Source organism: Echiichthys vipera (assembly GCF_963691815.1).
Source record: "Echiichthys vipera genome assembly, chromosome: 21".
Taxonomy (NCBI): Eukaryota; Metazoa; Chordata; class Actinopteri; order Perciformes; family Trachinidae; genus Echiichthys; species Echiichthys vipera.
In genome coordinates, this window is record NC_139846.1 from 7,964,842 (window position 1) to 8,253,199 (window position 288,358).

Sequence of the window (288,358 nt, forward strand, 5' to 3'; positions counted from 1 at the left end):
TCCTGTGCGCAGAAAGAGACATGACAAAATGTCCCCCCTGCTGCTGCCTTTATTATCATTCTTTTATTATTTACAGACCTGCTACCTGCTATGGACGGGGACGCCAAAACCATGACCTTCCTGCAGGAAGTTGTGGATATTTTACTGGCCTACATCGTGGAGTCTTTCGACCGGGAAACGAAAGTTATTGATTTCCATTATCCAAACGAGCTGCTTCAGATGAACAACTGGGAGCTGCAGGGCGAGCCGGCCAGCCTGGATGATATCTTGATCAGCTGCCGCGCTACTCTCAAATACGCCATCAAAACAGGTCAGGCCCGGGTCTCAATGTCGGGTTCATGCTTCCATAAATAGCCTGCTTTATTTCTGACTTTTCAAGTAATATAAAAGAGTTTGAGTTCGGCACGTTAGGATGCAGTCCTGCGCTTTGCAGCCGCATCATTTACATATGTGCAGGCCTGGAGTCTGGCCTGCTGCTTGTCTTTGTGAAATATGTCTCAATCTATAAAAACATTTATTATCTGAAATAGCAGACAACATTTAAAGATAATAAGAACCATAAATAAGCCCTAAATTATAACGGAACAATGAGATGCACAACGTGATCAAATCTTCCAGAAAATCATTTTAAGTCGTGTAATCAAATAAAACAAAGAACAGAAATAAAGCTGTTAAAAAACATGTTTTAAAAAAAATAAATGATCAACCTGGAAGTCGTCCTCCTCCTCCTCCTCCTCCTCCTCCTCCTGCAGCCACCAGACCGATAAATGCAGTGACGCAGTAAATCTGGATCCCACTGTAGGAGATAATAGGCTAATAACCAGGCATCATGGGCCAAGTCCATTATTCTCTCCTCACTGACACACGAACACAGAAAATGTTGAGCACAGATTTCATCCCCCAAAAACAAACACACACATGTATTTTTACCCATTTATTGGAAACACTTTACCTTTACCTCATCTTAACAGATATAAGGATAGTTAAATGTTTTTTATAACAGTATTTATGAACAATTATAACTTCTCCTATAAAGACACATTATACACATATGATTCATTATCTTTCTGCACTTATTGGTGCACACATGAGGAGACTTAAAACTGTTTATTATAGTAAATGTTTGTATACTGAGTTTAAATGTTAAATTGGACGTGATAAATTGTATGTTTCTAATATAAAATAAGGGAAATATCGAGACTAACTTAGATATTAATCATGAATCAGACATTTACAACATCTTGTTTATGATTTTTGTATTTTATGTTTGTGTTTACGCATTTGAAATCTCTGTGTATGTGGAAACGTGTGTGTTTATACCCTCTAAATTCCTACATTACCCATGCAACACCAGGTGCTTCCATTCATTCTCAGGATGACACAGAACACTGCAGCTGCATCTCTAACCTGCAATTAAAGTGTCGAGAAGATGACAGCTTCTGTGGCTTTTTTTTCTTGCACAAACTCAGCACAATCACACATAAAAAGCATATTTCAATTTTTCCTGACACCAGATAAAAATGTTCAAATTGTAGCCATCTCACACCCTCCCTTTCTCTCGTCTTCCCTTCAGCACACCCCAGGTACTTCAATCAGCTCTCCACAGGCTTAGACATGGTCGGGCTGGCAGCTGACTGGCTAACATCCACTGCCAACACCAATATGTAAGTATGTGGCCCCCGTGCTTCATCACGATTTAAAACGCTGATAATGATAATGACAATGAATTCCATTTCCGGTCCATTCGTATGCCGTCTGCACGGGCTGATAGCAGCTTCTTTTTTTCACTCAATCATTGCAAATGAAAAGGGTGAAATGAAAGGCAGACCTCCCTCCTCACTCCCCCGCTGCACCCCTCCCACCCTCCCACCCTCTGCCTTTTATCCCTCCCCCTCCCCTCCAATCTCCATGGGGATTCAAAGGGGGAGAAAATTAGCCCTGAAATTAAATTCAGACTAATCTGAAGCTAATTTTAGGCGTGTGTTTTCGGGGGGGGATAAACTCTACAATAGGCGGCCTTGGCAACTGTGAGGCGCTGCGGAATAAGCCCGCTGTTGACACGGGGGATTTAAAAATGACTGCAGCTAAAACACCATTTATTAGTAGAAAAATATATCAGTAGGCACACAGTGGAAATGTACTTTTTAGTGCAGCAGGGATCATGAAAATGGGAGACTTTTGAGAGCATGTGTAGGTCTGACATGTGGCCTGCGATGTGGTGCTGATTGTTCAAAAGCATCAGTTAAAATCTGAAGGTGAAGCCTGTAAAATCAACAATAATTCTAAATGTTTGGTACATAAAGTTTTCTTTAACCTTCAAGAATTGAAAGGATTTTTTGTCTTTTTCAACTCTTAACATGTCCAGAAACACACAAACTGCAGAGGGGGGAAACATGTATGGCTATTTTTGGGGGATGAGTCATGGCACATTTTGTGTAACCAGCAGCATGTGATGTCCCCTTGTGTAACGCAGGTTCACCTATGAGGTGGCTCCGGTCTTTGTGCTGCTGGAATACGTCACTCTGAAGAAGATGAGGGAAATCATTGGCTGGCAGGATGGGCGAGGAGATGGCATTTTCTCTCCTGGTATGTATCCCACCACCCCCTCGGTTTCACTGAAAATGGAACCGCCTGTGTGTGTGTGTGTGTGTGTGTGTGTGTGTGTGTGTGTGTGTGTGTGTGTGTGTGTGTGTGTGTGTGTGTGTGTGTGTGTGTGTGTGTGTGTGTGTGTGCGCGTGCGCTGCAATGTGTCAATTTGCATTTTGATGATATAAATGGAACTCGTTTCAAAGCCAATTAGCATAAAATAATGTTTCCAACTCAAGCCCCCACCTCATCACCCTCCCGTCTTTAATTTTTCACGTGCATTTCTGTGTGACGCGTGATGAGGAGCAATCACTGGAGAATTTGATGACAGAGACGTGTGATTGGCTCCCACATTTTTGGACACTTTGATGCTGTGACGTCCCCTCGATGCTGTAAATAAACCATTTTTGTTCTTGCTGTCGTTTGATTATTTCAAACGTGCGCAGACATTTTTTAAACTGGGCATCATCCCCATGAGAGTATGCCTGTTAAGGATGTGACACTGACTGGCTGTAAATCACTGAGCCCCTGTCCGTCCTCTAGGTGGTGCTATTTCTAACATGTACGCCATGCTGCTGGCTCGCTTCAAGATGTTCCCTGAAGTGAAGGAGAAAGGAATGTCATCCGTTCCCAGACTGGTGGCCTTCACATCAGAACATGTAGGCATTTATGTTTTTGATTCATTCATCAATATACCGATCAGTATTTTCTGAAATGAAAAATCAAATGTCTTTCCGCTTTGGTGCAAGAATAACTTCAAATAGTTTGGCACACAAGCAGTGTTTTTAAGGTGTGTCAGACGCAGGAGGACACAAGGTTATCGGTGTGGCCTTCACTTTATGTGGCGCCTCCTTCAAGGACATTTGAAGGAGGCGCACAAGAAGTTGAACGAAAACATCGTCAAATAAATAACACACAAACCTTTCAACGTCGAAGCAGTTCGCCACATTTTATTATTGATTTCCTCCCCTTCCTGTAACCTGGTGTGCAGATAGTTAAACATATTTGTTCTCTTTCAGAGCCATTTTTCAATCAAAAAAGGTGCGGCTGCCCTCGGCATTGGGACAGAGAGTGTGATCTGCATCAAAGTAGATCAAAGGTAAAGGGGACTTCTTATTTCAGCAGTGCAACTTTTACTTGCATTTCCATTTTCTGCTACTTTACACTTTTCCACTACAACAATCTAGAGGGGAATGTTTTACTAAAGACACTCGATGAGCTTCTAAAATATTAAAGCTCAAACTAAGGCTTTCCAAACTTTTGGGCTTGTGACCCCTGATGAAAAAAGAGTGTCTTGTTGGGTTCTTTGTCAACTTTCAGCCGTCTTTCTTCTCAGTTGGTTTAATTGTAAAGGTCCCATATTGTATAAAGTAAGATCTCCATGTCTTTTTGTGGGTTATAAATACTGTTAAAGTATCAAAATACTAAATCCACAGAGAAATGCACACTATTCAGAAACTGTAACTTTAAATGAGCCGTCAGGACTTCTGTACAGTTGTGATGTCACAACTCTACTATGTAGAGGTAGAAAGTGCAGCTACAGTGATGTTGCAGTCATTCCCCAGCTGCAATGACGGTGCAGAGACAATGAGAATGCAGATAAGGAAGACTCTGAAAAGCTGACCAATCAGAGCAGACTGGGCTTTTTCAGGAGGGGGTCTTAAAGAGACAGGCGCTAAAACAGAGTGTTTCAGACAGAGGGTCAATACTGGTAATTCAGACAGAACATTACAGTTAACAGTTTGTTTCCCAAAAATAATTTGTAAAGGAGAACTTATTTTCCTTCCTTTGTATGGGCCCTGGCCTCTAGCTACTGGACCAAACTACCTACAGTAATTATATATACCGCAGTTCAAACTAGCTCCACCTTGAGCAGATACAGCTGTAAAATCCTTCTAACACCTTGAACTACATTTTCCTGATAAGACTTTAGTCTGACTTTTACTTGCAATGGAGTATTTTTCAATTGTTGTATGAATATGTCACATAAGTAAATGATCTGAATGCTTCTTCCACCTCTGATGAAGTCACACATTCAAAAGCTTGTTTTTCCTTCTGCAGTGGTAAAATGATCCCAGCCGACCTTGAGAGGAGAATACTGGAGGCGAAGCAGAAGGTGCCGCGATACACATTAATATGGCAGCTATAAATTCTGCAGATATTGCTTCACACATGCCTCATTTTCTGATAGTCAGTCAACTGAAACCGCAGTGTTGATGAAAACACATTGTCGTCGTTGCTGCTTTTATTCACAGTGTCTTTTTCTCTGTGCCTTTGCAGGGTTTCGTTCCTTTCTTTGTGAGCGCGACTGCCGGAACAACAGTGTACGGAGCCTTCGACCCCCTCATCGCCATTTCTGACATCTGCAAAAAGTACAACGTCTGGATGCACGTGGACGTGAGTAAAAGAAATCCACTTTTTCTACGGAACCTGCATAAACGTCTCCCGTTGCCTTGTTAAAAGTCTCAAACGTCCACGATGCACAGTATGTCTCCACAGTAGGGATTTTACCGAGCTCACCAGTGAGTTTGACAAATCTATTATGTCTGTCTCGCCTCTAACTGCTCGCGGTTGACCCAGATAGAAGCCGGCCATATCCTATCTAACACTGGGGATTAGAAAAACTGGAACAGAGGCTGTAAATCATCTCCTCCCCTGACTTTGCCATCATGGGCCCTCTCACTGAAGGAACTCTATCTATTAATGAAGGTGATTTAGTCCTGACAGGGGGACACCTCTATTAAGAGACATAAATGGCCGTATCTATCATTCCTCAACTGGCTGAGATGGAAAAGAAAAACACACACACATCCTGCTTTGTGGTGTTGTTGCGCCTGCTGCTTTTGTCAGGGTATTTTGTAGTCGCAGCTCCTTGTGAAATGTGTGTTTGACGGTTTTCTTAGTTAAAAGCAAATGAGTGACATCAAGAGACACTTGCAAAAACATCCACACAAGCCTCTGACATTTAGCCCTTTTTGAAAGCTGACAACGGTTTTACAATGTGTTCGAGTAAAGAATTAGACTATCATGCAGGGAGGGATAATTATTCTCATTATCCTGCCAATTATTTCTCAAATTATTGTTTGGAATATAGAGTGTCAGGAAATAGTGACAAACGTTGCTGCGAGCTAATCAGCTGAAGGAGGGACCTTTGGGGCATTGAGATCATCAGATATAATGTTTGCAAGTTGAGAGAAAGTTTCATTGCAGGTTCATGGCGGTATTTTTGGATTATAAATTGGCTGAGGTGCTTTATAAATTATGGGAAAGTATCAAATTTCTCAGAATTCTCAATCCACAGAGAAATGCGCAGGTCGTATTCAGAAACTGTACCTTTAAACGAGCAGTCAGGACTTGAGTCCAGAGTGTCCCTTTAATAAAAGCTTGACCTTGAGGTTGTATGTACAGTGTCACATGTATGATGATCATGTGTCTGTGTTGTCAGGGTGCGTGGGGAGGAAGTCTCCTCATGTCCCGCAGACACAGGTGGAAGCTGGACGGAGTTGAGAGGCAAGTTAACTGTTTTGTTTTTGTTTTTCTTGGGGGGGGGGGGGGGTGAACAGAAGCTACAGAGTATTTGAAGTGACGATGTGCAATGGTGGTTTCTGTTAACTGCAGGGCCAATTCAGTAACATGGAACCCACACAAGATGATGTCCGTCCCCCTGCAGTGTTCGGCCCTGCTGGTCAGAGAGGAGGTGAGCCTCATCGTCACTTACGTACACGTGAATATCGGTTTAGTTTGTTTTTTCTTGTTGTAATCCTGGGAGCAATTTCACAGGGTCTGATGCAGAACTGCAACCAGATGCACGCCTGCTACCTGTTCCAGCAGGACAAACAGTACGACCTCTCCTACGACACTGGGGACAAAGCGCTGCAGTGCGGACGCCACGTGGACATCTTCAAGCTGTGGCTCATGTGGAGAGCAAAGGTAACAGGGACACCTGCTCTCTGGCTCCTATTTTACTGATTTTGTGGACATCCATAATGTTGTACTCCATAAAAATTGAGATACATGCATTCTAGTGGCCTTTTTGGCAGTCAGATTTAAATGCAGACGAGCCTCCATCTTGTCACGTTCACGGTCACTATGTGTGTTATTTTTTATTCATTGCTCTTTTGTAAACTTTATTGACACACATTCACCTCTCTACCTTCAGTCCGTCCGTCCCTAGTGTACCCCTCTTAAATACACACACACACACACACACACACACATGTTCCTATTACACTTCTGCCCTCACTACAAGCCTGACTCAAGTTGGAAGGTCCTGATTACAAGTGAATGCAGCAAAAGTGTCACTAACATAGCGGCTTATTTACATCTAGCCTGGGAATGTTGCCACAGACACCGATATTATAACACTCGGCAAAAAGGCAACAAGGTCTTTCATTAGTGGGTCATGTGATCAATCACCATTGTTTTAACTCACGTTTTGATAGACAGGAACTTAAAAGACAATTAAATAGATGAAAATCTTACGGAATACGACTTTAAGTTATGCTTTGGGTCAGTGTGCGATGTCTCTACATAAATATTAACTGATTAATATTTTTTTTCATAAACATAAACAATTTAAACCAGACTTTTTTCAGCAGTTCAAAGGAACAAACATGGAAAACTGGATATAATTTAGTAGTAGTGTAAAAGTTCAACAAAGGTGTATAATCTTTTTCACAATAAAATGTCTTTAAAAAATGACAAGACCTGTCTTATATATTTAGTTGAGCTGTGTTCTCACATTATCCCAAATGTTTCCAACAACATCTGGAAAACTCCCATGATCTCATGCTCCTTCACGACGTCACCAAACTTTGCCTTTTGCTTTTGTTTTGACTGACAAACCCCTGGCACCAGTAAATGCGAATGCAAAGATTTACCTTTCATTTTCATTGGAGTCAAGCCCTTATTTTGTCTTCTATTCAAGTCCTGGATATTTAAGCTCTAACAGATGTTCTTAAACGTCTTTAGATTTAGCTTTTTTCCTTATTTTTCTAACATTATATATGTTTTGCAGATGTATAAGTGTCTCCTTGTTTGCACAGTCGCCCGAATAACTTCAGTTTTACAATAATCACGTAATATTCATGAGCCTAAATAATCTTTTCTTTGACAGGGCACCATCGGGTTTGAGGCTCAGATTGACAAGTGTTTGGAGCTTTCCGAGTACCTCTACAACAAGATCAAAGACAGAGAAGGATACGAGATGGTCTTTGATGGGAAAGTATGTCACGCATTTAACTTTTCACTCTCCGCAACGATTATTCACCTGCACAATCAGAGAAAAGTAGCCAAATTAGTCCATGTTTGCTTCAGCACCATTACGGGTGACTTGATTGACACGCAGCATGCTCCTGCTTTGTGTTGGATGAATGCTATTTTTACCTCCAGCCGACAGTATAATGTGCTGCTATTATGTTTAGTGAATAGCACAACGGCCTGTAATTGCTCATATGCATATGAATAGCACGACATCTGAAATATCCTTCACGACAGACCAAACATATGCGTGTGGTTATTAGGCTAAAAAAACTCTTATATAAAAGGAGTGCTTGGACAACCGGAGTCATTTATAGTAAAAGCTCTTTAATGTTTCAAGGCTTATTGTTTTCCTGCTGAGCCACAAAAGGCTAAGAGCATTGTAACCCAGAGGGAGGTGGGAGGAAGCCAAGTCCTCTGGGCATCGACCCAGGTGTTAACTAGTCTGTAACTCCCATTGAGCCGTTACATCAATCTATTGAATATACTACAGCCGAACCAGGCCGGCCAGTATAAATGAGGCTGCTGTGCATGGCTACTCAGCTCTTGGTAATGACTGCTGCAGGCCGGCGGGCTGGCGGCTCCAGCAGGGCTTCAGATGCCAAAAAATAAAGCTGTGTGTGTTTGAGGACTTTCAAACATATAGAGGGTATCTGAAGAGGAGGCAGCTACCTGTCTGATGCTGGGAACACCTAATGAATTTCCTCTTTAAACTGTGGAGAGACACTTTCAGACACACTCTACTCCGGCTCGGAGAAATGGACAAGCTACAGTTACTTTCAGCACTTCTTTTGTGTGTCTGTAGGATTTCAGGACAGGATGTGTGTGTGTGTGTGTGCGCGCTACATATCTATATGTCTATATTTGCAGGTGCAGTTTGTGTATAATAATACGTGTTTTCTCAGTGCGGTTTGATGCAATCTGATACAGTTCTCAACATTTTGTCTTCCATAAAATAAGCAAATCCTATAAAAGTGGCACTGCTGCTTACGAGAGATATATTTCATAGAAGACCAGGGAATCATACGTTTTTTGGTTACTTTACATTGGAGAAGGGAATAAGATGGAAGACAAACGTCTAATTTCAGAATTCCTTGACATTGTGTTTATTACGCTGTGCAAAATTAGCCGCAAAGAGGTTAGCCGCAAAGCTTCATTTAACCGATTTTCGACCGGCTCATGGTGCATTTTGACCAGACCACGGGTCTGCGTATTGATGTAGGTGCATCTTTAACATTAAAACCAGTTTCCAATTCGTATTATTGAATCTTTACACTGGGGACCTCAAGTAATTTCTAACAATTGTGGTCGTCTGTGATCTGATGATTCAAAAGAATCACATCATCATGAAACAATGAATGTGTGTAATACCGAACCACTCCTCAGCCCTAAGTGTTCATGTTTCGCCTCATCTCTTGTCGACTCTTTTGTTCCCACAGCCTCAGCACACCAACGTCTGCTTCTGGTACCTCCCTCCCGGGATCCGCTACATGGAGGACAAAGAGGAGAGAAAGAAACACTTGCACAAGGTGGGTGAGCAGAGATAAGAAGCCTGACTGCTATATCTACCAAAAACACATTTCACTGCACCTTTTCTTTGCTCTACAGGCCTGTCATTCCAATCCAGCGTGACCATCTCATGTCCTCCTCATTAGAGACAACATAAGCACTTATACCTAAAAAAGTTCTTTGCCATGCCCATGAGATACACTTAGTAAATGTAACAGTCTCACTGATGGAGGAAGGGTAACACGGGCCCGTCTTGGAGTGAGTGAGGTTATTCGGTTAGCCAGAGCGGTGGCCATTTGGCTTCTCCCACAGAAGCAGAGGCCTATTAATTGACAATTAGGACACGCAGACGGTGTACGTGCCATCCATACAAAGAGCTCTCTGCTTCCACCGTAAATCGTTTGTCAAATGGAGAGATTTCCTTTCGCTTTTTTCCAAAGTTTGATTGAAAGAAAGAAAAAACCCTGCCGTGGATACGCCTCACAGAAACCAAGTGTTTGGACAGCTCGCTCTTTTCCACAGACTCTGTTACTTAAGATTGAGGGGTGATGTAATGTTGTGGAAAACGGTTCAATCTTGAAGGAGATTTCCTCAATTTCTACTAATGACTCCTCCTAAAGGATAACTGGAACGTTGTCAAAAGACAGAAGTCTGCAGCTGCTGATTATTTTACAGAAAGGGGACACCTGCAAGAGATTTAGAAAGAAGGAATGACTTGATTGTGTGAGAGAACTACAACACTGCAGCCTTTAAATACTGTAAGAAGAAGTCAAAATCATCTGATCCACCTTATTTTGCTGAAGATCCAAGGAAGTCGAGTGTGATCTCTTGAGATCTACAAGACGTTTTGAAGTGTCTCATTAGGGCGCTTCATCCTAACACTTCAAAGTGATGCCTGTGGGTTTTGTTTCGATGACAAAAACGTTAATGTTAGCTAGGATAATGCTACACTAACAAATGCAGGGTGGCCGGTGGCACGGTGGTTAGAGCAGTCGCCCCATGTAAGGAGGCTGAAGGTTCAACTCCGACCTGCGGGCCTTTGCTGCATGTCTCCCCCTCTCTCTCGCCTCATTTCATGTCTGTCCTAGGCTTGAAAAACTGCCAAAAAAATAATCTTTAAAAAAAAAAGAGCTAACAAACGCGTACTGTATGCTCCCACAACAGGAGTGACAGTGACGACACAGACGCTTTTTCAAGTCGCAAGTTCAGATGTTTCTAACTAGACCCCTCGAGCGACAGCACAAAAAAGGGACTCCTTATTCCAAACTTGTTCCTTATAGGGAACAATTGAAAAAAAATGTTTTTACGCTTGTGTTTTTTACCTTAGCTGAAAAAGAGTTGATGCACTCAATGTATTTGAATATGTATATATATATATATATATATATATATATATATATATATATATTTATATATATATATATATATAAATATATATATATATATATATATATATATATATATATATATATATATATATATATTTAAATAAGCTCGGAAAGTTTGAAAAAACAACTTTAAATGCTTCAAGAGTGCTTGAATTCGACTTCACAAGCACAAGTTTCTAAGCATTTGAAGTTCTCAAACTCTCTCACCACTTGTTTTGCACTGAAAAACTTGACCCTACAAGCTCATTTCATCAGAGATCTAAATTGTTGTTTGCTTGCTATGCAGCCGACAGACACAATCACCTACTCAAATGATCCAAAATAATGGGCTGACGACATTTTCTGGAGTTTATACGGTGTGATTTCTCTCCTCTGTATTCACCGTATCTCTCAGGTGGCTCCAGTGATAAAGGCCAGGATGATGGAGTACGGGACAACCATGGTCAGCTACCAACCACAAGGAGACAAGGTCAACTTTTTCCGTATGGTGATCTCAAATCCCGCCGCGACCTTCGAGGACATCGACTTTCTTATCGAGGAGATTGAGCGACTCGGCCAGGATCTATAAGACTCATCTCACCGAACCCTCCTGTACTTTTCCCCCCTTGACGGATGAATTGTTTGTCGTGAATGTACTGGTAAACTTTTTCTTTTTCTCTCTCTCTCTTTCCTCCAAAGTCGCATATTTAAAAGTATATTTGAGAAAAAAAGATCTACAGATGTATCCATATATTATATATTGTAGCTTTGCCGTGGACTAACTTGGTCCAAAGCTATGTAAAAGTGCTTCTGTCTGCCTTTTCCTGATAGTGTAGTCGATCCCAGAGTAGTGTAAGTGACGTAACTTTATATGTACTCTTTTGTGATATGAAACGCTTGTGCAATAGGTCGATGAGGAAGAGTTTTTTCTTTTGGAATCATTTCTCATTTGCAGAGTATGTTGTCAAGTGCCAAACGTGGTTGTGTTCTACTGTAACTTTACATTTTAAACTTCTGGTTTGAAACAAAAAAGCACTTCACCTTACCTCAGCTTAATCAACTGCCTTTACATCCGCACATACTTCATGGAGCAGTGATTTTGGACAATATCCTCGTGGCTGCTGATGTTTGGCAGCACCAGTCACGTGTTGAATAAGTTTCCCAACCAGAACAGGCCGTCATAGGCATTTAGAAATATGTTCAAAAGAAGGCAATTTCCAATCAAAATGACACAACAGCCATCAATTCAAAGCATTCATGAAGGCGTGTTTGGTTTGAAGCTTATAATACACTTTCTACTCTTCGTACACACACTTCTTTCTTGTGTATTTAAGGTGGTAAGAAGGCTTGTTAATCTCATTTTTGTTTGTTTGTCAACCGCTAAGTGCACATATCAAAATGGGTACTGTTTCCAACCCGGCTGTATATTTAGCTGTGAGTGTGCTTCACATGTTGCACTGATGAGCTAGAACAAGAATGGTCATGAAAGCATTTCAGAGGTTACGTAAAGTTACAATCCTTAAGGACACTGCCAAGGGGCCACTAAAGCGCTGCATGTCTACTGGTCTCAGTAACTTGATTAATTGCAAATTTCTCCAGTTGCAAATCTTGTGGCCAAGACTTTTATTATTTTAATTTATGTTGTGCTCACAGGATGCATATTCTGCGTACGCCGCAGCAGGAAATTTTCCCATGGGTCAATAAACTCCGGTGACACCCATTTCACCGCGAAGGCACCATGGCTGTCCATGTTAACCATAGACTGTATATGATTAGAATGTTAACCAGTTTGGGCTTGGTCAGACCGTGAAGTAGCACAGTTTCTGGTCTACTTTGGCGCAAGTAAAGTTGTCAAGAAAACTGAAAAAAAAATCTGAATTTGCACTTTTGCCTTTTTCGCTTTGACACCAAATCCTTCACCATCTTCCTGTCAGTCCCGTCACGTGTCCACGTGAGCAGATACTTTCACGTGGACACACAAAAATGAACTGAATGTGTGGGGAAAAAGCCGGCTAAATATATTCCTAATAAAGTATTTCATTATATTGACACCAGCTAACACAAATGAGATAAATTGCAGCAAAGTACCAGTTGCACTGGTTGCACGGAGATAACGGGGTGCATATGGATTGCCGTAGAAGGGAAGCTTTTTGGGCCAGTTTAATCTCATGACCTGCAGTACCGACTGTGGTCACTACTCCCACATCCCCTTACAGGTCATCTTTGCTCCTGTCGGCTTTGTAACGCACTTCCTGTTATCACAATGATATTTTAAGGATTCTAACTTTAAAGAACCTCTCATCTTACATCCATAACCAGACTTTTTCAGTGGTGTTTTTGGATGAGCACTTAAAAGAAAGATCGAGGATCTTAACAAAAACTGGGAACGGGGGCAATAATGATGTTTTGTCTGATTATAGGAGCTTCACCAGACTTGCGGCTCCCTGACATTCACTTGCACTAAATCATAAAGGGGGAGGACGAGCATCCCTTAGCATTGCAACTGAGATTTCTTCTTTGTTCATTCACAAGCAATATTCGAGTATGGGTCCAAATAATATCAGAAGAAACGATGAATTCAAGTGTACAATAGTTAAGGATAATCAAGTTTGTTGGTAGTTGGCACAAATGAAGAAACATGCTCCCTGTAGGCAGGTTAGATGATGGATCATGAGCCCTGATTTCAACAAGCAGAGGTTCTGTAGCATTTTCATCAGAACAAGTTAGAAAAGCACAATTTGCTCCACACGGTCGCCCAGTGTACAATCACTTTTGATCATAGACTGTAAATAGTATTTCAAGATGTCCTAAATACATATCTTTATGTATACATAAGTGTATATAAGACGTATAACCAGAGACTATTTGTGAGGTAAAGTTATTCATATTTTCTCTATCGCCAATATAGATTACCTGTATTTTCATCCTGTTTGTCCAAAAAGGCTTTTTCTCCGTGTGTATGTCCGATACTTGACTTGGTTTGTGACTCTTTTAGCTATTTCAAAGAAAACGTGTTTCAGGGACTGGCTTTAAAGAAAGTGACAGATTTCACCTCGAAATACTTGAGTGAGTCTCGCTAAGAGGCTCTGGTGTTTGGGTTTTACATGAATATGCAAAGCCCTTTTGACTCTGAAGCTCCGTGTTTTTTGTGCACAAGTGAATACTTGACGGTATGTGCCAATGTGTACCTTAGTGTGTTTGTAACTGTGTTGCCTTAGTATAAATTTGCCAGTATTGTCTAGTTTTTCCTCCAAAGGGGGAGGTTGTGCACTTTAGAGTAATACACATGACCTAATTAACGTGCAATGTCCAATGGTTGTTTAATAAGTTGATGTTTAAAAAAATGACTCAGAGATGTAACTTAAGCTCTTCGGTCTGAATGTGACATGAATCAAGGGTCTGTTGGAAATTAAAGCATTTTAATATTTTGCAGTTTGTAGATAAAAGTTCTAAATCCCAACAAAGATTAGCGTTGAGTTTAACATCCTTTCATTTTCAAATGTATTAATCCTAATAATGGTCCTAGATGGAACTGGCGTACACACTGTGACACAGACAACATCGGATTTATTATAGCGACAAATGAAACTCAATGTACGGAAGCCCTCAGAGGAAAATAAGATTTTTTTTTTTTATCCGGTGATACATTTTCTGATCTAAATCATTTTCACTCCTGTGTTTATGACTAGAGGACAGGTCAACAAAAACTTTTGGCCAGGATGATTTTAAAATGTATTTTTCCTTCTTTATAATTAGCTATGAGTCTGCGCGCTCAGAATTTTTTTTAAGATTCGTTTTTTAGAGCTTTTTATTTTTTACGTGTTGTCACTATAACAACAAACTACAATCACCATTTTATTTTGCACTTATATGATCACGACAAACAGTTCAATAACCGTTCGGCTCTCATTCTATTACTATGGGTGCCCTCTTGTGGTCGAAATGAATATTACAATTCTTAAATAATAATCACAGGAGAGAAAACTATATAGATCACACGTAGAAAATTGAATTAAATTAAAATCCCCACTTGCCTTTCAGGGCTTCCGTACACTGTGTTGTTCTTGGAAAGTCCGACATTCTCTTCTCTTGCTGCTGCTGCTGCTGCTTCCTTTGCACGTGCATGCGATGCCTTGCCTATCCAGCTTGTTTGATATCTCCTATATATCTATTTCTATATATCTATATATACATATATACAGTATGTGTAGCTCCTGTAATTAGCTTAAATGTCTGATGTATAGCTTTAGCCTGTAGATTAGTGCACTGTCGCTCTAGCCTTTACATGTGATTCTCTGTGTCTTGGGCTTCCTGTAAAAGTCTCTCCGTGCCGCAAGCATGCTAACCTCGCCTATAGCCTTGTATTCCTCGCCACGCTTGATCTGAATATCTCTATCCTCTGTCTTTCTTCTCTTCTGCTTGAAGACTGTCGCAGCTCAGAACGTAGTGTATTATATCTATATATGTAGTCCCTTCAGCATGTCTCTCTGAAAGCTTTTCTCTGCTCTGCACCTGTACAACCTCTTTCTCTCTTTCTCTTCCGCTTCGCCCTCTGGTAGCAGTGTATCCTCGCGCTTTTCCTCTTTACCTCTTTCTCGGCTGCCCCGCTGTCGTCGTGTTTGCGTGAAACGGTGTGTGGACTAGTGTCACAGTGCCATAAAGTCATTGTTTTTGTTTTGAATTTTGTTTCGCCATGGGCCCTTGACTCTATGAGATGTATGAGAAACAGAATCAATAGGATTAAGGCTTGATTGTCCAAAAACTTGTCCAATGCAAGTGTTGTTAGCCTTTAACACAGAAGTTTAGAAAAATATACCCTGATTTCTCACTTACGGGAGGTATTGTTTATTTATGAGAATAATTAAAATCCCTGGTACTCAGAGTGCAGTTCACTATCACTAAATATAGTACGATTTTGAATCATATATTCTGCAAAACTTCTGTGCTAGCTTCTCTCAAACATTCATTTGTACTGAACTATATGTTACTATTGGGAAAATAGAAATAAATATTGTCAAAACAAAGATTATTGGAATGTTCTTCCTGCTTCTTTTCGTCTTTCTCTTTTTCTTTTTTGTGACATTTCCAAAGTTGACTTTGTTGTGCTTTACAAGTGTGGGCTGAAAGCACAGTATTACATGAACAGAAGAGTTTCATTTGTTACATAAACTGGTATGAAAGTACTTGAACGGCAAAGTGGAACGTGAAAAGTGGCTCTTTAACAGCACAGCAAGGTAAGGATGTATCAGCAGATCAAGTACAGCATCGGTCATGTTTATGTCATCTCTTTCTGTCCTCTTAAGTTATAAATGGATGCCAGTCACACAGCAGCGCAGAGAATGTTTGGAATGATTGATAGGCTTCAACTGCAACAATTATTACCCTTTCGTGTCAATAGATTCATTTTTTAGTGTCAGAAATGTTGAAACATTTGGATCAGTGTTTCCCAAAGACCAAGATGACGTCCTAAAATGTCTTGTTTTATCTAATATTCACATTTAAGAAGCTGCAACCAGAGAATTTTGACTTTTTTTTTTCTTTAAAAAAATTACTCCAACGATTAATCGATTATAAAAACTTGTTGGAGATTAATTTAATTGTTGACAACAAATTGATTAATGTTTGCAGTCCTACTTGATAGCAGGAGTTCCCAACACTTGTTATGTGACCAAAGCTAAAGCTGTCATCTTGCTATAAAAAACCTTGAAAAAAATATTGTGCTGCAGTTTTATTTCTTCTGCTTCCCTTGTTTACCCCTCAGATTTATTATGCAACCCCATGGAGGGACCCAACCCCAATGTTTGGAACCACATCTTTAGGTTATGTCCAAGTCAGCCAAACTTTCTTCCAAGTTGTTGTCAGGTACAATTTTCAATAATTCCAACATGAAAAAAGCAAAGGTTAGAGGAACATCTGCACTCAAAAAAATGCACTTTTATAATGCAATAAACTTTCATAACTAGTATCTTAATGAAAAAAGCATGCACAGGTTTATTTATACTGGGGTGAAATACAGGGGAAATAGCAACGTGCTTCACTATTATAACATTATGTTGTTGTACCGTACTATATAGTATGTATAAATCTGCTGATGGTCTTTTGTTATATGTAAATTCTAGCCTCCGTTCCTTTTCAAGAAAATGATCTGTGACCTTGTCGTACCAACTAGGCGTCTTTTCCAGGGACTTGACCAGTGTCCTCTCAATGGCAGCAGAGCTACGCTGCTTAAACGGCCTTTGCCCAGCTGGAGCTGCTGCGCCAGGCTACTGTGAAGTGTGACCGCCTGTGAGTGTGAGTGTGAGTGACGGGGTAGAAGCTCCGCAGCTGCCGCTGCTCGTTGGGGAATTTCATTCTTCCCAACATTGTTTATTTCACTTTCTTTTCTTTTCCTATGTTTCTGTTGTACTGCTGCAACAACAACAACAACAATACACGGTGGCCCTTAGAGTCAAAACACATCAACATTTTAGAAAAAAAATATAATAATTCAGAAAACAAAACAACAAATAGGAAAAAAAAAAACATTTCAGAAAACAAAACAAAAATTCCGAAAACAAATTTAAAAAAAAAGCCCTGATATATCATTGTGTTTTTTGAAATGTTGTGTTTTGACCCTAAGGGAGCACCATATCATAGCATTCAATATAATGGTGCATACACATGCATAGAGAGAGTAACACAGTTGATGTAAATAAAACTAAACATGCATGAGAAAATAGAACTTATAACGCATCCAATATGCCATAAACCAAGTCTACAAAACATAAAAAATAGACCTAATGATGTAACAGTAAAACAGTCTGATGCTTCTTGTAAATAATGAGTTATTTCAGTGAGTATCATCACTGGTAGGTTACTAATGTCTCTCTAGATGGCACTGCTGCCCCATAATTTAGTCCTGATGGAGCCACAGAGTCGACTTGTACTTTGCCTTAAAAATAGTCATGTTCTGCAAATGTGGATTTGGCAAATAAAAAATGATTTACATTCTTGTCTCATTGAGCTGTTATTTTTTACACTTCCCTCTCAATCACTTCTGATTACAACATCAGTTTATGCCAAAACAAAAGACGAAAAGACATCCTGAAGTATGTGAAAGGTTCCCAGATGGTTTGCCTCTTCCACACACACACACACACACACACACACACACACACACACACACACACACACACACACACACACACACACACACACACACACACACACACACACACAGTAGATAAAGAGGGAAGTATCTCCTGGGAATAATAATCGCCATCTCTCTGACAAAGACTCGCCCCACAACCAGACAGGGAATCACCCTATTTGTTTATATGAGTGACATAAAAGCCTTTGTAAGAAAGTTTTAAACGAAACATCTGGGCTACTCTGAATGAATACGTGACATTACAAATATGAGCTGTAATCACTCAGTTTCCACACAGAAGAAGAGGAATCATAGTTCCATGCAGTCACTGATCAATCTCCAACACCTTGATGATGCTTCAGACTTTAATATTGTATCACTGTCATTATTTCTGCATGTAATGTGGTTGACAACCGTACCCACTGTTTTTCCTGTAGAGCTATAACTGTTGATAGTTTGGCTTCTGTTGTACAATGTGTTACAAGTGTTGGCATATATTTTATTTATATGTATTTCCTTCAATAAACAAGTCCTCTTTTGTCTTCTTAGCAGCAAAAAAAGGTGCAATGCGTCATAGTTCCTTCCAAATCTGTGCTCAAAGGCTCTAGATGCTGCCAAGTGTCCCTGACCAAGCCTCCGTCTGTGTTAGGAGATTAGGTTAGGAGTGAGAATGTGTTGTCAATAGTCATAGACTCCAGTTTTAGCCATGCCTTAGTTTTTGTTGAACTGAACATGAATTGGTAGAGCCGATTGAGACGATTGACAGAGACGGAGACGATTGAATGAGCTTTATCAATAGTTTATCACTACCATAGATATGAGGCTACCATACCTCCTAGTTGCCTTAGTAGACCATTATCTATTGTAATCGTAAGCTGGCTCATCCATCAGCGTCGCTCTCAGCTGCTTGACCATGGTGCTGTAAGATGACGTTTTAAAAGACCAAAAATCCCCTTCAAGAAGGATGCACGGGAGTTTGCATCCCATGTGAAACCAAAAGTCAGCGGCTTTTACGTTTTCTTTCTAACACAACGTTCTGTAGTAGTTTAACCAAGACCACAATCTTTTCTTCAACATAATGAGGTAGTTTTGTTGCCCAAACCTAACCAAGTAATGTTTGTTTTGTTTGAATTCACAGCGGACTCCCAGACTGTTAAAACGTGACGTTACCGTATGAATATAACAACGTTCTGAGCTTCCTGGTAGGTGTAGCAGCCACCTTCTAACCCATAACAATGAAGCTGATGACCACTGATGACGGCCATTTAATGGATGATAATGTCCTGAGGGGGTGATCTTTTTAATCTAAGTCCAACTGATCAAAACAAAGATAAATGGCAATTATCTTGAATAAGGTAGCTACACGCTAAAGGCTTCTCTCTTTTTCATTGGCACACAGATGAATGGACTACGACTCAGACTTAAGCACACACGCACACATGAAGTCAGCTATCCTCGTTTACAGCCCCCCCTCGTTTACTCTTCTGGCTGCAGAGCCACACAGACACTAAATGACTCGCAGCTCATCCTCCATTAACTGTCATCAAGGAATTACCTGCATACTCTTTGACATCACATTTTGGATTCTGCATGCTGTCACAGGACCAAATTAATTTCAGTCAGCCTTGGCGCGCCGCCTCTGTTATCTTCCACAGAGCGTAAACATCTTCATCACTGCCTTTACAGATTTAAAAAATGAACCCAAGGAATTATAAGAATAATGACCAAATGAGCAGATCTGACATCTTCCCTCCAAGCTTCCTTCCTCTCAGTGATCAGGGGTGTTCCCCTGTGAGCAGTTTATCACCGGCGTCACCTGGCTCATCTGCTCAGTGTTTGCAGCTGACCATGTGGAGCACATCACAGGCCTTGTAAAGCCCCGTCGCTCTAATCCTACATGTGATTACACACAGAGAGGAGTAGAGCAGCTCTATCCAAACACACGGTTTGCAGATAGCGGAAGTGTAGCAAACATGTCGTAAAGTTTAAGTCGAAGAAGTTACTCTTTTTCTCAAACTTTGCAGTGATTTACGAGCTCACCGACAGATGGTAAAGTCAGGGTGGCTGGCTACAGAGAGGCTCACCAAAGCATTTTGACAGAAAGGCCAAAAGGATTCTCATGCTTCTACAAATGACTTAAGTCTTTCCTGAAAACAGAGCGTGTATGCGTGTGTGGGGCGGCTAAACCAAGCCAGATGTGGGTGCCTGTTGGAATCGGTGGCGTCCACCTCACAGTCTCCTGAGCCGTACGTTAAAGTGAACTCTGCCTCTGCCCTAATGTCAGCCCAGAAGCTGGTAGGTCATCCGTTAGTGTTTGGTTTCACTCTGACACACTGCTCGGCTAACACATGAAAGCCTGCTCAATTTAGGGGAGAGGCCACATGCTTGGTTGACAGCCGAAGAGGTTGCAAAGAAACATTTATGCTCCCTCCACACTTTGTGTTATTTATCAGCTGCCCAGGCAGTTGTTTGCTTCTTAACCTGGATTTGTTGGTGTGGAGGTCAGAAGACGTCTTGGGGCATCTAAGTTTCCGTGTGTTAACAGCACAACATTTTGTTTTGAATTTTACTGTTTTGATTCACTCTCACCGCTCTCATAGCATTGTTTCCAGATGTAGAAATCCGATGTTTTTAGTGAAAAAGCTCAACCCACTGTAAGCTCCCTGTCCAGCTCAAACCAGCAGACAAATAACGTTAGCAGCTAGCCTTTGAAAATATTGGAGCATTTAGCTACTTATCGTAAGAGCCGGGTATTTTCTCCAGAAGTGTGAGGCCGCACAGTGAAGACAAGAGTTATGTTTGATGTGGATGTGCAACTCTTCGCCATCAACTTTATAAAGGGATAGTAAGTTAGCGTTGTGTTTTACAGCTTGTTGCACTGCAGTAACAAACAGAGTATGTATGCGTGTGAGGGGCGGCTAAACCAGGCCAGATGTTGCAGTCTGCACTTAACATTGTACAGTGCTCAGATGTGGGAAAATGGCAAAATCGCTAAAAGTCTAATGAGGCAAGACTCACCAGTCAGACCATCAGACACGTTTTAAACAAACTTCCAAGTTATATAAACTTATTTAAAAGACAGTGATGATAACAGGCAAAGTTTCTACCCAGCATGTCTGTTCTTGATGCACACAGTTTTCACGCACAATGTGGCATAGTCGTCGACATCTCAGGTGCACTCACTTGTGCTTTTTGCAACCCTATGGTCGTACATGTACCGTATATTGAGATGAGATGATTCTGCAAAATCATTGATTACCATCATTATTACATTCATAGACTGTAATAAAACTGGTAATAAAACAAGTTTCCAGCTCTGAAAAGTGAAGCCAATGTGGAAGTGCCGTAAACCTCTTTTCTCTCTAATGTCCAGCAGGGGGCGACTCCACTGGTTGCAAAAAGAAGTAAGATTGTATAGAAGTCAATGAGAAAATGATCCTACTTCTAACTTGATTTATTACCTCAGTAAACATTTTTCCAATGGGTGTACGGTCTCAATTTCTATTCTCAAGTCTTCATTTTGTAATAAAACTACCAAAAAAAATACAAAATGTGTAATACATTGGAATTGTCTGGCACATATTCACAAACTTTCAGTTTTTGCAATTTATTCTATAATAAGACGTTTTTTTTTTCACCTGCAAAACCCCAGAATCAATGCATCTGCCACAATAATTTGAATGTTGGACTATTACACTGTTGCTGACAACTCCTTAACTTAAGCCAAAGATACGCTGTTGGCCTCTTCGTTAGTCAAAGTCAGTCGTACTCATTAGCTTCTATAACCTCGCTGTGCACCCTGCATGCTACCTAAGCATACACTATGTTTTGTTGCAAACACTGCGCACACACACACACACACACACACACACACGGCTCAATGTATTGTGGTATCTGCAGAGTCATTTGTATGGATGCATTCAGTGAGATAGTTAATCTGTAAGCGCCTGCCTGGAGAAAGCAATTAACCTCGCGGACCACCGGGGACTTGATATGAGTGAGAGAGCATCTCAGCGCCATTTAAATATACACCAGAGGGACTCACTCGCTCTCATTCAGCCAGCCTATTATTCATCATCAGCACTTTAAATGGCCTCTTCATGAACACAGCGAGACAGCAGGCCTCGCTTTCTCTTGCATATACATGTACATACACACACACACACACACACACACACACAGGTATTTATTTACACACCCAGATTGACTGATCCCCATGGCTCTGGAGTTTCGGATTGCCCTTGACGCAGAAATGATTAAGGTCAACTAAAAAACAAGAAAATTAAATGCTGCATTCCTGGTGATCAGGGAATTTAGCAGACACTGGAGGGAACTATGCAGAGTCCCTGCCAAGTCTGGAAAATAGAGATACAGTATGTCCAGCATGATTATGTACAATGCCAGGAAAGGTTTCAGCTTTCCAGAATAGCAAGCATTTCTTACGCTGTATTATGAAAGCAACTGTTTTCTTTACAGAGTATTTATAGATTTCTTTCCCTGTTTGACAATGTTAAAAACCCAGGAATCTAAAGAGCTTGGTGGTCACTTTTTTGTGTGTTTGTCAGACTGAGAAACTCTTTTCACCGGCTGTTGTCTGAAAAATCTGAATCCCACTTTTGTGCTCGGCCCATTCCCTCATGCATCAGTAACCTCTCTAATGAGGAGAGAAACACCGGCACAGATGGACAAAAGGAGGGGAGGAGATAGCGACAGATGAGCGGATGCGCAAGAACGGGAGGATGATGGAGAACAACCAGATACAGCAGCTAGCGTGGTTAAAAATGTGGTTCTCATCTCAAATTCTGAGAACATCATCATTTCCTCTGACTCTGGGAAGTTTATCAAACTAAATGTCAGTGCAATACTGCATCCATTTATCTGGACTTGATACATATTTTCTCTGCTTTCTGCACTTTCTGCATCCTCTGTGTCATCCACATGATCAATACTTTCCTGAACAACCAGTTGCATCCAACCTGATCCGTGTTATCTGACCCCTGGTGGATCATCTGTGCACTGTAGGCAGCAGAGGTCTTTTGGAGTATTAGATCCAAAATGGCCGCCCTCATTCACAGATCTGCAGACAGAAATCTTTGCTAATTTTGAAGAAGTTATGGTAAGAATAACATTTATTAATCTTACTAATATTTCAACTTATAACTACTTCATATTTTGTATCTTGTTTGTGTTTGTTTAAGTTTACTTTTGTTCATTTTTTAATCCATGTTTTTTGGCTGTTTGTTTCTTTCGGTGTGTGTAGCCTACAGTGAGAGCGACAAAAAGCCAATGCCAAATTCCCTGTATGTGTTCACACTTACTTGGCAGTTAAAGCTGATTCTGATTGTTTGATAGTAAAGTCATGTTTAAAATGCATCAAATGTGATACTGCCAGTATTTAAGGTAATTTGCCTGTAAATCCCCCAATCATTATTTTATAGGCATATTTTCTGTCCAATCTAATTACTATTATTATTATTATTATTATTATTATTACTATTATTATTATTATTATTATTATTATTATTATTATTATTATTATTTATATTATAATTATTTATACTATAATTATTTAATTATTTATTCATTTTTATTTTTTATGTTTTATTTTTTATTTTATTTTTTTGCATTTTGTCAAAAGGTCTGTAAATACTCTATTTAAAAAAAATTTAAAATATATTTTCTGTCTATTATTTAATGGTTCAGGCTTTACTGGTACCATTTCATGGATTGCCAAGAGATTTTGTACAGATATTCCCGGTTCCCTGAGGATGTATCACAATTTCTCTGATAATTCTTGACTTTTCCTTTAGCGCCACCATGAGGCTGACATCTGTGGTGTGTATTTATTCGCCGTATTCTTAATATCTTTTATAACCCCCTGGGATTTATGGTTTCGATTAAGACCAGAGTGGTGTTGTAATGTGTGCTCATGTACATTAGAGTATATTGTTCTTCATTTTAACATTTATTTTTTTAAGGAATACCGTTCCAAGTATTCTCTTTCTTCACATTTCAAATCCTCTTATTGATTTAATTTCCGTATTTACATTATTTAATATGATTCATTCTCATAGAACCCAACAAGCCAGATAAAACATCAACAACGTCATTAACACACTTTCTTCGCACACCATAAATCCACTGCTCAGAGCCATTGTAACACTGCGGAGGACTGCAGCATCAGACCTGACTACATGGTCTAAACATTTCCCTGCAGACACAAGGCCTTGGCTTTTTACAGTAACATCCGCTTCTGATTAAAGCAAGCCCGTCTCCAGCTTTGTCCTTTTAAAGTCAACATTGGGGCAGACTGGGGCTGGGTTTGGGTTTAGAGAGTGTTTCAACTCGACCACGGATCACTGATGCGTCTATTAACACGGCACTATGTTGCATTTCTTCAGCTCACAGGAACAAATGATTCACATTCAGACAAGTCCAATACTTTCTATAACAGAGTAATATCAGACGTATTGCATTGTTTAGTTGTGGAAACAGTTTGGGCTCAACTGAGGTTTGTGTTGTGTTATGTTTAAGTAACTTCCTTGCATGCCTTTGACTGTTTGAGTGAACTCCAAACACCAAACCCTCAGAAAGCAAATAAACTCACAACAGCTGCACTGCGGTGATGAATGATGTCTCTCGGTTTCGCCGCAGTTTGCACTGACATGCAAGTCTACGGCCCATCGAACTGCACGGCACCTTGTGTGTGTTTTTTACATCACACCATTCATAAACTGAATCATTCAGTTGATTAGATTATTTTGACAGAGGCGTCCAATCTGTGCCAAACTTATTAACTAATTGGTTTTGTGTGTGTGTATGAAAGATGATTGTGGAATAAATATGCACCTCATTTAAAGCTGTGATTAATATTCAGCTCATTGTTTAGATTGTCTGGCTTCCCTAGTTTGGTTCAGTCTCATAGCTTCATTTTCGGCTGCAGCAGACGGCTGTTTTCACCTCTAAAGCTCTAAAAACACACTGAACACTACCTGCTCAGCAGACAGACACAGTTACAGCTGGTTAACACGGTGGAGCATTTAGCAGTTCAACATCCACATATTTTCATCAGGAGATGGAGGAGACCAAAAACAGAGCTAAAAGGATATTGGGCTTAAATTCAACAAGTGGCCAGAAACACGACACCAAATGATTGATCATGTTCCTCCGTGAGTGTTCTGGGTGTGTAAATATGTAAGACTTCTTCTTCTAACAAGTTCATTCTATAAACTTAACATGTGATAATATATCACTGTGGTGTGTTCACAACTTGTTTCCACCGCCCCCATGTGAATAAAAAGACGGTTATTGTAGGTTTAATGTTTAAATGAACTGCTTTGGTTTTTCATTAAAATAATGAATGACATTAATTGTTTTTCCTTCTGGCCAATAGGGGGAAGCAGCAACCCCCACAAAGACCTCAAAAACACACCTCATGAGGTTAATGTAGCAATAAATTGCCTATAAACATCCAGCAGGCACGCAGTAACATTAGCATTAATGTGTAGTCAATAGATTGGTGCTTGTTCTGTCTTATTGTCCTTTATTAGAAATGTAGGTGCAGCAGCAACCTGACCTGCGGAAAAAGGCTCCTGCAAAACAGATCAAATCAGGTAGACTCTTTTATTTCTTAAGCCACTAACCTGCGTAACATGCCGCTCAATCAACAAGTCTCTAAGCTGATCTTGTGCATTGTTATGTAAAATTTGATTTCTCTGTTATGGATGGACTGTTTTTATTTGACTTCATTGTTTCTACTCCATCTCAGTGGGATTGAATGTGTTTTATTAAGATGACGTTGTTGTCTTATTGTGTATGCTAGTGTATTGTTTTTACTGTGGACTTTATGGCGTGTGGAGCACTGGACCAAACACATTAAAGTGGATCCAAATCTGCACTTTTTGATGTTGTTTGGACAAATTTATGGCTTAAGCTGAGATACTTTGTTGTTGATGATGTTGTTGTTGATGATGATGTGGAGTGTGACACGCAAGTTTATTAATGTCTGCAGATTCCCTGTAGAAGATGTCTTCTTGCTCTTGTTTGGCATGTTGCTCAGGCATATTGCAAGTAGTTTCTACTTCTGTTGATAGTGATTTATGTATGCTTCTAGGTCTGCCAGCTCTTTAAGCACAAACCATGTGTGCTGTCAATGGACTGAGGATTGGGTAGCTACCGAACTGATGGCTGTTACAAAAAAGCGTGTAAAAGGTAGTTAAAAAATAGCTCAAAAGTATCTCAATTTTGTCTTTCAGTGCCACCATGATGGATCCCGCTTCAGGTCTCACAGCATCAGTCACAGAGACGTGTTTCTTTCTACTTAATGAATGTAAGTCCATACTCTCCTTTCTGATTTGGTCTCCATCCATTCAAGGAGAAAATGACTGGTTCAGGAGAATTTTGTTTTTTGTTTTTACTGGAAACAACAATGGCCCATTGTATGTTAAAAAAAATGACTGAGGCAAAGGAAAAGGGTGATATTTTTTAGATTAAAGTCGCAAATTTATGAGAAAAACAAAGAGAGTACAACCAATAGGCAAGTGTTTGTGGTGTGATCTTTGCTGAAGCTCTGGGGATGAAAAATGAAGCCAACGTGGAAACAACAAAAACTGCAGTACCAGGGCGGCCGGTGGCACGGTGGTACGAGCTTTTGCCCCATGTAAAGAGGCTGACGGTCCTCGAGGCAGCGGCCGTTGGTTTGATTAAGACCTGTGGCCCTTTGCTGCATGCCCCCCCCCCCTCTCTCTCACCCCATTTCCTGTCCGTCCTATCTAATAAAGGCTTGTAAAACTGCCAAAAAAACTGCAGTTCCTCAAATGTCCACTTGAGGCTGGCTACAAAGGTGAGTAGCTCCTCATAGACCTTCATGTAAAAATGCTCAACTTTGCTGCAGAAATAAACATGTTTACAGGCTAGTAAAAAAGGTTTTGGTCTCAAGCTAATTTCTTCAATCATGACAACTGTAGGAGGTGTCAATTTTTTTTATATAACTCATCTGTTAAAATCATATTAAGGCTTAAAGTGAAGCATAATTAAGGGCGTGCTGCTTTAAGTGACAGGTGAGCGCCGTCACAGGAGGCTGTAGGCTTCAGTCAGGCTGCCTCAGCTCCATCCATGCTCCACCTCCTGCCCATTTTTGGATTAGCCGGGAGTAAGGCAAGCACTGCCAAAAATGGCAACAACCAGAGAAAGTTTTGTGTTGTAAATTTACCACTTTAAACGCAGAGAATATCTGTATACATTTATTACTTTAATCTTGGAAATTCTGAGTGTTTTCTTGTGGTATTTCCCCCAGCTCCGTAATTTATTTTATTTTTACTTACAATGGCTCTAATTTGCCATCATAGGAAACATCTGCGTGAAATGGGTTTGTTTAGACATCCAAAACACAACTTAAAGGCCAACTGAAGGTTAAGAGGCTAATAAAAAAGAAGTGGCGTAGAGCTGAGGGGAACCACAGACTTTATGACACGACGAGTGAACCCTTTCACATTACATGTAGTAATTTGATCCATTGTTAATATAGAGAATATTGAGAGAATATAGAGGCACTTTTACAGTTTTCAATGCACACACTCCTCTGCTCAGCTTTGTGCTATTTCCTGCTGTTTCTGTGTCCTCATTTCTCTCTCTGATGTCTCTGAAAGTCTTCAAGTGCTATGGTTCTCATTTGATCTACAGCATCAGACATCTGGAGCACTGCTCCACTGAAACACCTGTTTTCAATTCAGGCAACCGACAGAAACATTTGATTGTTTCTCGCAACCAGACTCTCTCTCTCTCTCTCTCTCTCTCTCTCTCTCTCTCTCTCTCTCTCTCTCTCTCTCTCTCTCTCTCTCTCTCTCTCTCTCTCTCTCTCTCTCTCCCTCTCATTGACTCACAGGCTATTTGTTATGTTTAAGCTAAAGAGCAGCTCTCCTATAGGTAATAGATGGAAAAATAATATGAACTTGATTAACACCAATTGAGAGGAAAATCCAGTGTATGATTTTCCAGGTATTATGTCGGTATTTTGGCACCTATAGCTGTTGAATGAGATTTGTTTTTAAATAGGTTCAGTATGTCTGAGATTAAATGGAATGAGTAACGTCTGAAGTTTAAACTTTTACCCTTTAACTTCATGGAACATAATAGAAGCCAACTATAAAACAAAAGGTAAGATATTGGAATTAAGACCACATCAGATGATGTGACTGGACAGGAATGCTTTACATGAAGCTGAATTAAACATAATCATGCAACTGTGCAATATTTTTCACTTCGGCTTTGTTGTGGATTAAAAAAAGATGGAGTCTAATTTATTTCCTGGCAAAATATATGTACATTTTATTTGGTGTTGAACAAGTATGCATGCATTGACATGTGCAGGGAACCTATCCACAGAATGAAGATTAAAAAAAATCACTAAACATACTGCAATAAAGTGAGAATATAGCTGAAGAATTTCAGTGCTGGCTTCGCTGCCAACTCCCTGAAACACTTAATTATGCCTAATTGTTTAGAGGACAGAACGCACACAGAGGCAATTAGGAAGGATATGCATGGGCAACTCTTCACAGGGAAACAGCATTTAGGCAAAAGAATAACAAAGTATGATGTTTGCACATTCCATAATACTATGTTAAACTATACGTGTGCAAATAAACATAATGGAGGCTATCACTGCATGTATTTGAACACTGCCTACTCAGTGCTTTACCATAAACATGACATTTTTTTCTCATGTCTGACAAATATATGCATTCTAAAGTGTAAATACAGAAGTCCTGTTTTATAAAAGGCAAATAAATATCATCAAATACCAACTCCTGCTGACTCCTACTCCTTTGAAGCATTGAAAGGATGGTTTGACATTTTGGAAATGTATGTATGTGTTCAGTTTATGGAGTAAGACTAAATGACAGGATGATACCACTCTGATATCCGTATGGGCAATAAGAAGCTAGCAACAGCAGCCGGTTAGCTTAGCTTAGGACAAAGAGTTGAAACAGAGAGAAACTGTTAGCCAGGCACAATACCAACCAGCATTTCTTTTTTTAAACAAAAATCGGTGTACTTTCCTAAAAACAACTTGCCGCGCTAGCTGTTTCCACTTATTTTCAAGCTAAGCTAAGCAGTTGCTGGCTTTTGCTTCACATTAGCTGTAGAGATAAAAGTTGTAGCCTTGATCTTCTCATTTAAATCTCCTCCAAAAAGCATATAAGTATTGCCCAAAACGCAAAACTACTGTATTAAATGTCTAATAATATAATACAGAAACGTTTGTTACACAGTACGCAAGTTATTATGTGCAGGAATAGAAGGATATACATATTAAAGGACTCATACAAAAGTAGGCATGCCAATGTGTGTGTAAATACATACGTACAAACATACATATATAAGCACCACTGCACATGTATGTACACACACTCATACATACTGCAAACACGCACACACACACACACACACACACACACACACACACACACACACACGTCCCACGAAGAATTGGTCACAGCTCAACCAGCCGAAGTACTTCAAGCAAAAGCAGTACTTATGTTAGACAAAAGAGATTTCACAATAAAAGTCTAAACAGGCGATGAAACATACATACATACATACATACATTTATAACAATTATAAGACAAAAGTACCAGTAACCCCCCCCCCCCCCCCCCCCCCCCTCAATTTGGTAAAATGTTGAATCTGCTCTGCAATTCAATAATGTGCAAAACTGTCTATATTTTTTTTTTCTTCCACAAACTGTATAAATGACAAAGGCTTTATCCCTTCTCGGATCACACTGCAACCCAGAGGATTGAAATGTTTGTGCCTCCCTCGTGTGTTATCTGGTTCACTCGTCCACGGATGCAGTCCAGAGTAACGTACACCGCTGTGCCGTTCTGGACCGGAAATGAGGCTCTCAGCCCGATACTGGCCCACTGGCTCCCTTCAGGCATATATCCAGACACCTGCTGAGCCACAGGACCCGCCTGCCCGCCCTGACCCCCCACCCGCTGCAGAGTGAGTTTTACAATATTGCAGGAGTGTATGAGCTTCAGGTTGAGTGCTATGTTCGCCGTCCCTTTCTCATGGAATATAAAGTTCTTCCGGCTGTTTGGCTCACCTGAGCGGGCCAAATGAACCTGCGGTGTGTCCGTGCTGATCTGCTGGAATGACAGCGGCTTATTCCTGACTGCTCCAGAGGGCAGACCAGTCCTGGACACAGTAGCAGTCAGAGCTGAGGACACTGCTGAGGGAATCCAGATAAGGCTCATTATACTGATCCCGGTGTTGTCCCCAAAGTAGCGGATGTTGCACTGGGACGGAGTTGTGATCTCAAAGCTGAGTGTGTCACTGCTAGCTACGCTCACAGCACCAGAGAGTGTGATGGAGGTATCCCTGTAGTTGACGCCCGTCTTGAACGCTTGCATCACCTCCTGGCCAGTCCCGTTGCGGTTAGTGTACGCAATCAGGGAGAAGCCCTCTCGAATGCAGGTGTGGCCCATGGAGTAAAGCGCCTGTTGGAGGATGAACTTTACAACGCCGCTTTCTGTAAAGCGCACACCGCGGTTGTCGTGGGTAAGGATGATCATATACGGGTCGGACACAGAAGTGATGCGGAAAGTTGGGCGTAAGCTGGTCTGGTAGTGCGTCAACAGGGACATCTGAGCCGTCATAGCTACGGCACCGGTGTCATGCGACAACCAGAGCAGGCTGAAAGACGGAGTGGTGATATCGTAGACGTGGAGATCCTTGCTCTGGTTGCAGTGTTGGTTCGGGCTCTTCAGCAACAGAGTTAAGGTGTGGTTAGGCTCCACCTCGACTCCACTGCTGATGCTGACGCCCTGGAAGTACTTCCCATCCGGCTGTTCTATGCGAACACCACTGAGGTCCCGACCCTCCTCCTCATGGCTCCCATTGAGCTTCATTCCCACTTGAAGGAAGTTCCTGCAGCTGTGCTTTATCGCAAAGTTATGATCCAACCACACCAGGCCGTGCTGCAGGAACCTCACCTGCCCCGCGTCGTTGGACAACAGATCGATTTTTTCTTTGCCTCGGATGTTAAGTTGAAGCCCGGGGAAGATGTGGGCACCAGCGGTCCGGGCAGGGGGAACTGCCACATTGGCTACCCAAGACTGGGAGAGTCTGCTCTCTGTAGGCTGGCCGCAGACAGAGTCGCTGATGGGTGTGCAGCGAGCAGAAACAGGCTCTCCATCACAGTCAGAACAGGCCTGGCACTCCTGCAGCTCCTGGTTGTAGAAGTAGTCGTGTCCACACAGGCCCATCACTGCTTCTCTCTCAGAAACTCCCAGACACCTGAACCCCCCTGGAAAAAAGATTATAGAGAAAACCAAGGAATGACAAGATGGAAAAATACTGCCTTCAATTAGCGGATGAATTGCTTTAATTATCCTTAAAAAATGAAGCAATGTGTTGAACCCACCTGGAGTATTAAGGCACTTCACTCGCTCTCCACAAATGTTTGGTACTTCAAGACATTCATCTCTGTCCTGCAATCCATACAAATTATAGTTATGAATACATTTTGATTGGTAATAATAGGTTGTACAGAAACTGCAAATAGTTAGTTTTATTCTGCTGTTGTTATGTTCGGGCAAAGGCTTTAAATTATCTGCCAGATACTGACTGATCATCTGAAACCCATTCACAATTGTGTGTGCAGTGGGTTGGTTTTTACACATCACAGATAACACCGATATACAGTAGTACAGATATCAGTCTCACCATCACAAAACCAGACAGCAGTGTGTTTTACATAAAGCTACAACGGTGTGAACATATCAGTATTTTAAAGGAAAATACCTGGCACATCCTGTCTGCAGTAGGAGAACACTGTGAGATCAGAAAGAAGCCCGGTGGACACATGGTGCACTTCCCACACTGAGGTGGGTCCCTCTGAAAGTCACAGAACTCCTCCGGCCCACAGGGTGAAGGACATCCCAGCAGAGGTTGAGGAAGATGAGCCTCCCCGACGACATCCATCACCTTTGCGTCCATGTCCATTTTGTGCACGGCGTAGGACTTCTGCAAGTGGCTGCGGGCCTGGCTCTGCAGACCCGCCAGGTGGCTCTCGAAGTAGCTCTGCAGCTCACCCTGCAGGCCCTGGAAGGAAACCTGTTTGACAGTGTCCGAGAGGAGGCCGTATTGGGATTTCACCACATCCATCTGTTCGTACATGCGCCTCTGCTGGTCCAGGATCTCCCTCTGCTGGGAAAGTAGCGCCTCCTGTTGGTCGGCGAGCTTCTGCTGCAGGTCACGGATGACCATCTGCTGGGCTCGTAGGGCCTCCACCAGCTTCTCCTGCCCCTTCGCCAGCTGCAGGTGCAAGATGAGGGCATCTTCTGAGGGAACTTCATTCTCCCCTGTGGGGGAAAATAATGCAGAATGAAAGAAGGGATCAGACAAGTTCTTATAGCTAAACACTGCAATGGAGGAAGTGATTAAATATGATTAAGACTGATTCACAAGCAAGATTTCTGCAAATAATGGTGAAACAAAGTGTGAACACCCAGTGACCCCTGTTTATATTGGCCTAGCTGGCAAGTACAATGAAAGCTTCCAGCATGGACCGACATCAAAGCACTCCACATTTTCTGGACAACTGACTCAGAGACATTTTTACAGTTCAGTTGCTCTGCAGATATAATTTTGGGCTGAAGGTCAACCAAATGGTGGGAAAAGGGAGTTAAAGTAAATAAAGAGGAATACACACGTGGTTAAATTAAACAGCATAATGTTTCCAGTGTAACTTCTTTTGAACATTGCCACAGATGTCTCGCACACTTGTGCAAACGGAGATTCAATCAGCCTTTAGCCGTCTAAACACAACAGTCACATTTTCAGATGACAATGGTGATGACGGTGATGATGATAGCAGACCTGGCTTGATGTCACATGTGAGCTGGACACCCAGAGGCGCGCCGCCAAGTTCCGACGATGGATATCCAAGCTCCGGAAAATCTCCCAGAAACTGTGCTGCTCTGTCGGACAGATGCACAGGAGGAGGGAGCTGGCTGGCGCTCTCCTCTGAACTGCATCCCTCTCCCACACATGACTTTGCTCGAGCTTTTGGCCGTATCCTCGGCGGCAGTCTGCACTCGATCCCTCTGCAGTCTCGGGTGTCGTTAGTGGGCTGAAATTGTTTCACAAGAGCGGCGCAGTCCGCATCGGTGCATCCTGCGGGTAAAACTTCAGGCGCTCTTGAGCGCGTGCCGCTGTCCCCGTGCCGCCCGCGAAGTGGCTGAACAGCTTCGGATGCTGCTCTTGGAGAGCCCGGGTACGCATAGTGTTGACTGGCAACTATCTGCGCCGCTCTCCCCTGCGCTGTCGGGTTAAACTGACGCGGCTGTCTGGAGGATCTGCTCCCCGGGCAGTGCGCTCCGGTGCACGGTCTTGGATCGCCGGTTTCCGCGCCGTAGCAGTGCGTCCCCCGGCATATCTCTGCCACAGCTTGCAGTGACACCCAAGACAGCACCAGCACTGGTGTTACTAAAACCATTTTTTTTCTTGCGTCAGCTAAATCCCTGTCCCTGCAAAAGAAGAAAAATGCGAGTCAAGCATCTGTTTCTCTGATAATTGATATGGGACAATCTCCAAAACTGTTCTGGTTCAACAAAACAAACGTCTCAAAGTCCATCACTGGTGGTCTCTCTGTCACAGCAAACGTTATTACACTTGACACTCTTGGTCTGGACATTACCTTCAGCTCCAGGTTTTGGTGAGACTGGCTTTCCCCGACTGTCAGTACGGACTAAAAACATCAGACACACGCATCACCACTGGCTCTCTCCATGCCTGACCCACTCTGAGGGCTTCTGCGCTACAATGTCAGTATATGGCATTCCTTAGACTTAATTAGCATCAGGTTTCCCCGGCCACAAATTAACCCTTCACCTCCCCTGTTCTCCAGGCAGGAATCCCCCCATTGAGGAGAAGAAGAAGGCCGAATAAAATGATTTCTAAATAGAAATATTGTCTCCTAACAAAGGGAGATTTTGTCTATGCATTGCCAAAACTTTGTTCTCCAGTCCTGTCACTTTTCATTTGGCTCACTGTTGACTTCCCTGTGGTCTTATGATCGTCCAAGCTGCAGAAAGTGGCAGTGTTTTGTTTTTTTGTTCAGCACATCCTGAATGTTGAGACAGCTGCTTGTCCTTCAGGTTCCACTGGCCTTTTCAACACCGAGCGCCCCTCTTTTATAGATGGAGCCAACAGAGGTCAAACTTTTTTTGTTGCAGAGGACCTATGGCAGAAGTCAGGAATGTGAAAGCCACAGCTGGTTTGCGGACCCTCTCATTTCAGTGCTTCAGCACAACCACATGTCCAGCGGATAGGTTATCTGAGGCTGATGTGTGGTGGGATGTTTGTAGTTGTCTGATGTAATTTTCTGTTTGATCATTTCAAGGGCAGTCCATTTCTGCCAAGAAAAGAAAACAATGAACAATTAAACATTATGACAATAAAAGTCAAATGTTTGACTAATCTCATTAAAATCTCTTAATTTATAATTCTGACTTAGCATCTCATGATTTAACTTTTTCAGCTTCACACTTGTATTCAAGGTTTTTACTAGAACATGTTCACATGCTTTATTGTTCAAAAACCACATTATTTGTCTCATACTGTCTGTCTGAATAAACCTGTATTCACCCTCTGCCTGAAAGGCTCCGTTTTAGCGCCTGTCTCTTTAAGACCCCCTCCTGAAAAAGCCCATTCTGCTCTGATTGGTCACTGTTTCTGGGTCTTCCACATCTGCACTCAGTGTTTCTCTGCACCATCATTGCAGCCGGGGAATGACACAGCGCTGTAGCAGCACTTTCTACTTTAATATAGTAAAGTTGTGACATCAGAACTTTACAGAAATCCTGACGACTCGTTTAAAAAGACACAGTTTCAGAATGTGGGCTGTGTGCAGATCTCTGTGGATTGAGCGTTTTGATACTTTCACATTATTTATAACACACCTCAACCTGCTTTATTATCAAAAAAACATGGAAATCTCACATTTTACAACATAGTGCCTTCTTTTATTACATATATGTTGACTTATTATCTCAAAATTCTGACTCACTCTCACATAATTGTGTTTAATCTCTCCATTATTATCATAATTTTGACTTAATATCTTGTAATTTTGACTATTTCTCTCATAATAATGTGTGAATGTGCTTTCTCAAAGTTTCGACTCATTGTTTACTTAATGTCTCATTATATCATCTCATAATGTTCACCTACTATCTAATTGATTGTTGTCTCCTAATATTGACTTATTTTCTCAAAACTTATTTTGCTTACTTACTCTTGCATACTTTTGACTTGTTATCTCATCATTAGTATCTCTTCATGGGCACTTAATACCAGATATTTGTCACTCATCTAATAATTTAGCCTTAGTTTTTCACAATTTTGGACTATTATATATTATATTTCATAATATTCGTATTAATAATAATTATATATTCTGTCATAATGTGGACTAAATATTTTTTAATTTTTACTTATTATCTCATACTGTTGATTTTCTTATTCATCAGTTTGAGTTGCCGTTAGTATTTTTTGTTGTTGTCAGCAATGGGCCTCCATACCAGGGCAAGTTTGACTCGTGCTGGTAAAACAAACCTTACTCTTCTTCTTTGTCGGAGATTAGTTTTCTTTTGTAACGCAAATTAATCCAGCCAAGCAGAGCAGGAGGAGCTGATTAGAAACTTAAATGAGTTGCCTACCTTCAAAAAGATGCCGCTAACAGTGGGTCATTTTCCTGGCCTAACCATGCAGAGTTGATCAGCGCTCCACACAGAAAATAAGAAATGCATATTGGTAGCATGACCTGCTCTCCACCACCCGCTGAGCTGGAATGTATAGTACAGAGGAGTACAAACAGAGGGCACTACAACACTCCCAGTGCATCACCGTTCACATCATCATTGTGACACTCTGACCGCTGCAGTGCTATATTTGACAAATGCTTTATCGTTTTAAAAGGTACCCACTGTTTTTTTCATTATCACCCCATTTTCTTTTAGTGGACAAAAGCCCAAGAAAGTTTTTTAGAGGTGGTGTTGGAGCACTCTACTTTAATATGATGAAGACTAATGGCTAAAAAGTATGCCCTCTCTTACACCTCACACCGAAACATCTGGGCTTCTGCAAAGACTCAAATAAATCGGGCTTTATTTTGGAACCTGTAAAGGCTCAAATTGGAGCTGCTACTCAGACTCTGTTTGTAATATACCTACAAAAAGTAATTTGTGCGTAATCAATGTATTAATAACTGTAGAAATGACGTCCGGAGCACAGAAGGATATCAGGTGACGTAGTATAAAAGCGCCCAAATCTACGTTGGGAAGCACGTGAGGTTGGTGTATGGGTCCCCAAAAACCTAATCCTCTGTACTAATGTTGTGTTGCCTAAACTTAACAGTCACTTACCTACCCATCGCGTTTCAGAGCATTCAATAGAACATCATATTTCATAAGTTATACGATATGCATTGTTCTACTTTACTTGAAATACACAAAATTTGTACTAAAAATAACAGCTTCTTGACTGTGATGCATGAGCTGCAGCATACATGTGCAAAAATACATTATCAGTATCCCCTCTGTTGGACCACCCTCAGTGACTGAGGAGTGACTGCAAAATCCACAAAAATCACTCCTCTCTTTATTGCCGAACTCCCAAAACGCTTAATCAGTGTATCTGCTTGAGAAATGTTCTCCAAGGCACCGGCGTGCTCGTGTTTGGGGGATGCTTGGAGCTAATGGGAGGTTGCCTATGGTGTCCATCTGTTTGTCAACCCCTGAGAGAGGAGAGAGGAAATGAGGGTGGTTGGGACACATGCCTATACGCCGAGTGTTTGTTTAATACATCACGAGCCATGAAAGGCTCTTGGACACATCCAAGGTTATTTGGTTTCCCCCCGCGGTGCTCAGCTTCACTGCATGATGACAGGATTTTGCCACGGTGGTCCGCGCTTCCCACTGGAGCTGAGGCTCGTCTGGGAGAGAAATCGGACATAGAAGGGCTAATAATAGCAAAATAATGCAAATGGAAAACAGATTAAGGAGTTCGCATCATTATTATTTACTTTCTTATTTATTTATTATTTTGACCTGTTCCAAATGTGTTGACAGACACTTCTGTAAACAGAGGAGAGACCGTTAAAAGATGTGAAATCTTGTTTTCTTGGCCTCCCAGGTTGACTCAAGGAGAAATGCAAATAAATAGAGCTATCTGTGTCTGCCTGGTCAGATAAGAGCCAGAGGCTATTCATAGCTTGACAGCTTGGCTCTCCTTGGTTCCCCCCCTGAAGATAACTGACCTTGTTGCACCACACCAGTGTCTTAAGATATTCCTTCCTGATTTTAAGCCAAGAAAAAAAACTCTTGAGCGCATGTGAAAGCAACTTCTGTGTGCCTACTGGCCTCACACCCAATGACTTTTCAAGGGGTTGATGTCAGAATAAAATCATGAGAGTTTCGCTGCTGTGATCTCAATCATTTGGCGTAATGTCTTCATGAAACTCAGTGCAAGCTGTTCTTTTTTTTCTCTTCTTGACTGTCCAATAAATCCAACATTTAATATTATCATTAGTTTTTAGTCTTGGCTCATGCAAGTGAAGTACAATGACTCCAGGAAGAAACAAGCAAACAGAGTAAACAATAATATGGAGAAGACTCTGGCTCAAGAACATGATTAATCTTGGTTCTCCTGACCTGAGGAAAAGGAGGAGAAACTGGAAAAGCTGGTTTCATTCAACCAGCACTTATTTCAGAGGGAAATATTCATTTTTGAAACTCTCATTCCTATGGTCTTCTACCAGCTGACCAACGGAGGCTATAGCAGCTATAGTTGAGGTTGCAAAACTCAAAACGCAGTTTGTACACAAATACAGTTTATCTTCATGGATGTGTTGATGCCAAATTGACAATTAATATTTCATGCTTAGGAAATAATAGTGAATGGTGGTTAGCACTGTTGCCAGGTTCGAATCCGGGCTGAGGCTCTTGCAAACAACATGCAAACAAATGAAACATATATGACACTGCTAACATGGTGATGTTCAGCAGGTATAATGTGTATCATGTTCAGCAGCTTAGTTAAGCATGTTAGCATGAAATCATTTTCTAATTAGCACTAAACACAATTTACAGGAGTTTGCATGTTCTCCCTGTGTCTGCGTGGGTTTTCTCCAGGTTCTCCGATTTCCTCCCACAGTCCAAAGACATGCATGTGTTAATTAGTGACTCTAAATCACCCGTAGGTGTGAATGGTTGTCTGTCTCTGTTTGTCTCTATGTGCCCTGTGATAGACTGGCGTCCTGTCCAGGGTGTACCCCGCCTCACGCCTGATGTCAGCTGGGATCGGCTCCAGCCCACTGTGACCCCGATAGGGACAAGATGATGAAGATGGATGGAATCTAGTGGCAGTCTTGCAAATAGTGACCCGTCCCTGCCAAATCTTCAAGTCTGTGACTAAAAAACTATAAACTTTTAAAGCCTTGACACACCAGCTCGACAGTCGGCTGTCAGTCAGTCAGTCATTCTGTTTCTAGTTTTCACAGTGTTTCTGCACCGTTGCTATGGAGAGTTATTTCCTCTCACAGAACATACATGCAAGCCGATGGCTGTAGTCTCTGTGGTGTGTTCATGTGCAGAATTTTGGGAGAAACACAACAGTCGGCCTTTATCAGTTCTTTGAATTTGTGTTGGTGTGTCTGGGCCCTTAGATGTGAGAGTGTGTCTTTCTTCCTTCAAAAGTCTTTTCAAACTTGTCTGGTAGGCATAAGGCGCCTTGAAGAGGTTCGTTTAACTTAATTTAAAAGTTGTACAGCAACTGATTCTTAATGTACGGATCTGTCTAAAAGGCGACAGTGTATTTTTCAGAGGAATTTAGATGACTGGAGCTCAGCTGGAGTCTGGTGTTCACCGCTGTGTCGTGCCACATTACCACTCCTGTCTAAAGACCTGCTGTAAATCAGTTTCAGTGAGGTGAATTATTAACCACGACATTCCTCGTGCTGAATCAGCCGTTCTCTCGATCCCGCCGAGACCTCGCTCTCATTTTTCCTTTCCAAATACTCCATCGACTCAAGTGCTTGTCAATCAGCAGCACGATTGGAAGTCACGGCGAACTTGACTGCATTTTTGTCCTGCTGTGTTTGAAAGAGTTGCAGCAGATAAGGAGGACGGCCCCGGCGCTGCCCTGACAAGACTGTTGTGAAAGTGTTGAGCTTTACAGAAGGAATGCAGTGACAGGTCCAGACCTGAACTTCCGCATTAAGCAGGAAGAGCTCAAACAGTCAAGAGAGCCAGATGCAATCCACATCAACACACACATCTGCCTGTATACGAGTGTTTTCTGGTGTTGAGCTCTATTGCAGAATAATAATTTGAAGTGGAACTGAAGTCCATGAGGCTGTTATCTTGAAACTCACCGGTGAAAACAAGGATTAAAACACTCAAAAAGGTGAGTTTCATCTCCGCTAGGTTTGATGTCGGGTTAACGGTGAACACCCATGGCTTCTTTCCTCTACATGACTTTGACTTTGACTTTTCTCTATATGATTCCTTGCTGTTTTTAGTTATCAATCCAGATAATGTTCATAATACAGAGTGGAAATCACAGACATCCTGACACATTTTGTGATTTAAAGCTTCCTACTTGTTACCAGCTTGTTTAAAAAGCTGCCAAATTATGCTGTAACAGTACAAAAACGCTACAATTGTCACTCAACATGTTTTTGTACTCAAGAGATAAGATTTAATTAGGTTGCTGTACAGTGATAAAGCATTCATTAGGCTATTCTAACATAATGAAAAAGGGTGTTGTGCTCTTGCCTTTCCAACTGGGTGGACCCGGTTCTAATTTCAGACGGCTGTATGACTCAATAACCACATGAAACCGATAGGGTTGGCCTCTTATGTTAAAGCTAATGTCACTGATGATAGGAACATTTTGTACATTTGGCTCCTTGAGATGAGATTTAATCACAGAAAATGGACTGAATTACTTATAAAATGTGTGTCGCAGCAAGAGTTTATTTGGAAGGCTGAGGTAAAAACCTTTTAGCTGACAGACGTTGACTGCTGTCAAGAGCCAGAAAACGCTGCACTATGTGTTTAGACAGACTGTCCAGTGACTCGTGCATGAGAGGATCTGATGTACAGAAAAGAGTTGAAGGGTTTTATAAATACAACTGGAGGGGCAATTATTGCCCATGTTTGATTTCTACAGAACCACAAGCTTCCTGCAGAAAACTGTAGTGCTGCTCCACTACATTTCAAACACAAATCCTCTCTTTTTTACAATTATTTTTTAGCTTAAGCTACTTTACAAACCCTAAACAATTAAAATAGTGAGTACCTACTTTTGCTTTAAGTACCTTTTTCTTATTACATTCTTTTATTTAAGTAACATTTTTAATGCACTGTTGTACAGTATTTTATAGACTTATAACAGTATTTTCACTGTGACGGATTAGTACTTTGACTGCCTTCAGTTCTTGGTTCTGCTGCCGACCCCCTAATTTGCCTCCTGTACAGTAGAGCGCGTCCACTTCTGTAAACATATCTGCCTATAAGACCCAAGTGAAGACATCTGAGCCGAGTAAGAGAGGGAGTTCCTGCACATTATGGTAAACATGCTGCGCCTCGATACGGCCACTTAAGTGTTGTTGTCTGGGTTTCATTTTAGGAAACTTGAGTAACGTGTGTGTGTGTGTGTGTGTGTGTGTGTGTGTGTGTGTGTGTGTGTGTGCGTGTGCGTGTGCGTGTGCGTGTGCGTGTGCGTGTGCGTGTGCGTGTGCGTGTGCGCGTGTGCGTGTGCGTGTGCGTGTGCGTGTGTGTGGACACATGGAAAAGGTTGAAACATATTTGAGATTATTTAGAAATGAATGCTATATGTTTCTGTGTCTTTTTATTTCTTTGGTTAGCAGAAGTAGAGTGGTGTGTTTTCGTATTGTATTGTGCGGGTTTGATAGGGCGCCAGATTTTCAAACGCTGACAGATCACATATTTGTAAGAGTGGTTTCTGTAAAGAAAAGAAAAAAATGGTGCAAAGAAACAGCGACATACTTTCATGATTGCATTCCTTCATGCTGCATTGTCCAAAGTAATGTGGATATGAAAGGTCACAACTTTGTTTTACAGTAAATGCAGTTTTTGGACGGGGAAATGAAATTATCCCATTCTTCTCTCCATCTCAGTTTGCAGAGGAGGGGGTCCGCACTTGTCATCAGTTTGTTCGATTGTAATGGAAAACTCACTTCAGAGCACTTTGCGCATCAGTAATGCTTCTTTCAAACAGCGTTGGTCACGTCACTTTCTCTTCCAACTGTGAAGCAACGTTGTCCAATATGGCTGATAACATTTTTTTGCATGATTTCACAACAGATCCATGTCATCTCTGATATCTTCAGACAGTTTTTTTTCATTCATGGTCGATTTCTTTTTAAATGAATGACTGGACATGTTAGGAAATAAGCTTATTCACTTCCCTGCTGAGGGTTTGATGAGAAAATTGATACCACTCTCAAGTCTGTACACAACACGAAGCTGGAGCCAGGAGACAGTTAGCTTATCCAGTTGAACTCGGAAACCGTAATTTCCGAGTTTGCCAGACAGAGATCTGCTCCCAGTATCAACAGCAGTTAAAACTGTAGGAAAACACCGTTGATTCTTACTTCTGTCTTATTTGTGTCTCATGAAATCAGGCGTACACACAGTACTGTCCATTTTCTGTCTGTGGCCGCGTTGCTACGCTGTTTGTACGTGCAAAATATCGCTTAATTCAAATAGCAAGTGGAATTGCTAATAATGGCTTATCTTGCTAAAAGTAAAACTTCCCCATTAAATACAATGGGTTTTTTTTTCTACTTGTAACTAGCACAGTTCTGACCTCTGGAAATAGGCGGAAGAATCTAGCATGGCTGTCAAAAGAGTTTTTAAAAAGCAATCTACCAAACCCTCTAAAGCTCATTAATTAAAATGAACAATTATATCTTGTTTTCTTAATTCATAGGCAGATTTTATATTTAGACAGAGTCAGGCTGCTCCTCCTCTATTTTCAGTCTTTATGCTAAGCTAAGCTAATCTACTCACCTGCTGGCTCTAGCTTCTGCAGACAGCAGAATAATAGTTTTAATAATATTCTCAAATAAAAGAATACGCTTATTTCTTAACATTTTAAACCATTCTTTTCAATTTACAATCTCAAATATCTCTGTTTTATTCTCTCGGGCGGCACCTATGGTGGGGGTCATCCCCGGGTCCTATGTTCCCCGGGTCCCATGTACCCCTTTCCCCAAAAAGGGTCCTATGTTTCCCGGTCACGTAGACCTCTGCCTTCGCTGATTTAATTGAGCATTATCTTAGGATCAGGGTTAGGGGGTAGTGTTAGGGTCTAGATAGGCGTATTTGCTGGGGAATTTGGTACTGATTGTGGGAAAAAATAACAGACCGGGGAACATAGGACCCTTTCTGTGAAAAGCAGGGAAAATATTGGACCCTTTTTTAAGAAAACTTTTCCCTGGTCACATACAAAGCGGGAACATAGGACCCGGGGTACATAGGTACGCTCCCCCTATAGTGATGAACTGTAATTGAAGTTGTGATTGGATGTAAATGCCTGTAAATGCAAAGGCTTTCTTCAATGGCATAGGCTCAAACATCACTGTGTAACCTCATTCGGCAACAGATAGTGACTTAACAGACATTTATTTAAATGAAAATCTTCTATTACTTAAAGTAAAACAAATAGCCTCTACTGGTAATCTAATATGATGGTTATGACAACATTTTCTGTGGTTTTCCTCTGTGTTTGTGTTTTGCAATATCATACCTACAGATGAAAAAAATGCTTTCTTAGGTCTAATTTTACAATCATGCATTAATATGCGGAAGAAGTGATTATAAAGTTCACAAGCAGGCTGCTGTTTGCTGTCAAGGTCTGACCAATGCTGCACTCACCCTCTCTGACTCCTCTATGAGAGTTGGGAGCGCTCCATTTAATGCATTTGGCATCTAAAAGCAGCTACCGGGAAGTGACCTGAGTGACTCTAATATTTTCCTTGTGTGACTTTGAGTGTCATCATACATAACATCATAGAGTGGGATCTTGTATTGTGTACTGTATGGCGGTTGTCATAACGCTAAATAAAATTTGACACGCCAGAAAGAAGAGGCAGATAAAAATAATTATGGTTTACAAAATATTTATTTCTATCAGGTTTTTTCTCATTTTTGAGATTGCAGTTGCTTAGCATCATGTTTTGTTTATCCTGTATGCTGCTTTATGCAGAATATTACGCGCAAAGATCCATGCAAATTATGTTTTCGTGCCATTGAAATGTGACATCATGGGAATAAAGGAAACAGTAGTGTTAAGGTCGCAGGTAGCTGCTCTTGTCACCATCTCCTACATGATTTCAACATTGCAAGTGACAGGAAGTTCACCGTTTACCACTTCCCCCCTAAAGGGGCAAACCATTCTCGTAAAGGGGTGGAGGAGTGGGCCCACATGCTGCAACAGTGAGAAGGGCCCACACATTATACTGTTATACTACTGTCACATGTAAATTATTGCCTGGCACACAAAAGAAAGCTTAGTCATTATGGAAAATACTTTTTTTATCTGCAGTATAATCTGCCCAAACTCATTTATGGAGCCAGACAATACAGTTTTCATAAGCTTCAAACCGTTCATCATGCACACGCCATGTGTTAAATGTTGGAACGGTATTGATCCATTTCACATTCAAATGAGAAACATCGTCTCACAGCGCTGTATGAACTCTTGCCTGGAACAAAATCAATCACTCTTGTCTCCTCTGCAGTGTGACTGAGGGTTTGCCCACGAGTGTCTCACTTTGCTTTTGATTAAATCTCTGCAAACGTTTTCATTCTTATTTTTTCTCGTTGGCTCTCAAAGTTGACTAAACTGTGATGAGTGAAAGCAGCCAGTTACACTTTGTTAAATATCATATTATTTTCATATGTAATGGACCATAACAGCAGAAAAAAAGGAGATATAGTTATGCAAACATTGCTCTGAGTGAAAGAAAATCTCACTGTTGAGTTAAACCAATGAGATTAATGAGTCGTGGCTTCTTCTTTTTTTTTAGGTTAGTGGCTAACAGGACACAAACAAAGAGGCCACTATGAGGTCTGTTTGAGATGTGCTGAAGTCACAGCTCAAGTATTACTTTCATTACTATAACCACGCTAAACTTAACCCTGGCTACTTCTAATATAAACCAAAACAAAACTTCAAATACAAGCGTCTCACGTCTTAGAGCTAAACCATAATCACATATAATCATTCCACAACTCAACCTCAGAGTTTAGCAGATTTAATTTAGTGCTACAAAATTAGCATAGCTGCACTAACATAGGTAAAAACAGAGCTACGCTCATAGCTAAACTGCTCCTATGTAATCACTTCTAATGTCTTTGTTTTATTCAGATTTTGTCTTGAACTTTGCACAAAATACAACGACAGAAACTAGGTTTGCCTTTGCCGCTATCCTTTTTTGCCTCATCCTGCTTAAATTGTTTGAAATATTGATAGTTTTAACAAAGTAAGATGACACACCTGCAGGTTAAATCAATCTGGTTTGTTTTCCCTCTTGGTGCGATCTGTTTGGGAGGGCGTTAACACAGTGATGGCGCTCTGGTGCAGACAAAAACAACCGAACACAGATAATTTCTGGAGCAGTTCTTTTGTGGTCGAACAGGGCATGACTCCAACTAACAGGTGTACTCAAATCTGAGCTCAATGGCTCAATAGCACTAAAGACCTTCTTTAAACCGGCCCCAGGTGTGCTTTGCATTCTGGGAAACTGCTGAGCACCAATAATAGTAAAGAAATATGCACTAGTCCAGAACACAGGAGCTTGCTGTATTTACTTTCTTGCTGACCATAAGCGGGCTGAAGGTTCTCACGTAGTTTCCTAGTAGATGCAAAGAAACGGAACCGGAGGGAAAGTACTCCAAGTTTATGAACTCACCAACTGATTCAGATTCATGCTAACATGCTCACAATAACGATGCTAACATGCTGATGTTAAGCAGGTAGTGTTTACCTTAGTTTAGCATGCTTACATTAGGTAATAAGCACAAAAAGTACAGCTGATAATGATAAGGTCGGTGCCTCTAGAAGACGTCAGGAAGTAGAGCGGCTGTCCAATAATCAGAAGGTTTGATCCCCAGCTCCTCTGAGAGAGTGTCAAAGTCCCCTGTGCTCCTGATGAGCAGTCAACTTGTAGCCTTGCAGCCTCTACCATCAATGTTTGGTTCACTCATAACAGCGCTATGTAAATGCATTACAGTCGATTAGGATGCATAATGTGGAAACCGTGAATATCTGTACAAAAGTGAATGCGGATTCCATCCAGTAGATGTTGCACTGCAAAAGAAACCTTTGAGTTCATGGAGGCACAAGAGGAAAAATTGAACACCAAAGTGTGGTTTCAACTGTTTAAAAGAGAAATCTAATTTCCTATCCATGATTGCTTTAGCGTGCTGCCATGACCAAAAAAGGAGGCCAGTGAACCTCATTAACAGACAACCAAAGGCAGAAAATGGCTGTTTAATGTTCACCGGGCTGGTTCAGCAGTTACAGCAGTGAGGGGCGGCAGTATCTCAGTCCATAGGAGACTCGGCCGGTTCAAGTCCCTGTGTGGACCATGAATGGAGCATGGACTGGTGGCTGGAAAGGTGCCAGTTCATCTCCTGGGCACTGCAGAGGTGCTGTTGAGCAAGTCGCCGAACCCCCAACTGCTCGGGCGCTGAACCATTGGCAGCCCCCTTGCTCTGACATCTCTCCTTAATTGCATGTATATAGGTCCTGTTTGTGCATGTGTGTGTATTTCGGGTCTCTGTGTGTGTAACCTGTATAATAATAATAACAGAGTGAAATTGAATTTCCCCTTGCAGGATTAATAAAGGATTTCTTCTTCTTCAGTAATACTCTGTGCTGAAACGTCCCTAAGCAGTAAAACTGCACCCTCACAGGATCAGGGCCATCAACATGCATGGGAGCTGTGCAGCAACAAATATACAGCACATTACATTTGTGGAATGAGCGAAGTTAAAACCCCCTCAAAGCACCACCGTGAGCTGAATGAACTCCCACTGACACCTTCCCACTACTGTTCATGTTCCACTGTAAGAAAACAGGGACTCTGTTTTGACTGCACATTCTCGCTCATCATAACATTTGCTCTGAGAAAAAGGGGATTCAAATAATACATATGTCACAGACGGCGTGCTGAACATAATTACTGATGGAAATCTCACATGAATCTTCAGAAGTCCTTCCAACGGCTATTTTTGGACTTTAGACTGAGAATATGAACTATGTCTGAGTTAAAGTATATATATCTGAAGCAGCAGTCAAGTGTATATGAATCTTCAGACTTGGACAGCATTTTTTTAGCTAAGCACAGGATGCACTGTTGATAGTTTCTGATTCTTTACGAGTATTCATATTTTAGTTCTTTAGCATAGGAGGAGACTTTTGCGGATTTTCGGGTTCATACTCCACAAGAACATTGCTCTAGCACAGGGGTAGGCAATTCTGGTCCTGGAGAGCCACTGTCCTGCATGTTTTAGGTTTCTCTGTGCTCCAACACAGCTGATTCTAATGATTTGCTCATTATCAAGCAGCTGATGCTTGTCACAGTTTGATTATTGTTAGACTCAGGTGTGTTAGAGCAGGGAGAAACCTCAAACATGCAGGACAGTGGCCCTCCAGGACCGGAATTACCCACCCTGCTCTAGGAGAACATCAAAGTTCTAGTTGACATGTTTTAATGTTCAAAACACATTATTCTATATTCTATATTTCTCATACTGTCTGTCTGAGTATATCTATATTCACCTTCTGTCTGAAACGCTCCGTTTTAGCGCCTGTCTCTTTAAGCCCCCCTTCCTGAAAAAGCCCAGTCTGCTCTGATTGGTCACTGTTTCTGGATCTTCTTGTATCTGTGCTATCTTCGTCTCTGCACCATCACTGCAGCCAAGGGACGACTGTAACGGCACTGTATAAGCACTTTCTATCTTTTTATAGTAAAGTTGTGACATCACAACCTTACAGAAGTCCTGACGGCTCATTTAAAGTCACAGAATCTGAGGCCATGGCTCTTAGCAGGAAACCGGTGGATTGCTTACTCCAGGTAGGGAATGAGTCCTTACCCCAAGTGAAGGAGTTCAAGTACCTCGGGATCACGTTCACGAGTGAGGGGACGATGGAGCGTGAGTTTGGCCGGAGAATCGGAGCAGCGGGGGCGGTGTTGCAGTCGCTCTACCGCACCGTTGTGACGAAAAGAGAGCTGAGCCGGAAGGCAAAGCTCTCGATCTACCGGTCAATCTTCGTTCCTACCCTCACCTATGGTCATGAAAGTTGGGTCATGACCGAAAGAACGAGGTCGCGAGTACAAGCGGCCGAAATGGGTTTTCTCAGGAGGGTGGCTGGAGTCTCCCTTAGAGATAGGGTGAGAAGTTCAGCCATCCGTGAGGGTTTCCTTAGCGTTGAAAGGAGCCAGTTGAGGTGGTTCGGGCATCTAGTAAGGATGCCCCCTGGGCGCCTCCCTAGGGAGGTGTTTCAGGCACGTCCAGCTGGGAGGAGGCCTCGGGGAAGACCCAGGACCAGGTGGAGAGATTATATCTCCACACTAGCCTGGGAACGCCTCGGGATCCCCCAGTTAGAGCTGGTTAATGTGGCCCGGGAAAGGGAAGTTTGGGGTCCCCTGCTAAAGCTGCTGCCCCCACGACCCGACCCCGGATAAGCGGATGAAGATGAGATGAGATGAGATGAGTTTCTGAATACAGACTGTGTGCGTTTCGTGGGTTTTGATTCTTTTGACAGTATTTAATTAGCACCTTTACCTGCTTTATAATAAAAAAGACATGGAAATTTACTTTTTACAATATGGGGCCATATGCATTGCAATCATGTCATGTGACTGCATGATTTCCTCACATAGCGCTCTTTAATGACAGCACATCACTGATTGCAGTGGTGAGATGGTGGACTCATGGCTTAAAATAAAGTAGGACTTTGATAAAAAAAGTACACCTTATTCCTAAATCTGACTTAAAATACAACAATGAAATAGTACAGCACTCCCCAGTGCAACAAGACACAACACGTTTAGGTGAAAAATGAATGCCTGGAAGTTATGCATAAATACTTTTCTTCCTTCTGTCCTGGTTGGAGATGTTTTGCAAGATAGCACGGCCTCAGGGCACTTATTACAGCGGTGCACATTTCAAAGTAAAGTAGCAGTACCGCGTCTCACCACTGGCTGTGTAATATGCATGTGTATTTAACAGGATTTACCTCTTCATTCCACACATGCCTTCACTGGTATTCACCATGACGATCGCATCAAATCAATGGAAAGTCTTCAGTGGGAACATTGATACGTTGACAGTCAGTATTTGGTCTCATGGTAAAATAGTTTACAGTCTCATCTTTGACTATTTCTTTTGTGTTTGTCACTTCAAACAGATGGATGACATTGACGCCATGTTCAGTGAGATGCTGGGGGAGATGGACCTCCTCACTCAGGTGAGCTAACCATGACGGTTGTCATGACAACTGAGGTCGTACAGTTTGATTCTAGCACTTCCCTTAACTACCGAGGGCTTTTGCTTCTATTTATTTCTCTATTATCAATTTTAATATTGTTATTATTGCTTCTTCTTATTAAGTTGTGTTATGTATATCCATAAGATTGGATTTTATCTGTTTGTTTGTTTTTACTTGCAAATGAACTCTTCATTACATGAATAAAAGCAGACAAAAGCCAACAAAAACAATAACAACAAAACTGAAGAAAAATAGAAAAAAGAAATGACAATGTTAAAAAAGAAGTTAATAAAAAAATAAAATATAATAAAAAATTAATAAATAAAAATGAGTAAAGAATATAATGAAATAAGAGTGGATGGAATCATAATAGAGTTGTTTATGGAACAGCATTGACTTTTTGGTTTCACTTTGATTCATAAGCCTAATAAATTATTTGCAATAACCATTTTTATTTGTCTATAAGTCATTTAAATATTATTATAAATATCCAATTGGAAAAAATTACAGCAAAGCACCATAGGAACCTTTTTTGCTGTCCCAGTAAAGTGCATCAGAGCCTTTGTTTTTGCAATTAATTATAGATTTTTAATTCAAGCTCTTATACACACCTTTAATGCAACAACTACTGAAAACAACACATTTTCTCCAGACTGCCCATATGGTTGAATCCCTCACCTTAAACCTTAAATAGACTTTTCTCCTTCAGAGACAGACGACAGACTTACTAAAACCTACCATCGATCACCGAGACACTCTAGACTGGCAAGCACAACAGACACAGCGGGGGGAAACACTCTTTGTGGTCAACTAACAACCATAAATTACACTCTCTTCTGGAGGGGAGGTCAAATGGCATGAGCCAAGCTAAGAGATTACACATTTTTTCTCTTAGTGAAAAACCCTGCTGATAACTTTGATGTTGTTTTCCAACCCGCCAGTCCTCTGAAATCACTTCCATTTTGCCAGGGGGATTTAATAAAACACATAGAAGCCCTGTTAGGTGTGATACCCAAAAACAGATGTAACGTTACACGTGTAAATATTATATATTATTACATAAAGTTTGGGGACAGTCTATGTTTCAGAATGTGTTGTGGATTAACTCACTGAGCCTCCGGGGGTCTTGTGGCAGTACAGATATTATATCCATGCTCTTGTATATAAACACTGCCTTGTTCATTCTTCCCTGCAGAGTCTCGGACAGGAAACAGTACCGCCTGCGTCTCCCCCCAGCCCCAACAAGGAAGTCAACTTATCTTACGGCTTCACGGACCTGAATGGTGACTTAACATTGTGTCTGTCCTGTGTGTGGAAATACAACAAAAAGCAGGGGTGTTGAGCTGTTCTACGATGACTTAGCCCACTACACCATTACAGTTGTGCAACCTGCAGAATGCATGTTTCACCAGTTATCTAGAAAATTATCAGATTACAAGTAGTGACGTAAAAGGTCGACAAACAGCATATCAGGCGACTGTTCAAGAGGTGGTTGCAGATGAAGATTAAGCTCATTGTGTGTGCCTGTTACTCAGTGTTTGCTCAAAACAACATGTTACTGTTAAAGTAAGGTTGCAGAATCTGTTGTCATAAGTCCACTTAAAGTCTATCCGTACCTGTTCTTTCTCCTGTATGTCATTAAGTACTTCAGTCAAATCCATGTTGCCAACTCTTTTCCAATGAAAGTAGCCACACAAAAGTTGCTAAAAGTCACTTGATGACTCGTTTGCATATTGGTGACGTCATCATGCAGCTTAGCGATGTCACAGACCATGGGTTAGAAGCAAGACGGCACAAGGTAGATGCTAGTTAATACCCGCTAGCATCACTGCTACCACTGCTATCAACAGCTTTAGCATACAGTTAGTGTAGCGACACTTTTTACCGTGAGAAAATGCCTGTACATATAATATAAACTTTAAACTGTACAATCGAACATGTTCCTGCAGGAATGGGATCCTAAACTACAACAACAGATGTAAAGGCAGTGTTTACATTTTACATACACTATTTTACATCTAGCTAGCTATACGCTAACGTCAGGTAAAGATGCAACTTGGTTGCCGATGTTGTTAATTTCTCCCCATTTTTGGATCACATTCCTGCTGGAATATGCTCAGTTTTTTTAGTTTTTGTTTTAGAAGACACAAAGTACAGGGTTATGGCTAGATAGGAACCGTCTTGTGTAAAGCTCTTGGGAAGCAAGGTGCGTTAAGTAGATGTCTAAAGGGGAGCGTATCTATGTTCCCTGGGTCCTATGTTCCCCGCTTTGTATGTGACCAGGGAAAAAAGGACCCTTTTTTAAGAAAAAAGTCAGATGTTCCCGCTTTTCCCAAAAAAGGTCCTATGTTCCCCGCTTTGTATATGACTGGGGAACATAGGACTCTTTCTTTCTGAACTTCGGACCGAAAAGGGTCCAATGTTCCCGCTTGTCACAGGAAGGGTCCTATGTCTGTTATTTTTTCCACAACAGGTGCTGAATTTCTGGCAAATAGGCTTATGTAGACCCTAACACTACCCCCTAACCCTGACCCTAACCGTAACAAAGCGCTAAATTAAATCAGCAGGGGCATAGGCTTACGGGAAAATCGACAAACGCATCTCGAGCCCTTCCGAGCTGAATTGCAAATATTGTCCTCATGGTGGCACTAGGCAGTAGAATTCATTTTTCGTGGGACCATGAATGTCTGTACAAAATGTAATGACAATCTATTCAATATTGAGATATTTCAGTCAAGACTATTGCGACTATTGCAACCTTTATAAAGGAAGTTGTAAATAATGGCTCAATGGTGGTTCATTCAGCATATATTCTGCCCGCTCCACAGCACCACCAGTCTTTATTCCTCAGGGAAAACAAGGGAAGATGAATGAGGAATCATAAGCCTTCATTTTATTTATCTTATTTGTAAGGGGCCATGTACAATCAATGTTACCATTTGGGCTTTGTGACAGACCATTTAGTTAGTTACCATAACACAAAAAGAGGACCTTGTAAAAACTGAAATTTCTTAATGTTTAGTGAAACCGGTCATTTCCAAAAAGGAACTAAGGCATCTCTTACATGACAGGGATTAAATAAAAACAAAAAACTTTTTGGCTGGTGGTCAAATATTGACAGTAAACACCTCAGGTCATAAACTAATAACTGGCACTTGTCTCTAATGGACCTGATCAGTTCTTAACTAATAAAATGATTATCTCCTAACTCTAGAGTCCCTCAATGAACTGGAAGACAATGATTTGGATGCTCTCATGGCTGATTTGATGGCTGATCTCAATGCGACGGAAGAGAAACTTGCAGCGCAGATAGAGGGTCTGAAAACGCCATCGCCCACCCCGCCAGACCTGCAACCACCACTGCCTGAAGGTGTGAGCACCCGCCCCACCTCCTCCCTTGTTTCCCCAACATCACCAGCAAGCACCACCAGCAGCAATGTTAGCACCCCGGCCTCCTCCACCGCCTCCCCTTTGCCAGCTCCGCCTCCTCAGGCTTCAAAGCCGACAAAGGTGAGTCAGACAGAGAGCACAGTTTGTAAGATGAGAGTTGCGTCTCTGCAATTACCTTTTAACCTCTCTACTACTGGGAACTGGGCCAACATTTAAGATGTGAGGGTTTTAATAAAGGCTTGTCAGAGTAGTAGAGAGTATGGTTGGTACAGTTTCAGAGATGGAGAGTGGTGAAGAAGTGAAAATGTTTTTGCATTGTTCGGCTCTGAAAATGCAACATGCAAGAGCAGACACATGAAGCAGAAAGAAGCAATAATGTCATAATCTCTGTTTTATTGGTGGCCTGTCTTGGTTTACCAGAAGAAATCGCTTCCTGATCCGTGCGTGACAAGACGGTATTACAACAAAAACATCACCAGTTCCCAGCATATACATTTCTAGTGATTTCTCTTTTGTCTTTGTGGAACTGGGATGAGTGGTATTGCTCTTATAACAGTCGGACGGTGAGATCATGGTGTAGTTGTTCCTGGACGGAGGCATCTGTTACAGTTACACAGACTCATGAGGCGAAACAGCCGAAAGTCTGTCTGGAACAGATCAAACACATGCAGCCATGAGGCAGGAAAGAGTAACAGGATCAATACCAAAGGGTGGAGAAGGGAGGTAAGCTGTGGCAGTGGTGGTGGGGGGGCGAAGCCAGACGGGAGCTTATTGCTTTAGCAGGGCTTGTTACCTCATCCTTCTGAGGTAAAAACACCAGCTGTGCTGAGGCAGAGAATGCGTCATTGTTAGGTAGAGGTATACAAGTTCAATAAAACTGCACTGCAGGCAGGATTCTTATAAGCCAAATTAAACGGTATCCTTTCCCTGCTAATTGAGATTTAGTAGATTACATCTTTAATGTCCCAAATGCAACATTGAAGTGAAGTTCCTCCACAGAAAAGAACTTTCCACAGTTTCATCTTTAACTCTTGTTTACCTTTAGCACTCTTTTAAGCAATTGCTCAACATTTTTGGAAATATCCATATTCGATTTTCTTGTGGAGGATTAAATGAGAGTTTTAATACCTCTCTCATGCATACTGTATATGGTAAATCTGAAGCAACAGCCAAGGGGAGTCTGAATCTGACCCGGGTGTTATTTGTCTGAACCCGGCCTGAGATTTGTCCCATCAGGCTCAGGTCCACACTCTAACAGCCAGCAGCTGATTAGCTTAGCTTAGCTCAGCATAAAGACTGGAAAGGGGGGGAAAGACTTACCTGGCTCTGTCCAAAGGTAACAAAATCCGTCTACCAGCAACTTTGACTCACTAATAGGTGCTGGTAGGCAGATATTGTTACCTTTGGATGGAGCCAGGCCAGCAGTTTTTTTCCCTGTTAAGACTTTATGCTAAGTTACGCTAACCGGCTGCTGGCTGTAGCATCATATTTATTGTACATACATGACAATCTTCTCATCGAGTTCTAAGAAATACACAAATAGGCATATTTTCCCCAAATCTTTCCAAAACTATTCCCTGAATGTATTACACGTTTGTGCTCTGTGCAGGTTGCTGACATCAAAAATGCATCCTTGGTGCTTTTCAAGGTATAATAGTGTAGCTATGGTAGTGGTATAATGAACATAATTTCTGCACTGTATAATATCATTGTTTGTCCTTTTCAGGAGGAGATTGAGGCGCAGATGAAAGCAGACAAAATCAAGCTCGCTCTTGAGAAGCTCAAGGAAGCTAAAGTGAAAAAGGTAAGATGAGAAAGCGCTGAAGTGTGCTCATCTGATCTTACATGCGCTGGCGACAGCAAACTTTAGAGACATTGGCCCTCATTTATCAAACGAACGAACGGCAGAAAAACGTGCGTACGACCATTTCCAGGCAAACTTCGGCATTTATCAATTTGGACATGAGCGGGAGCTACGATCAAATCTCACGCCTGGTCTGAGATCGTGTACGCACATTTGAGCCTGTGTATTTGCGGTGCAGCACAGCAACAAACCTCAGCTGTCATTAAGCATAAGCAGTCACATATTAAGAACAGACAAAAACGGATTCTTAAAACGAATAAAAAAAAATTAAATTGTGGTTGGAGCAATTGATTGTACTCGTGTGCATCTGAAGGCACCATCAATGAATGATTACACATTCATCAATCGCAAAAACTACCACTCGATAAATGTACAGGTGATTTGTGATGCCAAGCTATCGCTTTTTAACGTGGTGGCCAGGTGGCCAGGGGGACACACACGATTCTTTTATATTTCAAAACAGCTCGGCTCCAGCCCCCCGCGACCCCAAAAGGGACAAGTGGTTGGAGATGAATGAATGAAAAGGAAAGCGCACTGCAGAGACCCAACAATTCCCCCGTAGAGTACGGTGGCAACGAAAACCTTCCCTTTAACAGGCAGGATCGTCAGACAGACCCAGCTCTCTGGAGGACGGACATCTGTCTGCACCGGTTGGGGAGAAAGAAAAGGAGAGAGAAAGAGAGAAAAGACACACAGATGGAAAGGGAGAGACAGACAGACACACTTCCAGAAATGCAAGCAAGCAAAGCCTAACAGTAACTATAATAATATCTATAGTAATGTGACTAAGACAGTTAATACAACAGACTAGTAGAAACAAGCACAGCTAAGGTGATAGAATATGACAATGATAATAATTATGGTGGCAAACATGATCAATGATGAGTAGTGGCAATAGCAGCTACGATACAGCGAGACTTACCACTGGTGGTGTTTTTATGGCTACAAATTTTATAGTTTTTTCTTCTAGGTGACAAAGGTTATCCTCTAACCGAATACCTAATAACCCTGCTGGCAAACCCCGCTACAGAGCAGGAGCGCAGGTCCAACAGTGGGCACAAATGCGTTATTCTTTTCCATACAGTGTTTTTATGGGCCCCTTTTTTTCCACTCTTAAGACTGCCAAAAAGCATATCTTTATTTGGCTCGGATGTCAGGATGCCGATCTGTGTGTCAGAAAAGTTTCTTTTATAACCAGCGTTCCTTCTCCCCATGTTTGACCTCAGTGGGCGAGGCCTCCGAACCAGGAATATTTAAGGGCGTAACATGTTAATGACGATCGAATTCAGCCGCCGCATTTATCAAGGCCCGCTCATTCGTACGCTGAGATTGGTCAGATACGAATGTTTCATAAGTCACATGTGGGTCCTTTCCTACGATCAATTCTGCGCTCAGATCTGCGCCCGTTTTCACGCAAGATTGTTAAATGAGGGCCACTGTGAATCACAGCTACATGGACGTCATTGTAAAAGGCACAATGATCAGGATCTTTTGTTTCCTTGGGAAGAGCCATCAATCACATTTATGCACAACTACTTTCATCCAGCCAGCGTCCTGCAGGACAGCTTCCCCTCTTTGGCTGATATGTGGACGCTTTCTCATCTTCAAAGCAGTCAACAAAAGAACAGACATGTGGCCTTGCATGCAAAGCTGCACATCAGGATGTGCACAAAACTAAAGTAGTCTCATGCCAATTGCATGCCATAGTTTTATTGTATCATAGGTGATGTGACTGATGATGTGACTGCCAAGTTTGGATGAGAAGTCTCATAATTGACATGGATGTGGCTGCATTAATGACCTGTTTCTCTGTTAAGATAATTATTACTTCTAAGAAAAATCTAAAGGGAACTAGGAAAAAAAACAGCTCTTCCAAATTGCCATCTGTGTGTGTGTGTGTGTGTGTGTGTGTGTGTGTGTGTGTGTGTGTGTGTGTGTGTGTGTGTGTGTGTGTGTGTGTGTGTGTGTGTGTGTGTGTGTGTGTGTGTGTGTGTGTGTGTGTGTGTGTGTGTGGATGCTGAGGAAACCCAGACCACTGGCTGCTTTCACAGGAACATCTGTCCCGGGGTTGTTAGACGCAGAAGAGCAAGGTGCAGCCTCAGTGGTTTCAGCACAACCGTCTGTGGGCCGAAAGCCTCGAGTTTCAGATAAACCCACAGCTTTCGACACGGATCACGTATTTTGAACATACCTGCCTCGCATGCGGAAGTAGGGTCAGAGGGAAAGTAATTTTATATCCAGTGACATTTCATTCAACCGCATGCCAAACCTAAATTGTTTTCAGGAGGAAGGTCAAGACCGAGGTACGAGATCAAACACTCTTGCGATAACATCTCTGAAACTCACATTTTTTATGACACAAGGCGAGCGACTGGCTAACCTTAGTTCTGTGGAACTCCTCAGCTCCCCAAAGCTGGATTTGTTTCAGATGAGAGGGAATGTGAACCCATATGAGTCTGTGAAGATCGCTCTGATCCGCTCCAGAGCAAAACTAAGCTCGGCCAACTTGGAGAAAGGTAGAGGGAGGGGGGGCAGACGTGCTGATGCTCCGACTCTTCTACCAAAACTAACATTAGTAAACAGAAACAATAATTTACTGCAGACAGCCTCTAATTAAACTAGATAATAATTAAGCTGCATGTGGTTCAAGACTTGATTTCATGTCACACTTTAGAGACACCTGCTGCTGTCCGCAACATGTTTTGACTTCAATGTGTCATGCAGATGACACAGAAAAACCTCCCATTAGAACCAAAAAAACTTTTGGGTTACACTTATTAACTTTCTTGCAGAGAGTTAGGCTACATCCACAAAATGTTTTCATTTTAAAACAAAAATATCTCCGTCCTCACAAACCCTTTAGCTCAGTTTGTGAACTAATATCGCCGTCGTAAACACAGTGTAAGGCTGATAACGGCACTGGATGTGGGAATCGTTGCTTGAATTGTACCCTCCTCTTGTGCATGTAGGCAGTAGTAGGATTATAAAATGCAGAAAAAAGCTGCTAGCATCACCAAAAAAGTCAGACGGAGCTGTAATTGGTTATCCATGTTCAATGAATCACCGGTAGTCAAGAGCGTGACGAATCAGGGAAGGGCATTTCGGGACAGATGAGACCCAATCAGGAAGCGAACGTGGGTGTGTGCGTCATCACTTTTAAAAGGTCTCTGTTTCCACCGGTCCAGACTACAATGTTGATGAGTTTTCAAACTAAAAATGGGGTCAGCAGAGTTTTCAAATGTCTCTGTTTTAGGGGTTCTAAAATGCAAAATGTAGCAAAAGTGATGCGTTTTAAATTGAAAATGTATTATGTCCATTGAATATGAAGCTTCAGCCAGAAATCAGCTGGATTTTATATTTATAAAACTATCCTCGAGCCCAGAAAAACAATTGCAAACCTGTGAAGTCATCCAAATGTAAAGACAATGAGCGGATTGGGCGGGGCCTTCGGGAGATCCGGTTCTTATTATACATCCATGGTGGAGCACACATAGAGGCTGGATTATTCAGCTGGTATATTTATTTGTACGTTACATAACACAGAAAAAAAACAGTTCAGGCTGGTTTTGGTAAGGCTGTGAAAAAAGACTATATCCATAAATAGATCCGTAAGTCAATGAAAGATAAGTTAGTCGAGGTCTATGGGTATTGGGCAGCTATAGCAGCAAGTTTCCAGCAGCTGTGCACATGAACTGAACCAACTGCAACCATGATCTCTGCTCTGAAGGAGCGTCTACACCTTTTTAACAGACAAAAGTTAATTCATAATCAGCTAAGACAATAAAAGATCGATTCTATGTAAAACAACAAAAACTATTTCCAATCATTGCTTTCCTGGGTTTCATGGTTTGGAAGTCTGTCTGTCAAGAACAGGAACTTACTTAATTCGGTGGTGAAATGGTCCAGTAAGCTCGTAGGAGAATCTCAGCGTAACCTAGCCTCGCTGTACACCAGACAGACAACAACTCTATTTTAAATGACCAACAATTTTCAGCTTCTCCCTTCTGGAAAAGGGTTTTTAGTTCCAAAGTCTAAGACCAAGCGTTTTAAAAACAGCTTTTTTCCAGCCGCAATCATGCTTATGAACAAGCTGTAGAAACTGGTAAATGTGCACACAATGAAACTGGAGCATTTATTATTGTATGTATTATTTAATAATTTGGTGATTTTAAGATCATTTTATCTGTATTTTTTACTATATCTTAACTCTGCTGGTCAGTTTTAAGCGTCCTAATTGGGATTAGAACTGGAGAACTTGAATTGTAACTGTCCCATTTGTGTTTGTGTGTATGTGTTGTCTGACACTTTTAAACTGCACAACAAGCATACCTACGGGTACAAATGGATTAGTGAACCTGAACCTTACATACAAAAACTACTGTAGTACTGTTTCCTTAAACAATAAACCCCCTCTGTTCTGCTCACAATGGTACAGTCCTGGTAGACTCCCCTCTACTCTTAAGCCTATTGGAAGCTCTCACTTCCTCTTTGGCAGTTTGGATCATGGCCAACAGGTCACATGGATGCAACAAACACTTGGTTGATTGAAGTAGTGCATAACCAATATATGCTTTCAAATGGACAATATCAATACATTCATTTAGTTCTTTTGTTAACAGTGTGGATGATGGCAGTTAGCATGCTATACCCATATGATGCTAGAATAATAAAGGCACCCATTTTCTTTGACAGTTGGTGGTGAAGGTGCTGATGAACGACGGCAGCGCCAAGACTCTGATGGTGGACGAGAGGCAGAGTGTCAGAGAAGTCCTGGACAACCTGTTTGAGAAAACTCACTGTGACTGCAACGTGGACTGGAGTCTGCGCGAGACCAACCCAGAGCTGCAAATTGGTGATTTACTGCAATATAGCATCCAATATACTGAAACATGTGGTTGCTATGTCAGATAACACATACACACACAGCTTCATACTGCAGTTTATCACCAACATTCAACATCAACACATGTGGAGAGACGTGGTTTTCACTGGGCAGGAAAGGGATTGTTTGATAAATAAGTAAAGCTGTGAGACAAATTATAGGGTGAAATATCTAATATTTGCCTGTGAGATAGAGTAGAAGTATAAAGCCACATTTAACGAAAATACTTGAGTAAAGTACCTGTACATAAGTAGAGTAACTGAATAAATGTACTTAGTGACATTCTAACACTGAACAGTACAAATATGAACTGAATAACAATTTGAAACTAATGCTCAAGAAAAACTGAAATTTGAAAAGATAAAAACAATAGAAAATGATATTGTATATATATATATATATATATATATATATATATATATATACTGTATATAGGAGGGAAACAGCGAATACTTGCATGTCTTGTAACGCCAAAGTAGTACACAAGGACTGAGGTTGTGGTTAAATACGGGGTTTTATTTTTACCAACCAACCCGTGAGCACTAAAGTAAATCAAGAGCAAATAAATAACATAAAAATGCAGTTTATAAAATACATTTGTGTACGTCTTTCCAGGAACCCAACAGGTGGCACATTACACTACAACACAAAATACACACATCTCATACAGCCCGCAGCTTCAAATTTAACTTGTACAATCACAAAACTTCACTTAGCATGCACATTTTCCACATACACACCCAGCATGTAACAATGCAACACAATAAATAAATAATATATACATACCCCGTCCACTGCCTACTACTTAAGTGGGTTCATTTCTTGTTGGTCATCTGCTTCTTTCTTTATGAGCTTGTTTGCTTGACATTCCTTCAATTTCGCAGCTTTGCAAGGTGTGCCGATAATTGTGATATATATGTGATGTACGGGAAATCAGATCGATAATTAGTTCCACCTTATTAAAACCAAAAAGGTGATGTAGTGAATTTGATTAAGTGCTGATGTGGGGCAGTTAAATGTCTCAACAAGAATAACATAAGGAGGCTAAAAACCAAAAGCATGAGGCAAGATACATTAGTAAAATAATGTTAAAATCATCACAAAAAACTGCACTTAGGCAGAGAACTGTCGCTGATTTATGACTTTTTCTTTTTTTGGTAGACCAGAAAGGAAAGCTCTGAAAAAGTCTAACCTGCTGCTGGATATAAAAGAGTGCATTATTAGTCTCTCTGTTGCTCAGAGAGAGATGATCTCACTTTAGTTGTCATTTAAGTTTTGAAGTCAAAGATGAATCTGAGGTTTCTTGCCTGTTTGTTTGGGTTGTTTCTGTAAGCCGCAGTATATTTCTGTTTGATCCTGGTTGAGCTATTTAAAGGATTCTGTGACATCAAGGCGCTAATATCAAAAAAAAAAAAAAAAAAGCATCAATCAGCCTTGTGTTATGGGAAGACACTGCCACATAAAGCTGTGTGTCATCAGCATAGATACAGATTTGGAAGTATTGTAACACGGGGGGACTAATGGGAAATTAAGCCTGCATACTTACTGAGGAAGGTTTATGACCAAAGATCAATCCCCATTGATTTGAATGTGTTGTTACAAGTTGATATACTGTAGCACCGTGACGGGTTTAAAATGTGGTGTTTTATGAGAGATTTGCTGTTTTTAACACCTTGTGACAGGTTTAAGTGTTTTCAGAGGGAAAGTAAGGCGCACATTTCCAGCAGCATTTTGTAATAAATCAAAAGAACCGAGTTGTTAGAAAAAGCAACCCCCAAACTTTTATTAACAATAAATGTGAAACGAAAAAAGGTGACTTCTATTAATTCATTGCAGTCGTTGCAGCAAATAAACCACCATAACCAGAAAAACACAGCAGTGTTAATATAGACTTTAACAAGACAAGCCTTCAGTGTGTTTTTATATGAATGATCAACACACGCACAAACACACACGCAGAACCACAAACACACACACACACACACACACACTCACTCAGACAAAATGCGCAGGGAGGGATATTTCATTCAGGTCCAGATGATGAAGTGTATTTTTATTGGCACGACGGATACTTCAGTGAGCTCACAATGAAACATTGATCTTACTCCTATCCATCTCTCTTGTCCTCCTCTCTTTCCTACGCTCTCTTTCTCTACATACACACACGCGCACACACACACACACACACAGTGTAGACAGGTGGGTTTAATTTGCTCTATCGGACACCGTCAGTCATCCTCTCTGTCATACGGAAATAGAAGCCTTATGATCTCAGTCCTCCATCTGAGCCGTCTGTGCTATATTTGCTCTAGCTGCTGCAGCTCGCCTCCATCAGATTCTCGGGCCGCTCATTACCATCTGTTTTCTAACATCTTATTCAGATTGTCACAGAGATCATTTCCTATTTTCTTAAGAACCAATCTTATATAGCGCCATTATAAGCCGTCCTGAAACTGATTTAACGAGATACTGGTGGTTATGACATTAACCCCTGCCAGCAATGGATTGTAAGTCAATATTATTTTGCTTGAAAATTACATTCATGTAATTTTATATACTGCTTGTTATGCTGTGAAAGACTAAATTAAAGGATAAGCCTGGATTTATTGCTCCATATTTTCAACAAATTCCTTTGGAAGTCCATTTTGAACTTGACTTCCTTGACTTCCTGTCCCTGTCTGCACCTCTCAGCCCCCAAGCTCCATTTATCCAACTGCAGACGTAGGACTTTAGTATGAATTAATCACATAGTTTTAATCAAAAAAGAAAATTAAAGCTGCAGTTAGTAGCTTTTATAAAAAATATTTCACATTTTCTGAAACTGTCACTATATCATGAGAGTTAAGTATATGAAGACTGTGGAAAAATCCTGTTGCTCTGCCTCCTCCTAGTGCTCCTAATGCCATCTGCAAGATTCCACCGTGCCTGCAGGAAACAACCAATCAGAGCTGAGGAGTCTCTGACCCATTGTCACTGACAATTTTTTATAGCACAATTCAACAACAGCAATTCAAAGTGCTTCACACAAAACATTATAAGCATTGGAAAGAAACACATCCAATTACATTGAAATCACATATAAAATGAAATTCAGATGAAACAATTAAAAGATCAGAAAACATCAGAAAAGGAATTTCCAGTTGTCAGTTAAGGTAATAGAAGTTATTCCATTGTTTTTAAGTAAATATGTACGCTGCATTTGAATATTTAAGCTGATCCATGTTCTGTATCTAACCACTCTAGTTTTGGATGGCTGATGCATCAGTTACTTTCATGAATATACTTTCTTTATTCCCACCCGTGCAGTAAACACAGACATAAAAAGTATTTCCCCCGCACGTTCAAACATCTATGCCAACACTCTGGAGACAGTTTACTCTTTCACACTGAGTCTACAGTACGTTATTATTCAAACCAGAATATTAAACGCTCTTTAATCGCACATAGTATACTCCGTGTCCCCTCTGTTTCAGCTTTGCGCCTTAAAAAAATAAATCCTTTGCCATATGTACAGTAGTTCACTCTGTCACGGAATCTGTAAATCAGCTGAGCTCAGTTCAAAGTCAGTTCCACAGCTGTACTATTGTCTCTTTCAAATGGGATGAATTAAGGAAGGGCTCAATAAAATACAAGCCTCCCCATTTTGCTGGAAGGACTTTAAATGGCACTAAACCTCGAAAACACATTAAGGGCACTTTCCTCTCCTCTTCCACCTCCTCCTTTCTGCCCACCCACACACTCAGTGCCATAGATCTCCAGAGTGCACCGGGCATTTGACTGTTGTGCAGCCACGGCCCCCAATTACAGGTTAGCAGTCGAGGCAGAGGTAAACATTAAATAAATTGCTGCCAGGGTTTCAGTCTACAGTTTGACTCTTACAATCATTAAATGGATGGTGTGCCTTTGCTGCTAGACTGAGTTATTTGGAGTAGAAATCCCTTTGAACTGCATTAACCACATTGTGCGTTTCAGTAGTGTGTGCATGGTGAGCACATGGGTGAATCTAACAGAGGGTTTGTTTGAAGATGGTGTTGCTGTTGAGCGCTGTGGGAGTTTATTGGGCATGGCCTGCCGCGGCTTTTGGATTGGTAAAGATTAAAGGTCGGCAATTATGTTTAGTTGTAAGAACATAACGCACCCTGGGGGGGTTACAGGCATTTAAAAATGCACTCCGTTTTGATGGTCAAACTGTCACGCTGTCGTTAGTCAGAGATGGCGCAAGACCCTGCACACACACACACACACACACACACACATGCTCATGAATCAAATGACCTAAACATGAGACGTTTTTCATGCTTTAAATAAACGTGTGTCCCATAGCTAATTTAAACATGTTGCCCAAAGGGAAACATACATTTCCTCATTTGTTGTCTGCTGGCAGCATCATCTTTTTGTAAAAAAGCAGCATGTAAAATATCCAGAAAGTAAACGAGAGAGTTCCTCTTCTAAGGTTAAATCTACAGCACTGACTTTACTTGTTAAGGTTAATATTGAAGGTATGTGGTGTTTAAGAGTCCTGTGTGATACTGACACACACCCACACACACACACACACACACACACACACACACACACACACACACACACACACACACACACACACACACACACACACACACACACACACACACACACACACACAACACACACACACACACACACACACACACACACACACACACACACACGCACACTGAATGCAACTTGTCCATGTCCACGTGTACCTTCATTCCAATGTAAAAATACTTATGTATAATTTATATAATTTACAGAAAAATAAAGAAAAAAGCCAAAAATAAACACTTTTCTCTTTAACAAAAATATCCAAATTTGGCAACAGTATATCAAAAATGTATTGCAAGAGAAAGTAATATGGTAAATGTCCATATCAATAGTTTGACTTACCCCTTAAGTCAAACTATTACTTAAAAACCATTCTGAGCAACGCTACAACTCCAAAAAGATAAATGTTTCCTGTGACTATAATCAAATAAAATGATGCACATAATGGCTTTAAGGAGGTCATCTGAATACTTATTTTTTTTCCTTTTTGACAGAACGGACATTTGAAGACCACGAGAACCTGGTGGAGCCTCTCTTAGCGTGGATGAGGGACAGCGAGAACAAAGTCCTCTTTCAGGAGCGGGGGGAAAAATATGAGGTTTTCAAAAACCCACAGGTTGGTCCCCATTCACTGTGTGCACGTTCATACACCTCTCCACACATATACCGAGTGATGAGAGGTGATGTGATATTTCAGAAGTCCTACACTGGCTCGTCCACTCTTCTTGGCCCTGGTTTGTGAAAATCTATCTCATTGTTTCAGCTCAACGCCATCTGGCTATTTTCACCGCCGAATCGTCTGAATTATGAGATGTCTTTCCTCCGCGAAGGACGGCCTCTTACATTTATGCCCTCGCTGTAATATATCAAACAAAACAGCTTCAGGCAAAAGAGAGAGAGAGAGAGATCTTGGCATGTTTGTTGATATAAAGGGACCCTTTATAATCTCAGTATTTAATGGATTCGGTCTGTTGGCAGAGACAATAGTCGGGGTGGAAAACTGGTGAGATATTCTCATTTTTAAACTACTCCATCATGTCTTCCACATCCCCCAACAACAAGCCAACCTGTTTTATACAGCACGTCCCTATCAACATAAATACAGCCTCAACTTTTGACAAGAGCTACCAAAATAGAATTCCCCTTTAGGCTTTCTCTCGCCACAATAAAAGCACCAGCTCAGAGTCTGTGACACTTTTCTTTCTGCTCAGGTTGCTGATGTTTTGTCCTAATACTCGATACTTGTGTAAACTTGACTTCATTTTTCTAGGAAAAAGTGAGATTTCATAAAAGTTAAGGATGTAGTGTTTTATCCTTGTTCAGACAGAGATTGCATTCGGATTAGGTTTGCAAAGGGACGGAAAATGTCCAGTAAATTAACAGAAACTTTCTTTTTAAGGGAATTAACTGGAAACATCTTGTTTTGTCATAGGCAGACATCCATGCAAAATAATACAATTAAAAAACATTTCAACAGATGTATTTGTAAATAGAACTGTATCAAGTTTTAACTATTTTATTGAACAATCAATTATTTCATTGAACAACAAAAACATAAATGTTGAGTAAAATATTACTCATCCCCATGTGCATGTGATGGAATAAAATAAGATATTCTCAAGTGTATTTGCATGAAATCTGGTTGTTTTAGTCAAGATTATGCAAACAAATCCCTGTTAAGGGCCAATCTTCATATTCCAGGTTTATTCCCATTTATTCCCATGAATTCCTGTTAATTCCCATGGAAAGTTTCCAACTGCAACTCTAATTTGGATCAAACCAATTTACAGGGATCTGGATAATCATCTTTATTTGAGGAAACAGACATTTGATAAGACTACAGGTGCTTTGGGACAATTTAACCCTGATTTAGTCCTCCTGACATTGGAGGAGAAACCTGCTCCAGGACCTTGATCGGTACCGATGTTCCAGATTATCTGGTCATGTGAGCGGGTTACAGATCCAATCTTAAACCTCCTGAATTGTTTGCAGCCTCACTGGGTCGGCCCGATAATTTCAAACATGTTATTGTCTGTATTGTTGTCGTGTTATTTAAGTTTGGACCGAAGTGGTGGACTGAACATTAATTGGTAACAATAACACTCAGTTACAGTAAATATTGTTTTATTTCTGCAGAACTTTTATCTATGGAAGAAGGATAAGAAAGCTCTCAAAGACATAAAAGACAAAGACAAGGAGATTTTAATACAGGTAAATGAACCCACACACAGAAACCCGTGAGTGAAATAGTTCCTTTAAAGTGGCCGTTGTCCCAGCGGGAGCTTCTCGCCGTGACCCCCTTTCATCCTCTCTTCACCTCTGCAGGAGAACTTCTGTGGGACTTCCATCATCGTGCCTGATCTCGAGGGGGTGATGCACCTCAAAGAAGACGGCAAGAAGTCCTGGAAACCGCGGCTCTTCCAGCTGAGGGCCTCGGGAATTTATTACGTGCCCAAAGGGAAGACCAAGGTTAGGGGGTCAGAAGGGGACCAGACTATAAACGCACATCCAGCAGCTAATACTCTAATCCAGGACACATTTGTCTGGGCTCTAGCAAGTAGTGAAAGATGAAAGCCCAGTGGATACAGAGAGGTTTTTTTGCAATACCAACTGGAAATACAAGAAATATAAAGTTCATTTTTTAAATGTATCACTGGGATGACATAGTTGTTTCATGCATCACATGGATACCAGCAATATATTTATATTGACTTATATACTCTTTCTTTCTTTTTCAGTCGTCCCGTGATCTCGTCTGCTTTGTCCAGTTTGACAACGTTAACGTCTACTACAGCAAAGACTATAAGGTCAAATACAAAGCCCCAACTGACTTCTGCTTTCTTCTGAAGGTAGGTTAACGTCACATTTGTTGTTTTCATCAACCATTAAGCCTCACACACCCTTTCACTGTGGAATTAATGAACAGAGAAGTTGCAACTTCCCCCAACCGAAGAAAACATTTACAGTAAAGACTCTTGAGTGCCTTTTTTAGTGTTTCTCTTTCACTAGTAGATGTTAAGAGACATTTATCACACCGTTTACTGCACGGTGCGAGAGATATCAACGCAGAATTGATCACTGCATGGTGCTTTCTGAGTATATGGTCAGCCACACAGCTGCTGGCTTTACTGGAATTGCAATAAATAGTTTAATTTGAAGAAGTGAAAGGAGACAGTTTATCCAATTTAGCCGAAAGTGAACAAGGTGATTTTTTAGCAGTTCCTAGTATTTCTCTAAAATGTTATGCCTGTAAAAGCAGCATGCAACGAATGAAAAGAGCACTTTAAAATGTAGAATATTAACAGTTATGGCAGCTTGTGTATAAGAGCAAGAAATGCTGACTGGCATGTCAAAAGCGAGATTTAGAGGAGTTAGTGGTGAGTCTTAAAGGGATGTGAAAGTCCACTTTCTTTCTTTTTTTTGCCCCTGTCTTCTCTGGGAAAATACTAAATTCAGCAGATACCGTTGGGCTAGTTGTTGAGGATCAAAGAAGAAAAAAAAAAGCTTAGAGGCAAATAAACTGAATCTACCACCAGTGAAAGACAAGCGACCTCCAGGTTTGAGCCAAAGACGCTGCTGGACACGGGCAAAGGAAAACGACCTGTCAGAGTAGACTTTTTGGAAGCTTTCACAGGCTTGTTGTTGTTCAGAAATCCCACAATAATACTTGATAAAAGCGGCCTAGTTGTGAAAGATGGTGCTGATACGATAATTACCGAGGCTGTTTTCAGCTGCCACGGTGTTCACTCAGGGTGTGTTTTGACAGATTGGTAGGGTGGTGTTTACGGGCTGCCAAAAAAACTGCTGCAATTCAAGGACGACAGCGAAACAGTTTAGCTTCATCATTTAGCTGCTTTATATTCAGAGGAGCTGCCGGAGGTGATCGGTTATACCATCCCCGTTATGTAGAACTGAGTCAACTTCCTCTTCAGGGGAAAACCGTCTGGGACTAATGTTAGACCCATACAGTCTGCACTGTAAAGCACATATCTGGTACATTTACAGGCATAAACCCAACAATTAAGACTATTTGATTGAGCATCAAACATCTCTCATTTCCGTACATTAAACTGGATACAGGATGTACACGGTGGCATACACATTTGCCTTTTTTGCTTTCTAATTTGTGTGTTCATGTTCAGAAATGCTGACTGGGCTATTTCGAACAACAGGAATAGAAAATGTAGAGTCAGTTTAACTAGTGTTGCCCGTTCAGACTCGCTCTAGACTCACTCTGCCCCCTTGTGGAGGGGGAACTCCTCTGATTTGACACTGCACTCGTGAGAGACAGTTGTGTAAAATGCCTCAGTTGAGTCACTGGTTGAGGCTGAAGACCACACGTTTGGAAATGAATGCAAAATCTGGAAATGTGAAGTTAGAAAGAAGCGAACTAACCAGACCTCTGTATCCCGCTCCTCATCTCTGCTTGAGGCTCGTGACTAAAGTGAGTAACGCTGCTACTAGCATAACACACCTGGATCTCTGAGTGAACCAGCAGTTGAGTTGCATTGTGGGTAATATAGGCCCCAGGGTACTTGGTATGAAAAGATGATACTTCTGGTTCCACTGCGACATGTCTTTCAGTGAATACACTACTGAAATACAGTTGTGCAGCAAGAAAGATGTTAGAAGATGCAACTTGCTGATTATTTTCTTTTGTCGATTAATCAGTCTCATTTTTTTTTTTCAATTAATCAATTAGTAGTTGGGTCTTTAATATGTCAGAAAATGGTGAAACATATCAGGTTTTTCCAAATCCCAAGATGACGTCCTCAAATGTCTTCCTTTGTCCACAACTCACAAATAATTCTTTAAAAAAAATGCTAAAACCTTATTAATCAATTCTTGAAATATTACAACTAATTGGTTCATCTTTGCAGCTCTAGTGTGTGTGGTCTTCAATTACCCCCCCCCCCCAAAAAAAAACCTCTTATTGAACATTTAATATGAAATTTACTGTAGTGTTATATAAGTGTTATCTGTTAAACTACCCTCAAAGTTTTTATGATTAAAGTTCTCTGAAAAGTGAGAGTAATAATCCAAACTAAAACCACACTTCCTTATCTCCTTCCAGTCTGTATGGTATGTTCTAAATCAACTGCAGTTCAGATGAGGTGAATATTCGATCTAATAAAACACGTTAAAGGTGATTGGACTTGTCTCTACAGCACCCTCAGATCCAAAAAGAGTCGCAGTACATCAAGTACCTCTGCTGCGATGACGCTTGGAGCATGAACCTTTGGGTAACTGGAATACGGATTGCTAAGGTAAACTGAACCACCTCTGCATTTAATAAAAACATATTTGACATGTGACTAGTACTTATGATCTGTGGTGTGTTCCTCTCACTCCCAGTACGGCGCGTTGCTGTATGAAAACTTTAAAACAGCTGAAAAGAAAGCAGCTGTCAGCGCGACGTGGACGAACCGCAGCACTCCAGTGAGCTCCAATCCATCGACGCCCTCACCCACCATCAAAGGTAGCACGACACACACGCTGCCCTTCATGTAAAACAACCCAGATGTAGTGATATTAGGACAAACCACATGCCTGTACTGTATGTTCACTGGTGTTTCTCCTTATCTGCCAGCCAAATCACCAAGCCAGGCCAATGGTCACGCTCCCAAGCCCGAACCAGGACCTGTTTCTAAGGTACAAACCTCTTCATTAGTGCTGAAATACTCTTTTTATTATCAAGTCATCCTTTGATCATTATTGTTTAGTCCATACAATGTTACGAGAGAGTGAAAATGCCCACCTCAGATATCAGGCAGGATTCAAATACGTTAAATTTGCAATGATAAAACACTAAGAACAGCAACAAATGGGATAACACTTTATTTTAAGGCTCCACTATTTATTGTAAATTGGTAGAAATATGGAGAAATAAAGAGTACACTTCATCAATTTTCGTTTGTTTCACTCTTATTACAAACAGACCTGAAATACTCACATGCTCACACAGGACCTAAAGACATTGTGAGGAGATGTGGGAGCTACTTAACTATTTTAAATAACTTTTTATGACATAAATCACTATACTAAGACTTTATATGACATTGTTTGTGACTATAACAATGCTTTTTTAGGATTTTTTTTTCAATTTCTATGCTATACAATGGCTTTTTTTTTAATGTTTGGCTTCTTTTTAGGTGCCTTCTTCTATGAGTTTTCCTTACTCTTTTCAACAAATTATGCCATAACTGCTTTAGACAGTCTATCCTGTGACTTTTTTCAACATATTATGTTTGAAAGAAATCAGTACAATATGACTTTTTTCCATTTTTCTCAACATACTATACTATGACTTTTTCAACATGGTATACTATGAATCTTTTTAGAATACAAAAGAATAAAAAACAAACCAAAGTGATAACCTGAATCTGTTTTTTATTATCAAATCATAATGTTCCATTCTGTCTTCTCAGGACTTTGGAAATGTCCCACCTCCACCTCCACCCCCACCATTGGCTGATATGCTTCCCCCACCACCTCCAGACCCAGTTATGCCTCCTCCACCCCCTCCTTTGGCTGCCAAGCGTTCCCCAAAACCTGCCACCCCCCAGCGACAACTGCCAACCAACTTCCCTCCTCCTCCACCTGCTATGGACAACCGCCTTCCTCCACCCCCGCCCAATGATAATGCTTCAGAGGACCCACCAGACTTCCTTCCGCCCCCTCCTCCGGGTGCTGGATTTGGTTCAGTGCTACCTCCTCCTCCGCCATTGAACTCCCTACCACCGCCGCCACCGCCAGTGAGTTTCAAGGGTGTGGACCAGTCTCTGCCTCCTCCACCACCAGATCCAGGGTTTTTACCTCCGCCTCCACCTCAGCCAATGTTCACAGGGGCGGGTGCACCCCCTCCGCCACCTCCTCCACCACCTGCTGCTGCACCGAGAGCAGCAGTGCGGCCTCCTGGCTCAGTGAAAAAGAGACCTCCAGCTCCGCCAAAGAGGACTACGCCATCATTGCCGGGGGGAGGGGGTGGAGACTTCATGTCGGAACTGATGCTCGCCATGAACAAGAAGCGTGGTGATCATTAGCCAAATGAGACATTTGTGTAGTAAAAAAATAGCAAAACTGCTACTCTTTACATCCACAACAATACTGAACATCTCCAAAATGAAGCAAGTGGAGATCAGTACAGACTTTATCTCTTCCAGAAAACAGATGACTATCCAGCCATTCTTTTTCTAAACAGCTTATCCAAGACATAATATTGCATTAATTATGTGAGAGGGGGAATATTCTTACGACACAGTTTAAAGATAATGTCATACAAAGACCCGTTTTGTACAGTGTTTGAAAACCTGCTAAGAGAAAACGTGGTGCATTATCTGTTGTAACAAACATGAGGTGTAAGTAAACTGTTTTGTATCACATAAATATAATGCTGTCTTCATACTTAAAAAATACATTTTCATAGAATTGTATATATCATGTTTGCATGGAGGGCTGTAAATACTTGAAATACTTTCACATATACAGAATACCTTAATAGTTTCAAATGACTAATAAACCCTGGTATGAAAATGCAACAATTTCTTATTGGATGGAATTACTGGATGATCTTTTTGTCATTAAATACAACCTGCTGAAATCGGAAATGTAAAAAGCACTCACATTCCATTCTGTAGCCCTGGTATGTAGCGATGTGAACCTAGATCCTTCAAAAACGCAACAGGACAGACGCTACTAAAACCTGTTTTATTATTGCACAATTTAAATAGACAAAATCACAAAAGTAAAAAGTGCAGGGAGAGGCAGAATTTTGACGGCTTGACAGCTGAATATTTCCAATCAGTTCTTTTTTTTGGTCACTGTATCCACATATGTAATCTTGAAAGGAACATTAAACAGCCATGACCTTGGCATCTTGGCAATCTTTTCCACCTGCATGAGGATTTCATCCAATATATATTTTAAAAAATCCAGGTATGTTGTAATTCTTCGTGGCATTTCTGCTCTGTCCAAGAATCTCTCAAGAGGAACAGCTGACCTTCAACCTCTCCGCCCACAGGGGAGGTATTGCTGCATAGCCCGCCTCCTCTGCAGTCTCTTGTGTAACAAAGGGACGGGACAGTATATGGTGCAGCAGCTCCACCTCGTGGGGGAAATGAAGAAGGAACCAGGTTAAAAATCAATCAACAACTTGTTACCAAGAAGTAATGGAACATTTTGGATTTTAAAATTTAATTATTTAATAGAGTGTATGAGTGGAAGTTAAATTGAATAGATTTTAAGTTCATTTCCATACATCTTAGGACCTCTAGACTAATGACTTTTTGGTATAGTATGTCAAAAAAGTGGAAAAAAGTCATAGTACAATATGTCAAAAAAACAAATAGTAAATTATCCCGGAAGTCAACGTATAGTATGTTGAAAAAAGTTTTTTTTCAAGTCATAGTTGGAAAAAAAGTCAGTGTCATCAACCCGTACTCAGATGGAAATTTGCCTGCATGGTTAAATCTGGCACATTTGTGACTTTGCTGCTATTGTTAATGTGCGTTGTCCCTTTTAAATAAAGAAATCTAAAAACTAAAATAGTACAGTATAGTAAAAGTGAAAATATAATATGTCCAAAATATGCTCAAATCAGTCATAGGATAGCCTGGCAAAAGCAGTCACGGCGTAATTTGTTGAAAAAAAAGTCAGGAAAAGTCACAGAAATTGACGTCCAAAAGTAAGCCACAAATAAAAAAGTCATAGTATGTAGAAAAAAGTCTAAATAAATCAAAATATGTGTCTGAAAAAAGCTTAAATCAGTCATAGGACAGCCTGTCTAAAACAGTCATAGAATAGTTGGTTGAAAAAGGCCTTCATTGTTCCTAAATCGATTCATCAAGTTGTAATACTTTTTAAGAAACGTGTAATATCAGTTAAAATCACATACACACCTCAGAAAAATCATTTTTCTCAGCTTTACTTATTGCAGACTGTGCCATCCAGTTCCTCAGCACATATCTAGGATTTACATCTGGAAGAGATTTTTCAGACAAAATAGTTCCTGCTAAAAACATCATCACAAGAAGTGAATGATTTCTTACTTGCTGTTTTGAAGCACAAGGCCATGACTCAATATGACATTTCAAATTATTCCATGTTCAAATCAGAACTTATATGTAGATTTAGTGGCTTACTTTTCATCCTGTGTTGACGGCCCAGATCACTATCATTTTGTTGTCTGAACAGGGGAAACAAACAATTACATCCACTTTGATATAATACACAAAATAACAACAAACTAATGTAGTGAAACCCAAACAGAAATAAGAGTATACCAAGTGTTTTCATGCAAACATGGAATGACCTTTGGAATAGTTCAGAGAAACTTGGGTTACCAAAACAACTTGAGCAACTAAAGCAAATTACTGTTCATATTTTTTCTCACCTGCTGAGCCGGAGCAGGTACATGCTGAGCCAATCAGAGAAGAGCTTGTGGGACGACAAGTCTTCGAGAGCCCACATCTAATGCAAAAAGACAAAAACAATGCCTTGAAATCTAAATTAAACTTCGGAATTGACACATGGTTCGGTTTACAGTAGCAGCTCTTTGCATGTGGCTCACCTGCATACTAATAACAATAATGTCAGTCATACACATGCATCTTTTATCATATTTATCACAATTTATTCATCCTATATGACTACAATGATGAGTTCTTGGTATGGATACTAAAGATTTCACCACAGAATCTACAAACAGGAATATACCCTCACCGGCCACTTTATTAGGTACACCTGTCCAACTGCTCATTAACGCAAATTTCTAATCAGTCAATCACATGGCAGTGACTCAATGCATTTAGGCATGTAGACGTGGTGAAGACGATGTGCTGCAGTTCAAACCGAGCATCAGAACGGGGAAGAAAGGTGATTGAAGTGACTTTGAACGTGGGATGGTTGTTGGTGTCAGACGGGCTGATCTGAGTATTTCACAAACTGCTGATCTACTGGGATTTTCACCCACAACCATCTCTAAGTTTTACAGAGAATGGTCCCAAAAAGAGAAAAGATCCAGTGAGCGGCAGTTCTGTGGGTGCAAATGCCTCGTTTTAGCCAGAGGTCAGAGGAGAATGGCCAGACTGGTTGGAGCTGATAGAAAGGCAACAGTAACTCAAATATCCACTGGTTACAACAGAGGAATGCAGGAGAGCATCTGTGAACGCACAACACCACCTACTTTCTACAGAGAGGGAACAGCAGCAGAACACCACACTGACACTTTATTAAGCACCAGGTGCACCTAATAAAGTGGCCAGTGAGTGCAACTTTACCAGTGTGAAGTTCCCGTTGTGAAGCTGCTGTGCTGAAACTTCACTGAGCTGCCTGAAGGTCATAGTGAAGTCCGACTCTGTGTTCTCCATTATCTAGAATGGGAGTACAACAAATACAGTTTGTACACAGCCAGAGAGATTACATTTCACAGGCTGAGGTGAATCATGTCAATGACTTGCCTTAAGCAGGAAGGCAATTAGGTAGCCATCTTCCTCCTCTTCACCAAGAAGCCCCAGTTTAGCTTTAAAAAGGTGATGAAACCTGAAATAAATAAATGAATAAGTATAGAAAACCATGTATTATTACTCTGGATGGATAAACTGTAGCATGAAGGGCAACATAAAGAATCTTACATGTAGCTCACCTCATCTGGAAAATGTCAGCATATCCCTTTAAAATGATTTTAGCCCTGAAAAACAACATGAAGACAAAAATATTAAGTCTAAGGAAATCTAAAATATAGAGCAGAAAGAGAACAACATGATGTATGTGTACATTACGGTCTCACTGTTCTGTATTTACCACTGGCTAATCGAGTTCTCTGTTCAAAGTTAGTCATGTGTAAAGGGAAGTAGAATTGATCGGTGACTGCTGTTGCACTTTGTATTGGTGAAAAGCAAGTCAATATACAGTAAGTCACATTATTTAAAGTACCCATAATATAAACAGTTATCACGCAAGTTGTTCTTACTCATGGTTCTGCTTTTTAGACAAAACAGGAGTGAGAGCCATCAAGAGCTTCTCAAGGTTGAACAGTCCAATGTTGGCCTGAGCTCCTATGCTGTACCTGCCCTCATCATCAGATGTGTTGGGGACAAAATCTGCAACATTAAAAGCTTTGTTTGATATTGGAAGAACAGGACATGTTGCTTCAATAAAACACAGACATGCATCTTTGTACACACTGGGGTTATAAGACTCCATGAAGCCAAAGGGTCCATAGTCGATGGTGATAGACAGGAGGCTGAAGTTGTCCGTGTTGCACACACCTGTTGTGATAACACACAATAAATATCAGCAGATGTTGACAGAAGTTGTGTGAGAAAATGTGCAGCCAGGAGAGGTTCTCACCGTGTGCAAACCCAACAGACATCCACTGGGCAATCAGATGTGCTGTTTCATTTACAACTGTGGAATAAAACACCTGAGGAAATGTAAAGAAAACAAAATACAAAGCATGAAAGGAGGAATTTCTTCAAAGAAACAAACGGCTAAATAAAAAGCATGCAGACACACCGTAACCAAAGCGGAATGTTTGTGAGCGGTAAAAAAAGACGCTTTACTGTTGACGTATGACATCATCATCATCATCATCATCATCATCATCATCATCATCATCATCCTCCTACTTCAGATTACGGTTGTTTTATTTTAAAGTAAGATCAAGTAAAACCTTGTTTTCAGTGATAATAATTACTTACCAAATATTTATCTGGGTCATCGGAATTGATTGAAGAAAAATGTTCATCAATCACGAAGTTCAACAGCTTTCTAAAATCAACAGAACAATATGAAAGCTGCAGTAATCCCCTGCACACGCAGTAGGAGGCCATGGAATGAGAAGAAAGCCTGAAAAACCTAATGAGCGGACTCACCTCAGGAGATCTATCTCTCCACTTTGAGACAAAATTTCTACAGATCCAATACGAAACCATGACTTGGCTAACCGGAGAACAACAGCCCCTGTAAAAGAACAACATCAAAGTCCTCTACTAAAACATGTAATGTGATGAAACATTACATGTAACTGATAATGAAAGTTTGAAGTAGATTAACATGAATACCTACCTCTTTCTATCTTCACATTGCCATTGTAGAATTGATCCCTCATCACCGGCTCGTCACTTATGATTAGACTAAAAGCAAACATCTGATCAATAACTTGACCAATCAACAGTAACAGTAAATAATCCACTAAAGGTATACATGTTAATACAGACACTGGGGCTACAGGGTACTTCTACATGCCATTGGAAGTAGCAATTTCAAATTCTGGATTATCTGAGGTCTGGTAAACATTTTTATTAGATGTTGTTTTTATTGAATGCTGGAACCTGCATGGCCTGGCTAACAGTAATATAGCACAGATATTATGGATATATATTATATATAAAACTGCACCAATTCTAAATCAATAAAAAAAACAACATCTGCAGCTATACTACGCAGGGGTTACCTAAAAAAATGATAGACTAATAGAAAAGTAATTCCTCTCAATCATCACTTATGATCCACTGACCCTTGCACTTATGACCCTGCCTGGATTTTCTCTTTTTTTTCCTATTTTGCTGTGTGCGGGATGTTTGTGGGGGCCAGCCAAGAGCCTTTGGGCCCCATGTGGGTGTGGAACCCCCAGGCAATAATAGCAGTCAGGAGGAGCAGCCTGTTTTTGCTCCCAAGCGCTGCTATGTCACGCCCATCGCCGTCTGATACTGACACACAAGGCAAGGCACGTTTAAGCGTCTGTGTGATACTGGTTGGCAACTATAATGTGGGCTGAATGAAAAAGTGTGAGGTTCGGGTTCTGTGACGCACATATGCTGTGCATTGTGGCAAAAAAATAAAGAAAAATCTAGTACTGTGCATACTGGGCTCCGGTTAGGACAATTTACCGTCACATTTTATTTTAACATCATTTAACGAAGTGCAACCATAAAACCAGTTAACATTATATAGCTGCACAACATTTCTGTGTCTGTTTTATAATATTAACAGAGGTTTTATAATATTACTAGCCTAGAAATAAGGGCAGTGAGGGAACGTAGGGCGTCATGACTTTCCAGTAATTTGCTTTGTGAGCCAGAAAGTCACCCGTAACATTACCCGTTAACATGACTAACTCCTGTCCAAAGGTTATTCCACAGCTAATTACCGCCACCTACTGACATAACAAGGGTGTAGCATGACTTTTGCCCACTAAAATCATATTTTTATCTACACTGATCCCATACATGGCCTCTCCAATTGACAGAAATTTGGCATAGTGACTAAGAACTTTAATTCCTGAGAATCCAATATGAATCCAACACACAATATTAAGGCCTAGTAAAAACAAACAGATCATTTGATACGTGAAGCCTGTTTATTGCCTTCATCCATCAGTTGTTCCTCTCACCTGGCAGCCCTGCTTGTTGGAACACCCAGGAAATGCATGGCTTCACTGCACAGGAACTCCCTTACAGAGGAACGGATCACAGCTCTGCCATCTCCCGACCTGAATTAAAATTTCCAAATCCATGTTTTCAGATTAAAGATAGTTGCCTCTTGCTGCCACTTGGTATCAAAAACGTGCAAAAGCTAAACACGGAAAAGTTGGAGGAAAAGGAAGAAAAACAACTAAAAACACAGACCTTGAATAAGGTGTCTTTCCAGAGCCTTTAAGCTGCAGTTCCCATACTTCTCCTTTCCTGTGGGACATTTTAGGAGGAATATAAGTTAAAGCTTTAACTGGCGATGCACCTTGAATATACATTACTTTGAATACGTGAGGAGCCTAATTAACACATATTCTCACCTGTTGGTGTACTGACCTAGGGAATGTGCTCGACCATCGCCCAGCTGACCTGCCCAGTAGCCAAACTGATGAAGAAAGAGGTATTCATCAGTACATTTGAATGTCATCAACTTTGATCACATCTAGACTCAGATGTACACTACACGGTTATTATCATCTTGAAGGAAATGTACACAGACTTGGCTAATATACTTGTGGCTTAATTTAGACCTCAGTGGATGACTTATAGGTTGAGGTTATACTGTGCAGTTTCATGCAAAAAACAAAACCATGCGTCTAAAAGAGCCCGTATAAGAATACAGGTATTTGTAGGTACAAGATATCACGTGACTCAGCTCAGCTCATGTGGAATAATAAAATAACTAAAAATAAATAAATAAATAAAAAACTGCATACACCTGTTTTATCACAAATAAAGTATCTTATACCTTGATTTAATTTAAAAAAATATATGTTTTTGAAATTGGATATGCTGCTAATTAAGTTAGTAGTTTATGTACAATAATAAATCATTACCTGATGTCCTCCATATCTGTGAGCAAGTGGCTCTGATCCTAATGGCAGTCTGCCCCCGCTGGCATAATGCACAAAATCATCTGAGCGGGTTACAGCCACATCCAAGTCTAAAACGCCCTCGATGACGTCCTGTTGAGACAAATTCAGACATAGATTAATTCTTTACATTTCCTGTAAAGACTCTGTGGCGCTCCTGATTACATTGCACCTTACCTCACCTTCGAAGCTGCTGCAAGTCTCAGCGGGCCTTTCAGTGGGGTTGGAATGGATTTGGAGAATATGCAGTTCTTTACAGGGCGAGCAAAGTTACCATTGACCTCATCGACTGGGAATGTCTCTGCAGAGAGGATAGAAAGGATTGTATTGCACAATTATTACCGTGAAGTTTTTTTCAACTGACTCGAAATAAAACACACAAATCACTTTTTTTTTTCTACCTATTAGCTTCTTGCAGGACACTTTGAACTGCTCCAGGTCCTGTATAAGGTTTGAAACACTCATGTTCCACCTGGGTTTGACAGTGTATGAGTGCACCTGGCTGTCTGATGCCTTGTTGTCAGGACTATCATCATGGCAGTCCCAGTCACTACTTTGGCAGAACTCCAGAACATGTACAGATGTGAGACTAGAGGCTGCTACCAGAGCAAAGACTAACACTTTGCAGGGGCTCCACATGTCCACAACACAGTAACTGCCTTAAATGGACTTGACTGCAAAAATACTCTTCAAAATACTATTTTTACTTTAACGAAACAATATCAGCTAAATGCACACAAACCATCAGGAGTACACATATTATTTGGGTAGTTAATGTATACAAATGAATCATATTTTATACTTTGATCATATTGCTGCAAAGGAACAAGTAACTGAAGCTGTCAACTAAATGCAGTAAGTGGAGTTAAGAGTGCAGAATTTCACTCTGGAGTAGTACAAGTGTCAGGAGGTATTAACTAGTAATACTCACGCAAAATACAAGCACCTCAAATTGTACTTTATCACGCACTGAGCTGCTCTCCACCACTAACAAACAGCCACCTTTAATTAGTTAGCAGCTAGGCTAGGTAGCTTCTATGAAAACACCCTAAATTAAAGTAATAACTAAAGAACAATGACTAAAACTAAACCTGTAAATTGGATTTTAACAGCAGTGTGTAAATACTAAAATAGGTTTTAATTTGGCGTCGCATTCCAGATGAACAGGTTATGCTAATATAGTGTTTTGTAAACACAAACAATGTTGGCTACAGCTAGCAAACGTTTGCTATTAGCAACCCAGCTACCGTCGGTCAACGTTAGCCACGTTACTCGGCCGTTTCCCCGGAGACCAGTTTGAACCTAAGACAACCGTAGTCTACCTCTACCGCTGCATTTATGATACAATAACATTTATAAAGGAGCTCCTTATGTGTCTCAACCACTATGGTCTCAGCTTCAACTCTCGCTTTCTTTTCTTTTTTTCTTCACAACTTTATTTGCAAATTCTCCCAAACATCATGTGACACGACACAAACTGTTGGAGAACATTTCGGCATCACACTTTTTTATATAAACAAGCTATAATCACACTCAATAAAATAAATAAAATTATGTATGAACCTTTTTAAAATATGTAAACATAAACATTCTAAATGTGTCCTAGTTTATTTCCTGTTGCAGTGTACGTGAATGACATCAGTTGACAGGAAGTTAACAATGACCAAGGGCTGTTGGTTGCCTAGCAATGGAATTCCGTTTAAAAGGTAAATATATAAAGCAGTAATTTTTCCTTACAATGAACATTACAGTCTTACATTATAATGACATGACATACGTACATTTAAGAAGAAAGAGTACTTAAATACACTCTTTTAAAAAAGGAAGTAAAAACATAAAAACAAAAGCATTTAATTGAAAGCTCGATTATATAAATACATATCCTTGTTCCTTGTATCATTAATACTTTGGATTAAGTCTTGAAGGGACTGTCTTTCCTCTCCTTTTTTTAAATTCTTTAATTTAATCGTGCTTTCACCTTACAATAATGTCCACACAAAAAACACAATTACAGAAAAAGACAAGAAAGCTCGTATGTGCAGCGACGTCATCACCAACCGTACTCATTCACCAACATCCGCTTCCGGTGTGATATATAACCTGTCCCGGCGCTGCTGTGCTCCGGGAACATGGCGTGCTCGCTGTGGAGGCAGTGCCGGAGGTGGAGTGCAAACTGCACGAGCACGAGTTTATTTGAAACATTGTGGCACATTAACGGCAGGTCTGTGACGGTCTCCACGTCCTCTCTGGGGCGGTCTCCATGGAGCTCCGGGCCGGGGGACAGGGTGAGTTTTCCGGCTTGTTTGGTAGAACACACCGGGGAAGGGAGTGCTGTCAAACCCCAGGAAGGTCACCGCAGGGCTGTCAGCCAGCACCGCTGAATGGTCATTTTCAGCTCAGGGGGTCTATTACTTTACTGTTTGGGACTTTTCCTGGCAACCTTGACTATCATTAATATTTAACTTATCTTTATTAGCATATTTCACACTTGAATGTTGACCGTTTGCAAGGACTGATGGCTTGTCCACAACTTATCAGCGCATACAACGTTAAAAGGTCAAGACCTGCTCCAGACATTATTTAGCAATTACCTAAAGCTCTGCCCTTTGGTCGGCTAGCTGTCCACAATGTTTTATCAAGATCCCCTTGATTTCGGTTTTTATTTTATTTTTTGGCACCTAATTCATTCATTAATCAATCAATGACTCACTGTGCTCCTCCAGTTTTTTGCAGTATTTGTTTATTTGTAGTCATTGTTGTCTAGCAGTTCTGTGTATGTTGACCTATCTTTGTTCAGCATGGTGTCCTTGTTTTTTTAGCTGTTTGTCTGTTTCTATCTTTGATGATCTCCTTAGAAAGAGTTGAAACAACGAACCTTTCCCTCAACACCCTCAAATAACTTCAAGCAGAAATCTGAACCACAATCTCAGATTTTATTTTGTATTATTCGTCATGTTGCATGGTTCTTTCTGTGAATTATATTTACTAACATATGCTGCCTTCTTAAAGCTGCCAGGAATGACATTCTTGGAGAGAAATCCTGACTCTGACTTGGCCTAAAAGTATTATTTAATATACGAAATCTTGACTCCTTGGGTATCATGTCCTTGTTGTTCGTGCAGGGGCAGCCGTCCGCTCTACCAACACAGACCAAACCCAGAACGTTAAACTTTACAAGGTGAGTTGTTTTTAACCAAAGGCTTTGCTCTGTAACAAAACTATTGAATGTATTTGTGCACAGTGTTCCAGACGGACAGCAATTCTGATTAAACATTAATCAATATAGTATTTACATAATCACATGAAATTGGTTGCAGCAAGAGTAGTGTTGCCCTTGTAAGAGCTGTTGGGGATCTAAACAAATGACACTTATCCAAACCAAGGATCTGGGGTGTCATAGCCTGCATGCATATTGTAAATAAACAGTATGTTGTACCAAAGCGATCAAGCTATAGGCCAGTTTTTTTTATAAAATATTCCACCTATCAATTAGTTTCCTGTATTTCCACATGTGTTTCTGTATTTGACAGCTACTGTTTGTTGTTGTTGTTGTTGTCCTCTGCAGACACAAGTCACGGTTCCTGAATCCTACGCTACAGTCTTGTTGCTGCAGGAGTGCACACAGCGACGCGAAGCCGAAGGACCCCTTCACGTTAGCCCAGAAAGATTTAACAAATTTATATGATGACATCAGAAAGGTACAGAGTGTGAGTGTGTGTGGGTGTGTGTTACAAAACGTGACTTTGCAGCTAAAGCTCCATGAATTTGTATAACTCTGCCTCACAGGAAATGTTCGTATCCAAAAAAGAGCTGAAGTCTCTATGTGACTACTACTTTGATGGCCAGGGCAAAGCCATCCGACCACTGATAGTAGTCCTGATGGCCCGGGCGCTCAACATCCACAGCAACAGAACCGGGTACCAAAACAAAATGTTATGTTTTTACCATAGCCTCACCCTGTTTAAATAATTGCCTAAACTAAGTTTTTCAGGAAACACAAAAAACTTCACCAAAAGCGAAGCACACTTGACATAGGCCATTATCTTAAAGGGGTAAAATCACATGATCTGATCAACTGAGGATGTAGGCGATTTTACCATAGGTGGCAGGCGTCATGAGATGATTTAGGCAAAAAAACCTATTTGGACAAAAAAATGACTTAGGTGATTATTTAACAGTGTGACGATAGATTGTCCATTATATAAAATGGACATGGCATCTTGGCTCCGCCTCATCTCCTCTCACCAAAAAAGGGCATTGATGTTTTAACCATTTACTGCTACTGCTGATCTAAAGTGACCTATGATACAGTTGCACCGCACCCTGTGATAACGCCTTAATTATTATCATCCAGGGTTTTATTCCATCTCACTTCCTGCAACCCGTTGTGTGTCGTCTTTGTCCTCTGTAGAGATTTGATCCCGGGGCAGAGGAACATAGCTATGATCACAGAAATGATCCACACTGCCAGCCTGGTGCACGACGACGTTATAGACGGATCAGATAAACGGCGGGGAAAGAGAACCATCAATGAAGTGTGGGGGGAAAAAAAGGTAAGAAAACTGTCCTTTTCTCCTCACTTCATATTTTCTACTACTACTTTGTCATTCGTTTTGTCTTTTTGTTTGTTTTTTCAGATGTGCATAACATGAGTTCTCTCTCTTCCAGGCCATCTTAGCGGGAGATTTCATCCTCTCGGCTGCTTCCCTGGCAATCGCTCGTATCGGTAACATCACAGTGGTGAAAGTGTTCTCCCAGGTGATCGAGGACCTGGTGCGAGGTAAATTGTTCATGCCATTTTGCCATGTCAGTGAGTAAGTCTTTCTTAAAATTGTAGCTAAAGCTGTACTACGCCACTTTGAAGCACATTGGAAGCTGTAACTTAACCATTAAAGGGAGGAAGAGTATCGGCACCTGTTGACGAGGCCACACAGCAAAAACATTTCAGCCACTCAAAAACTGTTTGTGTACACTATATTTAGAATATTTTCACAGCTTTAACTCGCCGTCAGACAGCACTGTTAAAGTTCACGTGGAGGGAACTGAAGCAGTTATCTAAGCTTTCTTCAAAGCCACCAGGCCGTTAGTTAGTTTTTAAGTTAGAGCAGGCGGAGGCAGTTTATTTTTGCCGTTGTTGGACAAAAAAAAAAAAATCCATAATAATCTGTGATGATATTGTAAATAAAATGTTCAGAGACAAAAATTTGACTTTTGCACCTCCTCATTTGGGTGGTGGTTAGCACTGTCGCCTCACAGCAAGAGGGTTGCTGGTTTGAATCCGGGCTGGGGCTCTTCTGTGTGGAGTTTGCATGTTTTCTCCGTGTCTGCGTGGGTTTTCTCCGGGTTCTTCCTCCCACAGTCCAAAGCCATGCATGTGTTAGGTTCAGTGATGACTCTAAATTGCCCGTAGGGACAAGCAGTTGAAGATGGATAGACCTCGTCATTGGCTCTGTTTTCTGGCGTTAGAAAATCTAGCCGCAGGGCTCACTGCAGCTTTAACCCTTTTAAAACACCAAAGTCGCACAATAACACAAACAAACCTACCTCTCACAGATGGAGGCAGCGGTAGACCAGAAACTCCTGTGATCTGTGAAGTAAAATGACTGTTTTTGTCAATGAAGTCTGGCAGCTGTGAAGATAGCATAGAACGGCTTCAGTTCCCCATCAGAAAGCAGTGAAAATATTCTAAATATAGTGTACACTTAAACTGAATCAACTAAATTGATTTTCCTATTTTTTTAAAGTGGCTAAAATACATTAAGCTACTGCCCCCGTGCACAGCAGTGTAGTGTTTATGTTCCGTGCCTGTCCTCCTGTGTGCGTGCCGACTGCATCTACTATACGCTGACTATGGAAAAGTTTGTCCATACAACCTTCAAAAAAATCAAAATCCAAACTCTCTGTTTAACAAACTCCCTAAATAAATGTCTGTGCTTTCAGGTGAATTCATGCAGCTGGGCTCCAAAGAGAACGAGAATGAGAGATTCAAACACTACCTCGAGAAAACCTTCAAGAAGACCGCTAGTCTTATTGCAAACAGTTGTAAAGCAGTATGTACCTTCTGCTCCCACACGAATACAGTATCAGAGTTGGTGTTAAAACTTAATGTTTGTTTGTTGACCTGTACCTTCTTTTTCATTTAAGGTATCTGTTCTGGTAAATTCGGATCCTGAAGTTCATGAAATAGCCTACCAGTATGGGAAGAATGTTGGCATTGCATTTCAGGTCATTTCTATAGTTTCTGCTTTTTGTTTTAATTCTGACCAGATAAAGCATGTAAGCTCTCTATAGTTTCACCTATACAACCTGAAGAACATAACCGCAGGAACATTTTATTTGTATAGCACAATTCAACAACAAGGTAATTCAAAGTGCTTCACATAAAACATTAAAAGCATTGGGAGAAATAACACATAAATAACTTTAATTTTAAAACCTATAAAAGATTTAAAACGCATAGGTCATTTAAACCTATAGCAGATTTATAATGCCGTCTGAAGTTCATAAATAATGGTTCTATGGGTTCCTTTTTTTCTGTCTGGTAGCTGGTGGATGATGTTTTGGATTTCACATCAGGAGCCAATCACTTGGGGAAACCCTCGGCTGCAGATCTCAAACTCGGTTTGGCCACTGGACCGGTCCTGTTTGCTTGTCAACAGGTGAGATCAACATCTGCATTTAAGTTGGTCATAGAAACCGTACATCTGGATCGTATTGCTAGAACACACGCTGTCTACTGTCAGTCTGAACCTTTACTTTCTGTCTTCAGTTTCCTGAGCTCCACACAATGATCATGAGACGTTTTAGCTCTAAAGGAGACGTAGATCGAGCCTGGCAGTACGTCTTTCAGGTATGACCAACAATTCACTGTCAATCAGATTAAAATGTGCAGGTTAAATCCATTAAATGTAAGGCCTGGACAGGTCTTTAAGTTGTGGTCTGTAAGAGTTCCATCTAGTTAATTGTCTAAGTAACTACTGTATCTATCAAAGAGCGAGTTAAAACAATGGCAGATCATATGACTGACTAATGAAAGCACTCATCTACCTGTATACACACACTTTTTTTTTGGCAGTTTTTCAAGCCTTCATTACATAGGACGGACAGGAAATGGGGTGAGAGAGGGGGGGGGGGGGGACATGCAGCAAAGGGCAGCAGGTCAGAGTCAAACCCGCGGCTGCTGCCTCAAGGACCATCAGCCTCTTTACATGGGGCAATTGCTCTAACCACTGTTCCACCGGTCCCCCCGATAGCACTTGTATTTGCTGCTTTGATTGGAGTATCTGTGGCGAGTTTCCCATGCTAAAATCAAATGTGGCACACTGTTAGTGATGCTTTTTGCAATGTTCCCCTTCTCTCTCTCGGACGTCCTATCAGTGTGGAGCAAAACCGTACATCATCTGGACCCAAACATCACAGCCAGCTTGAGTAGTGACAGAGTTAACGTAACATCAAGCAACCAAATTTACATGCACTTTCACTTATTTTTTTTTATCACCACTAGATGAGGATGATTGCTCCAATAAGGCAACCAAAGGGATGTGTTCAACTGTGAAAGAAGGGCCTTTCCAGTGACATAAATGTTTAGCCGATGAAATCAACTTGACAATTTCTTCTTCTTCTTGTGTTTCAGAGCGATGGTGTGCAACAGACCAAATACCTGGCCAAGCGCTATGTTCAGGAGGCCATCAGGCAGATCAGCATGCTGCGGCCGTCGGCAGAGAGAGACGCGCTCATCAGGCTCACTGAGATGGTGCTTACCAGAGACAAGTGATCCTCCACTGCTGGGCTTCACTTCAGGCAGCTACCTGTGGAAATGCAACTCGTCCTGCTCTCCAGGCTCAGACAAACACAATGAGAGTTTGGTTTCGGACAGACCCCTGGTGCTGGTTTTACTGCCAACTCTTAATGATAACGACAGCAGGCAGATTTGTCAGAACACTTAAATTCCAGTCAAGTGATGATAACGGTGCGAAGGGGCCTATAACATATTTAACTTCACTTGGTTTTTACTGCAAATGCTTTGACTCACATTTCCTGAATGGTATCAACAGTTTGGAGGTGGGGAAATTATAAACTTTAAGAAGCAGTGTGTAGGATTTAGGGGGACGTATTGGGAGACATGGAATATTCATAACTTTATTGGCGTATAATCACCTGAAGCTTAAGCATGCACTGAAATTATCTAGATATTACCCAGAGGAGCAGATATCCAAATCATTCAGACATCTGCCAGCTCCCTAGTTTAGAGCAAAATCTGTGTAATCTCTCTGAGAATTCACAGCGAGTGAGTGGGCGAGTTGATGACGGATTAATCATGTAGCTAGCGGTCTTAGTAAACAAACGACTGAGGGTGAAGACGAAGGGTCAATCATACAAAGACGGCAAAGAAAATGTCACCAAATCATCAGACAAATTCAAGGAACCGCAAGAGATCGGTCATTTATGACCAAATTATGAACGGGCTACGTCATAACGGTGCAATCCGCCTCTTTGCGCTCTGCCGGGGAGCCCCCCGTCTCCCAGATCAGGGGAGAAAGGATTTCCAGCGAGAACGCATCTTGCACTGACAATCTCCTGTTGTGCGCTACGTGTGAGAAAGGGAAACTCCTGACATTGTCCGGCGTTCGTGTGAGAAAACGGCTTAAGAATTGTTTGTTGTCTTAGAATGAGCTCTTTATCTTCTTTGGAAGCAGAGTCTGTCATGTTTCCACAGTAGCCCAGAACGGATAAACCAAACACGGGCTCTAGACAGGGCTATTTGTGTTTTGACGTTATCTGGAGGCCACCGTAGGTTCTCCCACACGCTTGGAAAGGAAGGGGTGAGCAGAGGGTTATTCAGTTGGACGCAATCTGCAACCTCACCACTAGATGCCACTAAATCCTACACACTGGACAAAACTGCAATTCAACTCTTCTTCTTCATTCAGTACTGTAATGGGCAACATCCTCCCGTGCTCGACCCTAGCTGACCTTGACTGTTACACGCTAGCGTCGAGCTGCGGTGGCATGAATGCAAAAAAAGTAATTCCAAAGTGAAACAATGTCATTGGTGTTTGTTTGGATCTGTTACTGTTTTTCGAGATCCGTCCACACCTCAGAGGCCAAACAGTCAAATGTCTTTTTGACTTGTGAAATGTTATAAGGTTACTTATTTAATGCAAAGTGCCCTGTAACAACTAAGCCCTTAACATCTTCAATGACTGTGCTCAATAAAACTACAGTTATGCTTTTTTTATTTAGAGCAAAGCCTCGCTCCTTTTTGATTCCCTTCAAAGTGACCACACCTGTATGTTGTACATAGAATTGTTTATTATAAAAGACTGTACATTCATTTTTCAATCAACATATTATATGTACAAATGAAGGGCAGACAGAGATTTCAATATTTCTACCCAAGAAATTGAGCTGGAAATTTCTAAAGCAAACGGGCAAAATACCAAGGCGAAAGCTGCGATATCCTGAAATGGTTTAAAAAATGAGTAATTATGTTGTGTTAGATGGTTCGTTCAAGGGCCAAAAGTAAATATACAATGTTACCAGGATGATTCCTAGACCTGAGTGACGGCTGATATTGATTGGCTGATTTGACTCGGGGTTAAAATATGTACACCTGTGCAGCCCAGAGGATTTCATGTTCAGAGCGCTCAACATGGTCCTTGAACGCAGAGCTTTGTGAAGGCTGAGGAGGTATTAGAGTTGTTTATTGGTCCATGTTCCATCTGAATTGTCACATGGCAGTGTCAGGCACGACAATTCCAACCTAATTAGCACTGCACACTATCCGCTGTCTTACCAGAGGCATAGTCCCATTATTGCCAGTTACCAAATGGATCCTACAGATTTGATGTGGATTAGTTAATAACAGTGATGTGACATCTTAAAATGCTTAATAAACTAAAAATTTGGGGGGTTTTCTTTCGCTTCAAAGGAATCCAAATGCATGAAAAAGTAAAACTCCATTTCATTTTCATGATTTTAAAAAGGGAAACTAGGTCTGTTATTGTGTCTGACTTCAAATCTCGCTCAAGGAAAAGTCTCGTTCCGAAGTCCTGAGGTGACACCGATGGAAACGTGAGTGAGAGTTGGGGAGAGGAGTGTCAGGAAGAGTTTGATGTGTTTGAGTTCACCTTGTTACTTTACATGATTTTCTATTTAATTTGACATGGCTGAATATTTAGCTGGGATGTGTTCAGCCCCAACAAAACGTAGCAGAAGATTTATTTTAAACGAACGCGGTGGTGCATTCAGGGTTCCTACGCCTCTTTCCAATCCAAATTCAAGCACTTTTCAAGCATTTCAAGGTGCATTTTCAAGCGTTTCCATCACCAAAAAACATTTGTATACTAATCCGATTACGGCACTTCATCACATGAAATTATAGCCAAGACCATGTTGTGTCAACATTCTACAGAACGTGGGCAACCTGAAGGAATACCAGGATTCATGTTTGTAAGCAGACTTGACATTTTACATAACCTACATTTCAAGCACTTTCAAATGCTCCATTTCAAACCTTGAAAACATCACATTCAAGTTCAAGTGTTTTCAAGGATTTCTAGCATCTGTAGGAACCCTTCGCATTTTTTTTTTCCACAAAAAAACCTACCTGAAAGCCCGTTACACACCGTTTAGAGGAAACAACGTTCAATCCCGAAACTAGCTGAAAGGTGCAAACTGTTTTTCTGATTGAGCATACTCGATTTTGAGATTTTAGGTGTCCTGGAGACTTGGTTAGACACAATAACAAACAGACTGGGTGAAGCAAAAGGTAAAGAAGAATGTTGTACTTCTTTATAGGGTCTTTTCCATTATGCCGTCAGACACATTTAATCATCTGTCCTTTTCATTGACGGCGCACAATTGCCCCAAAGGAGCGCATTGTAGCTTGTTTTGCGGCTGTCTGCTGCAGCTCTCTCGCTCAATACTGGACTTAAAAATTGTTCCCATTAGCCGCTTAGGCAAAAAACATGAGAAAATAGGGTCCACGATGAAAGTTCGAATTGGCATTTAGAGGGTGAGACCACGGGAAAGCCTCAAACTTACTTCAGCCTTAAAAAAAAGTTCAGTAATTTCAACAGTGTAATCAAAATTTCAAAAAGGTGAATACATTTACAACATAATGGAAGCATAAACTTAAGATTACATTATATCTCTTATTAAAATTTTGCATGCTTTTAACGCTGATGTTCAGGAGTAATTGTTCTGTCTTTGAAATACCATACATAGTAATAATTAAATTTGTAACTGACTGACAGGCCATCTTACTTTTACTGAATGATCCTGCTGGAGGAGGGCGCCACTTGTGATACCTGTCATATAATCCACATTCACTGAATTCACATTACAGAAACCCAAAGTGGCTGCAGCTCACATTATATACAACGGGCAGTACAAACACTTCAACTGAAGGTGTTTACATGACGTTAATATTTGCGTTGTTCCTAACACTCTTGTTCACAAAGGATAATCGGTTCTAGTCCAGGTAAGATGATGTCGTACATCCTTCAGCTGCGTCACCATCGTATTTTGAGTTCAACTGCCGTGAGCTCATGCAGTCCAACTCTTTAGAAACTTTTTTTCTTTTTACATATTCCATAAATGTCCCCCACCCGCCCATATAACACCAAAATAAACTAAATAGATATTACTTTTCATTTTATTTGCAATCAGTAAGGGAAAGAACATTCTGTCATATCAAAAAGGGGGATCATACAGTTATGTCTATGCGTCTCAGGAGTCAAAGATTTTGCGGCGGTCAGTCTCTCAGTGGATTATGATATGACTGAATAAATAGACTTTACTGTTACTGCGAGGGCCCTTCAGTCGGCGTAGTGCATGATGGACTCCACGTAGTTGCCCGGGAACAGTCCGGTGACGCCGTTGGAGACGCCCTCGAACCAACCGTCGTCGTTCTTCTTGATGACGTAAATGATCGCCCCCTCCATGAAGCTTAACTCGTCGTCTTTATCCCTGCTGTAGTCGTAGATGGCCACCACTGTGAACAGGAAAGGAGGTGTAAACTGCTGATTTTAAAAGGTGCTATACAAATAAAGTTATTATTATTATTATTATGTTTAGATTAGCATCCAATGTAAGACTTTATCAAAAAAACTGTTGCTGCAAACCTTTCTCGACGTAGGTCTTGGGTGCCCACTGTGGGTCTCCATCAGCGTACGGGTCGCTGTACTGCACGACGGCAGCGTCCTCCTCCTCGTAATCAACCGGAGGAGGCGGAGGAGGTGGAGGAGAGTCGTCGAACATGGGCAGGTCGTCTGGAGGCGGAGGGGGAGGTGGAGTAGGAGTATCTGCAACTGTTGAGCAGACACAGAAAGTGAGATTTCTTATTTTTTCCCATGTTGGATTCAAAAAGGTCAACATGATGCCGGAGAGGGCGGCGGCTGAATCATGCAGAATTAGTGATGAATAGAGTGTGTATGCAAGACATTTGAATATTACATTCATCAAGCAGGCTGCATCACTGTTAGGACTTTGCATGGATCACTTAATAGGAGTGTGTGCTGTATGTTTGGGGATTTTGATAGCGGGTTATATGAGGTCCTTATCCATAGGCAGTGTATTACCTACAGCCATGGTGGCCAGCAGGCTTCCAGATTGGAGAAGCAGACAGGAAGCTAAGTTAGTACTGCTGTGGATGAAGGCAGCAGCTAAAAAAGATGTCAGTGGTGGAAACTAAAGATATTATATCGCTTACTTCAAAGCCACCAGACTCCTCCTTTGTGTTATTGTGTGACACAATAAACAAACTAACCAATTGAGGCAGCAATAGAGCAGCAACTCCCGTGTTCTGTTTAGTAAAATGACTGTTTTTGTAAAAGGAGTCTGGTGGCTTCGAAGAGAGCCGAACAGCTTCGGTTACCCCTCTGAAAGAGAAAGATATATATTTTAAATATAGTTTTACACTTAAACAGATACTGTTTTTTTTATGTGGGCCTTTTGTTATTGGTTAGCTTCTGTCTGTCTCTCAGAACTGCAGGCGTGCCAACCGCCATCTACTGTGCACTGACTACGGATAAGTGCCTCATACGACCCCACAAAAATCGCAATTGTGTAGGATTTATGAACACTTGCATGATCTGATGATTATTACATGCTGTCATGCTACTTAGTAGGTTAGAGGTTTGTGTGAAGGCATCTACACTGGGAACAAAAAGCTAAAAAAAGGCATGTTTTTAATGAACGTTTTATCTAACACTTTAATTGCCAAGTGTTATTTATTAGGAGATATCCACCACAGAAATATAAAGTTACTTTCTGAAATAAAACACTAATATTTGACTGTATTGCAGGTTTTGGTCCAGCAAGGGGCAGCATAGAGTCCCATCTTCCCCAGCTCGGTTTTCCAGAGACCTTAAGGAACGACCCCCCCCCCCCCCCAAACATTATCATTCACCTCAGCTCAACCCTGCAGTGCTACATTCAGCACATGAATAGAGCTTCAGTCTGTGATTAAATCTCCTGCATGATACTGAATCACTAAAAACTGTAGGTGGCGGCATGTTAAAAAAAACAAAAAACTTCAACTGCCATTAGTTGCTACTAATAGTAACAATGTGGTTTAATGGCTGAAAAATAAATCTGTCAACTACTAAAAAAGTTACATTAACATGACGGGACTCTAATGAGATACATTTTTCATTGCTGCAAAAAGACGGTTTTAATTGTTCTCAAAGGACAGACAGTGGTGGGGGAGGATGAACAAGCACAATGCATGCTGGGGGTTCTGGAAATGGGAGTAGTTGGCACAGATAAAAGGAGGAAAGTACGTCTGTAGCCTCTTCACTTACTGCTCTCCTGCATCCTGGCCACAAAGCCAGTCAGAGGTATCTGTGGAGTCAGCTGGGGCATTGGGGGAGGAGGAGGAGCGATAGACACTAAAAGCCAGCAGAGAAGAGACAGAAAGGCAGAGAGAGGGAGCAACAGAGAAATCGCCCATCAGTCACCAAGGATGTACAGAAGACAGTTAAGAGTGCACACCAAATCCCAAGCAAACAACACCGACACAGACCGAAGACAAACGAACTGCAGGAATGGTGAGCTTGTACGTGTCAAACACAACAGGACAGAGAGATGTGCAACAGAGACAGCGTTGAAGTGCTCAGTCAAATTAATTAACCTGTTGGAAACATTTTAAGGTGACCAATTATTGAAAGGATAGTCAACAGATTCATTAATTCAACCGTCTTTAGCTGCAGCGTCTCCACAGATCAAAGTTCTGTGACATCTGTGAGAGTGATGAGATTTCAACGTGGTATCTGGGGATCACTGAGGCCAGAGGATAAACGGCGGATTAGGTTTGATTTCTGTCAATCAGACAGCTCCCTCTCATGGCTCTGAAAGAGCAGTGAGGGCTGCTGACGACCAGGGGGAGGAGCTGTTTGCACCTCAACCCAAATCCCAGGCAAGCCTGCTGAGAGCCCTTCAGAACTCAGAACATTGAATTCTAACTTCACTTTTTTCCCAACCAAGTTAGTGAACTGATCAACATTGGGATAACAAATTAGACCCAGTGCTTCTGTGAATGATCGTCTTATGGAGATGAGACACTAGAAACCTGTTTACACCTGGCACAAAAAGAAAGCACATTAATGCCAGGTGTAAATGCAGGCAGAGCACATTGTGACCGGAGCCACATCTGGATTTGGTCTGGCTCGCATTGGGATCTGATCTGAGCCAGGTGTGAAGGTTATCCATACAGTGTGACCACATTCTTAGGAAGAAAAGAAAATCGAAAGTTCACCTAACACAGAGTAGTCAAATCACAGACAGATTCAGGCATAATCACATAACAGCTGTAAATGCAAAGGCCGCTGTATCAGAAGCCATAATCCAGACAATGGTTCCAGTTAGTGATCACATGTGATCACCATTCCAGGCGTAAATGGGGACTAGATTTTAGACATTAGCTAGTTAAGTTTGAAATGAATCCACATAATGAAAAGAGAAATACATTAACAAGTTAACTTCTGACTTTTGCATGAAGCTAAAAACTGTGTTTGTATTTGAAGCCGTCTACATACTTAAATCGATTAATTTTGCAGTATGCTAGACTGGGCAAGGCCGGTTTTTGGAAAGCATAAGTAAACATGTTGTTGTGACCGTTCCAGTGCTTTGCATTGTGGGACACGGTAGGCGAAGTAGACTGGTCCAACCATGGATGTAGAAAGGAAATTGGATAAAGTGCCTGGAGTCAAAAAAGTTCAACTGCTGTTTAAAAATATCCGGATGATCAGCACTGCTTCCACGCTGTGAAGCTCACAGAGCAGGTGCACGAGAGACGCCCACCGCCTCTGCTAACTTGGATGGGGATTGACCCATTTAATGGTCGACTCTTCTAGACTTTCCAAATGAAATCGGACTGAATGGATCAAATTGATATTAACATGAGTCATTCAATTTGGGTGTGACACTCACAAAAAATGAATTCACTGATTTACAGACGCCTCTTTCACCATGTAAGTCAATGGGGAAAAGTATTTTTTAGGCCTGAAGGTGTCACGTGAAGGAGCTGGTAGCTGTAATTCCACTATGAAAATTAGCCCAGCACTTCACAGGGGCCTGGGTCTGATGCAGACTTTCATTTTCTTTTATGATATCCAGGTATTTTTTTGCATACTGCCGATTTTGCTTTTGTTTGAATATTACATGCTACATTTTGGGCAAGTCAGTACGTACTGCTGGTATAGTACCCAGTTTCAAATACAGCCTGTTAGCAGAAGACAATTGCCTCCTTAGATTCTGCTGCAAAATCCAAGTCCAAATACTGAGGACATCCCACAGTTAGACAAAAAGCCTTCACCTGCACTCAGACTTTGGGTCAGGTCAATAATTCTGTCAAGAATGCAGTCGTGACCTTCAGACATCAGTGACTCACTTGAAAATATGAAATATTGGTCTGTGGCAACAAAAGGTTAGCTTGCTTTAGTTTGTGTCTGTGCATGGTTTGGAAAAAAATGTGACATTTTGTGCTTAAGTGACAGTTGAGGATCTATAAAGGGGGCTGGGACTGGAGACAGAAGGGCCTTACTTGAGTTCTGGCCATAGCCAGGAGTGCCTCCATTAATATGAGGCTGCTGTTGTTGCTGCTGCTGCTGTTGTTGTTGTTGTTGTTGTTGTTGATGTTGCTGTTGCTGTTGCTGCTGCTGTAGCTGTTGCTGCTGTAGTTGCTGCTGCTGCTGCAAGGAGAACTGGGAAGTGACCGACGGCGCCCGGCGGTAGGTGCCCGTGGCCGAAACCATAGAGATAGAGGAGTTGGAGGGGTTGTGCCGCGAAATCTGCCGCGAGATGGTTCCAAACTGGGACATTGGAGCAGGGCCAAGACCAGGCCCAGGGGCCACCACTAGAAACACCCAAAAGGGAAGAGAGGAGAGATGGGAAGACCAAAGAGGGAAGGGGGTTAGACAGAGGAGACAGAAAGAGGAAGGGGGGGGGGGGGGGAGCACCCGCAAAATGAATCATCAAGATTGTAAAAGATAATGCAAGCTTTTAAATACTGATTAGAGTCCCACACCTGATGAAAAGACAATCAATAACCAATTTAAAGAAGCAGAAGAGCTAGGGAAACAAAACACAGATTGTACATGGATAATAAAGTTGCACAGAGATATTTCATGGGGGTCAAATTAAACACAGTCCCAAGAGGTCATCCGAAGAAATCCTGCACCTTCTTTGTAATGTAGAGAGGGAAAAGATTCATTGAGCAGAGAGAAAGAGAGCAGCAACAGAACTTCGTGGTAATATGAATATGAGTTATCGCAAAGAGGGTGAGAGTTCATGATTGAGTGCATGTGTGTCTAAGAATAACCAACAGCAACAGCATAGAGACAACAACATTACATAGGCTTAAATATTTGAAGATTATCGATGCAGCATGTTAATATGTGTGAGAAAACAGGATTGGAGCGGGAGAGAGGGAGAGTATTTCCTGTTCACATTTCTAGATAAGACTCCGTCTCTCAGGAGGGGCCCTGCTCTCAGATTAGGGATGGGTGGAACCAGAGGAAGTACAAGGTTCAGAGGAACACAGGGGCAAACAAACTTCTCCATATTTCCACCGGCAGAAGTAATTACAGCTGAAAGAGTGCATTGATGTTCTGAGGATTGAAATGTGTGCGTTTCTAGTGATCATCGTGCACAAGATTGGTGCAGTCAATCAGACATAAACAGCCATTGTACAAACATACACACATGGTGGATGCAGCTCTGCAGCGCTCCGACAGTAAATCAAAACCAGGATCTTTCAGTGATTCAGAGTCAATACCCCACCCATGTAAATTAAAGCTTCATCAGGCAATATTGAAAGCCTGCAGAGCTGAATAGCTTGGAACTTCATTACCCAGAAATCATATTATGTAGCATCAATTGAGCATCCGGCTGTCGCAGAATTGAGTGCTTGCCGTCTGTTTAGTATTTGTATCTATTACTTCTTAAGTTCTTAGTAACTACTAGCTAATTTCAATGTAGTTGTTTACTAAATAAGGTTGCACCATTAAAAATCTTAGCTAGTAAAGAAACTAAGAAACACATGAATCACTAAAATGGTTGTTCTCTCACAGCCTCAGTTTTGCCTGATAAAGCTTTAATTACTTTAATCACATTTATGGTAAAAAAAGAAAAAAGAAGAAAAAAACATGTGCAAAAGAAGTCTCAAAGTCCTCAAGGTAAGGATTTGTGTATGGAAACACTGCTAATATTCTGCCTCAGCTTGGAGGGCTTAAAGTTAAAGTCCCACTCCGGACACGTTATTAAGTATTTAAAGGCTACTCTGCTATGATTAATATTTTTTAAACGTGGCTTTCCCACACGAAAAGTAAACAAACAAAAAAAGAAAATCACTGGAAGCCCATCTAATCTCTTTCTCTGATCCCTCATCGTGAAATTCTGCATCTGGCCTCGCCATGCCCAATGCTGCTCGTGCTAGGTTTAGACACTTCATTCTAGCTTCTACCTGAGGTTGATGAGCAGATCCGAGGTGAAAGAGTGGGGTGCAATCCACCCATCAGGACGGTTAAACACATCGGGGAGAATCAGCCATGGGTTGACATGTTTGAGCCGGCTTCAGACAGGAAGCGGTGGAGATGGAGCCCATGGAGCTAACATTAGCCAACTGAAACTAAGTCACATCAGTCACACCCAGACTCAGATGAGGAGCCTGTTGTCACTAAAATGGTCGACTAGCAGATGCATCAGAATGGGGAGTGTGGTTAGCATCTATTAGTAGTTTCTGTTGTTTGTTAGCTCGTTAGTCTGTAACTGTCAGTGGCTGACAGCTGTGATGGCAGTGGGTTTTCTCCCCGTACTGACAGTCCGCTCTGAGCTGGAGGCTTCAGGTTTCTTTGCCGGTGTTGTGTCCAAGTTGTTGCCCCTTCGAAGAGGGTTTCACATATTAGATAGTGATTGGTTTATGGATTAGTGACGTACAAACTAAAGCTGCCCGGGATATGTTTGAATTTCAAATCTGTGCTGAGAAATCTCCTCCCTCAGGAAAGGGATGTGAAAACACCTCTAGTAATAACAAAATTTGCACAGACAAAAGTCACTGTAGTCAATGTCAGACATTTTAGACTTGAGAGGGACTTTCATTCTTGAATTCAGGTTTTAAAAGTCATCATTTACTGCGTCAATGTGGTTGGCCTTTCTAGATAGACAGCAGCTTGAGGTAAAATGTAAATTGACAATTACAGAGATCCTGCAAGCAGTTATTAATGTTTGCCAGACCTTAGGTGATATGAGACTTCTTTATTAGCCAATTATATTTGATCAGTGAAGGATAAGGAAGCACCACCACCAAAGATTGAGAAAAATGTTCCTGAACTGGAGAGAAAATAAAAAAGCCAGACACTCTCACAGAGTATGTCTGTTGTGTCTCTTTAAAAAAAGCACATATACAGTCTGTTCACACTGCACCAAGAGGATCAGCACGGACTGTAAGCTTTCAGCAGTCCTGTTTATTGAATGGAAAGGCCACCGGCTGTCAAGAGCCATCAGATGAGAATGTTTTTTCGCCTAATTAGCAACAGTTCTGCCTAGAAAGTGGCAATTATGGGAAGAAATTCAGGATACTAAGACCTTTTGCATTTTACAAGGACTACTTTCAAATTAAAGCATATTCCTAAACTTGACCATATTATGCTTAAAATGAAGATTTTACGAAACTGTCTTTGTTCAAACCATGTCCAAAGCTTTAAATTCAAATAAAAATGAAGATCTCAAATTGAGTTTGGAGAACAGCTTGAAGCATTTTTACATTTTTAAGTCTGTTTTCATTCAGACCAATTGTTTTGCACAATACGCAGCCCTGGTATGACGACATGATTGCACAGAAATAATGAGAACCTCTTGCTTGCAGTGTGTACAAACAGTCAGACCCAGTCAACACCCTTATTTGTGCATCTCCACCAGAAGAAGATCCCAGTAGAGATGCCGATTATCCGTCCGGACAGCAGTGGCGACAGGAGCAGCCTCAGAGGTCGAGGATTCTCACCTATAGGTGGTGGTGGTGGTGGTGGTGGCGGTGCTGCTGGGGGGCAGGGCCCGGCCATAGGAGGAGGTGGAGGAGGGGGGGGTGGAGGGGCTCCCGGAGGAGCCCACATGGGCGGGACTGAAAGGAGTGTTTACATTAGTAACCATTTAAGGCAGAGGCAGAAGCTGCACCTCTACGCTGTTGCATAACATCACGTCAGGGGCACCTCGACTTTGTCAGGGCGCCGCACACACTTGGACACACTTCTTTGTGGTATGAATTGAGTGTTTCCATGGCGACCAGCTTGCAGGGAGAGCCGTGGTTAGTCCTGTGCTGCTGGCCTGATCCTGGCGCTGAGGTGCACAAGCTGCTTCAGAAACCTACAATATTTCTTGTTCAGCTCAGATCTTCTGAAAAAGTTGAACACAGTAAGGCGTGTGTCTGGTGTAACGCAGTACTATGTGCAGCTTGTGCGTGGTGAGGCAGCAGGCCCAAAGCAGCGTGGCCTATTTACACAGCCGGATAGAGAATCAGCTGTGCTTAGAACACAATGGGTCTGCATAATCCCTGTCTGGTAAACATTGGCTCTGTGTAGCGTAGTCTCACTACACATTACATACGCACCGTGTCAAGAAACGCCTATTATTCATGTATGTCATGTTTTAAAAAAAAGGGCACATATTTTGAACTAATACCTTAAAATAGGGTATTTTATGAAAATAGACACAGATGTGCACTGTTGACTTGAATGCATGTAGTAGCATGTCGTGTTATGTCGCAGTTACTGTCTACTCTTTAACGTAAGCACGGAAAGTAATCTCTCTCACAGGTATGCACGTTGTGCAAACATTACAGCCTGACAATGTTTAAAGAGTGTTATCTCATTTCACACAGGTCAAACACACAAGAATGTCAAATGCAAAAACTAAATTAATAGCAGATATTTGTTATTCTTTTATACTCTATAGTGTTCTTTCATTAAAAATAAAAATAATTAAACTAAAAAATCACATGTATTCATCCATTTAGTCTATTTATTTATCATTTTCATTATTATTTATTTTGCTACTTCATTTGATATACAGTTTTTTATAATTTTATTATGTATTTATACTTTTAAATTTTAATTGTGGCAGTTACATTAGCAATACTAATAATGTACTTGTTTCTTCTTTTTTTCTCTTTATTCAGAAGAAACTACTGTAAGGGATAATAATTCAACAATAAAGAGTATTTAAAAGTGTATTTTAACCAGTGTTTGGAGCAGAGTGGTTAGCAGCACTGTGAGGCGGGGTGGGGCAGAGTTTATTGGAGGCTTTTATAAATGCCTGAAGCTAGTTGAGAACATCCCTGCCCTCATTAAATACCAGTTAGGAGACTGGCAGACTGGCCTGTGGGAACTGTCACAGCATGATGTGCAGCCTTCATAGCTCACCTGGTCCAGAGTTGGGGATGGAGGGTGTAGGCACGGCGATGGGAATGCCAATACCGCTGCTGCCGCTGTTCTCCCTGCTGCTACTACCCCCGCTGCTTCCACTGAGGGAGGAGAGAGACAGAAGAGAAAGAGGACATTGTTTTATTCAGGCTGCAAAGCAGGTAAAACTGCAGGCACACAGACTCTTCTTTAGAATGGTCAGACTGTAATGGACAGACTTCATATTGGCGTCTTCTTTTCTCATACTGATTGTTTCTGTCTGACTGAGCTGCAGAGTGACACACCCAGGTGAGCGAGACATGAGTCACTCTGTTGAGGACGTCTGCTCACAATCAAACTAACACAGTTAAATTGAATACAATTACGTTTTTTTTCCCACTGAAAAATATCTTTCTTCAGATCCCCTGATTGGCCCAAAAGTAATTATCAAATGCACTGTTGTTAGGAAAACAAGGACAAATACATTCTTTTTAGAGTACATTACATGTTTTAGTGGGGAAACATTTACATTATCAGCTTACTGACAGATCCTTCTTGCTCTGGAAAGGACTCCATTCAATGTCCGTTACATTAAAAATATATTATTTTTTTAGCTTTTACCCCACTAAATTTCAAATAAAACAAGCACTTAAAATACAGGCAACTTCTAAGGCAACATGTGAACTAAAAACAAACTAGATACTGTATAGGGAGGTATAGGCTCCTATATTTTGTCCGCAAGGACCAGTTCGGAATCAATTCCGAGTCAAGTCATTTAAGATGCAGTTGAACAGCGATGGTTGTCATGGTAATATATTTAGAAAATACGAGTAGTTATCTCCAGGTTTCCCGAAAACAATCCACAGTCTCAGCGGCTCAACATGCACCGAGAGAAAGGTTCCTCTTCTCACAGTGGAACTCAAAACAACAAATGCAGCTGGAGTTTACAAATTATAGTAGTGTACAGTAGTGTTCGGAATTTTTCCATCAACTGTGGATTTAAACTAAGAATAAGTTAAGTGCTCATATTAGAATGAAGATGAATCTCCAGCTGAATTTAAAACACTTTGTTGTGCATGATATGAGCCCTTGCCAAACAATCTGTTCAAATGCTGAATGGACAGAGCAATAAAAACACAATAACAGCTGTAGGAAAACAGTGTTCATACGATAACAGATGGACTTTTGTGAAATCCACTAATTTAGCACTTGCAGCCACAGATGCAGCTAATAAAGCCAGTCAGAATGATCAGTGCTGATGCAATGCAATTAGTCAGTAATAACAACATGTTTGCATTTGTAATGATCTTTCATAGGTATTTAAATGTATCCCTTGTGATTAAATGTACTGTAAATGTTAACTGTTTCAACATGTGATATCTTACATTTCACATGTAACATTCCTGTAAAAAAAAAAAAATGTTCCCACAATAAACAGGTTACAAATGTGACATGTGCATTTTTCATAATAGTTCTGATGGTTAATTTATCAGTGAAATCATTTATCCAACAAAAAACTTTTTTGCTGAGTTTCTTAGTTTCATATTATTGATAACTGAATATCTATCACTCTTGGGCTATAGCTTCCTTTAGAACAAAATAGATTAAATGAAAAAATATAGATGGATTGATAGCAAAGAAAATAATTATTAGTTAAAACCATAATCAATATCATAATATGAGAGATTTAGTTATGATATTTCTTTCTGATATATAAATGTTTTCTGCATAACAGTTGAGTGACAATGTTTTAACAGCTCTAGTTAAGTGGCATAACAATCAAATAAATAATTAAACATGGCCATCATATGCACAAAAGTAACAACTGCTTTGTAAAAAAAAAAAACCTGACCGGCCCTCACCCCTGAGGATATCGGACATGTGAACGTAGGATGTATGTCAGCTCTGCAGCGGCCTGTATAAGCGCTGCTTCACCCTGTGTTTGACCCCAGAGCTCTTAGATCAATGCCCTTGCTGAATAAATCCTCTCTCTCTTCCTCCCTCTCCCTCCCTCCCTCCCTCTCTTTCTCTCTCAGGCTGGCCTTGATCCTCATTTCTGCTCCGCCTCTCCCATTCCTACCTCTTTCATCTCTGCTTTTCAGCTTCTCTACCTTTCTCCTTCCACGCCTTTGACCTTTTCCTCTCATCGCCTGTAAAGTGATTCCCCCGTACCCCCTCAACGCTGTCATCTCTGATTCCTTCTGTCCCTCTGAACCCGCTCTCACCTCACCTCCCCCCACATCTCTTTATCCTCCTTCTCCCAGCATCCCCCCGCTCCGATCCATGTCAGTCGAGCCCCGGGGCTCCTCAAGCACAAACAGCAGGGATAACCCCTCTGAAGGATGTTGGTGGCTTTGGGGATAAAGGCTAAACAATATTTTGACATCCAATCTTTGAAGTGAACGCCAAACGTCGTACTTCACTCCCCCATCTTGCGTGTTATGGATTCATCCACCCTAATCCCTCTATAACTTAGCCGTTTCTTGCTAACCCATTTATGTCTTCCCTGGCTTTTCACCTTCGTCTTCGTTTCAAAGCGTTCAGTGCGAAACAAAAAGCACTCGGCTCCGTCTCTCCACCTTCCTGGCTCATTCAGCCTCCACTCAACACAGTGAGCTGTTTATAAATCAACCGTCTGTAACACATAGCAAAGCCTTTAAAAAAAAATGTTCCAGCTCACTTGCTCACAGCTGACAAAAGTCCCCGGAGCCAACAAAGAGAAAGACACTGTTCTCCGTGTAAGGAACAAAAAGTAAAAACATTATGTGAAAAGCAGCTTAGGCACTGTGGCGTGGTACATAACTTGACATAGGCGGAGAAAAAATAGACTTTGTAGGAGCCCAGAGCATAATCGAAGACGAAACAGATTGAAAGCTCTTTGCTTACAAAGACTGGACGTTGTTAGTGAGGCTTTAAATAACCTGAAGCACATAAAGAGCAGAAGATTAACATGAGGTTTGGCTGTAATCTGTCATGATAATCTCATATATCCGATAAGTAATTTAGCCTTGAAAGAAAATCAACTTTAAAGTAGTTACGCCCGGATAAAACAGACATTTCTCCCAGAAATCAATTCTTCTTGGTCAATATAAATCAGTTTCAAGGGGTGGCACTAGTGTTGCCTATTTGGGTTATCGTTATCGGCCGATATGCAAGTTCAGGTACCAGAATATCGGGAAGGAAAATTGGGGATGTTGTAGGCCATGATAAGGGCCTTCGGCACTTGGTTATAGGCCTGTCACGATAATTACGATCAGGAGAAGATTAACTTTGTTCGAGACACAACACAGTGAAGCTAACTTACGTCTGCAAACGACCTAGCAAACACATTTTCGCAACAGTAAATATTGCCGTTAGCTGCATGAATATCTAATGTTAGCAAAGTAAAATATAAATACATTATGCAAATATAACCATCCGCACGGCGTTCACTACACTTCCAAACGAGGCCACGCCCACTTAGGAGACAGGAAGTTTATACCATTTCATACAAATGAAAAAAAAACTTGAATAAGTGGTATTACATTGTCTTAAAATGACAATAATAGATTATCTAAATTATTTCTTGGACAGACGGAACAAGCTGGAACAAGAAAAAGTAGGAAAGACAAGCTGAATACTGAGACATGACAAGAAGATGAAGTTCAACTGGATATCTACTTTACATTATTAATAATTTATTGCATTTTGACGTGTGATTCCCCCACAGAGACATGCACCATCTTAAATGCATTGTGTTTAGTTTGGATAATTGAAGCAGGAATCCTGGGAATTGGACTGCACGTTTTCCTTAAACCAACTACACCTGCATGTGTCAGTGAGTTCTTTCCCACAGAAAGATCACAGCAGCAGGAACATGCAGATATTGAATTTAGGCCTCAGCTGAGGTTGGCAGAGACTGATGAGCTGAATAAGCAAAGCCGACTTCGAGCCTGTGAAATCAAATAATGATGCCACAGCAATATTAGCTGCAGCAGGCGCGGCATCACATCGTTTGTTAAAAGGGACATCAGGGCGTCTTTAACCACAGATGAGTAACAGCGACGCTGCTTTAAGCATCTGAAGCCACTTATTACAACAAGTCCTGGAGTTTGGTTTTTAATTGTAAAGTAAAGAAAAAACTTCTGCACGAATGAGGAGGAAAGAGAAGTTGGAACTCGGGCATGGAGAATAAAATAGTTGTGTAATATTTATGAGCATCACAGTCAGCATAACAGGCTTTTTAGCTAATGAGGAGACTTCATCAAATTTGAGTAACGAGTGAGTGAAGGCCTCTCCCCCTGCTTTCTGTGCGTGGAGACTTCCGGGTAACATTCCTTTGGAGCCGTGTTCATGTTTTCTGTGCTGCAGTTGACTTTAAACAGCACTTTAAATATCAGAGGCTTTTACACATATTAATATCAAAGTGATTCAGGCAACAGTAAGAAACCTCTTGTCAGACAAATGCTGGATTTAGTGGAGCAGAGTGGCTCCAAACAGCTGCGCTAAAGTGAAGAGATTAGAACTTTACGACATGGTGGGGACCAGTGGCTTTTGGAGAGATGCTTCCCTCACATTACTGAAACACTGAGGACACAGGTACTGTAGTGCTCACTTTAGAGGTGTAGCTGGATCACTTATTCCACTCATACCTATCCAAACATAGGGAGAGAAGTATAAAGTACTTGTCTTGCTCGCTGAGAAAAGTTAATTCATATTTCATCTTTTATCCATAAAGTTTGGTGAGTAAGTTTGGATCTCTTTATCACATCAGCAGGGGCAACAATGCCATCATCCTAACATATTAGACGAGCAGCCTCTGCTGAAAGTTTGAAGAAACAGCCTAAAACCTATATTCTTTTTAATATTGCTTTTAAATTATTTAAATTTTGAATATCATTGTGGTTATTATATATTGGTCAAACTTGTTTAATGGCTTTTTTTGTGTCTCACAATTGCTCATTTTGTCTCTTTTTAGGGATTTACTATTATATTTTTTGTCGCCGTTTGTGTTTTTTTTTTAAATACCTGTGTTATGGTTTTTATTATTTATTTATTTTTTGTAAAGCAAGTTCCGCTGCATGTCATGTTATCAAAGGTGCTATATCAATTTAAGTGTGTCGTTGTTAATACTGACTCCAGATTATGTCACATCATCAGTTGATGCAACTTTACTTCAAGTTTCTCACACATTAATTTATGATCACGAGTCGTAGAGCTGCACTGGTTTGTGAGACACACTGTTTATCTACCTGTGTGTGCGCTGCCTCTGGTTGAGCGACGCCGTGCGTCCGGGGCTGTGCTGCTGGCCATGCTGATTGCCTAGTCGGGCGGGGCTGGTCATGTAGTCGTTGGGCACCGTGGGCGGCTTCACCGGCTCCAGGGTCTTGTAGGATGTGTTGCGTCTGCAGCGGGTGAAGATGGAAAAGGAAAATAAATAATAAATCAAGGAGAGGAATGGCAATAATTCAGATCCTACTATCAAAACTGTGAGGCTGCGTTCACTCAGGCGTTGTAAATCCTATCAGTTTACCCAGCTGGGTGGTTGTGCGCTACAGGCTGGACGTGAGTGCATCACAGTTTACCCTTGGAATTAATATCTGATTGGTGCCGCCGGCTGCTGCATCAGACAACGACGGGGTTCATGGGGTGTGAGGCCTGTCTTTACACTAACAGATAAAAGTTCACAGACTTTTCTTTTGCCTGGATCCCTTTACTCTGGCTTCACTCACATCAGTTTTTTGTCATTTCAAATGTGTGTTTATGAGCCAAAACCACAAAGCCAACACGACCACACTTGAGTGAAATAATAATGTCCCGGGGCGTCCTGTTAGCTCAGTGGTTTTGTGTTTGTTCACCGTGTTATTTCATGTTACTCTTCAAACATTTACACATTACAAAAATGCCAAAAAATTATGAAGAAAAAAAATGTAAATGTGACATGTACTTTTAACTGCATGTTCTTGTATCGCCCCCACAAGAGCTCTTTTTTTTCTTTTTCAGTCAATGTCTGATAATTAGAGGATTAGTGTTCCTTTCATGGCAAGTGAAATGGAAATCTTTACCCGATCGTGCCGCGCCCTGACATCGGAGGGCTCGGTGGCTTTTGCGTGGGCGGATTGGTCCTCGATAGTGTTCCCCCTCTGATTGACTGATTGTTTCCATGTTGCTGTGGTTAGAAGGAAAAAAACAAACTTATTTAACAAATTACCTCAGCCAATTGTGTGGCAAAAATCTAATGTTATAGGCTGCCCAGATGAACACTCTTCGACAACATAGATGTATATTTCAGTTTCAATAATATTTGAATAGTTAAGCTCCATTGCAGGTTACAAACCTCTGGGTTGTTCAAACAAGGCTTCTTGCAAAACAAGATTTAGCAACATCTGTATTTACGGCAAATTCCATAACTGCTCAGTAATACAGATGTAATGCCTTATCTGGGGAGCCTATAAGGAGTTAAAAGAAACTAGAGAACATTGAAGGACAACTACACAACATGTAAAGTAAATGACAACATACACAGTTGGTAAATTGACAAGGAGGGTGTTACAGAGCATCAGATTGTGTTCTAGGCTAAAAGGACTACAGTACTAGTCTGTTAATGGGAATAACATGGGGAAATTACAATAATAATTACATGTACAAAGGGGTCTGCTGTGAAAGGGAGTTGGACGAATCTATCAATAACACATTATAGTAGAAGGGGTCATGTGACAAAAGCGGACTTACCTTGGCTTTTAGCCACTTATGGAAGCGAAGGAAAACAGGAGAGAGAGAGAGACAGAAAGAGGGAATGTCAAAACGGCCGTGTCTACACAGATCAGCAGAAGTCAAAGTATAAGCGAGCAGGAAAAATGATTCCTCGTTGTATTTACACTGAGTAAACATTTAGCAGGTCAGCGGTTACAAGTCATACTAGCAGAGGAAAACATTGTGGCTCCTGACTGTTGCTCCTTTGACTCAGTGCCACACCCAGTGCCACAGTCCGATTGGGAGGGAATCACAGGGATCTGGTGGCAGAGCTGCAGAGTGCTGCAGGGAGGACGTGTTTTTGGAGGTCATCTGGGGATGTTAGCATCGCCCTGGTTGATTTTGATTTTTGGATTATTGCGGAAAAAAGCTCTGAGGCAAATAAAAGTTTATGATACTTAAGATGTTTTATTCAGGAAGATAATCTTCACCTATGAAAAGCACTTTTATGATTTTAGAAGGGGAAATGCAATCAGCAGAAGTAAAAAAAAACAATAGGCTTTAAACAAACTACACCAAGGACGTATGCTGTTTGTTGTGATGAGTTTAATGTCCCTGACAACCTCTGTAGTCTCATTTCACCATTTGTTAGCAACACGTAAAAGCTTCAGAATCCACAGGTGAGGGATTTGTCGTCAAACAAAACATGAAAATCACTAAAGCTTGTGTTTACCATAGATCACATATGAGGCATATAACCAAAAACCAATTAAAAAACAAAAAAACTTTGCACAAAAATGCTAACTTATTTCTAGGTTTTAGGACTCATTCCTGCAGGACTTTATTGTGCACAAGTGGAAAATGTTTGATCTCAACGGGGCGTCTGAGATTGAAGAATGTATTTGTTCATTTGATACATTTTTATTGTTCATATCCAGGTTTGGACTCAAAATTCTGATTTTCACATCACTGGAAAGCGATAAAAAAAAACAACCTTTGTAGTTGTGTGGGCTGATGTCAAAGAGACTTTAGAGCCAACACAGCAGTGGGGTTGACAACTGCAGAGTCAAGTGGCTCATCTATAATGCAGCTTCCCCAGTGGCCTTTGCAGAAAGCACTGTAGCATCACAGGATCCCGAGCAAAAGAGAGTACGAAACTCAAAAGTTAATTCACGCCATAGGTCAGCATGAATTGATCCCTGTGCCTCTTTAAAACACAGAAAACACTGCCAGGTCAAGCTGTGAATGGTACATTTCACATTCAAATTTCACTCTCCCTGGGTTATCAGAGCTAGACGAGATTCAATTTACAATGTAGGTCATGCCAGAAATGCAAAGCCTTACTACTTCTACTGCCTTTCCTTATATTTCCTACCTAAGGCTGTTTCTCTGTCTTGCTGCACAAACCAGACTGTCAGCTTGGAAATGCTTCAGTTACACCCAAGTCAAATTATGGGTCAGACAGGTTCAGATTAAGGTCATTATCAAGTCCAAAAAGACTTAGCAGCATGTCGAGCTGGGCTGAAAATCTGGAGCAGTCTGTCAGAGCTGGGTGAGTCCAACACACTGCTTCAAGGACACAAACAAGGATACGGCTCCAAAAATATAGTACAATGAAAAACACGTCATTGCGAACTGTTCTTACTGGTGTGACATATCACAGTGGCTTAAGTCTAATTGTGTTCAAAAGTATTTCACACAAAGAAACTGGTTCATTAAATAGCTACTAGACTTACAATTATAAACCTTCTCCTGGAATCAAACCCTGTTCTTGATACTATTTATAGTCATTAAATGCATTTACATTATGAAGTTAGCACTATATATGAATTTCTTTTATTATTAGTCGACAACACATTGCCTGCAGATGCATGAGGCATTCACAGCAAATGATGAATGTGTGTATTTGAACATAATTGCTTTTCCTTTTTACACCACAGCGGTCTTAAGTTACTGCTGATCAATCTCCCCATTTCCTGCTGCTTCACATTCAAAGCAAACATCAGACGGCTTTTGTTGTCATGCAGTCACAGAAAACATAATGCATGTGTCATCGCAGTTCAAATAAGACAACAGTCAGTTTGGGCGTTTTTCAACAGCGGATTAGTTGTAAATATGGATGGAAGTCGTGGAACAAGATGGATGCACCACAGCGGGCTGTTAGAGCTGCAGGCAACAGGCTGCACACCTCCAACTCTTCAGAAAGGTCACTGACTCCTGCCAACTATGCTGGAAGTACATTTTCAAGCGCTGTACTTTAGTGCAAGTTTGAGGCACTTGTACTTTACTAGAGCACTTCCATTTTTTGCTGCTTTCTACTTCTACTCCAATGCATTTATTCAATAACTTACTTTGCAGATTCAGATTAATACTACAAAATATAATCAACAAATAATGATGCTGTATCATTAATAGTACTTTTCAGTGAGCATTATAATCCAATAAAATATTTACATAATTCTGAAATGGGCTATTCTGCATAATGAGGACTTTTACTTTTGGTGCTTTAGGTATATTTAATGCTTATAATTCTTAAGTAAAATCTTGGATGTACCACTTTTACTTGTACCTTCTGTTCTGTATTTTGCTAGCTGAGTACTTATTTCGCCACTGCCCGTTACAGTGCTATCTGCTGTTATTTATAAAGAATTACTGCTACTACTAATCTGATCGTGGTTTCGATTATTTATTTTTTTTGGGTGGGGGGTTTGGGTCAAAACAACCTGATTTTGTTTTGCTGCACTGTGAACAGATACACGAGTTGCTCTTCTGCTTTATTTTTGAGTTCAAAGAGTGTTTTCAGTTACCACCCAAGTATCGCAAAATTGACCTGGACTGAAATATTAAGGATTATAATTTAAGGGGATGGTGGCTTGCTGACCTGACAGAGCACAAAACATTTTACATACTTGGTTTAAGTCAGAAAAATATAAAAATTCCCAAACTATACCTTTAACATAATCTTATTAAGTCATAACTGACAACACAAAATATCAAAAAGGGATTCAATCTAGCTTCAAAACACCTGACATCATCCCCGCTGACTAGATTAAAACATCAGCTGACTGGAGGAATAAATCTCATCTCATCGTTTGTATTAAAGCAATAAAGCATCACGTCAGTGTGAGGACGCCGCCTGGAGATGCAGGAACGTCCTGATCTGTCAGCTGTGAGATAAGATTCCACTTAATATGATATGATGTTCAGAGATGAATCAGATTATCTGTACGGAGATGATCTTTTCCCCCAATTTCTCTTTGTTTCTGTTGCACTCCTTTGAATCTGAGAATAGCTTCTATTCAATAATGTATGTGAGCTCTATGATGTCTCTTCTCTGCATTACAGCTCACGCTTCGCTGTTTAACTGTACAAACACCGCGTGAGGCCGTAAAACCAATTCAACATTTAGGCCAGTGTAAACACTCAGGAACATGTAGTGTGTTCCAGTTAACTGGAGGCCATAGACATGACTTAAAACCCATTAAAGTATTGATTCTGGTCACTAAGTAAACCATAGATATTCTATACAAGCCGGGAACTTGACTGCAGCCATCACAGGATGCTATATGAATTAATATAGAGTATCGATGTTGAATATTGATTGGTGATTCGGTCTGTCATGCATAGATGAAAAGAAGGTGAGTGATTTAGGACAGCTGCAGAGGCGTGCGTGTGTGCGTGCGTGCTCATCACTTTCACTAACTAAACGCAGCATTCATGAAGACATTGAAAAAGGAGAAAATCCCCTGAGATTAGGCAGAGACTGAGTAATATGTAATGTTCCTAAAATAGATGCATCGAACACTCACAAAAGCAGCCGTGAAGCACGATGGTTTCGGTAATTTGACACCACTGTGCAATGACGTAGTGCTACCCTAATTTTGAGTAACTCTTCTATTTAATCTAACACAGCGGATTCCGAACTGTGGGGGGTTAACACAGACGTCACTGTGAAGCTGCTTGCTTTTTTGCTCTGTGATGATATAAAATGTGTTCATAGTTTTTAAAGGTTTTAATAATCTGCTTATTTTAAGGTTTATACTCGTATTTTGGGTTTCTACTAGAAACATGCTGTACTGTAATAAAAAACATTATTTTTTTGAACAGTAACACATGTTAACATGTTCAATTGTGCATTTCTCTGTGGATTGAGCCTCTAGATACTTTCCCAGTATTTATACCTCACCTACATCACCTCGGAATCTCACTTTTTTACAATGTGGGACAATTAAAAGTATGAACATGATTCAGACATATTTTGATTCTTGAACTTGAAAACAGCAGTTGACAAAACAATCTGAACTCAGAGTCAAATTAGTAGCTTTTCTGGAGCTTTCCACCATAAAACAGTAGTAAGCATCTGCTGATGGAGATCATGAGAAAAAGCTAAATGGAATGAGAGATTAGATTAGGCTAAAGTCTAGTTCGTTTGACCAGTGTGAGTACAACTTTACCACGCCCAGGCACGGCACGCTTGTCGGCCGCGGCCCGGTTGAAAAAGGTGGGCTTTTTTTAGAGCAGGGTTGCACGTGTATGAGCGTTTGCATTGGTGGCAGTCCTGAGACTATTTATATGCGTATGTTCCCCGTGACGGGCATTTGAACAGATGCCGCCAAACGGTGATTTGTTGCAGAGGTGGAGTGTTTACTGATGAAATGTTCAAAAACCGTCTGATAAAACTAAATCTCCCAGGGGTGATGACGTATAAGCAAGGGGCATTCGAGCCGCTCACATTGATCTGGGCCGCGGCTCAAATGCCTCTTGCTATACATCATCACCCCTCGGAGATTTAGTTTTATCAGACTGTTTTTGAACGTTTCATCTGACCAAATCTGCAGTGAACACTCCACCTCTGCATCAAACCACCGAGGGAAGAAGGACTATCACCCTTAAGCACGGGGCACGGTACGAATGGACAGTGTGAGTGCACCCTTAGTATACAGACATCAGTTTTTCCCATCTAACTCTTGGAGAGAGAGTGGATTAGCAAGTCTCCAAGTATGTTGAACTCTTGCTTTAATTAGAAACAGTTTGTGTATGTAATAAAGCAACATCTTAATACACTTTAAGGACAAAATGTTCATAAAAATTGCTGAAAACCTCATCCCTGTTGTGAAACACTACCAAATAAAATCTTTCACTCAACACTTACCTATCATACCACTCCACCATGACAAAAGGGTGCTACGTAATTCACTACACAGTAAATTGAGAGTGACACAACAGCTTTTATCCTGCCTTATCAATGCCTGTAATGCTACGGGACAGTAGTGGTGGGCCTCTAATCCAATCTGTCTGAAAGCTGCAATTGATTGGCTGATTGATGGACTAGAGGGAGCTAAAGGGAAAGGGGGTGAGATCGCAAAAATGCCTCCGGCCATCAGGAAATCACGTAATTATCGCCACTGTCAGGCCAACCTAGTGACCCCTAAAGTGAGTCCTAATGGCAGAGAGGCCCATCAGAGTTTATCACATCAAAAAATCAGCTTCTCTCTTGCCTTTCAGATTGTATGGAGGCAAAAACAAACTACAAATCTAATAACATTCAATCCTTCGCAAAGCTTTACAGACACTGGGGATTACGAGGGCGATCCGCGGCCTAAGTGCCTTTAAAAACGTCTCACAAATATGACCTCCACTCGCCATTTTCACAACACTAAGAATAGAGCTGTTTTCTGAAAGCTATATGATGTAATCACTTTTTTAGTTCATCTACAATCCCCACCCCCTCTCCACAACTCTTTCCCACCAACCCACACTGAAACATATTCCTGTAGGGTCAAAAGGGGTGCTTTCTGAAGATGAAAGAGAAAACACAAGAGTGTGAGCCAGAAAACGAGTCGAAGTGGGAGAGAAAGAGAGAAAAGAGAGGGAGGGAGATAGGAATATACCTCTGGCAAGAAAGAGATGAGGGGGAAGGGAAGAAAATTAGATGTAGTGGAGGAACAGAAGCAAAGGAACTAACGGAGTGTAGAGATGTTTTTTATTTATCAGGGAGCAGATATAAAAAGGAGCTCACCTTAACGCCATGGCCGACGTCATCCAGTACAGTGTAGTCAACGGGCTTCCTGATGTACCTCACAGGCCGCTCCATATTAGCCGGCGCTATAATCTTATGGGTCCTTGACGTGTTCTTGTTGGTGGTCAGGATCCCGATCTCCCGCCTGGCCACCTTCTCTTTATGGATGTCCACCGTCTGTAAGTGACACAGCGAGGACAGAAGAGATTAGATTGATGCCACAGTGGAAACACAGAGACGTAGACGGCACAACATGGCCCTCTGGGATTCAAATTAACCCGTCATACTGCAGCTTATGAAGGTTTAATTAAATCTTGGAGGCTGTGCGTTTCATCGCTGGAGGTCGTAATCTTTTTACGACAGCCAGCGCACACTGATAAAATCGATTGTGGTAGAGACGAAGGCCTGCACACAATAATGACTGAAGCATGTGCATGTGAACATTTCTGACTTTAAGAATAAATCGATGAGAGATGATGAGTTGACTGACCCCTGAATCGAGAGTGCAATGATGAATTCATTAGGCAAATTATTACGGTCAAAATATACACCAAAAAAAAAGACAGTGATATGACAAAATGTGATGAAATGTGTCTGAAGTGATGCAATTAAAAGAACGCCGCATTCAGTAAGTCTGTTGTGTATTTAACTCAAACCCTCACAGATTTCTATTATAGGAAAAAACGTCTTTCATCTTCCTTTTTGCAAAATGCTTGGGCCAAATGGTGATGCATTATTTATGCTCCTCGAGACCAAGATTGTTTTCCTACTGAATTGTACCAGTGTTCCATTAATTTGCCACTTCCCTTTACAAAGCTAATTACTTTAAAGATGCATAAGGAAACCTTGCACACGGCTGGCTTTGAGTGACAACCTTGTGCAAGTTTGCAGCCAGGGTTTGATCACAAAGAACGTTGTATAATGGCTTGAATGAGGCAGAAAAACTTCTCAATCTAGATTCCTAAAGCACTACTGTGTCACCGTATTTTTTTGTTGAATTTTTTTTTAATTTAATTTCATTTGGTCAAATTATCCTGATGAGTGAGTTCCACAAAATATGAGCATTTACTCCATTTGTGAGTCTAACAGTGGTATTGATATTCAGGAGTTCCAAAACTATGATAATAAAATGTAACAAACAAAGAATCTTGATGCAGATCCCTCTCTCTGAACAAGAGTTGGTTTTGTGTTAGAAAGTGTTCCCTCGTGTTGACCGACTCTGCGTCGTGACCCAGGTCGAGGTCACTAAATATCGGGTAATTGGTACGCATTGCTTCTGGCTTGTGACCCAGGTCGTATCTGAATTGTCATGACCCAAGTCCGACCCTGGTCATTGGTGTGCAAAAGTTTCTGTTAATTTACTTTACACCAATACCAATAAACAGTTATCAGTCCAGCTCAAGAGTCAACTATTTTTTTCATTATGGATTAATCTGATGATTGTTTTCTACATTCATTATTAAACCGATAAAATTCCAGAAATGATTGTAAATTCCCATCACAGTTTCACCGATTCAAAGGGGATGTCTTCTATTCTGTTTTGTCAGACCATCAATTCCAGACTCTGAGATATTCAAGTCACACTCAAAACTAGAGAAAAACACAAAATCCTCCCATTTGAGAAGTTGAGGGTGTTTCACATTCGCTTGATAAACGATCAATTGAATTGCCAACTATTCCGATAGTCGGCTGCCATCAAGAAGGCATATCGACTATGGCATTCAAAAACCACCGTCCAATCTCATACAGATTTAAATACCACCACACACCAATGCATTTCCATTCCCTGCTCTGCTGCCACACTCCCACCGAGCTGAGAGAGGAGCAGCTGCCCTTCCTCTGAGAGATGAAAGGCTGCAATGTCTGCTGAGGGCACACCAGTAAAACGATGGTCTCTCACGGGGTGGAGGGGGAGAGTCGGCGACCAGCGGCAACAGAGGATTCCTTTCATACCACAGGGATCTGGAGCTGGACTGAGCTCTGTCTCTGTTCCACTGTATGGCGGACTTAGCCTTCAAGTATCACTCATCCCAGAGTTGAGTGACTCAACAACACTGGTGGACTTATGTGTAGTTCAACACAGTTGCAGTCATCTCTGGACAATATCAAGTCGAATTTTAAACCTGACAGATGACAAGTTCTCATGCAAAAAGATGCAAAGCAGATTGTTACCTCTTACAGGACAAACAAGGATATAAGAAAGTGGATAGTTCAAAAACGACAGAAAAAAAGGAATCAATATTTCAGAACAGGTAAAGTTGCTCATACATAATTGCTCCCACAGAGACTTCCCATACAAAAGGGAAACATCTGTTCTTGTTTCAATGGCCTGTTGTGCCTGTTCGAATTAAGAGGGATGACAGAAAGTGGACTACAGTCATCTTTTTTAACCCGAGCTGGGCTGCCAGACCGTGAAAGGCGCTTAATATAAATAAGGAACTAGTGACAAAGTCTCCCTGATGAATATTCCACCTGGAACTCCACCGCGACCTGATCTGAGCAAATAATTTGACTCCACTGCTCAAAGACAATGCCCAAATTTCAACCTGTCATAAATCATGATTGTCTGAAAAAAGCTGGGCCAAAACCTAATCAGTCTTTTTGGCCTCCATTTGCAGGAGAGTGATGAGTTACAGTGATTGGCTATGATGGACCCTGGCTATGATGGACCCAGACAGAAGGAGGAGTAAATTAGGAGTTTTAGGGAATAGCTTAATCATTCTAGTCTGGTTTTTTAATCTAAAAAACTAAGCTTTAACCTCATTTCACCTCACTGTCACCCCAAAATAAAGAAAACCTGTTGATATCTTTTATAACATTAAATCTTAAAGTAGTTCTGCAACTAATGATTATTTCATTATCAATTTATCTTTTGATTATTTTTCTTAATTGATCGTTTACTTGTTTGGTCTATAAAATGTCCAAAAATTGTGAAAAATGTCATTCAGCGTTTGCCAAAGCCTAAAATGACTCAAAGGTCTTGTTTTGTCCACAACTCAAATATATTTAGTTTACTGTCACAGAGGAGGAAAGAAACCAGAAAATATTCACATTTAAGAAGAAAAAAAAAATTACTCAAAGAGTTTCATCGATTATCAAAATAATTGCCGATAAGTTTAACGGTTAATCGACTAATCGTTGCAGCTCTATTTAAAAGTATGTGGTAGGTTTCTCCTTCCAACCGGAAATGTGGCCTTTTCTTTTGGGCATGCATCTCTACTGCAGCTTTGCAAACTGTTGGCTAGTTGGTTTGTGTAAAACAGCCATAGCGACGCACAGAGATGGCCATAAGCAGCAGTTTAAACCCCCACTTAAGACGAATATTCTGAATGCTATATAAATGTCTAAAGCATGCTTCTATAACCTGGATAATACCGGCATATCCCACATGCATTAAAAGGAAAATGCTATATTGGGGAAAAGGCCTTACTTTGAAGGTCCAAAGGGAATATGCTGATTACATGATCTGTATCAGAGTACTCATATTTGTAATAATAGTGGAATATCAGTGTGCATGTAAATGTAGTCATTGTTAAGGTAATATGGGGGCAAAGCAGTTTTCAGCCAAACTGAACAAGAGGAAGTTCCACTAAAAAAAAAACCACACTGACAGAAACTCATCCTAAACAAGACAACTGTTGAAATATTGTATCTAAATTGGGAAAGCATCTGGTCTTGGCTGAGCACAATCCCCTTATCAGAGAGCAACGCGTGGACAAACATCATCGCAGCTGGCAAAGAGGGGAAGTGAGAAGGCGACGTGGTGTGAGTTAATCTCCTTCCTGTATGCAGATAAATAGCCCTGCTGTAACAGTACGGGCCGATGTTACAAGTGCTCTCAGAAGGGTGTTTTCGAAACTGCAGCTGAGCTGGTTGCACCCTGTCGAGAGCGCTTTGCTAATCCACTGACTGGTGCCCAAAGAACGTTAAATGCATCTGATAAAAAGTAGAAAAGTGCATTCTGGCTTTTGACTGACGCAGTGGGGCGCTCCGACAGCTGCTTAATATTCACTTTCCCCTCGACTGCTCCCTCTGACTTTTAAACTGGTACTAAAGGTGTTTACTTCATCCCTGTGGTCTATCTGTTTGGTGGAAAAAGACTGAGCTCAAATGCATTGTTGCCTAACTGAAAGGTGGATGATTCACATGTTTTCAACCACTGTCACCCACATGTGTGAGGCCTGTGGGTGTTTTCTTTTCCAAGAACGCTGAGAGGTTTTGGCCGTGGAGTTTAGCTTCTCCATCAGCTACTTTAGGATTGAAAGGGCCTCCTTTTCTTGCTGCTTTCTCATGCTTTTCGTTTTCTTTTTACTCATCCTCAACTATTCCTTCCACCCACTCAGGGCCAAGGGAAGGGAAACTGGGATTGGCCCCCAGAGAAGAGTCATCCACCTATAGGACTAGTGTGAGGATCTAGGTCATACATTGGAAGCGCTGCCAACACCATCATCGTCATCCACACATTCTAGCCAGACAGAAAAACTAAATCCACTCAAGATCACGTTGGACTGAAAGATTTCTTCCAATTTCGGGTTACAAGTGAGTCAGCGGAGAGGTTGCCAAGATGAGCTGATGGTTCCTGTTGTGTTGTTGGTAGCAACAAGTGCCTAAATACTTTTTTTCATACTTTTAAATTTATTTCTTTTTTTCATCTAGATTGTTGCTATTTTGGTCACAGCTGAACTTGTAGAAGTGCGCAGCTCCAAAACGGGACACATGGGTCAGCTATTGTAAATGTTTTACACTTCCAACACCCAGGAGTTTTTCTATATGACGTGACATTGTGGCACTCAAAAAATACTTTACTAACCTCTGTAGTCTAGGATCGCTTTTTGGATACTAAACAGATGATGGCAACAGATCCAGAGTTGTTAAACACAGCCAATTCTTCTTCTTAACATCCCAAATTCATGACTTAGGTTGTTTTTGTTTGCCTTTAGTGAAAAGTTGTCCATCTTGTCTGAGTCTAAGAAGCATTTCAGTAATGGTTATCTAGGGCCAGACTGAATAAAAGACTGTGGAAAAGGGAACTTTAGGATTCATTCATTGCACAGTTTTACACCGAGGCGACCAACTATCCCGTTAATTATGACGCTTTAGCAAGCAATGTTTGTGTAACTGTACTTGTTTTTCATATGGGGACATTGACAAGGATGTCCTTAGGGGTGCACAATAGACCGACTCACTGTGATGTCACACTAACACGGACAATCACTTCTGGGAAGAAATCTGGCAGCGGATTTACACTGTGGAGATGTGTGAAATCCGCAAACTTGATTTTTTTCTTCGTTCATTTTCAGCCACAACTATAACATTTATAGGTATATAGATATAACACAGTGGTCCGACCTTTCTGCTGTGCTTATTTTATGTACGGTGTTCTTTGATAAATCAAATCTGGTGAGCGACATCTCCCCACTGGTTGGACTAACTGCTAGTTATGGTCGGAGTAATTAACCAAAGGGTAAATTAGGTTGCTGTTATTAATGAGATATAAAAGCAACATGCATTTTAAATAAAAGTGATGAGCGTATATCCATTTGTTGCTTACGGGACACAAGGGTTTTCTATATTAAAGTAATGAGTTAACATTGTCATAGGATGTAAAAAAGACTTAACTTTCAACTTGTCAGGTATTATATTTGCTGGGTTAGCAGAATATGTTATGTACTTAAGTTGTTTTCGAGAAAATCTACTAAATATTCATATTGAAAGTGTGGTACAAATTATTTTTACCATTTATAGTTGATTTCAATCAAATTGCTAACCACTACTTTGATGTTCTGTTTCTCTGGGTGTGGTTCTAAGCTTTAGTAGTTTAGTAAAAGATAAGTAAAAAAGCAAGACATCTATTATCTAAAAGGAACAAATGTTGCGTACTATCTGTAAGTGTGTGGTATTCTAAAAACACGTGCACTGGGTGTGTCCTGAACAATGACTCTTGTATCCATTGTGTACTGGTCTCTGTGAATTTGTTATGTCTTGTGTTTGACTGAAAGTTGAGGTAATAATTAGGTGTAATGGAGATAAGAGTGGTGACGATTTCTTTTCATTGACACCATTTGACCCTGCCTCTCTCCCTCAGACTGATCAACACTGCTCAGACTTGGGGGAGAGTTGTTTTTTTTTTTTAAAAAAACAGGTCACACACTGACAGAATGCATCCACAGGAGAATAAATGTCTCACACAGCCAATCAAAACAGCAGGAATTTGAAAGACTTACGCAAACGTTACTTGACAACCTCCCTCCAGACAAACACACATCCTTTTGAAGAGTGACGCAAGAGGAGACTAGAAAGGAAAAAAGGTGTGTAGACTTTGATATGGAATTGAGACAGCAGGTTTCACTTCAACACATGATGAAAAAAAGAAAAAAAACAGCACTTTTCAGCACTTTGGCAGACCGGCCGCGGGATGATATCCTCAATTAAACGGCAGCTATGCACAAAGGCACGGACAAACAAAAAGGCTGCACAGGGTGTACTGTAAGCGTAGTAGAGAGCTTACACACAACATGGGGTCAAAGCCTGCTACTAGACAAACACACCCTACATACCAATGTGTCTGTGTGGCTATGGCCAGAGCAGACAAATGTGCCAATGGTTAATGTGAAAGTCTGACTGCAGAAGATTAAAACAAATGTTTCTGCAGCGAGGCATCTTCTTCCTGCTCCTCTGAGACACACAACACTGAAAAGTACTCAGTTCCCATGGTGCGCTGTCCAAGAACATTAGGACTATTTTGACTGGCGTGTAATATCATAAACCAGAACTGCGCATCATTACTGAATAAGACATGCCACGAGGTCTTATTAAGGGCCATTCCTGGCTGAGTGCTATAAACAGCTTGTCTTTACTGCAGTCCAGGAATTGGAACTGCTTGTTCTCTGTGGGATTAAGAGGAGATAATAACTATGAAGCGCACGTCTGTAAAAAACATTTGAACCCCAGTTTCGGGCGTCCTGTGCGAGAGGATTTATCTCAACGGTCTTAGCTGCTAACAGGTGAAGACAGCCTGATGAGGACATGACATGTCTCCTCATCTAAGGGTTATTTTTCCAGGAAAAAAGGGATGACTCTCACTCGTTAAAGCCCCGCTTTGCACCAGCACAATTACCCACGTTCACCCGAGAGCAGATTTGAACAATTTGTGATGCTCGGTGTGTGCTGCAGTTATTTTAGTGCTGCATGTGCTGAAGTGGGCTTTTTCTGCTGCACCCACTTTCTCTCAACCTGCCTGCTCGGCTTCTACTACAGTTATATCCTAAGTTTCCCGAAATAACTTCCTCAGAGAAGGGTCCTGAACAGGTTGCTTTTGTGGAATCTGGAAACAGGCACAGCTAGGAAATGTGATCATTAAGCTGCAACATTAAGATATCTTGTGGTTTTGTTGCATCAGTGTGTACTGAGATAAGGGATGCTACGGTGAGGAAAGTTAATAAACGTGCGACAACTCTGGTGTTATTGATTACACCAGACATTTTACAAGAAAAGATTTTCGGCGATGATGCTCAGTATCTGCAGAGTTGCACTTTCTTTGATCTATGCTGCGGAGCCTGGCACCTTCAAAGTTTACAGATTGCCTCATTAACATTATCATAGTATCCTTATTAGCCCTGGGTTTAAATACAAAATATTGCCAATATAAGTAATGTAATAGGTGTATGCCTGACGCGACATGGCAAGCCTAACTTAAGACTACTGTTGGTGGAGTGGGCATTTTTTCCTCCGGTTGCATTGGAGTTAAGACTGTATGACTGTTGAATCAAAGAAAAAAGATGTCCAAAACATGTCTGTCAGACTTCATTCAGTATTTTATGCTCAAATGATTGTACAGATGACTTAGTTTGGACAACATCAATGAGGCACATAAACCCCTGTAAAACAGCGAAACTGTGAAAACATCCTGTATTTCATACAAGTCAGAAGACATATTCTAGTTCAATCATTGCCTTGAAAAGTGTTTTGTCTTCTCCTTTGTTGTCAACCATCTCATGACCATTCACATTGTAGAGCTCAACCTCCAGAAACCACTGCTCTGAGGCACCTTTTCCTAGATTGGAAATGGTAAACTTCCGTTCACATGCCTGCTTTTTGAGGCGTTTTCCTCTCTTCTTCTCTTCGCTTCTCACAATGTTCGGCTTCATCTGTAGGAGCAGTGCAATCCAACACTCCCGACACTGCACTGGCCCAAAATGTCCACTTAGAAAAGCGAATGCCTCTTTGTCTGTTCTGTTTCTCAGCGTGATTACAGCCAGCACATCTGAAGCCCGTCATCCATGGAGTCAGACAGTTGTCCAAAGGCCCTTCGGCGGGGCTGTTTCTCTTAGCATTTAGTGCAACACAGAGCATGACAGAGCTTCCATCCGCGTTCGGAGCCAAAATGGGAGGTCAAACACCCTGTGGGGAGTTCTGAGTTTGGCAGCTTGTTGTTAAACATCCCTCACAAATCGGATTCCTCTGGTAACAACCCATATGTTGTATGATTGGAGCCAGAAAAACGGGGGTTGTGTGAGGATTTTAAGTGTAAAACCTTGGAGGGATTGTCTCTCCCAGCAGAGGAAAAAAAGCCCCTCTATTAAAAAGAGTCAAGACAGCATGCCAAGGTCGACACTTTGTTTGCAAACACAGCACATATGGAAACACCTCGGTTGACTTTTGCCAATCTAATTTTTGGGCTGCGGCCAAACAGCATTCTGACAAAGCCCTGAAGTTTACATACAAGCTGAGAGGGAGTCTACAAAATGCTCGGACTTGCAGCCAGACAACACTAGAGATAAACACCAAAAACTGAACCTCAGCTGCAGATGGTGTCTTCTGTAAGGGGACCCGAGTAGTTCCTAATCAGCTTTGTTTACATGGAGCCGTCAAATAATTGCCTACGGTATCCTTACACAGGGAGGAACTGCAGAGGTGTAATGATTAGATGTGATTGCAGCGGGTTGTTAAGTGATAAAGAATGTGCTGGTTAATGATGGTGCTCTGCAGCGGGGAAGGGGAAGAGGGCGGTGAAGGAAGAGCAGGAGAGGAACTAACCACGGAGCAGAGGAGCTAATGAGTCACTAAACAACATCAGTCACCGGTCATTTCACATTTAACCTCTATTCCTGCAGGGCGGAGTCATGCTGAGGACCATCCTGCATGTGCTGCCACACTCCATATACAGGGTGTTACAAATTATTGTCAGAGGAAATATCACGGTTTTTACGGTTATTAAATCAGTGGATTTATTGTTTCGACACTATGGATGGAAGAAGAGACACAATCATTCTTTTGGTTTTGCACATAAAACATGTCCTCTTACTTACAGAGAGTTCAGCCCGTCCTCATAGAACTGAAGTTACGTCCAGGTAACTACTACATATCCTGCAAGATTCATACCGTAAACAGAACACGTTGTGAACTCCTCCAGCCCACTTTGAACTGTTTTGGTCCAACAAAGTAAGGTTACATCAGTTTTTTTTCACCTTGACTTGATCATAAAAGGAGCGCATAATTATCTTAAAGATGTTGGAGCCTTTTCAGTCACTCCTATATGCCACGCTTTGCAAACTGGATATCCATCTTCTACTCCCTGCATATTTTGTAGACATCTCAAATGTATTAACGCTGTCGATTTAAGGTTCTTTTTTTCTACAGCTGTTCTTCTAAACGCTCAGGTGAGTGGCCCCTCACACTGCCCTCTGGTACAGTGAGGTATGTAGCTTAATCATTTTGTACTCATGTTTTACTCAGCTCTATGTAGTTTTTACCTATTGGAGGGCCACATAGCCACATGCAGAGGGGGGAAAAACTAGACTAGGTGCGTAAAACTAGAGCAGAGCAGTGCGGGCAGGTGGCCGTTGCTGTCATGGGTCATCTCTACAACAGTGCTTAAGGACAATAGTCCTGATTTGAGTAGATGAGGAATCAGACAGAGATCAACTTACAAATAATTTTAATAAGTAAATTAAATTATTTCTTCTTTACTGGTCGCGGATTCTCAAATGTAAACATTGGTGTTTTTTTCGCCTGAAGTTTGGACTGATGGTTGAATGGATTCTGGGAAATTGAGGCAGTTTCTAGTGAAAAAATATATAAATAAAGTGTGACACTCTCTGACTCCAAACTTTCCAATATCAGCTACGCACGCACACACGCATGCACACGCACATAGACACACACAGACAGACAGAGAAAAGAGGAAAAAGGTATGGAGACAAAGTAGAAAAATAAATATCCAAACTCTGCATGAAACTCTGCATTTCATAGCCAGGCAAGTGGGAGAGACCACCAGGACAGACAGGAGAGAGACCAAAATACACAGGCAAGCAGTGGGAGAAGCAGGAAACACAAGCACACACTCACACGGAGACCTATAAGGCTTCATTTCCTGTTTGGATGAGTGCCATTCTTCCTCGACGGGAGGTCAAAAAGCCACCACTGCAGCACACAGACGCAACCCTAATTCCCTGTGTGAGTGCTGTGCCATGATGAGAACACACACATGCACTCACACACACACAAAAGTGTAACAGTATGCAACCGCACATCCGAGGAATGAAGACTGTAATGAAGAACAACCCAAACTATATACTGTACATGCGTTCCTCGCTGAGAGCATAAATACAAACGCGGGCTGACTCATGTGATCAGATAAGAATATTGTGTAACTGAATTAACAGCATCTCAGTGAAACACACAGCTGTGGGAACAAACTGGGAGTGTACTGTTAGATGTGTCAGCTGCTTTCTGCAACCAGCCCTGTTGTCGTCATTGTTGCTGCTTCATCACTGTGGTCACTGGGTTCAATCAGCACATTGGCCAGCCCCAGATGTAAGTGCAGGACTTTTCACATCATTATAGCACACACAACACACAGCTGTACGGCCAAACTATCACATCCATAAAGACATCAAGTTGTTTTATCACCACACTGCTCTATAGATAAGCACACTCAGATCTGCACTTGATTAATTAACTCTGAGTAGTTTGATTTACAACTGATCGTACATTTAGCCATCATTTTATTCTTATTCAGTTTCATTTCCATCTCTAACATACTCAAACAAAAAGCACTGTTGCATATAATTGCACCGATGATAGCAATAATTTCCTTTTTATTTACTCATGTTCGGACAATATGTGATTTTTAATGCACGGATTTTAATCGGTGCCTTATTTCACATTGAAAAACAGCAACTTTATGCACCAATTACAATTTTTTTTAAAGACTTTTTGCGGTCCTACAATAAAAATAAAACAAAAGAGTTTAAGGAATAATTTTTTTGCACTTCTATAGTATTTCACTGATGCTCTACTGCCTCACTTCACACGTTTTCCTAAGACTGACTGAGTATTTTCTCTCTGACTAACATGCACAATGAGACAGAAACATGTGCCATTTGTTCTTGCTAATAATGCTGCAAAGAACAATTTAAAACAATGAACTAAGAACGGAGCGGATTTTCTAAGAAGGCTCAAATCAAAATAGGTTTGACCGCATGCATAAAAAAACATCACAAAAGGTGTTGGTGTGAATGCATCTCTGCCTATTTTAAGGTCGCACATTTCGCTCTCAATACATCAGAAATTATTTAAGATTTGTTCTGTGTTCGTATCTCAAGAAGACATGCATGCACTAAGGATTTAACTGTATGCCAGGGCACGAACTGTTGCCGTTGGAGCTAAAAATGCTACTTTTATTTGTTAGTTGCAACCCTACTTTTTTTTAATTTCAGGTTTGGTGAAAATATTTTTCTAAAATAAAAATGAACTAAAAATATTTGCTAAAAACAGTGACCCCTGTATAGTGTATCACGCTGAACTGTGAGCTGAATGTAGTGCATGCACAATGCTATTTGTTTCTGTGGTTGTACATAATCCTCTCCCAGTTATTCTGAACTGAAGCATGAGAGTTTCTCCAAATAAAGTTGCTTTTATTCCATTGTTATATCTTCACACTGACACTCCCTTGACGAAGAATCTGCCACAGGCTCCGAAACTAAGACTCTCTCAGATGAACGACAGAGGGTCTACTCACATGACAATTTCAGATTTCAAATGCAGCTCACATTCATCTGTATGCCTCAGAGTTCGGTTTTATAAAGCTACATTTATGTGGTGCAGATCAGATTTGAAGAAGAAGCTACTCTATTAAACTTCAGATGTGTGTCTGGGGGGGAACATCATAATCAGGATTTGCAGCTTGCACATAGGCTGGGTGCCCCAGCACTCACTATTCTCCCTCTCTTTCCTTTTTCTATTTGGGTATCACAGAGAGTTTCTCAATGTGAGGCATTTTCTTCTGCCGGGACAGACAAAGCGCTCCCTGTTCGCAGCCTCTCAGCAGCCACTTCACACGCAGCACAAGGTGGAAGCCCCGCAAGCTACTCTACTATTTTCCCATCAGCCCTTCCGTCTCAATACTGTAGAGACTTGTGAATGGCAACGGCAACAGGGGAGGTGATGCACAAACAAATACCTGTCAACACACGCAGATTCAGAGTACGTCCACGTGATTGAAAAACAACCTTTTTTTTTTCTCTGTTCAAATGGCCTCAACTCAAGAAATATCTGCTTCCACACGAAACTAGTGAAACCGACTCAAAACACTGTAGTACACATGCCAGGCCTGGATGTGGCGCTGTAACTGCCACAGAAATACACCAACTACAGAGAAGAAGAGACGGGGAGAGCTGTGGAGAATACAAACAACAGAAAGACTTCCCAAAGTTTCCTCACTGAGCGGAGGCTGCTGCTGTGAGCCCCTTCCCCGTCACAAAGCACTCACAGGCGGGCACTTTCTCACTAGATTTAGAGACTGTTCAGACATTCTTAGCAACTTATTTATAAAAAACTACTAGCGATCAATTTAGCATCTTATTCAGAGCCTCAGGAAGAAGGGAGAAATCTGTGGTCGGTCTAATTCATTCCCATGCACTTGGATCAGAGAACAGTTCAGTAAACAGTCTATGGGTCCGTCTCTCTCCTCTCACGCAGCAGCACTGTTGTTGTTATGTGACGCCTTGGGGGTTTGAGGCCGAGGTGGGAAGATGACGGCATCGTTTAACAAAGTATTTGGTTTCACCGTCCAGACGACAACGCCACGGAAGGCATTTTCAAATCTTCCCACTCTGGGAGCCGGTTTCAAAAAATACTGTTTTCAGGCTCCGATAGAGCCGACTGCGCGTGGATGGTCGGCCAAAACGATACTAAAGTTGTGCGGAAACAGGAAAACGCATCTCCATGTGGATGGGCTTACCCAGATATCCCAACAAGAAGTTCAGGTAAAGTTAATGCACGTTTAAATAAATACAGTTTAAAATGATGTTTAAATCCACAAATGTTTTCAGAGACTAAAATTGTTTTAAGATATCAATTCAAACTACGCTAAAATGTGAAGATTTGCTAATTTTCATTGTAGTTTGAATATTTTTAGACTGTTAGTTTGGTCAAACTGAGCAGTTGGTCCCAATGGACTGTAGGAAAACATTTAATGGATCAAAAAAAAGAAGGATGAATCATTGAAGAAATTAACTAGTTGTTGCAGCCTTTAACACAGAACTAAAAAAATGCAGAGGCTTAAGTTGTGCATCTCATTTGATTTTTTTCTTCTTCACCCCTTTAAAAAGATACCTGTTGTGCCTCCCAGCACACACAGCAGAAGGTAAGATGTGCTGTATTACAGTACAGTATGGTACATTACACACAGAGGGATGCCAGTTCCAGTGGGAGAGATGCCACCACTAAGCGGACACACCCTGACCAAAGTGAATCTCTCGCGACTGTGAGCAGACCGAAGGAAGTGGCCCTGACGCCAGGCGATGTCTCACCACACACACACTGACTGACACGTTAATGTAAGAGAATCTCATCCTAAGGCATCCCAGCTTCAGGCGTGGATGGGTACATGACAGACTCAAGTCAAAAACTGAACACAGTGATTAACAGGGAGACTGCAGAAAAGAGGAAAAAGCTGAAGATTATGTATAAACTGGTAAATTCTGTGGTGTGTTTATTTACGGTGTCTTGAGGATAAAAGAGTTGTGCTCATGCTTCATTTGAATACACCTGAGAAAACTTCCTTTCCTTGCCTTTCCACTGTTAAAACAACATATATCCTTCGAGCTGCAGGCTTTCCTCCCCTATTACCCATTCAGGGGAATGCAACACCGGCCTCAAGGGCCACCGCTAATCTCATATCCATGAGGAGCGAGGGCAAAATGATAATGTTTCCACATCTGAGGCGGACAGTAGAGAGCAATAAAACACACCCACGTCCTGCAGAGCTCACAGCCGTGTCTCTTTATTAGTAAAACAGAGATACGCATCATTACGCCAAACACATAAGGACGTCTCCTCTTGTTTAACTATAAAAAACAAACAGCTAGATGGAGATGAAGAAGGCTGTTCTGTGTTTTCCGAATTTCGAGTTATCAAGGCAAAGCTGCTAAATTATTCGCATTTCTCAGGGCCAAGTTATGTAAACGCAGGAAGCTTGTTATTCTTGTAGCTACGATGATTATCAGCCGGGAAGAAAATTAGTTTGTTTTCATTTCATTTTCGTCCAGTTTCATTTCTTGGAACGAAAACAAGAACCCCCCGCCGCCAAAAAAGAGGGGGAAAACATTTAATCCCTGAGCCTTAGCTGAACTAACGTGACCCTGTCCAGCTCGTCTTCACCATGGCTACACAAAATACACAATGGTGGGCATAAATATAACACAGGAAGGATGGAATTTCCCATGCACAAGACAAGAGACGCGATGAGCACTTGCAATGGAGGCAGAAGTCAAACAATGTAAGCTTAGTAGAGTTTACCCTTCTTCTTCTGATCTAAAGCACCATCTCTAACCGTCATTCATATGACTTCTCCAACAAAGCCCAGGAGGTTGTCAGGGAGACCGAGGCCAGCAGCGACCTTGGTATCGTCTGAATGCTATTTGTCAGGATATTGACTCAAAACCTGAAAGAGTGTAAATACGTCTTTTTTAGTCTCTCTCCTGCCTTGCTTTGCTTGTCATCATCCATCTTCCATTTCCATCAGCCTCCGGATCTCTCTCTCTCTCTCTCTCTCTGTCTCTCTCTCCCTCTCTCTCTCTCTCAAGCCCTGAAGTCTCACAAGTCCTCTTTCCTTCCATTAGACTGAAAATCTGACCTTCAGTGTATTCTGAAAGAATTTCTGGCGCTCTTAGTGAAGCACTGTCAGAGGGAAAACACCAGACACCGGACACGGGAAAGACAAAACTAAAAGAAATTCCATTCCATTGTAGATAACTCCCTTACAGCAAGGCTAATGTTTTCAGGAAAGAATTTCTCATTCATAACATTTATTCTGTAAGTTAAGATTCAACCAAGAGTGTGTTAAATGTGAAGGCCGACACAGAAGTTAGCATCGCCCTGGTTCCCTCAAAAAAAAAGGCCAAAGGGATTTCTCCATTGGACTTTGGATCTTTAGGTGGCAGTCACAACAACAGATTTGTTTGATGGGACTTTTTTGAAGCATGAAGTGGATAAATAAGCTCTGTGGCAAATAAAAATTGATACTTACACGTTTTTTCCAGCACGATAACCTTCTCACTTTTATGATTTTTGAGTAAACAGCTAACAGGCTTTAAATTAATTACAACATGGTCGAATCAGCACTAACTCCAGCTGATTTTGCATGACAACATTTGACAACCACTATAGTCTCATTTAGCCACCTGTAGCAGAGCTGCAAGATTATTCAATCAGTTGTCAAATATTAAATTAATCAATTCGGGCAATTTAAGAAAAAAACATCTGGTCCAGCTTCTAAAATGTGAATATGTTCTGGTTTCTTTCCTCTTCTATGCCAGTAAACTCAATATCTTTGAGTTGTGGACAAAACCACACATTTGAGGACGTCCTCTTGGGATTTAGGAAACACTTGTCCACCATTTTCTGACATTTTATAGACCAAACAACTAATCGATTAAATGAGAAAACGATTGAAAGATTCATCAATTCGACAATCAGAGCTCAACATAAAAGCTTGAAAATTTCAGAGTGGGGTATTTACTGATAATCTCTCCAGTCTGTGTTAACCACAAACCTCATTTAAGGCATTGAACCAAAAACCCACTGACTTTTAGACGAGGGAATGGGGAGTGCAAACATGCTAACTAATTTCTGGGTACTAGAACTCAGCCCTGCAGCACTCTGCACCACACACTTCTAATCTACGAGATGCCACCTGGCTGGGGCTTTTTGTTTGATTTGTCTGAGCTCTTAATGCCTTCATTGGATGAGATGCTGGATTTACCTGCACATGGCAGAATGCTCATGCTATAGAAAGAAAAAGGTTAGGAGAGGAAAAAACTCTCATGGCGTCAACAAAGCAACCAATTTTGATACACATTTCAGATAAGAATGACCTGATATATTGGTGAGAAACATGTATCAATAGAATACAATAACCAAACACTAATAAATAAAATACTTGACAAATACAAATATGTCCTGCATGAATGCTGATATTGCAATAAAAGAGTCCTGCTCTTTGATTTGAAACATTGCCTTCAATGGACATAAAATAACCAGATATTTGGGTAAATTGGCTGACAGTTGAAGAATTTATATTTTATCAAGATATGTACAATCAAATATCATAAAGTCAACTTCAAAAAGAAAGAATATTATACATCCAAAATAATTTTTAATGCTAAAATGAGTGTGTCAATATGATTCTTTAAAACAAGACTTGTTTAAAAAACTAAATCAAATAGACAAAGTTGCCAAATTGCATGCACAGGATTAGTGGATATGACAAAATATTAAATATTACTACTGACTATAAGTATATCCCTACATGTGGTATTGCAGACAAATAATTGCAAGTTAAGACTAATTGTGTTGAATGTACAGTAAATGTTTTATACGTCTGCATGCCTCTGAAGACGACAAGAGCATAAAAGAAAGAGGAACAGACCACAAGTCATGTAGTCAAACACACACCCAGTCAGACGCTTGTGTAAGACTGATGCACCAATAAAAAAAGGGAACCATGGATACAACAGAAAGCCTCGAACTGTGCTTGAAAAATAACAGAGTCAGTGTGAAAGTGAGAAGAGAAGTGGGGAGTGCGGGGTACCATTCTTCACAGCTGTATGGTCTTTGGTTTGTGTGTGTGTGTGTGTGTGTGTGTGTGTGTGTGTGTTTCTGACCTGGGAGATGTGGTTGATGGAGGACTCCATGCGCCGCAGCTGCGAGGCCTGGATGTCCAGCAGCTGCAGTACATTGTTGGCTAAGGCATTGATCTGGTAGGCCACGCTGGCCAGGGACTGGGTGGTGTAGGCTTTGGTCTCCTCCAGAGCTTTCCTCTTGTCCTGGGCCTGTGCACAAAAAGGGATTAGAGAGAGAGAGAAAAAAAGAGATGAAAAAAGATGGAAGAGGAACCCAGTTACTGTTTGTATCACATAACATTTGCATCCATCTTCTAGCCCTGTATTATCCAGGTCAGGTTTGTGGTGGATTTGAGCCAAAAGAACAGCCGAGGCATCCTTTTCCCACCACTACTTTCATTCCCAAGATACCACGCTGCTCTCTGGGGGGATCTGAGATGATGTAAGCCATCCTGCAGCAGCCATATTGGAGGCTCTGAGAACAGCGTGCGAACAGCTGACTACATTTCTGACTCAAACCTTGATAGAATTGAACATATTTAGCATATTCATGACATCAATACATTGTTTAATCATTTCAGAAATGACAATTTTGGCTAAGAAGTTTCTGTTCATTGCTAAGAAACTAAGCGTTACTTATGTAGCACCTAAGTATGTTTGCTTGTCACAATTAACAAATGCTTACAGCTATTTGCACAAGCAAAAAAAGACGAAGTTGTGTATTTAACTATAGCATACCTTGGGAAAAATATATGAGTGTTTAGAAGTGGATTATCCTTCAGATGGGATTTTGAGCGGTTCCATCATAGCTAGAATCAAAGCACCGCTAAGCTAACGTAGCTACAAACTTTAAGCGCCAACTACTGGGTACTTCTGATGACAGGCCATGAATGTTTAATACTCAAAACATTTCAGTAGAAGCTCATTAGCATCAAAAGCCCAGAGTGGCTGGTTTATTAACTAATTAGCATGCTAGCTAGTTTACGGGCTAACAAGGCAAAAACACAATTTAAATAAAATCAGTAAAGTGTTTGTTTAAGTTGACTGAGCTGGCACACACAACAAGTCAATGCTGGGAGGCACACTAAGTTTTTCACTATAAAAACATATAGAAAGACAACATTTCTATCAGTTATATTTCCTCCTTTTTTTCCTGGTTGTTATACTCTTACGTCAAAGTCATGGACCTCTAATAATGGACAAGTCCTGCACAACACACTCAATACCAGACGCTCTTCCACCATATTATTTCGAAATGACAACAAACTGACAGTTACAAAGATACAAGACAGTGGCTAAACCAGAAAAACCTCACATCAAACAGGCTGAGGCAAAGAGCCGAGCTCCAAACTGAGCCATCACGTTTGATCTCTGCGTGTTCTTCCCAAGCTCTGCTCGCTCATAAAAGATGAGTCCAAAGACTGCCTGGAGGGGCGACACTGGGCTTTGATAACAGGCTGCCGTAGCAGGGGCTAGGAGGTGGTGGGGGAGATGATTACTGGTAGTGGAGGTTTCAGGGCAAAACAGAAGAAGGGAACGTTTGGTCACATGAAGACGAGAGGAGAACAAAATGAAAACAACCACGTCACCGCGTGTCTCATTACTGATTCCCTGTGGCAGCGCGTAACTAATCCAGAAGCAATCCATAGGCTACGGCTGAAAGCTCCTGACCTGGAGAGCTGCCGTGCTGGTTAGCCTCGGCCTGAGTGAGGAGACGACAGCGTTTAGTTGTGTGTGTCTGTCAGTAGGAATCAGAGCAGCAGATGTGTTGGGCTATAACAGCCTCAGGAAGGTGGAGAGATTTCTCCAGAGGGCTCGAAGCAAAAAAAGCCCATCGGTTGAAAGCACACCCACTCATGTGCACACGCAGACACCTACTACTGACACTGCAATATGCAGAATGGTAGACGGAGTAACAGCTGCAGGAAAATATATGAAACAAAACTACTCTGACGGCCATTTCAAAAACAGCGAGAGGAAGCACTTTTTTGCTGTATAAGGACATTTTAAACAGATTACTGGACAACATATGCCTGTGCAGGACTGCTGGCCTACATATTTAGTTGCAAATCAGAGATGTGCTTATGTTGTTCAAACTACAGAGCATTTGTCAGCATTATTATTCCTACTGCTGAATCCATTTTGAATCCTAGATAATAAAACTACACAGAAATACTGTATATTGATATTCAGTGTCATTTGCAATCCAAGAAGCGACTGTAATATTAAGAAACTACGCAATTAAAGGGCCACAACTGCGTCAGTATTGGAAAGCTGACAACTGGTGCTTCTACAAAGAAGATTTGTGTTTATAATCATCAGTAATGTGGATATGAGGACTAAGTGGGTAATACAAATATTCTTGTCATATTTGTCAGGAAATCTGTATTACAAATGTGTGGTGTGTTTATTATCAGGCAGTGAAAACATGCATTCTGGGAATTTTTGGATCCAGGGCTCCTGAGGCTTGACTCTGGGTATCTTGGCATTTGCTGCCCCCAAATTAATCAAAGTGCAATAGTAAATTCTTGCAGCTGCAGAGCATAGACAAACAGCCCTATTGACACTGCAGCAACCAAACACAAACTGTGACATGTAAACTCATTTGCATCTCGTATTAATTTCTAGAAACGTACAGTTATTCCATGTGAGTTGCGATGCAGATTGCGACTGTGATATTAAGAAACTGCACATTTAACTTGGTTTTGCAACCATCTTGAAGCTGTAAAAGTGCAAGGACAAAGAGAAAAACAGCACCGCTGATGCTAAGACACACAAATGCCGAACTGTGTGAAGAAAGACACATTTACATCCTGCATGTACAAACATTCATTCAGGGTAGTCCATGTTTCCACAAAAAGCATGTGATGTTGTTTGGTCCATGTTTTCAAATGGCTTCAATTGATATGTTTTTTCAAAGATGTGTCCAATCCATTTGAATACTTATGATGCATTCTACGTGAGTGTTTGCTTTGTTTTCCAAGTAACAGATGAACCTTCTATCATTAGGAGTCAAAACTGACAAGGTTTCATATAAGTGGAAGGAATGGGGAAACCACAATGAACAATCGTTTTGTCTTTCACCAAGATGATACAGCACAAGATGACTAACTATCCTTTTTTTTATTTCCCCAGTGACTGCAACCACAATGAATCAGATGAATTGGTCAAGAAAGCTGATACACCATGGAAAGGGCTGCCCGGGCTGTTGCTTTACATGAGGTTAAATCTTTAGCCCTTGTGTTAATCATACAACTGGAATTCTTCAAATCCAGAGCTCAGGCTGCACCATCAGTGGCATATTTACTTTAAAAGAGGATGAAATAAACTAAGTCAGCATGTCAAATGTGCTCAATGGTGAAATCAGCCTGACATTTTTCGCATTTCTGGATAAACTGATCCAAACTGGCATTAGCTGCCAGAGCTGTGATACGAGGTCAGCGGTGGGCGTTGGGAGGACAGATGCGACACTTGATTACACTGCCACTGGTGGCATTAGAGCCTGTCTGCTCTAGTTAAAGCCCCCTCGTCTTTTCACTCATTTGTTGTTCAATTACCCAAGATTCTTTACTCCCAGTGACATTCATCATCAGTGAGAAGGACTTCAGTAGATGTCCAAAAAAAAACAGTACAAATGGTTGTTGAGACTTTCGCCAAGAGAGGAACAAAATGTGTGCTTGTTTAGTACAAAAGGTAAATAACAGCAGCGGAGAGCTACCGCAGCAGGAGATGCAGAGAATAAGGTGAAGCTCCCAGCGAGCTTTAGTGCTCCGGGGGCACTTTAGCTCATATTTCTGAGCTGAGTAATGACTGCAGAATATCCAGGCAGTAGTAGACAGGGCTGTCAGCACCTCAGCTGGGTTTTTAAAAAAGGGAGTACAGAGGAATGCACAGTCCGTGTACACAAAGTGAAACTGTAGCAGGGAGCAGCCAACGTGGATACAGCAGAAATGCAAGACAAGTGTAACAATGTTTGATTGCAAATGCTGTATGGAAGCATTTGGGATAAGAAGGGAGTGGCAGTCAGAACCATAGATTTGTTTGATGGGAAGTTTTTTGAAGCACTGAAGTGGATAAATGAATACTTCCAATTCAGCCACCCATCCAGTCTGGCAAGAAAACGGCCAACAACCGCCACTGTGCCAAGTGCAACCGTGCTTTTTTTAAAACGAGGTGTTGCAATGCTTCACCGTCATATCCCTGCTGCCTGCATTGAGACGGTAGGAAGGAAACGCCCACACTTTCTACCTGAGGATAGGAACTGTTCACTGTGTCAGAGGGGACGTAGCTGCACCTTCACCCAGAAACCAGAGCATAAATAGGAAGTGTACCTCCTGACTCCCTGACTAACGGGAGATTTAGGAAAGCGACAAATTTCTAAATCGGAAAAAGTTCTGAAAAAAAACATTAACCTCTTTATACAGAGATTACAAGAAAAAAACTTCAATATCGTGCTACATCTGTTTGCATTGCACTGAATATGACAACACATACAGTATGTTTCTACTGCGCCATCTGACCCTGGATTTTGCACAGCTGACAGGCACATTTGCGTTTATGTGCTCCCACTTGTCCGGAGGGGAAGTGCACTCGGAGCAAGAACAGGAATGTTTGGAATTCTTCTGCAACATGTCAGATGTCTTCAAACTTTCAAGTGTTGTTGGAGAGCTCTGCTACAGTGTCAGCGGCGCGCAGGGAATAAAAAAACAAACATGCCGTAACGGAGCAACTCAAGGATTTATTTTTCTAGTCTGTGAACTGGACAGCTTAGCAAAGACATAGAAAGTGAACATCCCCCCCGAAAAACACCTTGGCAGGAGTGGTGCGTATGTAATCTAGAGCAGAATGAATGTAAATCCAAATGGAAGGTCGTAGAGCTCACATGGCACTTTAAATCGACCTGATAGCGCTGATCGCTGCCGACTGGAAAGGATAAGTGAGCCAGGAGGCAGCTGAGAGCTAGAGCTCTACGAGGTGATGTATTGATGCGGCGGTCTGACGTCCAGCAGCTGATTGGGAATAAAGGTGGAGCCAAATGAGTGTGAGATTACAAGAAAGACACATTTAGGATCAGACACAGTGTTCCTGCAGATATTTCCTGGTAATTTAGTTCCTTCCGCAATAGTACACACTAGAGATGCACCGATCCAATCAGATAATGATACCTGGTCTGAGGGTATCGGCCGATACCCGATACCGATCCGATGCTACTGTTGAATGAATCAACCGTATACTTTGCCATGTGAGTGAAGGCATCAGGCTTGAAATAAACATTTAGTCTTGTTAAAAAAAAAATTTGAAAATATGTATTTATTAAATAAAGTGTACATTAGCAACAAAAATAAATAAATAACACTTCCATGTAAAGTGCACTGGAAACAGATATTTTAAATGTGATATAAAACCCTAACTGGTGTTGCAAACATAGAACTGAAGTTACTAAATGGATGTAACTGTATTGCTGTGTATGATATTAATAAAAAAAGAAATGACTGGAACAGAATGCTGGATCGGCCTCATTCATCCGCTATCCGATCCAGCTGATTAGTCAGTATCAGTGCTGATATCCGATCTGGGTGTGGGAATCGGTGCATCTCTACACACAGCCAACGGTGATTCTACCAGTTGAAGAGCATCATCTAACAATTAGCTTCTGCTTCTTTTACTCTAACATATTGACATTCGATCACATGAAAGGACAAAGTGAATTTATCAGCCTGGGTTTTATTCCCTTTATTTGTGCGTTATGACCATTGGAGGTCATTGAACATTTTAAACCACCCGTCAAACCTCTGTGAATGGACCCGGCACGCAATGAGATCCAATCGCCAATAGGTGGAGGTGGTCTGATACGTGGATCGGATATCGGATGAATGAGGCCGATCCAGCATTTCGATCCAGACGATTCTTTGTTTATTAATATCATACACAGCAACACAGTTTCAGCGATCTCCTCACTTCATTTCTGTGTTTGCAACAGAGGTTTGGGTTTTATATCACATTTAAAATGATCTGTTTGCGATGCACTTTACATGGAAATGATATTTGTTTCTTTTTGCTGCTAATGTACACTTTGTTATTTGTTAATAAATAATATTAACTATATTTATATCTGTGTCAATTTGCTACCTTTTTTTAAGAAAAGGCTAAATGTTTATGTCAAGCCTGATGCCTTCACTCATATGGCAAGGTATACGGTTCACTTGTTCAACACTCGTTCAGGTACACTCAGCCAAGGTATCGGATCGGAAAAAACTGGATCGGTGCTTCTCTAATCAGTATTACTGCATATTTTTAGCAGTGTGAATGTGCGTGTGTCCAGGGCCAGACTAAAAGTACTGCCTACTCAACCGACGTCCTCCATGGGGCTACGAACTGACATACTGTCAGTTTGTGATCGGACTATAACGCCCCTTGGATTTCAGGCAAAGGAAAAGTTGCTAAAAAATATTGATCTTAATAAAAATGACAGAGATATCGACAATGTAAGCATCAGTAAGCATCCAAATGTTTTAAAATATCAAACCATTTCGCCAACAGAAGCCACCTCAGGAGACAGTCATGGTAGTGAGAGTGACACTGGAATGTGCTGAGAATGAGGGAAAACCTGCAGACTTAACAACTTCAATGCAAACTCTAAGCTCTTCAAAAAAAAAACGCTCTGCGGTACGCTACGTGAATTCCTAATTCCTCCGGGGCAGATGGAGGCTGACGGAAAGGCCATAAGGTCTACCTGACCTTGAAGATCTGCCAGCGCACAATTAAAAACTCCTTCAGTACGTCAGGGAGGAGGACACACAGGGGAAGTCTGCACATGGAGGAAACTCATTAACCTCTTTCCAGTGACTTATTCAAATTGGTTCGTCAGGGCAGAAGGTCACCTGAAATGACATATTTAAATGATAACATATTGATTTTTATGAGAGTTTGTTGTTGCATATTAAATTGACACTACTTCTGCATGAACCCAACTACAAGAAGACCATTTTAATCTGAAACAATGATGTCAGTGTACACCAAATCTTTCATAAAAATTAAAAAAAACACACTCTAGCGGAGCAGTCTGCACCAAACCAGCTCCATTCAGCTGAGGGGGGGAAGGAGTGACAGGTGGTCAAAAAAGGATGAATGGGCCCGGCTGGTAGGCTGAGAGCCGCTGGGCCTCGCCATGCTGGGAGAAAAACCAGGCCACTCAACGCAGAGAGAGAGAGAGAGAGAGGAGAGAGAAAGGGGAGAGAGGAGAGAGAGAGAGAAACAGAGAGAAAGAGAGAAAGAGAGAAAGAGAGAGAGAGGACAAGAAACAAGGGCTGAGTAACCCAGAGAGACAGAACTGTGTTACAAAAAAAGCAGAAATGCCACCTGCTCTCTTTCAGGGAAAGAAGTGTCATGAATTCACCTGGGAGAGCAGCACAGGACAGGAATGGGGAGGTCATGTGAGCAAGACATGAAGAGGACACGTCTCTTGGACGGACATGAGATGCTACCTGCATTGATTCGGACATGTCAGCCCACATTTCAAAACTGCTAATTTGGGAGCAGAACTGGAAGCACAAGTGGGCATGGTGCTGGCTCAGCAGGCAGTGTCACATGTTCCTGAGCTTGCAACACTGCATCTGAGCCGGTGTATGACCTTCTGGTTTGCCATCACATCTGACTTCCATTTCCCTTTTCCTTGATTCTGTAAGAACAGAAATACGGGCGGCCGGTGGCACAGTGGTCAGAGCAGTCGCCCCATATAAAGAGGCTGAAGGTCCTCGAGGCAGCGGCTGTAGGTTCAACTCCGACCTGCGGCCCTTTGCTGCATGTCTCCCCCTCTCTCTTTCACCCCATATCTGTCCTTTATAATAAAGGCTTGAAAGTAAAAAAAACAAAGGTACTTTATCAAAAAGCTGCCAAAAGCTGCAAATTCCCACACTCTAAAAGCCAGAACCACTGAAACAGCAAAGTCGCAGTTCAATTTTAAATTAAAATTTAAAATCAAATGGAGCCTGAGCAAAACTTGAATTGTATTATTTCTGAGTTCCACAAAGCAACCAACCGCCTCAGTGTGTCCTGCCAACATGACCAGGTGGCCCACTTTGCATGTGTGTCCTTGTCACAAAGGTTAAACTGACTTCACTTGCATGAATTAAAAAAAGAAAAATATATTTCCAAGTGGCATCGAGCACCGTTTTCCTACTTTATATAGCAACACCAAACTGGAACATGTTGAAATACCAAACCCCAGATTAATCAGAATGAACTTTGTGCAAGTGTCTTAATTTGAAAGGGTTTTTTTCTATTATGAAGCTACTTCCTGACACAGAAAGAGAAGGCATTTCCAGGGAGTCGGTCTTCAGAGTCAGCAAGGCAAACAGGAAACATAACTCTGACCTGTCAGTGTGTCATAAAGCAAACACACCCGCACAGAGTTCAAAAAACTCCCATGGACAAACAAAAGTCACTATCAAGTTGAGAAAGTGGGGCAGTGGTCTGCCCTTTCACCATCTGCTTCAGCCTGCTGAGCTGCACCAACAGTCCACACTGAACACCACCGCCTCCATGACAAGAACACAGAGGAGAGGAAGAAAAAGGGACGTAAACGTGACGGAGGAGTGCTGAAAGGACGAGACGAATCAAGCTGAGGCATGTAGATATGTGCACGCTTCAGTTCAGAGAGTGCACAGTGTGTGTGTGTTTCTATCAGGAGGCAGAGAGAGTGTATCTGCAGCAGACAGAGAGGGATTATGAAAAGTGCACCGTGAGTCTGACACCCGCTCCAAAGCGCACGGCTCGCCGACGTGTGCCGAAAAGCTTAAAATCCCGTATTTCCATGGCTTTTTAAACAAGTGGCTCTGTTAAAAACCCAAAGACAGAATCACAAATCACACAACTTTTCACAGTTTAAGTCAGAACTTCATCCACGGCTTCATGAAAATGACATTTGAAGCATATTTATAGATTTTTGTGCACTTCCTTTGCACATTTTACATGTTACGTGTTCAGTCCCATGATAATGTAAATAATAATGTAATGTGTAAATGCTGTTTTTGGAGCATCTTCTATTAACCAAGAGAAAACACAGTGAAATCATCCTGTGTTCATACAGAAGAGGTCAAATTTAAAGACACTACAGCAACGTTTTCAGACTGCAGCAGTACTCGCACCCCATTTCTAAAGAAGGAAAACTCCTCCAGTGATCTAAATATGCTTTTAGTTCTTTATTTGACAGGGAGGCACTCTTCTATCGAGCTGAAATGCACTTACTTTAATTAGCTTTGGACAGAATATGGACAAATATGAGCTATTAAATCATGTCAGTGTCAGCCTTAAACTCTAGAGTATGAGTAATCTTATTTATTTGAAAGCAGATACAATACAAAAAGTTTAAGTAGCAATACCAAAGGAAATACCAATTATTTTGTCATTTAACAAAAGAGACAAGGTTTTAAAATGTTAAATGTTGTTTGAACTCAAACATGCATATAAAAAAATCACTAAAAGTGTCTTAAAAAATAGCAAAATTGTGATTTAAATCAGGAAGTATCTGTAGTCTTGTTTTGTTGACTTATTCTTTATCCAAATACATTTTATATAACATCACTTTATCTTTATATCACCTACTTCTACTTTCCGTTTCACAACTGTCAACACCTACCTATGACTTATTATGCACACATTTACTGCGTTCTGTTTATATTCAGTGCAATTCATTTGCAATATTGGCCACACAAATTATATTCCATTTGTAAACATTTGAGCTCTATATCTTAAATTGCATTTTTCTTATTTTGCTTTTACTTGCATGATTTTTAGTTATTTTAAGACCATTATTGGAAAATTATTTTGCACATAATAAAATAACTTTTAATTGAAACCAGGCATTCAATGCCGACTTGACAGCGTTTAGGTCAATATTATGTCCAATACCCAGCATTAAATATAAAATAGTGACTTCTTATCATTTTGGAATTAATATGCTGATTGGTCAAATGTTAAGACTAAAAATCTGTGCAAAATATGGGCTAATAAATGTTCGTATTAGCCTTCAAAACAAAAGTGTTATGTGTTATGTTGCAATAGCAAACTTTTTTATATGTAGCAAAAGAAGTCAAAGTTCTCAAATATTATTGTTATTATTATTAGTAGTAGTAGTAATAGTAGTATTAGTAGTAGTAGTAGTATTAGTAGTAGTAGTAGTAGATTATATGCATTTATTATGTGTATGTTTGAATTTTCCCAGCCAGAAACTCATATTTCTGAATATTCCAACATCACACGAATGCAGCATGAATCTCACAGTGTGAACACAAGTGAAAAGTAATGTGTGTACCCGCCCTGCTCTTCCTTGGCACATGCAACACCCTTCCACCAAGTTTCATGACAATCCCGCCAGTAGTTTTTCCATAATCCAGCTGACAAACAGACTCAACTGAGCTGAAAACACAACCTCCTTGGAGAAGGCGACAACTGCAGAACTTCTCCAGCCTGACAAAATAGCCATTCTTGTTTTCTCTGGTAGAAAAAGTGCTTTCAAGACACCGAAAACCTGCAACACATATGGTCTGGAGTCAGATACATCACTGTCCATAACTGTATCATGGTGGGAAATCAGTTTGTGACGCCTCTATCTCCTGTTACAGCTTCTGGTGGTGAACAGGGTCCGTAACCAGGACATTCCCACATTCATTTATGTCACTTTATCATGATAAATAAATGCACAATAAGACACATCTTGTGGGGGGGAACAAGCTTCATCCACTTGTTTTTATGGCTCATGTGAGACCATGACAACATCTTTGCGTCCTGTAGTTTTTCCGTGGGTTTAAAAACTGGCACAAAAGCTTCAGAGCTATGCCTCGCAGTGATGCCAAATCATCCCGGGACACAGAAGAAAACTAAATTACAGGGAGTCCTTTGGGGGAGTACAGCTGGAGTGGGACACACCCTCTGGAGCTGATATGGTGGGTAGTCTTCCTGCTGAAAAATGTGTTCTCACCAACCAACGGTTTGTGCTCTGGCTTTTTTTTAAAGAAGTGGCTTACCACAGATATATTTGTGCTGAAATTTAAAAACAGCATCCGCGCTCATCGAGAACCGTAGTGAAGCTGCGGTAAACATTGTAACTCAAGTACAGGACTTCAAATTCACTAGTTTATCAAGAAAATCTGAGCTCAAAGACACACGTGAAGCCCTGTATAGTCCAGCAGAGATGAAAAGCAAGCCCTGTTCCCGTGAATCAACACCTCCCAACATTTATTGACCAACTAACAATGGCTTTTACATTTCTCCCTCTGCCTGGTTGCAACCCTGCAGCTGAATTCTCTTAAATAAGCTCTTCTCTTCATTGAGTCTGGCCCAACTAAAACAAGCTTTAGGTGCACATATTACGCTCTAATGTGTCATTATATAGGTTGTTTAATGGTTAAAAACAATAACAGCCTCGCACTGACATTATAGCATTACAGCATTTGCACTGAGTGCTTACAAGCCCATAATGTGGACACTGTAACTCCACTGTAATAGTATCCCAATGGGGACTTTTTGTGGTATTAAATGGTGAGTTTAATGACCCTATGGAATGTAATGGACTGCTGTGTTACTGTAATATTCATGTGGAAGTGTGACATTTAGTTTGATGTAGTGATAGATTTTTTTAAGGTTGTGTCAGTATCAATTAAAGGCGAATAAACTGCAGTAACTTTTCTTGTTGGGTGTCTTTAAAAGAAATGACATAAAAATCTTTTTTTCAGGAGCTGCTGTAAAACACACAGGCCTCCCTATCAGCAGTGAGAGTGGAAGCAGTTTTTCACCCAGTGTTAAAATAAAATAAAAAGTAGACACACCCTTTGATAAATGTTGTTAACGGTACGAACGGATACGGTGTAGAGAAATGACAGATACAATAACAGATACAGCGTAGCGCAATGTCCCACAGTTGTAAACGCATCAAAGTGTTGTTACGGCTCCAAGCTTTGGGCGGAGGGGGACTCATCCCAGCTTCTTTATCCACATTTCCTGTCCCGACAAACCAATTCAAGCCAGAGCTTTTCCACCACGAAAGGAGGTCGATAAGAGAACTTACCTGGACATAATTGTTCTCGCAGTAGTCCGCTACTCTGGTGAGGTTTTGGTAACTCTCCACGAGCGCTCTTTTACCGGCCGGAATCTCTTCCTCTAACAGCATTTGTAGCTCTGCCATCTTAACATCTCTCCGCAGCGGAGCCTCCCTTCCCTCTCTGCCGTTTCCCTTTGATTGAAACAGCCACCAGAACCAGCTCTGCCTCGACACACAAAAAAAAGAAATCCTCCGCCTGCTATTGTGGGATTTACTGCCCTTCTCAAGCCCGAAGATCGTCTGTGCCGGGAAGGAGGACTCACTCAGTGGCTTAAATTCGGGAACGGTGTTTGGTCAAGAAGCCTACAAGAGATTTATTATGAGGAACTAAAAATAAATATTGAATAGAAAAATTACCATAAAAATATTTTAAAAAAGATAAAATACCACAACAAATACCATAGCGACTGGATACATATTTGTAAATAGGGAATTGTAGTATAAATATTCTTTAACTTATTCATGTCGCTATCTTCCACATATCGTTACTATGGTAATATAAATGCACATCTTTTTATTGTTTTATTTATAAGTACGTACATGTTCTCAGTATTTTTGTCTTAATTAATTTGATCAATTCAAGAATGTAGCAACTGTAACAAAATATTTAAAAAAAAATGATATTCAATAAAATATGTATATTCTAACCAAATATGTAAAATGATGAATATACAGTATGTTTGTGTCTGTGTGTGTGTGTGTGTGTGTGTGTGTGTGTCTGTGTGTGTGTGTGTGTGTGTGTGTGTGCGTGATACTCAGATTGGCTTTTTTGTGTTATTTTGTAAAAAAATAAATAAAAAAGATTAAATTTATAGAAATGAATGAAAAAAACACACATAAAGCAAAAATAAAAAAACATGAAAAATACAAAATTGCAAATAAAATGGATGAAAAAAAAACAATAAAAAAGGTAGAGGGGTTTGATCGTTTGAGAAGCAAGTTAAAATAGTTCACTCCAATTATGTTAATTAAATGATACATTAATCGGCTAATTTCAGATCTAGGTATTTTGCAGCGATGTGTGGTCCTCGGAAATAAGGACAGAGTGAGAGCTCTTGCTCTTGCCTCCCGTCTACCTATCACCCCTCCAACTGAAGAAAAAATAGATCCCTGCTAAGCATCATGGTAAGTGTAGTTTTACTCTCAACTGTAGCGACAGTCGAGTTAAGTTATTATTTCGAAATGACAACATAACATTAGCTTTATGGTTTATTCAGTACACATATTTAGCTTAACGTGAAAGCCGCTTTCAGGTCTTTTTGAAACTACAGTGCCAGACGCGGGGGATTGTGGAGCTTGTAGTACATAGTGATATCTAGTAGAAAACTACAACTCCCATCGTCATACATTGTGAGAGTTATGAGGAAGAAAGACGACGAATTAGTGAACGATTCAGAAAAGAAAAGCTACAATTTGATTAAACAGATTTTTTTTAAATAATTCAAATAAGTGCTATCAAACTATATTGCATTTTCTCAGGGTTACTCATTTATTTGGGGAAAAATAGTTTATTAAAATTATGATGATTAGTTTATTATTTATTTATTTTTTCTTCCTATATTTCTTTATTATTATGTTAATATAAATTATGAAGTTATTTGCTCCACACTCCATACCAGTTGGTGGCGGTAAAACATCAATAACTACGAATAAAGAAGAAGAAAGAACTACAGCTCCCAGGGTGCACCTCTGCCTAGCTTCATTGCACTGTTCATGGCGTCTGTTCGAAGGCTAACAGGACAGGTCGCCTTCTGACAAACAGATAAGCCGTTGACTTTAACGGTAAGTGTCAACGGTTTGGCACGGTTCCGTCGGCCGTTTGGCGGTTTATATTGTATTCATCACAAATATCTGGGCATATTGTTGTGTTTTGTGCTGTGTATTACAGCGGCGGTGTGTTTATTTACTGCCCGTCTGTGTGTAGGTGTTGTGTTGACTGTTGTGTGTGACACAATGGAGGTGGAGAGCGTCACAGCGGAGGATGAGAGGCGTCTGACCCTGCTGAGGTTCGAGGCTGCCGTCAAAGTGATCAAGAGTCTAGCCCCGGACGGTAAGCACAACACAACAGTTCGCCACATTGCTTTGAATGGTGTCAGACCTAGTTTTTGGTGCAGTGCAACAGCTTGGTCTACTTAGTGTCTTGTGCGATTTAAAGGGCTTAATCCACTTTACTAGGGCTGTGCAGAGATAGGTCTCCATTCCAGCGGGTCTACAACTTAATACTGAATCACAACAGTCACTTTTTAAAGTCCTATTACTTAGAAAACAATACGAATAGTACTCAAGGGCCTGGAGTGAACTTTTTTGGCCACTGTGAAATCCACCTGCCACAGTGTTTTTTTACCAGCCAATTTTTTATGCCTTAAATAAAGGTGAACGACTCAGAAAATGCAAAGGAATGGTTCTTGAACTTGTACAGAATCCACATTAAAGTGCTGCTGAGTTATTAACCAACTTAATCTCATTAATGAGTTGACCTACATATTGACTTCCAGTTGTGTCTGAGCTGGTGTGGCAGCATTTAGAATAGAAAGTAACAGAAACAAAAGCAGCCAATCATCTCACTCATCTCGTTTATTTAGTTAACACCCAACTGCAATCCATTAGTCACTGTTTCTTTGTCACTGCCGTGTCATTAGATACCCATGTTCAACAGTTTTTTTTATTAGATTAACAATAAACATTACATTTATAACAAATGAATTATACGTTTATGTTGCTTTTCCAGATAAGACATATTTTGGCTGAATAACACTTACATAAACAACAACAATAACAATCTTAATAATGAACAGAAACCAAACTACATCACACTGTAATGTGGAGGTGAGACATTGATTAAAAACCCTTTCACAGAGCACAGAGCACAGACTGAGACTCTGAGTCCTTAAAGAGGAGGAGGAGCAGACCCTTCCCTCTGCTTCCTCCTCTCTCCAAACATACGCCAATCCCCACAGTGCATCTCCGCTGTTGTGGCGTCGTACACAAGCCAGTCGCGAACCTTGCCATCCCTTTCCACTTTGTATTAAAACGTCTTTTTTTTATTGTCCTCCTCATCCTCTTTTTGTTCTGTTGCAGCCAGCGGGCTCTTCACGCCAGCAATATGCTGCCACATTTTCTATTTTTCTTCTTCTTCTTCTCGTTTTTTATGTTGAAAGTCCAATAAAACAGCAGGGTTGTTTAGCAACAACAGACTACCTGATTGGTCAACAACACACACACTTGCTCAGTGTTGTATTGTCTTATTACATTGGCTACATGCCAACGTGGCAGGTAGATTGACAGTTTCACCCGCCAATCACAGAAGTTACCTGCATTTGGCGTGTTTCATGCCCTGGTATTTGGAAGCAGTTGTTGTGCACATATTCATTACTAAATGCACTTTATTTCCCCTCAGGACCCTTTCAACCCTCCAATGAGATGATGCTCAAGTTCTACAGTTATTATAAACAAGCCACCATGGGTGCGTGCAATATTCCCCGACCTGGCTTCTGGGATGCAGTTGGCAAAGCAAAATGGTAAAGATTAAAGGAAATATGCAGTCAGTCAAAAATGTTTTTATTTATTTTTGCATAAATGTGAACAAGTTTATAGCATTTTTGTATCACTAGCACAAGTTGTATAAATACCACAGTCTTCAAGGCATTTCATTAGATAAGATAATTGCGTTTTGACATCACTGTGCAAAACAAGCAGAGTGAAATGCTCTCCGCTGGGTTTTCTGACGCTAGTGCTTCTCCCGCTTTAGTCTCAAGTTGTGTTCGGTAATCTCTGGACTCTTGGAATGTAACCTCTAACCCACTAGCCTGCACAGTTTCTTTCATGGTCCCGTTGCATCGGGGTGGGGATTTGCAAGTTTATCAGGAAACTGTAAAAACACTTAGTTAAGGAGTAACTGTAGATACTCATGCACGGTTGTGTGTTTGTCAGCCTTTGAACCCTCTGCTCACAAAAACACTTTAACCTCAAATAAACCGGCCTTGTCGACAAAGTTGATAACTGGCAGAGATGACATATTTACGGTAACACAATTAACACCTTTTTTTAACTTGATAAAGTGATATGATTGGTTTTTGTTTCATTTAATGATTCAGGGATGCATGGAGTTCACTTGGAGAAATGTCAAAAGAAGAAGCGATGGCGGCCTATGTTGATGAAATGAAGCTGGTATGTAACTTTTACAGAAGATGCAACAGTTGTATTATACAGGGTTATTAGTCATTTGATATTAAAGTGACCTTCATTTGTCGTGTAGATCCTGGAGGGTATGCCTATGACGGACGAGGTGGAGGAGCTCTTACGTGTCCTCGGCCCGTTCTATGAGCTCATCGATGAAAAAAAGAAGATCTCGCACATCTCCGACCTGAGCACAGGCAAGTTTTTAATTTACCACCTTTCACTTTGTTGTGACGTTAAAAACACGCATGTGGAGCTTAACCTTTTTATAATTTGCCTCTTGTCATATGCTCAGCCCGTTTGACACAGTTTGCTAGGCAACTGGAAGGCAAGTATATTCCCCTGTAAATAAATATTTGAGTGGTGGTATAGTTTAGTATTGGTCTGGTGTTGTAGCTCAGTTGCTTTCGGTGCTTCTTAGTCATGCCACGCATTCTCAGTTAGTGGTGCAGATAATGAGTTTCCTTTCATTTGAAACAGATAAATACAGACTTTATCTGTGTCAAGTTTGTGAAAACATTATCCTGCACTTTAAGCACAGAACCTAGAGTACATGAGGATTTTGTTTGGCTAAAGCAGCCATCCGCTTAGTTGACAGTGTTGTTGTTTTGTCTAAATCATTGCGTATCCTGTTTTTGTTGCACAGGGTTTGGTACAGTGATGAATTCACTGGCATCAAAGAGTGTCGCAAAGAGCATCGTCCGAACGATGGAAATGAACGGCACCCTGGAGACTCGTCCTGCCGGGCTCAAATCAAATGAAGTGAAGGAAAAGTCTGAGGATGAAGATGAAGAGGAGGAGGAGGAGGAAGAAGAAGAAGAAGAAGAAGAAGAAGAAATTGAAGAAGAGGAAGAAGTAGTGATAAGGGACGTCAAAAAAGGTAACAAAGGCATAAACATATTGTCAGAAAAGAAAAAAACATGAGAAAACCATTGAGTTAATCTTCTTTGTTGGGGTTTTATTTCAGACAAGAAATCAGCTGCTTCACAGCCAAAGAAGAAGGGTTCAGCCAGGAGACACAAACCGCCCCTGTCCAATGGTAAAGTGGCCAACGGGGCCACCCATCTGACCAATGGGAATCATTCCAGGGTCGCCCTGAACAGTGAGGAGGGTTCAGTTGGTGAGCCTCTGCTCAACGGTCACCACACAGGTGAGGAGGTCTCCAACAGCACGTTCTGTTCTGGGTTAAATCTAGTATTTGTGAACGTCCTGTGCTGTTACTCAGGACTCTGCACTCGCCTCACCCATTGCCTGTGGCCGCCTGTGCTGGTGTATCAGTACGCCATGTGATCAGATAATCTGCTAAGCTTCATTCCCAGAGCCGTGGCAACTCAGCAGACATGGGATCTTAACACTTTACACATTACACTGTTCCTGGGACAGTTTTCATGAACCAAATCAACGGCTCTGTTAAAATGGCAAACAAAGTGAAGTGAGCGCTTCCTTCCTCCATGTTACTCTGTTAATTACTATGCCCTTTGTACTGATCACAGGTCCCAGGGTAGAGAAGTCTGGTCCCAGCCACCTGGCCAGTGACTCAGACAGCGAAGTGTACTGTGACTCTGTGGACCAGTTCAGCCAGGAAGAGGCAAGTAACACCTTAAAACCACTCCTTTAGTGCAGCGGTGGAAGCTCTCTGCCTGTTATTGATTCATCTTTAATGTGCCTCTTCTCCAGAACTCGGAGCATAACCGCTTTTTAGATGAGCTGGATGAAGAGGAGAACCACGTCCTGCCTCCACCTCTAGAGGAGTCACAGCCACCTCAGGAGCCCCAGGAGGATGTTGACGGTGCACTGCAGGGGATCAGGTGTGGAGGAGAAGATGGAGACGACCGTGGAACAATGTCACAGAGACAGAGACTGAATGCAGACATGCCGGACAGCTCTTTAGTCAGAAGAGGAAGGGGTACGGTTGTCCTTATAGGGCGTTTATACTCAAAGAACCTTGGTTTGACTGTGTCTGCACATACGGCATTCTGTAGAGGACAACCGTGTACTTGTATGTGTGTACATGTATTAATTGTAAATAATTCCTGTGTTTTTAGGCTCCAGGTCTCCAGGCCACGGCTCTGGATCTCTGGTGCCCATGTACAGTGGTGGAGACGGGGACGGGGACCGCTGGGGAAGAGCAGGAAAACCAGGAGGGAGCCTGAATGAGCAGATAGTGGTGGCGTTGGCCAGACTGCAGGAGGACATGCAGAGCGTTCTGGAGAGGCTGCATACCCTGGAGGCTCTGACTGCTAGCCAGGTCAGACCAGTTCATCCTCTCATTCAGGAAAAGAATGGGCCCAAAAACATCACATTCTTTTCTTCCACCTTTCCAAATGTTTTCTGGTTATATGACAGGAAATAGGCAGGATCACCCTGACATCAAGCTAGCAGCAACAATCACTTCCAGGCAGACAACTAGCGGTTGATTTACATTGCGGAGATATGTGAAATTGGTCAAATTGCATCTGTTGTTCAACAATCTATAGTTAAACACGGCGGTCCGACCCATCCTATCTTATGCTCTGTGTTGTTCTGCTCGTGTCTTTGATGAACCGAATTTAGCGTTACAAACAGCAGCATCTCACCCGCAGACTAACTGCTTTAGCTGGGTGCTTCAGTCTGTGGCCTAACTGGTAAATTAGGTCTCCAACCTGGTTATTAATGAGAAATGAAAGCATCAAGCATACATTTTAGATTAACAAGATTAAATTATATCTAGCTATTTTTGTCCCTGTTTGTTTAGCATCGTTGGGTTTTTTCTGTACCTTGAAGTTATTGTAAACACACTGGGCCTCATTTATCAAACTTGCGTGGAAACGGGTGCAGATCTGAGCGCACATGTGATTTATGAAACCTTCGTATCTGACCAATCTCAGCGTACGAATGAGCGGGCCTTGATAAATGCGGCGGCTGAATTCGATCGTCATTAACATGTTACGCCCTTAAATTTTCCTGGTTCGGAGGCCTCGCCCACTGAGGTCAAACATGGGGAGAAGGAACGCTGGTTAGAAAATAAACTTTTCCGACACACAGATCGGCATCCTGACATCCGAGATGGAGCAAAATAAAGATGTGCTTTTATTCCTCTTAAGATTCGAATAAAAGGGGCCCATAAAAACGCTGTATGGAAAAGAATAACGGAGGCAGTCAACCCGAAGCAGCGCTCCACAGTGACCCGAGTGCGCCTGTGCGCACTGTTGGACAGGTGTAACCCGATTAAAAGCACATACCTTTGAACATATGAATTGCAAGAAAAGCTGGGATTATATTTAGGAAACGCTGAGTCAAATACATTCAACTTGCTCAAAAGATCCATTTCATTCATCTGTAATTATGGCTGCAGTATATTTCCACAGAACATACAAAAAGGTGTTATTTTGTGTTCGCTATTATCCAAGTTTGTGATTTTAAACTCTTTAAAGTCTTGGTTACTTAAAGACTGTAAGTAACCAATGTTCTGACCGTTGTGGGTTAGCTGTATATAAACTACTCCTTTTAGGTAGAAACAACAGCCTTCTGATCCAGAATAACACCTATAATGTGAGGGGGTGCATTTCACGGCAGGGGTGCTGAATACGGCACAACACCGGCGCTCTTGCTCTGTATTGGGGTTTGCCAGCGGGGTTATTAGGTATTCCGTAAGAGGATACCTTTGTCACCTAGAAGAACCATACCAAGATGTTAATCATCTGATACCTTGTTTGATTTAATGCAATTTATCGAGGGTAGCCACTTACCGAGGAGATGAGTTTGGCTCTGCAGTGCGTCTTGCTGCAGCCATGCGCCAACACATCCATTCATTCAATGTCGGGGTCGCGGGGGGCTGGAGCCGAGCTGTTTTGATATTTAAAAGAATCGTGTGTTCCCCTGGTCACCACGTTTAAAAGCAACAGCTTGGCATCACAAATCACCTGTACATTTATCGAGTGGTAGTTTTTGCGATTGATGAATGCGTAATCATTCATGGATGGTGCCTTCAGACGCACATGAGTACAATCAATTGCTCCAACCACAATTTTTATTTTTTTTATTAGTTTTAAGAATCCGTTTTGATCTGTTCTTAATATGTGACTGCTTATGTTTAATGACAGCTGAGGTTTGTTCATTATTTTCAGCCAGATTTTGCTGTGCTGCACCGCAAATCCACAGGCTCAAATGTGCGTACACGATCTCAGATCAGACGTGACATTTGATCGTAGCTCCCGCTCACGTCCAAATTGATAAATGCCGACGTTTGCCAGGAAATGGTCGTACGCACGTTTTTCTGCCGTACGTTCGTTTGATAAATGAGGGCCACTGTGATTGGGTCCATTGAATATCTCTCTGAGTTCTGCTGTTGCCCAACAAAATAAGCAATTTAATTATGTCACTTTGGGCTCTGAGAAATTGTTTTTTTTTACTATCTTATGACATTTAATAAAGAAAACACAGAAAGTAGTCCCAGGTCTTTTCAGTGTGAAGGCAAAGGGCAATATTCTCAATCGATCAGCATTCATAATACACAAAACACACAAAAAAGTGGGTGCATTCTGATAATCGCACCATAAATGAATCATTGATGCGCGTGTTTGTTTGAATGTTGTAATCTGTGTGTATTAGAAATACTAGTATGCCAGTGGAATCCGTTTTATTCCCATCTGAAAATATCTCCCAGATGTCGACAAACTATTTTATTTGAAACTATTGCAGAGCAGAACAGATAAGGAGTTTGGACTTTGGCCTTGTAAACAACACTGAAGATTGATCATCACTGGAACATTCATACTTTAATGGTGTTTATCTATTTCCTCTGACAAGGTTTTGGACTTTTCTTTTATTTTAAATGTCTTCTCTCTGCAGGCGAGATCAATGTCTCCAACTTATGCCTCAACCCCGGTGAATAAGAGGAGTCAGGTAAACCTTTAAAATACAGCACACCGACATACAAAAATCAATCTCCCTTTTGTTTCCGCTAAATGAAAGTTGCATGATCAAAGGCAGGGATTAAAATAATTCAGACATTAATTAGAAGAGCCATTTTAAATAATGATAATTGTTATTTCTGTCCCCTAGAAACCATCCTGGTGGCCTTTCGACATTTCTCCGACCAGTTTGGCCTTCGCCATCATATGGCCATTTGTGGTTCAGTGGCTTATTCGCCTTTACCTGCAGAGGAGGAGAAGGTATTCTTTTACAGGAATTTAAAAATGTCAGTCTTACTACCAACTACCATTTTCCACGCAATACCTGATTTATCCCTAATGCTCTCCTTCTCTACTAGACGAATCAACTGAACCTGGAACAGGCATGGGCAATGATGCTAAAGAGGAGTCCTCTAAAAGTCCTTGGTCGGGTTGCTAATGGCTGCAACTCTCCCCTGCTTTAACCCACGGCCCAGTAATTTGCTTTTGCACTATAAAGAAGGCACCTAGAGTAACGAGAGACGAAGACATCTCTCAAGTGTGTTGTACGGCGGACATGGAATCAAACAGAAACATGAATGTATGGGCTCGCAGCCTGTGATTATCCAAGCTTTTCAAGACGGCGCCACCGCATCCTTGTCATTTTTAAGTTTGAGACGAGCGAGGGTACGTAACAGATGTGACGTTGTCAGCGTGTTTGTAAACCAACTGCAGCCGATTCTTTCATTTCCGTAACTAAGGCTGTGTTGCACATAAAACGGGCCCGATACGTAGTCGTTCTGAGCATAATGCCTGATGCATTTTCACAATTCTCATTCATTAGTTGCCCAGGCAATGCTGCTATGATACAATATTGTAATAACTGTAGGAGGATTGAATGTAATAGTATATAGATGTGTGAGATTCTTTTAAATTCTGAAAATAAGTTAATATTTATTGCTTTTAGCGAGTTCCAATGAAGGCATTGATGGCCAGATTTCAGCTGTATAAATGAGGTCTATGTTTAAAAACGGTCGCTAAACGCTGTGCACAGGTTTGACACTGTTATAAGTTCCCATCCCCCGTCCTGCCGCATATCAATCTGTGCTTTACGTCAAAGTTGTTTCCCAAAGAGAGGAAGTGCCAACATCGAGGTACACTCACACTGTAGGGGACATTCTTGCGTTCACATATCGTAGCATAACTGTTCCAGTAGTGGACCAAATTATCATTAATCACACTACCCAGTGGGCCATGAGGTGGTGAGAGTCTAACAGCCTCAGTGTCCACTCAGCTGTCTGATTATTAACGCATAGCATATGTCACGGTCTGTGTTGTTTACGCTGTCAAAGTTTTCTATATTGTATAATTTTAATGTGTGATGTAACATGTTTGTAAGAATATTTTGTGCGAGCGATAGTAATCATTAATTGTTTGCAAAGCAGTGAGATCTGTGTAAATTGTATACAATAGCTGTACAGATGAAAATGCAGTATTTTAATTGCATTCCTATGTATTATTAATATAGACTACTATATCATTTACAAACGTGTGCATCTGCAATAGCACTAATCTTTCCAGAGCCATTATGTTTTAATAAAAATAAGAAAAAGTTATAGTTTACCTTTCTACTGAAACGTACTAAGGCTCTCTCGGCCTCTCTGCCTGTGGACAGAGTGGTGCTTGCATGTGATAATCCAAGCCTCAAATAAAGTTTTCATAAAGCACTTTTTTTAAATTTGTTCAAGTTGTTCCAAAGAAAGTGTGAAGCGTTTTGGGGAAAAGCACTTTCTTTCTTGGGATTTCAAAACGCTTTCATTCAAGAAATAGTTTCCATACTCCATGTAAAAAGAGAACTTTGTTTTAATCAAGGTTTGTACAGATTTAAAAACAGAACAGACAGGCTTTTGGACAGCAAGGTTAGCACTTTCCAGTCTTTGTGCTAAGCTAGCTAGCTAACCGGCTGCTAGTGGCACAAAGCCATACATGAGTGGTAATGAGCCGCTTGTCTAGATCTCGGTAACAAGGCAAAAAACCCTCTCTTTTAACCATTCACAGATTCAGATATGAAGATATAGTCTTATTAGCTAGCCTAATATTACATTTTATCTACATTTAGTCACTGATGTTTGATCATTTACCAGAAAAGGCACCAAATACATCATGTTACATACAAGATTTTATTTGTATTGAACTTTTTTTCTTGGAGTGACCAAGATAAAACTTCACAAGTAGCCGGGAGCTCTGTGAACTAAACTAAGAAAAGAAAAAAAAGTGTGGATAGAAGAAACAAGATCACATCCAAATTACACACAAACACAAACGGCATAAAAGCAGCAAAAACAGTACTGTTAAAACAATGACACTGAAAGTTATTATTAAATTTTACATATAAAATACATTATTGATGAATATATTAGAAAGCTTTTCTTCAACAGTACTGTGCCCCTCAGAGAGAGATGCATTCAGGGGGCCCGCCCACCAAGTCTGCAACGAGCAGGGAAACACTTATGAACAGTGCAGCAACAAACTTGCATACAGTAGAAAGTTCTCCTGTATTTAATCAACAGAAACCAAAGTCTAGAATATGGGAAAGGATTGGAAAATACTATTTTGCTAGTATAAGAACCAAATTTCAGAGAAATATGGAAATAATACGTTTTTAAAAAAGTTGTGACTGAGGTTTTTTCTGGCTCTTGTAACCGGGGATTGATCATAGGTAAAATGTTTTTAAAAAAAATATTATAGTGTTGAAACAATCACATCATTACTGTGTATTTGACTTTTTGGGAGGTTTTCCAAGATGAAAGCAGGCACACGTCACCAACAGACAATTCAAACTCAGCTGTTGATGTTTGTAACTCTACAGACTGAAGCCGGACACGGTGATGTGCTGGGCGTTGTTTCTCGCGTCAAAGTACGAGGTGTCGGTTTCGTCCTCCGGCTCGGGGATGAAAGTCATCGGCTGGTTGTGCAGGTTGTCCCAGTCCAGGCCCGCAAACAGGGGGTGACGCTTGAGTTCTGCCAAATGATCAGAACACGCTCGATTGATTTAAAACGGGTGTTTATCAAACACTGAGGCCAAAATTAGCAGTTTATTATAAATACTTTCTTTACCACAGACATTTGAGCAAAGTTTCATAGATCATTTAACTAGTGTGATCGAATATATGTGGACTGTGTTAAAGTAAACATTACTGGTGTTAAAATCTAGAAAGTTGCGTACTCTGTATTATGTGAGGTGCGTTTTAGCACAATGCTCCTGCACACCTTAAAGTCTTATTGTTGAATCAAAAACTAAATCAAAGCTGCACTCTTAATTAAGGCAGTTCAGGCCTTGTGAATAACATGAAGGTCTGAGAACCAACAGCTTTTTAAATTTAGGAAATTAAAAAACCTAAAAGTGCCCCTCACCCTTTAGACCAGCCCGTTTTGTTTTGTCCATGGTCAGGAGGATTTCAATCGCATTTCTTGAATTTACAGACAGTTCCTCCGCTTCCTCAGGCCAGGGAATATCTAAAAACAAAACAAAAGTAACAAAAGCATGCGGTTCACATTATCAACTCGTTTGTTCAACTACAATGTTCCCCCACCTTTTCCAAAGTCAAATTCAAACACTTTTCAAGCATTTCAAAGTCCATTTGCAAGCTCTTCCAGCCCCTCACAGTGGTGGTTAATATGTGTTTATATATAATACCAGTAAATATATGACACAATGATTTATCTTCTTTTAATGGAACTGTATTGTGATGAAATAATATATCCAGATATCATGATACACAGTTACTTCATCTTAATTGATTATAACAAGCACACGCTAACTCATTTTTGGAAAAAAATCAGATGTGAATATTTTGAGTTTATATTTTGCACCAAAGTTCTTAATGAAATAAGAAAATCGGTATCTCAGTATTTTTCATTTGTTATGAATTCAATTCACACTGGAGTATACAAAAAAAGGCATTACCATGTGCTTATACAGAAGGATTTTGAAGAAGATTTTGGCCATGTCGAACAGCGCTACCGTACAGTATATAGCACTGATTATTGCACGGCCCCATTAAATTAGATGTGTCACCTGTTTGTAGTCTTTGCATCCTATACAACCCAAAATATAAAAGTAGTTTCAAGCCCTTTTTAAACCTTGATACCACCACATCACAGTGTTTTTAAGGATTTGCAGCACACGCAGGAATCTGAAGGAAAACTGTAATGTTAGATCATCATACACAGGCTTCATGTCAGCTGCATGTTTTAGAGCATTTAGATAGTTTTAGTTTTGGATGCTCTCGTAGAAAAAACAAACAAACCCACCTCTGTTGAGAATATTCTGGAAGACCAGCTGAGGCGTCTCGTCGTTGAAAGGCGGCACACCTGTGAGGAACTCGAAAAGACACACACCAAGCGCCCACCAATCCACCATGCAGTCTGGATAGAAGCAAAGGAAAGTGGAATTTCATACAGCTGCTGGCTTCAAACAGCACACTTTTCCCTGCGATTACCTTTAGGGTGCACTTTATTCTACTGCGGTGGCAGAAGCAGGGACTGCGTTAGCTTCAGGGTGGAGGGATTGAACTTCTGGGTATAAACTTAGTTTCTTGTATTCACCCACAGGTAGCCTCAGCTATCTGTCATAATCCTAATCCCTTGACATTTGTGCCTTTGCATTGTCGTTTTAAATAAGTCATGCTGCCTCTCAATGGCCGCAAAGATTTAAAATGACATTTGACACAACCATCTATTGTTGAGTTCAGAAAAACACTTGACAGCCGGTGAATACGTACTCCCACACCACATGGGATCGGTCATGTCAGAATGTCCGTGAATTCAAATATCAGCGATCATGCTACAAAATGGCACGGTGCGACTGACAGGAAACATTTGAATGAATAACAGCACGTCAGACAAATTGAATGGAAGATGTCATCTACTAATATTCTGTTGCTAAAAGGCAAAATAAAGCTAGTGCCATTGACCAACACCTAGAGATTTAAAGAGCAGAAAACCCCCTTTGTCCAGTTAACAGCACATCAGCCTGATTCCCCAACTGTTACCAATGGTGTTAGCTGAATGTTAGCAGATAATCACTTTTTTTTTAGACTTTGTAATCACACATTTTAAATGCTGCCCCCTTCCCTCTGACCAGGCCCACAGCAAGTTCACGATTCCAAGAGGCAGAAACAGAACCAGCGGGAAGAGGAACACGGGGGAAGAATCAGCTCGTTTCCTCTAGCGTATTAGCAGGTTGGGTGAACATGCGAGCACGCTTGCACAAACAACAATATCATTAGAAACTTACCACACCGACAACTTCCTGAAACTCAAAGAGAAAGCCTGTCACAAGGACTAGAATGTCAAGCGTCCGCACTCAAAAAAAATAGCACTGTGTTGGGCTATTTCTGTTGTTGGGACACACTATTCCTTATCTTACCGTGGGGTTTTCCCAAGAGAAGCTCTGGAGCCAAATAGTCAGGAGTTCCTAAAATGGGTGCACCCTCTACAGGCAGTGCCCCCCTTCTGACACTCTTCGGGGTCCTGAAAGGGGTGCAAGAGATGGACATGGGCTGAGGAGTCTGATGTGAGAAGGAAATAAAAGGATGTTAGCAAAAATCTCATCAAAAACTGAAGGAAAAGCCCCTCTTTGTGACGTTGACGACAATCAACTATGACAATTTAATACACCATAAACCGGGTGTCTCAAACTGCTCCAGTAAAGGGCCGCTGTGGCTGCAGGTTTCTTTACAACCAAGCAAGAACACACCTGACTAGACTTTTATTCAACTCACTGAATCACCTACATACATGGATTTGTTGGATCAGGTGTGTTCTTGCTTGGTTGGAATGAAAACCTGCAGCCACAGCGGCTCTTTACTGGATCAGTTTGAGACACCTGCCATAAACTATGCCCTGAATTGTTTGTTGGATCTACACGAAAGTAATTTAAAAAAGACAAACATTACATGATCCACAAAAGGTAGTAATCCCAAAGGATTATATAATTTTTAAACACAATAACTTCTGTGCACAAAATACTACAGGTCTATTACCATGCTGGTCAGCAAAATCGATAGTCAAACGGTTTTTAATGAGGAGTTCTGCAACTGTATAGCCAGCACAAAGCCTTTTTTAAATTAGAAACCTTACTACAAAAGTCTTTGAATGCTTACCTGATAGAGTGAGCTGTTGGAGCTGGGTCTTTTCTGCACTGGTGTTGCATTGCCAGACGCAGAGTGATACGAAGCGGTCGTGGACAAGTCCATGGCATCAACAGAACCGACGCTAAATCGGGACAACACCGACGTGTTGGAGCGGTTAATGGAGCTACAGTAGCTACGGAAAGCTACGACATTCCGCGGCTTGAGGAATGAGGAGGACGGTGGGCCAATGCAGGTCAGATCAGGGAGCCGGTTAACAAAGGAGCACTGAGATCCTCTCTGGTCAAACCTACCGAGTTTGGGTGTTTCATTATTAACAGCAGAGGGAATTTGTGGGAGGGATTCAGTGATTGACAAGTCTTTAGTTTCCTCCTGCTCCTCGGGTGATGCCGAATTCCTGTGTTTCCTTCGTGGCTTGTGAGACTCACAGCTGTCTAGAGTTAGAGACGTTTCATGCATCGAGCCGTCAGAGTCCAGGCTCAGGCTCCTGCAGATGTCATTGCTCCCTGCAAGCGGTGATGTGAAACTTGAGTGCGACAGGTCTTTGGTTCCGCCTTCAAACACGTCCTCTGTTAGCTCATCCAGTTCACTAAACAGACTTTTGGCCACGACAATGGGACTGGAGCGCTTCGGTATGCGGTCTTCACCTAACCCAATCCCCTCAGTGGACTCCATGAAGTCACCTATTTGGATGGTGGAAAATGTTCCAGTCAGGCCAGTGTGAAACCTCCTCGCAGTCTCTTCTGGAATCTCGTAGCATCTCGTATAGTTTGTATTACTCTTCTTGGCTTGGATCTCCAGTGGCTCAGGGCTCCTCCCGACGTCAGAGAATCTTCTCTTTACAGACGAAGCCGTCAGACAAAAATCATCCGGAGCTGTGAACCCCGGTTTATCGGTTTGAGGCCCATTTTCTGCAAGATGGTCTGGATCTGACACAACGCTGGTGGCCTTGGCAGAGGAGCCAAAGTCATGTTCAGGCCCTTTGGACTCGGAATGCACTTTGCCCTTTTGTTGATTAGTCGGTTCATTTTCTTTCTGAAGAACAAAGATCAGAGGGGAAATGACAGTCACAATAGGGAACGAACAAATCTGTAATCTCAACAAAGAAACTCATGACAGCATGTTTCAATGAATCAGTATGAAAGCCAATCCAATTCAAATCCTTTGTTCATTTCCATCTGCGTACCACAATGGGGAGTCATTTTAAACTAGATGATTTGAGAGCAAAAAGGTGAGAACAGCCCTAACCAAAACATTACATTGTTTATAATAGATCGTAGGTTTATAATCACTGACCTCCTCACTCTCCCACATTGGACTGATGCCTCCTTCAGTGTCGGTGGTGCTGCCTGCACTCATTGTCTCACACCTATTCCTGGTCTTCAGCAGTTTGTTGGTCAGATTTTTAGCCAGGTTATGAGGGCTGAACACAGTATTGTTGAGACCTATAGAGACAGTATGGATAAACCAGAAACACATTTTAATTGCCAAAATCTCACCAGGAAGCTACACCATGCACAAGCCTTATAAAAAGAAACAGTCCATGCATAACCAGCCAGCCCACCAGGTTAATGGGGAGGAAGATGGATATCCAACAATGACATACCCCTTTTCCTAGGAACCGGAGAGCACAGCATGTCTTTTTTCTCCATCAAGGGAGAACCGAGAGAGCTATTCTTGTGTTTTATTTTGCAACAGGACACTGGAGTGGACACTGCAGACAGGCTGCAGTGACGCTTGCCTTCTCCTGCAGGTAAATTCTGTGTTTGATAGAAACGAAGGAGGAGTCATTATTCAACACCAATGAAGCATAAAGTATCATTTCTCTATGCAACATTATATTGATTCACTTACAAATCCAATGGTGCTGATTAAGGAGAGGACTTGACCCGGGGTGCGGAAGTAATCTTTGTTTGGTTTAGCCAAGGACGGAGTCGTAAGGATATCCATAAGACTCAGCTCTGAAAGGGAGCATGGAGATATAACAAAGGACATATTACTAACATTACTAAGTGCTGATGGTCACTGTGTTCAAATGTCAAGCAGACGGGAGTCATACCTCCGTCCAGCTTGACTTTAGAAAGGCCGAAGTCTGTCAGTTTGATGTGACCTTCGTTGGAAATGAGCATGTTGTCCGGCTTCAAATCCCTAAAACGTTATAATTCAGGTCAAAACCAGGCCACACAACACATCTCACCCCATGGACTAGACGATCAGTGTCGTGCACATTAACTGACACCTTACAGAAGTTGTATCAAAGTACCTGTGGATTATACCATGACGGTGGAGGTAGTCCAACGCCAATGCAACCTCTGAAATGTATTTTACAGACATATCCTGGTCGAAATACCCATAGATGTGAAGCAGAGATTTGACATCTCCACCAATGAGGTATTCCATCACCTGTAAGCAACATGAAAATAAAGCTTTAACTTAATATGATCCGTAAATTTGCAAAGATACGACACATTCGTAAACACTAACAACAAAACAGTCAATTGTAAAAAATAAAGAAAGTACGATTGTACATAAAAAAAGTTAAAAACGAACTACAATAAAAAACCAGACTTGCTTATAGACTACTAACTAAAATGAGTTACTGTAAATGTGTTTTGTGCAACGGATATTGGATGTTACCAGATAGATCTTGGTGGCTGTCTGAAGGGAGTAAAACAGGTGAACCACAAAGGGACTTTTGCTCAAAGCAAGTGCGGCTCTCTCTGCCTTCATCTGGCCCATCATGTTTTTATCAACCATGTCTGCTTTCTTCATCATCTAAAGAAAGATACGGTAGGATCAGATGAGATAATCCTTCATTAGTCCCACAGTGGGGGAATTTTCAGTGTTACAGGACTAAACATGACTTAAGTCTCAATAAATAAATACAAGAATAAATTAATACATCAATAAATGAATGCTGAAATAAATGAATATAAAATAATAATAAGCATTAATAAATGGGACCCCCTATCCCTATGTGGACACAGAAATCCATAAATAACTAAATAAATGTAGGTGAACAAAAATGTAGAAATAGATGTAAAGCATTTATTTATTATTTTATCTAGTTATTGTATTATTTTTTTTATTCCTACATTTATTTATAAATCCATTCGTGCATGTGTGTATTTATATATTTATTTTGGGCCTGTGGATGTTCTATTTTATATTTGCATTTATTTAAACATTTATTTTTTGAGACTTGAGTCATGTTGAGTCTTACATACAAAACAGCATCGTGCAAATAAGAAAAGGCAGCAATAGCAGGTGCAGAATATAATATTAGCCTATGGAAAGGGCAACAAAGCAAACTGACAAAAATAAGAAATAAAGGGCAGAAAAGGCGAGATTATTTTTCTAAAAATGAGTCTTCAATGATTCAAAGTTGTCAGACAGAACCTCAGAACTCACCTTAATTGCATATAATCGCGTATTGCCCTTCTTCCGTGCGAGGTAAACCTTCCCAAAAGCACCGCGGCTGACGGGCTTCAACACGACGAAATCCTCGATTGAAGGCGGTTTAGGAACTTCCACAGAAATCTCATGCCTGCTGGAGTCGTGCTTTTCACCTGCGTCCATTTTGTCACCGAGTTTTCAAATGATTAACTGGGTTGCGTCTGTAACAGCCAGCGTACTCAGGGTAAACACTTACATGTTAAAACAGCATTCTCAGGTTTGTTTTGAAATTTTGAATTCGCTGTTCTTTCGCGGGGTCCTCTGAACGGCCGTTCCGTGTAGTTGCCCAATTTACTGCCTGTCAGCTGTGTGTATTACTTATTAAGTTTAGCTGTCAAATTGTCATGAGTATAACCATTTTTCGAAATAAGATAGCCAATGGAAACATGTTTTATATTATATATTTATTGACTGTGTTGATATTTTGATCTTTATTTGATCATTTTGATCAGGCAATAAAGATAAGAAGTAAATATAGAAATTGTGTGAAAACAACGCAGCTTATTTTTCATGAAAGGCACATACGGGGGAAAATCAATGAATTATTTATAATTCATATACTATGTAAGCACTTCTTATGTGGTTTTTAATAAATGCGATTTGTGGTCCACAAGGGATGCAACGATGATGCAAGCTGGACCCGGTAGTAATTCGACCTGACGTCATATTGTAGTCCATCTGACCTCAGTTACCGGAGAATCCATTTTCTGTTAGCTAAGCTGCTGAAAGTTGTGTAACAAGGAAAACAAAAAGGACACCTCTACCAGGAGGGCTCGTTCATCTGAGTTCATTAAGAGGGTCTCTCCTCAACTGGCAATTTTGAATTATCATTCAGCAAAATGTTTTCACTGTCAACGTCTTTTCAGCCACAGCAGGTAAGCTCCGCCGACTGGATAGCATTTATTTTTTAATCAAGCTAGCTAATGTGTGTTCGAAACAACAATAATAACGAATCTTTATTTTAGTTATAAAGTCAGCGTTGTCCTGGGTTGACTGCTATGTTGGTCATAGCAATACAAAGTTCTGTCTATCGTTGTTTCATGTCTTCACTTTATGTCAAATGACAACCTAAGTTAGCCCGGCTAATGTTAGCATTAACAACTCAACGGTTGATATAATCAGCCCATGCTTACGTCATGTGGCACCGGCGACACGCTGTACTCGCGGTTGCGGTCATGATTTGACCATTATGGTGTCTTTGGAGCTAGTCTTTTCAGTAAATTGTAGGGTGCTAACTTAATTTTAATTGTTGAGGTTACATAACTGGCACACGCTGACGTATGAGGGCGATTCTGTTCTCCGATTGGCAAAGCAGTGTAAGGTCAGCTTGAATAACACCGATAAAAAGTCCTGTCTGGATGTTTCACTACAATCTAGAACACCTGCATTGTTTTTTAAACATTAAATAATGTGAGTGTTTATATCATGTTAGTCAAATAAAGATTATTCATCTCATTGTATGTTGTTGATGTTTACTGCCAGATGATCGTGCCCCTCAGCCAGCTCATCAATGCCCTCCACTCTCTGAAGAACTCAGCCACAGCTTCGGTCCAGACCCTGCACAAAGACTTCATTCCAGAGCACAGTTCATATCTGAAAGAGGTGAGACGCACACCACGGATACATGACATAAATACAATATAGTATATACAGTTTCTAATCATCAGTGCTATGGTCTGAGCTTAAATGTCTCCACACATCCAGATTTATTTTCACTATTCAATTAAAAAGTACACTGAAACACTGGTTATGTTGGATGACCTACCATCAACTATAGATCTGTAGCCAATAACATCAAGGATTTTTTTTTTTTTACTTAAAGGACAGAAGCAAGTCATACAATGTTACAATTAAAAAAATATATTTTCCTTCGTGAAATTACTTTTTGCAAGGGAGGGAGAACTCACCTACACTTCGATCAAACACATCAAGCAAGACAAATCCCTCATGAGGGAATTTCATTGAATCTTTACCAAAATTGTTTTAAATGTTTATCGTTCATCCAAAAAAAAAAGTTTTCCTGCAGGAAAAAAAATACAATGTATATGAGAATCTTCAACAGTGGCACATTATGCTTAAAGCGCAGATGTTATTGTTTTTCAGTTTTACAGTAGCCAAGAAATATGTCCTTTATCAGGTAATGAACAACAAATATCATTGTGATAAACATCACAAAAAAAAAAAAAAAAAAAAAAGGGAGCAAAGGGCCACAGGTCGGAGTCAGTCTCATCGGGCGACTGTTCTAACCACTGTTCCACCGGCCGCCCCACAAAAGAAACTTTTTGAGAAATTGGTAGAAAACTGCAATTTAAAAAAAGTAAAATCACTTTTTTAACAGTGCATTTTGTGCTCAATTCAATGTTCAACAAAATAATTTTGGAAATAATTTATTTTCAAAAACAGTGCATATTTTCCCCATATTGTGCAGCCCTACTTAAGCCTACCAGTGCCTGACATGTTGTCCATCTGTTTCATAATATTTTGCTCAGCTCAGAGTTGTGAAGCAGGTTTAACTTGTTGTGTTAACCTCTATATGTGCGCTGTGTAAGAAAGTTTGTTTTTTTAAATTATTAATTATTTCTTTGGCTATTCTTTCTTCACAGCCCAGTGTGAGTCTGAGGGATCTCGGCCTGTCAGATATCGGGGCGAGTCAACTGGATGAGCTGGTCAGCAGGTTGCTGCCTACACCAGGACCAGAACAACCTCCCGCTGTTCCTTCCATATGGAGGTCGAGTCACGTTTCTGCAGACAGCTTCTTTCACAACAAGCATGGTGAGCAGCTCGGGCGTCTCAGCTTTGTTTTCCAAGAAAATGGACCAAAGCTTACATCATTCATCATTCATTATAGCTATTATATCTAAAGAAAAACAAACATTTTGCACTTTTTGTTTGACAGGGTTTTCACACAGAAGGGTGGGGGTTTTTGGCTCCCCAATATTCCACAGACAACACCATAGTCCTCTAAAAGAATTTTGCTCAGAGCTGCACTTCTTGCCTGGTAAGATACTGTCTCTGAATAATTAACCCGCTAGGTAAAAACAGCATTTAGGCTAGTGTTTATTGTTTGTTTATTTTCTTTCTGTGTGTGTCTGATTAGTATGGGTCCAGAGTCGAGGTTTCAAGACACTTCGAACAAGGACCAGACGGACGGAGTCTGCTTATGACGGTCCGGTGGAGTCCGAGTCCTACACACCAGCTTTCATGAAGGTCAGCAAAGATTTGTGGGACCTCCTAAAGAAGTGAAAGTGGCAGGACTTTGAAGCTTTTCCAAAACAACTCTTCCTCTCGTTTCCCCCGCAGGGATTGCTTCAGAGGGAAAAGGGACCAGAAGCACAATCACTGGACGAACTGGTGAAACAAAAGAACCTTCCTGATAACCAACAGGAAGCTTTCAAGACAGGTTTCACCGAGGGGTTCATGAGGTCTCAGGCCTTCACTCAGAGAACTCAAGGTATGTGGCTGACTTACTCAGCCATCAGGCACTACATGTATCATTTAGAAAGAAACAAAACCTTATAATCAGAGGATTCCCTGGTAGTCAGTGTAACAGTTGCACTGGGTTTTCTTTGGGTGGCAGTGCTGAGTTAAAACACAGAGAGTTCCTATGATTGACATAAATACTTAGGAGTAATCTTTGTGCTGTTTTACAGACTCACTGAAGAGAACCAGGCTGATCCTGTTGGTCCTTCTGCTTGTTGGTATTTATGGGTTATCAAGAACCCCGTTTCTCTCGGGTAAAGGCTCCTTTTCTGATGCTGGTTTGTTTCAGTTTTTATTCTCTCCTATGCTCGCAAGTCAACTCACAACCCTACATGCACACTGAAGTCTTACTATTCTATTTGCAAAAAATGTAAAATAAATGTTTACTTGAGCCAGCTTTAATAATTGATGTGGTTTTAATGTACAGTATAGCGGACAAGACTTGATGTCCCCTTTGGTGTGCATGTAGAGTTTGACTGATTATTCTGCTGCATACCACTGTGTAGTAATGCTTAAATATCCATCAACAATGTATGTTTTCACTTCACGTGCTAGAACTATTCAAATAACTGGAGGCAATACATGTGGAAAAGCAGCATACATTTGGATCTTTATGTACAAATACATATGCTGCCTTAAGCACATGGTAACCTGCACTTCTATTGTCTGTCATTGTGACACACTGTTAAGAAATGAATTTTTTTTTTTTTTTGCTAGTGTTACTTCACTGAACCCGTTGTCTTTGGGATTTCACAGTGAGGTTCCGCACCACATCTGGCCTGGACTCAGCAGTCGACCCCATCCAGATGAAGAATGTGACATTTGAGCATGTCAAAGGAGTGGAGGAGGCAAAGAATGAATTGCAAGACGTTGTGGATTTTCTCAAGAATCCCCAGAAATTCACTGTTCTGGGTGGAAAGCTGCCTAAAGGTATCCTGTTTTGTTCCATTGCATCTGATTTTATTGTCCAGGAAAATCGTTTGATGCAAAGAAATTGACAATTTAGATATGCTTTTATTTTATGCTAATTAGTTTCCATTTATCCTGCCAGGGATCCTCCTTGTCGGTCCACCAGGAACAGGAAAGACTCTGTTAGCACGGGCCGTGGCCGGGGAGGCTGATGTGCCTTTTTACTACGCCTCCGGATCAGAGTTTGATGAGATGTTTGTGGGCGTTGGTGCGAGCCGAATCAGGAACCTTTTCAGTAAGTTTTCTGGATGTGAGAAAATGTGAGTAACCAGTTGAAGATGTATCTAAAACAACTACAATCTATTTTGTTTTGATTGCAGAAGAGGCAAAAGCTAATGCTCCCTGTGTCATCTTCATCGATGAGTTGGACAGCGTCGGCGGAAAGAGGATTGAGTCTCCAATGCATCCCTATTCTAGACAAACCATCAACCAGCTGCTGGCTGAAATGGACGGGTCAGTTTTCAGTTTTTGATCGTTTTAAAATTGCATAGTGTTAAAAAAAACCAACATCACTTCATACTCTATTTTTGGTATTTTACAGATTTAAACCAAATGAAGGTGTCATCGTTATTGGTGCTACAAACTTTGCAGAAGCTTTGGATAAGTATGTTTACATTGCACATGTTATTTTACCTTGGCTTTAACATAGTGTTGAATTATTAGTTGGAAATACGGTCAATTCATACGCCTTAGGATGTTTTTATCTGTGTGACCTTGTCCTAGTTTCTGTTTTACACTGTTGGAACTATGTCATGTCCACAAAAACAAAGCAAACACTCTTTGTAAGTCTTTGCAAACTAACTGTGCTTTTGAGGTAGAACTTTAATTTCAAACACTATTATGGGACACTACAAGCACAGAAACGTCATTTAAATCAAATTTGAAGCAATTCTACTTTGCTTCTACTTTACAGTGCTCTGGTGAGGCCAGGAAGGTTTGACATGCAGGTGACGGTCCCTCGCCCAGATGTGAAAGGACGCACTGAAATTCTCAACTGGTATCTCTCCAAGATTAAAGTGGACCCTGGTAAAATATCCAAACATTTTAAGGATATTATTTAAACTAATATCTTGGAACGCAAATCTTTCAGGTTCTGTTTTGTACTGCACTCTGTCACTTTATTTAAGCTTTTCAGAAACAATTTTTAATAAGCAATTTATGTGATATCATTCAAAAAATCCTGCACATTTTGCAGAAACATCAGCTCTCCTTATCAACTGAAATCAAACCTTTTGTTTGCCATTTCTGCAAATGACACCATTGTATCTTGAACACTTTACAAAGACATTTTCTATTGTGCTCTCTTTCTTTTTTCTTTCAGCTGTGGATGCAGAGATAATTGCCCGAGGCACAGTGGGATTCACTGGGGCAGAGCTGGAGAACCTGGTCAACCAGGCAGCCCTGAAGGCAGCTGTGGACGAGAAAGAAATGGTCACACTGAAGGATCTGGAGTTTGCAAAGGACAAGATCCTTATGGGTGAATACACAGTGTTTAGTTCTGCTCTGCACCCCTCACATCACATGAGACTACTCACACACACTCTAGTTAGGAGACAGGAAGAATGTCAACGGGGACAGACTTTAATGGAAGAATGTTGGTCTTAATCGCTTATAATCCTTGCTATTTTGTCCTTTTCATACCAGGCCCTGAGAGGAAGAGTGTTGTCATCGACAAGAATAATAAGACCATCACAGCCTACCACGAGTCCGGACACGCCATTGTTGCCTTTTACACCAAAGACGCAATGCCCATCAATAAGGCCACTATCATGCCTAGAGGCCCAACTCTTGGCCATGTGAGCTTTTGTTATATTTCATACTCCTTTCCAGTACACTCTCTTTTTTTTTTTTTTAAACTAAAACTAATCAGCATTTATCCTTCTCTCCATCCTCCAGGTGTCCATGCTTCCAGAGAATGACCGTTGGAGTGAGACAAGAGCCCAGCTGCTGGCTCAGATGGACGTCAGTATGGGCGGCCGAGTAGCAGAGGAGCTCATCTTTGGAGACGACCACATCACCACTGGTGCGAGAATAAAATAACTTGATTTTATTGATGCTTGCGTGTCAGTCCTGTTGTGCTATCAGCACCACAAATACTTCAACTATAGACCAACTATAATATTATAGTGCATGTCTGATAATATCGACTGTGCTTTGGTCCTTTTGTGATACAGATTTGGTTTCAATCTTCTCTTGCTATTGTGCGTTTTAGGAGCCTCCAGTGACTTTGATGGAGCAACTAAAATAGCAAAAATGATGGTAACCAGGTTCGGCATGAGTGACAAGGTAAGATTTGTTTGGTTGATGGGGGAACATTTGGATCCTCTCCGCTCACATAGAAGACCACTGTTTATTAAACGGTGCGGTTCTGGGGCTTTTATTGTTGCAGGGCTTGATCTTTTCTTTACATCATATAAAACAAAGTGTAAATGTACATTTAAATGTTATTCTGAACACTCCAGTTTCCGCGTGTCTCCAGAGACTGGGACACTGATTTATTGTTAAGTTGTAATGATGACCTGCAGTTCTCTACTATAACATATAATTACACCTAAGACAATGACTTATACATGAGAAGGTCTGTTGTTCATTCAACCTAAAGAAATACCATTTGTTTCAGCTTGGGGTCATGACCTACGGTGACGTGACCAAGCAGAGCCCCGAGACTCAAGCTGCCATCGAACAGGAAATCAGGGTTTTACTGAAGGTGAGTTTCCCCACCGCACTCTCACATTTAATCTACGTATATCTTTTCTTAAAATCAATTTCTTATTCACCTATCTTCCTCTTTCATCCAGGACTCATATGACCGCGCTAAAAGCATCCTGAAGACTTACAGTAAGGAGCACAAGAACTTAGCGGATGCCCTTCTAACATACGAGACGCTGGATGCCAAAGAGATCCAGTTGGTGCTGGAGGGCAAATCACTGGACCACTAGATACCTCAGTAGATATTTTAGACTCTTGTATCATGTATATATATATATGAAGCCGTGCAATTACGCACAGGCCTTTTGGAGGCCTTGTATTTCATTTGTATCTTATTTCCAATGTGAAGATGTCACTGAAATGATTAAGTTTTGCCTCTTATATACATTTTCATTTGTCTTGCATTTCCTGTACAGTAGACTTCTGGTTTCACATCGATTTAAAAAAAAAAAGCACTCAGTTTAATTGGATGAAAGAAAGTATTTTGTTCTCCACAAGTGTCTGCTACAGTTCACAAAGATGTAGTAGTTTTACAAATCAGTCATAGATGCTATCATAATAAAAAGGTTGTACACCAAATTAAATTTGGCTGACATCATGGTTAATTTAGATGCAATTCATGATTTCATGTATGTTTGTCTCATTTTAAATTTGTACAGACTGGAGCACACCATAAGACCCTTTAAAGTACCTCAACCTAGAATGTACCATTCGGCTGTAGCACGGTACAGGTGATTCTGCTCTTCACATTAGATATTTCTCTAAATGATGTATTTCACTTGCATCTATTTTGTTTGTTCTTATTTATTTAAGTGCCCAAAGTTGTTCTTTTTTTCTGAAAATAGTGATAGGCCCTCAGTCTCTATTCTGAGCTCACGTGTAGCTGATACACGACAGAAGGGGAGATGTGTATATAAATTTAAAGCGTGTAAAATTATCGGCTTTGTGCTTCTGTTTTTTCCTTTAGACAAAGGACTTCTTGGAGCTCAAATAAAGATTACCTTTACTCATGAATGTGTTGTTGACTTCTTGACTCAAATGAAAATTAAGCTTGCATTCACTGATTTTGGCCACTTGGAGGCAGCACAACAATGTTTTTTTTAACATTAAAATGTTACTTTTGGTCTTTGCCAACTTCTTAGTGTAATATGACTCTTTGCAGTAGCTGCTAAATGAACCATGTTCACCAGCTAGATGCTAACTCTGTCCACTGTTCGGATACCTACTAGTTACACTGGATTTGTTAGCATCTCTCACTAAGGAGAGGCTTCCGTCTGACCATTTAAGTCATAAAGCCCAAGTTATAGTGTTGCAGTGATGGTTGTTTTCTGGGAGTTTCTCCCTTCTCCACACAAGATCCATGGAGCTCAGTCAGTAGTCAAGAGTCCTGGTTGTTCAAAACTTCTTCCATCAAAAAATTGCAGGCCACTGTACTCTTGGAAACCTTCAATGCAGCTAAATTTTCCCCAGGTCTGTGTCTCAACACAATCTTTTCTCTGACCTCTAAACTTCATAGCTTGGCATTTGCTCTGCCATGCATTGTCAGATCTTAAATCGGTGTGTGCCTTTCCAAATCATGTCCAATCAGTTGAATATACTACAGGTGGAATCCACGCGTAGAAACACCTCAAAGCAGATCAAGACAAATGAGTCAGTGTCAGTTTTTTCTTTTTATTAAATGAGTGTTTAAAATCCTGTTTTCACTTTGTCATTAGAGACAGCAGATTAATAAGGGGTAAAATAATATAAATGATTTTAACAGCTGCAAAAAAAAAAACTGAATGAAGTGAAAGGGTCTGAAAATTTTTCTTATTAGATTAGTGTCAAGAAACACTAATTCATAAGCATGCATCACTTCTGTGGGCATCCAATTAGTAAAATCTTATTTTCTAGGGTTTCTTTGTTCAAGCTGACTTTTGAATAATCTTTGAGAAACAATGTCTTCCTAATCAATGCAGTCTTATCCACCGTAATAATGCTTTGTTCAGGAACATCTATAAAGTATTTAAGGGACAATGAGACCACAGGTTCCCATGGGAATGATCATTCAGGGGACTAGAGATAAGCAGACTCTATTATTCACTTTGGTCTTTTGTCAATCCACAAACAGGAACAAAAAAAGATTCACTGGAGCCTTTGAATGATCTTAAGTTACAATTAGTGTATTTAGTTTCAGATGAAAGCCAATTGGGAGGCAACAAGGCAGGTCTTTGTTGTGTCCTCTTGTCCATTCTCACCAGCGCAATGTTATAAAGGGTGTGATGTCCAGCAGCGGTAGTTCTGACCAAAGACAGCAACAAGGACTGAGCATTGAGCTTCACTATGGAGAGGCTTGAAGTTTCACATTGGCCTTTAGGATAAAGCAACCACATCCCCAGAGCATCTACAGTCTCCAAGGAACAATGGAGGATGCAGAGGATGATGTAGCTGTTATCGGGATTGGATGTAATTTCCCTGGAGGTAAGGATTTTTGATTTTCTCTGAGTTAATGGTTGTTGTTTTTTTAGTTGTCTTAAGGTAAATTATTAGTAATGTGATCTGTTTCACTTTAGGTGAAGGGTTGGACAATTTCTGGAGGGTTCTGTTGGAGGGAAAGAACTGTGTTGTAGATATTCCAGCAGAGAGATTTGACACCACTCTTTGGTACGATGCGGATGATAGCAGATCCGGAAAGACACAAACAACCAAAGCAGCTCTAATTGAGGGGTAAGCGTTATCTGTTAAGTGTTAAAACATCTAATGAGAGATGTTTGAATTATGATAAAATCTGCTGTTTTTATATTTCAGGTTTAATGCGTTTGATCACAAGTTTTTTGGCATTACTGAAGCAGAGGCTGATTACATGGACCCTCAGCAGAAACTCCTTCTGCAGTGCACATACAGGGCTCTGGAAGATGCAGGAATTGCTATGGAAAGCATCAGCCGAAGCAGAACTGGAGTTTACATAGGTGACTGCTATCGAAGATACATTTAAAACTCCAAGCACTATTTTGTGATACACAAAATTGTAAAGGTACTTTGCTTTTGTAATGGTGTTACAGGTCTAATGAACAGGGATTATGAGATACTCCGAAGTAACAGTCCTACTACAATAACCCACTACAACGGCACAGGGACAGCAATGAGCGTGGCTGCAAATAGAATATCCTTCACCTTTGATCTCACTGGCCCTTCGTTTGCCATTGACAGTGCCTGTTCTTCATCTTTGGTGGCTCTACATTTAGCCTGTCAGGCTATAAAGCAAGGTATTTAGATATTTTCGTCACACTAATGACACATTTGAAAGAAAACTAATCAACCATTTTAATGTTCCATATTTATTTTCACTCACTCTTTCAACTAGGGGACTGTGAGATGGCTCTGTGTGGCGGTGTCAGCTGTATAGTAGAGCCAAGGGTGTTTGTTGCTCTCAGCAAGGCGAAGATGATCTCACCTGAGGGGACCAGCAAACCATTCTCCAGCAGAGCAGATGGTTATGGGCGAGGGGAGGGCTGTGGTGTAGTTCTACTAAAGCCTCTGAAAAAAGTGTGCAAGTATAATGTTCATTGTTTATGGTCACACAGTAGAGATAATAGACAGTCTGCTAATAATGTGACTTTCTATCCCAAAGGCCATAAAAGACAGCAACAAAATATGGGGCATCGTCAGCAAAACAGCAGTCAACCAAGATGGACACTCAGTTACCCCAATCACAAAACCGTCCATGATTCAACAACAGGAGCTTTTGCAAATGATCTACTCAGAGTCTGACCTTGCAAATGTCCAGTACATAGAGGCACATGGGACTGGAACCCCAGTTGGAGACCCAACAGAGGCGGGAAGCATCTCAAACATCATCGCTAAAGCCAAACCTCCTGGTTCAGAGACACTGCGGATTGGCTCTGTGAAGGGCAACATTGGACATACAGAATCTGCAGCGGGAGTGGCCGGACTCATTAAGGTACTCTTAATGATGAAGCATGAGACCATCGTTCCCTCAGTTTTCTACTCAGAAGACAGTGCCAGTGTAGATGTAAAAGCTCTGAGTATAAGTGTTCCTATTAAAGCTGAAAGATGGGACACAAATGGGTCATTAGGAAGGGTAGCTGGGATCAACAGCTTTGGGTTTGGAGGCACAAACGCACATGTGATTGTAAGAGAGTACAGTCAGACCAAAGTGTCCACTCAGACCCCAAAAGGCTGTCCAAAACTCTTTGTAATATCTGCAGCCTCAGAGAAATCATTGATCCTGTCCATCACTGACACCCACCACAGGCTTTGCAGCAATCAGACAGTTGACTTACAGGCATTGTCATTCACTTCAGCATGCAGAAGGAGCCATTCTAGACACAAATACAGGAAGGCCTTCTTAACATCTTCCCTCTCAGATTTAGAACATCAGCTAACATCTGCATTAAAAACAAAAGTTGAGCCGATAAGATCTGACATCCAGGTGGTGTTTGTGTTTTGTGGAAATGGGGTTGCCTACAGGGGTATGTGCAGGCAGCTCCTAAGACAGTTTCCTGTTTTCAGTGATAAGGTCAAAGAAGTTGAGAATCTCTTTCAGAGTTATAAAAGCATCAGCATCAGTCAGTGGCTTGCTGGTGAATATGATAATGGTGATTTTAGCAAGCCAAATGTTGTCCAGCCTCTTCTTTTTGCCATTCAGGTTGGCATTTCTGCTCTCCTAAAGCATTGGGGTGTCAAACCTGATGCCGTGCTTGGGCACTCTGTTGGTGAGGTTGCAGCCGCTCACTGTTCTGGTCTCTTGTCTCTTGAGGATGCTGTGAAAGTGTTGTACCACCGCAGCACTCTTCAGAGTAAGGTCACAGGGGGGAAGATGCTTGTTGTCGGTAATGTAGCTGTAGAAAAGGTATCAAAAATCCTTCCAGAGTTTTCTGGGAAAATTTGTGTTGCAGCCTTCAACAGCCCTCAGTCCTGCACTTTGTCAGGCGATGCAGATGCTATAGACATCCTCCATCAGAGGCTGAAGATTGTGTTGACGGAGAAATACCTTTTCCTCCATGAGTTAGATGTGCCAGCAGCATATCATAGCCACATGATGGATCCTATACTAGAAGACATTGAAAAAATGATCGATCCCTTGGATGCTAACAACAAGGAGTGCAAACTTTTTTCTACCGTGACTGGAGACCACCATTCAGATGATGACTTTAGGACAGGCAGCTACTGGGCAAGGAACATCCGAGACCCTGTTTTATTTGAACAAACACTGCATGCTGCCACCAAAGACAAGAAATCAAGGACAAATATGATCTTTGTGGAGATTGGACCTTGTAGGGCTCTCCAAAGGAACATTCATGAAAATTTGGGAAATAATGTCATAGTTCTTCCCTCTGTTCAGCCAGAGAAAGATTACGACACAATCTTGTCTACAGTGGCAAGACTGTTTGAATTGGGCATCAGTGTGAATTGGCATCAGCTCTACAGGGGTTATGAGACATTGCCCACAGCTCTTCCAGTTTATCAGTTTGTCAACACAGAGAAAGAATTGAATTTTGAAGCTGTTAGTAGTGGGGGTGAATCATCCGCGTTTTCTCCCCATACACTCATATCCCAAATAAAACAGGATAACAAAGAGTATGTGTGCAATCTCTCATTAGACACTGCACCATACCTTTTGGAACATAGAAATAATAGTGTTCCCATTGTGCCAGGCACGTTCTATGTCGAACTAGCTTATGCTTCAGTGATGGCAGGTTTAAGGCCAAAGAAACCTGTCTCTCTGCTCCAGCTCAGTGTACGATTTGAGTGTCTGCTTACTCTTAGCTCAAACTGTCATCAGTTGAAAGTGACACTGGAGCATGCAGAGAATGAGGGCTCATTTAAAATACAGTCTTCTAATGCAACACATGCCTCTGGCACATACAGGTGTACAGATGGCCAACCGCTGTTAGAAGAACCAACCATTTGTCCAGACACGATCTTCCAAAGGTGCGAATTGGTTATGAGGCAAAATGACATTTATTCGATTCTTTCTCAAGCAGGATTTGAATATGGCACTGCCTTCAAACAGCTTGATAACGTGCATTATGGAGTTGAATTCAAGGAAGCTGTGGCAGCAATTCAAGTCCCCGGTGAACTTCTAAAACACCTTCATGAGTATTTCATTCACCCTGTGGTTTTGGACTATTTCTTGCAAATGGCCGCTACGGTAGCTATCGGACGGCTAACAGGCAAGCAGGGATTCCCCTCAGCAATCGGTAGTGTAGCCATATCAGGACCGCTACAAGAGGAAATGATCATGTACTTACGAGCCACTCAAGAGACAGCAGACTTCCTTGATGTATGTGGTAGCTTTTCCACCACAGAGGGTCATGTACTGGTGGAAGTTAAGGGGGTGAGGATCTCATTTTTGGGCAATTGCTCAAATGTTCTTCACTCACAGTTCTTTCACAATGAAATAATTGCAATACCTGACATGAGGGACATGCAAAATAGCAAAATAAAAGCAATAGTCTTTGAAGACAACCTTGGCATTGCTAAAGGACTTAGGTCATACATACACCCGGAGTCAGCATTTGTGGAGAGCAGAGAACATTGGAAGGTAGAACAAGTTCGAAATGTAGTGTTCAGCTCATTTAATAACAATGTGGATTTGCAAAATGTTCTCTTCATTTGGGGCGTAGAGGACATCAGTCACTTGTCATCTGAGAAGATGCTGGACTGCTTAGTGACTTGCTGTGAGCTATTTCGACAGGTTGTTTTAGCACTGAAAGAGAGCAAACGCTCTTGTACTGTTCGTGTCATAACCTATAGATCAATAGAAACAACTGTAGACCATGTCAGTCCTGGTTTTGTGTTGTCTGGTATGACAAGGGCTTGTGCAGCAGAGATGGCGGGTCTGTCTTTTCAACTGATTAACCTTGCTTCTGTCAGCAGTGAAGACATTCAAATGCTGGTTCGTGTGATAAACACCTGTAAGCAACAAGAAGTAATGATCAGCAAAGGCCAAGCATCGACAACAAGAATAGCAAAGACCCCCATAAGGGACAGGGCTTTTAGTGAAAGTGGTGTGCATTCATTATATGAGAACGACTTTGTTCTGCAGACAACTGATCCATACAGAATGGTTCACTTGTCTGCCACCCCCTGTAACATAAATGCAAATGATATCCAAGAGAAGTCAGTTGAGATTCAGCTAACCAATGTATGCACTCATTCCTCTGATTACTTTCCTGTCACTGCTTTACATTTGAACTTCGGCAAGACAATGTATTGGAACAAGCACACATCACAGAATCACAAGCTTCTCGCTTTAGATTTTAGTGGCATTGTCACAGCTGTTGGGAAAGATGTTTATGGTCTAAGTGTGGGTGATCATATTGCTTCATGTTATCCAGTTGCTGCCACTTCAAAGATTATAATTCCTGAAGCTTTGTGCTACAGCACAAAGAGACTCCCTTTTCTGAAAAAGACTCCATGTGTGTCATACTTCATACTGGCATGGGAGATCCTGCAGAGAATGCTGTCTAAGGTAAGGCAACAGCGCAGGAGGCTGATCATCGTCTCCTCCAACTCAGCCTCTGCTCTGATGAAAGTTTTGGCTCTGACAGCAAACAGGTCAGGCTGGAATGTTTCCTCTCTGCCGCATTTCAGAGAACCTCTACATTTGGATCAGAGTCATGCAATTGTTTTTCTGCCCCCATTTGATCACTCTTGGCAGGGGGTGCATGACACTGGTTCTCATGAAAGACATGTTATTTTCATATCTAGCATTCACATCTCATCCTCAATTTCAGCAAACATGCTCGCATTTAAGAGTGAACACATGCATGTACATCATCTTGATGTGGCTAATGTTTTCCAGAGAGCCAATCTGCGAGTACAAAACAGGAATATCTCAAGTTGGCTAATGTCATTAGGCTTTGATACAGAGTCTCTACCTTTGAAAAGGGAGACTTTTCAATTATCAAGCACAAAAGAGCCTCAGACTAATGCAGATTCACAGTCCTACTTCACAACAAAGATGGTGCAGCTAGTTGTTCTAGATCACGGAGAATCTGACTGTCTAGTGTCAGATATCCCTTTGCTTCCAAGGCCTGGGCAACTCTTTAAACAAAGCTGTGTTTATATTGTAACTGGAGGGCTCTCTGGTTTGGGACTTGAGACAGTGAAGTTCATTGCCCATAATGGTGGAGGTTGTATTGCAACCATGTCCAGAAGTACTCTGACTGATGAAATGCAGTTTGAAATGGATCTCCTCCAGAGAAGATATAAGGTGACAATCATGAATGTCCAGTGTGATGTTTCTGTGTCGATGCAGGTCGTGGATGCAATCTCAAAGATTGAACAAAGATTCTCCTCTTGTTCAATAAAAGGAGTGTTTCACAGTGCTGCAGTATTACATGATGCGTTGATTGAAAACCTGGATGAGTCCCTCTTTCGAAAGGTACTGCAGCCCAAAGTGAGTGGGGCTCTGAACCTTCACTATGCAACACTTCACAACAAACTGGACTTTTTTGTGTGCTACTCCTCCATCTCTTCATTCATCGGCAATGCCTCACAATGTAACTATGCGGCAGCCAATTCTTTCCTCGACACATTCTGTCATTATCGGAGAAATCTTGGACTTGCTGGACAGTCCATCAACTGGGGTCCTTTGAACCTTGGTCTCTTGTTGAACAAAGACCATTTCCAAAAGTTCCTGGAGGCAAAGGGGATGATGATAATTGATGTGTGCCATGTTCAAGAGGCACTTGAAAAGTGTCTTGTGGTGAACAGACCACAACAAGTCATATGCAAGTTTAACTTCAAAAATCTTCACATTCATGTACTTTCACAAAATGCATCTCTCAGAGAGCGGCTGTCAGCTTTAGTGGAAATTGAGCTAAAAGATGAACTAAGTAATGAGCCCAGTAAAGCTCAGCATTTGTCTTCCACACATGAAAGTGTGAGGACACTTGTCAGTGACATCAGCAATGTTAGTGTAGATGAGCTAGATGATGACTCAGGTCTGTGTGCTCTGGGTATTGACTCGATGTTGGCCATGACTCTGCAGAATAAGATTTTCCAAGACACAGGCGTGAATGTACCTTTGGTTAGAATATTGGACCCGAACAGTACAGTAGCCACTTTGACAGCTTTTGTGAAGAATAACGGAGAATTTTAATGTACTTTTAATTTTGAGTGAATGCATAAAAATACCGTTTCACTGCTTTGGTTTTGTTCTCACTCAGATTTGTTTAAATCTTTGTGGTAGGCTTGTGTATACAACCCTACAACTACATTTTAAAGTTAATAAGTGTATATTGTTGTTTTTCTTGGCTCAGTCATACGTTTAAATACAACGCTGTATGTCTGATTTCTACTGTAATATTTTTATTTATGTTGCTGGTAAGTTCTCTGTAGAAGATCTGCACAATAAATCACAAAATGAGATTGAAATTAAGCATAAGGCTGGTGTTATTTAATGTTTTTGACTATTAACAAGTCAGACTAAAAACATGATTAATGTATCCTACAAGCAAATTGACCTCCACTGTCATTGTCACTTCACTTTTGTCATTTGATCGGTCTAGTTTGATGTTCTTTAGATGTATGTATGACTTGACTTTCAAATTAATTTTTGAAACTGTACAAGCTGCCTTAACTGCATGGAAGAATATTTGTGAATAAACCAACCTTACCAAATGCATAGAGAAATTGGCAGCGTATTTTATTTTGTCATAAATAAGCAAAAAAAAACAACCAATAACATTATATGTCGCCATGACAACATGTAAGAATTCATACATTGATGGTCTTCAAAAATTGCTATAATATCAAAAGGTTACAATGTTTTAAATGTGATTCAGTATAGTAAATAATGTCTTGATTGATAGGAGGAACTGCTTATTTTGGATTTTCATTTCAGGAAAACAGTGCAATAAACACTTACATAATAGAAAACAATCTGTTTTCATTTTATGTGCATGTTTGTCCTTGTGGTGGCAATATCCATGTGATAAATTAATGGTTCAAACAGCAAAAGGTGTGGTAATAATACATGCCTCCAACTGAACATTAATGGGACGTGCCATAGTATCATGTTTTATTCCATCATCATCATCATAAAGGTGATAATCAATCAGAATCATTGAGCTGGCAGTGCTAACAACTGGCCATGACCTGTAAGAGATGAGTGAATGTAAAACAGGCAGATAAGAGCAAGTTGATGTTAATATTATGCTGAACCCTGTGGCAGATGTGAGCTTTAAAAATGAAAAAAAAAAACAGTGTACTTACATTAACATTTATACTTATATTTACATTTATTTACATTAATCATTTATCAACAATAATTGTGTATTAATGCTGACTGTTTTCACCATGAACATATCACTTAATACTGAGTGTGTAAAACTGTAAAATTGGGCATCTCTCCAAAACAGTTAAAAAATAACATGGGAATGGTTATAACAATGTAAAACTACAATACCAAAAGGAACAAAAACAACCAGAGGTTAATATTTACAAAAAAACAACAAAATAGGCAAAATACATTATGAACATGTAGCATTAACCCACTAATGCTTTTGTATTGCAATGGCAATCATACTCCTACTGAACAACATTTTTAATGACTGTAGTATCATGATGTTCTGATAACTGTTGTTTACATTTCTGTATCTGTTGTCATTTTTACAATCTGGTAGAAACACGCATGACTTCAGTGGGAAGAGACTCTTTCTTATCACTGAAACTTTTATCTTCACCTTCTTCACTCAGTATAGCTACTACTGTTGATAGGGTGGCATTGGGATCTAAAAGTTTCACCAAAGGGACATTCACACCTCTCTCCTGAAATATGAGGTTCTGCAGAGTCATGGCCTGCATGGAGTCGATGCCTAAGGACAAGAGAGGTGATTCATCTTTCAGCTCACTCTTATCCATGCCAATGGTTTCACAGAGCAGAGAGATGACATAATCTTTTGGTGAGACAGATTCAGCTTGTTTAGTTTGAGAGTCTGTCTCTTTGGATTTTTGGAAAGCTTCGTCTACCAATGCAGTCAGGCGCATGGTCAAGGCCGCATTTTGAGAGAGGATGTTGTACCTGATGTTTCTGAAGTGAAACCTGCAAACAGCCTGTTGGGGGCGATTGATCACAAGGCATTGCTCCAGACTCTTATGAATCTCAGCCACATCCAACACCATCATCCCCTTTGCCTCCAGAAACCGCTGGAAATGTTCCTTGTTTAAAAGGAGGCCGAGGTTTAGAGCTCCCCAGTTGATAGACTGTCCAGGCAGCCCGAGTTTGCGCCGGTACTGACAGAACATGTCAAGGAATGTGTTGGCTGCTGCATAGTTTGTTTGTGATGCATTTCCCAGAAATGCTGAGATTGAAGAGTAACACACAAAGTAGTCCAAATGACAATGCTGTGTTGCATGATGCAAATTCAGTGCACCATTTACTTTAGGTTTGAGAACTTTCTCATAAAGAGATCTGTCAAGGGTCTCAATCAACCCATCATGCAAGACAACTGCACTGTGAAACACTCCTCTGATTGGACAACCAGGGTATTTCTGGCCTATGACACCGATAACCTTGTGCACACACTCAGACACAGATATGTCACACTCCATGGTTGTGATGCAGTTTCCACACTGTTTCTCCAAATTGTGTATTTCTTCCTGCACATCTGGTGTGGGTTTTCTCCTGGAGAGTATGACGATGTACTCACCCCCTCTTTGCGAGATGAACTTGACAGTTTCAAAACCCAGACCAGAAAGACCCCCTGCAACTATGTACACCGCTCTCTTTCGGAAAAGCTGTTTTTTGGTTGCCAACAGTGGAATGTCAGACAGTGTATTGCTGTCATCTTTATCCAGAACAACAACAGCAAGCTTCTTTGAGTTGAAGTATGACTGTGATGGCTCTGATTCAAAGCTCTCAACGCTCTCAGATTTCACACTCTGAAAGGTACAGCTCTGAAGAGCAAATTTTCTGCTCAAGTTCAAGGATTTCAGCCATTGATAAATGTGTGGCCTTTGTGCACTCAAGGCTCCCTTTTGCAAAATGACTGGCATCTGAATTGTCTGCACATGAACACTTTCTTTTACACTTTGGAACACGTCCTGGGCTAGCAAACACTGCATCTGAGATTCACAGATGAATACAACATGTTGGACACCTGGGAAGTTGCACATTTTAGCAATCAGAGATTCATCAAATGGAGGCAGGATGACAAATACATCCATTTGATTGACATTTACAAAAGAGCCATTGCACTGTGTGCCAACAATCACATTCCAGCCTGACTTGTGAGCGGTGAGTGCCAAGACTTTCATCACAGCAGAATCAGGCACAGAGGATATGATTCCCAGATTATGTTTGGCTCTGGGCAAGGCTCGATGCAGAATCTCCCATGCAAGCACAAAGTAGGAAACACAGGGTGTTTTTCGAAGGACTGGGAACCGCTTGGTGCTGTAGCACACATCCTCTGGAACTCTGACTATGCTGGCTGCTACCACAGGGTAACAGGAAGCAACATGGTCGCCCACTTTCAATTTCCTTACATCTTTACCGACTGCTGTAATAATACCACTGAAATCAAGAGCAAGTAGCTTGTGTTTCTGTGATGAGTGTTTGTTCCAGTACAGTGTCCGGCCAAATTTCAGATGTGAATCACTGACAGGGAAGTAATCAGATGAATGAGCACATATCTTAGTGGGTTGAATTTCAACATACATACCACTAATTGGCTGGGTTTCCTCAAAGCGAATGGCACTAACTTGAGTTATTGAATGTGCTTCAGCTGTCTGAAGAATGCAGGGCTCAGATGTAGAGGTAAAACTGCCCTCTGAACTGTCAACGATTTCCGGTGGTGTACGAACAATGGAAGGTTTCAGAATCAGACCATCTTTTACCACCAACTCTGGGTACTTGCTGCAAGGATGCGATCTTAGAACCTCAGACAGAGCTGCGATATCTTTAGCAGAGATCGCACTTATGTCAATCAGCTGAAATGCAAGATCTGGTATCTCTGCAGCAAATGACCTTGTCATGCCAGCCAGAGCAAACCCTGGACTTATGTGGTCTACTGTGATGTCAGATGAACGGTAGGTGACTGCTCTGATGGAGTTTGCGAAGTGAATTCGCTTTAGCTCAAGGACTATCTGGCGGAAAGTTTCACAGCAGCTCGCAAAATTCTGCAGGACAACATCAGCTGCTAGGGAAGTGAGGTCTTCTTTGCCCCACAAAAATAAGACCTCATCAAAGTTTTTCTCGATAGCTGTGATATTGAGATTTGCCAAGAGAGAAGGAAACCCGTGGCTCAATATATCTTTTGCATGTGTGAATGAAACATATCTAGATCTCGAGTCCAAATATTGTTGCAGGCCTTTAGAAATCCCCATATGGTCACAGAAGACCAAGGCCTTAGGAGGAGGAGCAGGTGTGATGCCTTCAGGGATGACACTAAAGGCATTATGGTAGAAATACTCCTCAACCACATGTGAGCGACTGCCAAGGTACTTGATTATCACATGCTTAACCTCAACCAACACTCTTCCTTCTTTATCTGTAAAGCAGCCACAAATCTCAAAGTGATCAATGCCCACATCAATTGCTCTCAGATAGACAACCATCTCATCTTGCAAGGGATCAAACACTGTCAAACTTCCTATTTTGGCAGGAAATCCTGGTCTACCAGCAAAAATGTGCTCTACTGTAACTGGGAGAAGCTGCATCAGAAAATCCAGCACAACAGGATGGATGCAGTAGTCATGCAACTGAGATTGCAGTTCTTCTGGAACTGTGATATTTGCAAAAGCCTCCTTGAGATCTTCTCCATAGTGCACATCCCCCTTATTCTGGAAGACATCTCCATACTGAAAGCCTCCTTGGGAGAGATATCCATAGAACTCATGAGAGCTCACTACAGATTTACATCTTTTGTAGATGGAGCTTAGTGAAATGCACTGCTCCTCAATCAGTCTCTTTTTTGTTGAAGCCACTGTGCCTGACGCATACATTGCAGATGGGGAGAGTACCATGAACCTAGTTTCATTCTCTGTTTTCTCTAGTTGCACCTTCATTTCAGGTGAATTTTGGGTTAAAACAAATGGACTGTGAAAACTGACACTGAGCTGCAGTGAGCTGAGCGGTACTTTTGGTTTGGCACTGGCCATGAAAGCGGCTAAACCTAACTCAGCATAGAAGGCACCAGGGATGATAGGTATATTGTTGTGCTTGTGCTCTTTCAGGTAGAAAGAAGAGTCAGACATCAGATCACAGCTGAAAACATTGCTTTCACTTCCTGTCTGACAGAGCACAGGATGGTTACTTGTTGTGTTTTTCTGTGCCGCTCCAATGATAACATCTCTGTCTGAGCAATCAAACTGGTATTTTGGAATAGGAAGTGGCATTGTCTCAAATCCTCTGTAGAAGGTGTTCCAATTTACATGGACACCTAGTTCGAACAGCTTAGACACAACGGACATTATTGTTTCATGATCTTTTTCTGGCTGCACAGAGGCAAGAACAGATGTGTCATTACCCACAGATTCAATGATGTTTCTCTGTAGCGCCCTTCTTGGCCCTATCTCCACAAACACTGTATTCTTTTTTCCCTTAGTTGCTGACCTCACTGCTTGCTCAAAAGCTACTGGCTCGCGAATGTTTCTAGCCCAGTATTCACCTGTGCAGAAATCCCCCTGCTGGACTTCCTTGCCCGTTACTGTTGAGAACAACTCTGTGTCAAGATCATCCACCTGCAAGGAGCCAACTGTCTCCTCAATTTCTGACAGAATTGGGTCCATCATGTGGCTGTGGTAAGCAGCAGGGACATCCAGTACACGAAGGAACAGATTCTGACTGTTGGCTGAGTTGCTTAGCTCCTTATGGAAGCTCTCAATTGCATCTGCATCACCTGAGAGGGTGCAGGACTGCGGGCTGTTGAAAGCAGCAAGGCAAATCCTACCAGAGTAACAAGGCAGAAGAGCCGTTATCTCTGATACAGCCATGTTGCTGATCACAAGCATCTTCCCCCCAGTGACTTTGCTCTGGAGAGTGCTACGGATATAGATGACTTTTACCGCATCCTCAAGAGACAAGAGGCCAGAACAGTGAGCGGCTGCAACCTCGCCAACGGAGTGACCGAGTATTGCATCAGGCTTGACACCCCAGTGTCTGAGTAGGGTGGTAATGCCAGCTTGGATAGCAAATAGGAGCGGCTGGACAACGCGTGGGTTGTTGAAGTCACTACCTTCAAACTCACTCTCAAGTGTGTCCAAGATGTTTAGCATACTGAGTGTTTGGAAAATTTGTGCAATCTCTTTGATCTTATCCCTGAATACAGGCTCGTGTTTTAGTAGCTGTTTGCACATGCCATGGTAAGTGACACCATTTCCACAAAAGACAAACACTAACCTTGGATCTGAAGAAGATGGGCGAATATTTCTGCCTACAGTGGCACTTAACTTCTCTTTAAGATCGACTACAGAGGAAACAATGATGGCCTTTCTGTATTTATGCTTTAGGTGGCTCCGCCTACAAGCTGAGGTGTACACCAGAGATTCTAGATCAACTTGGCTATCTGCTTCTAACTGTTTAATGGTGTCTTCCATCATCAGAGTAAGAGATTTTGGTGAATTTGCAGACATAACAAAATACTTTGCCTGTTTCCCATAATTCTGTTGCTCAATGTGTGACTGTTTGTGCTGTTTGACAATGGCGTGTGCATTTGTTCCCCCAAAGCCAAAGTTGTTAACGCCTGCAATTCTTGCACATGAGGCTTCCCACTTTTCTGTTTCCTTAGGAATTTTAATGTTCAGGGCTTTGGCATCTACACTGGCAGTCTCATCAGAGTAGAAAACTGAGGGAACGATGGTCTCATGCTTCATCATTAAGAGAACCTTAATGAGTCCGGCCACTCCAGCTGCAGATTCTGTATGTCCAATGTTGCTCTTCACAGAGCCAATCCGCAGTGTCTCTGAACCAGGAGGTTTTGCTTTAGCAATGGTGTTTGAGATGCTTCCCGCCTCTGTTGGGTCTCCAACTGGGGTTCCAGTCCCATGTGCCTCTATGTACTGGACATTTGCAAGGTCAGACTCTGAGTAGATTCTACGCAGGAGTTCCTCTTGTTGTGTCATGGAGGGTTTTGTGATTGGGGTAACTGAGTGTCCATCTTGGTTGACTGCTGTTTTGCTGATGATACCCCAGATATGGTCATGGTCTTGTATAGCCTGTGAAGCAAATACAAGATTAAAAAGAAACAACACCTACTGTAGAGTATAATGTTTTTATCATTGTAAAGTATGCCGTATTGATATACAATTACCTGGGAACTGAATGTTATGCTCTTCATAGTAAGTATAAGTAAGTCAATCAGTCCTTTATTGATTTTGCTCTAATATCTTATATGGTTGCTTGTGTAATAAAAAGTAAACATTAAATACTGCACTTTTATTACTGCTTATCCGGACCTTTTTCAGCGGCTTCAGGAGAACGACACCACAGCCCTCCCCTCTACCATAACCATCTGCTCTGTTGGAGAATGGTTTGCTGGTTCCTTCAGGTGAGATCATCTTTGCTTTGCTGAGAGCAACAAACACCCTTGGCTCTATGATGCAGTTGACTCCACCACAAACAGCCATGTCACAATCGCCTGATAAGACAAAACAACATCTCAAATAATATTTGAATGCACTGTGCTTGTAAGTCAAACCACAATGCTATAGCATCACTTTCCATCAGAGTTACCTCAAAGGCAGCTCTAAAGTGTCTTTGAAAAGACTTTAGTTAGACATACTGTACAGACCTTGTTTAATGGATTGACAGGCGAGGTGAAGAGCCACAAGAGAAGAGGAGCAGGCACAATCTATGGACAGTGAGGGCCCAGTGAAGTTGAATATGTAGGAGACTCTGTTTGCTGCAATACTCATGGCAAGCCCCGTGCCAGTCCAGTGGTTGATCACATTTGGGTGTACGTGAGCAGCGTTTGTCTCATAATCTCTGTTCATGAGGCCTGTAATAAAAGCAACATTAAAACTGGTAATGAAAGTACAGAAACACCTGGTGCCTATCGCATGGATATTATTAAGATAAGTTATATTAATCAAGGTGTTATAGTAATAAATAAAATCTGATGGAAATATTACACAAAACTATAAAAAAGTCAGTTACTGATGTGATTGAAATTACAATTGCTTTGCACTTTAAAACACAGGACAAACACATTCTTTCTGTCCTCTTAAAGCAGAAGTTCTTTTATATGGACATAAAGCTCTAAAAACACACACACACGCACACACACACACACACGCACACACACACACACACACACACACACACACACACACACACACACACACACACACACACACACACACACACACACACACACACACACACACACACACACACACACACACACACACACACACACACACACACACACACACACACACACACACACACACACACACACAGCTCCTTGGTTGTCGTATCCTTTGATATAAGTGTTACTAATGTTACTGCCTTACCTTGTACGTCAACCAGCTGAACACTGACTTGTGTTTTCACAAATTTGAAAATGAACTAGTTCAGTTCATAGTTCAAAATTATAAATTAAGTTGGCAGTTCCAAAAATGAACTAGTTCATAGTTCTTTTGTTCAGTATGTTGCTGCAAGCTATTATTTAAAAACAAAATATTGCCACAGTCTATATAGAACCACAGACAGCAGTTATTTTAACAGTTTCAACACTAAAACTATGCGTCAGATTTCATCTTCATATCCAATTTTGAATATCCAACCAGGGTTCACATTAGAACTGAGGGGACAGCATTTCCACATTGTTGCTTACTACTTTGCTGCTGTCCATTCAGTCCACACAGGAGCAGCTGCAGCTTTCACACCTACAGTATATTCTCAAAACCAGGAGGAAACACTTGCTGCTGCTTGAATGGTCTTTTTAATGAGGAATTATAAAGAGAAAAACACGAGTTCATGAACTATCGTTCAATGATCACGTTCAACACTGGTTTTCATGTACTGTATTTTAAGCAAACTGCCCTCAGCTCTGGGTCTGTCTCCCTACCAGCCATGTGGTGTGTACCGGAGATGGGCCTTTTTCGTCAGAAAAATATTTTTACAGTTACAGTTTTTACTGACTTACCAAAAAACACTCCTGTCCTGGTGCCACTAGCCTTCTCCATGGGAATTCCAGCATTCTCCAACGCCCTGTAGACACACTGCAGGAGCTGCTTCTGCTGAGGGTCCATTTGTTCCACTTCACTGTCACTGATGCCGAAAAACTTGTGGTCAAATTCATTGAACCTGAAAACATTGAAAACCGTTTAACATGTTAATTGTCTAAAGCAAAATTACTTCACCTGGTGATGACATTTGTAAAAAAATGAGAAAATCAGAAGGGCTCTGTTGCTGTTTAAGCTGAGGCAATGTGAGAGAATTAAGACACACAACTTGGTGTTTTTAAGTGAACACAAAAGTTTTGAATTGTTTCAGAGCTGTATTTGTATGAGAAGACTACTCCTTGATTTCTGGTAATCTAAAATGTCTTCTATCATCTGTTTTTCTATATTAACCAATATTTATCATTTTCTTTTTCACTTAATATCTGAACATGTGTTAACCATGACCATGCACTCATTTCATTGTATACAATAACCTGTTTTAACCACACTTGGTCTTACTCAAGGCAAGTGCAATACAAGTGTCAGAAACAGGCTTATTTATGTTTACATCCCCTAATCAGTGACATCATCCACAAGTTACAAGGGTACAACTGAGTTCATCACAATCACTAAAGATCAGAAAAAAATAAGAGAAGATCATTTCTATCCATATATATTTGAGTATGTCCCAAAAATGTTCAGATGTCTCAATAACCCAGTTTAAACAAGACAGTTTAAAAAGGCTACAAAGAAATGCAAGCATTTGTTTTGTTTACAAAAATGCAAAGTTAGAAGCCTAAGCTGGTACAAATCCCTTTAAAAGATAATTTCATCAACAGGGAAAAAAAGATTATAAGACAATCTATATGCAGATATTTACAAAATACACAAATGGGCCTATCTAAATAGGCTCGATATTAAGGTTTAAAGATCATACCCGTCAATGAGAGCAGCCTTGGCCGTACGAGATTTACCGGCTTTGTTCTCATCGGCGTCATACCAGCCGGCCAGGTCAAATCTCTCTTTGGGAATTGGCACAGAACAGTTCCTCCCCTCAATCAGAACCTTCCAGAAATTGTCAAGCCCTTCTCCTGTTTGGAAAGATATATAGTGCTTAAAATACCAATCCTGGGACTATAAATTGTAGCAGATAGATCAGATGAAAAATTCTCCCGACTGGCAAACACAAGGTTATGGTGAAAAGGGTAGAAACCTTTGGCCACAGTAGCTTAATTTCAATAAAATAAAATGACACAACAATCTTTTTAGAATTACCAGGAATTAATTTAAACATCCCTGATGGTCGTTTAGAGGTTGGATGTGTCAAGCGAAAACATTTTAATCTGTACATTTCAGATCTGATCTAATAATGATGAGAATTACATTCAAAGGTATTGTTTATTTATCTTAATACACATTGCAGGAACTCTGTAAATGGAGTATTTCCAATAAAAATATGAAGAAACAAAAAAACAAAACCAAAACCATGTTCCCAAGCTCAAATGGCTTACCCCCTGGAAAGTTGCATCCAATGCCTACCACAGCAATACTGTCTGCAGCTTCTTCCATTGTGACTTAAACATCACTGAGAAAGAAAATCAAAAATCTTTACTGCACCATCACGCCAGCATCACATCCAGAAACAAATTTGTGTAGCATTCTTTAAAACCGTGTAATTAGTCACATTTCGTCACGAACCGGTGAATCCTTACATCCATTCTGTTTGCCTTTTTCCCCTCAGTGATGGTATCGCTGCCGGACTCGGCGCTTGATTCTTATAGCCAGCTTCTTTTCTTTATTAAACATTAATGATTGATTGTATGCGTGGCCATGGAGATGAAGGACTTCAGTGCACACATTTATGGCGCCTCGTAAATGATTAGACCAAGTTTAATGAGTAGATCAATATGTTATCCAACGATGGGGTGACTCTAGGTCTTGTTTTATTGAAACTTATCACAGTTATGACGTAACCAACCAACCAATTAATCAATCAAGGATATACAGTTTAAAATATATTCAACATTTTATACATTAACATAATTCATCCACATTTTACATCAAGTAACTGCCATTATTATTAAAAAAACTGAAATTTATGAGGCAACAATGTTATCATTACTCCAATACAATGCATACAGCACGTGTAAATTGAGAGCGTGGCCTTAATTTACCTTCCAGCTTTATGTTTTGATAAGGTACTTTGAGTTCAAGGTAAATGCATTCACATAGACTCTATTATCCTTCCTTTTTTCCACGTACTGCAAAATGCAATATGACCATCAATAACAGTGCATGCCTGCCTACATGTTAGCTTTGGACACATAATAATTACTCAATATATCGGGAAACAAAGACCACTTACTGTAAAAGCACATTTAGAAAAGATTATTTCTCTTTGTTAACTTATAAAGTACTCAAAGGTATTCTGTTGCATATCAGTTTTAAGTCACTAAAACCAATCAAAACTAACAGATAAAGTTTTTGGTTTGATAATTTGTTCGATAAATGGACTTTCGCTTTTTAAAGCAGAATCCTGGGTTGATTTTCCGATGGTCATCTTGGTCGCAGTTATCTCTGTTTTATTGACTTTATCAATCTGCTGCAGTCGCACAGAGATCAAACGATGGTATTGAAGTTATTAACTGTGGCTCTTTATTACTCTTAGAGGTAATATCAGGGCAAACGTGTTGGGAAGTGTTGGGAAAGGCAGCGGTTATATCAACAGTTACATCACGTTAGTTGACAAACACTACAGTATTTTTCTTAGCAGGGTCTGTGCCAAAAACATGTTAACATTTCATAATGACTTAATATGCTTTAAGTTGAATTTTAAAGTTAGAGCACCTTTTAAACTCCTGAATAAATCCATGATACAGTTCTTTAGTGTTGACCCCCCCCCCCCCCCCCCCCCAAAAAAAAAAAAAAAAAAAAAATACAGAACATGAAGAATTACAATTAAAATTCAGGAAATGACAACACTTTTTTGTCATGTTGCGGTGCTCATTTCATGTATTTCTTTGTATCCAATTATTTGAAACTCACTCACCAGTTCTGAAATCTATTAGAGCTGCATTCAGCACAAAGGTCTAAAAATGTTACAGGACTGCACACACCCTGCCAGTGCCAACCCTGTTTTGATAACTCCCCCCTCAGAGAGAAAAGGACTACGGGCCATCAAAACTAAGACACTATCAACAGCACTTACTGAAGAACAATCCGATTACTAAAAGGCTTCCCGACTCTGCACCAGAACTTTATGAATGAACCGACTAACACTGTATTTTGAAGCCCTTTATTCGTACTTTGCACTAAACTTCCCTCTTATACTGTTAATATCTTACTGCTACTGATGTATGAAGTGTTTTATAGGGTGGAGGTTTTGTATTATGTGTGTTTTATCTCTTATTACAGTATGTGTCATGACTGTCATTAGCAGACTGAGGCAAATTCCTAAAAATTAAAGTAAAGTATTCAACCTTGAGGAGCATGTAGAGACAAAAACCAAAGGCTGGAGTGTAACACTGGGTTTAATGACGTAAAATACAGAAACAGAAAAACTCATTTGTGACACCCTTTAATCTGACTCTTTACACATTTTCTTAATTACTCCAAAATTCTATCCAAATACCCACCACAAAGATTTATAAAAATAGTATTTTAGATTGCGCAAATTTCTGAAAATGGAATATTATTCACTTTATAATATATATTTTAATTAGAAATAGTGCCACGTTGTGCAAATAGACAAAGACATTTGAGAAGTGCTATACAGATATGTAACTACTATATTAAGATAATGTTTTGTAACATCATTTCTTGGCATGCTGTGTTAGTGAAATATATTGCAAGGAAACGCTGTGAGACTGTAAACTGATTATTTTAAATTCCAGATTGCCTCATTCCCACGTCACCGACAGCATCTGACAGCTCAACTCCCACAACTTCTGCGCCAGGACGTCGTCTTTCCCGGCCGCTGAGCAGCTGGCAGCAGCACAGTCGCTGTAAGCAAAGACATGCTGGATGAACAACGTGAAAGTTCCTCTCTGTATTCCATCATTAGATTTCTACGGTGTTTTGACTGGGAAGGGATTTTCTGGATTTATTGTGGGTAATATCTATTCAGCAATTGTAATTAGTAAATACGTTCTAATCAAGCCCCACCACAGGGACTTCCTGGTTGATCCAATAAGGAGGTGCCAAAAACTGCAGTTCTCAGAGTATCCACTAGGAGCGGGTTTCATAATAGAGCAGTTTCTCATTGACCCCCATGTTAAACAGGCCGTTTTCACAGCGTAATGAAACATATTTAAGGCCTGGTACAAAAAAACATGGTAGTCTGTATGTTTAGGTCATATCTCCATGACAACACTGAGGGGGGTGAATTTTTTTGTGCCAGGCTAGTTTTTTAATTTTATTGGAGGTTAAAGTTTATGAATAATTGGGGGCGTGGCCTCTTGAGTGACAGCTAGCCTCTGGACCTCACTTCTCCTTGGAGGTAAACGTCAGCCAGATGGATGTACCTCCCTCGCCCCAATGTCACATCAATGCCCTTTGTTGGTCAGAGGAAATGAGGCAGTCAAAGTCTGACAAGATGGAGACTCCTGTAGGCTAGGACGATTGGATCAAGTTGGGAGAACGGACCTCGATGTAGAGGCTCCGTCCATTTTTAATACAGTCTATTGCTGTGTCCCCAATCGCGCACTCCAGTGAGTGTACTGACATTCGTGCACTGTGTGCCCTAGGTGTTAACACAGTGAGTAAACTCAATTTCCCCAGTAAGTGCTGAAATCACACACTTCTGCCCTGCACTTATCGTAAATGACGATCGTATTACTTCTTCTGTTTATTTTTCCAAAAGCTTTTCCAACAACTCTTCTGGCTCAGCACACCGCCAAAAATCCTTGTGATCCTTTTTTTAAATGAATAAAGTGAATCTAGTTGTTGCCGCTCCGTTGTGCTGTTGTTCCGCCATTTTCCAGTTTGAATTTAGTCCCGCCTCTTCCGCTACGTAGTCAAAATGGCGGCGATTGAGAGCGTTGAGTGTTCAGCGATCCACACTCAAAGCTTTGGCCGTTTTTGAGTGTGCGACCAGAGAAATGCAGTACACTGCATTTTACCGACTTCCGGCGTGAACGCACTTCCACCCTCAAAAAAGTTGGTTTGAGGGTGGAAGTGCACGATTTGGGACACAGCATATGTTTCTAATCTATAAGCTAACTATTGTAGCCTTCTTCACCTCCAATTGTCCCCTTGACCTTTGTGATGATAACAGGAAATGTATGATGGACAATGTCTACATGTTTAATACCTGTAGTATCCACCGCTCTCTTTCTCCAGTGACGGTTCCACGGCGCAGTAAATGCTCGTCTGAGCTCCCTGGGAGGAGTTCTTAGTGAAAGGACTGACCATCTTCATGACAAACTGTTGAGGGCCGCTCAGATGACGCCATAAATCTGTCTGGACTACTCCAGGGTGGAGAGAATACGTTGTCACACCTGTGCCTGGAAGACAAGTTGATTCTGTTACTGTTACTGTATACGAGTGAAACAGCGTATGAATAAAATGACGGAGGTAAGGGCGTCGTGTACACCTTCTAGTCTCTTAGCCAGCGAGCGGGTGAAGAGAACATTGGCCAGCTTGCTCTGAGAGTAGGCGGAGTTCTTGTTGTAACTCTTCTCACTGTTGATATCCTCCAGATTGATGGAGCCCCAGGAGTGAGCCATGGAGGACACATTGACAATCCTGGCCGGCGCTGAACTTTTAATTAGGTCGATCAACAAATACGTCAACAGGAAGTGACCTAGAGAACGGGGAAATGCCTTTCATATTCAGTGCAGGGTTCGAGAAAGCAGTATTATGGCATAAGGAATATTTGAGAAAAATGTTGTTGCTGTGTTTCTAAGGGCGTACTCACAATGTCCTTCTGGCCGGGGCCAAAACCGTTTTTTCAGCTAAAGCGTAGTACCTTTAAGCAGTGTGAGTGCACCCGTTCCACGCACAACTGCGGCCAGCGGGCCGTCCACGGCCCGCTTGAAAGAGGTGGGCTTTAGCGGAGCCGTTTGCACATGTACGAGCACGAGCGTGCGCACGTGTACGAGCACGAGCACGAGCACGAGCCCTACAGCGGTAGCGTTATGTCCGCCTGTCCAGACATAGAAAATAGAAGGATGGACCATGCGCGGACATTTAACAACAACAACAATGGCGGTGAAAGGTTCACGTTGGTGTGATGCGGAGGTGGAGTGTTTACTGCAGATTTGGTCGGATGAAAATATTCAAAAACAGTCGACAAGACGCACAAAAACTCTGAGGTCTGTGGAAAGATTTGTAAACAAAGCCACACACACGCAATCAATGCGTGTAACGTGTTACGGCGTGAGGCGTATGGACAGCAAGAAGCATTGGCCGAGGCCCTGGCAGTGTGAGTACAAACGGGGCTGGGGCGCGGGGGGGAGAGGGAGGGGGGACCAGTACCCTAAAGCCCTGGTCGCGGTGCGGAAGGACAGTCTGAGTACGCCCTAATATTTAGCGTTATTTATAGTAAATAGGATGGACAAAATATAAGAATGGTCCAAACACTCATGTTTCTTTACAGAAAATAATTTTTAATTATTAGTCCCATTAGGATTTAAGTGCTTGTCTATTTCTTGGTCGTTTTCATGTGTTAAGTTTAGCCACCTTGGCTAAACAGACGCCCAGCATTCATTGTGGGAGATAAATGTCGGCCCATGACAGAAAAGAGAAGCTTTATTTATTCGGATATTTAAGAAACTACTGTATGTTGCAGAGAAAAAGCTTAAAAACAGAGTGGCAGGTGGTAACAAATAAGCCGGGTTGAGGAGATGTGAAAAAATGCTGCAATCCTATAAACACAGGACTGAGAAACATTAGAAACTGGACAGCTGCAAAATGGAAATATAACAGGTATCGATCCAAGTTTGGGCTTTTTTGTTGCTATGGTCCAATTAGAATCTCTCATTTTTTATTGTTTACTCTTTCCTCACAAACTCAACCTATTTCTACACATACTTTAATCATTTTTTTTTTGCCAGGCAGTGTGAGAGACTGTGAGAAAGCTATGTGGATTTTTAATGACATAATTTACAGACAAAGGAGTTATTAAAAGTGTGGTCTATAAACCTTGGCAGGGACAAATGTTCTGATGGCAGGGTCATAAACTGTATCGCACCGAGGGATTATTTGTCTTATCGGACACTAGCGCTGCAAGCTCTAATAAGATCAACACCAATAAATATTTAACAGCAAAAATGAATTTTCTGCTGAATAACAAAGTATTACAGAGATATATACAAGTACTGCTAGAATTCAGGAAAGTAATAGCAGTGTTAAAGTAACTCATTAAAAATGTTACAGCTAAAGTAATGTTACACACTTTACACATCAAATTCAAGACTTTCCAATGACTTTCCAGGCCCAATTCCCTTAAATTCAAGGACCCAAACGGCATAGTTTGAGACACCAATCAAGACAGATAGATGTCGATGATATCTGTTTTCAAAAACTTTCAAGGCATTGATCATCCCCCTCCCTCTAATATTCATAAGCTTTCAGGGATTTCAAGGATCCGTGGGAAGATTCCCACACCTTCTTAAACATCAAATTCAAGGACTCTTCAAAGACTTTCCAGGCCCACTGCCCTCAAATCAAGGAACCAACATGGCATAGTTTGTAGACAACGATCAAGACTGACCCATATCTATTTATGTTAATTTTCTAAAACTTTCAAGGCAAGGCAAGGCAAGGCAAGGCAACCCCCCCCCCCCCCCCCAAATTCAACTGTCAAGGATTACAAGGACCTGAAGGAACCATGAATATATGAGATTTAGTCGTCAACTGTAGGGAGAAAAAAACATTTAGACCCTTCACCGAATGGACATTGTGTGTACACTCTGACTCTTACATTTAAATTGAATGCTTTTTTAAGACCTTATCAAGATGATTTCATTCAACCAAATGTAAGGATTATTGGACATATGCAAGTATACAGAGAAGCAGTATATATCTACTCAAGTGTAGAGCTAGGTTTTATGTAAGAGTATTGTTACTAGAGTGGGTAAACTTGATTCACATGTTGGCAACAGTAAGTGGAAGTATAATTTCCAACTACAGTATCAGTGGCAGGTTTAATATCATAAATTTAGACTATCAAACAGAAGATCTTGACTCATTTTGACCAAAATAAATTAGATAAACGTATGTAGCAATTAATAATGTCAAATTTAAGACCTTTTAAGAACTTTTGGGGCTGGGATTGCCTCCACAAAGCTCTGACGCACCAGGCCCAAACTTGTAAATACTGACAATTTTCCGAGGACTCCGGCGTCTGATACCGACGCACTCGCATGTACACATTACAAGTTTGCAGCTATATTAATATTCTGAATGCTGAGTAGAGCTCTTTTAGGCCTACTATTTAGAGACTTTTAGTACCTACAGACCAGACAGCCTGAAGGTAAAGGCAAACCTTGGAGCTTCAGTTATTCACTTACGTTAGCAGTTCAACATGACTGAAAATCGAAATAATTGGAGTTCGTCTCATATAATTAACTCTGCAGAATAAATTCTATATGAACAGGACACCATATTACTCATAATTTGGGTGTTAAATCAAACACTAGGTGGAGTAGGTGGTGTATTAATCCATCCATTCTCTCACATCTTTTCCTCCTTACACAGGTAAGAGACTACATAGTTTAATTTACCAAAGTGATTGACTCCGATCTGCATCTCAAAGCCATCTGCTGTTTTCCCGTAAGGACAAACCATCACTCCAGCATTGTTGATGAGGATGTTGAGCTTCGGCTCTCCTGCGCAAAAAAAAAAAAAGGACGTTAACAAGTTACGGTTGTGCCTTTAAAGTCCCTTTAGTGTACATTTTTCTAAAGAATGAATGGGTTAACCTTTGATGATGGCTTCAGCGAATTCTCGAATGGACTTGCCATCTGCCAAGTCAAGTTTCATGCAAACAATGTTTTCGTTTCCTGATTTTTCAATGACTTCTTTTGCGGCGGCCTGTGCTCTCTCCATGTCCCTGCACGCCATGATGATCTTTGCCCCTGAAAAGAAAAATAAACAGCAGTCAGATACAAACATTCACGTGATACAGGTGCTGAGCAGCCCCTAGTGACAAAATGTGTGTACTGTATTACACAGAGAGACCGTTTCAACCTGGACAACAACAACAACAAAGTTTAGTTTAAAATGCAGGTTTTAAAACTCCAATATGTGACATGTCAATGTTTGAAGCAGCTGCATGGGGAATTATAAGTTTTATTACAATAAAAATAAAAAGTTTTGCGTTATTTATTCATATTAAGCTGCTATATATATATATATATATATATATATATATATATATATATATATATATATATATATATATATATATATATAAACAATAAACATATATTCCTATCAAATATTTTTTTACAATTTCTTGCATATTTATTTAATTTAATCAAAAACTATAGAAAAGTATTGATTATTTTAGTGTCCAAAATATATATTAATCAAGAATTAAATTCTTTAAAAAAAAAAGAAAAGAAATAGGCAAATAAAATATAATGAAGAAAGGAAAATTGAGAAAGAATAAATAAACAATCTTAATAAATAAACAGTCTAAATAAATATTCCTATCAAATATGTTTTTTTACAATTTCTTGCATATTTATTTAATTTAAACAAAAAGTATTGATATATTTTAATGTCCAAAATATATATTAATCCAGAATTTAAAAAAAGGAAAAATAAGCAAATAAAATAGAGTGAAAAGGGGAAATTAAGAAATAATGACTAAACAATCTAAATAAATAAACATATATTCCAATCAAATATTTTTTACAATTTCTTGCATTTTTATTTAATTTAATCAAAAATGATAGACAAGTATTGATTTATTTTAGTGTCCAAAATATAATTAATCCAGAATTTAAATAAAGAAATGAAGAGAGACTAAATAAACAATCGAAATAAATAAACAGTCTAAATAAATAAAGCTATGGTATGGGGGTCAGACCCACCTCTCCTCGCCAGGTCGACGGCGGTCTCTTTGCCGATGCCCGTGTTGGCCCCGGTGATGAGCACCGTGCTGCCATCCAGCCTGGCATCAGAGCACCAGGCGGCCCGGAACAGGTTTCTGGGGTGTTGAGAAACAAGTGTTACTCAACCTTTGACTCTACAAACAATGGGTGTGACATGAAGCACGACAGAGCAAACACACTTTCTACAAGGAAACATACACGTTTGCCCCCAACTAAGGCGAATAACACGTAATGGAGCTTCTGTATGACGTTATAATTAGCTAGTTCATTGGCTTGGTTTACCACCTGAGCATAACTTTAAACACCACTTTACATACAGCAGAAGTCCTCACCTCATAGCCTGCATCTCACTTCTTTACACCACTCGGCTGGTGTAACACTTAACTTAAAAAACAACTTAATAACAAATGTTTATTGTAACATTCAACCGCACCAGAACCCCACAAACTTCCTAAAAAAGCGTCCGTTGGTTGAATTTGGAAATCCGGAACTGTCACTAAACAGTCATGTGTGACCGGCCGGGATTTCAGCCAATCGGGAGCGATTCCGTTGCTCACGGACAACGCTGATTGGTCGAGCTCTAAGTCACGGGTTCCGCCGTTGTGGCGGGTGCGCTCGATTATAAATGAGGGCTGCCCCGGATGGGCGGGGAGCAAAGTTTACCCACTCACTAAAGGAAATACATAATTTTTTTTTGTCGTAATATTAATATTAATAATAATAATAATAATATTAATTTTACTTATTTGTTTAATTCAATTTAACGGATATGTTTATGTAATAATCAAGTGCAGTATAATTAACAAATAATGAAAAAAATATATATATAGTAAATAAAAAATACTAAAAAAGAATGGAAAATGTGCACAATAATATATGAAATATGTACAGCAGCCTACCTGTGTAATAGTAATAATAATAATAATAATAATAATTCATTTAATTTATATAGTGCTTTTCAGTGACCCAAAGATGCTTACAATGACATGAAAACGGAAAAAAACAAAACAAAAAAAGGGCTAATGACTGTGAGGGTGGGACAAGACAGCACAACAGTAAACAGAAGCAATAATGAAGGCAGCATAACAATAATAATAATAATAATAACAATAATAATAATAATAATAATAATAATAATAATAATAATAATAACAGTACAGACAGTTATTATTGCGTACACAGTTGTGTGTTTCAAAGCAAAGCACACAGTAAAATGTATTACTGCATAACCTCTATTAAAAAAAACTGGTGTGTTGTCTCAAAGGTACAGTTATTTATGATTGCAATGAATAAGATTATGTCCTATCCATAAAAAGCAACAAGCAAAACAAAGCGGTATTCCTCTCTCCAGCAGATGGCAGCCAATGACCATCTACCACCCTGAATCAGCTGAGGCCTGTCTCACTCTGACACCGGCCCTGTGTCACTGGGTTATGTCCGTACACAGATTAACAGGTTGGTATTTGGGTAAACCTTTGTCCTTGGCTGAGATCTCACTCTGCTGACAAATAATTTGCAGTAAATAGAAATGACCCGTCAAAGTTCACCAAAACACCATGAATGGTTCATTCATTCATACGTTACAGGCGTTATCACGGCCTACAGTTGGATTACAAGGTCACACAGAAGGTCATTGGGACAGGAAACACTGTGCCCGTCATCAGCTGATTGTGCGTAAGCAAACATTTCCTTCCCTTTTCTCCGGAATATCAGTCAGCAAAGGAGTGTATTGGTGTGTGTGTGTGTGTGTGTGTGTGTGTGTGTATGTGCAGAACAAAGACAGATAGGGGAGTGTGTTCATGTGAATGTAGGACATAATTGGATTCAAGCTGATTGGAAAAAACACCCAGGAGTCCAAGTTTTTGGACGTATGCTGATTGCATCCTCACGAGCCCCCACCTCCACTCTTTCACTTCCCTTCCCATGTTTATTTAAGCAACACGACGTGCTACGTGGGACAGGAAGTGGTTGTATGTGGCTGTTTATTAATTTATCATATCATATACAGTATGTCAACATCATTTGTTGTGATCGCCTCTCAGTTCATCACCTTGTTAAGTAACAGGTGCTCTGTGGTTCATCAGGTAACCAAACAAAAGTAAACATTGACTTTTATTGTTTTAAATTTAGACTTTATTATGCATAGCACAGTAACAATCTGCCCCCCCCCCCCCCCCCCCCTCTTCTGTTTGCTATTGTTGACGGGCTACCCATGGTTCTGTCATTAGTGGCAAAAAAACATCAGCCATAACAGTTTACCTTAGCTATTACTGGCGCCGCATTAGCAGCTTCCCAGAGGCCAAAGACAATGGACAGGCAGGAGGATGCCATGAATAAACTATGAGAACAATCCATTAGCTATAATGGGATTATTAACTTTACTTTGGCAGGTGGAGAGAAAGAGGATGCAGCTTTTATATTTTTATACAGACAAACACAAATAAACAAGTGGGAGAACGTCTTGTGTGGATATGACGGTGCAGGTTTGGGAGTAACTGGCTCAAAAGTAATTAATCTGCTGATTTTAACAAAGCACATCCAAGAAAAGTACTGAGGCACTGTAGTGCTAGGGCATGATATATTACTTCTTACTTAGTGAAAAGTGGTAAGGATAATGGCACTGTGCAGAATTCCATCATTAATATTGCACAGCAGCTTTGACTGGCTTTCCTCCTATAGAATTCAATGTCAGCGCCATAATAATAATAATAATAATAATAATAATAATAATAATAATAATAATAATAATAATAATAATAATAATAATAATAATAATACTATTGATAACGATATGGAAGGTTTTTCCACGGAAAAACTTTATTTATTTTGTTCAGTTTGTTTTTACAGAGCTAGCTGAGGAATAAAGTATACCTTAAAATGAGAAGAAGAATACAGCAAAAAAAAAAAATGAATCCACCAACACAGTACGACGCTTGAATTCATAAACAATACTTTTATTATCATGTGACTAGTCTATCGTTCTGATACATTTTACATATAGGGTTGAACTAAATTGATTGACATATAGCAGCTGTTTCCGTACTCTGAGGATAATAAGTTAAATATATACACAGCTTTGTCGAATACTTGATTCTGATTGGTATGCACACAGTCCTCAGCATAGACCCTGGAGGAGTATTTTTTTAAACAAATAAATCATTTTCTAAATCAATATTTTGTGTCACATTATTGATTTCTTCATGTGTGTGTACAGCGAGCGGGGTCATTATTATGAATGAAAAACCCTCAGGGTGATTCAATACCTGAAAATCCTCCATCACCAGGGTCCAGTCCGCAATAATACTCCCCTCCCTCTACATTACCCCTTACGTATAAACTATGAGGGGGGTACTTCTTTCAATAATACTTTCAAAATATGCATCATTCTGCACAGTGAAGGTTACACATCTAAGTGTAATTGAGAGGGACTTACTCTAACCATTAAAATGTAGTCATAATTTGAATAACTGCTCTGGAAAGGCCTTTGAAACTGACTTTGAAAGGCAGATTTGGCCGAAGGCTCCACAAACCTAGTGATTTAGAGAAGCACCACGTCTAAAAATAATCAGCCTCCTTTTCTTGCCCTTTAAAACAGGTCAGTTGCAAAGCTGGCAGAGTAAGCAGCCCAGCTGTTTACATTATAACAACATCATTCCAAGGTCACATCCCTCACACACACACACACACACACACACACACACACACACACACACACACACACACACACACACACACACAAACACACACACACAGGCGACCAGCAGTCTGGTTTATACAGTGACCTCTTATCTACAAAACCTCAAATTATCTGAAGCAGTGGGACGTGATAAACATCTCCAAGTGTCCTGTCTCACCGTTACCGTACAGTCAAATTATTACTTGTTCGTCCATCACTCGAATTCTGCTTAGTCTGGCTTCTTCTGCACACCCCCTGTCAAGCTTCTGTATTTAGTTTCTCACCCCCTTCGCCTCCCTCACCTCTTTGAGTGGTTACATAACACATAAACGGTGCCATTCATTTGCTCACAACGGTCCTCCTTACTGATCCAATCTCTGACGTGTAATGGCTTTTTAAACTGCTGCACCATTTCCCAGAGATACCAATCTATACCTTCATCATCACACTCTTTCTTTTTTTTTTTCCAACCAGATGACAGACTTCCTTCATCTCACAGATGCCCTGTTGACTGAGAAACGCTGTAGCACTTAGCTCCGCCAAATCAGTCCCCTTCATAATTGGGGCGAAATACTTTTTTCTCTCAAGTTCTTGTTTTCTCTTGAGAAAATCAACACAAAGATGCAGAAACTGCAGGGTTGTTTAAAGGTCGTCCTCTTTGATGCAGCCGAGTTGATTAATGTGCGTTTCCTCCCTCGTGTATCTAAACCATACAATAAATGTTGGACACAAAAAAAATTGTTAAGTTACATAACAGCTCCCCCTTAAAGGCTCAAATCTGCTTTTGGTTATAAATGTACAGTTTATGTTTGACCCTATATGCAGAGAACTGAATCTCCCCTCATGGATCGCTCTTAACCGCGATGCTGCATGATGACGTAGTATGAGGGTATATTACGAGACCCAAAATGCCATTTGGAGGGAGGTTAGGGTGGTGGACATGGATGGATTTCTGAACGGGCCTACTTGGCACAAGCCCCGGGGCCCAAAGGGTCAGGGGCCCTGACTCACAAAATGATGCTGTAAAAAAACAAAACACAAAACAATCACAGGCATGCTAGACCACAAACAAACACAAAATTACATTAAATGACAAAAAAGGGGGCAGAAAACAAGCAAACACATGCACAAAATGCGTACAAACTACCCACATGAACACAAAAAAGGACAAAAAGAAATTCTGACTCAGAACTATCACAGAAAGATAAAAAATTACAAACGCAAAACGACAACAAAAAGATGCAAAACTACTAAAAATAGATGTAAATGACTACAAAGTGACACAAAATGACTAAAATAAATGTAAAACAATCCCTAAAAATTATAAATACCTAAAAACAGATGCAGAACCACCACATAAAGATAAAAAAAATTACTAAAAACATGCAAAACGATGACAAAAAGATCCAAAATGACTGCAAAGGGACACAAAATCACTATAAATAGCTGCAAAATTACCACAAATAGATGCCAAACAGACAAAAATAGATGCAAAAGGACCGACAGTAGGCTCTTTGAGTTTGTGTTTCTTTGCCTGCTGTCTCATAATCCATCCATGATGGTGGGTGGTTTTAGTTCCTAAACCTAAACATGTAGTGTTGTTGCCTAAACCTAACCCAGTAGTGTCCGTTTTGTTTGAAATCTCAATGCGATGTTAAAAACAGCCTTCTGAAGCTGTTGGTAGGTGAAGCAGTAACCTTCTAACTCATATATGAGGCTGATTACACCCACTTCAAACCGGCGTGTAGAGCACAGACTAAACAGCAAATACAGAAAATCTCTCATGTGAAATCACCAAAATGGTTTGAACTTTTGCAGAATATTGCACACTCATTTTAGGCCACATCGCTCACAGTAAGAAACCGATCGAGAAGATATGTCTACAGGGCCTTTAATTCTGAAATCTACCAGAAAAGATGCATCAGTCATCTTTCTGCAGACACATGCACCCACCTTTCAGTTCCTTTCCTTTTCTATCCGTCTTTTGATCTTCACTGTTTCATCTTCGTGGCAGCATGAATCATCACAGCTAAACCCCTGTGTCACTTAGTCACAGAAAAATTGGGTAACAAAGACACAGCCTCAGTGTCGAGGGTGTGTTTCAACACCAGCCTTTAGCCACTGATGTGTTCGGGTTCTGTCCATCAAAGAGATACTTCAAGCTTATCGCAAGATGGCACTGCAATGAATTTAGGTTACGTTGCCCTTTGAGGGTGAGCAGACAGTCATTAGGACCCCACTATGAGCCCCAGGAAACAGCCGTTCAGAGCTATTTATAGAGCTGTCTCAAAGAGTTAATGCTGTAGTTCAGAGCTGTGCGAGTGTGCCTCTGCAGGGGACAAGGGTGGTCTGTTTTAATGGCTGCATTATGACATTTACAGCAGCATGCAATATAGAATCATACTGCAGTGTAAAAGCATGACATTATTTTCCAATATAAAGAATAATGTGCTTCATTTTATGCATTTAGTCGACTGTATCAAGAGAATCAGCTCCCATTGCAAAGATTATATTTTATCAAGATGTTTTCTTAAAGGAGAATTTGGCAATTAAGACTTCTACTGGTGACTGCCACAACATTGACAAATCTCCGAGGTTGCTCATGATGTCCTGTGCATAAATAATACATTCACTATCTTCACAAGTCTACAATTGTTTTAGCTCAGCTCAGGGAACAGGTTGGCGCTCTTCTGTTTCTTAACAGGTACCAAAACACCAAAAACAACTGGAAATCTCTACTGTCTTTTTTTTTTTAAAAAGGTTGTTTTGTTTACAATTTGGTCTCGTCTCAATATTTTTATTGTGACAGATGTGACATCTATAGGCTTTCCCACTGCTCTTAGCACCAGGCTAAAAGAAGCTTTTACACTGGCACAGTCCAAAGTGGGTTAACTCCGACTTTAGCCTTAGGGCTCGCTAACGGATTGGCAGCATTAGCACTGAATTTGCAGCATTAGCCAGTAAATATCAACTGAAAATGGAGCTAGAAGTTGCAAGTGCAAAACGGGGCTGAAGTCAGCATTAGTCACATATTCCAATGGACATTTAACCCAGGGTTAGTGGAAGTGCAGTGTGAATCATACAGCGCCAGCCTTCAGTTAACCCTAGGTTAAGAAAGTGTGTTTAAAGTGTGCACTGTGTCACGGTTCAAACGCAAACATATAAAGTGATAAAGAGGGATGAAAGATGAAGGATGCAGAAGGATAAGAGTGATGTGTGCCTGTAGCAATGCCAGGCAGGTGGGGATGTATCAGTCAGAAATAACAGCAGAGTACAACCGTAAATACAAATAAGCATGCAGAATAAATGAATAAATACACAATTAGGGCATTAGTTAACACAAGCAAGACACATAAAATAGACTCACAGACAGAATAGAAATAGAAAGTTTCAGCAGTTGTGTGAGTCTTTATGTACCAACTGGTAGGTAATGCCTTCAGTTTGAAGCAGGTTTAAAGCGCTGTAAACTTCCTGCTTTCAATCAAGATAAGCAAAACAAACTGCATCAATTACAAAGACAAAAATCTTTTCATGGTATTTGCTAGTAATTTACATACATTATAGTCATTTTGTGCAATCTGGCAGCAAACATCTTGCTTTGCATTCCTTGAACAACTTCTGGTTTGATCTTCAATTGTTGTGCGATGTTTCTACAGTGGGAAAGAAAAACTTCTCACCCTTTCGTACCCTTTCACAAGCATGTGCGTAACTGAGCCTGTACTATCTTTACATGTCCTCTCACCATGACACATTTATTTCCTTGTCATCCCAGATGTCACCATACTCCACGTGGGAGCGGCACCCTCATTGTGTTCAGCCTTCAGGGTGTAATAAATGATTTTACACCAGCAAATATAATACATCAACCAGTACAGACCAGGACGGATATTAACTTATTATTTGCTTTTATTGCTTCAGAAGGTTTCATTGCTGTTAAGTGACAATCTTCAGAGCTGGATCCAGTGTCACATTCCTGGAGACATACAGTATCAGGTGCAGTAGGATGCACTTTAACCAGCATTGAGTGCTAAGTGATCAACAGTAATCAATCACACTCCTGCCTTCAGCAGTTGAGCAACTGGTGTCTGCAACAGCAGCCACAGTAAAATAATCAGGCCCATGTGTCATCTGATCCTTGTAACGCACTGGGGATCTTGTCAGGACTTCGTTGCTGTGTAGCCAACAGACTCCTCTGATCTGGACTAGGCTATATATATATGCTGGTATAAAGAATAAATATGTGAATAAATGAAGGATGACACAGTTGTCTATGTCAGGGATATCAACACAAAAGATTGGATTATTATTTGGATTATTTCTGTGTATTTTTGAGACAGAATATCTGCCCCTCTCCCTGGTTTAAAATCGGCCAGGGTATATTAGAAGTTACAGCAGCCTGGTATTCTATTTGTAGTAGGAGTAGTATTGAGCAATCACATGAGCATGTTTTGGTTGCATGCAGGTAAAGTTATGACTGTCACGCAATATCATAATCCATCTGCTGTAGTAGAATTAGCTTTTTGTTATTATTTGTCAAAGTCATGTGCAGAGATCTGTTTATAGAGACGCCGACTCTCAAACTCTATTTTTGCGTCTTAAGTTGCTAATCAGACGAAGAAACCTTGACCCGGATAGCTGCTGGCTACACCTGAAATGTTGGCCGTTGCCCGAAGAGGCCAAGTTGACTTCACACCGATAACCGCTGGGTTTCCGATTCCCGTTCCCTACTCGCCCACATTTTGACACTCCACATAAATGCATCATGAAAACTGGCTACATAGATTACATTCACACCTTCACTCCCTTCTCAGAACAGTCTGCATATCTCAAAATCACATCATAAGTGATGCTGCTGAAGCTATTATTTACCCTACCGCTGGATCAGTAGATTGTATATTGGCTGTTCTCTGACTGTCTGGTTCGGATTTTTTTAAACCTAAATGTACAAAAAGTCTACATGAGAGAATGATTTATACCCCTGCTGCTGGTTGGGTCCGCTGTTCCCACACCACCACCTGCTCTCGCAATTTGACATTTACAGTTCATCTCATAATTCATCAGAAGAAGGTGTAAGAGTATATATGTTATGTTGTGATGGCAAATATATCTTTTGACACTATTATTTACTTTTCATATTGCCCTGCAATGAAATGAACAATCATCAATTCAGTTTCAATCATATGTGTTTCTCTGAGTAAATCTTATCTTGTAGCCGCAGTAATCAGGGTTTAGAGTAGATAGAGCCACGGGAAAGAGACAGCTGCAAGCCTTCTGATGAATGACTCTGTGAAGACTGTTGGTGAAATGCGCCAATGTGTGCCTCTATTCATGACTCTAATCAAAAGGCATTTAAATTCTGGCCAGAATATCTAACTAAACAAATTATTATCTGTTGGTTTGGATGATTTTGCATGGTGTGGAAGTACTGAGGCTGTAGTTGTGTCTGTGTCTTTGGTTTGTTTTGCTTAAGATACCATCCTGTATCTAATACACGTTGTAATTGAAACAGTACAGTTCACAAATAACAGATAACAAAATTAGTTATCCAGCTGTTGAGTCATGACATGACGCCATAACTCAGATCTGAGTAAAAATAAACCAACGTAATAGTCAATTTACCGCCTAACAAAGAAAAGAAAGAAGTGTTCATAATTGTCCGCAGGTTCGGATGTTGTTGTCCGTTTAGTTGGATGAAGTGTTTGTACCAGGAAATCGTATTTTCTAAAGGGTCTTACGTCAGACTTAACAGCCCCATAGAGACCACGTTGGGCATTTTGGGGGATTGACCCGCTTTTGGGGCCAGCGTGGCGTGGCTTTTGTGGAACTGCAGTTTTTGGCACTTAAACGTTTCATTTTTCTCTGTCCTAATCTGGAAGCTCCAATTGAGCCTATATCGGCTAATTATTTTAAGATTTTTCTCCCCAAACAAACAAACTTGCATTCGTAATTTAAAAAATACATCATGCAAAAAGTGGTACTACACAAATACTACATCTAATGAATTGTAACAAAACAGTTTAAAATATAAGAACATCTTGTACTAAGTCATTTCTTCAAGTACATTTAGTTTGCTTATTCACCTGCTACAATTTAGACTGTAATTACAAGCTTACATTCATCATTATGTCAGTATACAAACACAAGTACATCCTGTGCCTTTGGTGAAAAAGGTCATTTTGCAGTCAAACACACAGAAACAGAGAGACATGCAGGACCTAAAACACACAAGATACCGAGCACATTTGGTCTGACAGCAGGGAGTGTGATGGATGAGTGACATGAAAAAACATTTGACATGGGAAATTACAGCTCTCTTCTACAACAGCAAACGGCTCTGACCCCTTCTGTCTTCGCCCTGCGCCCGACAGGCTTCTCTGACAGACGGGCTCCAAAAATACACAATCCACAGAGTCCAGATGATTCATTTGGAGCAACTGGATTGGGGACGGTGTTTTATGTAATCAGAGTGGGTAACATAACAGACGCATGATGACAAAGTTCAAATCTGTGTTATAGTACTTAATTGCTTTACTCAGTCAGGACTGCATTTCTCTTCTTAAACCCAACTCATGAGACTAGTTCATTATGTGGGATATTATTCCTGATAATGGGTACACATCTGTAGAAGCAGAGGAAGAATGATAAGAATGATCTGGTAAATGTTTAATTTGAGAGCTTTGTTTTCTTTTGGGCTCTCGTGTGTATACGTAAGGTACGATGTCTGGGAAAGTCTCAACACATCTGGTCAGTGTATGTCCGCTGACAGACGGTTAATAATGTAAATGATGGCGGTGGTGTGCTTGGCCCGTAAAACTTCTCTTTGGGAGTTCACTTCTCAGATTGAAATTCCAATGAACTCCACCAGGGCACCGGTTTGATTTCATGTGTTTTCCTTAGAGGGATTACATTATGTAAGACTTCACATAATCCCAATTTGTATTTAAAGTAGATTTCAGCACTGATCGAGTGGATTAAAAAGTGCTCACAGGCTGAACATAAACTGCAGTGGGTCACAGAGTTGCCGTGCCATCCATCTATATTCTTACATCATTAAAACAACACATCTATGAATTTCGATAATAATAATTTACTAGAAATATACAGGGACCTGACTGGAGCACTGTTTTTTGCTTTTTCTGCAGCCTAGTTTACAAAAACCTGGAAATTTGCCATGTTTCTCCACTGCAGTGAATTCACTACTAGGCGTTATGTTAAACACTGCACTGCACTGTACACCACACATACACAAGTACTGCATGTTCTGTAGATATCAGCATTTCTGAGGAAAATACCCAACATGCAAAAGATGAAGAATGACTACTATGAATAGCCTCAAATGTTCCTCAGTGTTATCATGCAAAGCACGTCTCCTCTGCACAGTTTTGTCATTGTTAAAAGGGAGAAGTGGTCCATTGCAAAAGGAGTGCAAGGGGCTCTTTGCTATTCACTGGACACATTCACAAAAAATGAGCTGCAGAGCCAGGGGGGACAGAGAGCTGAACTTTCAAAAGAAAACTGAGCCAGAGCGCATGGCTGAGGGGAACTCGCCGGGTTCATATGCATCTAAATGAGCGAGAGACAAACCGGGTTTAAGCTGTGATCCTTGACGCTTCTTTTCAGTCGGACAGAAAAGAAAAAGGTCCAGCCATGGACTATTGATATTCCATTCATGTGTTTTGGGGGCTGGTCCCTGAGGGGATTTCAGGTCGCAGCAGATGCTCAACACACACCATCACCAAGGAAGCTATTGTGTAAACACGGAGAGGTTCATTGACCGTCACCAGCAACATGTCAGACCCTTATGGATTAAGGATTTTCTCTTGTTCCATAAAAATATTTCCAAAATACAAGTAAGGTTCCTACAATGCTCATGGGTGGCGAACCAACACTGTAAAATCAATGAATTACTTTTGAACTTTCTACAACTGGGCATTTTGGATCAAGGCCAATCCGGACTGCTTTTTCTTTTTTCATGTGTTTTATTTTTTGGTAAGCTTGGACAAATCAAAATATTAACGGTGTTGGAAAAAAATCTCTAGGGCAAGTTAGAGGCTTTTCAAAATCAATAACAACATCTAGCTATCCATGGAGGGTAAGAGGGAAAAAAAACAAGTTGACTATTACTTTGACTACACTGTAAAACATTTGTAAGCTGCCTCAACTTAAAAACAAGTTTCCCGCTGCTTTAAATGTGAGTTATCCGAACTGAACGTGTACAGTTAGTTAAGTCGTCTGATGATGTGAAGATGTAAAAAGAGTTAGGTTCACTAAACTTGGGTAAACAAGTATACATGCCAGCACTTGTGATTTTCATGGGTTTCCCCCGATCTTTCTCATGCTGTGCCCACAATTGGTACTTTCTCCCGATTTGATAGTGATATACAATCAAATGGGTGTTTCTCGTGTGTCGTGTGTGTGCCAGGACGGATGAGCCAGGACGGATGAGCCCCCACACATTACCATGCACATTACGCTTAATTTCATGGTACCTGGCAACCCAGTCTGGAGCAACTTATAGACCACCAGCAGGCAATCACCTTATTCTTAGGTTCATAAATTGTACCTGAGAATCAGAATATATTACAAAATCTAAAACAAATCTGACTTAACTTAGCATGGACACTGCCCCATGTAAAGAGGCTGAAGGTCCTCGAGGCAGCAGCCAAGGGTTTGACTCCATCCTGCGGCCCTTTGCTGCATGTCTCACCCACTTTCTCTCACCCCATGTCCTTGTCTGACCTATATAATGCAGGCTTGAAAAACTGCCCCAAAAAAAATCTGAAAAAAAACAAAAACTCAGGAAAAGGAAATCATGAGGTTTAAGTTGAAAATAATAAAATGTCTGTATTTAGATCAGGTAAATGATAAAAGACGAGTTGATTCCAATGCTTCCTGTATGCTGTTTAACAGTGTATGGAGGTGAATGGGTCTGCTGAAGATGTGGGTTGAATTTTAAAATCCTTTGTTTGCTGCTTTAGCCGACTCACACCCTCCCAATAGGAGACGAACTGGTGGCAGGTGGTGATGAAAAGCAACAAAGAAGAGGTTCTGAATTCATTATGTCCGCTTAAAACACACATATGGCTCTAGATTGCTACTCACCACATCTTACCACCACACATTGAAAATTGGGGGGTAAATTGAGGGAATTGTGTGCCTCTGCAGGCAACCTCTGTGCTTTCAGTCACTATGACTTCAGCGGGGAACACACAACAGAGAACTGGCCTGGTTTCTGTGCCTCCCAGTTATAGAGCGTACAACAATGTTATTTGAGAAGGGTCACATGCACACATGCAGTGTCTACACTGAATCCCTCTCTTCTGTTATTTCTGATTCTTAGCTACCCATCTCGCCCTGGTTTACCAGCATGAAAGCATTCGTAGTTCTATAAGAGCCAAGAGCCAAACAAGAGTGCGTCTGTTTGCTTTTTGCTGGATTTCCTTGGGGACTAAACAGAGGAAAAATATCAAGATAGTGCTGTCTTGTTCGTGTTCTTGTTCTTGTTTGAACAGATGGTCTTCCTCAGGTGAGATCTTCCATCTGTCAGGAAGACCATCTGTTGAAAAGGAAAATATTAAATGTACAATTCCTTAAAAATACTTTGCAACAAAAGGTCCCTTATGTGATAAAATCGAGTGCATCTGTGTGCTTTTTCATTTTCAAAAACATTTCCCTGTATTTTATTAGTATGCAAAGAAACTGCTACCGCTACATCATTTTCTTTGTTACAGCCTCATAGGGGTTTTATGCAGAGTGTTATAATGGTGACCATACGGCACAAGGAAGACAGCTGATGAATTATGGTGTGAACAAAATGGGAGAACACTGATGACAGCAGGGCATCATATTCCTGAAAACCTTACAATGTTCATTCTGCAAAAATGATGCATTATCCCCTTCGATGGGATTCAATCACTATATTAAAATGGGCTCCATTTATGTAATCACTATATACAATGATCTTTTGAATCTGAATCATAGAAATTCATGATTTTTACCCACAAGAATGTACTTGAAAATAGGTAATAGCAGCAAATACAGGCTTTATTTACATTTTATGATACTTAGAGAATAGACTTTGGGGCGGTGCATCGCTGTTAACTAAACAAAAGAGGCTATTTTAAGCCTTTTTTTAAAACTCTTTTATTGCCTTTTTCATGCTCTCTGTGTACTCCCTCACCGCCGAACAGCCTTTACTGATGCAATGACCTCATTTCTTGTCACAGATCGATACTGTTTCACCATATCTTATCTTCACAGGACTGTGTACTGTTAACCAGCACTGCAAGTTACTCATTTGGGTGTAGTAGTAGCTGTTGCATGTTACTATCAGCATTAGTGTGATGTGGCAAACGAAGCATTGTGGTGAAAGGGCAAAGCCTGTTGTTTATAGGAAGAGGTGATAGTTGGTTAAGACCACCGTAACTGTTGTTGATACATAAGGTAATGAATAGTATTATCTTTGTACATTTGGAAACAACACATGAAAGCTTTTAACACCGTGTTAAGACACAGAAATCCTTCAATAAGACCACAGAGGCCGTTTGTGCCTACCCTCTAATAAGACCCACAGGAGCATTTGCCTAACAACCCCAAACAGTTGCAGGATATCAACATCTTCATACCTAAATTGAAGGATTGCAGTTCTAAACGCATGATGATGCTGTGAAACAGACTAAGTTTGGTTGGATTTAGGCAACAAAATACGTGTGATTTGGGTTCAAATAAGTATGTTTGTTACTTTGTTACTTACGTGACTTAGACACATATGTAACTTCACCTGCAAGACAACAAATTAAAGGTAAAATAAATCAACGCGGAGTTTTAGTTTCAAGCGGGACACTCACAGCAGTTTCCAAGGTGCAAAATCCTGTCTTTTTTTTACCCTTCCATACACCCTGGCTTCCTACTTACGTCTTACTGCAACCCCCGGCTCCTGCTTTGATCCTGCCATAATTGCTACGGCCACTAGAAGTCGCTGCTACATTAAATACGAGTCATAATAAGCTGCTTATATAAATGACCTGGGTCGCAAGAGCATTCATTCTTTGTTGACATCCGTACGGGCACGCTTTAGCATTGCATAGAACCAAAAATGAAAATGCAAATGTTTTATTCCACACATTCTTCTTTCTCGTCAAAACCTAGCGCCTACATTACCCACAATGCACTACAGTTCGCTCTGAGATTCAGAGTTAAGGAAGTGGCTACAGAAGTCTGGTTAACCCACTTCTTTCTAACCACGCACTCCCAGATTTTTTCTTTTATTTCAAACTTTAGCCTACAGCCCCAACTGTGACCAAGTGAAATCACTTGAGACACTTTATCGGGACATGTTCTGAAAGGAGACCTACAACAGAAAGCTTCACTGCACACTTTATTCATGCCATTTTGCCAAGTTTTCCCATCTGATTAAGCGATGTTTCAGTCTTATATGCATGCTCGCTCAAAGGCTCTAGGTGTTTGTTACATTCTACAAGCCAAAGACCTTTTGACTGACAGAATTTGGTTTAAAGTCTGAGGTGAAACTTAAAATCTTAAACCTGTCTGCTGCAGATGTTTAAGGGTCAGTGAGCATGCAGTCAGAATTACAGCCAGTGGCTGTGCGTTTAAGGCTTGGGATTAAAGCTGTGTGTGTGTGCGCTATATTAAGATAATGAGATCTACTTTCTAAGGGCGACCTTGACACATAACTGAGACACTCAACAGCTCAGCACATTATAACAAAGGTTTTCATTGTTTCAAACAGAAATATTCAGCAGTGAAGGAGTGCTCTGTAGGACCAGGTTAATAACTAAGCCTCAGGTGCAAACCAGCCATGAATTAACACGATTAAATCTGTCTTAATTACTGTTAAATGCAGACCTTTGTTCATTCATAATAATCTTAAGGAAGATGCTGGTGATTTGAGCAGAAGCAGGAAATAAGCTACAGTAATCCCTGTAAACCTGAAAACAGAGTTTTGTTGTGACTCAAAATATTAGCCTCTGAAACAATCACTTGGCTTGTTGGGGCAAGGACAGTTTTCCCTTATTTATTGTGTATTCATTTTGTTCATGCACCTGTATTGACAGACTGTAGGAAGCAAGGCTTGACTACGCTTCCCATCATTTTAAATTCTAACAGAAAAATTATGTAATATGTAATGTAATATCATGTAATGTAATATAAACAGACAAGTGGCAGACCCAGGCTGTCTGAGGAGCAGGGGGGGGGAAATAAAAAGGGCACAAGAGTGCAAAATGTTGCAATGTTATGTTGGACAGCATCACATTTTCTAAGCGTACAACACGAGCACTCCTGGAAGCTAAACAGATTTGGACCTGGTTAATACTTGGAGGCCGTCTGGGAATACCAGGTGCAGTAAGTTCAGGGGCAGCTGTGGCTCATGAGGTAGAACGGGTCGTCCACTGATCAGATGGTCAGATCGGTTCGAGCCCCGGCTCCTCCTGTCCACATGTCGAAGTGTACTGAAGCCCAAATTACTATGTAAATAAAGTACATTTATGAATGTGAGTGTGAATGGTTGAATGTGGCCTGTACTGTAAAGCGCTATGAGTTGTCAGAAGACTAGAAAGATGCTATACTGCAAATCCATTTGGCACGTTTTCTTGCACATTGGGTGACAAGGGAAAAAAAATGCTGGAGGTGCAACGTCTCGGAAAACACTGAACCCAAAAGCACAAATTCAGAGAGTCCAAAAAAATCTAAACTTATTTAAAAATAGCAAAAAACAATAAACAAGGCAGTAAACAAAGACGAAACTAAGGGAGAGAGGCCAAAAAAAGCAGGACATGGGAGGCTGATGAGGATAATGAGGTGAAGGGTACAGGTGAAGGGAACGAGGTGATTGCAGGGCAGCCTAGGGTGGCAAGATATGCAATGACAGGAGAGTCAGTGATGAGCAGATGAACACAGATGAAAAAAACAAAAACAGTCCATGAGCAGGTGACCCTGTGACAGGAGGTCTGACAAAATAACTGACCTTTTAACATTTTGTTGCAAAAACACTAAAACAAAGTTGAACCATGATATTCTCAGCTTTATTCATTTGTTTTAGAAGAAACCTTAAACCATATTTTATTTGCCTAGATTTTAATAAAGGTGACTCGTGACCCGACCCCGGATAAGCGGATGATGATGAGATGAGAGACTTGTTAGTTTATTAAGTCTAATTGATAGATTTTTTATCCCTTGTGTTTACTTAGTCTGTTGATTATTCACTTTTTCTCTATTCTGTTTAAATCTTGTTCTGTGAAGCACTCTGCAGGTCTGCATGATCATATAAAAGTTATATAAATAAAGAGCTCTCCCACTTTACTCTTCTCTGCAGTATGACAGCAATATTGTTTGTATTGTCCACTCTCTCTCTCTCTCTCTCTCTCTCTCTCTCTCTCTCTCTCTCTACACACACACACACACACACACACACACACACACACACACACACACACACACACACACACACACACACACACACACACACACACACACACACACACACACACACACACACACACACACACACACACACACACACACACACACACACACACACACACACAAACACACGTGTCTCTGCATCCCATGAACCTATAAACTCTGATGGCCACTCCATGCACTATGTGATGTATAAACAGATAAATGTGTGATTTTTTTTGGACAAACCTGTTCCCTTGTCTCTCATGGTATTTGTAGCTACATCAGTTTGATATGCGGGTGCCAGACAGATTGTGTCTAGTTGCGATGGGGCCATCGATCATCATGCTCCCTGTCCGGGAGCTCACTGGGGAGGAAGTGTGATGGCAATCAGTCGGGTCTAATACTCTGTCTGTTTTTACTTCAAATGACGAAGGCCTTTGTGTTTGCTTTGCCAACACAGAGACACAGTCAGTATCTGGTTTTTGAGGAGAGCAGATAAGGTGGCGACAAGATGTGTAGGTCAGAGAAATGTCATGCAAAATAAGTCGAATAATGAATTGCTCTGAGTAAACATTGAATGCATCCTACAAAAAAGCACTATTTTGAGCTGAAGAACCCTGGAGCTGTGTGTGTGTGTGTGTGTGTGTGTGTGTGTGTGTGTGTGTGTCTGTGTGTGTCTGTGTGTGTGTGTCAAAATGTTTTAAAAACAAGCATCTAAATTCAGGTCAGCAGGCTTATGCAGCAGATTTGGGAACAGCATCTTTCATGAGGCACAGCGATAGAAAACAACACCCACTTCCTGATGCCTCTGTGTGTTACAGCATAATTAAGAGCAATCATCATTATCTGCAAAGACATCAGAACATCGAGGCAGCAGAGGGGAAACACAGTTCTGCTGTTCTGCCGTTACATAATTTTGGATGAACCCATTTTCAAGAATCTCTTCTTGTTTGCTTTTTTTTTTAATTCATCCAAATGAGGTTTTTAGATGGCACATGAGCAGGGCGGTGACCTCATGGAAGTGAGATTAGAAATAATAATCCATGTGGAGGGAAGGTAATTCTGCTGCAAACCATTAATTAAAGAAACAAACAACAACTTTAAAATTAAACTTAAACATATTTGTTATATAATATATAATAATAATACGCAATATTTTGAAACTTTTCAGTTCAAAGTCCAGAACGACGGATTCAGAATCAGACTCCAATCAGGAGTGCGAGCAGTCTTTTGGCGCACTATTGCATGACTTTTGCGACACGACATCTGACATCAAAGGAACTTGATATGAAGGCTCAGCTAAGTGATAACATGCACCTTCCATCTGGTAAGATCCTTAAAATGCTCTAAAAACATTGATTGTCAATATACTTACCAAGTTATTGTTCATAGTTACCTGCTTCCTTCATGTTTTATGGCTAGCATTACTACACAGCGCCTCTGCTGGTAACAGTACACCTGCTCAGGACAGGGAGAGAGCTGGTGAATCATCTTTATTTACTTCTCCCATTTTTCCCTTCCCTGTCTCCCATCCCACATGCTTGCATCAACATCCCGCAGATTTACAGCCTTGACCCCTGAGGTCTTGTCGTGTCCAGCGATTTGTCAGACTTACAATGAAGCTGTCATTTCGTATTTTCGTGTACAGCCACTGGGCCTGCAGGCGAGGGACAGCCGTAGATGACACTTTGGTTGCTGCTACACTGCACAGACATGCTGCGCTATCTAGTGAGAGCGTATACTTCAGCCACTATTATATAACCGATGCAAGGCAATTTACTGAGCATTGGAGAGGTAAAATATGTGTGTTAATTATGAAGAATGCAAATACTGAGTGTGAAGTACATTTAAGACGGATCTTTTGTTCTCGCTCATGAAACAGTTGAGTGCTTGTTGTTATCATGTGATCCTTGTCAGGAAATGACATTTGGTGAGTTGTCAGGAAATTGTAGATGTTCACATTTTCATTTTTAAGGACACTTTCAGGACTTCTGGTCCAATGTTGCTCAAAGTTTAGATGGAAAGTTGTTGACAAGTTAGTAAACTCCATCTGCCTAGGAAGATACAGTTGAAAGCTCCAAAGCAGCCAAAAAATCAACCTTTACGGTATGATCGAATGTTCACCTTTGTATAAGATGTTTGCTTTTATGTTTGTATTTGTATAGTTAAAAAATCAGATATGTATCAGAGGGAAAATGGTTATTTAAAGGTCAAATAAATAAATAAAGTAAAAATAAAATAAAGCACATTTGGGGACATTTGGTCAGTTCATTTTTTGGTTATAGTAGATTAGGTGGTCGTTCTCCCTCTCTGACAGTAGTCTCCTCCAAAAGAACATACAGTACGTTATCAGAGTAACTGTATGTTATCAGAGAACCAGCATATGGTGCCAGAAGTCTGGAGCAGACAAAACACAGCCGCACCCTGTGAAGAATCAGATACGATGCATTTCTTTGGAGCATGAGCACAGTTTTGAAAACAAATTTAAATAATATAAAATTGTAAATACGAGCAAAGCTCAGGCTGCCACTGCTGTTACAAAAAATAACTCTCTGTCAGTGGTATGTACAAAGATAACCTGGTTAACCATTACATACCTATACAGAAGCAACGAGTTGACAGTGATATATGTACATAACAGTTATTACTTATATTTATTAAGGTGTTTTACATGCAACAATATATGGAACGCATGCAGGTTTTTTGTGGTTGAGCCCGCCATGTTTCGTGCAAAGTGAGCTAGTTTTGATATGTAAATGCAACGTTTTCAGTTAGCTTCTGTCCGATGCGTGGCACACAACTCCCATGTCAGTTAACCTTAATGCTTTCAGGACATTCAGAAGTTATGCAACAATTTTACTGAATATTTCTTTGATGAAATTTCACATCCTTAAATGTCAGTCAGTCCCGCCATCTTCCTCTTAATCTGTGAGAATGAGGCGTCAGTTTTAGTGCCCCCATGTTTGAGAACAAATACCCCCCTATATAGCTCACCTGCCATGTCACTTATTATGGCTGCATTTGGCTTTGAACATATTAGATAATGCTATACATGCTTCATGCTTCATCACCGGTCATGGAGCCTCCAGAATCTCTGCCATCTCGAGCCTGTTTGTAAGCTGATGAGGGCCCCGGCTGTTGCACTTTATCACCTCATCAACCTGCAGTACAGTACATTGCAGCACATACTTCCTGTGCCTTTAGACGTTCTTATTGAAGCTATGTTGTTCTATCAGGCGTGATCTTCCTTCACACTGCTGTTTACATTGAAGGAATTTCCTTCCTTGTTTGCATGGCGCCAGACATGTTCCTCTGAAATCAAAGGGAGTCTTTAGAAATACGGACAGTTGTGGTCGGGTTTGATCGAAGTCACGTTGTGGTGAAAGATGCCTGTGCGTTGTTGTGTGATACGTGCTGATTCAGTTTTCTTTACTGTTCCTTCACTGAAATTGTTTCACAGCATCATCAGACAACTTAGAGCTGCCATTTTGCTTTCATCAGTGTTTTTGTGAAGATTAAATTGGACTTTATATTATATATATACTTACATACATACACATATATACACTACATACATAGTAAGAAACGTAAAGGTCTTATTCTCTGCTCATTTTCAGGTTCATACGTATTTTTACTAGAACATGCTTTAATTTTCAAAAACACATTACTTTTGTTATACTGTCTGTCTGAATTTACCGGTATTCCCCTTCTGTTTGAAACACTCTCTTTAAGAACCCTCCCGAAAAAGCCCAGTGTGCTCTGATTGGTCAACATTAACAGATTTTCTACATCTGTGCTCTATCTCTGCACCATCATTGCAGCTGGGTAATGACTGTAACAGCACTGTAGCAGCACTTTCTACCTCTATATTTGTGACATTAGAACCGTACAGAAGTCCTGGCGCCTCGTTTAAAGACACAGCTTCTGAATACGGGCTGTGTGCATTTCTCTGTGGATTGAGGGTTTTGATAATTCCACAGTATTAATATAGCAACTCAACCTGCTTTATAATACAAAACAACATGAAAAGCTCACTTTTTACTATATGATACCTTTATTACAATTTCACGTTTTCATAATAATAAACTTTGGCTGACACATTGGGAGTATACGGTTTAATTCCAATCAGCCATTTACTTTTGTTTGTCATGCGTTTTTAACAGTCACATCATTTTTAAATCAATTGCTGCCAAATAATTTACAAAGAGGAATGATAACTAAAAAGTAGATTACACTAATCTCCTGATAGCACGAAATTCAAGAGAGAGGTAAAGTAAACATTGGACTTTTAATATATAATCTAAAACAAACACATATGCACCTTTAAACACTGATGGCGGTCATGGTCGGACCACTTTACTTTGATTATCATGCAAGAATAATCAGCGATCACTCCCTCTTATAATGATAATAAAACACAATCAAAGTGACATCATCGAGAACTTTTTTTTATAAAATAAAATGCATTAAGCACATGTTTCAAATTAACAGCTGAGCTGCAAATGTTGCCGAGTCGTCGCCACATTGCTGCCTCTATCTACCTTAAAGCACTAGCTATCAGGTGGTAATTTGAGAGACTGGACCTCCTGCAGCCCTACAGGAAACCCTACTCCCATGGGTAATGCTAGCTAGCATGCCACAGCGCGAGCACGGGAGCATGAACAGAAATCCGGCCCAGGGCTGGATTTATTTGACTGTGGTTAGGAGCAATGGAATGGGAAAATAAGTAGATGACATGAAGAGGAAGAAGACAAGAAAAAAGGGGGGAGAGAGAAAATGAATAACTGACTGTTGTTATTTATTCAGGCGAAACATCTCTCCACCTCAAAAACTTTGTTTCCTTGTGTGTGTGAGAAAAAGTGAGGGACAAAGAGCGAGAGAGAGAGAGAGAGAGAGAGAGAGAGAGAGAGAGAGAGAGAGAGAGAGAGAGAGAGAGAGAGAGGAGAGAGAGAGAAAGTAAAGCAACCAACAACCAAACGGACAAAGACATGGCTGGAACTGGTACAGGTTTGGCTCACCCTCACTGAGCAAAGTGCCAGCCTGATAGCCTCATTGAATAGACTCATTCTTCTTATCAGAGTGGCCAGCAGAGCAGCAGGAGGAGGCGGTGGCGGTGGTGGCGGTGGCGAGGTTCTGTGTAGGTGACCTAGATAAGGGTATTCCCAAGCAGTACAAGGCGCATGGGGCCGGGTGGCCTCCGAAGGTGACACACCCCTCCGCTATCAAGAGAAGGGGGGCTTGTCTCTGTTATCAGTAGAAAATACTGTCATGTTAGTCAGGAGATATCAGCCTGAGGGACCTCACTCCAAACAGAACATGGTCAATACTTCATGTTACGTCATATGGCTTTCCCATGGACTGAGACGACTGCAGGGTCTCACACTCAAACTCAGCTGCTAGGCTTTCTGGTTCTTATGCCAACAATGACAACCTAAAAATATAGAAAAAAACCCAAGGAATGTGACACTGAAATGTTTCATGGTCATGGTTGTCCAGAATAAGTTGACTGTCAGTCCGTCTCCGGTGCCAGCTAGTTAGCTAGTCCCTCAAACTGGCGCTTTAAGAACTATGATAGTTCTTGCAGTGCACAATACAATAAAAAAAAATGGTTCTTACTCTGGTCATCCGGTCCTAATGTCATCCAAGGCCCCACACTATTTTCAATGTTTGTCAAAAAAGACACAGCTGCTCCTTTTCACCTGAGAGTCAGTGAGAGTGTGAAGTCCATACACTAAAGTTCACACTAATTCCCTCAGATCTAACCCTCGAGTATCTGGTGCAGCAACAAGGACGTGATTCCTCTCTGGGTTCCTACTCTGCTACTCAGTGGAATGTACAACTAAGTGTCTTTTTGACCATGAAAGGTACATTTTAAAAGTTGCTGTAGGCATATCGTGTAGGTGTAGGTCGATAGATTTATGTTCAACATGAATAATAGTTACGTTAGGAGACTGGTTATTTTTCAGCACATAAAAAAACTAAAAAGCTGTCCCATTGAATATTAGGCTTTGGAAATGCTTAATATTTGAAACACTGTTGGATGGACAAGTGGATCTACTTGGGACTAGGCTCATGAAATGCTTGTGATAAAAGGACATCATCACCGCTTTGCTCCATGATGTCATCAAAATGAATAAGCATCCTGTGGATTATTGGCTTAAAATGGACACAAAAATGCACATTTCCTTGTTATCCGTCCTGTCCACACTAGGAAAGATTCATTAACGAAACATAAACAGATGCTGAGAATAGTGTGTCAATGAATGCTCTGTGATGAATCTGTCACGAGTCTGTAATGATCCACAGTGTAATTGTCAGAGATAGTTTGGTTCAGCAGTAGTATGACCCTGCAGGGATTACCCCATGATCTCATTACAGTCGAAGCTACAGTAGAGATACATGTGGACTTGTCCTAGCCTACTTAATAAAGAATCATACTGGTGAACTCATGCCGACTTGTCAGATTGTTTTTTTGTGTCTATTTATACTCACAAATAAGTTATGTGTGATCAAGAATGTCAAATGTGATGTTTTCATTGCTGCATTGTGCTATTTTGTTTGTATGAATCAATTTAAGAAACTATTTTTTACCAAGCTCTAGACCAATTTAAATATAATGTGATAAGAAAGAAAAAGGCCACAATGGGGGATGATTAATACTGAGGCTTTCAGTTAATGGACAGTATTAAAAAGATTTGTGTTTACTTGCTTTTCCTCGTGGGAAACTAAATAGAGTGGTTCCGCTTGAATTAATATTTGCATTTTTACTTTGTTTATTGACATTTTCTAGCCACAATCTTCCCCAAATGGATTACCATGTAAAAACAATGTTGTTGATGTCTGAGGCAAATATCCTGTTGTCCCAAAGTGTCTTGTCTACAAACACAGCAATGAAACTTTGTATATATAGAATGCGTTTTTGAAGATTTTATACACATTTTCCAGAACAGACACAATAAACAATATGCATCTCAAATTATATATTTTCTTTTAGATTCAATAAACTGATAGAATTACACAGTGACTTTGTCTGCAGAGGTTTGAGAGTCACACACAGGGTCAGTGTTATACTTAGTTTATAGAATACATATCTGGGGAGTAAAGCACACACTAACCCGTTCTTTATACAAAGGTTGAGGTCGTGAGATGTAATACATTTGTTTAAATTTGATATATCTCATGCGTCATTTTGCCAGGTTAAAGGCCAGAGTGTGTTGAAACATTCATTTCCCAACAATAACAGGGAATATGATGAAACTCACTTTTGTCACGGTTGATTTCACATATGTCAGTGTAACACTCTTCTTGAGAAGTGGTTGTTTGAATTAAAAGAGCAATGAAGACAGAGGGCAGGAACTTACAGAAAGAATTTGCTGTCAAAATGTTTACGGGGAGCCATTCCACGGTTTGAAAAATGCCTAGTTCTAAGTGGACGACTTCCTGAATACCGTCTTTGAGGTGATGACTCTAAACATGTGGGCATGAGGACTTTTGATTGATATGAATGTCATTCATGTAGCTTTTTTTACTTTATCACTTGTATGTTTTGAAAAGCAACATCAGCGAATAGCAGGAAACAACATGGACTGATAACTGAAGGCCGTGCAACCAACGTATTCAAGTTAAGGAACAAAACTGCACTTTGAAATTCTGTTTATCCACCAAACAAACTTATTTTCATCCTGTTTTTAACCAACTGAACTCTCCCCAACACGTCACTTTTTCTTGTAATTGTTCTTCTTGCCCTGATTTAAGGACTCATGCGATGCATGGGTGCAACGCGGTCTCTACAAAAAGTGACTCACCAGACCACACACGAGCATAAAACCAAAATAATAACCTATGTGCATCGAAAGCTCCTACTACAAAAATGATCTATCATTACCAAAACTGACTGAAGCCGTTTTCCCTTAAGGACACTGGACAAAGACCACAGAATCAGGTCTGTACATTGTCCAGAATATCCCTCTCTCATATGGAGCGCACAACAGGAGATTGTCAATGTCAAGTGCGTTCTCACTTCCTGGCATCACTTAATAATCATAAGAAGAATAAAAATAACTTAAATAGTGTGCTTTAGGTGAGGAATGGCGTATTGGAGGCAGGACATGCCGCAGTCACAGTCATAAGGAACCAAGGTGGTCTCCGTTCCTTGAATTTATCTGACGGTTTGATATCTGCCCATACAGACAGAAGTTCCCGTAGTTCAATTCAATTCAATTTTATTTATAATGCCAAATCATAACAAAAGTTATCTCAGGACACTTTACAGAGTAGGTATAGACCACACTCTATGACTTTTTTATGATTTACATAGACCCAACAATTCCTCCGTAGAGTACGGTGGCAACGGAAACCTTACCTATAACAGGCAGGAACGTTGGACAGACCCAGCTCTGTGGAGGACGGACATCTGTCTTGACACAATCATCTTAAAAATAACAACATAGCTAAGGGCTCGTAAGCCCTAGCTGTAAGCTTTATCAAAGAGGAACGTTTTGAGCGTAGTGTGAACAGTACAGTAAACTGACGACCTTTAAATTCTTTTAGTGGGAAATTTCCATTCACGCTTGTATAAATGACCCTCCTTGTTCACCCTCAGATGTTTGTTCCCTTCTGGTTTTGCACCAGCTGTATGATAGAAACATCATCAACACGCCCAGGTTATGACCATTTATCACACATGGGCTCAATCGGACATTACACAGACTTTGTACTATGGTGTTTGCAGCCAAGTAAAGTTGGTTTAATGTCCAGTCCAACCGATTTCGACATATAGCTCTGTCATAGAAAAGTCTAGATAAGTTTAGGGATGCAGTGCATGTGTCAAAGGTCTCAAGTGATATTTCAAACACAGTGTTCTTCATTAAGCCTGTTTACACAAAGACAGCAGCCACAGACTGTCACATGATTGATCAACATCATGTGACCCAATCAGAAACCACATACCTGAAAAAACACATAAATTACCGTCATACTGGTTACACTGGTAAAACCAAGAAAGTTTGACCTACAAAAGTGACCAAGTCAGGATTGTTCCAACCCCGACGAAGTGTATGGCCAAGCAGCACTGGACCCATATATGATATAACCTCAGGTGGATAAACCCATTGTTGTACGTCAAAAAGGTATCAAACCCCATCAGTATCAATTCTTTGATGTGAATCCTGCTGTCATAAAGGGACCTCATATCAACAAAGACAGGGCAATGACAACTTGACTTGTGTAACCCTTAATTGCCCTCGTAAATTCACAAATCCATCAGTAGTTTTACTGAATTTTCAATGTTAATCCCCCCACAAGGTCCATTTAGTATTCATTGTTGTCTTCCATGAACAAGGCTGAACATCTACGATGCAATGACAACTGGGCAAACTCCATTTTCTGCTGAAGATCATGGGATATGATTGAAAGCTCCTAAATGGAAAGTGTGCTGAGATCGTTTTTTATACCTAAAATGTTGGTTTGACTTTCTGAAAATAAACAGAAACCTCTGAATAATTCTAAAAGTGTTCACACTGCCGACTGAATGAGGTTACATATCTTTGCGTCTCTATGGCATTAATGCATCCCTTCTTCAGTGGAAATGGATGTCACTGTCCTTGACCTGAGGTTAGATTTCACCCTTCTTTTCACAGACACACACCCACCCACACACACACACACACACAAACACACACACACACACACACACACACAGAAGTGCAACGTCAGATATATTGACTGCATACTGCAGAGGTGTGGATTTAGATGGCTTCCTCCTTGGACGTCCTCACTCTCACACTTCCTGTCTCCTTAATACATGTCACCCGCCTGCCACGCTTGATTACGCAACAAGCTGCACCACTTGTCTGAACCCTGGGGGGAAATGCGTGATATGCTGACCGTGACTTATTACACGCTGACCATAAAGTATTAGCCCTGATTTGTTTGCCCTCACCTTATGTTCGATAAAATCCATTTAAACTACCATTCACCATCACTGTGTATTCCATGTGGAGCTCAAACCAGCGTGACCTAATACAAATCAGTTATGACACTGACGTTTCTGACCTTACTGCAGACTACGATCAGGCCTCGTGTTCTATATTCTCATCAGCGTATGAAAGCATGTTTTCAGGGAGACAGAACATGCAAGTAAGCGTGGCCACATCTGTGTTACATGATGGTACCCAGCATGATCTTTCCTCTCAACCAGCTGTCACAACAGCAAGTGAGATGAAAAGATGCAACACAAAGGCAGCACTGGTGAGATAATAAGACTGTGGAAATAGGAAGCTGTAGCGAGATGGAGATGGGGTGATAAAGGTGACAGTGTTTTTCATACAATCCAGCATGGATTTGGTTTTTTATTATTGGTTTTATTCTACACCTTTTGTTCACTTAGTTTGTCTACAGTTGACCGTTTGATAAACCCATGACCGTGACCACCATAATAGGGCTTTTACCGCATGTTGAAGTGACGTGTGCAGGAGTGATACTGTACATTTAAAGGGTTTGGAGGTGAGTCTTCTCCTTAATAGTTCCAAAAACAAAAACACAAGAATAAAAATCTGCTTACTGCAATGGTAACCCATCGTCACTTACAGTGTGGGGTTAAACTACATTTAAAAAAGACCCATTTACTAATAGCTCATCCACTGTGTATTAGCTGCCTACTGTGTGGAAGATGGTCACAAATGCTATCAAAGTTTATAGCTAATTTTTTTATTGACATTTTTCATCAGGTTTATATTGGATTTGGTGGAAGTTTACCTTCCAGCAATCCCAGCTAGTGTTACCTGATATAGCATTACATTTGACATATAAGACAAATGAAACTTATACTACACTGCAATACAAAAACTACTGATACCGGGGACATGAAGCTTTAGCCACGATATCATGCACAGAGCCCCAAATGTGCTGAAAATTTATTTTCCATTTACAAATTTTAAAATGAGTCAGTTGGAAACATAAAGTCAGTCGTTTTCAATCAATTCATGGAGCTAACATTAGCTTCATTAATTAGCATAATTTCCCTGGTGGTCCAGTGTTGTGGTTCTCTCACCACTGTGGCAGGTGGTGGTTGATTCTAGGTCAGGGAACTCACTTTGGGGTGGCAGGAACTTGGGAACTGGAGTTTCGCCGATTTAAGTTCCGATACGGTTGGCTGGAGAGGTGCCATTTTGCCTCCTGAGAACTGGCAAAGTGCCCTTGATCAAGGCATCGAACCCCCAACTGCTCCTCCCTCTGACATATCTCAATTAATGCATAGATGAGAGTGGCACATGAGACCGTGCACCCATTCCGGTGAAAACAAGCTGCCGGCTTTGAATGGCTATAAATATAAATCCTGTCGTAATCTGTCCTGATTTCACCTGTTTTACGTTAACCAGCCTGGAAACCTCCTGAAATGGCTAATGCCAGGCAGACAGATGTATCACGTCTTTGCTAAGCGATGATCACAAATCAAAGAGTTATGGAAAGTTTGTCCATACAGTTTATCAGAGGAGAAATGGGTAAAGGAGCCCACTCAGTGTCCAGAGGTGACATCCCCACATATTTATTCCTACCTCACTAAATCAGCAGGTAATGCAGAACTATGACAATGATCCCCTTCTCTGTCCTTAATATACTGTTGTTTTAGTTTAGCTCTGTGAAACAAAACAAACAGCCAAGGCTTTGTCCACCTAAGGTTGAATGATCTTTCTCTCTCTGACACACACACACACACACACACACTCACTGCATCTTTTTGACATCATTCTGTCAATAAATATGGAAATATCTCTTGTATTTCCTCAAATGTGATCAAATTAATTTTTATAAACTGATTATTAGGGCCTATAGAAGACTGAGGTGTCCTGTTTGGGCATGTGTGTGTATTTCGGGCCTGTGCGTGATGTGCAAAAACATTTTATTACTCCCTAGGGAGGAATAAAGTATATCTTCTACTCGGATATCTTTCTTTTAGCTAGCTCCTGCTAATAAAATCTGCTAGTCACAGGCAAACATTTGCAAGCTAAAGTATGATTGTTTAAAACTAAGAATTTTGAATGTTAAACCGGCCGCTGTTATTGTACACTAAATGTGCTGTGTGGGAATGGAAAGCAATTGACTAATAAGAGGAGCGAATGATACATTTATAGGAAACAACTCCAGCAGGGGATTTACAGTAGTAGGCCTATATCTGATCTGAAGTATCTCGTACTTCACAAGCCTGGCATAACAAAAATGGATTTTGATCATACAGAGAGTCGGGTTTAATCTCCTGCCACCACCAAAATAGCTGACCTTGCGGGCTGAATGGTTATACAAGTTTTCCCAATGCCACCACTAACGATCACATACTTTTTTTTAATTATACCTTTTGGTATTGATTCTGACTGGGGTAGTCAGACAGACATTTCAGCAGTCAATAGCTCTTATTTTTATTGATAACTTGTAGCACACAGGGTACACTGGGGTGACTGAGGATACACTGGGGACTGGGAATGTACTGGGGACAAATCCAGCTCTATTTAGAGCGCTGTGTGGTCAAGCCCTTATTTACTGTAGGCCACACAAGGGACACTAACACACACACACACACACACACACACACACACACACACACACACACACACACACACACACACACACACACACACACACACACACACACACACACACACACACACACACACACACACACACACACACACACACATTCCTCTACAGAGCCAGAAGAGCAGCTGAAAAAACTAGGTAACACCAACCCTCAAGCAGAGGAGGTAGAAAAGCTCAGTTGATTAAAATCTGCCTCATCTTCCTGTTGAAGGTTTACAGCGGAGATGAGAAGTCAAGTGTCGCTCACATTTCACAGAGGGCGATTAAAATCTAGAGCACACTGAGATGCTAGCAGCTAGCTGTATCCTCTTCTGGCCCACACATGATGATGAGATCATTACCTATCTCCCACCATATGATTTGTGTCACCAGTCAGAATTATTAATCAGAATCAAAGTAAATATCATGACAAAAATGTCTACAGTGGGATTTTCTCACCTAAAGCTGTCTCTGTCTGCACTTCTTGATTGATTAGCCAAAACATTAAACATAGTTTAGGATTAGCTTGAAGCTTTGCTCCAATGCAGGAAACTACAGCTTCCCTTAATGCTGATGGTGCAGTACTTTGGACTTCAGGCAGTTTTATTCTTGGCAGGTATTTTCACAAGTACTTACAAAGTCCAAGAACTGGAGCTATTGTTTCTGACACAGCTACACATGAGGCCAACAGTGGAAGGCACTGTAAGAAGTGCTGTCCTAAAGTACAATTTTTAGATATTTTTACTTTACTTTAATATTTGCATCTAATATTTTATATTTCTACAACATATTGAATATATAAAATATGGACGTAGTCTCCTTGACATCAGCTATTGGTTTCTGGAGAGCTGAAATAAAGCTCAAAGTGCGGGGCTCCCGCTGGCTCCTGCTGCCAAACTCCCAGATAATCAAAAAATGGGCAAAAAAGGTGGAGTAGGGATGGTGCCTAGGTGGGTCAATTTAGGCTACGTTTACATGTGGCCAACAATTTTCATAAACCGACATTTCGCCGTCCCTGTTTTCAAAGACAACATCATGCACACCTGTCCGTTTTCAGAAAAATGTTCTTTTACACCAGGGCTACATCATTAGATTCAGGTGTGTTCGAGCAGAGATAAACTTAAAACATGCAGGACAGTGGCCCTCCAGGAGCAGGGTTCCCCACCCCTGCTATAGAGTATAGTTGTGACATCATGAAAGGCCAACTATTTTCATAAACCGACATTTCGCCGTCCCCATTTTCAAAGACAACCTTGTGCACACCTGTGTTTTTCAGAAAAAAATTTTGTTTACACTAACCCATGTATAAATGCCGTCAAGACCGTGCGAAACCTGTAGGTGGCAGTGTACGGAGAAGCTCAAGCCCACTTTAGGTCACACCTACGACACAGGTGAAAGTTCTTGTGCATACTGTGACATTGGCTGACAAAAAAACGAGAAAACTATTTCTGTGTTTACATGCAAACGTGCAACCCGGGTGTTTCAAAATCTCCTCTCTAGCCCGGAGTTTTTAGAAAGAATCGTTTTCAGAGGTGAATTTGTGTGTTGACCGTGTACGTGTAAACAGGGGCCAAGTCTACCGTTTCTTGTGATGGCACCGACTTGTCACTCAACCCCTAATTATGTGTAACATTAAGCCTTGATATAATTTGAAGGGGTGAGTTGTATAAAAAAATCAGTCGGTACAGTTGTCACAAATGGGGGAATTAGTTATAGAGGCCTAAACTTTTTTTATAGCAGGAAGTAAAATGTGTTTATTTCTGCTGTAAAGTTGAGAAATTTAACATGGGGCTCTACGGCGATTGAGTCTCTGTAGGAGCCAGCCTCAAGTGGCCTTTAGAGGAACTGCAGTTTTTGGCACCTCTGTGTTGGCTTTATTTTTCAGCCGTGGAGGATGCTCATTACACAACTATTTTGCCATTACTTTACTGAAATAGAACCACCCAAAACAGGTTCAACTTATAAAATAGGATGCATTGTAAGAAAGAGACTTTTCTCCCACTGTTTCAAGTCTTTGTGCTAAGCTAACCTAACACTCTCCTGGCTGTAGAGTGTTAGAAGAAATTAAAGTTGTTTTGACCTTCTCATCTAAATGCAGGCAAGAAAGAAAGTATATGTCCAAAATGTCAAGCAACCCTTTTAAGACAAGAACAAAGCTTCCTTTCCCTCTGCACACTCAAAGCCACATGTGGTTGTTTGCAAAGTTGCAGTTTGATAAAATCGAATTTCTTTTGTTGGCAATGACATCAGTGACATTGCACCACATGACCACATGACATGCACGTCAAGTAAGTTTGACCCCATGCCTATCTTTGTAGACGTTTAAAGGTGCTTTTCCTACATTTGAGATAAGAAAAGATAATGCTAATGTCACAAGTCAGCATAGCCTATATCTTTAACAGAGCATAATGTGAAATTTGGTGTTGGACAAGCTATCCTTTTGGTACACTCTTTAATTTTAAAATGATTTAGCTACAAACTGTTGCAGATAAAATGAACATTTTTAGATGTTGGATACATAAAGCAATCATGTTTGCTCTGAGATTGTATAATTCTAATCCTGTTGGCTTTCAGGTGTTGACAGGTTAAATCACTAAAGACGTGGAAGTCTGATTGACTTTTATAATGTATAGAAATTAAAACGGTGATATAGACAAACAAAAAAACACCTCATTACACAGCATCTGATATGGGGAATTTGAGGCAAAACACTTGACACTTGTTAGTCATAAAATATATTTATTTAACTAGTAAAACTTCCACTTCCAAAATAGAACGACAACAACACAAACTCATGGGACGGCCCTAACAATTATTGGCATAAGGCATTTTTCCTTTTATACATTAATAACAATCTTTCTGGAAATACATTGCTTTTGTTTTTATTGTTTAAGAAAAGCAAACAGGACTAGGACCAGATTTTCAGGACCTCTCGTGGTCTTTTGTTAATTATTCTCCTATACAGGGCCTGACACCAGTGTGACACTATAATCTCATCTGTTGGCAGCTTCTTTTCTTCCTTGGCTTTCTTGGAAGGGTAATTTATTCCTTGGCTTTGTGCATTAGCCACTATGGCTTCGCCCATGAGGCGACTGTGCGTTTTAAGCTTCAGCACTCGACACACTAGAGGTTTCAAAACAACACATTTTTCTTATACATCACATTTAATTTTGAAAAGGAGGGTCATTCCTCTCTACTGCTATATTATCAGGGCATCAAAAATGCAGATTTTGGTTACAAAACATCATTTAGGAATCACTTAAGACTTATTTTGCATAAGCTGTCAGGCTAAAAAAAGACGATTCATAATACTAATAAAAACACAGCACGGGATGACAAACATGACAGATTTGAAGACTGGGCTGTAAAACCCAGAGAAATAAGCCATTGTCATGGTGTTCGGTATCTAACACTAGCAGCAGCCTGTCCTCATGTCCTCTGTTGCTGTACACGTAAGTCAAATCAATAAGCAGGTCAGCGCCTATAGGCATCATGTCTGCATGAGACTGCGTGCCATGCTGTGTGTGTTTGTGTGTATGTGTGCCAGAGGGGTTTTTTCTGAGTCAATCAGTTGTGATGGAGGCGGCTGCAGCGTTTCATTAAGCTGCTGGGATGCAGAGGCTGGCAGTCAGTCAGAGATTACAGACAGACTAGCAGCAGAAGTGTTTGTGTCCTGTTTGTCTGTTTACATCTTTTTTATCTGCACCATTCCCTGTTCACAGATGGTGATGGAGAATCATCCTCCCCCTCTGCCTACTGGGGCTAGCTTCTGCTTCCTGCTGGCTCGAGAGCACCATTTTGACTAAATCTCATCTTCATGTTGACACAAAAAAGACCTACACACTGTTGTAATGTCAGAGAACATTGGCACCAGATGATGAATCCTCATCATCAGTCATTGTGAAGTGTTTGCCTTATAGAATAAATTACGACAGGGCATCTTTGCTGGCTTATTACACAAATAGAAACAGAAGCAAATCCTGCAAGTGCTTCATCTCACATTTAGCTTGCCCAGCATTAAAAGCAATAGGCCATAGGAATTTAATTTCTTCTAGAAATTGGACGGAAAGAGATATGTTTGCATTGTGGCTCACTGCAAGAGAGGTAACTCTGACTAAAGGAAGGGGGAAGGGAGAGGGCAACAGGGCAGAAAGGGCAAAAAGGGGGGAAGGGGTATTACTGGAAGGAAGCACGGACAGGGCGACCCTTGAGCGGCTGGGGAGGGCGGTAATTGTCCACCATGCAGCACTCCGCCTCACCCTCAGCGGAGAAGAGCAGGCTGCGGAATTTGGCCATCTGTGTAAAGGGAGAAGACAGTTGCATTAGTTGCCAATGACCTCCTGTGACTGTCACTCAGCAAATAAATCACTATAGTCTCACCGCTGAATTGAGCCTTGTATTAGCTGTTGTCTTGATAATGCTTGAAGGAACAACTTGACATTTTGTAAAGTATGTTTATTAAATTTCTTGCTGAGAATTAGATGAGAAGATTGATATCACTCATGTCTGTACGCTAAATATAAAGCTACAGCTAACAGCTGGTTAGCTTATCTTAGCATAAAGACTGTAAAAAAGGAAGAAAAAGCTAGCTGGAACAAAATGCATACCAGCACATCTAAGGCTTACCAATTAAAATGTTGTATCGTGTTTGTTTAATCTGTAAAAACACTACAGACTGTTTTTTTTTAAGTCAAAGAAACAGCTGTCTCTAATCTTTATGCTAAGACAGGCTGAGCTAGCCAGCTTCCGGCGTTAACTTCATATTTACCGTGTGGTACTGATCTTCTCACTTAACTCTCAGCAAGAAAACAAATAAATGTATTTCCCAAAGTCAGGCAGGGCAAGAAAAACAAGTCAGCTGTGACAGCATGGTGTCAGATGACCTATTTAAGGGATTTATCATTAACTCTGGCTAATGAATTAGTCCACAGTAGTCACTTCAGTCACTTGTCATCACAACTTTTCACTACTGGTACAAAATAATTCAGCTCATTGTGTATCAATTGATTAGAAAACCATAAACTAATGGCCTGCATTACTTTATGTGAATGACTTCTTTGTCATTATCTGCTTACCTTATATAGCACCAAGTCTAAAAGGTTGCGTCAACACATCTTACATGTTTACCCTTGAGGCACCTACTCGCCGCCATGAAATAAACATTTAAGCAGGCGGTGTTAATCATCACATGGCCTAAAGACCCCAACCGCTAGGACAAACCTTCTTAGAGAGGTTGTTAGTTCAGATTAATGGGTGGTTAGAAGTCAAATAGCCATTTCAGTGGTAGGATTAGGGGTCATTTTAAGAGTAAATACTTAGCAAATGCCGGCTGGATGTCTACTATGGTTACTCAGTTTGGATGAAATCACCCACTGACTGAAGCTACACCTACAGACCAGAATGTGATGCATGTGTGGGGTGGACATTTCCTGTTGACTCATATACCCATACTCACATACTGAAACAAAAATACGGCAACACAACTGCATCTGTGTCAACTTCCATTTGCACTCGTTCTCTTGGTGTCTCTTTTTTTCATTTTGAAAGTGAAAAAAAGGCTGCTGTATTGCCTTTCCTCCCATTACAGAGGCTTCTTCTTCTTGTTTCAGCCGTGCAGCTAATCTGAACAATTAAGCCCTTGATTTAGACCGTAGCGTAAGAAAGGATTTACAGACAGGGCTATTCTAGACCGTGGGCAGGCAGCCAACCCTTCTGCTACCGCTGAATGGTGCGCTGTGAGCTATAGACATACCTGCTCACAGCTGACACTGACTGGCTCTTTGCAGACAATCCAGGTAACACTCTCCAGCAGAGGGGGTGTGGTCAGGGAGCCATCATATGTCCAGTAGTCTAGGCAACCAGGGAGCAAGGTAGCAGGGTCGAAGCCAGCGAAAGAGGTCTGCTTGCCCTGAAAACAATGAAGAAAATAACAGAAAGGTTAGAACAGATCAGTGAAATATGTTATCATAAATCATTAAAAGAAAGGAAATATGTTTTTTATGGAAACATACTTTGGCCCTGATGGCTTTGAAGGCGTCAAGAACCTTCTGCAGACTGGCATTTTCAGCACCAATCTGAAAAACAATAATATGATGTTGAGGTTTATTATATGATCATCAGCAGTAACAATGTACGTTACATTACATTAGTGTGATACCGAACAACGTGAGCAGGCCTTACTAAAGCAGAGTTAGGGCTAACAGTTACAGGTGTTATTGTAGCAGCCAGGCTTATTCTGCGCAAATGGAGGAGCCCACATAGTTTGCAGAGTAGCTTTAACGTATGACACAGACTTCTACCTTTGAAAATATGAACGCCAAGGAAAATAATGCCCCTAACCAAATATGGCACATTTTTCTGGCTTACATTGAAGGTGCAACATCTCACAGAGGATGTTTGACTATGTAAAATATAGTTTCTGTGATCACATCCATAGGTTTCTGAACAAAATGAAGCTCCAAGTGGGTTGGAGCCAGCCTCAAGTGGCCATTTGAGGAAATGCATGCATATGTGTATGTGTCTAAGAAGTATTGGGGTGCCGGGGTGGTTCGTTGTTGGCTGCCTTTTAAGCTTGACTTTTCTTTTAAATTATCCTCTTTTACCACATCTGCATTATCTGTATTTTTGAAGAAAGTTAATATGTTAAAAAGAATCAAACTAAAATACTATACAATATGCTTTAACCGTTGCTACTGACCTTCAGGAAAACTCCAACAACAGCGAGCCCATCAGGCTTGCTAGCAGCGTCTCCAAAACTCGGGTATTTGGTGTTCCAGTGCACCAGATGGAGCTGGAGACAAATAAAACAGTAAAATTAAAAAAACAAAGCCCTTAGAAAAGTAATCTTATTCTTATGATGCATGGTCAGAACCATGGAAAGCCTGTGTCATTTCGGATCTGGTAATGGGGTTTATTTTGCTTTAAAAATGCTCTTTGATCAACATAGGGTTGGGTATAAAAATGCAATGTATTTGTTTAAGGAGAACAAACACATTGATTTGCTCACAGATGGAAGTTTAGTTCTATAGTCCTTCTCTGAGTTAGAATTTGGGCAAAAACCAACAGATAACAAGCACAAGAAAGTGGAAGTTAATGAGCTGGCAAACATAAAAGGCAAAGAGAAAGAGTTCCCTACTTGGGCCTAACTTTATTCTATGAGTCAGATAATGATTTTTAAGTTAACAACCTACAATCCTATTATAATCTGCAGTTCATCGTAATGGCTCAGAGCATCTGTACCTCAGCAGGATACTTGGTCCCGGCTACGGTATGTTCGGAGCCCTTATCATCAGAAGCTCCCCAGTGGAAATGAAACTGCTTGAGCCTGTAGACTCCTGAGATGGGCCCGTCTTTCAGAGCTGCAGGACAAACAAACATCTCCCGTCAGTTGTGAATGAGCTGCGGTCAGCCACGATGAGATACGGAGTGATCCTAGTTTAAACATCCTACTTGGAAGGAAATATTTTACTGAGCAGATAAACACAATAAACAGGTTAACAAAATGGATAAGATGTGACACAGGCTACACACAACGTTGTGTCACCGTGGCAGACTTCCTATTTTATGGAAGCAGACTCAGTTCCTGTTGTGTAAGCTCTGGTCGTATTGAGGGACAGTCTGAAATGATGTCCAGGTATTGTTAACGTCAAACCTCCTTCCAGTGTTACATCACACATCTATTTACAGAGTTCAAAGTATCTGAAACTGTGGCAGATAATCCTCTATATTGTTCTATTCCTGACACACACACACACACACACACACACACACACACACACACACACACACACACACACACACACACACACACACACACACACACACACACACACACACACACACACACACACACACACACACACATACACACACACACACACACACACACACACACACACACACACACACACACACACACACACACACACACACACACACACACACCTCCAAACAGGGTATTTGTTTCTCAGTATCAGCCTCAAATGATAAGAAGAAGCTACAAAAGGGATAACTTAAAAACAAAAATAAAGAGGCAGTGTGGCATCTTTTCCAGTGCACACACGCGTGATTCATGATGCCATACAGGCTTTATTTAGAAGGCCAAGGTGGAAAAATACACGAAATAGCAAAAGGAACAATGAAGAGACTGGAACTCATGTATCCCATAGTCTTTGCAAAACTGCTTTTTTTGGTCTGGATGTATGTCCATTAGAAATAATCCATGATTGTGTTGGTTATATAACATATTATTCTTTATCCTTTATCAGATCGGCTAAAGGACAACCAAATCCAACATCCTAAATCCTTTCTTTTGGAAATAAAATATTATATAAACACAATTGCGATTAAAATAAATGATGAAAAAAACAAACAATGCAATGAGCATTTATGCCTCACTCCCATGCACATGTACACGCTTTAATAGCCAGGCAAGCAAGGGTTTGTTTGCAGAGTAACCTTCGTTTTTTGCGCTTTTGACCTCGCTGACAGAAGAAAAGAGTTGGCGTGGGAAAGGTTTAGCAGGAGGTTTCATTACCAATTCAATTAGTACTCTTTGTGCTTGGCTTTGGAATGGAGCCCCTGCAGCCCACTCACCAAAATTTAGTTTATTTAATTATATAAAAAAAAAATGCCCGAAAAAAACGCCCAAATAAATCAAATATATGAGAATAAAAATCTGTGTTCATCTGTTTTGTCAAATCCCTGTGGGCGCTAGTGAAACTGGGGCGCATTATTCGTGCAGCCGTATAAATATTAACATGATAATAACCTGCATGAGTCCTATAGTCTTTAAGCTGGAGACTGTCAGAGCTGCAGTTAACCGGAGCCATGCATTAAACCTGAATGCCGCATTGTGCAGGTTACTGCGTCCTAAACCACCATGATATTGATTTTTCTTTGTTTGCAAACCAGTACTGTTACGGCTCCTTCTTTAGGAGCTTTTTTTATTACACCTGCACGTGTGCAAACATTGCACACACTAATTGCAATATGGGGAATTATTGTGTTTTCTCCAGGTTAAGATTGCACATTTAAATGCGCGTTTCTTAATCAGATTGAGGAGCGTTGATATCAAGCTCCACACTGATGCAATATTAATGTCACACTAACTTGAGCTGTCGGTGTCATCAGCGAAGGTCACTTGGAAGGAATGTCCGTTGTTGAGGATATCGAGGCAGGTGGAGGGGTCGTACTTCAGGTTGAGCGGCTTCAGCCCCGCGTCATATTTTGATGCACCGGGTACGATGTCAATGGGAGACTGGCGGGGTCCATTGGCAACAGGAAAATTATCAGCCCATTTGTCAGGTCCTAAAAAATGATATAATGGTACAATTGTGATTATTAGAATATTGGCGTTGACCTATTTGAAAGAAACAAATTGCGCATTTGGGGATGGTGATGTGCTTCAGACGCGCGTAAAAAGCCCCCAAATGTGCACAACAAATAAAGAAAATCTCTGCAGTGTGCATTCCCTGTCCTTCCATTCATTCACTGCTTACTGGTATGACTGGTATTTAACATTCCTCTCAGTAATATCACCACTACATTATACGCGCAATGAGCGTCTCACCGTTGTTCGCTGCGTATCCCCAAGCGTGAGACATGGTTATGGATCTATGAGTATCTGGAATTCCCTAAAGCGAGTCGTTCCAACAGCGCAAAGCAGCCAGTGTCCTCCACCTGACAGCTGCAGAGCTTATATAGGGTCCCCTGTGAGCGGCGTGCGTGTCGGGCTGGTGTTAGCCACATGATGTCCGCGCAATGACCGGGAGGAGTTTAGACGCGCCGCAGCGTTGCAACACTGTGGATCAATGAGGATCTCTCTCTCTCTCTCTGTCTCCCCCCCCCTCATGTCTGCTGCGGTGGTAAAGTCTTCATTCACAAGCGACAGACGAGCTGGAGAATATCCGTCGAACAACGTTCCGAGCGCATTTTCACCTCTCACCTAACGGCTTTAACTTTCATTTCGTGTCAGGAAGTAACGGGATTACGCGACAGCATGCAGCCATATGTGTCACCTTCAAACTGAGCGCGGGCTGTGTCACTATAGAAAGAACCGTTAAGGAAATATATAACACTTCCAAGCTAAAACGGAAGGCTGTAAGGTAGAAGAGGCCTCGAATGATTGTTATTAAAAAGGCGTTACGCACAATTTTTAACCTACTTGTTGGATCACCGAGGGATACGTGTTGAATTATTATCATGTTTGAAGTGCAATGTGATGTGAATCAGTGTGATGTCACTTGTAACAATGGCTGGTTGGCTTCAACATTATGGATTATGGACTGGAAGTTGCTCCTGCGAACTCTGTGCCTTGCGTCAGGCTATTTGCACAATTTCACTTGAATCATGGGAATAATAATATAAAAACATTCAAACATGTATTTCCTACATGCAAATCATACACGTTTAATGAGAAACAGTGTCTTTGGAACAGAAACTTTCAGTAAGGGTAGGAGAGTTGATGCGACTGTGACAGATAAGAAAAACTAAAGGCCTGTAAAGGTCCATTAGTGACGGTGCTGCAGCAGGCAACACCAAACTCAGTGTTTACTGATAAAGAATAAATGACTGACACATTATAAATACACATTGGTGACCTGATTAAGCCACTGACATGCCATAATTTGCACTAAAACAATTATTATTAAAAATAATTAGGACTGAGTTAACTGTACTATTGAGGGATCGTTCCATCCTTCCTTAAAAACGGTTTAATTGCATCCTAGTGGCTCAGGTTCACAAAACCACACAGGCTGAGAAGCACATGGCTGTGGTGGGGTCATGGTGCCACCTGCTGTTGGGCAATGAGACTTTCTTCATGCATCTTTGATTAGGCAGACAAACAAAAGAATAGAAGAAGAATTATTACTTTATTAATCCCACAAGGGGAAATTCAATTTTTCCACCCTGTTATTATACAGGTTACACACACACAGGCCCCAAACATACACACACATGCACAAACAGGACCTATATACATGCAATTAATGGAGAGATGTCAGAGCAAGGGGCCAATGGATCGGCGCCCCGAGCAGTTGGGGGTTCGGTGCCTTGCTCAACAGCCCCTTGGCAGTGCCCATAAACTGGCACCTCTCCAGCCACCAGTCCACACTCCATTCATGGTCCACACAGGGACTCGAATCGGCGACCCTAAGGTTTCCAGATGAGTCTGTAAAGTATTGTAGAGAATGCCACCTGAAACTACGTAAACGTAATTCCATCTCTGTCCAGTTAAGTGAATATTGCATTAGGTATTAAAAATGTCATATTATTGTGATTTCGCCAAAGATGTTTCCCTTAAAATGTTAAATAACATTCAAGTGGCATGGCGACATTTTGATTTGGTGCCAGTGTGTGGAATTATTAGACGTTGTTCGGAAATAATTAGTAGTTGCAACTGATTTAAAACTTCTGCGCTTTTATTTTAAAGGCTCAACGTCCAAAACCCAGGGTATGCAGTAGATTTGGTTTTGGTCACTGAAAATCAAATATACAGGGTATAGTTGGGTTTTCTGACACTCATACTTTAAAAGGTTGTATTTTTATTAAAAGACTAAAGTTTTTTCAATGAAGTCGTCCTTCAAAATAATGGCATTTAATGTAGAAAAAATTAAATAAAACACCCACTATTTTGATTATCGATGAAGTGGCTTGCTTAATATATAAAAAAGCTGATTCCAGCTTTTTGAACGTGAATATTTTCTGTGAGAGTAAACGGAATATCTTTTGTTAAGTCGTGGACAAAATCAGACATTTGAGAGCGTCATCTTTGGCTTTTGGGAAACACAAGGACATCTTTCACCATTTCCTGATATTTTATAGACCAAACGTGGAATGACGTATTTTATGTATTGGCTTTAATAAAGTAACTGTGTCACTCCTCTTTACACATATACACACACACACACACACACACACACATACAGGCAGGCAGGTGAGTCATAGTCCAAAGATGTGGTCGTAATTGAATCCAGCATGCACCCTGATTGGCTGGAGACCCGGATCTGTGCCCTCATACAGGGTCTCCTGACTGTCACCTCCATCTAAACAGATCCCCTGCTTCTCAATAGTGTAGTTCAGCACCGCAAACGGAGCCACGGGGGACTTGGCTATCAGTATCTGTTTCTGGCGTGCGTCCACATACTGGACAATGAGTCTCGTGTTGACACTGTGACTCCATGTGTTCCCCAGAGCTGCTGTCACGAACCCAGAATCCCCATCACATCCCTGACCCCTCACCCCCACGTGAGTTGTGACCTGGTTGGTGAGCACCACAGGTATGTTGAACTGGTGGGCCAGGTATTTGAGGATGGAGGCCTCCTGCCCCAGCAGGTCGCTGCGGTGCATCAGGTTGCCTGGCAACGTTGTGTCAAACTCCTTCCTCACCACCGAGGCCACAGAGTCCAGGACGATGAGACCCGCTCCGGTTGAGATGATGTCCTCTTCTAGTCTCTCCAGGATGTTGAGGACATCTTGACAGGTGAGCGCCCTGAAGAGGTGCACACGGGCGGCCATCTGCAGGACTCTCTCTCTGCAGCCGAAGTGGTCTGGAAAGCGGCTCTGTGCGATCTCCACCAGCCTACCGGCAGAGAACGCTGCCTCTGTGTCGATGAAGATCACACCACTGTCCAGGCCACCCTCGCTCTCAGGCAGAGTGGCCAAGACGCTCAGCATCAAACACATCTGAGTCTTGCCACAGCCAGAGGGCCCTGCAACCTCCGTGATGGTCCCCCGTGGTAGACCTCCCCTCAGCAGCTTATCAAGAGCGGGCAACGACGTGGAGAAGCAGGAGTGTTGCTTCCACAGCTGCAGAGCCGTGGTGACAGGCGGTGCAACAGCTTTACTGACCGACTGCAGCAGCTCGGAGGCCTTCGGGTAGCTCAGCCCCGCGGCATGCATCACCTCAACAGGACTCAGAGACAACAGGTCCTTGCAATTTAGGATGCGGTGACGTTTGAGTTGCTCACACATGTCGTTTGAAATGCCGGTTCGCTTCAGCATTCTTGTCGCCATGGTGACTTCTTCTCAGCTTTTCCCCTCTTCAACTGTCTTAAGACATAAACAAATAAAAACGGTTCAACATTTACCGCACGTTGGCTTTCTTCTTCTTCGACATCTTCATCAACGGTAGACAGCATAGACATAAAGAGTAGACGCCTCATCGAACGTTGGGCCTATTGGCGCTGACGAGCGGTGGGGCCGCCATCTTGGCCCGGTCGCCCGCTCCACTCAGTGTAAGGACAGGACACGGTTCAGCGTATTTTAATATTCACAGTGGGATTAACAGTAATAGAATATTCTGATATATGATATATATGTGATGTATGATAGATGTTTTGCAAACACTATAAATATAAACACAACAATATAAATCATTTATAGAGTATTAATAGGCTATATTTCATACATGAATACATAAATCTCTCTCTCACTCACTCTCTCTCTTTCTCTCTCTCACACACACACACACACACACACACACAAACACACGCAAGCACACACACACACACACACACACACACTCAGAGAAAATTAAAATACATATAAATCAAGAGTATCAATACAATTAGGTCAGAGAGAGAGATGACATTTTGGACACATCTAAATACAAGTCAAACAGACACACACACACACACACACACAAACAGACACACTTTCATTTAAAGCACTAAAAAAAAAGCAAGAGCCGAACCCTATATGTTTATAAATATTTAGAAATGATCCGTGCTCTGCCAGTCGCATAGTCGTGGTAGTAGAGAGGAGAGGGAGGGTCCACATTTGAGCGAGTGTGTGTGGTATAAAAATATATATAAAATTTTGTTAAATCGATCATTTTCACACTGTTTTGTTCTTGCACAGTTACCAATTAGAGTGTAGCTCTAATTGGTAAAGACAGTGATGTTGGAGGAGTACTTTGTATAGTATCTAAAATGACTGTGTCCTTTGTTTTTAGGCAAGGTCTAATTATGTGAATGTCTTCTTTATTACATATTTTAATTATGTAGTAATTGTATTTAATGTGCAAACAAAAACACGGGGCATAGTTCAGTAATATCCATTTTAAATTATACAAACCATTTAAGATTTTTCCTTAGTTAAATAAATGTATGATTTTTTCTTTTCAGACTGTTTCAACTTCTCTGGTACAACTAAACTAAAAAAGCCTGGACTCATCAGCTCTGCTTTACAAACATGTGACGTTCGTCCTGCTTTAAGTGGAGATGTGGAGAACCAAGTAAAAATGTGTGGGACATTTTGTTCAGCTGTGAGAATATCGGGCACAGAGTGGAAATACATGTTCACGCTTGCCTCGTAAATCTCTAATTCATTCTTTATAATAAACCCCACATCATGTTGCTCCTGTTTGATGAAACAGTTTAACAGCAAAGGATATTGGTCAGATTCTGTCACTTCTCCTTTGATAGTCTAAACTTTAAAAAAAAAAGTGACATGACATGAAAAATTATCTCATAATTCATGTCAATGTCATGTTCAATATTTAAAAAAACAAAACTGAGAATATCTGAGGTGACCTGAGATGAACTGTCTCTGAAGTGTCTTCCTCTCATGAAACCACAGCACATCCTCCGCTGACCTACTGCTGGAAATGTGCAATCCATTTACACTAGACCACAAGTACGACAACCCCTCTCCTCCCTGCTTCTCCTTTCATATCTACACAGGCACACACACACACACACACACACACACACACACACACACACAGGCTTGCACACACACATCTGGCCGGGGGGTAAATTAACTAACATTCCCACAGAGGCTAATCTCCACGCCTCTACTGTGACAAGATAATAATAATAAAATAAGGGACAGCAGCTCCTCTGGCAGCTAAATATGTATCTACCTGCCACAGCCTGAGGGACTCACTATAACATTCAAAAATGCATGGATTTATGTATAATTGTTTAAAATTGTACTGTACCGTACTGGTTATGAATTGTAATATTGTAATATTAGATTAGAGCAGGAATACGCTGCACAGTGCTCTGGCATCTTGTTCCTTCTGCTGCTCAACTCATAGGCTCAACGAGTCACTCATAGAACTTATCTGGGAGGATGACCGATCCAAGATGGCGGCCGCATTTCTCGCGGCCCAACGTTCGATGCGGCATCTACTCTTTATATGTCTATGGTAGACAGCCATAACAGTCGTCGCATGCGGATGACGTAACAGAGGAAAATGCAGAAGAGAACAAGTGCTTTTAAAAAAAATGTATTTATTTATTTATTTATTTGCACTAGATATTTCATTTCGAAACATGTTAGGGATGTGTTGTTTTTTTAAATAAATAAATAAATATTTTTTATTGAAAATATTCAATATAAACATTACTTTTCTTACATGTTCCAGGTGTTATACACATAACACAAATGTAATTCTAAATATAGAAATAATAAGAACATAAATCAAAATGTACAGAGACAATAAAGCATAGGAAAAGGAATTAAGAATAACAACAACAAAAACGTATGGGGCCTGCTGCCAAACTAAGGGAGTACATTGGAAATACCTAAATAATCTAATAGTTTTTGCCAATTTATTATTTTTGATTTTTTAAGTTTACCACAATGATCAAATACGATTTTTCTTCTTTTAAATCCAGTCCAGTAGGTGGCGGTCATCACCCGTTAAACGCTGTTTGCCAACCACCAAAACAAGAAGAAGAAGAAGAAGAAGAAGAAGAAGATGATGACGATGATGACGTAACAGAGAGGGCACGTTTGTTTTGCTATCTAGCACGAGGATAGCAACTATAGCAACGCAAGCTGACATTTCCTAAATACGGTCGGTTGATATGTATTTAATTTTTTAAATTGCTAAGCAGTGAGCGTACTGGTTTCGGTTCATTGTGTTAAAAATGGTGACGTTTAGTAAAATAATGAACTATATTTAAAATGACGAAAATAACCCACGCGCATGTAGCCTCACGTGCGTGCAGCTAACTGTTGATTTACTGTTGGACCAGATGCATATTGATATGGTTTAAAGAGTCATTTAAATGTTCCCCACCAGGAAGGATACGTGCTTTAAATTGATTTACATTTAGGTATTCGTACATTAACATGTCAATGCAAAGTAAAGTGAACGTCAAGATAAATAAAAGACACAATACCTGTTAAATTACTGCTCGGGTCTCGAGTTGCCTTCATACTTGACCCGTGGTGGAAGAAGTTACTGAAGGAAAAGTGGAGAATAGTACCACAGTGTGTTAAAATACTTTGTTATAAAAGTCCTTGCATTCGGGATCTTACTGAAGTAAACGGTACAGAAGTATTAGCATCGAAATATCCCCATGAAACTTCCCCAGTTGTATTGTTTTCCCAGTTTGTTTAAACATGCAAATGGAACTTATTAAATATGCACTCTTTGCATAAACAATTGTGTGCATTAGATGAAGCCAGGTTCATTTTGTTGACAACTTACAGTTAAAGGTTTCTACAGAGGGAATCTTGCATATCTCTTTTTATCACTCCTTAAATCAGAAAGTACAACCATTAAAAAAAATAAATCTATTTTTGCCATGTTTTAGGAATACAATGTTCTTGGGAAAAACTTTAGAATATACTGTAGATGGGAATAAAATGGTAAAGTGTGTTGTATATTTAGATTTCTGGCTCAGAGTGAGAAAAAACTAATTTTGAGAAATCAGGCTTTAAATACATGTATTATAAAATATCATACATTTTGAAGACACTACAGATGAATAGTGTAAAACAATACCTAATAGATTTTCCCAGGTGATCGTCTACAATAAGTATCTTGGAGAATGGCCTATTTCTGGTTTATAGTTATTGATAACATTCACATTAGTTTCACTAATGTGTGGCTGATGAAAAGTGGAGATACTTTAATGTTTTATATAATTGATACATTATTACTTATTAGTTAATTTGTAACAGTCTGGATCTGTAAAGTAACTGACCAAATTTGGATCATGAGTCGTATATGGCTGCAGCTATCGAATCTTTTTGTAATCGAGTATTCTACCGATTATTCCATCGATTAATCGAATAATCGGATAAAAAAATTATACTTTTGCATAAAACATTATTATAATTTGCCTTATTTTTCAAAGAAATATGTCTGTTAGGCTTATTTGCTGTGGTAACCTACACACGGCACACGTGTGTGCATGAGGGGGAGAGAAAGAAGAAGTGTGTGTTGATGACAATACTCTCGCAATTTACCATGAAGAAGTTTACTATTTACACAATTTAAAGTGGTGCATAAAATTATATGTGACACACATGTTTACTCAAACAGGTTTCAAAGATAAGTAAATAATTAAGAGAATGAATTAGAGATGGATAATATCAGGAAGAGCGAGTCGCTCTCTTCCTGTTTACTGTAACAACAGCAACGTACAAAAGTCTACTGACACATTTACTCAAACCAAACTCTAAAGACTGATCAGGGAGATGACATTATGTTTAACGTTCATGAAAAACTAAACATAGAGGCATTCACCAGGACGGCTAACGTTATGGGTTCTCTTCCTGTTGGTTCGTCACTACGGCAACTGCCCTCCTCAAACCAGAACAGCAGTGCTCTGTGACGTGGCGTTAACAACGGGCTGCTTTCTGCTCAGACGCTGAATCATCGATCACATGCTGTTGTGGTAGAACAGTTCTAGTTAACAGACTTAGACTTCTCTTTATTGATCCTTTGGGATGAACTCCCTCATGGAAATTGAGTTTCTAGCAACTTACAAAAACACAAGGGAGGTATAAAAAATTACAGTATAGAATAAACAACAAACTCTTAGCTAAATAAATACAGAAAGTATAAGAAAACAAACAGTAAACAATAAACTCTTAGTTAAATATGTATGAAGTAGATGTAAGAAGAATTCTCGTAAAATGAAACCAGATAAGTTAAATTTAGGGGAAATGTGTAAGATAAGTGATGTATGACTGTATATGACAGAAATTAGTAGTAAGATTAAATTATTGCACTTAAGTGGTGGATACAGTGGACACATTGAAACAGTGGACACATTAAACAGTGGACACATTGCGCCTTTTTGGCTTCTTTTTTAAGTGTGAAATGATCCCAAACGTATTCTCTGCCTTTTCCCGCTGTAGTGATTATACATCCGCAAAAACGGTCCGTGTGGAACAATGATCCCAGCGCTGAACAGGCCACATAACGCACAAAATAGGAATTAAACCAATCATCGAGGCGGAGAATTTCTCTCAATGAATTTTTGTAATCGAGTAACTCAAGTAATTGTTACAGCCCTAGACTGGCAGCTGCGGATGTTTCAATCCAAGTATAAAGACGCATTAAATGGAAATACTTCAAGTACATGTACCTCAAAACAAAAGTATTAGAGGACTTAAAACGAGATTGTATTATTAATTTCTAAAAATCCCACAGTGCAGTGGTGAAATATAACCACTTTAATTTTTTATGTGGAAAGCCAGTTTCTTTTTATGTTACGCACATCATATTGTATTTGACATGTAAAATTTATACTACAACTACTGCTGCATTAAACCAGCTTTGTTTTGTTTATGTTGCAACTAGACCGTGTTGTTCAAGACATTCCAAGGAGGCCAGCTGCAAACTGATAAATTTTGAATTTGTGTCTTAATTTTTCATCTCGTACATCACCTCAACCTCTTGACTCTGTTGGAGTTTTATGACTCACTGATTCAAGGAGTTTTTGGCTTAAACAGAATCATTGCTAATCAGGTGACTGCTGAGTGTAGGATGCATGTGGAGAACTTGGAACTATCTCAACCTTTTTCTTTTTTTTCCGCAGAGAGTTTGAGATTAATGTGCAAACTATCACTTTTAGAGCAGGCAAAATAGAGGATACGAAACAAAGCGTCAAAGAGACAACATGGTATAGAAATGAAATGTCTCCTACAAAGAGCCTATCAAAACTGACGGGTGTTTTCTTCACAGGCAACATGGGGAAGAATAAACAAAAGGGGAAAAAGCAGAAGAACGTCTTTCAAGTGGCAAATAAGCACATGAAAAACAAGAACAAAGCGAAACCTGTTACGACATCGCTCAAACACGTAAGCTCTCGGTTTTCTCTCTTGACATGTATTTTTGTCTTCTCTTTTGTATATAGAGTTTGTCGCACCTGTACTAGTACTGTACTGTAATTTGACAGATCAAGACGGTGAAAAGCGAGAAGGTGGAGAAGCTCAATCAAATCTTCACAGAAGTCCAGAGGGATGTTACGAGCATTTCCAAGTCTGTTGCTCCTGAACCAATGAAACAAACACAGGTAGAGGTGTAAGATGTCAACATTCATAACTCATACTGACCATATTTATTTAATCCTCTTGGTGTATTTATTTTGTTTGTCTTTCCAGGTTGTCAGAGAGCCACCAAAGGAATCTGTAAATGTTGACAATGCCGCTCAACTCTTCTCTCAGCTATAGTGGATCATGAAAGTGGGACTGCCGTTAAGTCCAAGGACACACACACCTATCTCTCTCCATGTTGGACATATGACATAACAGAGACAGTTTACTTCAGATGCATTTGGACACCTCATGCCAGGAGGAGGGCTGCAGATAAGCTGAAAATGAGAAGGGGTCATGGCATGATGGTACAACATTGTGTGTAATTTAAGCATTCTGTATGTAAAGAAATGTACTTGTGCTCTGTCAATGCAGATTTTCTATTTTTATTAATGGATATTCTTTTATGTAGAAATGTTTGCCTTCTCTTGGCTGCAACTAAGGATTCGTTTCCTCCTCACTTTTGTTTTATGAAACATCAGAAAATAGTGAAAAACGCCCACTTTATTCCAAAATACATCATTCAGTAAAACCTCACATTTGAGCAAATGGAAGCAGATATTTGGCATTCTTGCTTAAAAAATGGCTGAAACGATGAATCAATGAACAAAATAGTTACAAATAATGGAATCATTGTTTTAGCTCCACTTTACTACACTGTTAATATGGGTTTGCAATTAAAGGCAACTTGTAATGTTACTTTAAACAGAGCATTTTCATCCAAAAGAATGATATAAACCATGTGCACTTTATCGTACCTTCGTTGAGTTTTGTTTTGCAAGGTAGTTCAAGGTTTTCACACTGTTACTCTCATCCCCCCAGATTTAGTGTAAATGATGTCACAATAGAGATCATTGGGACTGTTGTCTGTAATGATGAAAGTATCTTTGCTTCAAAGAGTTTTGTCCTCATGGAAATCATTCAAAATGATAGAAGAGAACCTCCACACACTTAGATCTGTGCAAAACTTATTTGAGAAGTTTTTTCGGTCTTATCAGACCTTCATCGGAGCATACTCATGGAAATCATTAAAATTTCATGTAGAAGTTCGCAAAACAAGAATTTAAAGGAAGGAAAAGCACACATGTAGCATCAGTGTAGTGTTTCTATGTTTATTTCAGAGAGGCGTTGATTAAATTAATTTTGTTATTTGTAGTCTTGCCGTACTGGACTGAATCTTATCTAATATTTCGTCCACTCCTGTATGTACGAGCGTCATTTCAGGGCTTCACACTGTCATTTCTATCAGGACTGAACCTGGAGATGAAGTATAGATTTTTCGGCTGCAGCAGTGGGCAGTTATCAGTATGCTGCTGCAGTTTGTAGCAACTTGACATCAGGGGTCATGGGTGAACCGGTGCCCAGCTGATTGCTTGTCTTCATGGCAACCTCTGGCTGAGTAAGTTAGTCAATAAATCTGGAGCGAGGTGAAAGCACAAGTGAGACTGGTAAACAAACCGACGCATGACATAAATAAGCTAAGAGGGCGTTTTTTTAAGGTGGAGATGAGTTGGGAAAAGATTTTATTCTCCAGTGGAGTTGCACTGCAAAGCTTTAACCTGCAATAGCTAATTATTTCTGACCACTTGGGGGCAGCAGAAATGTGTGAAAAGTGTTAACACTGATGTCCCCTTTTATTTTCATTAATTTGGAATTATGTTCAAGTCCAAGATGCCCTTTAGCTCTGCTTTTGATCTCTACCACCTGCTGAGGAATATATCAGGATCTTTTCCTTTCCTCCAGGAAACAGCGATTAACAAAATGACATCTATGCTTCAGAGTTGTCATTTTAAAGTCAATTATAAACAACGTGTGGCACAGCTCTTTTATACGTCACAGGTGCCGAAAAGACTTCCACAAAGTATACTCTTGTGCATCCCCGCTCATAACTCCTCCGGCATGCCTCCTCTCTCTCCTCAAGATGCAATTAAGGAATTTAGACATCCTTTAAGATTGATTTGCTTATTATTCCAACCTGTGCTTCCCGCCATCATGGAGGATCTTCCGAGCACCTCCGTCCTTGTGTCTCTTCATCCCATTTCTCTCCCACGCCATTGCTGGGAGGAGCTTAGAAGCGAGCAAGATTCAAGATTCAAGATTCAAGAAGCTTTATCCCAAGGGTAATGATTGTGCAACAGTTTCAATACAAAGATGGGAAAGGGCCAGAGTTACATAAGCTAACATACATCAAATAAAAATAAAGCCAACATAAAAGAAGCGTTAGTGAGTGAAGCGAGGAGACTCAAATAAGAAAAGCCTTAAATTCACTTCTTAGTTAACTTTGTCTGCCATTCGATGCTGGAAACAGCTTCCTGCTGTGCATTAAAAAACAATACTGATGAGAGCGGTAAGAGTGAGCGACCCACAACACCAAAACAATGAGCTGAAAGATGCTAAAACGCTCCACAAAGCTGAGGGGAAAATGCATGGTTTTTGTCACTATTAGTGTTTCCTTTCACATAAAATGTTTGATCTTTTTAAAATTTCATTAGAGCAGCTTTAAAGATATTAATATGCAATGTGTGAAGCAGGAGGCTGCTGAAGAAAATGGTAGCAAACCCCTTTTAGCATCAATTAAAAATTCCAGGAACTACAGCGGCATCACAGGAAATAAACAAATGTGAAAGGATGTGGTCTGAAATGCATTAGATCAACGCCTTTAGGGCAGAAACATTTATTTCTAATGGAGAGGAAAAGACTTTCAGTTGGAAACGATTGGCAAGGAGAGTGTAACAGATGCAGTGTTAAGGTGTCAGGTGCTCCCCACTGTGATCCAGATGGCTGTACCACAGCACAGGCAGTGGGGTTGCACCGCCATGCACCCTGAGGAGACATATCATGCCAGCACACACACACACATTGAATTCTGAATGTAATCTACATAAGCTGAAGGAGGTAGTTGGATCCGTGCAGAGGGTGAGTGTGTGTTTGCGTGTTTGTCAGCCAAAGAGAGTTGTTATTCATTTTTGTTGCTGTTAGTCATGCAAAAAAAAAGGAAGTTCTGCATGCAGCATTAAACTTATTCCTTTGATCCAACTTCAAACTTAAGAACCCTCAATTATAGAGGAACTTGGCTCGGTATGTCTCACTGAGCCAAATGCCACTGAGAGACACAGACAAACAATGCTAATGATGTTGTATTTTATAACAGAGAATTGATTTTCATAAATTAGATTCATAATTAAAAATTGTGTCGCGAGAGAAAGAAAAAAAATACTCCCCAGCACTTTTGATTGAACGTTATTAATCAGTTGCTTAATTGGATGTAATCAAAAGTGACATTTTAGACAACCCCCAGAGCTGGAAACGTCCACAAGATGGTGCTCTGGATTGGGCTTATCAATATGCAAGGTGACAAGCGAGGAAGTGGACCTGTGTGTGTGTGTGTGTGTGTGTGTGTGTGTGTGTGTGTGTGTGTGTGTGTGTGTGTGTGTGTGTGAGTGTGGTGTTTGGCTCCCTGAATACCAATAAGAAGCTGAAGGCCTATTCGTGGTATGTCATTCCCACCGCACAGCTGGCTTTTTCACTCTGACAGGAGTAGCAGCAAAAGGTTACAGCACCTGCACTTCTCCCTGTGACAGAAATAAGAATCGCCGTGTTTGTCTGTGCGAGAGAGACGAGACACAGCAAGCGAGTGTGTGTGTGTGTGTGTGTGTGTGTTTGTCTGCTCGTGTTTGCCTATGCCGATTTTCTTTTCAAAGCAATTATCACCCATTCATCAGTGGGTTTTTTTTTGAAAGCCTTTTTATTTGTAATTCTTCCCACTCACTTTTTTTTTTGCAACAAACATGAATACAGACGGTAGGTAGTAAGGACACATTATCAGCTTTAACGTCCTGATGAAATAAGCTTTTCAATTAGCAATGCTTTTCTTACAGCTCGGCTCAAAAGAGAACGTTGACTATGAAAAAAACAAACAAAGGCGCAATCATGGCATTTGTAAAGGTAAAAGTGCCATTAAAATGAAATCTTGACATGGCCATTAAACTGCTCTAATGTCTCACTCTGCAGGACGGGATAAATCTGCCTGAAAAGGAAATATGTGAATGCATATTTGCTCGTAAAATTCTCTTTATTGATTATGCCCTTCAAAACTGGATGCCTTTTCCTTCAGTAGTTGTTTGACTCTCCCTTTAATGTCTTTAAAAAAGGCACTTTGCCAACAAGTGAGACAGCCAAGATTCAAATTATGATTAAAGTTTGCTCTTCACACCAGGGTCCAGCAGAGCAGAGCCCAATCATTCTCCTCACGCTCTCACGCCTGCAGGCTCATCTTGTGTGATTTGGTTCTGTTTTCTTCGGTGCTGAGGTCAAGGATTCTTTTTGGGCTGCTACTGTGCCTTCACTGTGATTTGTTGTTTGATCCCTCTGAAGGTCAGATCAATCCCACGCTCGTGGTATTCTCCCGCAGAAACACCACATAACATCGCTGACTCGTGATGAGGCGTGCGCAGAGCTGGCATTGTAATTTTAATCATGTTAAATATGAAGGAGAAGAGAAAAAGACAGATAGTCACTTGCTGTGTGGTGTGATATAAAGTGTTGCTAAGTGTTGATACTTCAATTATTTAAGTGCCAGCCAAAATGAAATGGCCTGAATCCTCTTAATGCTGGTAAGGAAATCCGATACACTCTTTAGACTTAACTCCTTTATCCTTAGAAATAAAGGAAGTTTGGCATTCTGCCATTCTTTGCTTCAGAATTATATATAGTCTGCATCAAGGTCAGAGAAGAAACAGAATTTTTATACTCTATAGATCAAAATGCCAGTTTCTGCTCGATCTTTGCCAAAGGGGGAAAAAAATGTAGAAACTTCACATTAGATTTTGAGATTTGCTGCATTAAATCAGGTGATAATAAATGGGATTTTGTTTTGAGAAGAGGAGAGAAGAGAAGACATCAAGGTGTCCAGTTATAATCTGCTAAATTGGTTGAAAAGAAGATATGTTTTGAAGTAACTGGAATGCTGCTGAAACTATTTTTATGGAACCAAGACATCCAAAACAACTTTGCTCTTCAGCCAAACAATACAGATTAACCAAAATACTGAGATTCAATTCAATTCAATTTCATTTTATTTACAGTGCCAAATCATAACAAAAGTTATCTCAGGACACTTAACAGAGTAGGTATAGATCACACTCTATGACTTATTTATGATTTACATAGACCCAACAATTCCCCCGTTGAGTACGGTGGCAACGAAAACCTTCCCTATGACAGCAGGAACGTCGGACAGACCCAGCTCTGTAGAGGACGGACATCTGTCTGCACCGTTTGGGGAAGAAAAAAAGGAGAGAGAAAGAGAGAAAAGACGGACAGATGGAAAGGGAGAGACAAAGACAGACACAAAGACAGACAGGCACTTCCAGAGATGCAAGCAAAAGAGTAACAGTAACTATAATATCTATAGTAATGTGAATATGACTTATATGTTATGGCAGTTAATAAAGCAGAATAGTAGGAACAAGCACATCTAAGGTGATAGAATATGAAAATGACAATAATTATGGCAAGATGTCTTCTCATCTGCAGATCATCAAGACCTGGCTTACATGGCCCCTAAAGTCCACACCTCACAGATTCATCCGTCATTTCATTCTGGGGCGGTCCTCGCACCTAAACTACATACTGGTAACTGGAAGTTTGTCATCATACCGTAAGTGCAATTCATACGGACATTTTCTTTTCTGACACGTCCATGATTAAAGTCAGGCTGTGATCATGGTTTAAGAAACTAACGCTGACTTTTGGTAAGATGCAAAACGCCTGGTCTCTTTCATGTCAGACCCGATGGGCTCTTCTCATTCCTCTATTGAGGATGTCGCAATTCCTTAAAGTGCATTCTTTGTGGAAGTCTTTACTGTACTTGTTACTGGGGCGAATTAAGTGTAGGGCACCCTCTAACTTATCATGCTTTACCAGAAACAAGTAATTTAGTGCCATACTTGCGTGCTTGGAATATTACATGGCCCATTGGGGTGCGCTGGCATTCACACGTATTGAGAAAGTCTATAAACGTATATATTGATAAAAGTGCATCTGCAAGCTGGTAACAACTTTAGTTTTCTAAACCGACAGCTACACCATCTGCAACAATACCAAACTCCTTGTTTTGTTGTCAATTTGGGGATTTTCTTTAGCAGACCTTGATGTTCTTTTAGCCGTTTTGTTCAGTTTTTGCTACTGTGCTGTCCAGTAGTGCTTATTTATTGTTTCAAAACCAAATTGACCTTATGAACCTGGCCAAACAAGGAATCATTTCAGTCATTTGTCAAACAAAAACATCAAAAATGTGCTGGTTGCAGCTTCTCCATAACAAAACATTTGAAGGGATGTCAGCATGGTCTCTCAGAGTTTCACTATTTGACATTTCAGAGAATTATCCAGTCAAACCATAATTAACAGATTTATCATCCCTTGTTGACTCCCCGCAAATGACTGTTGCTCTCGTTTTTTTGGAGAACATAAACGTCTAAGTTACATATAACCAGTAGATGATTTGTTAACTTTTAATACGGGTGACGAACCTGGTTTGTTTCGTTAAAACGAACCAGGATAGCGAACCACCACTTGAACGAGTCTTTTGGTTCACACTCTGCTACTGAGGGATGGAGAGGGGGCGATAGCAGCTTATCAAGGGGCATGCATTGGATCCTATCCAATCGCCTATTGCACTGGTTCTCAAACTGTGGTACTTGTACCACTGGTGGTGCTCAAGCTCTCTCAGGTGGTACTTGAAGGAATCTCCAAAATAAAAAATAAAAAAATGAATTACTAATTTAATATAAGATACTAAGAAATACTAAGACATACTAAGAAAATACTTTTAAGATCCGTGAAAGGTAATTTTAAATAGGTTTAGCATTTTCTGTAGTATTTTTGTTTCAATATCAGCCTGTTACATAGTCATGTTCATGAATTCAGAATCAGAATCAGAACTACTTTAATAATCCCACGGGGAAACTGTTTTTGCTTCAAACTTCAGCTATACAAACAACATGTTTAACAACAACAATACTATACAGATAACATATTTGTAAAAACAGAAATATAAAACAGTATATATATATATATTATATCAAAATTAAAATGGTAATATATACAGATCAAAAGTACTGTAATAACGGGAATTCCTGAGTTACGAGCGATGGCAAGAGAGTGAGCAGAGTTAAAAAGATTGGTTTGAAAACCCTGACAAGTCAGTTCTGATGCTACCCCTTAACCTTCAGACAGTCAACAATAAATAATCTTCTGATAAGGAATAAACCTTCCTGTCCGTAGCTGAATAGTGTCGGGGCCTACACTGCTGTATTGTAACATTGGTCTTAGTGGTGGTACTTGAGAGAGCCTGAAGTGGTTCCAACATATACCAAGTCATGGAAATGTTTCCTCTTGCTGGCAGGTTGTTTTTTAAATGTGAAAAACAAGATCTTAAGACTAAATACATGATTCATCTGGCTTGACGAAGACTCAGTTAAATGCTGTCTTATTGGTGTTTGCTTCCTATGATGCACGAGGGAAAGTTGTTAAATAGTTTGAATTTCAAAAGGTTTGGTTGCGGCGTGTTTTGGCGCGCGCTGCTAAAGAGATTTTCTATTTCAAATCGCCAGTCACCTTGCATAACTGCTGTTTGGTCCGTATTATGTGAGTTCCTGGTGGCGCTGAACAGTGACGGGCTGGATGGTTCACTGTGTTGAATTCCTTGAATCAGCTATAGCTAAAAAAACTTTTGTTCTGATGTTCCTTTTCCCCTAAACAGCTGCCGTAGAAGTCCCCTTGAGCTAGCAAGTCCTATAGTAAAACTAGTACATTTTGACTTTGAAATGCAGAAAACAACAAGGAAGTTACCTCCAAATGATCATGATTTCATCAAAGGTTTTTGAGGTCTCATCCACAATTTGTTCTTAACTTACAAGACTCTCAAACTTGGAATCAGGACAGGGCAAGGCTTGGGACAGACCATGAAGAGCTTACAGCCAAAATTCTCAGCAGAGTCAAGAACCCAGTCAAGTCCATGCCACACTGTATCTGGATCACAACCAAATGCCAAAACAAACAAACCCAAGCCTCTGCAGCTCTATTTTCCATCTGCAACAAACCACCCGAGCGTCAAGCTGTTTGGCTCGTAGGGAGTGAAATAGGCTTTACACTTGAGAGAACACAGCACACAGAGTTGCCTTTTTAATGGGATCCGGGTGCGTCGCTCGAGTCGCCGGTGAGGTCCCACCTGCGGGAACCGTGGGCCGGTTTGTGGCTGAGGGACAGGAGAGGGAGGAGAGAGGTGTACGGCTCAGAGGAGATCTGCAGGCGAGCACACACTTGCTTGTATACCTGTCAGACACATGAACTTAGTACATCTGTTCATCCCCGCCTTCTTTGTCAGATGTCACCATCTAAAAACACAGCATTTATTTCTGCCTGCCTCCTTGTCACTGTCTGCGCTTGTTTTTCACACACATATGAACACAAACACATGCACTCATACACAGACAAAGTAGTGCAGACATACCACAGTGCAAATATACTCCATTTACAACATTACAGAAATCATCCATTCATCAGACGCCATATGCAAGGCTGTAAAAAGATGAGATTTATTTTAAATTACTGCCTTATGTTTGGGCTTGAAAATGTTAAAACAAATGCAAGAAAATAGTTCACAGATGGGTTGTTGCATTGACTTGCAGCCAAGCAAGTCTTGTGAATCAGCTGTTCAGTGTGAATTTAACATTGTGTGGTGTAGTCACTATACCAAGGGCGTAACTTTGAGTTAAACATTGGGGGGTTGAGATTTCCATAGGATTACAGGTATATAGTATACAGTGCATCCGGAAAGTATTCACAGCGTTTCACTTATTCCACATTTTATTACGTTACAGTCTTATTCCAAATTGTATTAAATGAATCTCTGTCCTCAAAATCCTACACATAATGCCCCATTATGACCACGTGAAAAAAGTTTTCTTGAGAGTTTTGGAAATTTATTAAAATTAAAAAACAAAGAAATCACATTTACCTAAGTATTCACAGCCTTTACCATGAAGCTCAAAATTGAGCTCAGGTGCATCCTGTTTCCACTGATCATCCTTGAGATGTTTCTACAGCTTAAATGGAGTCCACCTGTGGTAAATCCAGTTGATTGGACATGATTTGGAAAGGCACACACCTGTCTATGTAAGGTCCCACAGTTGACTGCATGTCAGAGCGCAAACACCAAGCATGAAGGAATTGTCTGTAGACCTCAGAGACAAAATTGTCTCGAGGTACAAATCTGGGGAAGGATACAGAAAAATATCTGCTGCTTTGAATGTCCCAATGAGCACAGTGGCCTCCATCATTCGTAAATGGAAGAAGTTTGGAACCAGCAGGACTCTTCCTAGATCTGGCCGGCCGTCTAAATTGAGCAATCGGGAGAAGGGCGTTGATCAGGGGAGAAGGGCGTTGGTCAGGGGAGAAGGGCGTTGGTCAGGGAAGTGACCAAGAACCCGATGGTCACTCTGTCAGAGCTCCAGCGTTCCTCCGTGGAGAGATCTAGTAACTAGTTTTGTTAGCCAAGCTCTCGGGCGGGGGAGCTAATGTGAGCTAATGTGGCTAATTCTGTAAATGTCAGCTAGACGGCCGTATCTCCTGCTCCCCAACGTCACCTACATGCCCTTTTTTTGGTAAAAGGGAATGAGGAGGAGTTAAAGTCTGACAAGATGGCGACTCCCAGAGGTGAGTACGATTGGATCAAGTTGAGTGAACGGGCCACCGTAGAGAGGCTACGTCAATTTTTTATACAGTCTATGATCATACATGGTCACGGAACAATCATCTTCAAGTATGTAGACGATCAAGTGACAGCAGAGAACTGAATAGCAAATTTAGCTAACTGATCGAGAGCTTTGCCTTCCGGTGCAGTAGAGCAACTGCAACACCGCCCCCGCTGCTCCGATTCTCCGGCCAAACTCACGCTCCATCGTCTCCTCGCTCCTGAACAAGATCCTGAGGTACTTAAACTCCTTGGCTTGGGGTAAAGACTCATTCCCTACCTGGAGTAGGTGCGAGGCAGTGATTTATTAAAGGAGTAATGATACATAAGCTTGCAGGCTGGGTACAGGCTGCTAGTTCCAGTAACATTTACAATCTGGTAAGTGAATGAGGGAAATATTGGGGAAATGAGACACAGGTGGAGGAGGATGTGGGAGTTAGGTGACCAGCATGAGGAAGGTCATCAGGTGGAGACTTGGCAATTATAGAGAAGCAGGGGAAGTGGGAGTGTGGGAGGTTGGGAAAAAATGAACACAACTGAGGAAGCTGTTCTGACAAATCATTCTATCATAAATAAGGCTGCCGTTACAAATATTTAAAGCCAAATTTTTAGGGTCTTTAAAGCAAGTTTTTTGATTTCCAAGATGCTGACACTTGAAAGTATAATCATGGAAATGTTTCCTCTTGCTGGCAGGTTGTTTTTTAAATGTGAAAAACAAGATCTTAAGACTAAATACATGATTCATCTGGCTTGACGAAGACTCAGTTAAATGCTGTCTTATTGGTGTTTGCTTCCTATGATGCACGAGGGAAAGTTGTTAAATAGATTGAATTTCAAAAGGTTTGGTTGCGGCGTGTTTTGGCACACTGTTGCTAAAGAGATTTTCTATTTCAAATCTCTATCTTTGCCAGTCACCTTGCATAACTGCTGTTTGGTCCGTATTATGTGAGTTCCTGGTGGCGCTGAACAGTGACGGGCTGGATGGTTCACTTTGTTGAATTCCTTGAATCAGCTATAGCTAAAAAACTTTTGTTCTGATGTTCCTTTTTCTCTAAACAGCTGCTGTAGAAGTCCCCTTGACCTAGCAAGTCTCAGTTGTTGCATCTTTTCAGTGGCAGGTGGTGGATAACTATAATACTGTGGGCAGTGTGCAAATATAAAAAAGCATGTGAAAAGACGCTGAATAAGAAAATGCATGCTCAGCAAATCCTCCCTGGATGTATGTATAAAAAAAGCTCCTAACAATACAAGCTGCATGACTCTGCTCCAGGTGTGCAGCTTGTGTTTGCATTGATATTTAGACACAAAGTCAGCACAGTCTCTCATTTTACAGGGTATCTCAAGCATATTATGTATATCCTGTAGTGCTAAGAGGTGTGAATTGAAAACTCAGCTTTATATTTGCATTTGAAGTAGTAATGAATGGCAAACACAGATGATATGCAAAAGTTGCATGAAGGATTACAACATACATTTCTGCAACAAGGAACCGGAACATTTTCAGTGTTAGCAAGGGAGCGAGGACTGATGCAGGAGAGAAAAGGACGGACGTGAAGCGCTTGCTGATGAGAGGAAGTCTCAGTGGAGGAGAAGGGAGACGCTGCTGTCCCGACCGGGGTGAGCAGGTCAGTGGACCGTCGGGGATCCAGGAGGTGGAGGAGCTGAGGCTCTTCAGGAGCAGTGGGAAGAGAATAGTGAGGCGCCAGACAGGATGACAATGTGGAAGCTGGAGGGGAAGTTGTACAGCTCCCTCAGGCTTGGACATTTTGTATTATGCTGCATTTTTGGTTATGTTCCAATATCCTGAAACGTGTAATGTGAAAGAATTTTAGGATATAACACTTTTTCTGGCAGAGTTTTGAAGTATTTAATTTGTTTATTTACTACCAAGACATTCAAGGATTTACAGTTACAACTCCCGGCACTGGTTTTTATCAATTATATTAACATTGTACTCAACAAAGTAAGTGCTTGGATCTCAGAACAAAATGAGTCCAACGGGGCAACGATCGTAGTGATACATGGTTTTTGGAAGAGAACACTGAAGCAAACGATAAAATTATTCCCCAAACTGTCTGTTGGAAACATCCATCACAGTTTACTGCCTGACTTTAAGGTTCAACTTTAGGACATAGTTGGATTTCCTGAGGCATTTCTGCCTTTGGTTGTGGATGGGGGTTAAAGAAAATGAGGGAAGAGAGAGGAATAATGACTGGAATCCTAATGGGGACATTGCGATCACAGTATACGGTATGCGCCTTAACCACAAGGACGCCTTATAATGAGGAATTATATCTGATGTTTCTGGGTGCACTCACTTAAAGCAATTTTTGCCTTTCTGGCATTTTTACACTTTTCTTTTGGAATCTTAAAATGCTCCTAATTAGCATATGGCACACTTACATGTAAAATAAATCCACCAGGTGTTGAAACTCATCAATATTCAATTCTCATATACAATGCCGAGCTTCCTGCCTGTCATCCGTCGCAGCGTCCCTTCCAGTTGCCTTCCGCTGTTACTGCTTGCGAGTCGGGGGAGGAGGGAGCATCAGAGGTCAGGCAGGTGGAAAAGGGTGGGACTTTGTGCTGCCAGAAAGCTAAGAATTGCTTTAAAGTGGCTGCTAATCTAGCATCCCCCCCCCCCCCCCCATAATGAGTCCCACTAAAAAACGGAGGAAAGATTGCACAATAGTGCACACAGCATTTAATTGCTTGTCAGCAAAACAAAACAGGAATTTCATCTCTGTAAAAGATTCGGCATATAACTGAATAACTTATCTTTCTTGTCTTCATAAATAAAATATTTTTTACCCAACTACCGACAAATCCAACTAGGGGAGTGTGGATGGAGCTGAGGTGGGCTGAACTTTAAGCAATGTAATCTAAATACTATCTAAGTCTAATCTAAGTACAGTTGTCACAAACAGGGAAATTAGAAACTGTTTTGTTCCAGGCTGTAAATATGTTTATTTCTGCTGTTGGGCATTTGAATAATAGAATTGAGTAGAAAAGAAATACTTTATTGATCCCAAGCTGGGAAATTGCAATGTTACAGTAGCTTTAAACGCAGACACATCAAAACAGTAATATAAAAATACAATATAAAAGATAGATAAATAGATATATAGATAGATAAAAATAAAATGTATTAATAAGTGGACTAATTGTAGTGCAAATGTAAACATATAATAATCTAAGGTGCAGTTGACAGATGAGAAAAAATAAGATAAGTAGGTGCTTCTGATTGTATAGTTCTGAACAGTTGAACTGTTATTGTACAGTGTGATGACATGTGGCAGGAAAGATTTTCTATATCTGTCCCTTGTCTATGATGGATAACAGTTTCTTCAGCGTTCTCCTCTCCACCACGGACTCAAAAGACTCCAGCCTGAGACCAAGTACAGAGCCAGCCTTCTTGATGATTTTATCAAGTCTGTTGGTGTCACTGGCTCTGATGCTGCCGCCCCAACACACAGCAGCAAAGAAAATGGAGCTGGCAACAACTGACTGGTAGAAGATCTCCAACATCTTGCTGCACACGTTGAAGAATCTCAGCTTCTTCTTCTTCAGAGTCTGCTCATCCCCTTCTTGTTCCGTCCTCCCAAGTATTTGTAGTCCTCTACCAACTCCCCCCTAAGCTGTAGTGGCTGTGAAGGCATCCTCTTCTTCCTGTCCATCCCCATCTCCCTGGTCTTGCTGACTTTCAGCCTTAGGTGATTCTGTTCGGACCACTCTACAAAGTTGTCTACCAGTGTCCTGTACTCACCCTCATCCCCTCCCCTTACACACCGACAACAGCTGAGTCGTCAAAAAACTTCTGCAGGTGACATGACTCTGTTGTACTGAAAGTCAGTGGTGTTTAAGGTGAAGAGGAAGGGAGAAAGCACAGTTCCCTGTGGAGCTCCTGTATCACTGACCACCACGTCAGACAGGACACTGCCCAAACTGTGGCCTGCCCGTCAAGTAGTCAGTAATCCAGGAGATCATGGAGTCTTCAACACCCACCACCCGCAGCTTCTCACCCATGAGCAGAGGCTGAATGGTGTTGAAAGCACTGGAGAAATCAAGGAAAGTGATCCTCACAGTGCCTCCCCCTTCATCCAGATGCATATGGGCTCGTTGCAGCAGGTAGATGACAGTGTCATCGACTCCTAACTGGGGCCGATAGGCAAACTGCAGAGGGTCCAGAAACGTCCTCACCTGTGGCCTCAGCTGGGCCAAGACCAGTCTCTCCAGGACCTTCATCACACGACTCTGCTTTGAAGCCGGCCTCAAGTGGCTGTAGTTTTTGGCACGCCTGCATTGACCTCATTATTCAGCACCAGAGGTGGCAGACAACCACATATTTTGTGTGAGCAGTGCGTGGTGACAGAAACTGCTGGAGCTCGTAGTGTCCAAACATAGCCTCGTGAGCCCATCCTGATCTTGCGAGCTCCATTGTATTTTACCCGGAGATCAGTCTGGTAACTTGCGGCGGAGAAAATTTGGAGAAGTTTGTCAAAGCGACCAAACCAATCAATGTTGGTTTTGAAGTGTGACGCAACAAGAAGCGACTGTCCAGTGTAAACAACATGGCGGCTTCCACGGATGAGATGAGCGCAGCTATGGAGCAAGCCGCTCACTAACTCTTTTTTATCTTGGTTCCTTCTGTTTGAATATAGACCGGGCTCCTGAAATTGTACCTTTTATCCGTAAATTTGCATTACACAAATGGTAAATATCCTTTACCCACATGTTGTTTACTTTCTGAGCTTTGCTTCGATGGTTTTAGCATGCAATATGCCTCGTTGATCTTATTGGTTGATTTGGACCGTATGTTGGGGATAGACAGATGATTTATCCAATCAGCAACCGGTATTTTCACCCCTTCCCAAAAGATCTTCAAACGAGAGTTTCTTGATGGATTTGCTGAACAAATGAGAATCAATCCATCTTGCGGAGTCAGGTTAGTCCAAACATACAGTGCTGCCTGCTTTTTATGATATGATAATAGACACAAATGTACAGTTTCACTTCATTATAAATGTACTTTCGTTTCAGACAGAAAAGGTTAAGACTGTCCACAGAAACTAAATAGAATGGAAATAGTGTTTCACCCCCAACTGGTTCAGCGACTAACACGTGCTGCTCAGGCACGATGTGCGCGGCCCCCTTGACCCCTGCCAACTCCTGAGGGAGGAGTCATTGACTTCTTCTGTCAGCTGTTTGGTGCTGATCAGTTTTGTGGGCTTTTAGCATTGTTGTTTTTTTTGCTGAATACAACACTGATGAGAGCCATCAGAGGGAATCAAAACATTAAATTTACTGTAAAACCAAAACAATGAGTTGAAATACACTAAAAAGAGCTGAGAGAAACTGCAGAATCGAGTGGTAATTGTCCATGGGTTTAAAATACCCCATTTACAATCTCTGTCATTTGATCCACCCTTGATCCCATGGAAATGAAAACTGTTTTTCATTTAATGTCTTATTATAGACATCACCTCCTTCTAATAGATTTGCATTGGACTGACTTTTTATTTTGATACATCACCTACAGTAAACCTTTGAAAGCTGTTTGGTTTCTTAAAGTTGCATTAGTCGGCTGTATGACTTCACTGAAAACAGACTCCTGTTCCTGATTGTGCATATCAAATTGCCTTTTCTCTTACTCATTAACTTTGAACATGACTCTCAACACATTTTAACTATTAGAATCTTTAGCAGACCGTTTCGTGATGAATTGTAATTTCCTTTTATTCTCTAACAGAAGCTGACATTCATTCAGAATAGGGTCAGTTAAGTTACGTTTTTAAAGGTAAAATAAACCCCAACCCCTTCAATTTGTCTCACATTTTGTTATGTTGCAGCCTCATGCTGAACTTGTTTAGTAAATGTTTTCCCTCATCAATCTTCACTAACATCCCCCACACTTATATAGACAGGTGTGTGTCCCTCCAAATCATGTCCAATCACTTGGATTCACCGTAGGTGGACTCCAATCAAGGAGTGGAAACATCTCAAAGATGATCAAGACAAATGAGGGCCACCTGAGCTGAAATTCAAGTGTGACAGCAAATGATCTGAATGTTAACATGATATCTTAGTTTTTCTTTTTAATACATTCTTAAATCCTGTTTTCACTTCCATTATGGTGCATTGAGTGACTATTGATTAAAATGAATTTAGCATACAGCTGCAATATAACAAAGAGTGAAAGAAGGGTCTGAATATTTTCCGTCAGCGAGTTGTGAACAGCGGCTTTGCACATTTGCGACCTGGGGCATGTTTCACAAAGATATTTGAGACTGGTCTTTAGTGTCTGGCCAGTCTTACAGTCATCATATCGCTACATCAGTCTCAACATTTTAGACTATTTTAAGCCTAAAAAGTCAGCCAACCTGCCCCCAGGCTAACTGTGGACTAAGGGTCGTGCTATTTAGATGAATCTAGATGTCTATCTAAAGTCTGACTGGCAGTTAGATCTAAGTCAAAGTCTATCTGTGTGAAACCGGCCACTGAGTGACTGTGCAGAGGGTCTAAGTGCCTCCAAGATTCTGTCACAACACCGAAGGGGTCGGACAGACTGCATTGTACAAATTTGCTAGCTACAGGGCCTGGAAGTGTGTATACAGAAACAGGACGCTTTAAAAATGGAGTGCATTGATGAATCGTTGGGTGAGAGTCCGTTCTTGGAGCCGCTCTGACCCCAAGAACTACCAGCTATTGGCAGGGGCCATGCTCGCCGTCTGCACAGTGCTGACCCAGGATGCATGAGGCTTTGTTGGACAATATTATTGAGTTAACCAACGATATGCCTGTGAATGTTCTCATTTGTCCAGGTCATCGTTATCCCCAAAGCAATTTCAGTCAAAAGCAACTGGACTTGGTTATTTGTATAATAATAATAATAATAAATAACCTAGTCCAGTTGCTTTTGACTGAAATTGCTTTGGAGATAACCAACGATATGTGCTTATGAAATATAAATAAAATAATTTTTCATTTTCAATTTAGCCTTGCAACTGAAATACTGATATTGAAATAATAATGCATTTTTGATTTGCACCCGCCATGATGTTCATCAGCAGCCTGCAGGTATCAAGTTCTAATAAAAATGTAAGGATCAACAGGATATCGGATACTGAGTCAACAGATTGCACAGATGATTCATTATTTAACTCTTAAGTGAACATGCAACAATAAGAGAGACAGAGAGAGTGTTCCAGTACAGGCTTCGCAGCGGTCCATCTGGTCTTCAGAGCTGCAGCAGGCCGTTGTTGTTGCCCATACAGCCTGTGACTCCTCAATGCACACATGCTGCATTTCCACAATTGTGTTCTCAGAAGGCAATCTAAGTAATGAACTGTGCAAAAACCCATCTGTGTTCCATTTTCAATTTGGCACATCTTTGAGACGCTATTAATGTTCTTGCAGACACATTTGTATGAAATATGATTTTCACACCACACAACATATTGATGTGTGGAATCTCTCAAGATTGGATTTGGAATAAAGTTGACTGGTGTGAAAAATATTCATAAACAGGACATTTAGATGCTATTTTCCAACACAATGAATTATTTGAAAAGGTTCCAGAATAAAACATGGATTCTGAACAGTGGCATTCATTAAAAGAGGAAAAAAGTCAGTATCGTCAATTGGATTCTGATACCAAAATGTGGATTATCTTTTCACAGTTCAGAGGAACCAGAGGTCCGTTTCACAAAGCAGGTTCAACAAAGTCGAGTCGAACCCTGAACTCTGAGTTGATGTACTCTGAGATAGGAAACTCTGAGTTTTCTGTTCCAGAACAGCTGATTTGAGTTAGTTTGATCAACTCGGAGTAGTTTTACCTGGAGTTAAGCGCATGCGTATAAAGACAGCATCAATGGAGCCCCGATTTAACAAGTCACCATGGCAACAGGGAAGACGAGGGCTACACTACCACTGGAATTGGAAATTTTAATGCGCTCATACTATGAGTTTGAGCAGGTTTTTCAATGAAAGTGTAACACCCCTGCTGCAGCAAGAGAGAGGGAGACGGTGCGGGAGAACATTGCTGCTCGGGTCAGTGCTGCTCGGGTCAGTGGGTAAGTTTAAATGTAGTCCTGTTGCAATAACAATAATATCACAGGGAAACTGCTTGAGTGGTAGTCTATTCATTTATTTAATTTAGGTGCATTCCCGCGGGTCAGAGGCGCACTTGGCAGCAGCTTAAGATGAAACATAAAAACATTGTTCAAACAGGTAAGACCTCGGCACAATCTCATGGGAGTACCCCATTTTGAGCATGTTTTACATTATAAGTAAAATGACCGTAAGTGGCTGTTTGACTTGTTTTATCCCCAACATAATGCTGTTTTCACACACATAAATGTCTTCTCATCTATATCATGCTGTGTTAATTAACTAAGCCTATTTAAACTAACACAGACTCAGCCAACAGAAAGAAAGCACATTCCCGTAAAGTGTGTGTGTGTGTGTGCGTGCGTGCGTGCGTGCGTGCGTGCGTGCGTGCGTGCGTGCCCAATACTCCTAATCTGCTGCCTTTACAGAGGGGGATCAAGAAAGGCCTACAGGTAGAGGTAGCATCTTGATATGTTACTGATAGTTTACATTTCTTAACATTCTGGTGGAATATAGTTACATTTAGCCTACACTGAAGTATTAACACATTCTCATTCTTTTTTAACAGGACATGGCTGGGCAGCACCAGGAGAGTCCCTAAACTTCCACTACACAGACTGACACAGTGAGATGGATGTTCAGTAAATACCAGAGATTCATTTTGTGGAATGTATGTGCAACTGTATAATGTCCCCCTTGTATATATTCTGTTACCAGTCAAAGACTGAGAATGACCACAATTACAGCTGGATGATACAGCAAAAAAATGATCAAGGTTTGAGGTGGGTCACCAAGGCAGTTCTTTTATTCATCGCTCTTGGCAAACAGTATAGGCACATCAGTGTCACCAACAAAAAGAACCCCATGTTGCCAAAATGGCGCCTATTTATAGGGTGTCAACCCATTAACTTGGAAAAATCCATTCCCCGGGATCCCCTGTCTAAAACATGTTTAACCCACCATTGTTTTTATTTCTGTATATACACCACATCATCTGTGACCTGTATACATCCTGCTCTACGTCCACTAACAGAAAATACACCGATACGCTTCATATTACTCCACTAAAATACAATGCACACATTTACCATCCCCAGACCAATTTACACTTGGCTGCTCCCGGAACTCTATTAGCGGCGTCCGTTTCCTGGGGACGCCTTTTGCCTGCACACCCTGAAGACAACAGACTGGTGAGTACACAACACTCTTGATTTATTCCCCACACACTTATGGAGCAACACAATACCCATTCTTAGCTTCTCAATTAGGCAACTAACACATTTCATCTGCACATTTAACCCCTTGTCCCTCTGTTCCAGGTTGAACTGCGTGGCCCACAAAGCAAACCCCAAGACCCAGCAAAGGACAGCAAACATGGTGACAAACGTTCAATACATATGGTAAACATTTCAATACAAATGTACAAAAAGCAATGTGTTAAAATGTATTGTGCAAATTTCCTAGAAATTGAAATACTAGAACACAAGTAGAGGCAGGTGCATGATCACAGGTGAATTGTGTTATGTTAACGATTGGAACATTAACTAAACTAGCTGTTGTATTTGCAGGAAATAAAGAAGACCAAATGAAATGTGTATTATGTCTTTATTTGACTGCTGTGGTGGTGACTCACTCACTAAAGTGATGATGGCATATGGTGTCTCTGACTGCTCTGCTGTCCAGCTGACAGGTGGATGGGGTCATCAGGGTCTTCAATTTTGTAGGGCAGGGTGCTGCTCTCTAATAGGGGCAATATTATGAACAACACATGCCTTAATATCACAGGCCCTCTCAGGGGTCACCCTGAGGTGACGTTGGCACTGGAAACGGGCTCTCAGCAGGCCTATGGTCATCTCAACCCGGACCCTCGTCCCGCAGTGAGCACGGTTGAAGTTCTGTTGGGGGCCTGGTTCAGGGTAAGGGGTCAGCAGCCTAGGTCGGCATGGGTTACCCCTGTCACCCGGCAGATGGCCATAAAACTCTCCTGTGATGTAAAGTGGATACATTAGAGAATATTTAAAGGAGGGAGACAAGTGAATTATACAGTATTGTGCAAATCTTTCGGCTGCTTACCATGCTGCAGTCTGTTGCTCAGGTTAGACTCCTGATAAATCCTTGAGTCATGAACAGACCCAGGCCCCTTGGCCTCCACATTGGAAATGATGTATGCAGTATCACATACAAGAATGACAGATGTTGAACTATGATGCAGTCTTTAACATTTTGAAACAGTAGTCAATCCACATGTACCTGCACATTTATGCTGTGAATGGACTTACTATTCACAAAATCTGCTCCATTATGTGATGTGTGCCATCTATGCAGCCAATCAAACTGGAAAATCCTGAAAGAAATTAAAATTAATATTCCCAGTCCGAGGTTGCAGCACAATGTCATTGGACATTGTCAACAGAATATATTTTAACATTTAACTGACAGGTTTATGTCCAGGGAAAATGATAAAGATGGGTAGTAGCCGTTTCAGGGTGAGGCACACTTTTCTGACCGCACTGCATACAGTTGCCTCACTCAAGTGCTCTGCATCTCCGACGATGTATAAACTCCCATTTGCAAAAAAAGACGCAGCGCAACACACTATCTGCTGACTTTGGTTGTTAATGTTGGAAATGTAAGGACGGATGAGGTTGTGTATGTAAATGATGGACTGAAGTGAAACGGTACCGCTCAAAAAGACAATTGTCTGGAAATGCAAGAACATCTATACTGATGCGGTCTGATAATCATCTCCAGACGAATATTTAATTCTCTGTGCAGTAAAGCTGCACCTTCATCCACGGGATCATTATCAAAGGGACAAGCCATGCTAGTGAAAATAGTCGCCACCTAATATAACTTCTGATGTAGGCCTACTGACTGATGTTTGCAGTGATTTTCTGAAAAAACAGACGGAACTATAGCAGAACTATACTACGCCAAAACTCGCCTGCTGACTGAATGAATGAGGAAATCAAACCGTGTGTGGCAGGAAGAGGGCGGAGACAGAGAGAAACTCCAGGTTTGCTGAGAAAAACCTGGTGCCGACCAGGTTAGGTTCATAGAGCATGTTACCATGGTAACTGACCGAGAGGTTAAATTACCTCTCTCTGTAAAACAGGCTAGAGTTACCCCTCTGTCTCTGGTTTGAGTTACCTCCCTTTGTGAAACGGCAAACTCAGTTTCCCTCATTTCAGGGTTAACAGACTCAGTTTTCACTAAAGCTGCTTTGTGAAATGGACCCCAGGTGTCAGGTAGGAAAAAAAAATCATTCTACATGCAGACATAATGCATTTTGCTCTATTACCTATCCTCGATGGTAAATCCAAGGAAAAAGACATTGGAGAACTGAGCACACTGAGGGTAAGGGCTGCAAGAAAACTAATTACTGCTATAGCAATTAAAATCTCAAATTGACACGCAAAAAAAGTGGGTCTGTTTGTTGATCAACTGTTGTTGAAGACATTGATTTGTTTATGTCCAGCTGGATCAATGATGACAGAAAATCAATTCTTCCAGCATCATTAAATAAAAATAAAGAAAAATCATGTTAATCAAGATTTTCCACACAGCAACAGAGCTTATATTTGCAGGAAAAATATCTGGATCAAGTTTAATGTGAATCCACTGAACACTGGTCAGCACCATAGACTGTATAAAAATATAATTCTTGAAACATGCCATGAAGTTGGCAAAATTCTTTATTGACCAAATCGACAAATGAGCTATATATATATATATATATATATATATATATATATATATATATATATATATATATATATAGTATATATATTGCATTTTGAGAGGCAGAGCACAAACTGAGCACAGAGCACAAACTGCCTGATTGAAAGTTGTTGTGATAATGTTAAGAGTTATTTACCCATGCAGTAGACTCAGAGGTGCATTAATATTCATTTGGAGTTGTGTTTATGGTCAAGCAAGTGTAATATCTCAGCCTGGTCGCCAGAAATAAATACTGGCAAACCGCGGTCTCTTGGTGAAAGTCCAGTGTCATCATTTGACCCCCCCACACACACACACACACAAAATATTGATAAGTGTAGCAGCTGTTAAGGGTAAACAGAAAATCAAATAAGTGTCAGCCTATCCTCACTTTCTAAGAGCATGTGGTCACAGTTAGTGAATATCCCAGAACCAAACCTCGTCAATTGATTTTTCCATAAGGTGCTTTGCAAACATGCCACTGCGGTGTTGGAGGTTGAAAACGAACCTCATTATCCTCCCTGTGACACCGCAAAGCGAACACAGCTGTGTTTTGTTTGAAATCGGAAGGGGGTAATGTGAATATTTGACCTGAAGCATTCAGTAATTCCAACTACACCGGTCTAATCCCACCTCATTTAAAACAGCAGCCACTTCACACGTAGACAGCCTGAAATCGATCAACCCCACATCCTTTAATTTAAAAAGTCATTAAATCAGTCCAGTATTTCAGACATTCTCATCGAGCTGTAGGACATCTCTTGGATCCCCTCCCCCCTTGTTGGATTGTGCGTAGCTCACTCCATCACCTCCCCATAAAACCCTCCACATTACCCTGAGCAGCTGTTTGGGAAAATGAAATTATGCGTGGAGATAAAATTCAAATTCAGCAGCCAGCCTCAGTGTAACTCATGATTTATTGATACTTTGGAACAGACATTAATATTGTCGTTACGATTAAGATCTCATCTGACTCAATTTATGATCGCCGCCCATTCCGATGCCTTTATTATCTTTCCATCAGTTTACAGGGAGGTTAATCTTGTGTTGGGGCCACACACTGATTGTCAGACGGTGCAGGGTTTGTACAGTACAGTTCCCTTGTTATGCCTAACCTTTCCAAAGGTTGCACCATTTCCTCTGACATTTCTGAAACGGCCCATTTGCTTTGACAGGTGCACCATCACGGAATGACCTAACTTCTTTCTTCGACGTGCTGCAACCTGGAAAAAAAGAAAGATTTTGTGTTTTTTTTAAGCTCATTGAAAGTATCTTTGGAGATTCATGCTCTTTAATGATGAAATACCGTAGTTCAATGATTAACTAGCTGCTGTCACAGCCGTGATTAAAGTTTTTTTTTCCTCAATACCTTCTTTGCAGGCTACAACTTTCACTAATTGCATTAGTTTGAAGTGATGTTCCCAGAGCAGCCTGCAAGAAGTCATCTTTTAAATGAAGAGAAACACTTTATTTTACAAAATATTATGTAAAAGTGCAAGAGAAAATATGAAACGTGGACCAGATCTGACTACATCCATGATAACTTAACACAATGGCTACAACTTACAGTTACATACATATTTTATATTAAGAATGAATAAAACGACTCAGCTTAATATGAAAACATATGTAAGTGATGAATCCATAGATAATTGTCACAACATTGTGCAGTTCCCCTCAGCTCTGAAAGCATTTTGTAGTCCTTGTCCTAGTCCAGCTCATTTTTTTCGTTTAAAGGCCTGCAACTTTATTGTTTTGTTCACTCTCACGGCTCTCATGGGTGGTGTTTCTGGATGCCTGATGAATCCACTGAACACTGGTCAGCACCATAGACTGTATAAAAAATGGTCGTATCATACCCTTCAAGGTCCGCTCTATAAACTTGATCCAATCTATAGGAGTCGCCATCAAGACTTTGAATCCGCCTCATTTCCTCGTACTAAAAAAGGGCATGTATGTGACGTTGGGGGGAGGGAGATACATCCATCTGGCGGACGTTTACCTCTGAGGAGAAGTGAGGACCAGCAGCTAGCTGTCACTCAAGAGACCACGCCCCTAATTATTCATAAACTTTAACCTCCAATAAAATAAAAACTAGACTGGTAAAAAAAGGGGTGTCATAGAGATATGACCTAAACATAAAGACTAGAATGTTTTTTTGTACCAGACCTTAAATACGTTTAAATATGCTGTGAAAACGGCCTATTTTGCCAACTACTCCTAGTGGACACTCGGAGAACTTCAGTTTTTGGCACTTCATATTGGATCAACCAGGAAGTCAGACACACTAGCTGGATTTCCTCAGGAGTTAGCGGAGATGGAAACTGAGCCAAAAGAGAAAGAATTTGACTTGACCAGTGGCGATTGCTTCAGACTACAAGGGAAGCTCAACTTCCCCTAAAATGTCACCAAAAAAAAAAGTGTATAAATATGTACTGCTGTGTGTACATCTCATTAACTAAATACGCGCTAGAAAGCCTCCATCTGTTGTTCAGAATCAGAATCAAATGAGAGGACACTGGTCAAGTCCCTGGAAAAGATGCCTAGTTGGTACGACAAGGTCACAGATCATTTTCTTGAAAAGGGACGAAGGGTAGAACATTTACATATAAATAAATAAAAACATTTATGATGTAGGCCAGAAAAATTAGCTTGCCCTCCTTGAAAGACCAGCAGCCGCCACTGGTCTTGACATACTGTATGTCAGGTGGCAGGAAATATCACTCAATGGATGCTAATGCTGTAGGCTGCTGTAAGCTAACAGTGCGTCATACAACTTAACTCCCTATGTGGACAAAAAAACAATACAACAAACCAGTTAATGGAGGTTTAGGTATCAACAACTAAATATAACCGAACTCTTCACCTTGCCTTTCAGGGCTTCTGTATCATTTAGAGCATTAATATAGTAGCTAACAATATGTTCTATGTAAAGATACAGTGGAGTAATGTTGTCTTGAGTAAGGAATACAGTCAGTCATGTATTGTATTTAAAAAATGTATCAGTGATGTAACCAGCTGTCAAATAAATGTGTAGCCCGTGGAATTAGATGCCACACAGGATACAATTATATCTGGGGTTCTTGTAGCCTTAGTTTTATTTCGATCAACCCAAATTGCTACTTTTTTTTTTTTTTTTTTTTTACAGAGGGTGTGTTTACAGTAAAATAATTAAAATAAAATACCATAAAATAAAATACGACAGTGGCCACGACTACAAACAGAAAACACAATCGGTTAAGCACACATTCCGTTACCCCACAGTTTCAAAAAGGTCACTAAATGATGAACCAAAAACACTTTCAACACACTTCACTTAGCGCCATGTGGATCTTCCTGACAAATTTCACCAGTCTTTATCTCTAGATAGAATAACTTTGGTTTAACACAACATTTCTCACAATCAAAATCACACCGCATGGCGTTACACTTGCTAGCATGTTTATGAAGTTGAGCAGTATTACATCGGTAACTCGTGCCCAAAATCCACAAATATCAAAGGTATACAAAATCATCGGTTACAAATATCCACGGGTACCTCTATATAAGGGTTTTATACAGCGATATTTAACAGAATGTCAGTTTTTTACCTTCTTCTTCACACAATGGCATTAAATCACCATCTTCCTGACTGAAATCTCTCCATGGTCCACACGCAAAACAAAACAAAGACCATAATGCACTTGGCGACGTAACAAATCCCCAGAGAAAATGCTCCTCCCTAGTGACCATATTTTAGCAATGACTGTGTCAAAACTCAACCGCCTTCACAGTTTTAACACATGGTTTTTAACATAGAAATGGCACTGTCAAAATAAAACAACAAATCAACTTATGAAATAAACTTTACATTGTCCATGTATTTCATAACTCATGTGGAAACTCAAACATGCCTGGTTTTACCACCCGGTTACAAATGTAATGGAGTAAAAGGCACAATATTTCCTTCTAAAAAGGATGTGAAGTATAAAGTGGCTTAAATTGGAAGAAGTAAGCCACAAATAACCTGCAGGCACGTTCCCTCGCAGGACTTTCTTTAATGGAATAATGATGCATTAATCAGCGGGATAAAAAACAGTTATACACATTTTAATGGTGAGATAAAATTGGAGTTTGCGGTTATTATCATATATCATTTCATGTACTAAATGAACACATAATCTAATTCCATTTCATGGTTCTGAGTCTGTGAAATAACCACATATCTGGATGAGAGTAGATTTCTTCTCATTAACGTTCATATGTTGTTTTGTTGTTAGCATGACTCTTGGAGGAGCGCTGCTAAGACTGAAGCTTCCCCTTAAATCACCAGGAGGCAGGCTGCTTTCAAAAAAACAACAAAAAACCCCACCATGTCTTGTGTACAAAATTTTGAAAACTCTTCAGAAAAATCTATTCTCAAATGTCCAAAATTGTCCAATTGTTGGATTTGGACAGGGGAAAAAATAACTTTGAGTTCAGAGGGATTTCTTGAAAATCAATCATGTTTCATTGAAACCAGTGAAAGCCACGAGGCACAGTTGAAAACTCTTTCAGAGAGAAGAGCAATCAAAGTGACTGTTGTTCTTTCACTGGGTCACAGTAGGGGGATTTTACTTTCTTCTGCTTCCTTATACAATACTCTTTACACTGCCTTTGCTCCATCTTTCCACTCTGCCGGTATTGATTGCATCAAGTCCCTCCAAACGGATGAAAAGGATAACCTTCTTCTCTGTATCCATTTCCTTTTCAACCGATGGCAGAAACTCACAGGGTGTGGGGTTAACGTCGAGCCAGGGAAACGAGGCAAAGGGATCGGCCCATGCGGATTCCTGCTCTACTGATCATGAGTATCGACTGCCAGGCCTGACAGCAATCTCAGACAATCACCGTCATCCCCTCTCCCATCAACCTTGGTTTGGCCCGGCCGACCACAGCTTGCACAGAATCAATCAGCATTGAGATATGGGCAGCCGTCACGGCGGTGACCGATTTTGGCATGCAAGACTCTCCCTTAATAGACAAAGAGACGGAGATCAATAGCCAATTTGGCCGTGGAATGAGGCTGGAATGGATCAAGGAAAATTCATTTTATTCTCCTCATCTCAGCCCGGAGAAGTCAGGAAAAGTATGATAAACTCTCCTGACCAGTACAGTAAAGAAGGGAATCATTCATACGTGTGTATGGCTAACCTTGGCAGTGCAGATAAGACTGTAAGATTACCTTTTTTGTGATATGCAGTTTGGGTATGTGCGATGTATATAGGTGCTCAGAAAAAGTCATGCAGTCACAAATTTTGAAGTATTTGTACTGAACTCGATGACAGCTATAGTTTCTTTTCAGCTTTGAAGAATTATAACGAAAGTGAGAGCTTCACACCATGCTTTCGCTTTTACCTTCATACAGTCAGTTGGAAAGTGAGAGGTCTGACTGTCTGACAAGAAGTTGGGATGAAGTATAAGGTTCATATTACAGGGCTTAATGCTTGATTCCGATATTTTCCCAAGATCCAATCTTTCTGCCTGAACTGTTCACATTCATGTTTGAAGGGACCCAAACCACTATGTCTGTGGTGTGAACAAATCTCTGCCCTGAAACGCCTCTCACACACACACACACACACACACACACACACACACACACACACACACACACACACACACACACACACACACACACACACACACACACACACACACACACACACACACACACACACACACACACACACACACACACACACACACACAGTGGTTAGAAGGTTAGAAAAACAACAAAACAATGTTACACAACCACCGTTAAGTGATACAAGTGCAACCTGAGATTGATTTTGCCTCTAAACGTTTCAGATGGTTTCATTTAAATGATTTCAGACCAAAAGAAGTTTCCCGTTCTTGCCTTGAAGAAGCTCTCTAACTGAAAGCTTGCTAACTAAAAATATGTTTGCACATATTTAAGTGTGTAGATGTTTTTTTTATTGAGACCAAAAGAGATAAAGTGATCCAATATTTTATAAAGGGCAAAGATTGGGAAAAAGTCCAAAACATTAATCATTTTTCTCCTTTCTTGCCCATTAATCATCCCCTGACCCCTAAAATGTGTCTTGTGACCCGACCCCAAGGTCATAAAGCCATAATAATTTATAAAAGTACTGAAAAAAAATTGGGGATGTTTTTGTCATAAAATTTAAACACAAAATACAAAAAATAAATAAATGTAAACACATTAACAATACATTTCTTATTTGAACTATGTAATTTTTTACATAGAGCAGAGTGTAAAGGCTTTTTGATTCATCTGCAATTGAAACCAAGGTCTTGCACCAGATATCAGGCAACGTGATGACGTCATTATGAGCGTACAATGTGGTGATTTAAGAAACAGAGGCCTAATCTCTCTGCTGTAAATAGAAAACAAAAAGAATGAATGCTTTAGCTATTATGAACTTTAGTTAATTTAATACAGGATCATGTAAACAACAACCACGCATAGATCGTTTGTTTTTAAAGGGTTAACTTTTGAAACCTTTAGTACATTTTGCTGATAATACTGGTGTTCTTTCATTGGAGTGGGAATTTGAATGAATGGATTGTTTTTTTACATTGTGATATTTCTTCTTTTCCATCGATCAAATGTCGAAAAATTCCCTTTGAATAAATACTGTAATGATCAATCCTCCATTTTCAAACACCATAATTACCTTTCTAACCCTATTTTAAAGTTTTGTCACAACGTGAAACATAATTATGACAGTCGGGACTAAAATTACAATAATTTGTGGCTGTGCGTGAATAGACGGCAGCCTCTCCAGAACATAATTGGAGCAGGATCGGATTCAGTCACGAAACGTGAAGGGTTGCTTTTCTCCCCATTCACTGCTCATAATTATAATGTGACAATTCTCTGTACTATGTTATCATTTCCCCATTGAGATGCATAATACCGTTTTTTTTCCATTAGGAGTCTGTCTCCATGGAGAGTTATCAGGGGGTGATACTGCTCAATGTTATCAGCGGGGGAAACAGGTGGCCTGCGGGCCCTGGAGTTGTTCATGACGCCGTCCTCGGCCCGTCCTTGAGCCTCCTCGGCCTCACCACAGCACAAAGGGATTCAATTATGAAGTAACACCTTGAGGCATGTAGCAAAACCATGCTGCTTCAAAAGAGAGATCACTCTGGATGTATCCTACCCCCTTTATCTCTTCCTGTCTCACCCCTGTCTCTCTCTCTCTCAACTCAATGTGTTGCTCTGGAAAGCACAAAACACAGATAAATGTGTCTTCTCTCTTGTACATTAGGGGCACGAAGGTCATGATGCCCTGAATGTGGCTGAGAACTTTTCTTTTGGATTAAACAGTTTTATTGATTCAGAGCAATTAGCGCAGAACTGAAGGGATAACTCAGCCCACACGGCTGCATAGATAATGAGGATTACTCCTTTCTTGTTTCCAGCAGTCAGATCTTCCACTGCATGGTGAGATGTTCTGGAGGTGTGGTTACGCTGTGCCAATGATAAAAGGCACATCGCTAGCTGTTTCCATTCAACTGTCACACCAATTTTAAGCAAACTTCAGAAATGTCACAAAATGAAATTAGAATTAGGCATTTTTACATCAGCTTATAGGCTACACATGGCTGTAATCCTCCAGTAAACAGAGAGGAAAAAAGCAAAGGTTGCTAACCAGGAACAAAATAGATGTCCTCGGTCATCTAGTCACATCTACGAGAGAAAAATGGAGAGAGGTCTTCAGGAATTAGTTATAACTGGGCACGTTTGAATTGTTCTTTCATGTCACCTGGTATGTTACATGCTGTCTTCTGACGAAGACATGGAGAGCAGAAACAGCTGGTCAGCCTTTTGAGTTGCATCAGAACTAATTCCACAAAGATGTTTCCATATGCCATTTAGTGCATCAACCCTATTTCCAAAAAGGTAAAACCCCCCCTCAAGCGAGCATTAAAGCTTTTATGCACATTTGAGGACATTTTATCACGTTTTATTCTTTAGGGGGTGCTTCATGGCTTTATTTTTTAGTAGTATTTCTTTAGAGTAGGCCTACAGCTGGAGCTTGAAAATGGGGGAAAGAGAAAAGGGGGCATCTGTCTCAGTATATAGGGCACCCACTCTACTCTGTCAGAGCGACTGGTGGAAGGAAAGTTAACGAGGTGGGCCTGAACACTGCACAGAGAGATGATTAAGGGCCCATCTACAGGGAGACGCGTTTTTCTGTAACTGCACAACTTCTTTATCATTTTGTCCGACCATCCACACACAGCAGAGCAGGTGTTATCGGAGCCCGAAAATAGTTTATTTTGAAACCGGGAAAACCAGCTCACAGCAGCACCCTCTGCTCATTGAGGACACTAACTGCAGAGTGATTGTTGCATCAGAGTCCAAAACAGTACAAAAGTCTCCACTAACACCAGGAACAGTGACACATTTCTCTATGGGATGGGGGAGGATTTGGGAAGAATCCAGATTTGGCAAGAAACTCGCCGGTGTTAGTATCATAACCAACACAACGTTGTTGGTGTATTTCTGTGGCAGTTACAGCGCAGTGTTTTGAGTCAGTTTCACTGGTTGGTGTGGACGCAGATATTTCTTGAGTCGAGGCCGTGTGGATGGAAAACTTTTGAAGAACAATAGAAAAAAATGGTTGTTTTCGATAGTGTGGCCGTACCCTAAGACGCTATTGTGACCACACCACAGTCACACCGTTCCAACCAATGGACACCGGCGCTGTTGTTTTTGGGGATCCATCAAACAACAACTGATCCTATACTGAAGTAAAATGACAGTGTTTGCGGCTCACAAGAATCGAGCGAACATTTAACCTACTCTCTGGTGCAGCCCCAAACTACACAGGGAATGGAAACGCAGCGTGCATAGGTGGGGCACAGTGGAGTTCTTTTTTACCTGCTACACATACTCCATCAGTAGCACATGGCTCCTCACTTTTTAACCAATTCTATGTAGTTTTTACCTGCTGGGGGGCTGTGTAGCTGCACACAGAAGGAGAAAAATAGACGAGCCTCATAAAACCAGAGCTGAGCCAGCTGGGCCTGTGCGGGTGCGCTTCAATTGGATATAATGGACACGCTGTGCGGTGGAGTTTGACCTTTACATGTACTTTCCTCATTTTAACCTCTTCAGCTCCTTCCTGGTTAGGACTAATGATAAGAGCCATTTCTTTAAACCCTTTTGACCAAACAAGTTGGAAAAGTAGCCCTGTGGTTAACATGAATTTGCTGAATTGCCCCCCGGGGACAAATAAAGTTTTTTGAATTGAATGCTTTCCTTTTATCTTCTCTTTCCCTAAGATATGTGATTTTCATTTTTCAGGGTTTAGTTTTCATTTATGACTAGCAAATATCACTAAAAGGTCTTTCGTTTTCGTATGTTTCTCCTTGGCAGCATTCATCATGCTATTGACAATTTCTCAATACCACGCTGCATAATCTCACAATGCTCACAAAAGAGACGCCAACAACAACAAAAAAGAAATTTCAAAGGCTTCAGAGATACAAGTACGTCATAGTAGGTTGAGCACCAATCCATAATCTTTTTCTATTAAAGTTTTCAAGGCAACAAATATAAGAGCAACATGCAGAGACACAGAGAGTCTTTGTTTAAGTCAAATGAGATATGTAATGTAGCATGAAGAAAAAGTCTAAAAAATGTCATTATCAAACTTAAAGGGTATCCTGTGGAGTTTTTGACAACTAGTAGTGCTACTGTTATGTAATGCTTTGCGGTGTGATTCTCACCCAACTGTTTCTGTTTCATGGAATTCTGCTGATCTACAGTTGGTCAACGTAGCAATGCATCAACAAATTCAAGGAAGAAGATGGCTGCTTGCAAGTAAGTATGATGCAAGCAATACATGATTTGATTCCCGATTTTATTTTTCTTGTTATTTGGGTGCTCTGGTGCTTCAGTGTGATTTATGTTGTTGTTTTTTCGCCCCATTTTTAAAAAATTGAATCTGCAGATCAGAGAAAAGAATTGTATTACAAATGTTTTTTGTGGATGGGATTTATCACATTTGTAACCCCAGGGATCAGCCTGTCCGCATTCAGTGTTCAATAATATACCTGCAGAAAGTAATGCACTGTAATTTGCATGTAATCCATGGATTTATTACTGTAGACATTACACCCGGAGCAAAGAAGGAAATCAGGTGATGTTGTATCAGAGCTCTATCATACAAATTGCTGTGCACCTGTTTTCGTCAGATATCACACAAACCCTTTGATGAGAATACGCTGCAAGGATACATACAATGCAGTTTAGCCAGTTCCACTGAAGGCACACTTAATTTTGGTTGTTTACAATAAAAAATCCACACAGCAACTTTGAGCTAATACGGAATTGGATTTACAACACTGCAACCCTAAAAAAGATGTTGATGAGGAAATTACACCAAAAATCTCCATAAAACCCACAGATTAGAATCAAGTGTACAGTATTAAAAGGTATCATGTGAAGTTTTTCCATCTGTAGTGATGCACTGTAGAGCAGTTTTCTTTATGAGTGGGATTCCATTTTGTTTACCTCAGTGTGTGATACTAGTTCCTGAAGTCTCTGAGCAATATTAAAAGAGCAGAATAGAATATGAACTTTATATTCTACAGATGAGATTCTATTCCTTAATGTTTCTAAGTCCTAGTTTTCCACTCTTTCAATTTCTCTTCTTGATTTTAGTTTTGTGACAGTTATTTTCTGCTGAAACTGCAAATCCAAAGCACACATAAAGTCTGGCTGTCCATTTGTGACTTGGGTTTAACAGGATTAACCCTTACGGCCGTCCTGTTCTCCGCTCCACCTTCCATACATCCTATACATCACCGTGACATGTTTTCAATCTGGAATTACCCCATGATGGATGTCATCGAAAAACCCTGATGACTTTCGAAGCTCGGGGACGGGAAGAGTGATTGTTCTTCCCCTCTCCTGGATCAATGTAATATCATACAATAAGAATAAAATTGAACTGGCAATATAACAATTTAGGAAGATGAACTGTGGCATTCAAAGGATCTCATTCCTTAGGCGCTGCATGTATGCACTTTGTGAATGTCTGTTCCTGTAAGGTTAGCAGGATTGTTATGACCATTTTACTTTCTTGTCACCTTAAAAAATCATAATCTGATATTGATAAATCATCTGTCTAAAAAAGGCTGATATTTATTATCCACCATGAAGTGCTGAATGCTAACGTTAGCCTCCTGTCCTCTTAGGGAACTTAATGACTTTGCAACACCTCATCCTTCACAGTAGCCATAAATTCGGCTGATTTCATTAAAGCGTCTGCGGAGAGGAAAATCGGGACTCTTCATTCTAATTTGGCAATTTGACACTCAGATTATTGGCAAGACGTGTAGATTCATTTAAATATTTATTTTCAAATCACACGAGGAAAATATGCACATCACGCACCCCTGAGCTAATATAATATAAATGTTAATTAACATTGGTGCAGCGAGCTGGCGGGAGGAGTGTTTGCAATAAAACAACTTGCAGTATCAAGGTTTTTTTTCATACTGTACATTTATATGTGTTAACTTTAACTGAAAATACGTAAATAAAAATGATATGGTTAATATGAAGCATGTTAACAGCTAAATGCCGCTTCTGAATTTGGTTACAAATAACGTTTATATTCCATCACAGTAATCCATGTGGTTTGCATTGTTGAGATAAGATGCAAACACTTACTGATGACATGATTTCCCAAAAGGGAGAGAACTGAATCCGTTGGCTTTAAACACATGTGAATCGATGGCTGTGGGCCAGACAGAGTTTGTTTAAATCAAAACTATCTACTCACATTTCCAGAGGTGACCACTAACAGCAGCAATAATTATTTGAATCTACTTTTTAGTTCCAAATCTGTGAAAGTAAAAAGAATAAAAAATAAACATGGCACCAGTGGAATAAAACAATCGTGTAGTCATTTTCATCTAAGGCTGCCTGCATGAATATGTTCACCTCAGAAGCTTCAGTCATTTATGTCCACATGAATAAACTCCGGTGCATTAAGCAGCAGGGCGAAACATGTTCTCATATATAAGTTAAACGGGAACAGCTGTGTGCAATCATGCCAGCCACTGGTGCTCTGGACACGATACAGCGGGCTAATTGTGTGTGGCATTGTAGTAGACCCTCATTAACCTTTACAGCATTACTTTTTACAAAGGAAAAGAGTGTGTGTGTGTGTAGGTCGGACCAGCTACCTTTACAGAGTGACTAACAGAGTGGACTGAAACCTTTCAAGGACATAAGCGTTGCAGTCTCTAATAACAGGCATAAAAAAGGTTTCTTTAACGTCACTGAATAACGCTCCTGTATAAAAATCTTGTGTGTGCTGTGTCACAAGCTTCTTTTGTTGCTTTTGACTTTCTGTCTTCTTTTGCAGCAGCTTCTAGTTTTATACTTTTATGTTTCAAGATCCAATCAAGATTAAACCACCTGGGGCCTCATGTACTAAGAATTGCGTGGCTTTCTTACTAAAACATGGCGTAAGCTAGAATCCAGAAACTGGCGTAAGCACAAAAAAATTCAGATGTATCAATGTGTGCGTACGCATGGATCCAAGCACTTTTCGTTTGTACATCCCAATCAACGTGGAATTGAGCGCACATGTAGAAGTGCTGAACTCCTCCCTGTCCACGCCCCCATTTAAATATGCAAATCAATGTAAATAGGGCCTGCACCGGGGATTCCCTCTCTGCACTATCAGATTTAAACGATGAGTAAAGGTAAGAAGCGCAACTTCAACCAGTCTAAGCTCGAAATTGTATTAAATGAAGTGGAGACCGAAGAGCGGTTTTATTTGGTAGCCTCTTTTCAGAGATAAACACAAAGAAAAAGACATTTCTGGGGAGTGTGTGTGTGAGGCAGTGAACGCTGTGGGGTCGGAGCAGCGCACAACCACTGAAATAAAAAAAAAATGGTCCGACGTGAAGGTGGAGGTGAAGCGGAGGATTTCGGCCCACCGCCGCAGTATCGCCGCAACCGAAGTATCACCGCAGGGAGAGCGGCGGCTATTGTGGAGGGAACAGCTCTAAGCGGAGTTGTGGGGGGCCATGAAGGCGACACAGATCCTCCTCAAGGTAAATGTGTTAAACTCAGAAATGTCATTATACTAGGCTGCTCACATTACACATGCTCGTGCGTTAAGTTGCCAGGATATAAACACAATGACTCATGTTTAATTACTTCATTTTTTTATTATTATTTCTCAATAGACGATGAGACAGGAGAGGGCTCCTCCCTCTGCACCGTGCGCCCTGGCGTCTCCACGCCAGCTGACGTCCGCCCGACTGGCCGTGTCCTTTCACAAGCTGTGCTGGAATCACAGGAGGAAATAGTGAGAACAATCCGTGGCGTCAGTGATCGTCTAGATCAAATTGTCAATGCACTGGGAGATATTTATCATGCAATAAATGCACGTACAAAGTAAATCGTGTCCTTGCCTCTTTACATCATTGAAATCAGACGCTGCCCGGCCCGTATCGCTTCGCGGGGTGGGTCCGGCATCCGGTTCCTCCGGTGGGGGGCTCTGGCAGTGGTATGCCATGGCGGTGTGCCAAGTTGTGCAGGACACCATAGGCCAGCACGATGCGTCACACCTTCTCAGGTGTGTACAGCAGCACCCCGCCCGACCTGTCTGCACAGCGCCAGCGCCCCTTCAATAGGTCAATTGCCCTCTCCACCACTGCCCGAGTTCGGGAATGGCGGTCGTTGTATCTCCCCTCTTGGTCGGTGCCGGGGTTAGTGAGAGGGGTCAACAGCCCCGTTCTTGTGGGGTAACCATATATATATATATATATAAATCACACTACTGTTCGCGGGAAAACAAACAGGACAAAATAACTGCATTACAAGGATTGACAAGACTGATCCCACTTATATTAATGACTGCAGAGGTTCCAACTTTACGCACGTGTTTATTGAGACGAATAATGAACACAAGGAGACATTCTTTTTTCACCAGGGAAAAAAAACAAATACACATATTGGAATGCGCGTGTCCAAACGGGCATTGTGCTGGTTTAAATTCGGGGCGCATTAAACGGATACATGATTTACTCACCGAGAAGCCACCCATCGCGCACCGTGCCAGCCTCCAACCTGTTACCAACCATGCTATTGTTTAGATTGAACGAGTCATGCGTTGCCAGAAATCCCAGAGTGGTCAGCACCTGTGTGGGAATGGACAACCCCTGGCTCCTGAGCGTGTGTCGTTCTAAGTCTGGCCGCGGCTCCGCGCACAGCTCCAGTAACACTGGCCTCGGCAACCCGAAACGACTCATGAGCCAGTTGTCGTCATTTGCAAACAGATCTTCCCGCTCTCTAAACACCCTCTCACGGCTGACATAACCATTTGCGATGTCTTCTAACAAGGCCAAGGCTGCCATTGTTAATTCCATTTTTTATTAAATTGCGCATGCTTTTATATCCTTCTCCTTATTTTATATCCTTACGATTGCAAACACGTGTGTGTTAATTGTCCATTAATGTGTCTCTGATGCGCACATTACACTGAGGATGAATTGTTTTCACATAACTAACAGTTTCCCAGCATCACCTCTAAGTGTCGCCAACGAAACAATAGCTGTAGAAACGTGCGTACGCCAGCCATGAAGTTTGCGTGGCGCACCGCACATTTCCACGGTCATTTCACTTTTGATACATCCGAACGTTGGCGTGGAAAATGGCGTACGCCACGTTTTTGTGCGTACGCAACATTGATACATGAGGCCCCTGGTGTTTTAAAAAAAATCCTGTATAGTTCAAGTTTTAAAAGTTTTTAATGAACCGCATGCGTTACTTCTGGCCCGATGCCACCCGTGAAAGTGGCAGCTCAGAAAGCGGTGAAGAAATTATTTCCAAGAGTAGACACAATCAGAACAGGCCATGTGGCACAACAGAGACTTCAGTGGCCGTTGCTTTTTACCAGCTCAGGAAAAAGTTTGTCCCAGCTGTTACATTCAATGTCGGCTGATTGTTAATGCTGCTCTGCTGACTTTGGCACAGAGTGCAGACTCTCCACGGCCTTTAAAACCAAAGCCGAATCAGAGTCATCATCAGCCTTTAAATCACGTAGTGTGTTCCCAAGTGAAACGCAAGAACCAGAGTGTTTGTTAATCAGAGGACAAGTGTAATGAGTTTGGAGGCAGCTGCTCGACCAGAGGACACAAGTACAAGTCCCACACTGTATGTCCTGCTTAAGTGTCCTTAAGCCCTTTTTGGACGGGATTAGAAAAATGTGGGGACGTGGGGTAAGGTCATTTTTACCAGAGGTTTTAGTCCTGACTGGATGCGTTATGTCAGTAATTCAATTTGTTTCATATTTTCACCATTCTGATGGCGCAAAGGAGTGTGTGACATCACCGTTTTCCAGCTGAGCCCCATCCAATGTAAAAATAGGCAACCTCTAGGGATGAAAAATGAAGGCAATGCGGAAGTACTGAAACTTAATTAGCGTAGGAATTCTTGAGTTATGGACGAAAAATACATTTTGTGTGGTCAGTGACCTTGACCTCTAAATTCTAATCAGATCATCCTTGTGTTCAAGAGGACATTTGTGCCAAATTTGAAGAAATTCCCTCCAGGGCCTCCTGAGATATCGTATTCACAAGAATGGAACAGAGCGACTATCTGAAAACATAGTAATACCTCAAAATTGGTACATGAGCATAACATAGAGGCATGTCACTACTTTGACATATTTCCTTTATAGGCAATGCAAACTATTGCTCTGGTTGACCAAAAAGTCCCTGCACGTTCTTTGTTTTATTAATTTATATATTAGGGACAACACATTAATTAAAAGCAATATAATGTGCATGTGTCAGAGGCTTATTTTCATCTGCAGTCCCCGGGCAGGTTGATGTTATACAATTATTAAGTATGTGTGACATTGATTGGTGCCTTGTTATAATTATCTACTGTCATTCAGGTGTAGGAAGTCCTGCCACAGGTGGACATGCTGCTGCAGTCAGATCGCATTATGGAAAGACACAGTTGAAGGCACACCGATGTGAGCTGGCGCCATTAGTGAAATACAAGATGACAAGCTGCTGTTATGGTGTCCACTTTTCTGTTGACTGACATTAATTTGACGTGTATTCAAACACTGCGCTGTAGAACTTGTTAAAGTGTCATTTTGATGGCAACCGTGGCACACGCGCTGCATAATCAACTTTATAAATCATGATTAAATGAGCAGTTTGCACAGAAGGGATATGCATGGCAATGAAAGGAGAGAATGGATTTTTAAGTGGCACGCCTTAATGATGCACCAAATATTTACACACATCTGTAAACCATCTGCAAATAATCATGACGCACTTTTCCGTACAGAACGTTACAAAAAGCCAAACCGCCATTCGTCCTTCAGTTCATATTTATTTGTAAAATAAAGTGTTGATCGTTGAAACATCTGACTAGTTAAACAGGTGACACAAACATTTTTATTGACTGATAAGAACACAAATAGTTATCTACAAAGACGATGGGTTTTCTAGCCTCACAACGGTTGGAATATACTGTTTTTATACATGAACTGAAAATACAAAGTTACAGTAAACATGCCTTTTGATAAAAATATCTTTACAAAAAAAATGTACATTTCTATACAACAGTTGTCAGTTACACTATCTCTAGAAGAGCCCCACGATTCTGGTTAAAACCTGCAACGACTCCAACAAACTGTCAGTATATTATTTCAGCATTATTTTAAACTTAATAAAACATCTCTTTCCATCTATCAGTATTTTGAAATAAACACGAGAAAGACTATTTACAGGGCAAACAAAAAGTGAGTGTTCAGAGCTGTGACCCGGATAAAATACAACAGTTAAAAGCAATGATTTTAAAAAACTTTTTTTTTTTTTTTAGCAATTTTCCAAAATATTTGACACATCACCATACTGCTCGTTAAATAACAGGCTACCAGCAAAAAAGATAAACATGTAGCAGAGCCATTTCCCTTGGATACAAAAATAGTGCTAAATATTACACAGTATCATCATTCACCAGACACTTATTTTGAATGAGCTGCAGGACAGACATTTTTATTTTATGTTTTTTTTTCTTTTCCAGGCAGCACTGCCACGTTTGACCGCTGTGTTCATGAAATTGGGCAAGACGAGCTTTCCTTCACATTTAATGGGTTCTCTGTTTAAAGCGTCGGTTCAACCAAATCACACAAATCACAATATTTTCTGACTTTCCCCTGGTGGTTTGGTTTCATTGGTTCAGGTTTTGTGCTAAAAAGGTACAATAGGGTTCTGGTGTTCAAAATATTGAATTACATATATGCACAAAACACCAGTATCCAGGTTATTAATCCACAGTTTTTATGGGAACCATTTTCTACCGAAGGTCAATTAAAATGTCTGCAGCAACCCATTCTCACTCCCAACTTGTCGGATACAGCAGCCTTTAGTTTCTGTAGGCATTGATCAACTGCTCTACCATGGCCCAGTGAGCTGACAAAGTATTAAGACCGCTAAAGTCCACACATGGAGCATAGACTGTATAAAAAATGGACGTGTAGTAGTGTAGAAGTGTATTTCCCCAAAACACCTTTTGTTTTACTACTTCACCTTTGTCTAACATGTAGGAAGCAAGCGAACACTAACCGCTAAAGCCCGCATATGGAGCATAGACTGTATAAAAAATGGACGTGGCATACCTGTCGAGGTCCATAGTCTCAACTTGATACAATTGTCCTCACCTACGGGAGTCTCCATCTTTTCAGACTTTGACTTCGCCTCATTTACTCTGACCAAAAAAGGGCATGTATGTGATTTTGGGGGGGAGGGAGATGCGTGCATCTGGCTGACGTATACCTCCAAGGAGAAGTGAGGGCCAGCGGCTAGCTGTTACTCAAGAGGCCACGCCCTTAATTATTCATAAACTTTCTTAAACTGCTCTATTATGAAATCTGCCCCTACTGGACACTCAGAGAACTGCAGTTTTTAGCACTTCCTTATTGGATCAACCAGGAAGTAGCTGTGGTGGGGGCTTCGTATGGAGGAGGTCAGGTTGAACTGAGGGATCAAATAAACACCCAGGAGACCTCTGTTCTTGTCCCGCATAACACCAAAAATCAGCATTATTATTTTGACTTGCGCTACAAACATCACCTACATAGATAACTTACACATGTGACATACTTCATCACATGCCTCAAATTACCATTAACCATAGTGTTAACAACCTGACATCAAAGGGTCCTTACCAATCGGCCGTATGTGAGTCGGGCGTGAGAATGTGTTGTCTGCAGCGGCACATGTATGTGTGGATTTCCCAGATTAATTAAGACATTGTTCCAGGAAAGAAACGCTGTTGATTTTATTTATATTCATATCTCAAAACCTGTGCAAATAAAACTACAATTATCTGCTTGATTAAACACCCAATAGCCTTTTTTCCCCAGAGTAATTTGGCTGAAACAACTCAGTAAACTAATAACACTGAATCACGTGATTCATATTTTACATCAATTCAGGACTTCTACTGATATTCAGTAAGTAGAAAGTTATTCCAATTACAAGAGGTCTGTCTGCGTTCATACTTTAAAAACAATCTCGGGAGGAGTTAAGGTCGGGCAACGGTCAGGCCAAGTTCAAGACAGAACATTGAAGTTACACAAGCAGCAGAGACGGAGAGGTGTTTCTTGGCTGCAGTGAATGCAAGGACACGGGCCGAGGTTAATGAGCTTAATAAAGTGTTTAATAAGAAGCTGTATCATTTACAGCTTTGATGAATGTTGACCACAAGCCTTTCTAGCTCCTGCGGATCTGTAGCTAATATATACCAGGTGTGCCAGCTGATTGGCTCAGCCTAATTGCTGGTACACCTGGTGCAGAGTAAATTTACTCTGTTTATATTGGAAGAAAATGGGATAAAATAAAGTGAATAATTAACAGTAGAACCTGCTGACATCCAGTCACTGGTGACAGGATTCACTTTGCAGCAATTTATTTATAATCAGCTGTATTTGGGATTTCTGCCCGTTAGCAGCTCCACATGGCTGCGATGTAACACTGGCAGAAAACATGTACTTTGTGTCAGTAAACTGCACCAAATGAGTGGACAAATCATCCAACGCTGGCCAGTTCAGCTTCATCTGACAACAGTTTGTACTCAAATATTAAAATCTATAGGTATTTTATTAAACCAGTAATGGAATACAGTTTTTTACCGTCAAACCAACTATTTATTAGTTATTTAAAGGCATCATTAGCCATTGTGCCATGTTAGACTATTCCATATTTATTCAGAAATGTCAAGGCATCTTAATATATAATTTAAAACCTTGCTTTGCTCTCTTAACTGCATGAGACAGAATCATGCAGAGGGAGATAGTGGAGGACAAGGAGAAAGGGCGTTGGCTCCTGAACAGCAGCAGTCCATGTTGGGATGCACAGGATGAGCAGGGAGGAGCGCATTGAGCCGTTAGGGCACTGCTCCCTGGCAGGAGGCCTGTGCCAGTGTTGGCTCTCTACCACAGGAAGCCCTTTCTGCTTCTGAAACTTGGCAGGAGTTGGAATAAATGATGGAACAGCCTAACAAGGCATTTGTGTGATAAATGGATAAAGCTGGATAAAGTTATGCTCGCAGCTATTGGCTTATGCATGAGTCAAATCCAACCAGGACGGCACCGATGTTTTATCATTTAGTGAACACCATGCTCCGGTCGCAAATTGTTCTGACTGTTCGTTATTCATTTGATTTTTGATGAACGGAAAATCCAGTGAAGATGTGTGAAAATACATTGCAAACACATTTCAGACAAGCTGTAATGGTTGATCAAAAATGTCACATTCCCTTCTTTTCCCTGTGTCTTAATTTATAAATCCAAATAAAAGCCAATATTTCATCCCTTTTTGTTTTTATTTTTTCAGGAACGGGATAAGCGCATGTTACCGTCAGCCTCTTGCAGTGAAAGACAGAATATCTATGAGGTGAACTCGGGCCGATGCATTAATATGAGTCTTGAATACATTTTCTTTACGTTTCGATTTGTGCTGCACAGTTGGGCATTTAAATGTAATTCAGCATCTCTTGAACACAACTTACAGTCCGGAATGAGAGTCTTGATCCCTCAGAGATCCTTTTCTATCTCTTAAAGGTGATGATGAATTCTAATACCACCGATCAAGGGGGATATCTGCTGCCTCATCCTGAAGTGATAAAAGGAGAAAACACATGATAAAAACACATTATAGGACTCCTCCTCAAACATGGTGGCTATTTATAATTTGTAAATCTGATGAGGATTTGGCTGAGTTATAAAGTTTGTCCATTTTGAATGGCCTCAGAAATATCTTGGGAAGTGCAGAAATATTTGCGGGTAGCTGAAACTGCCTCCTTAATCCATCTGGACATGACTTATTGAGGTTCTTCTCACTGTGATTTTCTATCCTTGGTAGGCCTGCAAGCAACACTTTCATATATTCTCCAGCTTCTCAGGTTTTTAAATGTATATCCTGTGAGGAGGTTTTATGAATCTGCCGCTGATGGAATTTTAAAAAACGCAGACAGGTGGAAAGGAAATGGAAAACTGAAGTGTAACATGGTTTCTTAAGAGCTGGATATAATTGGGACACCAGACTGATAGTATGCACATAAAATCACTTTAGAGTGGCTGGTAGTTCTTTGAAAGTAACAAGGAAGATTCACACATCTGACACACATCTGGGCTCTCTCACTCACGCACACGTGTACACACAAACACACACACCCAGCCCTTACGTTACCACACCAAATGGGCCTACACCAGACATAATGTATTTTTTGTCAGTAATGGTGAGTAATTACGCAACATTATTTATATACATATTTTTTCCCCGATTACTCGATTACAAAAACAGATAGCTGCAGCCCTAGTTGCATGTCTTTCCAATTACATCTAGATTTGTTTTGCTCTAGACCCTTAACACCCATGGAAATCAAAAATGAATAGAGAGGACTAAAATGTGTTTGCGATTAGTTTGGTGATGCCACGCTAGTTCAACCCACTCCCAAAAAAAACACTTAAAACTTTGCTGCAGGAACTGAACAAAAATAATTTAAATTTCAGAGTAATCTCGAAACCAAATGGCAACGGTGGTTGCGTGCAGGTAAACAGTTCATGTGGAGGGAAAAAAAGGCGGCATATATTGGCAGCAATGCAATCTCGGAACCCATTGGCTATGATCTGACAATGATTTAGATAATTATTATTTTTTATTATTTGCATTCATATCTAAATGTCAGCTCCATTTCTGCATCTCAATTTGCTAATTGGACTCGGCGCAAGGAAAAGAATCCTGATGTCCTAAATATTGGCCGTTGCCCCCAGAGGCTAAATCGTCGGCGTTGACAGATAGCCTTCATACTTAGTGAACAGACTTGGGAGTGGTATTGATCATCTAGTAGCTGTCAGCAGGAAAGCAAGTAAGTGTATTTCCAGAGATGTCAAACTTCAGGCTAAACCGTAACAGTACGTAGTATTTTAATGAACAAGCAAGTGAATCCAGCTGCTGAATAATCACGCTGTTCTGCTTTGGAGAGCACAGGTAGCTGCAATAATGCCAAGTGAGCAAGAAAGATAGTGAGCGACCAGCTACAGTCAAGCTGTAATTGCACAAATAAAAGCTTAAAAATGCTCGAATAAGACTTACATTTCACGAAAACTGGACTTTAACGTCTTTAGTTCTTGCTGGCTAAAAGTAGATTAAATCTAAGAATCAAATGACTATATGTGACTGGAACTAATAAAGATTTCTGTGAAAAGACTTAAATTCAATCAAACTTAAGTGCCCCTGGACGTCCTGCCCACCCAGAAGCAAAAGATCTCAGCTCAAGTAAGTCAACATTACATCAACAGTGTGCGAGTCACAAACACAGCCAAGCACCCCTGCCATGAAGAGCCAGCCGGCATAGAGCCGACTGGCCGCATCATTACCCACGCCCTGAGTGGCGAGAGGCAGGGAATTCTTTACCTTTAGGCCTCGCCATTTTCCCCGTTCCACACAATTCAATTAGATAAATGTTGTTTATGGGCAGTTCTGGCCCATTGCAATGTCATTATTGCTCCCTCTCTTGAATTTCTGCATTAGCTTCACTTCACTGGAGCTAGTCTTCTAAATGTCAGAGCTTATGACTTACGAGATGATTAACAAATGTTTAGAGAAGCTCAAGACACAGTTCAGGGGTTACGGCTTTTAATGAGGACCGGATGTAAGGCCTTTAATGAAGATGGGCTGCGAGAGCCTCCAGGACCTTTGGCAGTCTTACAAAACAAAACTCACAGATGTTGTGATGGAATAAACCTTACCTCATCTCAGTTGTCAATATCCGATACATGGTTCTCTATCTGAAAAGGAGAGGGAGTGTATAAAGTTATAGTCACAGATACGATGGGGTGTATTTCATCTTTTGCATGATATATACTAAGAGCCATGCCAAACTGTGAGAACAGTCTCGGTGGTGCATTATCGAAATCTGTGTTCAATGTGACCTTCAGGAAACAAATAGATTTCCTACACAGTGTCTCTGAGAAATAATGTCTTCCATTAGCGTGGGCACCAAGCTTTAATCAGTGAAAGCAGGATCATGCACACCTGCTTCAGGGCTAATAAATAAATTAGCATAATAGAGAAAACATGGTCAAAAGCATGGACACACTGCACTAGTGAACCCAGATGAAACAGAGGATCACAACATGTCGATGCTTAAACTGTGAAATAAAAGGTGGCTGTATGATTTGCTACTGAAAAAATATGTGAAATAACGCTTTAAAACTGTACTCTGTATTGTCTGTTACGTAACTATCTATCAAAGAGTGAGTTAAAACAATGTTGATTGGTCCTATGTCCCACTAATGAATTTTCTGCTTTGCTGAGAAATACCATCCGAGTGTCTGTGGAGACTTTCCCGTGCTTAAATCAAGTGACGCCCTTTACGTCGTTTTCTCTTCTCCCTTCAGACCTCCAATCAGTGTGGAGCATGTGAATGCATCACACAGCATCATGCAGGTGAGAGCTGCCAATCTGCGGACGTCACACAGTCGACACTGGTCGGTTTCCAAAGGAATTCTGGGAGATGAGGTCCCAGACTGCAATTACATTTTACCACCAGTGGCCCACAGAAACACCGTATCTCACTTCTTACTGATTACCACTTTGATTGCCATATATAATGGAGCGCCCAGCATGCAGACAACTCTTTTGAGTCAGAACATTATTTCATTATGTTAAAAAAAGTGTAAAGAAGACACTAATTTAGTGCTTCAGTGACATTATTTTTCTAATATTAAAGAGACAAAATGGAAGAAAATCGCATTTTTCCTTGAAAAACTATTTTCCATTTTTGTCCAGAACGCCTTCATCAAACACCGCTCTGTTTTCTAGTTCAACAGTCTTCCACCACATTTTCCCACTGAAAACAGACATTTTTTAGGTGTAGCGGAGTTAATTGTGAAGTTATTGGTAAACCTGTGTAATCTATGAGTGGCTCTCATTGA

The 288,358-nt window shown here is 40.8% G+C and overlaps 16 protein-coding genes across 23 annotated transcripts in view; 7 read left to right on the plus strand and 9 right to left on the minus strand.

Annotated features, from left to right (window-relative positions):
* Nucleotides 1-11,310, plus strand: part of gad2 (glutamate decarboxylase 2) — a gene marked incomplete at both ends in the record, with an annotated part of 12,630 nt that extends 1,320 nt beyond the window's left edge. The window contains 13 exons of the mRNA XM_083935738.1: nt 77-310; nt 1,574-1,664; nt 2,474-2,586; nt 3,130-3,245; nt 3,606-3,685; nt 4,648-4,702; nt 4,867-4,983; nt 6,032-6,096; nt 6,205-6,283; nt 6,367-6,516; nt 7,703-7,810; nt 9,285-9,374; nt 11,137-11,310. Of these exons, the coding sequence (XP_083791864.1) occupies nt 77-310; nt 1,574-1,664; nt 2,474-2,586; nt 3,130-3,245; nt 3,606-3,685; nt 4,648-4,702; nt 4,867-4,983; nt 6,032-6,096; nt 6,205-6,283; nt 6,367-6,516; nt 7,703-7,810; nt 9,285-9,374; nt 11,137-11,310 (1,472 nt within the window). The remainder of the gene's footprint in view (nt 1-76; nt 311-1,573; nt 1,665-2,473; nt 2,587-3,129; nt 3,246-3,605; nt 3,686-4,647; nt 4,703-4,866; nt 4,984-6,031; nt 6,097-6,204; nt 6,284-6,366; nt 6,517-7,702; nt 7,811-9,284; nt 9,375-11,136) is intronic.
* Nucleotides 11,311-26,159: 14,849 nt separating this feature from the next.
* Nucleotides 26,160-70,671, plus strand: apbb1ip (amyloid beta (A4) precursor protein-binding, family B, member 1 interacting protein). Of its 2 annotated transcripts, none has more exons than XM_083936349.1 (14): nt 26,160-26,179; nt 48,370-48,429; nt 49,646-49,733; nt 51,665-51,960; nt 53,567-53,644; nt 58,397-58,556; nt 63,647-63,768; nt 65,289-65,363; nt 65,478-65,621; nt 65,891-66,001; nt 68,321-68,419; nt 68,508-68,631; nt 68,743-68,804; nt 69,581-70,671. In XM_083936349.1, the coding sequence occupies exons 1-14, from the start codon at nt 26,174-26,176 to the stop codon at nt 70,193-70,195; spliced, it is 2,040 nt and encodes a 679-aa protein (XP_083792475.1). In that variant the 5' UTR covers nt 26,160-26,173; the 3' UTR covers nt 70,196-70,671. The 2 variants fall into 2 exon arrangements, with proteins under 2 accessions (XP_083792475.1, XP_083792476.1); XM_083936350.1 differs by lacking the exon at nt 26,160-26,179 and adding an exon at nt 39,176-39,324.
* On the minus strand, nt 29,631-33,652 carry nell3 (NELL (neural EGFL like) family member 3; the record flags this gene model as incomplete). Its single annotated transcript, XM_083936565.1, has 5 exons — nt 33,557-33,652; nt 32,737-33,386; nt 31,660-32,219; nt 31,280-31,346; nt 29,631-31,162 (listed from the first exon to the last, which is right to left on the minus strand). The coding sequence occupies exons 2-5, from the start codon at nt 33,353-33,355 to the stop codon at nt 29,631-29,633; spliced, it is 2,778 nt and encodes a 925-aa protein (XP_083792691.1). The 5' UTR covers nt 33,356-33,386; nt 33,557-33,652.
* A 332-nt stretch (nt 70,672-71,003) lies between the features above and the next one.
* LOC310963460 (protein adenylyltransferase SelO-like) lies at nt 71,004-78,885 on the minus strand. Its single transcript, XM_083936309.1, has 19 exons — nt 77,898-78,885; nt 77,679-77,797; nt 77,461-77,589; nt 76,945-77,009; nt 76,781-76,837; nt 76,546-76,644; nt 75,219-75,286; nt 75,026-75,113; nt 74,852-74,921; nt 74,502-74,574; nt 74,336-74,419; nt 74,122-74,251; nt 73,795-73,839; nt 73,610-73,691; nt 73,430-73,522; nt 72,544-72,620; nt 72,293-72,336; nt 72,050-72,129; nt 71,004-71,256 (listed from the first exon to the last, which is right to left on the minus strand). The coding sequence occupies exons 1-19, from the start codon at nt 78,133-78,135 to the stop codon at nt 71,134-71,136; spliced, it is 1,764 nt and encodes a 587-aa protein (XP_083792435.1). The 5' UTR covers nt 78,136-78,885; the 3' UTR covers nt 71,004-71,133.
* A 726-nt stretch (nt 78,886-79,611) lies between these two features.
* On the plus strand, nt 79,612-86,685 carry pdss1 (prenyl (decaprenyl) diphosphate synthase, subunit 1). The gene is made up of 11 exons (XM_083936550.1): nt 79,612-79,781; nt 80,619-80,674; nt 81,062-81,194; nt 81,283-81,413; nt 81,908-82,049; nt 82,165-82,276; nt 83,437-83,546; nt 83,641-83,721; nt 84,042-84,155; nt 84,266-84,346; nt 85,130-86,685. The coding sequence occupies exons 1-11, from the start codon at nt 79,626-79,628 to the stop codon at nt 85,268-85,270; spliced, it is 1,257 nt and encodes a 418-aa protein (XP_083792676.1). The 5' UTR covers nt 79,612-79,625; the 3' UTR covers nt 85,271-86,685.
* A 105-nt stretch (nt 86,686-86,790) lies between these two features.
* Nucleotides 86,791-140,471, minus strand: abi1a (abl-interactor 1a). Of its 5 annotated transcripts, XM_083936183.1 has the most exons (11): nt 140,275-140,471; nt 128,253-128,420; nt 111,085-111,261; nt 104,438-104,541; nt 103,625-103,777; nt 98,415-98,515; nt 97,001-97,117; nt 93,545-93,856; nt 91,305-91,391; nt 89,625-89,810; nt 86,791-89,494 (listed from the first exon to the last, which is right to left on the minus strand). In XM_083936183.1, the coding sequence occupies exons 1-11, from the start codon at nt 140,389-140,391 to the stop codon at nt 89,319-89,321; spliced, it is 1,698 nt and encodes a 565-aa protein (XP_083792309.1). In that variant the 5' UTR covers nt 140,392-140,471; the 3' UTR covers nt 86,791-89,318. The 5 variants fall into 5 exon arrangements, with proteins under 5 accessions (XP_083792309.1, XP_083792311.1, XP_083792310.1 ...); XM_083936185.1 differs by lacking the exon at nt 97,001-97,117; XM_083936184.1 differs by lacking the exon at nt 91,305-91,391.
* Nucleotides 140,472-142,002: 1,531 nt separating this feature from the next.
* acbd5a (acyl-CoA binding domain containing 5a) lies at nt 142,003-151,050 on the plus strand. The gene is made up of 13 exons (XM_083936178.1): nt 142,003-142,089; nt 142,232-142,357; nt 143,705-143,825; nt 144,402-144,474; nt 144,563-144,680; nt 145,130-145,363; nt 145,451-145,633; nt 145,977-146,071; nt 146,161-146,389; nt 146,529-146,731; nt 149,314-149,367; nt 149,527-149,636; nt 149,735-151,050. The coding sequence occupies exons 2-13, from the start codon at nt 142,261-142,263 to the stop codon at nt 149,745-149,747; spliced, it is 1,530 nt and encodes a 509-aa protein (XP_083792304.1). The 5' UTR covers nt 142,003-142,089; nt 142,232-142,260; the 3' UTR covers nt 149,748-151,050.
* A 1,167-nt stretch (nt 151,051-152,217) lies between these two features.
* Nucleotides 152,218-159,088, minus strand: mastl (microtubule associated serine/threonine kinase-like; the record flags this gene model as incomplete). The annotated part of the gene is made up of 12 exons (XM_083936046.1): nt 152,218-152,375; nt 152,769-152,870; nt 153,669-153,782; nt 154,786-154,927; nt 155,522-156,544; nt 156,806-156,954; nt 157,116-157,269; nt 157,364-157,470; nt 157,569-157,657; nt 157,773-157,912; nt 158,147-158,284; nt 158,921-159,088. The coding sequence occupies 12 exons, from the start codon at nt 159,086-159,088 to the stop codon at nt 152,218-152,220; spliced, it is 2,484 nt and encodes an 827-aa protein (XP_083792172.1).
* A 599-nt stretch (nt 159,089-159,687) lies between these two features.
* Nucleotides 159,688-167,131, plus strand: LOC310963513 (ATP-dependent zinc metalloprotease YME1L1-like). Of its 2 annotated transcripts, none has more exons than XM_083936375.1 (18): nt 159,688-159,840; nt 160,448-160,567; nt 161,569-161,737; nt 161,862-161,963; nt 162,063-162,172; nt 162,266-162,416; nt 162,616-162,723; nt 163,202-163,375; nt 163,497-163,649; nt 163,735-163,867; nt 163,956-164,018; nt 164,328-164,440; nt 164,736-164,891; nt 165,059-165,210; nt 165,311-165,437; nt 165,627-165,700; nt 166,035-166,121; nt 166,213-167,131. In XM_083936375.1, exons 1-18 carry the CDS (start codon nt 159,805-159,807, stop codon nt 166,351-166,353), a joined length of 2,169 nt encoding a protein of 722 aa, XP_083792501.1. In that variant the 5' UTR covers nt 159,688-159,804; the 3' UTR covers nt 166,354-167,131. The 2 variants fall into 2 exon arrangements, with proteins under 2 accessions (XP_083792501.1, XP_083792502.1); XM_083936376.1 differs by having other exon boundaries at nt 162,616-162,699.
* Nucleotides 167,132-168,525: 1,394 nt separating this feature from the next.
* pks1 (polyketide synthase 1) lies at nt 168,526-175,235 on the plus strand (the record flags this gene model as incomplete). The annotated part of the gene is made up of 6 exons (XM_083936047.1): nt 168,526-168,583; nt 168,676-168,829; nt 168,911-169,071; nt 169,165-169,368; nt 169,467-169,648; nt 169,734-175,235. The coding sequence occupies 6 exons, from the start codon at nt 168,526-168,528 to the stop codon at nt 175,233-175,235; spliced, it is 6,261 nt and encodes a 2,086-aa protein (XP_083792173.1).
* Nucleotides 175,236-176,746: 1,511 nt separating this feature from the next.
* Nucleotides 176,747-185,812, minus strand: LOC310963307 (phenolphthiocerol/phthiocerol polyketide synthase subunit C-like; the record flags this gene model as incomplete). The annotated part of the gene is made up of 6 exons (XM_083936049.1): nt 176,747-182,290; nt 182,531-182,712; nt 182,866-183,072; nt 184,225-184,385; nt 185,181-185,334; nt 185,755-185,812. 6 exons carry the CDS (start codon nt 185,810-185,812, stop codon nt 176,747-176,749), a joined length of 6,306 nt encoding a protein of 2,101 aa, XP_083792175.1.
* Nucleotides 185,813-187,775: 1,963 nt separating this feature from the next.
* Nucleotides 187,776-200,112, minus strand: rdh12l (retinol dehydrogenase 12, like). Of its 2 annotated transcripts, none has more exons than XM_083936296.1 (7): nt 199,937-200,112; nt 194,287-194,402; nt 193,168-193,323; nt 192,970-193,074; nt 189,837-190,046; nt 189,555-189,747; nt 187,776-188,245 (listed from the first exon to the last, which is right to left on the minus strand). In XM_083936296.1, exons 3-7 carry the CDS (start codon nt 193,307-193,309, stop codon nt 188,143-188,145), a joined length of 753 nt encoding a protein of 250 aa, XP_083792422.1. In that variant the 5' UTR covers nt 193,310-193,323; nt 194,287-194,402; nt 199,937-200,112; the 3' UTR covers nt 187,776-188,142. The 2 variants fall into 2 exon arrangements, with proteins under 2 accessions (XP_083792422.1, XP_083792421.1); XM_083936295.1 differs by lacking the exon at nt 199,937-200,112 and adding an exon at nt 194,640-194,779.
* Nucleotides 200,113-226,694: 26,582 nt separating this feature from the next.
* On the minus strand, nt 226,695-233,686 carry LOC310963650 (carbonic anhydrase 1). Its single transcript, XM_083936540.1, has 7 exons — nt 233,547-233,686; nt 233,087-233,284; nt 231,215-231,333; nt 230,673-230,765; nt 229,987-230,049; nt 229,728-229,883; nt 226,695-228,271 (listed from the first exon to the last, which is right to left on the minus strand). The coding sequence occupies exons 1-7, from the start codon at nt 233,578-233,580 to the stop codon at nt 228,152-228,154; spliced, it is 783 nt and encodes a 260-aa protein (XP_083792666.1). The 5' UTR covers nt 233,581-233,686; the 3' UTR covers nt 226,695-228,151.
* A 2,232-nt stretch (nt 233,687-235,918) lies between these two features.
* Nucleotides 235,919-236,992, minus strand: rad51b (RAD51 paralog B; the record flags this gene model as incomplete). Its single annotated transcript, XM_083936050.1, has 1 exon — nt 235,919-236,992. The coding sequence occupies one exon, from the start codon at nt 236,990-236,992 to the stop codon at nt 235,919-235,921; it is 1,074 nt and encodes a 357-aa protein (XP_083792176.1).
* A 2,711-nt stretch (nt 236,993-239,703) lies between these two features.
* rbis (ribosomal biogenesis factor) lies at nt 239,704-244,007 on the plus strand. Its single transcript, XM_083935722.1, has 4 exons — nt 239,704-239,786; nt 242,916-243,031; nt 243,130-243,246; nt 243,335-244,007. The coding sequence occupies exons 2-4, from the start codon at nt 242,921-242,923 to the stop codon at nt 243,401-243,403; spliced, it is 297 nt and encodes a 98-aa protein (XP_083791848.1). The 5' UTR covers nt 239,704-239,786; nt 242,916-242,920; the 3' UTR covers nt 243,404-244,007.
* Nucleotides 244,008-284,975: 40,968 nt separating this feature from the next.
* ralyl (RALY RNA binding protein like) overlaps nt 284,976-288,358 on the minus strand; it is a 105,397-nt gene continuing 102,014 nt past the window's right edge. The window contains exons 8-9 of the mRNA XM_083935742.1: nt 287,171-287,209; nt 284,976-285,032 (exon numbers count right to left, since the gene is read on the minus strand). Coding sequence (XP_083791868.1) covers nt 287,177-287,209 — 33 coding nt within the window. The 3' untranslated portion in view covers nt 284,976-285,032; nt 287,171-287,176. The remainder of the gene's footprint in view (nt 285,033-287,170; nt 287,210-288,358) is intronic.

What these genes read in the sequence shown, in the direction of transcription:
- acbd5a (XM_083936178.1), top strand. Translation starts at nt 142,261, where the DNA reads ATGGAGGTGGAGAGCGTCACAGCGGAGGATGAGAGGCGTCTGACCCTG. An exon ending in GCTCAACGGTCACCACACAG is followed by an intron (nt 145,634 to 145,976) that starts GTGAGGAGGTCT and finishes TACTGATCACAG; the next exon opens with GTCCCAGGGTAGAGAAGTCT. An exon ending in ACCAGTTCAGCCAGGAAGAG is followed by an intron (nt 146,072 to 146,160) that starts GCAAGTAACACC and finishes CCTCTTCTCCAG; the next exon opens with AACTCGGAGCATAACCGCTT.
- pdss1 (XM_083936550.1), top strand. Translation starts at nt 79,626, where the DNA reads ATGGCGTGCTCGCTGTGGAGGCAGTGCCGGAGGTGGAGTGCAAACTGC. An exon ending in GATCGAGGACCTGGTGCGAG is followed by an intron (nt 82,277 to 83,436) that starts GTAAATTGTTCA and finishes CTGTGCTTTCAG; the next exon opens with GTGAATTCATGCAGCTGGGC. An exon ending in CCTGGCAGTACGTCTTTCAG is followed by an intron (nt 84,347 to 85,129) that starts GTATGACCAACA and finishes CTTGTGTTTCAG; the next exon opens with AGCGATGGTGTGCAACAGAC.
- abi1a (XM_083936183.1), bottom strand. Translation starts at nt 140,391, where the DNA reads ATGGCAGAGCTACAAATGCTGTTAGAGGAAGAGATTCCGGCCGGTAAA. An exon ending in CCATCAACCACATCTCCCAG is followed by an intron (nt 111,262 to 128,252) that starts GTCAGAAACACA and finishes TGTCACTTACAG; the next exon opens with ACGGTGGACATCCATAAAGA. An exon ending in CATCCCCAACTCTGGACCAG is followed by an intron (nt 97,118 to 98,414) that starts GTGAGCTATGAA and finishes CACTCCTTTCAG; the next exon opens with TCCCGCCCATGTGGGCTCCT.
- LOC310963650 (XM_083936540.1), bottom strand. Translation starts at nt 233,580, where the DNA reads ATGTCTCACGCTTGGGGATACGCAGCGAACAACG. An exon ending in TGATGACACCGACAGCTCAA is followed by an intron (nt 231,334 to 233,086) that starts GTTAGTGTGACA and finishes TTTGTCCTGCAG; the next exon opens with CTCTGAAAGACGGGCCCATC. An exon ending in GGACCAAGTATCCTGCTGAG is followed by an intron (nt 230,766 to 231,214) that starts GTACAGATGCTC and finishes ATTTGTCTCCAG; the next exon opens with CTCCATCTGGTGCACTGGAA.
- apbb1ip (XM_083936349.1), top strand. An exon ending in AGATGGACCTCCTCACTCAG is followed by an intron (nt 48,430 to 49,645) that starts GTGAGCTAACCA and finishes TCTTCCCTGCAG; the next exon opens with AGTCTCGGACAGGAAACAGT. An exon ending in ACAAGGAGATTTTAATACAG is followed by an intron (nt 65,364 to 65,477) that starts GTAAATGAACCC and finishes TCACCTCTGCAG; the next exon opens with GAGAACTTCTGTGGGACTTC.
- LOC310963460 (XM_083936309.1), bottom strand. Translation starts at nt 78,135, where the DNA reads ATGTGGAGCCCCTGCAAAGTGTTAGTCTTTGCTCTGGTAGCAGCCTCT. An exon ending in GTCCTGCAAGAAGCTAATAG is followed by an intron (nt 77,798 to 77,897) that starts GTAGAAAAAAAA and finishes TCCTCTCTGCAG; the next exon opens with AGACATTCCCAGTCGATGAG. An exon ending in CTAGGTCAGTACACCAACAG is followed by an intron (nt 76,838 to 76,944) that starts GTGAGAATATGT and finishes AATGTCCCACAG; the next exon opens with GAAAGGAGAAGTATGGGAAC.
- rbis (XM_083935722.1), top strand. Translation starts at nt 242,921, where the DNA reads ATGGGGAAGAATAAACAAAAGGGGAAAAAGCAGAAGAACGTCTTTCAA. An exon ending in TTACGACATCGCTCAAACAC is followed by an intron (nt 243,032 to 243,129) that starts GTAAGCTCTCGG and finishes GTAATTTGACAG; the next exon opens with ATCAAGACGGTGAAAAGCGA. An exon ending in AACCAATGAAACAAACACAG is followed by an intron (nt 243,247 to 243,334) that starts GTAGAGGTGTAA and finishes TTGTCTTTCCAG; the next exon opens with GTTGTCAGAGAGCCACCAAA.
- LOC310963513 (XM_083936375.1), top strand. Translation starts at nt 159,805, where the DNA reads ATGTTTTCACTGTCAACGTCTTTTCAGCCACAGCAG. An exon ending in CTTCTTTCACAACAAGCATG is followed by an intron (nt 161,738 to 161,861) that starts GTGAGCAGCTCG and finishes TTTGTTTGACAG; the next exon opens with GGTTTTCACACAGAAGGGTG. An exon ending in CAAGATTAAAGTGGACCCTG is followed by an intron (nt 164,441 to 164,735) that starts GTAAAATATCCA and finishes TTTTTCTTTCAG; the next exon opens with CTGTGGATGCAGAGATAATT.
- rdh12l (XM_083936295.1), bottom strand. An exon ending in CGCTGAAGCCATCATCAAAG is followed by an intron (nt 193,075 to 193,167) that starts GTTAACCCATTC and finishes TTTTTTGCGCAG; the next exon opens with GAGAGCCGAAGCTCAACATC. An exon ending in GAGAGCGGTGGATACTACAG is followed by an intron (nt 188,246 to 189,554) that starts GTATTAAACATG and finishes CTTTGCTTACAG; the next exon opens with CGACTGTGCTGCTGCCAGCT.